This window comes from Aspergillus caelatus, assembly GCF_009193585.1.
Source record: "Aspergillus caelatus strain CBS 763.97 unplaced genomic scaffold BDV27scaffold_25, whole genome shotgun sequence".
NCBI classification, from domain to species: Eukaryota; Fungi; Ascomycota; class Eurotiomycetes; order Eurotiales; family Aspergillaceae; genus Aspergillus; species Aspergillus caelatus.
Genome location: NW_022475288.1, coordinates 1 through 223,354, shown reverse-complemented (window position 1 = coordinate 223,354; position 223,354 = coordinate 1). Strand labels below are relative to the sequence as shown.

At 48.5% G+C, this 223,354-nt stretch overlaps 84 protein-coding genes and 1 non-coding gene across 85 annotated transcripts; 45 read left to right on the top strand and 40 right to left on the bottom strand.

Annotated features, from left to right (window-relative positions):
- Window positions 1–172: 172 nt before the first annotated feature.
- On the bottom strand, window positions 173–2,548 carry BDV27DRAFT_154264 (Zn(II)2Cys6 transcription factor; the record flags this gene model as incomplete). The annotated part of the gene is made up of 4 exons (XM_032071929.1): window positions 173–1,462; window positions 1,515–1,605; window positions 1,651–2,021; window positions 2,099–2,548. 4 exons carry the CDS (start codon window positions 2,546–2,548, stop codon window positions 173–175), a joined length of 2,202 nt encoding a protein of 733 aa, XP_031931336.1.
- Window positions 2,549–2,615: 67 nt separating this feature from the next.
- BDV27DRAFT_168366 (aromatic alcohol reductase) lies at window positions 2,616–3,796 on the top strand (the record flags this gene model as incomplete). The annotated part of the gene is made up of 3 exons (XM_032074747.1): window positions 2,616–2,815; window positions 2,869–3,282; window positions 3,344–3,796. Exons 1-3 carry the CDS (start codon window positions 2,783–2,785, stop codon window positions 3,794–3,796), a joined length of 900 nt encoding a protein of 299 aa, XP_031931335.1. The 5' UTR covers window positions 2,616–2,782.
- Window positions 3,797–4,468: 672 nt separating this feature from the next.
- On the top strand, window positions 4,469–6,065 carry BDV27DRAFT_154262 (glycoside hydrolase superfamily; the record flags this gene model as incomplete). Its single annotated transcript, XM_032071928.1, has 2 exons — window positions 4,469–4,632; window positions 4,706–6,065. 2 exons carry the CDS (start codon window positions 4,469–4,471, stop codon window positions 6,063–6,065), a joined length of 1,524 nt encoding a protein of 507 aa, XP_031931334.1.
- Window positions 6,066–6,389: 324 nt separating this feature from the next.
- Window positions 6,390–8,883, bottom strand: BDV27DRAFT_122778 (putative respiratory complex assembly protein Rmp1). Its single transcript, XM_032065709.1, has one exon. The coding sequence runs from the start codon at window positions 8,849–8,851 to the stop codon at window positions 6,503–6,505; it is 2,349 nt and encodes a 782-aa protein (XP_031931333.1). The 5' UTR covers window positions 8,852–8,883; the 3' UTR covers window positions 6,390–6,502.
- A 185-nt stretch (window positions 8,884–9,068) lies between these two features.
- Window positions 9,069–10,546, bottom strand: BDV27DRAFT_122775 (N-terminal C2 domain-containing protein). Its single transcript, XM_032065708.1, has 5 exons — window positions 10,451–10,546; window positions 10,320–10,336; window positions 10,245–10,268; window positions 9,765–10,180; window positions 9,069–9,714 (listed from the first exon to the last, which is right to left on the bottom strand). The coding sequence occupies exons 1-5, from the start codon at window positions 10,461–10,463 to the stop codon at window positions 9,147–9,149; spliced, it is 1,038 nt and encodes a 345-aa protein (XP_031931332.1). The 5' UTR covers window positions 10,464–10,546; the 3' UTR covers window positions 9,069–9,146.
- Window positions 10,547–10,758: 212 nt separating this feature from the next.
- On the top strand, window positions 10,759–11,178 carry BDV27DRAFT_154259 (uncharacterized protein; the record flags this gene model as incomplete). The annotated part of the gene is made up of 1 exon (XM_032071927.1): window positions 10,759–11,178. The coding sequence occupies one exon, from the start codon at window positions 10,759–10,761 to the stop codon at window positions 11,176–11,178; it is 420 nt and encodes a 139-aa protein (XP_031931331.1).
- Window positions 10,994–11,879, top strand: BDV27DRAFT_51887 (uncharacterized protein). The gene has a single exon (XM_032076833.1). It carries the CDS (start codon window positions 11,225–11,227, stop codon window positions 11,738–11,740), a length of 516 nt encoding a protein of 171 aa, XP_031931330.1. The 5' UTR covers window positions 10,994–11,224; the 3' UTR covers window positions 11,741–11,879.
- BDV27DRAFT_51897 (uncharacterized protein) lies at window positions 11,790–14,227 on the bottom strand. Its single transcript, XM_032076834.1, has 2 exons — window positions 11,934–14,227; window positions 11,790–11,877 (listed from the first exon to the last, which is right to left on the bottom strand). The coding sequence occupies exons 1-2, from the start codon at window positions 14,079–14,081 to the stop codon at window positions 11,839–11,841; spliced, it is 2,187 nt and encodes a 728-aa protein (XP_031931329.1). The 5' UTR covers window positions 14,082–14,227; the 3' UTR covers window positions 11,790–11,838.
- A 3,509-nt stretch (window positions 14,228–17,736) lies between these two features.
- Window positions 17,737–18,432, bottom strand: BDV27DRAFT_51879 (uncharacterized protein). Its single transcript, XM_032076832.1, has 2 exons — window positions 18,247–18,432; window positions 17,737–18,195 (listed from the first exon to the last, which is right to left on the bottom strand). The coding sequence occupies exon 2, from the start codon at window positions 18,169–18,171 to the stop codon at window positions 17,809–17,811; it is 363 nt and encodes a 120-aa protein (XP_031931328.1). The 5' UTR covers window positions 18,172–18,195; window positions 18,247–18,432; the 3' UTR covers window positions 17,737–17,808.
- Window positions 18,433–20,703, bottom strand: BDV27DRAFT_51878 (Zn(II)2Cys6 transcription factor). The gene is made up of 3 exons (XM_032076831.1): window positions 20,510–20,703; window positions 20,347–20,456; window positions 18,433–20,293 (listed from the first exon to the last, which is right to left on the bottom strand). Exons 1-3 carry the CDS (start codon window positions 20,627–20,629, stop codon window positions 18,643–18,645), a joined length of 1,881 nt encoding a protein of 626 aa, XP_031931327.1. The 5' UTR covers window positions 20,630–20,703; the 3' UTR covers window positions 18,433–18,642.
- A 7,291-nt stretch (window positions 20,704–27,994) lies between these two features.
- Window positions 27,995–29,432, top strand: BDV27DRAFT_51804 (uncharacterized protein). Its single transcript, XM_032076830.1, has one exon. The coding sequence runs from the start codon at window positions 28,301–28,303 to the stop codon at window positions 29,342–29,344; it is 1,044 nt and encodes a 347-aa protein (XP_031931326.1). The 5' UTR covers window positions 27,995–28,300; the 3' UTR covers window positions 29,345–29,432.
- Window positions 29,433–30,724: 1,292 nt separating this feature from the next.
- BDV27DRAFT_122764 (uncharacterized protein) lies at window positions 30,725–33,070 on the top strand. The gene has a single exon (XM_032065707.1). The coding sequence runs from the start codon at window positions 30,932–30,934 to the stop codon at window positions 32,993–32,995; it is 2,064 nt and encodes a 687-aa protein (XP_031931325.1). The 5' UTR covers window positions 30,725–30,931; the 3' UTR covers window positions 32,996–33,070.
- On the bottom strand, window positions 33,058–33,963 carry BDV27DRAFT_122762 (splicing factor 3B subunit 5 family protein). Its single transcript, XM_032065706.1, has 2 exons — window positions 33,617–33,963; window positions 33,058–33,500 (listed from the first exon to the last, which is right to left on the bottom strand). The coding sequence occupies exons 1-2, from the start codon at window positions 33,857–33,859 to the stop codon at window positions 33,489–33,491; spliced, it is 255 nt and encodes an 84-aa protein (XP_031931324.1). The 5' UTR covers window positions 33,860–33,963; the 3' UTR covers window positions 33,058–33,488.
- Window positions 33,964–34,189: 226 nt separating this feature from the next.
- Window positions 34,190–36,147, top strand: BDV27DRAFT_168360 (tRNA-specific adenosine deaminase; the record flags this gene model as incomplete). The annotated part of the gene is made up of 3 exons (XM_032074746.1): window positions 34,190–34,343; window positions 34,462–34,504; window positions 34,584–36,147. The coding sequence occupies 3 exons, from the start codon at window positions 34,190–34,192 to the stop codon at window positions 36,049–36,051; spliced, it is 1,665 nt and encodes a 554-aa protein (XP_031931323.1). The 3' UTR covers window positions 36,052–36,147.
- Window positions 36,147–37,973, bottom strand: erg24B (c-14 sterol reductase). The gene is made up of 3 exons (XM_032076829.1): window positions 37,760–37,973; window positions 37,401–37,705; window positions 36,147–37,348 (listed from the first exon to the last, which is right to left on the bottom strand). Exons 1-3 carry the CDS (start codon window positions 37,837–37,839, stop codon window positions 36,243–36,245), a joined length of 1,491 nt encoding a protein of 496 aa, XP_031931322.1. The 5' UTR covers window positions 37,840–37,973; the 3' UTR covers window positions 36,147–36,242.
- A 154-nt stretch (window positions 37,974–38,127) lies between these two features.
- Window positions 38,128–40,269, top strand: BDV27DRAFT_122759 (putative vacuolar sorting receptor (Mrl1)). Its single transcript, XM_032065705.1, has 4 exons — window positions 38,128–38,738; window positions 38,799–39,083; window positions 39,150–39,276; window positions 39,702–40,269. The coding sequence occupies exons 1-4, from the start codon at window positions 38,365–38,367 to the stop codon at window positions 39,894–39,896; spliced, it is 981 nt and encodes a 326-aa protein (XP_031931321.1). The 5' UTR covers window positions 38,128–38,364; the 3' UTR covers window positions 39,897–40,269.
- Window positions 40,270–40,479: 210 nt separating this feature from the next.
- Window positions 40,480–40,550, top strand: BDV27DRAFT_t40. Its single transcript has one exon. It is a non-coding gene; the product is annotated as a tRNA-Gly (tRNA).
- A 143-nt stretch (window positions 40,551–40,693) lies between these two features.
- On the bottom strand, window positions 40,694–44,110 carry BDV27DRAFT_122758 (putative C6 transcription factor). The gene has a single exon (XM_032065704.1). It carries the CDS (start codon window positions 44,099–44,101, stop codon window positions 41,051–41,053), a length of 3,051 nt encoding a protein of 1,016 aa, XP_031931320.1. The 5' UTR covers window positions 44,102–44,110; the 3' UTR covers window positions 40,694–41,050.
- Window positions 44,111–44,680: 570 nt separating this feature from the next.
- Window positions 44,681–46,375, bottom strand: BDV27DRAFT_122757 (uncharacterized protein). The gene is made up of 4 exons (XM_032065703.1): window positions 45,352–46,375; window positions 45,207–45,288; window positions 44,917–45,156; window positions 44,681–44,864 (listed from the first exon to the last, which is right to left on the bottom strand). The coding sequence occupies exons 1-3, from the start codon at window positions 45,884–45,886 to the stop codon at window positions 45,045–45,047; spliced, it is 729 nt and encodes a 242-aa protein (XP_031931319.1). The 5' UTR covers window positions 45,887–46,375; the 3' UTR covers window positions 44,681–44,864; window positions 44,917–45,044.
- A 212-nt stretch (window positions 46,376–46,587) lies between these two features.
- On the top strand, window positions 46,588–47,406 carry BDV27DRAFT_154248 (bZIP transcription factor; the record flags this gene model as incomplete). The annotated part of the gene is made up of 2 exons (XM_032071926.1): window positions 46,588–46,608; window positions 46,678–47,406. 2 exons carry the CDS (start codon window positions 46,588–46,590, stop codon window positions 47,404–47,406), a joined length of 750 nt encoding a protein of 249 aa, XP_031931318.1.
- Window positions 47,407–48,497: 1,091 nt separating this feature from the next.
- BDV27DRAFT_122748 (SDR family oxidoreductase) lies at window positions 48,498–50,692 on the top strand. Its single transcript, XM_032065702.1, has 3 exons — window positions 48,498–49,245; window positions 49,311–49,912; window positions 50,017–50,692. The coding sequence occupies exons 1-3, from the start codon at window positions 49,201–49,203 to the stop codon at window positions 50,291–50,293; spliced, it is 924 nt and encodes a 307-aa protein (XP_031931317.1). The 5' UTR covers window positions 48,498–49,200; the 3' UTR covers window positions 50,294–50,692.
- A 3,602-nt stretch (window positions 50,693–54,294) lies between these two features.
- Window positions 54,295–58,034, top strand: BDV27DRAFT_122741 (beta-glucosidase). The gene is made up of 7 exons (XM_032065701.1): window positions 54,295–54,526; window positions 54,608–55,054; window positions 55,129–55,271; window positions 55,326–55,370; window positions 55,431–55,483; window positions 55,544–57,594; window positions 57,654–58,034. The coding sequence occupies exons 2-7, from the start codon at window positions 54,995–54,997 to the stop codon at window positions 57,885–57,887; spliced, it is 2,586 nt and encodes an 861-aa protein (XP_031931316.1). The 5' UTR covers window positions 54,295–54,526; window positions 54,608–54,994; the 3' UTR covers window positions 57,888–58,034.
- Window positions 58,035–58,282: 248 nt separating this feature from the next.
- Window positions 58,283–59,582, top strand: BDV27DRAFT_122732 (putative inositol phospholipid biosynthesis protein Scs3). Its single transcript, XM_032065700.1, has 2 exons — window positions 58,283–59,274; window positions 59,346–59,582. The coding sequence occupies exons 1-2, from the start codon at window positions 58,465–58,467 to the stop codon at window positions 59,445–59,447; spliced, it is 912 nt and encodes a 303-aa protein (XP_031931315.1). The 5' UTR covers window positions 58,283–58,464; the 3' UTR covers window positions 59,448–59,582.
- BDV27DRAFT_122727 (uncharacterized protein) lies at window positions 59,583–61,128 on the bottom strand. The gene is made up of 3 exons (XM_032065699.1): window positions 60,063–61,128; window positions 59,741–60,004; window positions 59,583–59,676 (listed from the first exon to the last, which is right to left on the bottom strand). Exons 1-3 carry the CDS (start codon window positions 61,003–61,005, stop codon window positions 59,624–59,626), a joined length of 1,260 nt encoding a protein of 419 aa, XP_031931314.1. The 5' UTR covers window positions 61,006–61,128; the 3' UTR covers window positions 59,583–59,623.
- A 70-nt stretch (window positions 61,129–61,198) lies between these two features.
- BDV27DRAFT_122726 (putative erythromycin esterase) lies at window positions 61,199–62,885 on the top strand. Its single transcript, XM_032065698.1, has one exon. It carries the CDS (start codon window positions 61,225–61,227, stop codon window positions 62,620–62,622), a length of 1,398 nt encoding a protein of 465 aa, XP_031931313.1. The 5' UTR covers window positions 61,199–61,224; the 3' UTR covers window positions 62,623–62,885.
- Window positions 62,886–62,989: 104 nt separating this feature from the next.
- BDV27DRAFT_168358 (zinc-binding alcohol dehydrogenase family protein) lies at window positions 62,990–64,472 on the top strand (the record flags this gene model as incomplete). The annotated part of the gene is made up of 5 exons (XM_032074745.1): window positions 62,990–63,317; window positions 63,382–63,440; window positions 63,494–63,576; window positions 63,637–64,205; window positions 64,270–64,472. The coding sequence occupies exons 1-5, from the start codon at window positions 63,188–63,190 to the stop codon at window positions 64,470–64,472; spliced, it is 1,044 nt and encodes a 347-aa protein (XP_031931312.1). The 5' UTR covers window positions 62,990–63,187.
- Window positions 64,473–65,251: 779 nt separating this feature from the next.
- Window positions 65,252–68,102, top strand: BDV27DRAFT_122723 (uncharacterized protein). The gene is made up of 2 exons (XM_032065697.1): window positions 65,252–65,556; window positions 65,691–68,102. Exons 1-2 carry the CDS (start codon window positions 65,509–65,511, stop codon window positions 67,617–67,619), a joined length of 1,977 nt encoding a protein of 658 aa, XP_031931311.1. The 5' UTR covers window positions 65,252–65,508; the 3' UTR covers window positions 67,620–68,102.
- Window positions 68,103–68,586: 484 nt separating this feature from the next.
- On the bottom strand, window positions 68,587–74,791 carry BDV27DRAFT_51668 (DNA-binding ATPase). Its single transcript, XM_032076828.1, has 4 exons — window positions 74,677–74,791; window positions 74,598–74,615; window positions 69,162–74,537; window positions 68,587–69,096 (listed from the first exon to the last, which is right to left on the bottom strand). The coding sequence occupies exons 1-4, from the start codon at window positions 74,685–74,687 to the stop codon at window positions 68,799–68,801; spliced, it is 5,703 nt and encodes a 1,900-aa protein (XP_031931310.1). The 5' UTR covers window positions 74,688–74,791; the 3' UTR covers window positions 68,587–68,798.
- Window positions 74,792–76,250: 1,459 nt separating this feature from the next.
- On the bottom strand, window positions 76,251–77,027 carry BDV27DRAFT_122720 (uncharacterized protein). The gene is made up of 3 exons (XM_032065696.1): window positions 76,902–77,027; window positions 76,638–76,774; window positions 76,251–76,525 (listed from the first exon to the last, which is right to left on the bottom strand). Exons 1-3 carry the CDS (start codon window positions 76,927–76,929, stop codon window positions 76,379–76,381), a joined length of 312 nt encoding a protein of 103 aa, XP_031931309.1. The 5' UTR covers window positions 76,930–77,027; the 3' UTR covers window positions 76,251–76,378.
- A 97-nt stretch (window positions 77,028–77,124) lies between these two features.
- Window positions 77,125–80,194, top strand: BDV27DRAFT_122719 (secretory pathway Sec39 family protein). Its single transcript, XM_032065695.1, has 3 exons — window positions 77,125–78,683; window positions 78,735–78,888; window positions 78,946–80,194. The coding sequence occupies exons 1-3, from the start codon at window positions 77,150–77,152 to the stop codon at window positions 80,030–80,032; spliced, it is 2,775 nt and encodes a 924-aa protein (XP_031931308.1). The 5' UTR covers window positions 77,125–77,149; the 3' UTR covers window positions 80,033–80,194.
- A 1,170-nt stretch (window positions 80,195–81,364) lies between these two features.
- Window positions 81,365–83,093, bottom strand: BDV27DRAFT_142180 (dual-specificity mitogen-activated protein kinase kinase; the record flags this gene model as incomplete). The annotated part of the gene is made up of 4 exons (XM_032069918.1): window positions 81,365–81,494; window positions 81,552–81,921; window positions 81,978–82,269; window positions 82,362–83,093. 4 exons carry the CDS (start codon window positions 83,091–83,093, stop codon window positions 81,365–81,367), a joined length of 1,524 nt encoding a protein of 507 aa, XP_031931307.1.
- Window positions 83,094–88,259: 5,166 nt separating this feature from the next.
- BDV27DRAFT_122713 (GPI anchored serine-rich protein) lies at window positions 88,260–89,409 on the top strand. Its single transcript, XM_032065694.1, has 2 exons — window positions 88,260–89,025; window positions 89,087–89,409. The coding sequence occupies exons 1-2, from the start codon at window positions 88,484–88,486 to the stop codon at window positions 89,193–89,195; spliced, it is 651 nt and encodes a 216-aa protein (XP_031931306.1). The 5' UTR covers window positions 88,260–88,483; the 3' UTR covers window positions 89,196–89,409.
- Window positions 89,410–91,040: 1,631 nt separating this feature from the next.
- On the top strand, window positions 91,041–91,571 carry BDV27DRAFT_51600 (uncharacterized protein). Its single transcript, XM_032076826.1, has one exon. The coding sequence runs from the start codon at window positions 91,092–91,094 to the stop codon at window positions 91,488–91,490; it is 399 nt and encodes a 132-aa protein (XP_031931305.1). The 5' UTR covers window positions 91,041–91,091; the 3' UTR covers window positions 91,491–91,571.
- Window positions 91,572–91,994: 423 nt separating this feature from the next.
- On the top strand, window positions 91,995–93,190 carry BDV27DRAFT_51602 (uncharacterized protein). Its single transcript, XM_032076827.1, has one exon. The coding sequence runs from the start codon at window positions 92,159–92,161 to the stop codon at window positions 92,894–92,896; it is 738 nt and encodes a 245-aa protein (XP_031931304.1). The 5' UTR covers window positions 91,995–92,158; the 3' UTR covers window positions 92,897–93,190.
- A 2,014-nt stretch (window positions 93,191–95,204) lies between these two features.
- On the top strand, window positions 95,205–96,990 carry BDV27DRAFT_142179 (DnaJ and TPR domain protein; the record flags this gene model as incomplete). The annotated part of the gene is made up of 3 exons (XM_032069917.1): window positions 95,205–95,427; window positions 95,481–96,642; window positions 96,702–96,990. 3 exons carry the CDS (start codon window positions 95,205–95,207, stop codon window positions 96,988–96,990), a joined length of 1,674 nt encoding a protein of 557 aa, XP_031931303.1.
- A 1,268-nt stretch (window positions 96,991–98,258) lies between these two features.
- Window positions 98,259–102,091, bottom strand: BDV27DRAFT_168356 (uncharacterized protein; the record flags this gene model as incomplete). The annotated part of the gene is made up of 8 exons (XM_032074744.1): window positions 98,259–98,725; window positions 98,851–99,185; window positions 99,242–99,392; window positions 99,446–99,497; window positions 99,569–100,242; window positions 100,297–101,598; window positions 101,734–101,940; window positions 102,001–102,091. 8 exons carry the CDS (start codon window positions 102,089–102,091, stop codon window positions 98,259–98,261), a joined length of 3,279 nt encoding a protein of 1,092 aa, XP_031931302.1.
- Window positions 102,092–102,735: 644 nt separating this feature from the next.
- BDV27DRAFT_154232 (putative L-serine dehydratase) lies at window positions 102,736–103,974 on the bottom strand (the record flags this gene model as incomplete). The annotated part of the gene is made up of 3 exons (XM_032071925.1): window positions 102,736–103,705; window positions 103,773–103,826; window positions 103,889–103,974. 3 exons carry the CDS (start codon window positions 103,972–103,974, stop codon window positions 102,736–102,738), a joined length of 1,110 nt encoding a protein of 369 aa, XP_031931301.1.
- Window positions 103,975–104,765: 791 nt separating this feature from the next.
- Window positions 104,766–106,504, bottom strand: BDV27DRAFT_142176 (major facilitator superfamily domain-containing protein; the record flags this gene model as incomplete). The annotated part of the gene is made up of 4 exons (XM_032069916.1): window positions 104,766–105,043; window positions 105,144–105,619; window positions 105,764–106,195; window positions 106,257–106,504. 4 exons carry the CDS (start codon window positions 106,502–106,504, stop codon window positions 104,766–104,768), a joined length of 1,434 nt encoding a protein of 477 aa, XP_031931300.1.
- Window positions 106,505–107,156: 652 nt separating this feature from the next.
- Window positions 107,157–108,915, top strand: BDV27DRAFT_154230 (TauD/TfdA dioxygenase family protein; the record flags this gene model as incomplete). Its single annotated transcript, XM_032071924.1, has 11 exons — window positions 107,157–107,517; window positions 107,582–107,610; window positions 107,670–107,678; window positions 107,733–107,792; window positions 107,855–107,897; window positions 107,956–108,017; window positions 108,077–108,167; window positions 108,246–108,404; window positions 108,485–108,584; window positions 108,691–108,770; window positions 108,839–108,915. 11 exons carry the CDS (start codon window positions 107,157–107,159, stop codon window positions 108,913–108,915), a joined length of 1,071 nt encoding a protein of 356 aa, XP_031931299.1.
- Window positions 108,916–109,600: 685 nt separating this feature from the next.
- On the bottom strand, window positions 109,601–111,549 carry BDV27DRAFT_122705 (uncharacterized protein). The gene is made up of 3 exons (XM_032065693.1): window positions 110,572–111,549; window positions 109,821–110,458; window positions 109,601–109,769 (listed from the first exon to the last, which is right to left on the bottom strand). Exons 1-3 carry the CDS (start codon window positions 111,221–111,223, stop codon window positions 109,686–109,688), a joined length of 1,374 nt encoding a protein of 457 aa, XP_031931298.1. The 5' UTR covers window positions 111,224–111,549; the 3' UTR covers window positions 109,601–109,685.
- A 301-nt stretch (window positions 111,550–111,850) lies between these two features.
- On the bottom strand, window positions 111,851–115,558 carry BDV27DRAFT_122704 (putative C6 transcription factor). The gene is made up of 4 exons (XM_032065692.1): window positions 114,922–115,558; window positions 114,355–114,853; window positions 113,504–114,266; window positions 111,851–113,451 (listed from the first exon to the last, which is right to left on the bottom strand). The coding sequence occupies exons 1-4, from the start codon at window positions 115,066–115,068 to the stop codon at window positions 112,386–112,388; spliced, it is 2,475 nt and encodes an 824-aa protein (XP_031931297.1). The 5' UTR covers window positions 115,069–115,558; the 3' UTR covers window positions 111,851–112,385.
- A 1,726-nt stretch (window positions 115,559–117,284) lies between these two features.
- Window positions 117,285–119,335, top strand: BDV27DRAFT_168350 (fungal specific transcription factor domain-containing protein; the record flags this gene model as incomplete). The annotated part of the gene is made up of 2 exons (XM_032074743.1): window positions 117,285–117,898; window positions 117,952–119,335. The coding sequence occupies 2 exons, from the start codon at window positions 117,285–117,287 to the stop codon at window positions 118,823–118,825; spliced, it is 1,488 nt and encodes a 495-aa protein (XP_031931296.1). The 3' UTR covers window positions 118,826–119,335.
- A 2,511-nt stretch (window positions 119,336–121,846) lies between these two features.
- On the top strand, window positions 121,847–125,724 carry BDV27DRAFT_122701 (uncharacterized protein). Its single transcript, XM_032065691.1, has 11 exons — window positions 121,847–122,225; window positions 122,292–122,331; window positions 122,399–122,424; window positions 122,500–122,830; window positions 122,881–123,074; window positions 123,123–123,411; window positions 123,484–123,623; window positions 123,678–123,808; window positions 123,859–124,213; window positions 124,267–124,423; window positions 124,478–125,724. Exons 1-11 carry the CDS (start codon window positions 122,175–122,177, stop codon window positions 125,461–125,463), a joined length of 2,700 nt encoding a protein of 899 aa, XP_031931295.1. The 5' UTR covers window positions 121,847–122,174; the 3' UTR covers window positions 125,464–125,724.
- A 61-nt stretch (window positions 125,725–125,785) lies between these two features.
- On the bottom strand, window positions 125,786–128,068 carry BDV27DRAFT_122700 (phosphoribosylaminoimidazole carboxylase ADE2). Its single transcript, XM_032065690.1, has 4 exons — window positions 127,456–128,068; window positions 127,293–127,390; window positions 126,281–127,238; window positions 125,786–126,177 (listed from the first exon to the last, which is right to left on the bottom strand). The coding sequence occupies exons 1-4, from the start codon at window positions 127,919–127,921 to the stop codon at window positions 125,981–125,983; spliced, it is 1,719 nt and encodes a 572-aa protein (XP_031931294.1). The 5' UTR covers window positions 127,922–128,068; the 3' UTR covers window positions 125,786–125,980.
- Window positions 128,069–128,186: 118 nt separating this feature from the next.
- On the top strand, window positions 128,187–129,988 carry BDV27DRAFT_51479 (uncharacterized protein). The gene is made up of 5 exons (XM_032076825.1): window positions 128,187–128,240; window positions 128,398–128,443; window positions 128,498–128,546; window positions 128,606–129,230; window positions 129,291–129,988. The coding sequence occupies exons 1-5, from the start codon at window positions 128,231–128,233 to the stop codon at window positions 129,710–129,712; spliced, it is 1,152 nt and encodes a 383-aa protein (XP_031931293.1). The 5' UTR covers window positions 128,187–128,230; the 3' UTR covers window positions 129,713–129,988.
- A 1-nt stretch (window position 129,989) lies between these two features.
- Window positions 129,990–133,932, bottom strand: ctpA (Cu(2+)-transporting P-type ATPase CCC2). Its single transcript, XM_032076824.1, has one exon. The coding sequence runs from the start codon at window positions 133,827–133,829 to the stop codon at window positions 130,287–130,289; it is 3,543 nt and encodes a 1,180-aa protein (XP_031931292.1). The 5' UTR covers window positions 133,830–133,932; the 3' UTR covers window positions 129,990–130,286.
- Window positions 133,933–135,593: 1,661 nt separating this feature from the next.
- BDV27DRAFT_168348 (uncharacterized protein) lies at window positions 135,594–137,012 on the top strand (the record flags this gene model as incomplete). The annotated part of the gene is made up of 2 exons (XM_032074742.1): window positions 135,594–135,852; window positions 135,938–137,012. The coding sequence occupies 2 exons, from the start codon at window positions 135,594–135,596 to the stop codon at window positions 136,645–136,647; spliced, it is 969 nt and encodes a 322-aa protein (XP_031931291.1). The 3' UTR covers window positions 136,648–137,012.
- A 223-nt stretch (window positions 137,013–137,235) lies between these two features.
- Window positions 137,236–139,051, bottom strand: rgsB (putative RGS domain protein (Rax1)). Its single transcript, XM_032076823.1, has 3 exons — window positions 138,468–139,051; window positions 137,670–138,396; window positions 137,236–137,614 (listed from the first exon to the last, which is right to left on the bottom strand). The coding sequence occupies exons 1-3, from the start codon at window positions 138,620–138,622 to the stop codon at window positions 137,378–137,380; spliced, it is 1,119 nt and encodes a 372-aa protein (XP_031931290.1). The 5' UTR covers window positions 138,623–139,051; the 3' UTR covers window positions 137,236–137,377.
- A 223-nt stretch (window positions 139,052–139,274) lies between these two features.
- gcnE (histone acetyltransferase GCN5) lies at window positions 139,275–141,182 on the bottom strand. Its single transcript, XM_032065689.1, has 7 exons — window positions 141,137–141,182; window positions 140,972–141,066; window positions 140,857–140,913; window positions 140,591–140,799; window positions 140,423–140,537; window positions 139,663–140,370; window positions 139,275–139,599 (listed from the first exon to the last, which is right to left on the bottom strand). The coding sequence occupies exons 1-7, from the start codon at window positions 141,147–141,149 to the stop codon at window positions 139,579–139,581; spliced, it is 1,218 nt and encodes a 405-aa protein (XP_031931289.1). The 5' UTR covers window positions 141,150–141,182; the 3' UTR covers window positions 139,275–139,578.
- Window positions 141,183–141,331: 149 nt separating this feature from the next.
- On the top strand, window positions 141,332–141,880 carry BDV27DRAFT_51418 (OST5 family protein). Its single transcript, XM_032076822.1, has 4 exons — window positions 141,332–141,509; window positions 141,566–141,595; window positions 141,646–141,700; window positions 141,752–141,880. The coding sequence occupies exons 1-4, from the start codon at window positions 141,407–141,409 to the stop codon at window positions 141,795–141,797; spliced, it is 234 nt and encodes a 77-aa protein (XP_031931288.1). The 5' UTR covers window positions 141,332–141,406; the 3' UTR covers window positions 141,798–141,880.
- On the top strand, window positions 141,332–143,229 carry BDV27DRAFT_122694 (Rad1/Rec1/Rad17 family repair protein). Its single transcript, XM_032065688.1, has 4 exons — window positions 141,332–141,509; window positions 141,566–141,595; window positions 141,646–141,700; window positions 141,752–143,229. Exon 4 carries the CDS (start codon window positions 141,964–141,966, stop codon window positions 143,128–143,130), a length of 1,167 nt encoding a protein of 388 aa, XP_031931287.1. The 5' UTR covers window positions 141,332–141,509; window positions 141,566–141,595; window positions 141,646–141,700; window positions 141,752–141,963; the 3' UTR covers window positions 143,131–143,229.
- Window positions 143,230–143,605: 376 nt separating this feature from the next.
- Window positions 143,606–144,830, bottom strand: BDV27DRAFT_51416 (class II fructose-bisphosphate aldolase). Its single transcript, XM_032076821.1, has 4 exons — window positions 144,551–144,830; window positions 144,118–144,497; window positions 143,939–144,062; window positions 143,606–143,882 (listed from the first exon to the last, which is right to left on the bottom strand). The coding sequence occupies exons 1-4, from the start codon at window positions 144,631–144,633 to the stop codon at window positions 143,615–143,617; spliced, it is 855 nt and encodes a 284-aa protein (XP_031931286.1). The 5' UTR covers window positions 144,634–144,830; the 3' UTR covers window positions 143,606–143,614.
- Window positions 144,831–144,948: 118 nt separating this feature from the next.
- Window positions 144,949–146,999, top strand: BDV27DRAFT_154216 (Zn(II)2Cys6 transcription factor; the record flags this gene model as incomplete). Its single annotated transcript, XM_032071923.1, has 3 exons — window positions 144,949–145,028; window positions 145,091–145,127; window positions 145,188–146,999. The coding sequence occupies 3 exons, from the start codon at window positions 144,949–144,951 to the stop codon at window positions 146,997–146,999; spliced, it is 1,929 nt and encodes a 642-aa protein (XP_031931285.1).
- A 219-nt stretch (window positions 147,000–147,218) lies between these two features.
- On the bottom strand, window positions 147,219–149,295 carry BDV27DRAFT_51395 (major facilitator superfamily domain-containing protein). The gene is made up of 6 exons (XM_032076819.1): window positions 148,959–149,295; window positions 148,771–148,887; window positions 148,584–148,711; window positions 148,094–148,524; window positions 147,631–148,041; window positions 147,219–147,578 (listed from the first exon to the last, which is right to left on the bottom strand). The coding sequence occupies exons 1-6, from the start codon at window positions 149,141–149,143 to the stop codon at window positions 147,438–147,440; spliced, it is 1,413 nt and encodes a 470-aa protein (XP_031931284.1). The 5' UTR covers window positions 149,144–149,295; the 3' UTR covers window positions 147,219–147,437.
- A 415-nt stretch (window positions 149,296–149,710) lies between these two features.
- On the top strand, window positions 149,711–151,273 carry BDV27DRAFT_51405 (uncharacterized protein). The gene is made up of 3 exons (XM_032076820.1): window positions 149,711–150,423; window positions 150,473–150,583; window positions 150,642–151,273. The coding sequence occupies exons 1-3, from the start codon at window positions 149,971–149,973 to the stop codon at window positions 150,948–150,950; spliced, it is 873 nt and encodes a 290-aa protein (XP_031931283.1). The 5' UTR covers window positions 149,711–149,970; the 3' UTR covers window positions 150,951–151,273.
- Window positions 151,274–154,529: 3,256 nt separating this feature from the next.
- creB (ubiquitin C-terminal hydrolase CreB) lies at window positions 154,530–157,668 on the top strand. Its single transcript, XM_032076818.1, has 4 exons — window positions 154,530–154,843; window positions 155,073–155,213; window positions 155,285–155,298; window positions 155,373–157,668. The coding sequence occupies exons 1-4, from the start codon at window positions 154,808–154,810 to the stop codon at window positions 157,459–157,461; spliced, it is 2,280 nt and encodes a 759-aa protein (XP_031931282.1). The 5' UTR covers window positions 154,530–154,807; the 3' UTR covers window positions 157,462–157,668.
- Window positions 157,669–158,552: 884 nt separating this feature from the next.
- Window positions 158,553–159,118, bottom strand: BDV27DRAFT_51359 (YOS1 family protein). Its single transcript, XM_032076817.1, has 3 exons — window positions 158,982–159,118; window positions 158,784–158,894; window positions 158,553–158,666 (listed from the first exon to the last, which is right to left on the bottom strand). Exons 1-3 carry the CDS (start codon window positions 159,073–159,075, stop codon window positions 158,611–158,613), a joined length of 261 nt encoding a protein of 86 aa, XP_031931281.1. The 5' UTR covers window positions 159,076–159,118; the 3' UTR covers window positions 158,553–158,610.
- A 207-nt stretch (window positions 159,119–159,325) lies between these two features.
- BDV27DRAFT_51357 (dolichyl-P-Man:Man(7)GlcNAc(2)-PP-dolichol alpha-1,6-mannosyltransferase) lies at window positions 159,326–161,322 on the top strand. Its single transcript, XM_032076816.1, has 3 exons — window positions 159,326–159,502; window positions 159,563–159,841; window positions 159,899–161,322. The coding sequence occupies exons 1-3, from the start codon at window positions 159,484–159,486 to the stop codon at window positions 161,284–161,286; spliced, it is 1,686 nt and encodes a 561-aa protein (XP_031931280.1). The 5' UTR covers window positions 159,326–159,483; the 3' UTR covers window positions 161,287–161,322.
- A 79-nt stretch (window positions 161,323–161,401) lies between these two features.
- Window positions 161,402–163,428, bottom strand: BDV27DRAFT_122680 (dynactin subunit 2). Its single transcript, XM_032065687.1, has 3 exons — window positions 163,164–163,428; window positions 163,024–163,083; window positions 161,402–162,948 (listed from the first exon to the last, which is right to left on the bottom strand). Exons 1-3 carry the CDS (start codon window positions 163,200–163,202, stop codon window positions 161,608–161,610), a joined length of 1,440 nt encoding a protein of 479 aa, XP_031931279.1. The 5' UTR covers window positions 163,203–163,428; the 3' UTR covers window positions 161,402–161,607.
- Window positions 163,429–163,873: 445 nt separating this feature from the next.
- On the top strand, window positions 163,874–165,102 carry BDV27DRAFT_51312 (uncharacterized protein). Its single transcript, XM_032076815.1, has 4 exons — window positions 163,874–164,030; window positions 164,122–164,163; window positions 164,233–164,688; window positions 164,761–165,102. Exons 1-4 carry the CDS (start codon window positions 163,977–163,979, stop codon window positions 164,878–164,880), a joined length of 672 nt encoding a protein of 223 aa, XP_031931278.1. The 5' UTR covers window positions 163,874–163,976; the 3' UTR covers window positions 164,881–165,102.
- Window positions 165,103–165,323: 221 nt separating this feature from the next.
- Window positions 165,324–167,251, bottom strand: BDV27DRAFT_142156 (CoA-acylating methylmalonate-semialdehyde dehydrogenase; the record flags this gene model as incomplete). Its single annotated transcript, XM_032069915.1, has 3 exons — window positions 165,324–165,740; window positions 165,806–166,443; window positions 166,510–167,251. The coding sequence occupies 3 exons, from the start codon at window positions 167,249–167,251 to the stop codon at window positions 165,324–165,326; spliced, it is 1,797 nt and encodes a 598-aa protein (XP_031931277.1).
- Window positions 167,252–168,801: 1,550 nt separating this feature from the next.
- Window positions 168,802–171,230, bottom strand: clxA (calnexin). The gene is made up of 6 exons (XM_032065685.1): window positions 171,164–171,230; window positions 170,896–171,069; window positions 170,553–170,835; window positions 170,364–170,494; window positions 169,647–170,300; window positions 168,802–169,594 (listed from the first exon to the last, which is right to left on the bottom strand). Exons 2-6 carry the CDS (start codon window positions 171,019–171,021, stop codon window positions 169,100–169,102), a joined length of 1,689 nt encoding a protein of 562 aa, XP_031931276.1. The 5' UTR covers window positions 171,022–171,069; window positions 171,164–171,230; the 3' UTR covers window positions 168,802–169,099.
- A 482-nt stretch (window positions 171,231–171,712) lies between these two features.
- On the top strand, window positions 171,713–172,957 carry mde1 (methylthioribulose 1-phosphate dehydratase MDE1). Its single transcript, XM_032065684.1, has 3 exons — window positions 171,713–172,056; window positions 172,116–172,591; window positions 172,648–172,957. Exons 1-3 carry the CDS (start codon window positions 171,922–171,924, stop codon window positions 172,760–172,762), a joined length of 726 nt encoding a protein of 241 aa, XP_031931275.1. The 5' UTR covers window positions 171,713–171,921; the 3' UTR covers window positions 172,763–172,957.
- Window positions 172,958–173,279: 322 nt separating this feature from the next.
- BDV27DRAFT_51282 (sorting nexin 1) lies at window positions 173,280–175,789 on the top strand. Its single transcript, XM_032076814.1, has 6 exons — window positions 173,280–173,554; window positions 173,618–173,677; window positions 173,741–174,228; window positions 174,286–174,666; window positions 174,721–175,323; window positions 175,384–175,789. Exons 1-6 carry the CDS (start codon window positions 173,521–173,523, stop codon window positions 175,540–175,542), a joined length of 1,725 nt encoding a protein of 574 aa, XP_031931274.1. The 5' UTR covers window positions 173,280–173,520; the 3' UTR covers window positions 175,543–175,789.
- Window positions 175,790–176,036: 247 nt separating this feature from the next.
- BDV27DRAFT_154204 (mitochondrial 54S ribosomal protein bL31m) lies at window positions 176,037–176,528 on the bottom strand (the record flags this gene model as incomplete). The annotated part of the gene is made up of 1 exon (XM_032071922.1): window positions 176,037–176,528. One exon carries the CDS (start codon window positions 176,526–176,528, stop codon window positions 176,037–176,039), a length of 492 nt encoding a protein of 163 aa, XP_031931273.1.
- Window positions 176,529–176,618: 90 nt separating this feature from the next.
- On the top strand, window positions 176,619–178,043 carry BDV27DRAFT_122668 (flavin reductase family protein). The gene is made up of 2 exons (XM_032065683.1): window positions 176,619–176,976; window positions 177,037–178,043. The coding sequence occupies exons 1-2, from the start codon at window positions 176,916–176,918 to the stop codon at window positions 177,813–177,815; spliced, it is 840 nt and encodes a 279-aa protein (XP_031931272.1). The 5' UTR covers window positions 176,619–176,915; the 3' UTR covers window positions 177,816–178,043.
- Window positions 178,044–178,495: 452 nt separating this feature from the next.
- BDV27DRAFT_122665 (uncharacterized protein) lies at window positions 178,496–179,139 on the top strand. The gene has a single exon (XM_032065682.1). The coding sequence runs from the start codon at window positions 178,803–178,805 to the stop codon at window positions 178,962–178,964; it is 162 nt and encodes a 53-aa protein (XP_031931271.1). The 5' UTR covers window positions 178,496–178,802; the 3' UTR covers window positions 178,965–179,139.
- BDV27DRAFT_142150 (Mur ligase) lies at window positions 178,975–180,597 on the top strand (the record flags this gene model as incomplete). The annotated part of the gene is made up of 4 exons (XM_032069914.1): window positions 178,975–179,100; window positions 179,156–180,051; window positions 180,107–180,267; window positions 180,332–180,597. The coding sequence occupies 4 exons, from the start codon at window positions 178,975–178,977 to the stop codon at window positions 180,595–180,597; spliced, it is 1,449 nt and encodes a 482-aa protein (XP_031931270.1).
- Window positions 180,598–181,016: 419 nt separating this feature from the next.
- On the bottom strand, window positions 181,017–184,693 carry BDV27DRAFT_122662 (putative ubiquitination network signaling protein). Its single transcript, XM_032065681.1, has 2 exons — window positions 182,596–184,693; window positions 181,017–182,541 (listed from the first exon to the last, which is right to left on the bottom strand). The coding sequence occupies exons 1-2, from the start codon at window positions 184,322–184,324 to the stop codon at window positions 181,223–181,225; spliced, it is 3,048 nt and encodes a 1,015-aa protein (XP_031931269.1). The 5' UTR covers window positions 184,325–184,693; the 3' UTR covers window positions 181,017–181,222.
- A 4,059-nt stretch (window positions 184,694–188,752) lies between these two features.
- Window positions 188,753–190,130, bottom strand: BDV27DRAFT_122661 (thioesterase family protein). Its single transcript, XM_032065680.1, has 4 exons — window positions 189,761–190,130; window positions 189,682–189,690; window positions 189,363–189,533; window positions 188,753–189,298 (listed from the first exon to the last, which is right to left on the bottom strand). Exons 1-4 carry the CDS (start codon window positions 190,112–190,114, stop codon window positions 188,942–188,944), a joined length of 891 nt encoding a protein of 296 aa, XP_031931268.1. The 5' UTR covers window positions 190,115–190,130; the 3' UTR covers window positions 188,753–188,941.
- Window positions 190,131–190,480: 350 nt separating this feature from the next.
- Window positions 190,481–192,312, bottom strand: BDV27DRAFT_51242 (DUF1996 domain-containing protein). The gene is made up of 2 exons (XM_032076813.1): window positions 191,417–192,312; window positions 190,481–191,364 (listed from the first exon to the last, which is right to left on the bottom strand). Exons 1-2 carry the CDS (start codon window positions 191,649–191,651, stop codon window positions 190,622–190,624), a joined length of 978 nt encoding a protein of 325 aa, XP_031931267.1. The 5' UTR covers window positions 191,652–192,312; the 3' UTR covers window positions 190,481–190,621.
- A 787-nt stretch (window positions 192,313–193,099) lies between these two features.
- Window positions 193,100–193,906, top strand: BDV27DRAFT_51215 (electron transfer flavoprotein regulatory factor 1). The gene is made up of 4 exons (XM_032076811.1): window positions 193,100–193,255; window positions 193,335–193,478; window positions 193,536–193,548; window positions 193,769–193,906. The coding sequence occupies exons 1-4, from the start codon at window positions 193,210–193,212 to the stop codon at window positions 193,818–193,820; spliced, it is 255 nt and encodes an 84-aa protein (XP_031931266.1). The 5' UTR covers window positions 193,100–193,209; the 3' UTR covers window positions 193,821–193,906.
- On the bottom strand, window positions 193,752–195,769 carry BDV27DRAFT_51221 (class I SAM-dependent methyltransferase). The gene has a single exon (XM_032076812.1). It carries the CDS (start codon window positions 195,187–195,189, stop codon window positions 193,993–193,995), a length of 1,197 nt encoding a protein of 398 aa, XP_031931265.1. The 5' UTR covers window positions 195,190–195,769; the 3' UTR covers window positions 193,752–193,992.
- Window positions 195,770–197,033: 1,264 nt separating this feature from the next.
- BDV27DRAFT_122649 (uncharacterized protein) lies at window positions 197,034–197,838 on the bottom strand (the record flags this gene model as incomplete). The annotated part of the gene is made up of 1 exon (XM_032065679.1): window positions 197,034–197,838. The coding sequence occupies exon 1, from the start codon at window positions 197,245–197,247 to the stop codon at window positions 197,035–197,037; it is 213 nt and encodes a 70-aa protein (XP_031931264.1). The 5' UTR covers window positions 197,248–197,838.
- A 168-nt stretch (window positions 197,839–198,006) lies between these two features.
- Window positions 198,007–201,437, top strand: BDV27DRAFT_122646 (CCR4-Not complex 3'-5'-exoribonuclease subunit Ccr4). Its single transcript, XM_032065678.1, has 3 exons — window positions 198,007–198,224; window positions 198,291–199,567; window positions 199,637–201,437. Exons 2-3 carry the CDS (start codon window positions 198,502–198,504, stop codon window positions 200,812–200,814), a joined length of 2,244 nt encoding a protein of 747 aa, XP_031931263.1. The 5' UTR covers window positions 198,007–198,224; window positions 198,291–198,501; the 3' UTR covers window positions 200,815–201,437.
- A 93-nt stretch (window positions 201,438–201,530) lies between these two features.
- Window positions 201,531–203,065, bottom strand: BDV27DRAFT_154197 (tRNA (adenine-N(1)-)-methyltransferase; the record flags this gene model as incomplete). The annotated part of the gene is made up of 4 exons (XM_032071921.1): window positions 201,531–202,526; window positions 202,595–202,665; window positions 202,744–202,890; window positions 202,960–203,065. 4 exons carry the CDS (start codon window positions 203,063–203,065, stop codon window positions 201,531–201,533), a joined length of 1,320 nt encoding a protein of 439 aa, XP_031931262.1.
- Window positions 203,066–203,326: 261 nt separating this feature from the next.
- On the top strand, window positions 203,327–204,733 carry BDV27DRAFT_122642 (putative Phosphoserine phosphatase). Its single transcript, XM_032065677.1, has 4 exons — window positions 203,327–203,756; window positions 203,813–203,889; window positions 203,951–204,402; window positions 204,469–204,733. The coding sequence occupies exons 1-4, from the start codon at window positions 203,655–203,657 to the stop codon at window positions 204,624–204,626; spliced, it is 789 nt and encodes a 262-aa protein (XP_031931261.1). The 5' UTR covers window positions 203,327–203,654; the 3' UTR covers window positions 204,627–204,733.
- A 184-nt stretch (window positions 204,734–204,917) lies between these two features.
- On the top strand, window positions 204,918–207,233 carry BDV27DRAFT_122639 (Metallo-dependent phosphatase-like protein). The gene is made up of 3 exons (XM_032065676.1): window positions 204,918–205,079; window positions 205,149–206,533; window positions 206,598–207,233. The coding sequence occupies exons 1-3, from the start codon at window positions 205,065–205,067 to the stop codon at window positions 206,851–206,853; spliced, it is 1,656 nt and encodes a 551-aa protein (XP_031931260.1). The 5' UTR covers window positions 204,918–205,064; the 3' UTR covers window positions 206,854–207,233.
- On the bottom strand, window positions 207,176–209,002 carry BDV27DRAFT_122637 (FAD-dependent oxidoreductase). Its single transcript, XM_032065675.1, has 4 exons — window positions 208,974–209,002; window positions 208,411–208,894; window positions 207,843–208,240; window positions 207,176–207,759 (listed from the first exon to the last, which is right to left on the bottom strand). The coding sequence occupies exons 2-4, from the start codon at window positions 208,699–208,701 to the stop codon at window positions 207,276–207,278; spliced, it is 1,173 nt and encodes a 390-aa protein (XP_031931259.1). The 5' UTR covers window positions 208,702–208,894; window positions 208,974–209,002; the 3' UTR covers window positions 207,176–207,275.
- A 1-nt stretch (window position 209,003) lies between these two features.
- Window positions 209,004–211,158, top strand: BDV27DRAFT_122636 (uncharacterized protein). Its single transcript, XM_032065674.1, has 3 exons — window positions 209,004–210,003; window positions 210,073–210,372; window positions 210,444–211,158. The coding sequence occupies exons 1-3, from the start codon at window positions 209,624–209,626 to the stop codon at window positions 210,826–210,828; spliced, it is 1,065 nt and encodes a 354-aa protein (XP_031931258.1). The 5' UTR covers window positions 209,004–209,623; the 3' UTR covers window positions 210,829–211,158.
- On the bottom strand, window positions 211,159–212,991 carry BDV27DRAFT_122634 (GATA transcription factor LreB). The gene is made up of 2 exons (XM_032065673.1): window positions 211,516–212,991; window positions 211,159–211,447 (listed from the first exon to the last, which is right to left on the bottom strand). Exons 1-2 carry the CDS (start codon window positions 212,651–212,653, stop codon window positions 211,404–211,406), a joined length of 1,182 nt encoding a protein of 393 aa, XP_031931257.1. The 5' UTR covers window positions 212,654–212,991; the 3' UTR covers window positions 211,159–211,403.
- Window positions 212,992–214,379: 1,388 nt separating this feature from the next.
- BDV27DRAFT_122632 (uncharacterized protein) lies at window positions 214,380–215,079 on the bottom strand. Its single transcript, XM_032065672.1, has one exon. The coding sequence runs from the start codon at window positions 214,975–214,977 to the stop codon at window positions 214,741–214,743; it is 237 nt and encodes a 78-aa protein (XP_031931256.1). The 5' UTR covers window positions 214,978–215,079; the 3' UTR covers window positions 214,380–214,740.
- A 2,521-nt stretch (window positions 215,080–217,600) lies between these two features.
- BDV27DRAFT_122630 (uncharacterized protein) lies at window positions 217,601–217,841 on the top strand. The gene has a single exon (XM_032065671.1). It carries the CDS (start codon window positions 217,609–217,611, stop codon window positions 217,810–217,812), a length of 204 nt encoding a protein of 67 aa, XP_031931255.1. The 5' UTR covers window positions 217,601–217,608; the 3' UTR covers window positions 217,813–217,841.
- A 253-nt stretch (window positions 217,842–218,094) lies between these two features.
- Window positions 218,095–219,787, top strand: BDV27DRAFT_142138 (histidine--tRNA ligase; the record flags this gene model as incomplete). The annotated part of the gene is made up of 3 exons (XM_032069913.1): window positions 218,095–218,952; window positions 219,008–219,430; window positions 219,500–219,787. The coding sequence occupies 3 exons, from the start codon at window positions 218,095–218,097 to the stop codon at window positions 219,785–219,787; spliced, it is 1,569 nt and encodes a 522-aa protein (XP_031931254.1).
- A 140-nt stretch (window positions 219,788–219,927) lies between these two features.
- Window positions 219,928–221,686, bottom strand: BDV27DRAFT_51117 (putative ubiquinone biosynthesis monooxgenase (Coq6)). Its single transcript, XM_032076810.1, has 2 exons — window positions 221,503–221,686; window positions 219,928–221,429 (listed from the first exon to the last, which is right to left on the bottom strand). Exons 1-2 carry the CDS (start codon window positions 221,672–221,674, stop codon window positions 220,069–220,071), a joined length of 1,533 nt encoding a protein of 510 aa, XP_031931253.1. The 5' UTR covers window positions 221,675–221,686; the 3' UTR covers window positions 219,928–220,068.
- Between the last annotated feature and the right edge of the window lie 1,668 nt (window positions 221,687–223,354).

Here is a 223,354-nt window from a genome sequence, read left to right as displayed (position 1 = left end):
TTCTGATATCGGGAAATTACCCAGATAATTTCATTTAATGTATTTGTTTGCGACGAATTTCCCCCTTTAGGCATCTCATAATTAGACATTGCCAAGGGATGGCATCAAAAAATGTCCATGCTTGGCATCACTTCAAAACATGTACACATGGTCAAGTACTAAAACAAAACAACTACAGCCATGATGCAGAGGCACCTTGTCCAGATCCGGTGAGATCCCAAAACGTTCCGAATAGGGCTGCACTCCACTCGCAGCTAGTGCCCCCACTCGGCAATTCAGCAGCACTCGAGATTGCCTCTTCCACGGGTTGAATTGTCGAGTTGACAAGCGTCCCCATAGGGAAGGGTTGCTCAGAGCTAGGATTGGACTCTGTTGTCCGAACCCCTGTCACGGGTGGTAGGTGTGCGTGAGCAGCAGCTTCCGCGTTAGATGGCTGGTTAACCCCGGTATTTGTTGTCCGCTGGGCTCTGGCGGACGAGCCTTTGTATAGCTCGATCGCAGGTCCAAGATCATATCGTACAGGTGCTGTGATATGATCCGGTTGCGTCGCCCGTGGCAATTGAGGGATTGTCTGCTTTCTACCTCGTGCGGCGAAAGCTTGGAATCGAAGTTTCTCAATAAGTCTCCAGCGGCGATCACGATAGATATCTGATGCACTTTTCCAGTGGCGGTAGATCTCGTCGACAGTTTTCCACACCGCATCAGACTGCTCCTCCGGAGGCGCAATACAGAGATGGAGCAGGAGATAAGCCAGTGAATCCCATTCGACATAGGTCTGAAAAAGCCAGAGCCATCTTTTGCCTTTCTCGTAATTTCGGAGCATTTGGGCGTGCTGTAGGACTTCCTCGCAAGTCCTCCAGTAATTTTTTTGCACAAGCATGCCCGGAGCCTGATCCCTCCGTAGCCTGCATACTGCCAATTTTAATTTTACCAAGATCAGACGAGTGGAGGCAGCGGTGATAAAGTCAAGTGGAACTTCTTTGTCGCAATACGACAAATATTGTTTCTCTATACGCTCCTTGAATTGCTCTATTGCCTCACACTTCTGCGCCTCGCTCAAGACTGGGTATGAGTTAATGCAACAGAATTTGTCTGAAAATGTCACTCTTCGCGCAAAATGGCTCCCTTCAAACCGGACCAGCGTAAAGGTCATCTCGGTTCTTCCAGATTGACCTTGAGGCAGTTCGCTCATGTTGGGTTCCAGGCTGGTGTCGTTGATATTCAACGGCAATTTGGTATTGAAGGCTGATTCGACGATCGTTGGTTCAGAGCCATGGTCCTCGGCCGTCCGGACATCCAAAGTGCAGATCTGCCACCAGAGCCGGCGACGCATTTCCACCTCGAAAGGAGATAGACCTAGACCAGCTCCGTCGTAATGGAGACCAATCTTCATGGCAGTTCCAATGGCAACGCCTATAAGCGTGCATACGTTGGGTCCATTCTCGTCCTTTCTGCCGCAGATCTAAATAAAATAATTAGGTTCAGTTTTGGTTTAAGCATGGGTGTATAACTACCAGATAGAGAGCAAATGCCTGCAGGACCGTCAAATCCAGAGACCCGAGGAAGTTCGCGCGCGAAAGGGCCTGCTCGACTCCCATTCGATACCTTACTCAATCAGCAAAGGCATCGTCCCATGAGAACCATACATACCGCTTCAGTAATACGGCTTTGTCCTCGTCAAGCTCCTCACGACACTCTGCCGCCGACATGGTCACTATGGTAGAGTAATAAATTGCAAAGATCAAGCATTCTGTGGGAGCATCGAGGTTAGATCGGCCTCGAATGACACTCATAACCTGCCGTTGCACGGTTGGGGCATGGAAAACTTTTAGCACGGGATCTACCACATCCAGGTAGGTCTGCCAGATGAATGCGATTACAGATGGAGAAGGATGAAGGGTTTCTAGCGTTGGTGAAGGGACCGGCCTTAGAGGAAAAGACTGCCAAAGTTGCCCATCGTTGGGTGAAGTAGGATGGGAAGCACCAGCCCAGCCGGAGCTACATCGATCTTGTTCGATTTCCTACTACTGTCTTAGTAACTAGCTTACTGGTCATGGACTTTCTACAGTTCACTTTTAACAACGAAAGACGAGCTTACAGGCCTCGAGGGATCATTTTCCTGACCGGACAATGAAGGATTCATATGCAGGAGTTGTTTGATCTGGGCGAGACTTTGTTCGAGGGACTGAAACTTGCTTTCAATGCTTTCCACCCGTGTCATAAGGTCACCGCCCACAGAATGATTCGCATTTCCACCATTTTTGGGCTGAGGGTATGTGCAGTGAACATGCGTCCGGACGCAGTATGCACAGGGCAAGGATCGGTCGCATTTGATCTTGCGCCGGCGGCACTCAAGACAGGACCGTCCTGACGCAATCACCCGGCGGGGCATGGGTTGCTGCTGTTGGTTGAAGCTGAGTGGGATGAGGAATGGAAGTACTCCTACTAGTAACGGAGCAAGAAATGGCACAGGCCCGGAGAGGAGCTGCTCTGATTGGCTACGGCGGAGGAACGGAGGACAAGTCCGCATGTAAGCATTCACATCCATTTGTCATCGCAAGAACTAGTAATATTGTTGCTGATTCTATACTGACCATGCTGTATAGAAAAAGAAATACCTCACTAGACTGTCCATCCTCGTACATATAAAGATGCTGTCCTTGTCACGTCGCCAGCTGTTCTCAATACACAAAACAGAGACATCGCCACAAACTGTCCGTGATACTATTCAATCTTCAATTGCTCGCTTGCTCTAAGCTCAATTCTTCCCTCATATCCTACAATGGCCGGATACAAGAACATCGTTCTCATTGGTGTATGTAGAATTTAATCTTCGCACTTCACCACCAAACTCACACCTCGAATTAGGCCAGCGGTGATATTGGCAAGATCATCCTTGATGGCCTTGTTGCATCTTTTAGCTTTAACATTACCATCTTGTCTCGCAAAGAGAGTAAGGCTAGCTTCCCTGCCGGTATCACTGTCCGCAAGAGCGATTTCTCAGATGCCGACCTTGAGGCTGCCTTCAATGGGCAAGACGCCATCATCTCGGCTGTCGGTGCCGCAGCATTTGGTGAGCAGAAGAAGATTGTCGATGCTGCAGTTCGGTCTGGTGTTCAACGATTCATTCCCTCGGAGTTTTCCTCCAACAGCCAGAACGAGGCTGTCCTGAAATTGGCTCCCTTCTTTGGCCAGAAGAAGGAGCTCATCGAGTACTTGAAGACTAAGCAATCCGATGGCCTATCGTGGACTGCCATCGCCACTTCAGGATTGCTCGATTGGGTAAGTGACTTCTTTACCCTACCTTTCCCTACCGAGAAATATGACTCATTCGGTTTACCAGAGCCTTGGAAATGGCTTCCTTGAATTTGACGTCGCAACGCGTACTGCAACCATCTGGGATGGCGGTAACCAGAGCTTCACCCTTACCAATGAGAAGCAGCTTGGCCAAGCAGTCGTTTCAGTGCTACAGCACCCCCAAGAGACCAGTAACAGGTACCTCTACATCGCGTCTGTTGAAACCACCCAGAACGAGATCCTGGCTGCATTGGAAGAAGCAACAGGGGCTCATTGGTCCGTGAAAGCAACCACCACCGAGGAGCAGGTAGGTAAAGGATTCATGAAACTCGGTGCTGGCGACTTCAGTGGTGCATTCCACCTGGTCCGCGCCACCTGTTATGGTAGTACCCCAGGCCTGCAGGCCAATTATGCCAAGGACCTGACCTTGGCCAACGATGTGCTGGGGTTGAAGTTGGAATCGGTTCGGGAAACTGTCCAGCGTATCGTTGCACGGTAATTTGGGGGCTCAATTGATTGGTTTCATTGTATGTCTGCAATATTTCAATGCTCAAGATCCTAAGACTTAAGCATTTGTCTGTCCATAAATCGAGTGTCATAAGGAATCTAGGATTGACCTGATATGTATATTTGGCGGTCTTCTCACCAAGTGTCGAAACGTCGGTGGTGTAATGTTTTCAGGGTTCTTAGCTATACATATTTCTAGTTAGGGACTAGAACATACAAAGTTTCTTCACACACACACACACACACACACACACACAGAGAGAGAGAGAGAGAGAGAGAGAGAAAATCCCTTAGTTACTATGTGCATTGTGTTGTTAGTAAGCTAAAACGTGCTCATAATTAAAAGATGACATCATTGATATATTTACCCTTCCACATATCCGTCTCATTCCTTGAAAATATACTCACAGCTTGGAACATCAACCAATCCTGCGATACAGAGTCCAGAAGCTATATGTTGCCTGTGATGGACTAGCTCTTCCAATAGATACTGCCAACTAGTTTCAAATGTTCCTTTGCGGCCATTGGTCACAAGTGTTGCTTCCCATGCATTTAGATTTAGTTACTATTTGGCTCTGCATCAACATTTTCAGATTCTCGAACCAGATATACCCAGAAACAGTTTTTCCAAGTAGCTAAGCATCTGTGAAGCCGCCATCTGACTATGAATGACTCAAACTACACACCACCAACTGCGGAGGACATATTTCGCTACCGGTATCAGCATGGAACCAACCTAGGCTCTATGTTCGTCCACGGACCCTGGTTAAGTGATGGCGCATCTAGTAGTGACTCCGGAGGCTCCAAGGAGCTCGAAGAGGTAAAAAGGTCAGTGCGCATAGGGAGATAAAAAGCTACTTTGCTGGCTTCGTTGCTAACCCAGTTTCACTCACGTACACAGATCGCTCAAGGCTTGCGGACTCGAGGAAACTCGCTCTAAATGGGAAGCACACTGGCGGACTGCTCTGACCGACTTTGATGTTATATGGCTCAAAGATGTGGCACGATGCAACTCAATCCGTATCCCGATAGGCTTTTTTACCCTTGGGCCAGTCTTCTGCACAGGTACGGATTTCGAAGGCGAGCTATCTGAGGTGTACGTCAATTGCTGGAATATCCTGAAACGTCTCATCGAGAAATGTTACCACCACGGTATCGGAGTTCTCCTTGACTTCCAGACCATTCCAGGTAGCATGGACCGGAACAGTCATAGTGAGATGGGAATTGCTGACTTTTGCGCGAGTGAGCGCAATTGGGCGATGGCTACGGACTGCGTCGCTTTTATCGTCCAGGAAGTTACGTATCATGCGATGTCTGGGGTGATCGGAGTTCAAATATCTAGCGAAACGGACTGGAAAACCTGTGATCTTCGGAAATGGTATGATGAGGTTCTCGAGATCACGAACTGTGTCAACCCACCCCTACCCATCTACATCAGCGATGGTAGGAATTTTGCCGAAGCGTTGGACTATGCTATGGTGAAAAACCGACTTCAGAACCCTGTGGCCAGGAGTCCGATTATCGTGGATACCCACAAGTATTACACGACAGGATCATATCAGCACATGGACCCCGTGGCTATCATCTCACGGCTTTGTAATGAGCTATCCGAACTTTCAACTCGTCAAGGCAAAGTGGGATCCCAGAGAACTGCGGTAGACGCCTATATTGGACAATACAGCTGCGCAATGAATGCACAAACCTGGGGCCGCGTGGAGGCGTCCGAGAGGCCGGCATTAACCAAGGCCTTCGGTCAAGAACAGAATAAACAGTGGGAGTCCAAGGCATGCGGCTCCGCTTTCGTGGGCTTCAAAATACACCGGATAACTGGTGATGAATGGGACTTTGAGCGGCAAGTCAGTACTGATGGTATACCGGCCCCTTCATGGCTCGCAATTCCCCGGGCACAAGTTATCAGTAGAATTACACAGGCCGAAGCCCAACGGTTGCAGTCTCGAGAGTCTGCTTTATCACAACACTCAGACCCATCAGATACTCGCAAGCACCAACAGTATGCCCTTGGTTGGGATTTTGGGTTCAATGATGCATTGAACTTCTTTGGTGCATTGTCACGAAACGTTATAACAGGTGGTTGGAACGGAGGGGAAAAGATCGGGGCGATGGAGCTATGGGTTCGAAAACGCTTTGCTGAGACCGGAAAGTTGAATGAGGCCTTTGCTGAGGCGTGGGAGAATGGCTTCAGGAAGGGCGTTAGCGACTTCTACGACTTGGTCGGTATCAACACTAGCAGTGTGCAATGAAATGCAGTAATATGATTTTATGGTGATGAATTATTCTATACCGTCACCAATGCCTCGATCAACAAACGTTGACCAACTAAAAACGTTTAATGTTTCTCAGGCGACCTTACCAGAAAACCAAATCAATCCTTGGGTAACAGCACTTTATACCCTGGTCCTCAGTACGTGGGCCATGCATTTATGGTATGTCCGATCAATACGAGCAGACTACGATTCGAGATTGAACAATCCCACTAGAATGTAGACAAATGCTTGCGAGACCACTGCAGTACCCAGACGCTACACTATGCTACATGACACCTAACTCAACACTTGGGGGAGAGGGTATAACCGTATTTACATTCTTCAAAGATTATTAAAACAAGAGCAACGATGGCTCACACGAAAAAGAAAATCTAAGTAATATACATATATATTTAGCGTTAACCGCATCCATCTCACATCATACGTCCAGATCTATCCAATTCAAACGCCAAAGAGCAAGCCGCCTTATAGAACGAACCAAACTCTCGTCGAACAGGCTCCTGAGAGTCACCATTCTCCGAAGGAGACTGTTCCGACGTACCAGCCACATCCATGTCCAAGAAAATATCCGTCGTACGATGAGGACTGAAAGGCCCACTCTCGTAGAAAGAGTAATTAAGTTGGTGACCCTCAAAGTCATACTGATGGAGACGGGTGCCCCGGAAATCGCTAACAGGCAGATACATGTACTCTGCCGTAGTGAAGCCATCGGGATCGCGTTCTTCGCCCGCCTCAACCAAGAGATGGTTGGGGATTGAGAGCTGAGAAAAGGCCGGAAGAGGAGTCTCGCCCTCGTAGATCACCGCTTTGGAGAAGAATTCCCGCAGAGAGACCTGGAGGGGTTGCAGGGGGCCGTCCTCGCCGAAGCTGTCCAGTACGTCGTGGGTTAATTTCCGGGTGAAGCGGAGATCGAGGCCGCATTCGGGGAGGAGGTAGTCGACACTGCTTTGGGATAGGATTGCTCTGGCGTTTTGCACATTGTATTCGGACTCGAAGCCTCCTGGGGCTATGGCAACTTCGAGTTCGAGTTGGGGGAAGATGTTTGCGTGGACTGCGGATGGGACGAGGCGAAGACGGTGCGGTTGGATTTCTTCCTCCGGATAGTCTGCGGCGAGCTGGTGCAGGAATGGGATTACTCGGGGGATATCGGTTGTAAAGGTTCGTGGAGGTGCCAGTTTGCCTAGTTGGGCGGCGGTGATGACTTTCCCTTCGAACGGCTTGTGCTGGAAGAGACAACGGCCGACTGCTGCTGTTATGCTCTCGTGGGCTTCGGCGTTGCCGAGATTGGTGCGTGATCTTGCTCGTAGAAGTTTAAGGAGTTCATCTGATAGGCGCGTTTCGTGTTTATTGAAGAATGGTGCGTCTGACATGCCTGATGCGGTTGTTTGTGCTGATGGTACGGCCCAGCGGAACCATGACTTCTGTCGATCAAACCATGATACATTGAGTTCCGGGTTGATGTCGTAGGTGTCGACGGGCTCTGAGGCTGCCATATAAGTGCCGAATGGTACCGGAGGCTGAATGGCATCGTGGATTGCCAGATTCAGTGTCCTTCGAGCACTATCTGCTTTCGGTTTGTTTTCGACAAGGTAGAACATCTTAGTTGGTGTAGTGGAGGTCAGGTCGAATGAGACGCCGTAAGTCTTGCTGACCCATGACAGGAAATCCGCAGTGAAAACACGGGTTTTGCCTTTTGGGGTAGCGCCAGGGGCGTACAGTTCAAGATCCTCCTCTCGTATCCTGGTCGTGGCATCGTATATGATGTCACGGATGAATTCGCAAGAATGCAGCTTTCCGGTGATACGAACAAGACCAAGCGAATGCGTGATATCGATCTTCGCATCGTGAAGACCAGCCAGCTCCTCGAAGGAAAAGTGCTCGGAGTGTAGAAATAACGATAGTGAATGGGCGGGAAGACGAATATCCAACTGGCCAACCTCGCCAATGAGCCCAAGGTGCCAGCAATCGCGAAGTATCCGCTCAGTGAGCAGATACTTGCCTCTCAGATCCAGGGATGTTGCAACTCGTTTAGCGGCTCCCACCTGGGGAGCCGATTCCGTTTCAAAGAACGCTGAAGTCCCCGGCCTCCATTGGGCGAGTTTTGCACCTCCATGAAGTATTAGCCCTTCCTCCGGCACTGTGTTTTCCGCCTTAAACTGCTCAATATAGTCCGACAGTTGCTGGATTGTAAATGATGTCTGGAAATCTGACCGAAGATTCTCCCAATCGGCGGGACTCAATTTATCTCCCGGGCGATAAGGTGCGCGAAAACTTTCGATTCGTTCCGTAATTAAATCGTCATCGAGTATGTCGTCGGCGTTCTCTATATCGTTCAGCATAAACGGCAGCGCATTTTTTGTGTTTTCGTCGGTGCGATATCTCGGATGTTTGAGGTAGGCAAAGCGGCGACGCTTTGGGTGCGGTACGACAACTACTTCACCAGGATTTCCCAAGGAAGATACATTGATCGGTACTTTGTCAAATTTCCCTCTCGTTGGTCCTGTCTGAGGTTTTACTCTGCGTCTGTATCGGGGTGGTCGGGATTCTAGGCTTTCTGTGTTTTCTGTGTTTTCTGTGTTTTCTACGCTTTCTGTGCTTTCTGTGCGTTCTTTGCTATCATTTTCTGGTTCGCCATCCGTATGCTGGGACCGGACAAAAACGTCGCGTAGTCGAAGGATCGATGGCAACGAACATTTTCTGGAGGAAGGGGGTATCGGGCAGCTCAGAAGCCCCGCGACACCTTTTGAAGATCGCGAAAGCATCTGGGACACAAAGAGAGAATGACACTTGCTAAGTCACGTTTCGCCGACGGAATGTTGAAGCTCAACTTTCAAGCTTGGGGAGAATTGATTCTAGAATGGCACTAGTCCCACAATGGAATAGTTGATGGATGGGGCATTTCCAAATCGGTGATAAGGCTTCCGATCTCAAATGTGCAACGATCCGATAGTGTACAAAGAATGAAATGGAATAGATTTAGAAAAGAAAAGGATAATATGGGTATTATTTATAAATACAGGATTAAACACAAGACTCGAGAAATATTTTCTTTCGCCGTCACTCTTTAACACCAATCTCCCAGCTCCTTAGGTCCTCCCGAACATCAAACTCCGAGAGTTCGTGGTCATTGCTGCGGTTCTTCCAAGCATTGCCCTTCGCAGTGCCATAAAGTTGATGTTCAATGCTACTTCTCTTCCTGCTGTGGCCAACTCTCGAACTAAATTCGGGCAATTTACCGTCATTGCGGAACTGGTTGCCTGAAGAGCTTTTTGGTCGTCTTTCAAAGCTGGGTGAGAGTCGATTCGCCGACGTACTTTTCGTAGCTGCACCGGTGGATGGAAAATGTTCACCTTCCTTGGCCCTGGTCGATTGAAGATCATGAACTTCGTTGCTCCAGCTAATGCTTCCTGAGAAAAGGTCCTCAACTAGCTTATCCGCAGGTACGTCGTCGGAGTGAGAGTTCCAAGAAGCAGCCAAGGTCCGGCGGTACATATCCTGCATGTCAGCAGCTTCCCTGTTTTGCATATTGATAGATGGCAGTGGACCCAGATCATCAGGGTCGGTCTGTTCTGAAGATATGACGCCTGTGATGCCACCGAAGGCCATGGCCGATCTCAAAGGGGGTCTACCGCACGTCAGCCACCAAGCCAGGATGTATGGCGGGTATTAACACACGTCGTAAAATTCCTATCGCCCTCCACTTGACGCATTGCTACCCCTATCTTAAGAGTGCTGTTGACTTTGCTGTCTTGCATCAAATATCTCCTCACGATACCCTCGTCATCATCGCTCTTGTCCACGTATTCAGCGAGGTTGAGTCTGATTCTTCCCAGGAAATTCTTGGTATCGCCGCCTCCCCCCGACTCAAATTCCTGTATAATTTCAAATTGTAGTTCGCATTCGTGCAAGCTCTGGTTCCGGTCGATAGTAAGTCGAACCTGCAAGGTCTTCTCGTAGTTCCAGTATGCTCGGTGATCAATGATGACCGCCTTATCCGTATGCCCATGGTTTTCGGCGCCGCTTGACGAAGGTAAGCGCCATTTGACAAACGCCGTGCCGTTCACGAGGGGAACATTGTTTAGATCGACTATCTTCAGCGGCCGTGGAATCAGTATCGGGATGGTTTATCAAGACCAGGGGACTCAGGTAGCTTACCCTTAAACCAAGCTCAAACCTGGGCTACGAGCACAGTCAATGAATTGAATAAACAGAGTATGTCGCTTGACTCACCCTCCGATTCTTTGGAACTAGAGAGATCCATACGTTAGCATAAGGGTCCTATGAGGTCATGATGCCCAGGCTGATAGGGGTACGGATAATGCTCCGCTGACAGGACAACACCACGTAGGGAATGGGCATACCAAAAGCCTGCATGGTTGGCAAGGCTCAGTCCAGCGAGCACTATATAAGCATCTGCTCCTCAATTATTTCACTATCGTATAAGCACCTCTCTGTCAGAGATGATAGTTCGATACTTCCAGTTTCCCCACACTCCGCGCCAAGGCGGGCGTTATTTGAGATACGTCCCGCAGAAACTGACCGCCTTGAGCGTTCCTCCCGGCGCTGCGGAGGTAAAATCCACTAACGAGCGCATCTTCGGTACTTCGGACAGTCTCAAACGAAAGTCAGGAGATATTACGCCCATCCTAAGTCCAATCGAAAGCGCAAAATGAATCAGGAACCTCTATCCCCGCCTTCAGAGCCCACACCTTCCCCCACAAACAACCTAATCCCATTAGGCTCGCCTCAGCGCACGACCCCAATACATCCTCTACTTCCCGAAGTCCGCGTCCCCGGGGAGCCCTTACCGCCGCACAGATATCACCCGGTCACTTGTACTCAGATCGATGCAGAAGCTGAGGACATCCGCGCCCAGCTTGAACAATTACGTCAAGAATACACATCGCCAGAAGCAGCTCTGAAAGCACAGGAACAGGCTGCAAGAGAAGTAAAACAGAAGATGGAGGACGCCGAGAGGAAGCGCGAAGATGTCCAGAAAGCGATGGACAAGAAAATCAAGGAAAGGAACACCGAGATGAAAGTTTTGTCAAAATACCAAGAAGTGAAAGTATCAGATATCCCAGCTTGAATAAGGAATCCAAGGGAGGTTGCTTTCAAGAAAACGTCAATAGAACATGCCCAACAACTTTGGGGGTTCTATTTCTCATATTGGGATGAGTCCGGCCGCCACGATGCTTGCTTCAAGCTCGGTTATGATCCACCGTTCATTGTTCGCTACTGGTCTATCGCGGGTTACGGTTTCCGACCACCTACGCCTATTTCCCACCGACCTTGCCTCTTCAACCCCTCTCGACTTTAACCACCTGATTCAAGAGCCCGGAAGAAAACTACCTAGCAATGGCATAAGGAACCACCTTCGGACTGAGTCAGAGATCTCTTCAGGGGAAGGGAAAGAAAGGAAGCCGTGGGGTTGTCTAGTGGGCTATGCCAGACATCGGTCTTATACACGAATTGCGTGTTTACTTCGGGACCATGTGTTTTGTTGTCGTCAAGGTACTTCTGCAAGCGAACTGAACCATCTCATGGACATGGATTCTAGTTTGGGCTATGGACGGATTCTTATTAAAACATCACACATCATTGTAATTGGGGCCGCTATATCTTGGCACCCAAAAGCATCTCAAACATGAATCTTATCGACATAAGAGCACGTGATAATATCCTCGCATTATTAAAAGTAAATTCGTTGTCCGTTAATCATAAGCCCTTGAACTGTGGCTCAGATCCTTCACAGCGTACCCAAGATCTTTACTACGACAGGGAGCAACTAGAAAGAATGAGTTAGTGAATAGTCACAAAGCCATAGCGTATGATTTAACTTACCTCTGAGGCGTCTTCGATCAAAATCTGTGTTTCGTTGACGAATTTCTTAGTCAACAAGTCGTTGGCGTTGCCGAGAAGGCCACCAACTTCGCCGAGTAGCTCTGGGGTAATAACAGGCGAGACACCATCAATGAGGTCTCTCGTCTCGTTGACGAACTTGGGTGTAAGCAGGTTCGTTCCGTTGCCGAGAAGGAAGCCGACATCCTCCAGCAGGTCGGGAGTAATGACAGGTGCCACATTGCCAATCAGGCTCTTTGTTTCATCAATAAACTCGCTCGTCAGGAGCTTGCCAGCGTTATTGAGGAGACTACCGACTTGCGTGAGCAATTCGGGTGTGAGGACGGGCGAGATGCCATCAATTAAGCCCTGAGTCTCATTGACAAACTTCGGTGTCAAGAGAGAGTTGGCATTTGCAAGGAGACCACCCACAAGTCCCAGAAGCTCAGGAGTGATAACCGGTGCAATGCCATCAATCAAACCGCTGGTCTCCTTGACAAACTTCTCTGTCAAGAGAGAGTTGGCGTTGCCAATCAAAGTGTTGGTTTTGTCGACAAATCCATCGGTCAGCAAGTTGCCGGCACTATTCAACAAGCTACCGACCTTCAAGAGCAGGTCAGGTGTCAATACAGGAGAGATAGTGTCAATCAAGCCTGTAGTCTCGTTGACAAACGATGGGGTCAACAGGCTATTGGCATTGTCTAGCAGCGAGCTAATCTGTTTGAACAATTCAGGCTTGAGTAGAGGACCGGCTTCCTTGAGCAGGTTATTAACCGTGTTGACGAAGTCTTTAGTCAGCAGGCTGTTAGCATTATCCAGTAGCGAGCTGATTTCTTTGAAGAGTTCAGGTGTGAGCAGAGGACCAAGCGAGTTGATCAAGCTCTTAATCTGCTTGACGAAGTCTGCAGTCAACAGATCGTTAGCATTGTTAAGAAGGCCGCTGATCTCCTTGAAGAGTTCAGGTGTAAGCAGAGGACCAAGCGAGTTGATCAAACTCTTGATCTCCTTGACGAAGTCCGCAGTCAACAGATCATTGGCATTGTTAAGGAGGCCACTGATCTCCTTGAAGAGTTCAGGAGTCAAGAGAGGACCAAGGGAATCGATAAGTTGCCGCAGCTCCTTAACAGTCTCAGCTGTCAGTAATTGGTTGGCGTTTCCAATCAGAGCATTGACCTCCTTGACAAAATCAGCGGTCAGAAGGTCGTTTCCATTGTTCAATAATGTGGAAATCTGCTTGAACAGGTCATCTGTCAGAAGAGGACCAAGTTGTTTGATCAGTTTCTGGATCTCATCAACAAAGTCAGATGTCAACAGCTTGCCGGCGTTGCTCAGCAGACTATTCAATTCCTTGATCAAGTCTTGAGTAAGGAGGCCAGATCCAATATTGATAAGAGACTTGGTCTGTTCCGTAGTCTTGTCGTCAAATAGGTAGGCAAAATGGTGGAAGAATGATTCAACATCCTTGAGGAAAGTTGGAGACAGGAGACCTAGGAGACCCTGGAGTCCATTGCCCAGGTCTGTGCCAGGGTTTCCAGTAACTCCATCAGGGATAAGGCTCTCCCACGGACTACCAGCTGACGACGTTGAGGAGGAAGCGGCAGTTTTGGTAGCGGATCCCTGAGTTTTGGACTGTTCGGTAGGCGAAGCACTACCCTCGGGCTCCGCTGGTGAGGCAGTCGGGGCAGGCGCACTAGATTCCTGTTGAGTAGAAGACTCCGCAGCGCCAGTGGGGATTAGATGTGACAGCAGACCACCATCCGTTTGTTGATTGGCATTGGGACTCGAAGACGGCTCTGGAGCTGCGTTCGATTGTGGAGCGACGTTGGCAGTCGGCTGCTGCTCATCGTTGGCACTTTGTTGCTGGCTGGGCTCGGCAGTTGGCTGCTGATTCACATTGACCGTGGGTTGCTGGCTAGGCTCAGCAGTTGGCTGCTGGTTGACATTGACATTGGGTTGTTGACTAGCATTATCGCTTGGTTGAGCAGCTGCAGCTGCAGCAGTCGCCTCTGCAGCAGCCGGTGTCTGAGCTATGGGATGTTCCTCAGGAGCCCCCTGTGATGAGGCACTACCCAGTGCTGAAGAGACTTGGGCCGGTGTTGCCAGCGAGGTGCTGGAAAGCAAAAGGGCGGAAACTACTGTTGAGAAACGCATGCTGGGTGTATACTCTCCACAGGGGATGGCCAGCAATTGACGACTGAAGGGCCCAATTCCAGAACCAAGGAGGCTGTATGACTCCTTTTATGTCTGCAGGTGTGCGGGAATCTACTCCATTCTGTCCATAAAGCTAATGGCGACTACTGGATTAGGCCGAGGGCTAGTCAATGATCCCCACATGTGAAGCAAAATGCGTTACATTGGTGGTTCTCCAGCACTGATGTCAGTGGCAGAAGGTTTTGGGCCTGATCTGCGGGGGAAATGCCCTTTTGGTATGGACTTGATACGACATGCTGATCGCTTGCTCCCCTGTCGACATAGCAGCACCGCTGCAGGGTCGTATAGTCGATGGCAAGCGGAGAAATTGGCGCGATCTGGAGCAAGCTATGCTTGTCGGAGTGAGCCGTGGAGCCCCGGGGTTGTGTGAGGGACAATCGGCCTTGCGGGGAGCGAATGAAAAGCACGATAAATTGCGAGTTTCCGTGAGAATCTCTCTTCATCCCCAGATATTGTCTCTCAATTTCGGTTCAGCCTCGGCGATCGACAAGGGAACTTGTTTTCTTGAACCAAGCGAGCATTTGACAATCGCCGAGATACTTTGCGGCTATGCCTATGGGGGTATACTCCAATTAAATTGTTGATCTATGAGGACAGTGGAGCTCCCTGATTGGGAGCATGAGAGCCGTAGTAACAGTTAGTCCCTGACTACGGAGTAGACTGCATGCCATTGAGGTACGGGCCCGGACAAACCCTACGACTCGAGTACTCCGAGCAGCGGTGAATTGTGGTTAACCCACACGGCCCGTGGTTATTACTATTACTTGAGTTAGCTCTATACGTATTTCTTTGGTTAGAGGTCACCTCAGCCGGGGGACTGTTTGCTATACTAACTACTTCGAAAGATGATTTTCGGGCGCTCTCCTTGCGGGGAACGGAGCATTGCCCCTGAGAGGAAAGTATCGGGGAAGATAACGACCCCCAATTGTGGGGTCCCTATTCACCCACAATTGTTCACTTGGCATGGGGAAGTTAGGTGCGGTATCTGAACTCAGCCGACTGCGGGAGGAGGCAAGACCTTAGAGCGAGAAAATATTGCACGGAAATGCGGCTTTCTTTGTTCGGAGATTGAGCTCGGTAGCATGTGAAGTTGGCTACCATCGTGAGTCAATAAGCGCACGAGCAGTTGGTAGAAAGTTGCGCCTCTGTGGGCTTCCCTGTCGGGTTCAATTTGTTTTAGCTTGGTGATCGACAGTGACCATTAAGCGGGGTTTGCCTGTTGGTTCCTTTTTTTTTCGTCCACCAAGAAAGTCTTGTTTTTTCTTGGGCAGGGGTCTTCAACATCGCATTGTCTAGTTAGGATCCTTTGCCCCATCCCTATATTGCTACTCCACAAATATACGCGGAGGGATCCAGTTGGTGATAATCCAGTGCTAGCCCACGGCTCAGATAATGAAAAGGGAGCATCGAAAAACTTTTTCTTCCCTCATTTCTTTTATTTTGGTTTTATTTTGCGCTGGCAAATCTCGCCTTTCAGAATCCCCGGAAATCGTATCCAGCAGTGTGATGGGTTGTTGTACATACATGCAGGTCGAGGTCGGCCTTGGCCTGCATACAGTAGTGCCCGTCAAGAAAGTTAGGACTTATCGCACTGCTTACCAAGTAGAGGAAAGTATCTCGTCCGAGCTTCACTTTGCCCAATACGAAGTACGATAAATTAATATAAACTGCTGGAGATCACGCGTACTCCAATGGATCTCTCCAAGAATGCGATCAAGGCGTTTCTTGGCTTCCCCAGTGGCACAGGTCACAACAACGCTCAACCGTCTTTTGGGCATCCAAAGATGGATTATGTCATTTTTTGACATTGGATAAATTGTGATCCGCACAGGTAACCAAAGTCGAAAGATAGATCTCCAAGACATTGAAGCGGGGAATGGGCGGGAACCTTCGGTAGTACCTGGGAAAGTGGAGGGGAAACAGAAAGGTTTCTTCCAACTTTCTGGTTCTCCGTTACTATTTTTTGCTCACTACCTAAGGCGACCAAGTCACTTGACAGGGGTGTGCAGCCTAAGGTTTCCTTCCGTGTTTACACTAACATCTTGAATTCATTATACTCTAGATATTACTTAGAGCATGGCCGTAATTGCTATCGGCAGGGTACAGCAACGCCATAGGAAAGCTTCGATTGCTACCAACTTCTGCCTCATGGAGTCCCCTTTGATGCCCGTTTCCTACGTTAAGGACTCAAATATCAGATCAAGCACAGCTTAAAGATAAGGCTGAAGCTCTATACCCCCAATTATCCACCATAGGCGAAACGGCGACCAACTAGTTAGTTCTTGATATTAGTAAGTTGCTTATCCTTTGGGAGAAAAGACAGAAAAAAAAAAATTTTTCCTTGCCCCTTATCCGAGAGAAGATCCTTTCCCAGATCGCGACACATGTACGTACGCTTTCTGCGAAGGATTAGGCCCTTCTATTATAACGGGGATTCTTGCACCTGCAAAAATCTCTGGTATACACTGATGATAAAAAGGTTACATTAGCACATACTCTGTCCTGGCAAAGACGGCCCATTTTGACTAGCGGACATTAGATGCATCATGCATCTTAAAAAGCCCGACCTGTATTCTCCCTACAACTATCTAATTTCCCATGAAAGATATCGTATGACATACCCTACCATGAATTAATTCTATTTAACACAAACCCAACCATATCCAGGAGTATAACCCGATGAAAGATGCGCGCGAGTGCCAAATTTTTGCGTCCGTTGCCATTAGCTTAAATTAAGATGGCAAAACAACGATGCCAACTAGTTTACCTACTCTAAATGTTAGGAATTTGCTAGCTAGCCCCACTGGTTGCTTCTCTCCTTTTCCTAGCGCTACTCTCATACCAACAAACATTGCTGTCGTCCGATTCCAATTTCCGCTCCCACTGTTGGAGCCATGCCAACCCCAAAAATTAGATGTTCTAGATCTTTGATAGACTACGGAGTATGTGCCTAGCGCAGAGTTTGGCTATCACTGAGACAATCAGCATCGATGTGCAGAAAATATTACAGAGAAAAACTTTTCACCACCCCGAAGTACAACCGACTTTGAGCCATGTGTACTACTAAATCTTTCTGATAGACTTGGTTCAAACAGGGCAATGGTATGCATTAAAGTCGAAAGATGTTTTTCGCAAAATTTTCTTGTTGTTGCCTTTTTCTTTTGGGCGTTGGGGAGCTGCGGTCTTTTTCTCTTCCTAGATTCATAGCATCCTTGTGGCTGGCTCCTATGCACGGAGTAAAGGCGTGACGCTATCTGTAAATACTTGACTATCACATCGTATAAACATTCTCCAATGTGACCCTCAACTAACAAAATCTATATAATGACAGAATCTAAATTATTGGCACGGGGTGACGAGACTCGTATGTGTGTATGCATTTTCAGGCACGTGATTCGTCTCAACCCTAAGACAAAGGGTCTTTACGACGGCCTTTGGCTCTTCTCATCCATCATCTCTTCAAATTTATTAGCTATTTATTTGACTATGTGACTGAATCCTAACTTCTTAAGGTGCCGTTTCGGGACGTGGTGTAGCCTCAAGGTCCTTTGACCTCTTCTGATACCGCCATCTTGGCCCGTATCCGAACACTAGAATTGCAAATTATATGCCAGCGATAGTCACAGCGAGCCATCGCACGCCGCTAGCATTATGCAGAGGTTCCGCATTACCAGATTCTATCCAACAACGTGCCATATTCATTGCTGCCGATGCCCCCTCTGGCTTGACCCGGTTTAGTACCCAGGATCAGATTGCTGAACCATGAGCACGCAATTGAGCTGCCGAATGATTGTAACACGAGGAATACCATTGATGCGGCTAAGGGTGTACAAGTTTCCATAATCCATTCATATGCTACCAGGTTGCCTCCAGAAATGAGGAGTAGAGGCTGGCTGACTGGCTGACTTGAAGACGAGCAAGTTGTCTGTGAGGTCTTGCATCTGTTCATGCATAGGCGCCATTGTCTAAGTGGGCTATTAAGTCGGTTGATGTGACCCGAAATCTTGTCTCCGAGGACCATAATGAACATAGCCGGTTGTTAACTTTAGTGACTCTAGTGTCTTATTAGCAATTATATCTCATAGAGGGTACAAGTGCGTTTTACCTATGATGTGACAGTGGCTGTTTATATGCTAAGTCTATGAGAAGAGATCTGCTGTTAGGGTTTTCGTTATCTTTCCTCAAAGATGTTTACAATCAATAGATAAGAGGAGAGAAGGAGTCCGAGCATTTGTCACTTTAAAAATGACACCGGTGAGTACCAGATACAAGTCCCGGCCATCCTACCGGTGGAGTGCTAGCATACCATGCATAGACCACAGATCGATTATCCACTCTATATTCGAAAGACTTCTCTCTCTCTCTTCCATTTCTATTCTCTCTTTCTCGACGCCCTGAACCCCAAGTATCCCCAGTCACTACTGGAACCAGACTTTCATCGCATCATTGCTGTCGACTCTCATAGTTGAAATAATAAAGTAGATCTTGTTTGCAAATTTGGTCATCTCGGAGACATTCGTATTAAAGACTCTGGGTCTTGTTCCGATAGAAAGTCGAACTCACTCATCAAGTACTGGTCAAACAGCCCATCGTTCTCAAGACCGAAGTCTACATGCGGCGTTTTGCGATCATATATAATTTGCTGTGGTTCCTGCTGCAGTAAATCCATGGGTACAGCTTGAGCTGCGCTAGGGGCCATCCTACTTCGTTGTAAGAGATCATCAATGCCCTTTGTTATACTGACAAGGAGGTGATGCGGATGCATGCTCGCTGTCACTCCCTTCAAAACTGTGACTAACGATAGCATTAAGCGTTGAGTTTCTTGATTATCAAGATGAACAGTGGCAGAGAATCGGGTAGATACTTTGAGCAGGAAGACTACTGCAAAAGCGATCATAATATCAAAATATGTCGGCAAGCCGTTGAGGTATGATTGAATCTCAGGATCTGATATCACCGCGCGAAGGATAGATACGGCGGAAAGCACCGCAGAGTTTGCTATTTCCTCGAACTCCAAAACCACATCAGGAGCTCGAGATTTAGCATGGCGTGATCCAGCACCACGCAGAGCATGCGAGCAGAGATAGAGCTTGGCAAAATGATATTGTATCCCAACACCTTTGCGCGGATAGTTCCCCACATGGGCGTTTTGTTTGAATTTGTCGCCCCATTCAGCACGAAGGCTATCCAAAGCGATGCTGAACCGTCGCACCTGGGAAATATCTGCATCTGAAAGAGGCCGATCGACGTCGGAACCGAAAGTGTCATACATATTGGTGCAGATACTCCAGCGTAGGACCTGGCTTACCAGTCGTGCATCGTCCTCAGTAACATAGGTACAGTCCAGGAACTTCCGCGCATCTCTCACAGCCTCGCATTCTCTAGTCATTGGTGGTCTGCCATATGGCACGGAAAAGTGATGGTCACAAGCATAGACCAGCAGGTATAACCGTGCGCGTGAGTAGTGGTTCCTGTCTCCCTGTAAAGCCTTCGAAAAACTCTTATGCAATTGCAATTCCGTGGTTATTCGCACAGTTAGACCGACTAGCGACCAGGAAAGGTCACTGAGCCAAAAGGCACCAATGCAGAGCGCCCGGACGTCATCGACGGTGTGCCTTCTTGAAAAGCTCAACGGCGCACTTAGGGCGACGAATTCTTTGTACAGCGCTTCAAAATCTGAAGACGATAGATGCAAGGCACCTACTGCGCAGATAGCGGTTGTTAGAAGCGGCGAAACTTCTCTAATGCGCCCCAATGTCGCCGTGCTATGATCTCCTAGGATCCGGTAAACGAAGTGATCCAGTCGGTTTTGATATTCATCAAAATATCGCAGTGCGTTCTCAGTGCTTATCACACCACGAGAGATCATGTCCGTGGGGGTGTTGGCTGGCACGGAATTGGCTCGTAGAAGATAGTGGCCTGGGAGCGCACCTGGATTTGATTCCAGATCTATGGTAATCTTCCATCGACCCGGGCGCTCACTTGTTGTATCTTGCTGATTCCCTTCCACCACTTCCTCGCCCACCGAGGATGGCTCATTCTCTAATCCTTGCTCATTCCGCTGAGGGAGGTCTAAGGGTATATTATTATTCACGTTCCTACTAACGGCCGCTTCTAGCGCTTGTATTTTCTGTTCTATGTTCTGCTTCCATCTGATAGGCACATTAAGTAAAGTAGGCATAGTCAAGGGTTCAATTCCACTTACACTGCGTCATTTTCCAGCAACATCTGCAGACTGCGATTTACTGTGCACGGCAGACCCTTCTTTCTGCATCGAGCACATGGTGGCTGGGACTCATTCATATGGCATTTTATCTGGATCAGTATTAGACCTGTAGCAAATAACATCATAGCCTGTCACTGGGTACCTTTTGCTTTCGACAGGCTACACAGGCAGTGATCTTGCGAGTTATGTCGGGCGGTTTAGGGTCCCCAAATGTGTCTCGAAGGCGTCGGACTGCTGAGCCCGGGGGTTCGTGATTCGTCATCTCGAGATCTGGATGCTGCTTGAAACAGACTGCAATGTCCCAAAGAGAGATTAGACCCTCTTAGTATATGTCCGTTGTTCTCATAGAAATAAGATGAATAGTTACTGGTGATAACGATGGTGAATGGTGGAAACGGAGGATGCCGGCGGTCCGCCGGTATGAATTCTCGGCGTTCGCACCGAGAAACTTATACCTCAGACGGCAGAAATATGTTCCCTTAATTATCACCTAATGAAAATAACCCTAAGGCATAGAAACTTCTAATCGAGTCATGTACCATTCACACTTCCTTTTTCTTATGCTCAGTACGTCCGTTATATCCAAATCATATCCATGTCGCGGTTTCGAGTAATGATTGAATGAATTGCGGCACCAACACTACTAGTTGTTAAACCATGTCTTGAGATACTACTAGGAGCCTGACATCGGTATGGACTTATTCCACTTAAAGGAGCCAGTGAAGTGGTGCATGGAGAATACAGTAGAATTCGCGCCCCAGAGGATTGGGTCACCCAGCTTCGGATCCTTTGCCTTATTTTCTGCGATTATTCCTTCGAATTCCATCGGTTTGCTACAGGTTAGTCAGGCTGAGGTCGACAATTTAGAATATGTATCCTACACGATGAGCAATGTTATACCCAAGTGTTCTGCATGTTTGTTTGTCCGTTCCCTTCTCCGCTTTGTAGCGTCGCAAGATGTCAACGACAACGGAACGGCTACTGTTTTTTTTTTTTTTTTTTTTTAAAAAAAAGCAGGAACGACATATTTTACTAAGCTCATTTGGCCCTATAACAGATGGGACAGTTGTTCGGGCAAAGCAAAATCGGAATGATCCTTTCATCGACAAATGGCGACTGTTGGCTATCTTTATCAGTTTCGCCGTGGTAGGTGCCAGTGATGGAGCCTATGGAGTAAGCCTTGCTGTTATAGATTGCTTATATAGAAAAGCTCACAATTTTGCAGGCATTAGTCCCACATGTATGCACTGAATTTATTCCTCCGGTATCAAGCATTGTGACATCCAATAGCTCTAAGAGAAATTCAGCCTATCAACTACGGTCATTTCTTGGGTTTTTGTGACAGCCTTTCTCGTATGGTTGCGACTATCCTTGTAAACACAGTCCATATGACCTTTGGACAGAGAGGCATTGCGATGATAGGTCTCCTCGGCCATATCATCCCATCCATTGTCATGGCAATTCACCCTCCGCACCCCATCATGCTGGCTATCTACGCTTACCCACATGAACGCTGAAGGTGAACCCCTCCCCCAAGATTTAACTCCGGTAATGTCTGACGAGCATTTTGGCAGTGTTTGTGGGTGGGTGGTTCGTGGAGCTTGAGGTTCAGGTTCGTTACGGAGGCCCGTTCGAGTCTGGCACGATTTCAACTGGCTTTTGGGATGGAGTCACGCTCGGAAAATTTATTCTTTGCTTTATAAATGAATTGTTAGGCATGATAAACCAGTCCATGTGAAAGTGGTGACTGTGACTTAAGGAGAACTATGATTACTGTATATCATATTGGAGAGCCTGGCGAAATGGGGGGCAGCAACATCTACCTTCCATATACGGTTAACTCATAGCTAAGTTGGTTCTATATCCAAGATATAAAATTTCAGCTTCGAAAGGATATGTGGCAAGCACCATTCAATTCAAGTAAGACTTCCATTAAGGCAATGCTCCATACGAGGAATTTATATTTAAGGTAAGCTAGATGAATGCGCAGAATTAGTATACTCCCGAAACGTTCCTATGGCTATAGAGACTGATATCACTGGCAATGTCAGTCAGCGACAACGTATCAGTAAGTTTTGACTTGAAACCATATATAATTAATATTATGAGCCGCTGCTTCTAGTACTCGAACCAATCCAGGCTTCATCTCGGAAAATCACGCCTCCAGGATGGCAAGAATCTTCTCTCCTAGAGATGATGGATGCTCTATGATTCTTGGCCAGACGACGAGGTCAGCCATCTTCTACAACTAGACGTTCGCCCTTGTCGATCTCAATCAAAACATGATGAATCCCCGCTACAATCCGACCGAAGGCGCCAAACTGGAGCAGACTCGTGTTATTATTCCACTGCAATGATTGTCGTCAACCGCGAAATGAACGCCATCATGGAGATTTCTCGGAAATAAGTACAATTGCCTGGTCATCGAGGCGCTGAACGAGTTCCCATGACCACAAACACAAGCTGACTATTGGACTCCTATGGCCGCGTCGACTGCATGTCATTCCATACCACTAGTAAACCTTCAGGGTGGCAGTCAGGGAAGTTCTGTCTCCGCCCATAAACCATCCCATCGTGAGCGCATGGCATTGGCCAGGACAACGACCCGAGCAGTAGGCTGCGTCTCACCAGTCTGGATACAATTTAATGGCAGCTGAGTCTGATGTAAAGTTCGCGCGTCATGACTCAATCGTCACTGTGGAAGAGAGGAGCTCAGCTTCATCGCGATGACACCATTATGCAGCGTAACGAGCTGCGTCGCCATACTGATACCACAGTCTTTTGAGCCCACCGAAAGCGTCACGTTGAAGTTTACCCGCCAGCTTAAAAGGAGAATCAAGGCTTTGTGAGGTCGACTGGAGGAAACCTTCATTGGCTCTCGGCAACTCACAGTGACATGTCAATCTGCGAGTGGTGATCTGCTCGGACTAGTCTAGCTAAGCCCAGAAATAGGTGGCGTATGCTCAAGTCTCGCAGTGAGTATAGGTTGAGATGGTGATGGTTCCAGAATCTTGTACATCTAATTGAATACATGAGATGAAGTACTTCCAAGCGATCCAGGGCCTGCATTAAATGCCACTATACAGTTAATGATTGGCGAGCATATAAAAATTTCAGGGGCGTTCTAGGCCTATCACGTGTGGGCTTTTGCTGTTTAGCATTCAATTACATGAAGTATCAGGGCTTTTGAGGTATGTTACCGTATGTACGGAGTAGTTCGTACATCTCGGTATATATTCTCATCTTTAGGGTTGGAGAAAAATAATCAATACACGACGGCGGGTGTGTTACTGTAATTGTTGTATGCCCTCTATTTTTTACCAAATGTTCTAGTGTCTTTCTCTGTAGTTTTCCCTTCTTCTTTCTTCCTTGCCTATGCTTAACAACTCTTATGTCATGGTTTGGTTGTACTGCAGAAACTCCGCCACAATAACGATTAAATGTGGCTGATGTGGCAACGTGACAGAGGCGCAGCGATCGGTCATCTCCGAAAAAGGGATATCTTTAGTCACTACCAGGTCATATGCGGTGCTCGTACGCTCTTACGGAGGTGACACCTTTTCCATTGGGGGTTAATTCTCCTGAATCATAGTCAACCAGCTTTATAGGCACTACGCCCTACTCTGCTATGGAGGGGCGACAAATAACGGTCAAATTTAGTTGCAGTGTGTCGCGAAACTGTGGCCCAAGCTGACGACGCTGGTTGCCTTGCTGCACAAGTGTTATTTACTTCCCTAGGCTGCTCCTGTTGGATGCCGATTCCAACCGATAATGCGAAACGTTCTGGCATCATCAAGCAACTTTTTGCCACAGCTTGTGAGTGCTCTGCGTGCATGGAACCCATTGCTGGGCGCGTGCTGATACCGTAGCAGTGTGTCATTATCTGATCTCAGACTATCTCCATTCAAGTGCAATGCTTCTGCCTATCCTGTTGAGTCGTCTGTGGGGTACTGTGCGACAAGTTGGTGGGTTGATTTGATGGCAGATATCAAAAATTTTCCCTATCCCGCCTAACCCGGTGTGGCCGGATCCCAACTACCCCCAGATGTTTCCGTGTCCGCGTGCAGCAGATCATGGGGTCTATTGACTGAAAGGTGCATTACCCGGCCTCCAGGAGACCTACATACCTACCAACCCGGGCCTTAGATCTCCGGTTACTGCAGGCGGACGAACTAAACGGGCGAGCCCTACTTAATAGGTATGTAGTGCAGTACAGACCCAGGGAAAAGGCGAGTAAAGCATGGATGCAGTTCGGAAAAAAAAGAGAACTGACGGAAGTGCAACCGGACAACCCCCCTTTTTCTCCTGTGCTTGTAACGGAATGGCATCTTACGAGTCCAGACGATAGTTCGAATGACTTCCACTTCTGGTAAAGTCTAGAGATGACCGTCAACGAAGCTCAGTCCAATGGTAGATCGTAACAGGGATCTCAGGTGCAGCGCAGTGAGCCGGGCTCTGTTGCCATCAGCGAATCTGAGGCCTGAACAGGCACCCTTCCAGCATCCCAAGATTTTTTAGGCCCTTTAGCTCGCCCCACGAGGACTCGACCCGCGATTCATCAGGTGAGATACTGGGAATTATTTTTTTTTTATTCTCACAGTCGATTAATTTTCCCTAATACACTTTTCACCCTTTCCTTTCCTCATCAAACGTCATATGTGGAACGAAACATGGCGGAAGGTGGGAAAATGGGAGGGACAAAGAAAGAGTGAAAAGGGTCAAAGGGCTGTTTTAAGCTACGAGATATGGCAGGGCTCATCCCGCTGTGTAGCACAGATGGAGAGGTCATTTCATTCATGATTGTTTGGGAATTAGGTTGAGGGGCATAGGTTTGGATTCGCCTAGAACCACGGTTGATACACGAGTCTCCCACGGTCGAGTTGCAGTAGGCAAAGTAGACTCTAGAGCGTCTAGGCTTACTGCAGTATTGTAGTCTGCAAGGTAAGATACTCTCTCTGTACAGTGTTCACGGAAGGGCAGGTGCATGTATGTACCATATGCGATTCTACACACATGTACTTTGTGTGTCCAGTAACGTGTTAGGCCTTTGGGCAATTGTTGTGCGTACTGGTCAAAGCTTTGTGGAGTCTTTCTTCGGGCCCTTTTCGTCCGGAGACGACGTCATTATATTTTCGTTGCAGCAGATTCAAGAAACCAGTTCTTTCTTTATTGTCTATGTTTTATTTTTTATTTTTTCTTGCTTTCTTGCTTTATTCCAAGCGAATTTTATATACCGTATGAAAGGATGGCTTTGAGTGAGGGTAAAGAAACAAACCCTAATGCATGGCTGTAACAAGTTGCAGATAGACTTTTCGGCGAATTTCTCCGCTTCCCTTTCCCTTCCTTTCAGTTCTCTTAACCCAGTATTGTGATGGTCATTGGTACTTGTTTTCTTTTTTTGTTCTTTCTTTCTATATTTTCACATATTTTAATTGTTAAGTTTACTACTTGTCCCTTTTAGTTTAGTTTGTTTATTCTATTCCATTTTATTTTTATTTCTATTTTTTCCCTCTTCTCTATCATCTGTTATGACTCCATTGGACTTTGCGTCATTCCCAACGCTTTCCTTCGGATGTACTATTAGGTTTAAATTTCAGCAGAAGGGCTATACTTGGAAATGCACATCCCAGCTGAACATAAGCGACTAAATTGTATCCACCAGTGGCGGAGACTGCTCACCCAAACGAGTATCGGATGATCTTCACACACCAAGGTGGAAGTGGGGTGGTCATCGGTGGGAAATGCCGAGTTTCTTTCAGTGGAATGTTCAAAGAGACAGCTGAAACGGGTAGAGTTCAGGATATGATTTGATGCGTTATTACTGTTGTTTGTGTTCGTCTCCTTTAGAGTCGCTTTAAGACGCTGGTGCTGGACGACAAGAATAATCCCCTTCTTCAAGTTGGAATATGATATCGTATGCCGGCGACCGTTACATAGTACTAGTACTAGTACTTAGTCAGATCTGAACAAAACATGCATTTCACCTAAAGAGTGGGTCTGCATTGGGGCTTAGCCAACCCTCTTGTTATTGGTATGTTTTCTTTACCACATTCAGGTTTCAGTTTCAATGTCCATACCTCGTATGTATTGTGTGTCTGTCTGTATGTACAGGATACCTACAGGATACATGAATTCATACATCGCACCATACCCTACTTCTGTACCCAAGCGACAATCTGCAACTTCTACCATGAGGGTGGTAACGCCAGCCCAGATCTGGATGGTTTATTTTGGGCCCAAAGGTTACAACATTATTCTCTACAATGTCTTTCATATTTCAATCCTAGAGCATGTCGGATGTCGTATCTGTGTGACATTTCCGGTGTTGGGGAGCAGGCCGCATCCGGACATACTTCCTCTCTTGATAGAATTCAAATCATACACACATACATAGAGTATTGTACAGTCACACACCTTTACACTTCTATTGGACCCATCCATTGATCTATGACACAATTTACAATGTATACTGGATACTGACCTGGTCAGTTTCTTATAACGTTCACGAGTTGTATAAGGGATTGGAAAAATATAAATATAAATAAAATAATAATAATAATAATAACAATAATAATGAAAAACAGACTTTTTAGCCAAGGCCTGGGTGGAAACTAGATGCGAGTTCCAATCGTCTGACAGACTTGAGAACCATTCGAAACTCCACCAAATCAGGTCGCAGTCACCTCAGCCACACTGTGTCTTTCGGCGCTTCGGATCAAGGCCCTGGAAAGGGTCTTCAGGCTGGATGTCGTTATGAGAGCCCATGAGTGCTGGGAGGTATCTTACTGATATATTACCTACGGTAAAATAACTTGAGACTGACATGTTTCTGGGTCAATCCATCCATCAACACTCAACTGCCAGGCTCCACTTTTTACGACGATTCTGGACACATGCATGCTGCTAACGCCCTAAACTCCAGCGAAGGAGGGTACCAGCTGAGATCGGACGGTGAATCCGGAGAGTGGCTAAATTTTGTGCTTCTGTGTGTACGTATGGACTCGTTCCATACGATCGGGATTTCATGTCTGCATGAGAAAAACTCGCCGGGCATCCATAGTATCTATGCGCCCAGAGCTGGTAAGCCGTTGTAGGGTAAATTGAAACGGAAGAAAAGGCTCCTTGTATTTCTGTAGGCAAAGTATATCAACGGAGTCGTAGTGATCCAATTTTTTTTTTTTTTTTAATGATAGAGCGTTACTTTATCTTTTTTTTATTCCATTTATTTTCTTACTTTTTTTCTTCTTTGCCTTTAGTGAGACCCTGTATAATAAGTTTGGAAAGCAACGCCATTAATACACCCTATAATTTTTTTTTCTGATCTCTTTTTGTGTTCAGAATCACCGACGGTCATCCTCTTCTCTTTCCCTTTCGGGTCAGCCCTCTCCCGCCCCTCCTCGACTCACTCTTCTCTCTTCGCGCCCTCTCTCTGTCCCTCTTCCTCTATCTCTTCTCTCGACCTCTGCGTCTCGCTTTTTCTTCCCCTCCATTCTCACTACCGCTTTAACAAAAAAAAAACTTTCTTTTATTTACATTCTTTACATCCGTCATTTTCTTTTCTCTTTTGCGCGTTCGCCTTCACAGTAATTTGGACCTCTCTACTTCCCATATCTTCTCAACCCACTCCACTGTGATCAGTACTGTGGGTTTCCTTACTATATATCATTACAGACGGTCTCCATCTACCCGGTCAGGCGCTAGTCCAATATTTTCGTTCGTCAAATACTACTAGAGCCCGCTCTCAACTAGTGATCCCATCTTACCGCTGGAACCATCTACTATATCGGAGAACCACTTACTGTGGGCGGATGTCGCCTTTATGAAAGTTGTGCCTTCTTTTTTTTATTTCGTTTTTATAGCTCTTCCTGTTTCCTCTTATTTCTTGTTTCTCGTTCCTTCTTTTTCAATATAGTATCATTATCGCAGAGTCGCAATGCCAACGGTCCTACTACCGTCGTCGGCCGCTGCCTTTGCGCCGCGGTCTTCACCGAATGTGGTGTTGAACACCAAAGTCGAACCATGGCTGACAGCGACATTGAAACGAGTCAGTCGAGTCAAGCGACCTTTAAACAATGTGACGCAACATACAAAGTGTCTGACGGAAACCTTGTCCTCACCAAACGCTATCTGGACCCTCTGCTCCATGATGTTCCCCAAGGCCCCCGAAGCAGAGCTCCGAAGGGACGAGAACCCCTGGGCGGAGGCATTCTTCAACTACCAGATGATCCATGTGGAGGCTTACGTAGTGCATGTTGACATGGTGTCTCGAAATGAGGTCGCATTCAAACTGACCCCGGAAACAATCGAAGCTTTGGTCGACTTCCACAAGGAAGTTTACTCCGTTGACACTGCCGCGAGTACCTGGGACTGGTCTGAGAAGGAGAGCCAGTTGAAGAAATTACAGGAGGAGTTTGTCCAGGCTGCCAACAAGTTCGTCTATCGCACCAGCGCGCAGGCCCTTGAAGGGCTAGAGGAGGACGGTGCAGGTGAGCTGCTGGGGGGCCGAAGTGAGGAAGCAAAGTCTGCGGTCACCAGCCTGTTCGTTCCGTTGCTTCCTCCGCCTCCACGTGTGGTCGACGTGCTTCGGTCGACACCTGTTCTACCCAGTTCCACTGGTCCGGAGACATGGTGGCACGACCCTATGCAGCAGCCTGTGTCGATGGACACGTGGAAAGTACTGCCATCCAGCCCAGCCACGGCCAGTACAGGCGATTCTAATCCGAATATATGGACCAGTCTGAACAACATGAATGAGTTCTCCTATGCTTCTCCGACACCGTCCTACAGCCAACCCTACACTACTTCGCCTTACAATGCGACGCAGTATTATAGCACCGCTGCCACGTCTGCCGCACTTGCCGCACTCCCATTGCCAAGCATGTTGGTACAGCCCTGCAGCACAGCGGCGAATATGATCGGATTTGGGTGGGGGGACCGATACCAAGACTTTGCGCTGCCGTACGGGACAACCATGTAATACGCCCATGGAACCAGACACTTGACGTTGATGGTCTCCCTGACTTCCCGTATTTTTGGTTTAGATCCCGGAGTCCCTGTCGACAAACCACATCTAGCTCGCTTGTACCCTTCGAGCCCGAGACGCACCCACAAGAACGACCGGGAGCAATATCCCCCGCTATACAGACAACAGACTAATTGGCATCAGTGACGGCGTTACCATTGACGATTCTGCGACCATGATACTCCACTTCGTTTGCATGACCATCAAAGAACATAATATCTTCTCTCTTTGCGATTGTGACTACTTTGTGTTTGTTTGTTTCTCTTTTCTTCGAGCCAGCGTTAGCGTTTCGTCTCTCCTTGATTCTTTCGGTTTTTGTTCTCTTGCATGAAGAAGCGGCGGGTCGGCTATCTGTTTTGTTTTGTTTCATGAGAATATCCCATTGTTCAGATCCCGTTTTATATGTCATGAAAGACCTGGTTAGCCTCGCGGCTTGGGATATGATTTGGATGAGAAACGCTCGTTTTTATTTTCTTTCGTCGCCGCGTCTGTCCAGGATAGCTTGATCGATGGTGCTATGGCGGGGCCTAGAGCCCTCCTTCTCTGTCCTGGACATCCTCTTTCTGGTACAGGCTACCGGACTGGTTATCTGCTAGGTCAGATTGAAGAGGCATTGATCGCGGCGCTGCGAAGTTACGTTATCTTTACGTTCGCAGGTTTTTCTGGCAACACAGACCACATCGGTGTCGACAGAACAGTGGAGGTTGGATTACTCGTTGGCCCGGGACGGCTGTCTGTGACAGGTGCCCGTTGTAGCTGAGGACCGTCGGGTCTGTGACCTGATGAGACTTAGTTCCCCGAGTGGACCAATTTCTCTTTGATTTGTTTTCGCCATGTGGACTGTGTTTGTCTATAGGGTCATCTCCTATCTTCCAGGCTGGGTTCTGAATACCTGGATAAGCTCGTTCCAACCCCTCTCATTGAGTGAGAGGTGAGGGACGAGAATCGGATGCTGGTACAGTCTTGCACATGCTGAGGCGGGTCCCTCGTTCTATTCTTTTGTCCTTGACTCTCGTTATTGTCGTATGCATTGACACTTGAGCATGATGTAACTAGTCTGGATAACATAATTTGAAAAATTGCAGGACTAGCACAAGTATCTTATCTCTTTTCTAGTAGTTATATTATTCTACGAATAAACTCATACTAGTATTAATAAGATGATCATAACAAGCAATCATAATAGTCATAATACTCATGATAATACTTATTCAGGGTCATGACTTTTTCTTGGCTCAAGTGCCGATAACCAATGACGTCAGTGTCTGGGGAACTTGAACTCCGGTCTTTCGCTGCCTGGCATGACGGAGAACTTCCTTGAACAGGCTTTGCATTGATCTATGTGTATATCGACCCGATTGAATTGCAATCTAATCTAATTAATTTAATTACTACTACTGTTGGTGACAATCATCAGTCTCACCACCGACATCAATCCTCGATAGACACCGACAGTACTGTACATAACATACATACATACATTCCCACGCCATCCAAACCTCCCCCAGACCTCCACTGGTGATCGACCCCTGAAAACATCAAATGGCCGCCCTCCAAGAAGCCCTCGAATGCCTTGCCCCAATAACCTGGGACGAAGTGCCCACTGACCCCTCCGCCCTCCGCACCTACATCAACGACCTCTCCACGAAAGCCCACCTCATCGTCAACTCCGTCCCAGAACCCCCTCCATCAACCACCGCCACTACCACCCACCACGTCAAACCCTCTCCCGCCAGACTCAACACCACAGACCCAACCCTCCAATCCCTCCAACAACAATGGAGCAAACCCATCAAGGTTTCCAGTACAAGAGACAACCCGCTCGACCTCCACATCCACAAACTTCCGGGCAGCGATGGCAAAGGCCACTGGTTCGGTCGTCGCAGCGTCCACGAGGGCCTCCCCTTCTCTACATGGCAGGCGAAGCTCTCGAGTGAGATGACCGAGACGCTGAAGGCGAACCGCGAGCGCATGAAGCAGGGCCAGACACCCGACCAGTCGGTCCGTGGCATCGGGGCCGAGAAGCAGGTCGAGACTATTGAGGTGAAGGATGAGAGTGGGGAGAAGGTGTTGGCGCATGTAACTGTTTTTCATGTTTCTGCGCAGTTTCCGAAGCCCACGACGCCGAGGGATTTTGTCACGCTGATTGTTAGTTGGGAGGTTGGGGTTGAGGAGGGGGGACGGTTTTGGATGATGGTTTCGAAGCCCGTTGAACATGCTGAGGCGCCGCCGTGTCAGGGGTATATTCGGGGGCAGTATGAGTCTGTGGAGTTTATTAGGGAGATCCCGGTTAAGAGGGGAAGTGATGGTGACGGTCAGGGTGTGGTTGAGGGGTCTAGGATTGGGGAAGTGGAGGCGGCTTCGAAAGAGAAGCAGGGAGGTAATGGTAAAGGGGAAGAGAGGGCTGAGGAGGCGAACCCTGTCGAGTGGATTATGGTGACGAGAAGTGACCCCGGGGGTAATATACCTCGGTGGATGGTAGAGAAGGGAACGCCTAAGAGTATCTGTTCGGATGCGGTCAAGTTTCTGGACTGGGCTTGTCGCGATCCCAATTCGCCTGCTGAGCCAGGTATGGACGATGGTCGCCAAAGGAGACGGAGAAACAGTCTGCATACGGCCGGCGTGCAAGAAACTGAAGATAGTGAGATCAGCGATTCTGAATTTTCGGATACCGAGGTGGAGCATCATGGTCTCATTGCCAGCTTTGCCTATTTACTCAACGCTGGGTTGGAGCGATACGCCCCCCAGGCTGTGCTGGACTATATACCAGGCCACTCACGCCATTCATCAGGAGATAGGTCTGATGTTTCTACAGAGGACGGAGAGAGAGCACCCAGGTCTAGTGGGGATCCCGTCCCGCGAAGTGATGCAACAGAAAAGGACAAGGATGATACAAGGTCTCAACTGTCGCAGGATAAAGCGTCCTCGATAAACTCCGGCCTCGCCACTCCCATCGAATCTGGACACCACAACATCCCGCCAGTGGACTTGATGAAGATAGAGAAGAAGGACGGCAAGCTAACCTCGCATGAGAAACAGCTTGCTAAACTAGCCCAGCGCAAGCGTGAAGTCGAGGCCCAGCTGGACCGAGTACGAGAAGACATCAGGTCCCTCCATCTACCGTCCCGTGAGGAAGGGTCCAAGAGAGACAAAGCATCTGCAGCTGCTTTGGCAACCGCCGACGCTAGCAGTGATCAAGTGAGCACCAGTGCGGGCAGCAGCAACCAGCGACAGACGCCGGAAAGTCGCTCGTCGAGCAGTAATAACCTGGCCCATCCTACAAGCAGCCGCGACACGGCGAAGATGCACAAGGTCGCTTCGGGCTTATTCAACGAGGAATCCAAGCTCCTCAAGCAGCTAGGGAAGATTGAGAAGCATCAGCTCAAGGAGGCGTCAAAGATCGAGTCTAAACAGCGGAAGCAAGCAGACCAGGAAGAAAAATCGAAGTCTCGAACAGAGATTGATATCTTGCGCCATGAGAATGAACATCTGAGGAAAGAGCTCGAGCGACTTAGGAACGAGCGACGACAATGGCTCGAGTTGATCGCGTCATTGCAAACCGAGAACACAAACTTGGCGGCGGCAGCTGGAAAGACGGAAAAGTGATGCTTGAAGCTTGACCTGTATATATAGTTTTCTGATATACTAAAAAATTTAGCATGGCTATGTTTTGCATATGTATAAGAGTCGTTTCATTCGGACACCATATGGATGCATACTCAGTCATTTCACTAAAACCATGCAACCGACGCCCTCGAATCATTACAGTACATGGTAATGAACCAAACAATAAGTCCAGCCTAGAGTGTACAGCTCATACATCCAATTAATCCCACCGAGCTGTCTAAAATACTCCATAACTCCCAAGCGATCAAGGGCAACTGTAAACGGACCGCATGTCAACCGGCATCAAGCAGTACCAACCACTCAATCCCAGCATCAGCGTTGATACCAAACTCAGCCCACAAGCCATCAAGCAGAGTTCTCGCCTCACCGAGGGCATTCATCATCCGTAAACCTCGATACCACAGCCGATAATCATAACAAGATCACAACAGACAATCATCCATGAAATTCAAACCCCCAAAGCGCAATCCATTCACTCCTGCGTCTAAAAGTCCCAACTATCAGCACACATACACCCACACATAAATATAAACATATCCCCCACCCCACCCCAATCCCCCAGAGAAAAACTAAAAAAATAAAAGGAAAGAGAAAACTCACCTCAGGCGGATTTCCAGCCCCCCTAACCATCTTCTCAATAAACATAGCCCGGACCTTCTCCTTCGGCTCCCCCATTCCAACAGCCATATATGACAACATCGGCGGATGTCCAATATACGAAGCGTAGCTGTCGCGGATGATGTTCGACGTCCATTCGTACTTGGTCGTGTCTGCGTGTCCCGTACCCACGTACCGAGCCTGCATGGCCTCGAGGTTCTGGAGCGTGCGAAGCTTATCGGCCATTTTGGTAGATTTTTATTCACTGTGGTTTTTTCTTTTTTTTTTTTTTCTTCTTGGAGTTGGAGATGTGTTGCTGTTCTGGTTTCTGGTTTCTCTGGGGGTTGGATTTGAGTTGGGGTTGGGTTATCGGCGATTTCTTTATCGGATGGTTTGTATATGATCACGTGATGAATATATATATATATATAAGAGATTTTGTGGGGTATTGTATGGGATTGTGTGGTGGTCTTGCAGCATCACAGAGTCTTTTCTCTTTTCTTTGGTCTTTTTTTTTTTTTTTTTTTTTTTGAGGTTTAGTTATAGAGTAAGGGGATCTGAATCTAGAAACTGGTGATGGAGGATTCAGAAACGAAAGTACCGTTAGCATGTCGAATTGCGAGTTTGGTGCATGCGCATTTTGATGGCTTGCCTGCTCGGAGTAAGCCTAATGTTCGGTCTGATGGGACGAGGGAATGGATTCCTATGTCGGGGATTGTGATTGTGAAGGGTATGTAGATTCTATTTTGATTTCTGTTTGAAATTATATCTCTTGGTTCTTTATTTTCTGTGCTTGCTTTTTGTGGTGTATAATGTGTAGACTCATCTAACGACACCGATTTTATTAGGGGAAGATACACCAGATGAAAAATTGACTTGTGTGGCTGTTACGTATGTTTCACTCATCTATTAAGTTTTCTACCGAGAGCGAAAGAAAAATTACAAGGCAAAAATAACTAACGATAGGCAGATCCGGCGCAAAATGTCTCTCAGCATCTCAAGTCCCCAAAAGCAAAGGATTAGTGCTCCATGACTGGCACGCTGAGATCCTCGCGCTTCGCGCATTCAATCACTGGCTGTTATCCGAGTGTCGGAGTTTTATTGCTCAGGAACGAAGCCAGAGGTCCTCATTTGAGAATGATACATCAAAGGAGAAGGAAGAGAAAGAGGAAGAGGAAGAGGAAGAAAAAGAGGAAGAGGAAGAGAAAGAGAAAGAGAAAGAGAAAGAGAAAGAGAAAGAGAAAGAGAAAGAGAAAGAGAAAGAGAAAGAGAAAGAGAAAGAGAAAGAGAAAGCGCCGTTTTCTCCATATATCCGACGAAGGCAAGGCCCCGAGGACTCAACGGCAACACTGCCGCCGTTTGAACTCGAACCGGACGTGAAAATCTACATGTACTGCACCTGTGCGCCCTGCGGAGACGCAAGCATGGAACTCTGCATGGCAGCCCAGGAAGATCCGACGCCGTGGGAAGTTCCCACGACGACACCAGATGGTGAGGATGGGGAGCTTCTAGACGGCCGGGCGCATTTCTCGCGACTGGGGATCGTGCGGCGGAAGCCGTCTCGCGCAGATGCCGAAGCTACGCGGAGTAAGTCGTGTTCGGATAAGTTGGCCCTGAGGCAGGTTTCGTCGCTGTTGTCGTTTGAGAGTAGTTTGCTTGTGGCCACTACGGGGAATGCCTATCTCGAGGGGGTTATTATGCCTGAGGGGGAGATTAGTCGGGTTGGATGTGAGAGGTGCTTTGGGGAGGATGGACGAATGAGTGAGCTCAAGGGGAAGGTTTGGACCCCCGCGGGTGAGAAGGCAGTCGAAGAGCGAGGATACGGATGGCGGTTTCGACCGTTTAGGATCCTGTCGGTGCCTACTGGGCTCGTTGAGGAGCTTTGGGCGTTTGGAAAGTCGGATCCGATGGGGGCATCTGCTTCGAGGAAAAGTAAACCTGCGGTTATTTCGGCTGTTTGGGCGGCGGCTTCGTCTGTGGCGGTTCCTAGTGTGGTGGATAATGGTGCTAAGTCGTTGCCTAAATTACGTGGTTCTCGGACGGGTTTGTATGAGACCATTATCAATGGAGTGAAACAGGGGAATCGGGCGTTGGAGCCTGTGGCACGGGGTGCTTCTGCGTTGTCAAGGGCGAGGCTATGGGGCCTATCTAAAGAGATTGTGCAATCTTGCGTGGATGATCATGACCAGGAATCTGGCGTCGAGATCGGTGTGGAAGAAGGGCAGTTGCCCCTGGGATTGGATGTGACGAAGCGGATTGCGGAGGCCCCGACATATCGGGAATTCAAGAAAGAGCCTACGGCTCTGACTGAGTCACTCGAAGCACGGAGAAGTGCGATACGAGAAGCCAGACGAGTGTTGAGTGGATGGGTCCCTAATCCAGGGGACGAGAATTGGGGGTTGGAGGTGCTGATTGATCCCAAGAAGCGGAAGCGTTGATCCAATGCATGGAATTTATAGCAATGAACATCATGACCATAGCTCTAGTTGATGTATATATTAAAAAAGTAATAATTATGAATACATAGAACGAAATGACTGGAATGGATCCAGAGTCTATCCCAAACATATCACGAACTTTTTTTTTCACTCCACGGAAACAGAAATCAACAATACACCGCGGGCGCTGCCTAGTAGATACCAGGGATGATGCGACTGCGGACAATAGACGTATAGCGATTCCAATCAGCACCGTACTTCCTCTTGCACTTTTCTTCATCGCGTCTCTCGCGATGAATTAAGAGGACGCCAAAATAGATCAAGAAGAAGTAGGTGTACACCATTCCCCAACCACGGACCTCAGGTGTCTGTACGACCTGTTTCTGCACGTCGCCGGTCTGGTTGATACTTTCAATAATAGTATAGCCGGCAAATCCAGTGGGCAGCGAATACGCCCACGACATCAGCCAGTCGCCCAAGTAATTGATATGACGCGCCATGCCCCACCATCCAGAAATCATCAGCTTGGATCCACTAGCTGTTTCAATGTATTTGATCTGCTTCACACGGGGGTCATTGGGGTCCGTACGGAATCGATTCTTCTGGTTGTTGGCGCCACGGAAAATCGAGTATCCCACGCCAGTTACGGCCAAGATAAGCAGGATACCCTTCAGACCCAACTCCAAGGGGTAAACCGCAAGGTACCTAGTTTGGAAATTGTAAACGAACGGGACCCAAACCATGTCACCGAAAGAGAGCATGAAACCCATTCCATCCATGATCACGTCCATCGTGGTTAGGACAGCTGGCTCCATATACAATCCATCCAGAACATAGAAGAGCTGGAATGCGGTGGAAAGAACGATCGAGTCCGTAAAATAGCCGTACGTTCTGTACTGACGGGCAATGTTGGACAAGTTCAGTATGTTCCACCCAAGCAAACCGGGCCGCATCTCACACCATACTTTGATGTCAATCGTCCGTGAAGCTTCGCTGACGAAAGGAATAGGCAGCTGCACCCGAGGATTGAGTTCCCGGCCAATGAAGAAATCATATAGAGCATTGCCAGTGTGGCCACCAGGTGCCAATTGTCTAAGTTCGGGGTTGAGTTGGCCAGGCGCAGGAACGGAGAAGCTCCTCACATAGACAAAGACCGCGATCGCTGTGCAAATTACCAGGTTTGCCGTAATGACCTGCACGTAATTATCCCAAAGAAATGTCCACACGGCGAAGTCCGCACCGTAGACGTAGGTGCCCAGAGCTAAACCGGAGAGGATCAACACGGCGGAGGGGAAGGCTGTAAATTGGGTCAGCCGATATCATTCAAGTATCCAACACCAGATCCATACCATTGAACTTGTATCGAAGCCTTCCTGTGCAGGCCAATTCTGTACCCTCAACCTCCTGACCAGGTAGGAACACATACAAGACCAGGCTGAGGAGGTAATAACTCAACACCCAGAGAGTTACGCGAGCGTCGAAGAACCCTTTAAGGTCATCTTGTGGCCAGCCAACCTCCACCTTTAATTGGTCCAGGGACAAAGTCGAAGGATTGAGCAGCGAGGGAGCAGGACAACCGGAAACATCGTTACATAAGAAGGTGAAAGCGTAGATGAGAGTCGGAAGGCAGATCACAAATGCAAACGCGCCGGGACTGTTGAAGGTCAATTCCTAGGTTCATGGCTGCGACACTCGTGAAACAACATACGGGCCACAAAATTCATAGCCCCGTTTCTCGGGAACGGGCTGTATCGGGACTTTGATCTTGGAATTCTTCTTCGGCGCCATGATGCGACTGAATTGGGGAGGGAGGAGTCCACAGAGGGTTTATGTCGCCGGTCGCGCGTATGCCAGAGAAACCCACCAACAATACTATAGAAGAGGTAGGAAGCTGTGGGGCTTCTTCAATGGCTAGGGAGGAGGTATTTATCTGTAGGTAGGGGAGTGTTTCTTGAAGAAAGAAGGTCGGTCATCTGAGCCGGATGATTGGTGGCCGACGGGGGCCGCGGACACTTTTTGCGTTTTGTTCCTTTTGTTCCTTTTGTTTTCTTAACTCCGCAATTCAAGTCTATTGTTGGAGAACGACCACAAGATTCAGGCATCTTACGTATCCTATCCTTCCTCGGTCCTTATCCTTCTCTTCCCTCCCCCATTACTCACTCTCGTTCGTAATTCCTTCTTTTCCCTTTTATCCACATTTCATTGGACTTTCTTTCCTTACTAAATTTGTCTTCGGCGATCTCGGTCCCTTTCCATTATATCATTGTTATCGCTAGTCATCCCGCTTTCTCTCTGCGGGATTTATCTCCCATCATGAAGTCGCTGGCTACGTCGTTGCTTGGATTCCTCCTCCTTCTCTCAGCACCCCATGCTTCCGTTTACGCTGCCTCAGATTCAACGGGCTCAAACGCCTTACCGCCCTGTGTAGCACGCTCTCCGACCTCCGGTCTCTACTACGATCTGAATTCAATCTCTCTATCCCCACCGAAGACGAAGGACGAAAAGCTTCGTGGAAACGTCCGCGATGAGAGCTGGCATGCCAAGGGTCATGACTACCATGCAAACTTCACGATAAACGTTTGCGCTCCGGTGGTGGAGGATGTCAAAGATGTGGTCGGGGTCGACCGCGCAAGATGGCAGAATGTCAGTGCATATTATGAGAAAGAGGGCAAGGTATATTCTATCGGGTACGTTGTATGCGAGTTATGGCCATGAATCAGACGGAACACAGGCTGACGTGTTCCTAGGCAACAAGCGTCTGAGCCATTTTTCCGGGGCCGCAAGTTGGTTCTGAACTACACTGATGGCTCACCGTGTGCTGGGGAACTCATTGGAAATGCTTCGCGCACCAAATCGACAATTATGTCGTTCCTTTGCGATCGCGATGCTCCAGCACATCAGGCGACCGCGTCCTTTGTTGGTACTATGGACCAGTGCACATACTTCTTTGAAGTCCGAAGCTCTGCCGCCTGTGGTGGTGTCGCCCCGGCCGACGGCCAAGGCCTTGGCCCAGCCGGTGTTTTCGGTGTAATGTGAGTATTACCTATCCCATGGGCCATTAATGAAGGAAATAAGAAAGGGTTAACACTGTCCTGTAGTGCATTGATCGCCGTCGTCGCGTACCTTGTTGGTGGCTGCGCTTATCAGCGGACAGTCATGCACCAACGCGGTTGGAGACAGTGCCCGAACTACAGCCTCTGGGCGGGCATGTTCGACTTTGTAAAAGTAAGTATACTAGCATTGATACCGTTTCGGCGGGCTCATTCCAGAGCGCGCCGCCATGATCGAGGTTCCTACAAGGAGTTCAACTATGCGAAGCTACCAATTTCGAGGATGGATTGAACGCCGCTTTGGCTGGTCTAGAGCTCAATTACATCGAGGGAGTCGGTACTTTCAGCATCTGGTCTATGTTCTTCCTATCTCTTGTTTACTATATAATCATATAGACCTATGTTGAACATGGGTAAACTGTTGTTTTCTGTGTACAGCAGCAGGATCTGCTCTTGTGATTAGCCCTGGAATGTTGGACATCAACGATTTCGTTAAATAGTTCTATTGTTTAGCAGGGTTCCTTCCTCTTGTGTCTTTCCCATATGCCTAAGCTATGACACGACCATTGGGGACCATCACTAACCAGCAAGCGTAACTAGGACATGTTCACTATTCTCGGCTCCTCCTTAGGCCGCGTGTTCCGTTTCAAACGATCGCCGGCTCTCGGCCACACCCGCAGCGGCAGCCAGCGCGGCGGGTTCATCAGTGCGATCGGCGGGCGGAGAAATTCCGGAAGAGATGTCGATGCCGAAAATCGACTGATAGATCAACTGGACGAAGAATGGGAGGACTGATATTTTATGATCTTCCCAATCTCCCTTGCTTTTGCTTTCCACTGTGTCGGTTCTGTTACATGATTGTCATGTCTGATTTCGCTGTATTGCATGTTGGATGTAAGATTTTCCTGGACTGTTACGAATAAGGGTCATTGGCGCTATGGATTCCTTCGCTTCCAAACAAGGATATGATATTCGCTTTAGCATTCCGTCTGTCGACAAGGCCTCACATTGATTTATGGAGTCGATTCTGGTGTGTGGAGCCACCTGTACTAAGTTAAGATACAACGTAAGATGCTGCGCATTGTATGCTGGGAAGACCATACATGCCACCGAATTGATGAGCGCCCAAAACTACGTAGCTGTAAAATATGCACAGCTATTAATGAACCTGGCAACTTCTATGTACAGCAGACACTCATAAGCACCAATACCATTTTGGTTCCCTAAACTAGCAGTCCAGACATAGAATGAGTTATTTAAGATATTCCAGGCTTGGTCTTTCAGTGCAGTAGTCGGCTATAGTTCTTGATTATAGTCAAGGCTCCAGAAGTGGTTTTTAGGATATTATGCAAATAAAATGAGAAAAAGACACCAACTAGCATCATTGGTCTAGTGGTAGAATTCATCGTTGCCATCGATGAGGCCCGTGTTCGATTCACGGATGATGCACTTTTCCTTTTGTATTTGTTTTTGCTTCCGCCCTTCTGGAACCCAGTAGTCCAACTTGTATTATATGAGTTTCGGTTTCTACAGATGGTGGAAAGTCTATTTCTTTGTATTTCCCGTACTGGATGTTGAATGTACATACTCCTAGATAGATGATGTTCTTAACTACTCCGTAGTTGACACAGGATAATAACTTACCCACAAACTGGACACCTCACATCTGAGCCACATGGCATGATCCCATCCAAGATATAAGAATAATACAAAGACACCCACCCCATCAGAAGAGATTAGTATTCCCTAAACCCCAGGAAAATATACACATAAAACCACCGTACAGATATCAAGAGATCATAATAAAACTCCAACCATCTCTTTTGCCAAACCATCCCATACAAGCCGAACAAAAACTCGCCAAGAGGATCCCGAAAGAAAACCAAAAAAAAAACAAAGCAAAATGCCGCCGTTAAAATTTGACATCGAGCGCCGTCGGTGCCCTCCCGCTACTCGTTCATGTGAGGTCCTCGATTCACACTCGCTATTCCCATGTCAAACGTGCCCATGGGCATGTTCCCCGCGTTGAAGGTCGACATGTCCGGGGTTCCGCTGCCGGGGACTTGTGCGGGGCTTGGGTCGAGGTTGACGCCTGCACTGACGGGGTCTAGGTTGAAGGGGAGGAACCAGGCGCTTGGTTGGTAATACTCGCCTACTCCGGCGGGGGCGTTGGGGTCTAGTTGGCCCGGGAAGATGGCGGTGTTGTCTGGGGCTGCTGCCGGGGACGGCTCTGCGCCGTTCACGGTAGAGATGGGCGGATTGTCTGGCGGCATGAAGCTGTTGGAGGGATCGAGGCCACCAAAGGAGCCGTAGACGAACTGTCGGTCTAGTTGGGGTAGTTGGTCGGCTGGGACGGGAAAGTCGAATGGATACTGGCCGTAAAGTTGTCCACGGCCCTGGTTGAACAGTGTGGGCTGTGGGAACCCGCCTCCAGGCGTGCCCATCATCCCTGGAGTGTTTATATCAACCATCGGTTGAGAGGTTGGCTGACCCATATCAGACAGACTTTCGCCTCTGCTGTCCTTCCTGGAATGCTGACGGCCTGACACGCTGGGCTGTGATGTAGGGGAGAGACTGGCAAAGAAGTCCTCAACGCTTTGAAGGTCGGCCTTCTGGCTCATCACGGCTTCATCACTCTTCTTTGTCTTTTGGGCGCTGGGGTCTTCCCAATGCATCCTCGACACGCCGTGAGGATACTTGTCGAACCAGTCACCATACTGAAACATGGCGGTGATCTGGCTGCCGTTCTGGGTGACAACCGACCCCTTAATGGCAGCATCTGCAAACTGCCGATATCGATCCTTAGCGCTTTCCACCATGTAGTGGAACATACCCCAATACTTCTTCATTTTGTTTAAATATCTATAAGTATGCCGTAGGTTCTCCTTCGAACGAGCCTCGAGCTGGGAGTTCTTGGAGAAGATACCCCAGATATGTACTGTGCTGGCTGAATATGCACAATACCCAGCAAATGGAACGGTAAGAGGGTATGCTGAAGCGCGATCGATCAGCACAGAGATATGGTGGGCCGCCTCCACCGCGGCCCGTCCAGCGTTGCTCAAGAAAGCCTTGGGCATATCCCTCGGGGGTCGCCCTCCCGGCGATAGAGGAATGGCAAACTGGTTTAAGAATAGCATGTTCTGGTGAATGATTATATGCAGAAAGAGAAACTGGTTGGCGATCCTGTCAGCCGCATGAATCTGGAGATTCTCATAAGTGAATGCTAAATGGCTTGGAAGAGATGCAGAAAACTCCTCAATTTGTCGTTTGAGGCGCGTATACCCTGACTCGGGTGACCACAGTGGATGAACATCCTTTTTCTTTCCTCCTAAATTTAGATAGTCCACGATACGCCCCCATAATACTATGGCGCGAATAATATAGGCAGAAACTCCCATGTTGTCCTTAGCGTTAGACAATTGGCCAACGTCATCCGGAACCGGATTAGGAACATTTCCATCCAGATCCTCCGTTGGTCCCGGGATTTCCATCTGAAAATGTGACTCTTTGATCGGCAGCTGTATCTGTATAAATTTTTCGTTTCCAATAGGGGGACGTTGACTTCCAGACGAGTTATAACGGTCCATCATGAAGCAAGCCCACATAGTACGTCTTCTAATTTCTCGATCTGTGAAGCTGAGCTGGGACCCGCCACCATTGGGCTGGTTCAATAGCGGATCCTCATCGAGTTCATTATGCAGTTGCAGAGCATAAGCCATCCGCAACGCCTGACCCCCAAAAGACCAACTTCGACCACCATGACAAGTTCCGAACTCATGAAGACCCAGCAGCAGGAAGACGGTCAAAATAGTAATGTTGGGTGCGTCGTGGCGGCTTAAAGCTATTGCAGCAGCAGGGTTGGCCCAATTCTCTCCGCGCAGAAAAGGCGGTTCGGAGTTGAGCTGTGGATGAGTTGAGAATCGAGCCGATACAGCGCAAACAGCCAGGATCAAAGCTGGCGGAACAGTCCTGGCCTTCAATCGGCGCATGAAGCTAGGTTTGTGGAGCAGGAGATAAGACTGCCCATAGACACAATCGAAGAAAACTTCCGCCAGATGTTCTTGAATCTCTAACGAGGGTAAAAATTCTGCTCCCTCAGTCATCAAACCGGTTGTATCGTTGATCTTACTTTCCCGGCGCATTGGGAAGATATCCAGCGAAGCTTTGCGTTCTCCACGAGCCCACTCGTCCATCTCATTCGCAAAAGCTTCGTCGGCCGTCCGCTTCTTCTGGCTCTTCGAGGCCTGCCCGGGCTGGGGAGGCCGGACCACTGATCGTCCGATGGCTGCCATATCCCTTGTCTCTTCCTTGGGGATAGTCTTAATAACGCGATCTTCCATTCTCTTTAACCGCTTATCTAGCATGGCCATATAATCTGTCCGGGGCGCTGCCTTCCGGGTGGTGACTTTATATACGCAGGGAATCCGAGAGCGCGAGCAGTGTTTGCACGCGGGCTTCTCGCCCGAACATCGAATCTTTTTCCTCCTACATGCGATACACGCCAAAGGTAGGCGCTTTCGCTCCTTCCCAGCCTTTGTCTTCATTTCGCTCCACGCCGGTTTTTCGTTCTTTTGCTCACCATTCAACACGAAATCTCCCTTCCCGTCCTCGGGGTGATGGTCGTATCCGCCCTCCAGAATATTACCGATATCGCCCCCGGTTTGGACGCTCCCGGGGTCGCGCGAGCTGGCCCGGCTCTGCGTGTCGATATCGTCGGGGAGGGCGATATCGTCGTGCCCCAAGGTGAGGCCTGCGGAGGAGGCCAAGGGGGATTCGTCGGACTCGGGCGGGATCATGACGGGTGCAGGTACCCCAAGAGCCAGGCGCGGGTCATCGTTCGGTAAGCCGGAGATAGTCGATTGGGGAGAGGTCCAAGAGATCTCGTCCTGCTCTCGGGAGAATGACGGGACGAAATTGCGGGATGAGGCGGTCGCTTCTGGTGGGTATGGGGAAGATTGAGGGTCGGTCGGTGGCGGCTTGGCATTGCTAGCCGTCGTCATGCTGGGGAGGATTATTAATGGTTTTTTTGTGTTGGCGACGGCCCCGAGTTTCTGAACTGGCACTGACTCGGGTTCACTACGGGCGTCGCCGGAGGGGAAGAGTTGAGGGATTATTCTTCTGTAGAAATTAGAAGGAAAACGAAAAAGCGGAGGAGAAGGAATTGGAGACTAAACTCCTCTTGGTACCGATTTAATGCAACTAAAAAAGTCGCGAGTAATCATCGAGTCTGGATTTAATGGTCGTCCTTAACCCCGTCTTCTGGGTGTCATTTTCACTTCTATACGGAGACGATCATTGGGTGAACCAAACATTCTTGAGCTTGGGTCCCAGGAGAATGGATCCTCTGTATCATATTGGTTGGTGAGTTATTTTCCTTTAACTTCAAATAGTCCCAGGTATGAAAACGGATTCGTTGGTTGTGGATCCTTCTCACCTTATACTACTACCGCTACTATTTGAATCTATCATCGACTAGTATCTAACGATGAATTGGCCGCCTGACAATTCAGGCGGTGACATGTAGGAACTCGACTCTTTCAATGGTCCGGGGCAATTCCCATCCCCTTCGACAATGGTTTAAAAAACCCTTGCGGTGACATTACGGTCTATTATCTACTGTACTAGGTGGATACCCTCCATTATACTTCGTCCTTCGAACATGTTCGGTAAGATAGTCAGTCCACTCTTGAGGATATACCTCTATGCCTAAGGGTGCAGCGCTTCACATTAGTGCGGTCGTCGCCCGGACCCCGATGCGTAATCCTTTCTATTACATTAGCAATCCAACTAATACATATCTAACATTGAACGTTACCTCCAGACTAGGTCACTCGTCGAATAATTACATCCAAAGATGCTTAGGTCGGCTGCGGTTCATGTTCCACGCGTGGCATGCCATGTAACAGTCCCCTGCATAAATACCGTTCCCGCTACAGATCCCGACTACGACCTGGGTCGTCCAACGCGCTGGCGTGGCCCGGCGCTTTCAAGGGAAGCCACAATCTCTGCGCCCAAGACATAACTGTTGTACCCTGGGAAAACAATCCAAAGACCACTGGCCCACCGGTAAGCGAACGAAGTGAGATTATAACACAGGAAGCTTACTTTGGTATAATCCACAGGAAGATCAGAGTTATAGCATCATTATGTCCAATGTTATCAAAGCCGGAGAAAACCTCGTTCAGGCCTGGGATCCTTGTAAGCAAGGCACAACCATCCGATATAGGGAACTCTTCTTTTCACAACTCACAGTAGAGGACAGTCTTGCTGAGAGTCGCAAGAGATGCGCTGTACGCGACTAGAAGTGCAGTGGCTCCAGTTCGTCCAGAGACTACCTTTTCGGTCCTCAACATCCACATAAGCCCCTTTTTGGCTTTGCGCTGCCCGCGACCGCCCGACGCTGAGACTCCGTGGCTATACACAATCCAGAGGTAATAGATGTATCCGGCACATTCCACAAGGTTCAATACAGTCAGTGCTGCTGGGAAACCGTTTCGAGCATTGAATGCTGGCCATCCATAGATATAGTCAATTGTTCCATACAGCGCATAAGGTATCCAAATAGGGGAATGCAATTTGTTGCCTGGCATGGTATGCGGACGGAGCAACACATAGCCTGCACCCCAGATAACTAGCGGAACTGACACGACGAGCCAAACGATGATCGCAGTCGATGGGGCGTGGACCCATCTATTCGTGGCGCCATCGCTGTTGTTAGACGGCGAGGAAGCCTTTCCCGTTGATGGAGGCGGAAAGTCGCGGGGATGGTGTCGCGTAGAAACCATAGCTGAAAGATAATCGCGGTGTATAAGTACACTGGAGAGTGACACCCGCCCGAACAGTGAGTTTGCGATCAATACAAGCCTAGAAAGCGTGAGACAGAAGCCGTCCTAGGAATCGGTGAGAAAGGGGAGGGAAGGAGCAGTGCGACCATTGTTGGTCTTGAATGAATAAGCAGCGACTGACGGCTAATGACGTTGTGCAGAAGGCGCCTCTCCTTCCGATTCGATCCCCATTTAAGAGGTATGGTTAACTCGAGTGACTTATGGATTTATTACGCATTCGACGGAGGGAACTGTGGTTCAAACCAGCCATGACCTGTCCCGATCTAGACATCTTCATCTCCACTTGATTGGGGCCGTCCGCCGCAAGCTGCAGCAAAATACCACTATTATGATGTGCTGCTCCACTGGACCCAGTGATAGCTCATTATTTTATCGCTTTAACCAAGCCGATGTGTCTTCCCTTGATCTGGTCAAAGGTATGATGTGCCGAGGGAGATCTTATTTTAACTACCGTTCCGGTCGGGTGGACCTGAAGCTAATTTGCGACTCAGCCCGTCCGCTGGTCACGTGTGGGTATGGGCTTTTTGCCGTAAAAATCTCCTGGACTTGTCTGTCTGTTAAACCATTCAGCAATGTAATATCCGTTCCTCAAAAGTATGATATCTAGTCCAACATTACAGTTTAGCTGCATCAACTAAGTAATGGATAATGCCAATCAAAAGGTTGAAGCCCCAGAGATCTAGTGCCACCCAGTCAGTAACTGAGTTGTTGTTGTCTGACCCCTTTGCTAGAAACTTGATCAACTTGCTCGAGTTCGAGAAAACCAACGCAAGAGCCGTGCTAGGAAACAGGAGCATACCCGCGGCTTGGAACAAAAGCTGGTGGCTCTCCAAGAACAAGCCCATCAAAAAGATGTTGAACATAGATTGGCTATTCAGAAGCTGGAAGCTGAAAACAGGGGCTTGAGACTCCTTTTGTCTCGCTTGGGGCTACCTGCTGAAACCATTGCAGAATATGTCCAGGCAGTTGAGGACCCAAACATGGCTCAGAAGGTTGCCATTCCAGCCCTAAGACAGTCACTGGCCATGCATAATCAACAGAAGAATTGTCGGAATCCGCCTTCATTACCTAGGTGCCAGACGGATTCCGAAGTACCCCACACAGAGGATTTAGGAGACCTATCAAAGACAGACGTTTCCCAGAACGCTACAAAGCTCGCTCAAAAAACTGAGCCTCAGGGGACTTTGGATCAACAAATATCCAATCAACGTCAGTCTATATGTGGTTGTCTTCCTGATACAGCAGCGGGATCAAGCCCCACTAGTTATGATGTTCTCAATACGACCCTCTGCGCGATTGCGGAAGAGCTGATCAAGCAACATAACAGACGCGGCTTGGATATGGCAGAGATTCAGAAAAAGCTCTGGGCAGGTTTCTGTAATGGCCTTACAACTGACGAAGGATGCAGAGTACAAAACCAAATTTTATTCCAGGTCCTAGACGAGATTAGCGGTGACTAGTTTCTATCTCTTGGATATCATCGTCTCCATATCATAAGCGCTTGCTTTCATTGAACGCCACTGCCAAGACCCCAAGATTTCCAAGCCCCTCTTCGTCTTTTGGCAAGCTGTTTGGCAAAATGCATCACCTTCAAGGGGCCGGGATTTCGATCAGAGGGCTAACTGTCACAATTGGAACTCGGCCACTGTCGACACACCAAGAGCAGAGCTACTGGTTAAATCACTGGACTTGCGACGGGTGCAATGATGGCCGCCTGCAAGATTGAGTCTATGACAACTAGGACTCCACAGCACTCCGTAATTTCTTCCAGCGTGTTCTTACCAGGCCAGGGCCTAAGACATGTTAGTTTGCCATTGTGAAAGGAACCAACATTGCAGTATATCATATCATACTAACCTGAGATTACTGCCATCAGAGACCCGTTTCGGACCAACAATTTCTATGTTAATTTACGTTATTATATGTAAATGGCGATAACCTGGCTCGGAATGGAACCCCGCTATTGAACCACTGATATCAATGTTAAAGTCAAGTTTCCTGCGCGAAATATCGGTGTAAGCTTCATACTTCTGTTTGTATGTGATTGGATACATCATAACAAACAAGCCAGTAGCCTATGACTCTAGCAAATATGAGAGCCAACGATGATATATTTATACATTTATGGAAGGAGACTTTACTGGTGTGTGGGGACACCGATGTCCACCGTTCCTTTGTGATATGTATGTGCTTCAATGGCGAGGGTGTTGCGTTCAATCATCTAGTTTGCTTTATTAGTTCGATGTAAGGATAATACTGGGGGCCCATAATAAGGTCGAACTAGAAATCAACACAAAGAACAAAAGATGAGTTGAATATGCATACGGAGTACCCAGCGATTCCATCGCCGCCATACCGACTCTGTCCTGCGCTGGATGGATGTCACGTTACCCATCCTTGTTTAGTACTAGTCCATAAATCTATGGATCCCGACTCGAGGGACTTCCCGCCGAGCACCATCCTTTCGAACCAAACTAAGCATGCATGGACAAACTGTGAGATGCATGTCGTGAGCGAATTGCATTGAGTCCCCCAATGAATATACTTTTGGCTTGACTCATGGTGGATGGTTAAGGCACCGCAAGGTCCGCACCCGGCTCACCACCGTTGAAAGTGGCTTGGTATTTTAGCGCGGTGGCCTGACCTGTACTCACCAATGGACTTGATAATACTCTCAAGAACAAATGATGCCGTCTCTGAACCTGAATACACCATTTCAACTACTGATCAAACATGCTGGGACATGTGGCAAAGGACCCGCCAACCAGCCGACAATCTTCTTGTACATTCCAGGAAGCAAGAGTGTTCATGGTGTGCTACTTTGGTTCATCCGTCGTTAGCGGTTTATAGTGCTAGACAGACGACGGTTGACAAGACCCCCATTATAACAGTAGGGAAGAACTTTGACCCACAAGCCACTTCATTGCTAAGAGGGTGACATTTACCGTCCCGAATAGCGGCTATAGCAGCGTTTCTTATATAATTTCTTGTACTTTGTCTGAGCTTTCCCCCCTCCTATGTTTCATCGCCCCCCTAATTACCCGCTATGGAAAGAGACTAAATCACATCGCGTAGGGCTCTTTCTCCACTGCGGGTAATAGGCATGGGCTAGCCAGCAATCAATTAATATCTCCGAAGCTACTTGTGTGCGCTTACAGTCTAAACTAAAAGTAGTGGTTCTTAGCATGTGGCACAATGTCTGAACGCTGGTTCTCCCAATTCTTGTTCGCTCACACGTATATCCTACGAAGAAAATGAGTGAAGAGAATAATCGAGTTGCCATTGTTACAGGCGCGACTGTAAGTACTTCATTTAGTCAATAAAGGATGACAGACACACTCACTCCACATCTGTCTTCTGCCAGTCTGGTATTGGAGCCGATATTGCCAGGGACCTGCATTCCCGTGGATGGAAAGTCGCCTGTGTTGGCCGACGAACCCAGGCCGGAAACGATCTTGTGGAGGGCCTGGGCGAGAACGCACGTTTTTTCCAAGCAGATGTCAGCGACTATCAGAGCCAGGCTGCTGTCTTCAAAAAGGTCTTCCAGTTATGGGGGAGAATTGATGCACTGTGCGCGAACGCTGGTGTGGGTGATCAGTCTTCGCTTTATCTCCTTAACCGGCGCGATAAAGGCGTCGAGGACGTCCCTCCAGAGCCAGACCTCTCCTGCACTGATATAAATTTCAAAGGTGTCGTCTATGGCACTGTATTAGCAACGCACTTTATGCGACACAACAGGCCCGAGGCGGGCGGAAGGATTGTGGTGACCGGCAGTATCGGGGGTATTTTTCCTCATAGGACGTATCCCGAATACAGTGGAACCAAAGCAGCAGTCAATCAGTTTGTTCGTGGCGTTGCGCCAATGTTGAAGGCCAAGGATAACATCCATATTAACTGTGTCTTGCCGGGTATTGTTGCCACACCCATCGTCCCCCCTGAGATGATTGAGGCCGTGGCTCCGGAGTGGTAGGTTTTGCCAATTCAAAACGTCGTTTCATCGCTTTATATCTCTCCCTCACACGCTGCACAATAGTTCATATTCGAGCGGTTGCTAACCTAAAAACCTTTAGCCGGACTCCGATGAAGACGGTCCTCAATGCAGTTCAAATCTTCTTAGAAGATAAAACGGGCATAGCTGGTGAACTTCTGGAATGCTCTGCAGATAAACTGATATATTATCATCTTCCAGAGATGGGTAATGGACATATCACCAAGCGTGCTGTGACCGTCTGGGAACCATTGTTCAGACTGGCGCATGGCGAGAACTCTGATCTTCCGGATGCAATTCCAGACATCAGCCCATTTAATGGCACTTCTTTGGGTGCACCACGAGATGCAAAGCTCTGACAAGTTGCCTGAGGAGCGACAAGCCTTGCCATCTCTGACGAGTATGGCAGACGTATATATTGTGAACAGATTGTGACGACTATCATGGGAGGGATTCCTGCAATTTGTACTTAGCTTTTATGGGTTCTCACCAGTATATGCCTTCGAGAACCAAACTTAATTCAACAGTGTGATCAATTGAACCAAACAAGGGCCTGCCCTGTAACTCAACTCAAAAACATGGTTCCATAGAAACCATAAAAACTGACACGCAAGCACTCACAGTACAAGCACCAAGAAAGGAAAGGAGCCTCAAAGAGCCCTTACGTTAAGACTCATGGCAAAACCTAGCCCCTTACCTTTCGCAAGAACCCGGGATTATATTCCACCATGCTATAACCATGACATGTCCATTACCCGACAACTCACCGCAGTTCCACCGACCGACCCAGGCGGTCATCTTGATGTTTTTTCGGGAAATCCCATGGAACTCTCGTTACCTTACCCGGTATTTAGCATGAATAGGTAGCCACTTAGGCTATTTTGCCGTTACCGGGTCTAATGTTGTTGATCATGCTACGGTCCGACATTAGCAAAGAAGAATCGGGATCGGAACTGGAACTAGGAACTCAACACTATATCAGCTATCGGTATTGGCCTCAAGCCGAGAAGACCCTGAGAAGGTGTGTTTGGAGAGAAAGGGACGCCGAAACCGGAGAGCGACTGTGTGGGTTGTTTACCGGGTCATGGGTTCCTGAGTTCCTGTGTGAAATAGCTTTGGAATTTACATTACGCGATAGGTTATTGAACTGGGAGTTGCTTTTCTGGGTCGTTCGGGTGGTTTACGTAGTCCATGTTGCTATCATGCAATTGTGCTTTGTGTTGCGTTTATATCTTTATTGCTTGGATAAACAGCTATTATCCTCTCTTTTCATGGTCTTCTTGAGGGTGAAATAGTAGAAGGCTGCGAGTTAGTTTGGCTAACTGCTATTTCGGAGTTGCGTCAGGTTCGCATTTGCCATGTTAGGCTTTTAAGAAGACTATGTAGTAGGAGTTTGTTGACCAGGCAGTCCATGCAGTTCCTGATTGAAATGGCAATTTAGAGTGAATACTTGTAGTGGCAACGCCGAATCGCTCTAAACTGTCAGGTTTTCAGCACGTTATGCATACTGATCGTGTGATATTTCCAGAATGGGACCATCTCACTGCGCGCAGTTTTACATTTGTTGTTCACAGACCACGCTTAGGAAAAAGGATATGTCAAGCTGGATGAAAACAGCACACTTTGAAGCATCAGAGGAAAGATGTCACATGAAACCGACCGCTTGCCAATCTGTTAGCCGGCTTGGATCCGATACAGTGCCGTATTGAGCATCATAGGGCGGGTTTAAGCCCAAGCGGTAAACCCAGGTTTCCTCCAGAAAGACAGCAGATGCATGAGCCCGGCGACACCGAGTATACTACTCCGGTTAGAGTGAGAGGATGCAACCAATACCGAAGCACCGCGTAGCGTATCGTTCCCCAGAGCCGAAGTGCCCGTAGCTCACCTGCATAGGCAGCAGTGAAGGCAGAATGCAACATAGGAGCAGCCCAACACCCTATGTGGTCCATATTCATACTCAAAACTCTATATCTGAACTCTCAACTGCAAAAGGCACCAAAAAACAAAAATCACTCAAAAGTCAAATTAGGACACAATGGGTTACCATGTATAGAAGAGAAAGGCAGAGTTTCCTTCTTTATGGCTAAACATCGGCAGAAGACACGGGAATCCGAGCGCCATCGGATTGCTAACGTGCAAAGTTGCGGTAGCTTCGGGAGTTGCGGCCAGTTGAAGGTACTCCAGACTCCGTTTACCCCACGGTCTTCGTGACGTGTGGGGAATATCTCTTATTAAATTTTAAATAGCGGTTCAGGATTTGCTTGCTGGTTGCCAAGATCTAGCCAGTGGCTGGCCCATTTGTCTAAGGAACAAAGGACATGCTTGTATTGTTTGTTCAGGCAGTGGAGTGGTGAGAATGACGTCAAGTTGTTATTTGTTCCTTGGCTTCTGAAGCCGTACGCTGTGTAGATGGCCAAAGTGAGAAGATTTATTAAATACTACTCCGTACTGAGTGGGGTTATTTGCATGTACAGTGTACACTATGCACTCCGCAGTGCATTAAATGAATTGTAAACAGGCTAAATAGCACATCCCGGTTAATGCTGTGTAATGTAATTGAGTATTGCTGCTATGTGCGGAGTGGCCTCAGACCGAGATTCTTGCTAGTACGCTCACTTTGCGCGGTAATAGTATATGGTATTGGTACTTTGATATGAGAATACTAAGAAGGTTTGTTAAACAATTTGTGGTGCAGTGAGGAACTCTTTGCTGGGGAAGAAAAGCAATACGTGCCTTCTGGCCATGTTGCCCCACACTCAAGACCCTCATTAGTACCGGTGGTAATTTTGATGCCAGCAAAGAATGAGATTGTCGGAATGAGCGTGAGGAATCCCGAGAGTCCTTTGAGTCTTTTGAGTCTTTTCACCTCAAACGCCCCACGGAGTAATTGTGGATTCCGTACAACCCCGAATCTTCGCATTTCGGACCATTTCCGGGAACATACTTTTTACTACACAGTACACACCGACGGAGAAGTGAGGCCGTCCGTGCCCCGGTACCGATCCTCGATTGTTCTACGAGCTTTTACTCCGTACCTCAGAGTTGGGATTAAGGTGAAACTGACAGCCATGTGGCAAGCGATCTCTACTGTAGACGGAAACAGAGTTCATCATTGGTATGAAGATCGCAAAGACTCTGCAAGATCTTCCGGGGATGTCGTAGGGACCACATTGCAACCGCATAGAAGGCACACCCATGCTAGCTCTGTCTGGAGCATGAACGACACGAGCCATGCCGATGGATAGTATGATCCGTGGAAAGGGTTTGAGCCCATCGGCTGCTAAAATGGATAAAATGATGTCGGTGTCTGTGCCGACGACAACCTGAATCAGGAAATAATGGAGAGCGATCAACGATGAAAGTAACTACTAGACTCCACTCCGAGTGCATGGTCACAATCGATCGATGCCGTCTTTTCGCTTTTTTTTTTTTTTTTTTTTTTAATTTCTTTCTTTGCGACCAATCGTTCCAGCCACGGAATGATTTATAATGTATAGAAATAGGGTAGATCTAGAATCACTTTACAGAGCACGTGCCTGTTACATCCCTTGCTCCCTGCCAAAGGGAATCTGCGACATAGGAGACAGAAGGCAGGAAGGATAGAGACCAAGATCCCTGGGACCCAGAATTATTCAAGAAGGGTGAGCCCATCATTCCCAGCAAGCCCCTCTAAAGATTGGAAGATGCGGGGGAGGCTGGTCTCGCAGTGATACGGTAACATCACCCATGCATTTGTGTGGACAAATGCGGCACTTGTGATGTTAGTCTCGTCATCAAGATCACGGCATGGTGGAACCAACGAGATTTTTCAACTTTCTTTTTTCTTTATTTCTCTACCTCATTCACCTTTGCCATGAGAATACTAACTAGTAGTGGTGTAATGTCCATTGGTACTTTCCTGAATCCTGACTAGTTTCATGGCCGCCTAAGGCCTATTTCTTTCCCGGAATGGATATTGCGTACGGAAGGGCTACGGGTAATATGTATGGATCAGCTCGCCAGGTACTGTCGGTATGGTACAGAGGTACTGTATCTATCCAGTTCGTGTCCCACAGGAGCATACCTTGTTGTGTCTCAGCTCCCTGGGAATGAATTGCTTGAATACTGAAGAAGTAGGAATATGCACAATCTTTATAAGGAGCTGGAAGATAAGATACGAAATATACTGTAAAGAATTCATGTCTTAAACTTTACTTTCCCGAAGAATGTAGTAAACTCAACAGGGCCTACTGTATGTACTGTACTGAGAAGGCATGATAGGACATCGGTTTTGTAATCCGATTACCAAGGAACTACCCCTGAAGGGCACTAGTGTCCCCAGTTTTCCCCCCGTAGTACCTGATGGTCCCTTTGTTGTTCTAAAGGTTCCCCCAGTTTTCTTTTTCTTTTCCGGTACCGAAAGGCAACAAATCAACGCGCGCCAGGGTTGTTGTTGTTGCGGGGAAAATTCCTTTCCAACCTGCTCACCAGGCCACCTGATGGACCTTTCTCAAGCCATGGCTCAGCATGCCGAGCAACAATGTGCACTGACTGACAACACAGTACCCTAACAAAGAGAAGGTTGCTGGACCGAGTTCGCCGTTAGTCTACAGGTAACGAATCGGATCGTCATTGCTTTTTACTCCGTGTAATGTTTATTGGTTCTCTGTCTAATTTTCCCTTTTTGCCTTTAGAAAGGATCCATTATAGCTCCTCCCGCATCTCGCATTTATTGATGGAATTTGTTCCACTCGCGTCGCTCCATCTGGTACACCCACGCCGATCACCGAGCAAACAGCGGGTCTCCCTTTTCCCCCTCTGCATGCGTGACAGCTTGGGCTGGTACAGCCAGTGGGTACCGATGCCGAGACAGCAAGCAAGGAATACATCATGCGCTGTACTTAAGTTACCCATCGTTGGTGGCGTCGGTTGATCCCTCGTTTCCATGTCGGTTGTTATTTATATCACCTTTCTCCCCTCCATTGTTGGCAGTTTTCCCTCATTCAACAATCACTCTTGGTGAGCACTGTGTGGTGACCAGGTGTTCATTTCCTGCTCTGCTGGTTACCTCCCACGTTATCATGAAGCTTGGTTGGTTCGAGGTGGCCGCATTGGCGGCTGCCTCAGTAGTCAGTGCCCAGGTATGCTTCACTATTCTATACGGTGCTATCCGATTCAATTGAATCAGCTTTCTAACAGTTTTCACCCTGAATAGGATGATCTCGCGTACTCCCCTCCTTTCTACCCTTCCCCATGGGCAGACGGCCAGGGTGAATGGGCGGAAGTATACAAACGCGCTGTGGAAATAGTTTCCCAGATGACGTTGACAGAGAAAGTCAACTTAACGACTGGAACGGGGTAAGCTTGTGATACTGTAGCATGTCCGGAACTCCATTAGCTAACGTACTTCAGATGGCAGCTAGAGAGATGTGTTGGACAAACTGGTAGTGTTCCCAGGTAAGTAGATTTTCAACGTGACGTTATACTTTTATGGAAGGCTGATTGTCGTGAATATAGACTCAACATCCCCAGCCTGTGCTTGCAGGATAGCCCTCTTGGTATTCGTTTCTGTACGCGTGGCTCTTGATTCCCCCTTCCTTCCTAACATGTTGCTGACAGTAAACGCGCAGCGGACTACAATTCAGCTTTCCCTGCCGGAGTTAATGTCGCTGCCACTTGGGACAAGACGCTCGCTTACCTCCGCGGTCAGGCAATGGGTGAAGAGTTCAGTGACAAGGGCATTGACGTTCAGCTGGGTCCTGCTGCTGGCCCTCTCGGTGCTCACCCGGACGGCGGTAGAAATTGGGAAGGTTTCTCACCAGATCCCGCCCTCACCGGTGTACTGTTTGCAGAGACGATTAAGGGCATTCAAGATGCTGGTGTCATTGCGACAGCTAAGCATTATATCCTGAACGAACAAGAGCATTTCCGCCAACAACCCGAGGCTGCAGGTTACGGGTTCAACGTCAGCGACAGTCTGAGCTCCAACGTTGATGACAAAACTATTCATGAATTGTACCTCTGGCCCTTCGCGGATGCAGTACGCGCTGGAGTCGGTGCTGTCATGTGCTCTTACAACCAAATCAACAACAGCTACGGTTGCGAGAATAGCGAAACTTTGAACAAGCTTTTGAAGGCGGAACTTGGTTTCCAAGGCTTTGTCATGAGTGATTGGACCGCTCATCACAGCGGTGTAGGCGCCGCTTTGGCAGGTATGGATATGTCGATGCCCGGTGATGTTACCTTCGATAGTGGCACGTCTTTCTGGGGTGCAAACTTGACGATCGGTGTCCTTAACGGTACAATCCCCCAATGGCGCGTTGATGACATGGCCGTCCGTATCATGGCCGCTTATTACAAGGTTGGCCGCGACACCAAGTATACTCCTCCCAACTTCAGCTCGTGGACCAGAGACGAATATGGTTTCGCGCACAACCATGTTTCGGAAGGTGCTTACGAGAGGGTCAACGAATTTGTGGACGTGCAACGCGATCATGCTGACCTGATCCGTCGCATCGGCGCGGAGAGCACTGTTCTGCTGAAGAACAAGGGTGCCTTGCCTTTGAGCCGCAAGGAAAAGCTGGTCGCCCTTCTGGGGGAGGATGCGGGTTCCAACCCGTGGGGCGCTAACGGCTGTGATGACCGTGGATGCGATAACGGTACCCTTGCCATGGCTTGGGGTAGCGGTACTGCGAATTTCCCATACCTCGTGACACCGGAGCAGGCGATTCAGAACGAAGTTCTTCAGGGCCGTGGTAATGTCTTCGCCGTGACCGACAGCTGGGCGCTCGACAAGATCGCTGCAGCTGCCCGCCAGGCCAGTGTGTCTCTCGTGTTCGTCAATTCCGACTCAGGAGAAGGCTTCCTTAGCGTGGATGGAAATGAGGGCGATCGCAACAACATCACTTTGTGGAAGAACGGTGACAATGTGGTCAAGACCGCGGCGAATAACTGCAACAATACTGTTGTCATCATCCACTCTGTCGGACCAGTCTTGATCAATGAATGGTATGATCACCCCAATGTCACCGGTATTCTCTGGGCTGGTTTGCCAGGCCAGGAGTCTGGTAACTCCATTGCCGATGTCTTGTACGGTCGTGTCAACCCTGGCGCCAAGTCTCCTTTCACTTGGGGCAAGACCCGGGAATCGTATGGTTCTCCCTTGGTCAATGAGGCCAACAATGGTAACGGGGCGCCCCAGTCTGATTTCACCCAGGGTGTTTTCATCGATTACCGCCATTTCGATAAGTTCAATGAGACCCCTATCTATGAGTTTGGCTACGGCTTGAGCTACACCACCTTCGAACTCTCTGACCTCCATGTTCAACCCCTGAACGCGTCTCAATACACTCCCACCAGTGGCATGACTGAAGCTGCAAAGAACTTTGGTGAAACTGGCGATGCGTCGGAGTACGTGTATCCGGAGGGGCTGGAGAGGATCCATGAGTTTATCTATCCCTGGATTAACTCTACCGACCTGAAGGCATCGTCTGACGATTCTAACTACGGCTGGGAAGATTCCAAATATATTCCGGAAGGCGCCACGGATGGGTCTGCTCAGCCCCGTTTGCCCGCTAGCGGTGGTGCCGGAGGAAATCCTGGTCTGTACGAGGATCTTTTCCGCGTCTCTGTGAAGGTTAAGAACACAGGCAAAGTCGCCGGTGATGAAGTTCCTCAGCTGGTAAGTTGACCTGATTGGATGAGGTGTGATGATTATCAATGCTGACTTCTTCCGTACAGTACGTTTCCCTAGGTGGCCCGAATGAGCCTAAGGTGGTGCTGCGCAAGTTTGAGCGTATTCACTTGGCTCCCTCGCAGGAGGTCGTGTGGACAACCACCCTTACCCGTCGTGACCTTGCCAACTGGGACGTTTCGGCGCAGGACTGGACCGTCACTCCTTACCCCAAGACGATCTACGTTGGAAACTCCTCACGGAAACTGCCGCTTCAGGCCTCGCTGCCTAAGGCTCGGTAAGGGGCAATCTCGGATTGTACAGAGAATTTCCAGAGTTATGATGTACATGTTTATGAATGACCTAGGGTAGGATAATACTTCGTAGGGTTAATTCTATTTGTTGGAGTCAAGTGTTGGGCTAGTGTTGACTCACTGAGTCGATCAAGAAATCCAAGTTAAAAATCGTTCTCACTTTATTTACCACCAGGATTGCTAGGAGTAATTAAATACGTTCTTCAACTACGGAGTAATGATGGTGGCGAATGTGGTGAAGCTACTGAGTACATAATCAAATTAGACTGGCGATGGGCACATGCGTTTCATCGACGTCATCCCTCCGTCTCCGAGGCTAAATAAACCATTTAATCTTTACTACGTATTGCCGCGTTTCCTCCGTTTCCGCCGAGTCACCACGTCGGCTTCCCGACTCTTCACCTACACGACTTCTCACTCAATTGCGTGAATCCTGAATTTCATTTGACTTTATCACATAAGCCGTCTTATCTACCATTGTCAGGTAACTTGACGGAGGCAACGTGGAAGGCTGAGAAAGGAGATCGAAAACTGAAGAAAATACGCAGGTGGAAAAAAAAAAAACATGGCGTCACCAGACAAATCCCCTTCCACGACAATACCGCGGCTATACCAACCACCTACGGCAGCCCTGCTTGTCTATCCTATTACTCTAATTATAGGATCACTATTTTCCGTTCTCTCCCCGACAGCACAGGGCACTCGAGATCCTCCCTCCAACCATCCAACTCCTCTAGCCCCTTCAATCGCCGCCGATGTGAACCTCCCCCAACACCCCGTCAATTACTTCGCCCGCAAGGACAATGTCTTTAATGTATATTTTGTGAAGGTTGGCTGGCTTTGGGTTACTGCGGCTTTCGCTTCCCTTCTATTTTCTCAACTCCCATACACGACCTCTTCTAGTCAACAACCGCGGCGGATCGGTCAAGCGCTCGCTCGTTATTCTCTGGCTACCCTAGCTTGGTACCTGACTACACAATGGTTTTTTGGTCCGGCAATAATCGATCGCAGTTTTGTGATTTCGGGTGGGAAGTGTGAGCAGGTCATCCCGCAGGCTGAAGAGGGTTCTGCCTCACTCCACACACTGTTGACGGCTACAGCGTGCAAGTCCGCCGGTGGAGCATGGAGAGGCGGCCATGATGTAAGTGGCCATGTGTTCATGCTAGTCCTTGCGACTGCGATGCTTGCATTTGAGACAATTGGAGCATGGAGGGGCGCTTCGGATATCGACCAGGGAAGCAAAAAGTCGGAGGACGCCGACCGCGAATTGAGTGGGCCGAGGAAGTGGTCTGTATGGTTTGTGGGCGCAGTTACGGGCCTGAGTTGGTGGATGTTGTTGATGACTGCTATCTGGTTCCATACGTGGTTTGAGAAGGTATTTCGCCCCTTTGACATCTATATTTGGCCGAAACACCTTTTCCTCGAGGGTTGACTAATACATGACAGTTGACCGGCTTACTGATCGCCCTAAGCACCGTTTATGCCATCTACATTCTGCCTCGGCGGGTCATCCCCTGGAGGGATGTTGTGGGCATTCCAGGCGTATAGAGTGTTCATTGTTTTCTTGACTTGACGTTGATACGATTTGCCACCGGGGACATATATTGTCGAGTATACACGGTATCTGGCGCAATGATGCATATTGTAGAGTACTACACGCAGAATATACACATGAATATTTTTGTTTTCCAAGTACATTTTGGGTGCTCAGGATCTTTGTTTGGTTATCTCTCTGGGCTGGGCATGGGCTCTGGTCCTAAGTACCCGCGAGCAAAAGCTGCAGATTATGGTCAGTCCCGATCCTATTTAGGTGCCGCAGCATCGGGGTTTGATATACTAACCCCCTGGTATCACTGCCGATGCGTACATCACCCGCGTGATTGGGCGAAGATCATCCGGCGTCACTTTTGTTGCGAGTGATTTCTGCATGTATATATTCCATGAGTCCAGGATCTTGTCGGCATACACCTTGAGATCGACGGCGCTTTCTTTCTCGGACGACTGCTCTGACATGCATTTGATGCCCATACAAGTCCCGAATTCCCGAAAAGCCAGGCGATATTTATGGCTGCGGTCGAGGTACCGGTCAATCTCAAAAAGCTCATCTGTCTGATGTTATTCCCAAGCATGACGAAAGGAACAACACGGGAATAGAAGACATACAAATTTGTTCAAAGCATTGACCGGACAATTGTGTTGCCCAATCCTCCTTCTCTGCGAACCAATGTGCTGTCCACAGACTCATCCCCAGATCCAACGGATCACTGGTCACAAAATGCTTTCCTTTTCTCTCCATCACCTTCTTGTAATCCGCGATCTCGTTAGCCAGCACCTCACCCTCTCCCATCTGCATTGCTGCCGCCTGCAGCAGCCGGAATGTTACAAAGCCATCGACCGGGTCCAGGTTACCCTCCGAGGCCACCAGTGCTGTGGACAGATCCATCGACATCTTCCATATCATCCGCGGCCGTGGCAAATTGCGCCCGATGAAGAACCGAGGGTGAATTGCTCTGGCCAAAGCTATCGCCTGCCGATTGTACGTTGGGTCGCCTGTTGCCAGCGATAACCGGTTGAGGGCGAACATCCATATGGTTAAATAGTGATGGTATTGGCCATCACCGTCTGAGCCATGCTCTTCTAACTTACCAATACGCAGTCCACCGCCCATCGGATTGTCGTCTGTTGCGCCGGGGAGGCGACTTTGACCATCCCGCGTGCGCCCCAGCACATCATGTACTGTCTGGACTAGTCGACGTGCCAGCGTCAAATATCGGTCATCAGGCGCAGAGGCAGATGATGCCAACGCTTTCTCATACTCATGGTGTAGGGTGATGAAGTTGATCACACCGAAAGCATCTGTCCAGAGGTATCGACCGCGATGGCCTCCAGACTGCTGGGGTGGAGTCCAATCTTGGGGGTTGGTAATAGAGCGGAGGTCGCCATACAATGACTCCTGGGCTTCCTGGAAACGCTCTAGGCGAGAAACGACGTCAGGGAATGCATCTGACATGATCCTACGAACGCGGGAATATAGTGGACTATTGTAGGTTCTGGTTAAAATTCCTGGGTAATTGGGTCTCCTGAACATGCAGTGGGGAAATTTCATGACCTACATTAACCTGGAAAGATTTGAAGCTCATTCTGTTTGGCTTGACAGCTGCGAAGGCGCATATGGAGAGGGTGTGAAGTCATGATGACTGCTATTGACGGACATGTGATTTCATTTGCCGCTCGCCCCAACAATAGAATTTAATGAACTCTATATCAAATTCGCATCGCTATAGTTTTCGATAACCTTGAGCCATAATGTATTCAACATTGATACATGAATCGCAAATTGTGGAATTTTATGCGACTGTTTAAGCAGGTTCATACTATGTCACAACTCCAGGAACTATTCACAGCGGCAGCCCGACCCTTGCCAGACATTAAAGATCCCGGCTTCAGCTCGAACTTCGACAGTTTCGCGGATTATCGCCTTGTCCTTCTGGGCGATGGCAGCCATGGCACCTCGGAATTCTACACCGCGCGGGCAGAGATCACCAAGCGTTTAATCGAGCACCATGGCTTCACCATGGTAGCCGTAGAGGCCGATTGGCCCGACGCTGAAGTAATCGACCGTTACGTGCGTCAGCGTCCAGGCCCCAAGACAAAGATCGGGGGTCACTCAAAACCAATTGATCCCTTTACTCGGTTCCCCACGTGGATGTGGCGCAACCGTGAGATGCAGGAGCTGGTCGAATGGATGCGCGATTACAATGTGCAAGTGCCAGACAGCAAGAAAGCCGGGTTCTACGGTCTCGATATATACAGTCTGGGGGCCTCGATCCGGGCAGTGATTGACTACCTCGACCGTGTTGACCCAGCTGCCGGTAAAGTTGCCCGTCAGCGATACGGCTGTTTGCAGCCATGGGTAGATGATCCCGCAATGTACGGGCTCGCTTCCGTGCGCGGAATGGAGAATTGTGAGAAGGGGGTGCTAGACACGCTCCGCGACTTGCTACAACGGCGACTAGAGTATTCCGAAGACCGCCATGATGGCGAGGAGTACCATAGCAGTGAGCAAAATGCGTATCTGGTGCGCGACGCGGAGCGCTACTATAAGGCTATGTATTACAGCTCGGCGTCGTCGTGGACACTGCGCGATACACACATGGTGGATACTCTCCGTAGAACACTGCGTCATAAGCCCGAAGGAACGAAAGCCGTGGTGTGGGCGCACAATTCTCACTGCGGAGACGCACGATACACTAGTATGGGGACCCGGCGCAAAGAAGTGAATATCGGCCAGCTATGCCGTGAGCAGTTCGGCCGTGAGAATGTAGCCTTGATTGGCTGTGGCACGCACACCGGCACGGTGGCAGCAGCACACGAATGGGATGAAGACATGGAGGTCATGGATGTCCGGCCCTCGCGGAAGGATAGCTGGGAACGTGTCGCCCACAACACAGGAATCCCAAGTTTCTTAATCGATCTGCGGCGGGACCGCATCGATCCCAACCTGGCAGCTGCGTTCGAAGCCGAGCCTCTCCGGCTTGAGCGATTTATTGGTGTGATTTACCGGCCAGATACAGAGAAGATATCCCACTATTCGGCGGCAGACCTGCTCAATCAGTTTGACGGGTATGTCTGGTTCGATGAAACACAGGCTGTGAAGCCACTGGAAAAGCATGAGCCGGTGACGCCACGAGGAAAGGAGGAGACTTATCCATTTGGATTATAATGAGAGTCAAGTAGAGCTAGTATAATCGATCGATCATCTGTGCACAAAAGTCAAGAATATACGAACGGAGCAATAATATCGTGATACCAGGACCATATCATAGCCATGTAATTTTATGCAAAATAACGGCTTTTCCGAGTTCCGTGGAGAAGGCAATAGAAACAAGCAGTTTCTCGATTTCTAATAGATACTTTTGAGTCTTTGACGCTGCTCGATGTTTGTCCCTTCGGAGATTGGAGTTAAGACGGAAACCGCAGTTAAACGACAGTTTCTAACAGTCTAACCCTGGCTCGTATTTTCCTATGGCCCCCACATGTCCATCATACTCCATTTTCTATCACTCTCCAGTATCTTTGATGGGAGTTCGGCCTCGAGATCGCTGGGACTGTTCCGTTAACACCGACAGGATGGTGGGACTTCTAATGATTGGAAAAGATGGGTATAAATTAGAGACCAGCCTCAGCAAGAAAATAGCCTCTTTTAACACAACACAATCACAATCAACACGATCTACTCAAGCTTATATTCGCTCAAAGTTCTCCCAGTATACATCCTTCTTACAGCCATGTCGGCCTCCAACTCTGCGGTCTGGCTTTTGGAAGCGGGCGGACAGTTCGTGGTCAAAGAAGCTCCATTGCCTACCCCCGGCCCTGATGAAGTTCTAATCAAGAACAAAGCTGTCGCGGTCAATCCCAGTGAGTTCACACATGCTGCCTCTCTTCATGCTTTCATGGGAGGTTGTTAACCGAATACTCTCAGTGGACTGGAAGATCCAAGTCTATGGACCGCACTTACCTTTTCCCAAAAAGTATCCCTTTGTAAGCATATCCCTTCTCCCTCGAGAATAGTAGCTAACAGCATGCCCAAACAGATCCTCGGTGCCGACATCGCTGGAGAAATCTACGAAGTGGGCCAAGATGTAACCACCTTCAAAAAGGGAGACCGAGTAATGGGGTAGGAACACACCCACCTCACTTCACAAACCACCGAAGGGCTAAACTAAACTCCTCATAGGGGAGCCAACTGGTTCCTTACCAACGAAATCAGAGACTCCGGGTTTCAAAACTACACGATCTGTAAAGCTACCCTCGCCGCCCCCCTTCCGGACACCATGTCCTTCGAAAGCGGGTGTGTCCTCCCCCTAGCCCTATCAACGGCGGCAATGGGCCTCTATCCAGCTGGCCGGCTTGAGCTCCCCTTACCCCAAATCCCCACACTAAAACCCATCAACAAAATTATCCTCGTTTGGGGCGGCTCATCGAGCACCGGCAGCGCAACGATTCAGCTGGCAGTAGCATCGGGGGCAACTGTTATCGCCACCGCGTCTGCAAAGAACCATTCTTTCGTGCAGAGTCTCGGTGTCGCCAAGGTGCTGGATTACCACGAGGATAGTATCATCCAGGACCTGGTTAGGGCTATCCGGGATACCCCCGGGGAATTCGTGGGTGCCCTGGATGCGATTGGCGAGGAGGAGACGATAAGGAGATGTGCGGACGTGGTCAAGGGACTTGGTGGTGGACGTGTGGTTACGAACTTGCCTATGCCGATTAAGGATATTCCTGATGAAGTGGAGCTTGTTGGTGGTGAGTTTCATCTATGTCCGATATCATGATGCTGGGAGTCAGGTGTACTGATATGTGTGAACAGTCGTTGATGTTGCGAATATCTCTGATAATAAGGAGATCTCAGAGGGTATTTGGGGCAAGTTTATCCCTGAGGCGTTGAAGGATGGGACGTTGAAGCCAGTCCCTGAGCCCTTGGTGGTTGGGGAGGGCTTGGAGAAGATCCCTGAGGGTGTTTCTTTGTCTCAGCAGGGCATCTCGGCAAGGAAGGTCGTTGTGATCTTGTAATTGAGGTAGATAGTTGCCTAGGGGAAAAGTAGGATGTAGGGATGTCATACGTGCATGGTGGTTGATATTATTGTTGTTTTGTTGTTTCGGGTTTGAATCATGCGTACGCTCATGAATAGCTAGCCAATTAATGAAAACTTTGGACTGAACAATGCCCGAGTATTCAATAATGATGTGCGCATGTAGAAATCAGCCTACTACTATTATGATTAGCCTTGCGCGGGGTTCTAGAAAGATATGTGAATTGGTCCTCAAAAGCGTATTGGTCTTCTCTTTGCTCCATGACCAGATGAGAAGCTCTCGCTAGGTCTCTTCAGAGGCTCATCCAAGCTATCTTACGTACTAAGCCCCATGTTACCGGAGTAACATGTATCTACTCTAGTATACGAGGATCAACGATGACTTGGGAATGCAGAGCTACAGAGTGGGGGCGTAAGGAACGCAATTTGGGGGCCGGGGAAAGAAGGAAATGATTGATCGTCCTGCTTAACCAGGAATGTCTAACTTGGCCCCCTGCAGCTCTGAGGACATCTTTTACCTACTTTATCTGCAAGTAATATGCTCTGCGGACCCCTTGGAACCTGTCATACATGTTGGTATGTTGGAGATACTATGTTCCCTAGTTCGAGGCTAGTGTGGGTATTTGGGTCCAATCGTCAGGCATGCTGACGGTACAGGATAAATATAGGGTGCTGACTCGGCAGTCATAAGGGCATGTCTTCTTAACGCAGGTATGAAACTAACAATTTTTTGAGCCAGATCCGTACGTACTCTAGAGGTTTCAGAGGATTCGGTGGAAAAAGTCCAAGCTACACGAGGGTCAGATCAGGGCATCTGACATCAGATGCTCTCTCCACTGACGTCAGCTCACCGCCCGGCAATATTTGTTTACATTCTCGCCTAATCGGGCGACGCTCGCCCTTCGTTCCCTTTCTTTTTCATCCCTTCGTCACCCTTGCCACTAATTCCATCATTCCACTGCGAGCTTCTTCCATCATTTCGTGAATTCAATTTCCACCGCTCACGTCCCATCATCATGGCGGTTCGTCGGTCCGCCCGCCTGCGTAATCGCCAGGCTTCGAATGTAAGTCGCCCACAAACCCCATCGACTGTTGATTCCAATTCATTCATTCATTCATTCATTCACTTGCCCATGTTGTTGCCCTTGTATCTGCTCTCGTAAAGTACCAGACAGCTGACTTTGGTTCCTGACTGAAGGAACCACAGCCGCCCGAGTCACCTGCCACCGTCAACAACAACAATAACAACAAACTCCCCTCCGTCATGGAACGCGACGAAACTCCCGTCGACGTTCCCTCCAACCACACCACCACTACCACCCCGAAGTCCACAACCAATGTTCTCACCCCACACAAAGCTACTCCTGCTCCCAAGCAAACCCCGTCGAAAACACCCACCAGTGCAGTCACTCGTCCATCCCACCAAGAGATGCATCCCAGCAAGGTCCACCAAAGCACCACCAAGCAGGCGGACTCGGGCCTGATCCTGGGTTTCAACCCGATTAAGAAAGATGCCGAAGGGAACGTGATGAAAGATTCTTTGGTCGAAACTACCCCAAGCAAGACAAAGGCGTCGCCCGCTTCGACATACTACGGCACGCCCGCCTTCGAGTTCAAGTTTTCTTCCGCCGACTCTCAGCTAAGCGATGAAGCCAAGAAGCTCATGGAGAGCGTGCGCGAGGACGTTGCTAGAATCAAAGCTCAGATGGTCCAGGAGAAGGAGAGTCAACCCGCCCAGGATAGCAACGACCAGGCAGAAAGTCGCAGGATCGCCGAACCAAAGGGCCAGGCTAGCCGATTCAGCGCTGCTCATATGGCTGAATTCAAGAAGATGGATTCAATTGCTGGGCACGCGTCTGCCTTCCGTGCCACTCCCGGTCGCTTCCAGCCTGTCCAAAAGACCCTCAAGCGGACCAACTCCAAGGCACGGCTGGATGAGTCCAACCAGAATTCGCCCACCAAATCGACGACTCAATCGCCTGTCCCTACTACAGTTGGTGCCAAGCGCGTCAAACATAATAAGGGTGATGACACCTCCACTCGCTCCATTCGCCGTCAGACTGTTGGTGAGAAGAGCGCTTCAAAGCCAGCCGTGACTCGCACGAGGCCCGCCGCTATCCGCAGTTCTTTGATGACTCCCACTCGAGCCTCCATGGCGCGCACTTCGTCCACCAGTCTCAAACCCCCTCGGACAAGCATGCTCCCTCGACCATCTCTTGCACATTCCCCTACCACGAGGCAGTCGACTACCCCGCGCACGCCCCGCACGGACTTCAACCCTCGATTCAAGAGTGGCTTGCCCCAATTGAACTTGAAGTCGATCCTTCGTCCCCATCAACCTATGTTTTCGAAAGATCCTGCGAAGATCGCAGCAGGAACACATGTGGCAGCCCCCGAATTCAGTTCCAAATTCCTGTTGGGCGCAACCCGCGATGCTTCGGAGGAGCCTGCACTGACCCCATCACCTAAGAAGCGCGTTGGGTTCTCCTCCAGTACTAGATTGCAGGATGATGAAGCTCTGCCATCTCCTTCTCCCTCCAAATTCACCGCTGGCTCTCCGTCCCGGATTGTATCTGATGTTGTTTATCCCACTTTGCCAGCTTTGACACCGGAACATGGTGCAAAGAAGTCCGATAGCGAGACTAAGTCGCCCACCATCCGCCATGTCCGTCAATCAGACGCCCCTACCAATCTGTCCCTACCGGATATCCCCGGCGTTCCACATGGAATCGGCAGCAAGAAGCGACACCGCGAAACCGAGGCCGCTCACGACCCTTCTCTTCCCGATGTTCCAGGCGTGCCTCATGGCATCGGCAACAAGAAAAGACACCGAGATGCAGCTGGCAGAGATGCTGACACCGAGAATGTGCCGCCAGCCGATACCGCCGCAGAAAACCGCAGTGCAAAGAGAGTCAAGCTGAGCTCCCCATCGAAGCTCTCCCCATTCAAGTTCTCCCCATCGAAGATGCCAACATCTAGCCCCACCAAGGCGCGTTCACACACTCCTCTCCGGTCGACCACAAGTGCTAGTCGAACGGGAACCCCGGCCAGCTCACGACAGAAGAGCCGTAATGCGCTGACCATGAGCCGGCTGAACGCGCTTGCCCAGCCAAAGAACCGCTCTTAATCGTTCCTTGTCCACCATGACGAACCATTTGGAACTGCCACGACCAGTTATTGCATTTTACGAGAGTTTGGGTCGCACATAGATGCCATTTCGACGTCGAGAACTTTCTTTCAAATTCCCCAGATGAATATCCTCTGTTCCTTTTTTACGTAGATTATACCAAATCACCGATCAGTCATTGTATTTACTTGTTTCATCGGATCTGATATTTCTCTCCTTTTGGGTCTGGTCTCTTTTTCACCCATCTACCTATCAGTGGGTCTTTGATTCTTGTCACATGCAGGCGTTCGGAGGCATCCGGTATGCAGGTTCTGGACGGCGTTTTGTGATCTTCTTTTTGTTTTGCCTAGGTCTTCATACCTTACGGCGATTGTTGGTTGATCGGTTGATACTTTGTTGAAATAATGAACGTACCTACAAATGGTTTCAATGATTTTGTTTCCTATCTTGTTTCACTCTACATTGTCAGTGTATATGATCATTCCAATGAATCAATTACACCATATAATAAACCGACATCTCCTTAGCCATTACAATAGATAAATACCCTACGATACCGTTCAAGTAGACTAATAGATCTGTCCTCAACGGACCAAATAATGCATCAAAGTAATAGGATCGAATGATATGAACAACCGCTTGTCAATATGTACACAAGTGCAGTAGTAAAAGTACAGCAGGAAAAGAAAAGAAAAGGATAATAAAAAAAAACACCACGGAAGGGAATAAAACAAGAAAGATAAATTCCCCTCCATGTCTATCCTTGATTTCGTCTTCGTAAGCACCGAGTCATTCGTTCAATCAATGATTCAATGAATCATTAAGATAAAAGTAAGAAATTCGAAAACAAACAGATCGCCGCCCAACTCCTGGGATACAGTTCGTATGAAAACAAGGGGGGAAAGAGGAGAGAATCTGAGTGATGGATGTACAACATTAATTAACGCCCAGCCGGGTTCAATCAGTCGTCTAGTAATAAGATAGGATCAGAAGGTGAAAAGAAGAGGGGTGGAAACGGGGATAAGGCAGGAAATAATAAGAGCATGACTGGCGGATGCTCTTTTGCAGCTGAGGTATCTTATCTGCGAAGTTCGATAAGAACGAGCCTGAGAACTCCAGTCCACCAGTGGCACAACAAGTTTTGTTTAGGGAAACTGATGTTTGGGAATGATTCATCTATCATCCTTTCATCGTCTGCAGGAATGAGTCCAGGTTGTATTCTTCTTGGTATTGACGGTCATCCCAGAGCTCGCCGAGGTCGTCGAGCCAGCCCTTCTTGCCCTTTTCTTTGACTTCGCCGTCGATGTCAACCATGTCAACTTCGTTGCCCGCAGCATTGTCGCTGGGCTTCTCGGCATTCTCGGCTGTTTCTCCGAGGTTGAATAGGTCCAGGAGCTGGTCTGTGTCCATTGTGTTTAGGCCTGCGTTTTGTTGGTTGACCACCGTCGATGCCACGTCGATCTTGAAGCGTTGGAGGCTGGGGTAGACAAGTTAGTATGTGTCGTGGTTTCATGAAAACTTTAAAAACGGAAGAGAACTTACTTCAGAATCTTTTCCTCCAAAGTACCCCTGGTGATCAATCGGTAGACATTAACGACCTTCTTCTGGCCGATACGATGCGCACGGTCCATGGCCTGGATATCCTTCTGCGGGTTCCAGTCATGCTCGACGAAAATGACTGTGTCGGCACCTGTCAGGTTCAGACCAAGTCCACCAACGCTAGTCGTCAGAAGCAAGGCATCGTAACTGGGATCTGTATTGAATCGGTTGACAATGTCCTGGCGCTTGGTGGCTTCTACACTGCCGTCTAAACGGAGATACTGAACCGAGGGTAGAAGCTTCTTAAGGACTTCACTTTGCACGATGTCGAGCATTTCCTTCATCTGGCAGAAGATCAGGGCCCGGTGGGGACTCACGTAGCTTGCACCAGTACCCAGGTCCCCTTCGCTTGGCGGTTCAACACCGATGCCACAGTCGAGGAGGAGATCACGCAGAGCGCTAAGCTTAGGGGCATGTGCAACATCGCGGATGTAAGAATTCTTCGCATGAAGGTATTGCTGGACTTCGTCGTACTGCTTGTGCCCGTCTTTAACGACAAGCGCGGGAGAGTTGCAGAGGCGCCGCATGTACTGCAATGCTTGGAAGATATGCTCTTTGTCGGACTTTTCTGAACTGCCCATCTTGTTCGCCAGCTGCTTCTGCTCCTTCTTCGTGAAATCCTCAAAGAGTTTCTTTTGAAGTTCACTAGGATCACAATAGTAGTTCTGAATAATCTTTGGCGGTAGATCGTTAAGAACTTCCTCCTTTAGACGACGAAGCAAGAAGGGGAGCACCTGTTTGTGCAAGGCCTCAATTGCCAACGCGCCGGCTTCTTGTTCCTTGGAGGACGATTTGCTGAAACGACTCGCAGCAATCGGCTTCGCGAAACGATCCAGAAATACCTTTTCAGTGCCAAGGAAACCAGGCATCAGGAAGTCAAAGAGGGACCACAGCTCCAACACATTGTTTTGGATGGGGGTACCGGAAAGAATCAAGCGGTGATTGCTTGCGACACGCTTAACAGCCAGGGTGACCTTGGCCTTTGGGTTCTTAATAAGATGTCCCTCGTCCAAGACGCAGTAGTTCCAGTTCAGCGGGGTAATAACATCGCTGTCATTTCGGCAAATGTCGTAGGAGGTAATGACAATGTCAGCATCACCGAGGGAACCTTTCAGCCGAGCACGCTCTACCGGAGGTCCAACGTACGCAACACACTTAAGGAACGGGGCGTATTGCTTGATTTCTTGTTGCCAGTGTCCAGAAAGCGACGGGGGGCAGACAATTAAGGACGGAAGCTTTCTGACCTCGGGCGCTTGTGTCCGTGCAAACTCTTCGGCTCGTAAATGATGATCACTGGCGACGATGCAAATTGTTTGAAGAGTCTTACCGAGACCCATATCGTCACAAAGAATGCCATGCAAGTTATAGCGGTTGAGGAAAGCAAGCCAGTTGACACCCTCTTGCTGATAAGGTCTAAGCTCCGCCTTAATCGCCACAGGCAAGGTGAACTCCTCCACCTTCCGCACATCCAACATTTGAGACATGAACTTCCTTTCCCTCTCTCGTCCCTTGAGCAATTCCTCGGAGAGGCCAGGAGGATCTGGGATACCAGCTTCTAGGGGAACAAGCTTAACTAGAGTTGCAAATGACGTTGTGGCTAGCAACCTGACATCGTTATCAGAATCGCTCATGCGACCCAAGACGGGGACGACAAGGAAGATGACATAGGGTAGAATTCCATCTTCCATCACATGGATAAGGTGGTAAATGCATTCTACGGCTCCCTGGCGGTGGTGCACATCCAGACCATTGTTAATAGTAGGCAGTACTTTCTCGACTAGCATGGTCATGCCTTCCACCGTAATGACACTGCAGACAGTTGCGAAGCACTTGGCAGCTGCATACCGGATCACAGACAGTCGACATTGCAGTGCTTTGGCAATCAGGGGCATTAGACTGACAACCCAAGGATGAAGACCAGGATCGAACTTGGGTAATAAGGCACGCAGAGTGGACAAACCATCCACGACTTCTTGGCCAAGCTCATTGTCAGGGTCGTGAATGTCTGCTGGGAGCTCATTGGTGAGGGCATCTCTAAGCGGCCGTTCAACCAGAGATGCAAGGTTGGGAACTTTCTGCAAAAGCGCCGCGCCGAACTTCACAGCCAGTTGCTCCAAGGCTTCTTTAGCGCCGCGACGCATAATTCTTGCTTCCTTTGCTTCCCTTTCAAACTTCGCTGCATCCGGATGGTCACGGCGATCTTCTTCTTTGCGGAGGGATAGAATCGATTTCTCCAGACCTGCATTGTGGTGGAATTCGGGAGTCTCGGACGTATCGACACAGCAGTATTTCACCAGGTTACCAATTACCTTGTCGACAGGGCCCCGCTTGGTAGCGGTGGTATAGTACTCCACCAGAGTAGCAACTGCAGTAGCAGATCGTTGTTGGAGTTCTGCATTCTCTTCCTTCTTGATACTGTCCATCATTCCCTTAATGATGTGACTTGGTTTCTTGGGGATATCATGCATGGCAACTAGAGCACCCGCTGCGGCAGCGAGGATACGCAGGTCCCTTGCTTCACGGACGCTTCTAGCTTCGTTAATTGCACTCTCTGCAGTTGCCCTTGTGTCGTTCAGAACCTGAAGAGCTGTGATACGCTGAGCTGGTGCCAGGCCCTTCTTCAGGCGCTCGAAATCGGGTCCAACGACCTTTTCAGCGTCCGCCAGCGAGAAGGCGCTCGGGCCAGCCTCAGCATCACCTTGGACAATGACAGCCAGAACGGGCAATCTCGAACCAGGAACATGAGCGTGGTCCCGGAAGGCATTCAGCAATGAGTGACATTGTGCACGTGCAACATGAAGGTAACATGCTATGTCGCCGTACCATGATGGACGGTCCCCTTCAATAATTGGGCGCAATTGTTCACACAGTACAGAAGTATACGGGCTGTCCGATCCTGCAATTCTGGCATATTCCTCTATAATCATAGCAGTTGCAAGCTGGGAAGTGGATGCCGAGTGCTTGAGACCGTGCAGAATAGGCTGCCAGAGGCTTGGGAGTCCGTTTTTATCCCAAAGAGAGAGCAAATGACCAAGAGCCTTTGCAGCATGGATCTTAGACCGCAGCATGGTGTCCACACCTACCAGGTCAATATCACCTTGCAGCATATGGCCATCGACATTGTGAGCTGAAGGTGGGGGCACCTCTTTCTTCTCTGCCTTGCGACCCTTCTTCTTGACCGCATCAGAGGTATTGTTAAAGGCACTTGGCGAGGACTTTGCTGGTGCAGCTGCGCTCATTGGGAACGGTACACCAGACGGCTTGATGAAGAGGGAGGCATTCATTGGGATGGGATAGCGAGGAACGCCGAAAGGAGCCACACTTAGGGTAATAAGAGGTTGGATGTGAGACAACAGTTCACCTTCTGATTTGAAGGCCCCGTGCTTGTCGAGAGCTTTGAGTAGTTCTGACCAAACTTGAAGAGACAATTTCAGAACAGTCTCATTCCGCTCAACCAGTAAATTCTGGAAAATCAGACGGAGCGCCTTGCCATTGACCCATTCATTAGTGCCATCTCCTTCTAGCTGCAAGAATGTCATGAGAGCCCGAAGAACGGCCGAGCGCACGCTCGTGATTGTATGTCGCAGGAAAGGATAGAGGCGAGGAACAAGGTTGCCAAACGACGACTCGGGGTCTACAGCTGCATTCGCTTTCATAGCATCGAGAACTTCACGGAACGTGCAGAGCTTCGCGAGAAGGTCCATCACTGATCCAGTGCTGGCACTGAGATCATCTTGCAGATTGGAAAGGCATTCCCAAACGATGTTCATCAAAGTGCCGAGCGTGTTCTGCCGAGAGGTCACGAATTCCTCTGCGATAGGAACAAGAGTTGCCGCACTCACTGCACGCACATCGTCGTCGTAATCACCCAGGCCCTTCATGACTGCCTCCAGGACACCGTCCATGAGCTTTGCATCCTTGACGAGCAAATCTTTCCGGACTGCCACCAAATACCGGAGACCGATCATACCGCCATGGCAAACTTCCCAAATGGGGCGTTCTAGTCCTAGGTCATTTTGCATGATGATCCGGTATAGGCATCTATAGACGGCGATGACGGAACGGGATGGGAGTTGAGACAAGAGAGCACCTAGTGTTTGACCTACAGTCTCTCGGATGGGAGCGACAACGTTGTCAGAGATATAGTCGCCGAAACGGTCAAGCATGAGAACGCAAAGAAGGCGACAAGCAAGATCATCCAACCATTTGCGATTCAACGTGTCATTTTCAGATCTGCTCTTCCCTCGCAAGCGCCCGGCACCAGCACCTTGAACGCGGATGACCTCTCGGAGGGCCATCGCTGCCCCATGTCGAACTTCCCAATTTGGATCAAACAGATCGACCATGAGAAAATCACACATTGGTTCATAGGGCCATGCGATGCTGGGGCCTTCGTCGGATATCTCAGGCTGAATTAGAGGCTTTTCTGGAGCGGCCTCTCCTTTGAATTCAGAGACGATCTTCGAGTCGTCATCACCAGACGGTCGTTCAAGAGAGAAGTAGTCTGGTTTCGAATCGCCGTTCCGCTCTTCTCCATTCTCTGCTTTAATAGGGTGCGGAGTCGTCACTGACGGTGTCGTAACGTCGGACGTCTTCCGCGCAGAGAGATCGACGACGCGCACTTTATTCGCACCCATCTTCGCACTCTGTTTATTTTTTCGTTTCAGTTGATTCAGTTGCCGCTTGCTCAGTCCAGACTCCTCTCCGTTAGCAGGCTCACTTGGTGTTGACACAGGAGCTGAGAGTTGATGATTGTTCTCTCGGGAAGCAGGCGTGTGAGATGGATCCTCCTTGATAGCCGGGGTCTTCAAAACTAAATCAGTGTCATCGATCAAGTCATCCTCGATATACTCCCCTGCAAGGCCCAATCGGGAGTTCAATGTCTTCTTCTGATGCTGCAACCGAGATATTGGATCCATGGCGGCCAGCGAGTATTCATATTCCTTGCCAGCACTACCTAGTAGCCTTTTTCCGTACTTCAAGATCGAGGTTAGATCCAGACGTTCTAGCTGAAGAAGTTCATCCGAGGGAGATAGTTGCGCCTCTTCAGTTTTAATCTCCACTGCGAGATCGTTATCATCGTCCGCCTTTTTGATCTCTAGGCCATCCTCTTCATTGGGGTCAAAGAGGTCGGCATTTGTGACAATGAGCCCGATCGCCTTGGCGGAAGCTGTTCTGGTATCCCATGATTTCGACTTGAGATACGGCAGGATACGCCCCAGTAAGTTGAACAGCTCATCTGGATGTTGCTTTTGAACATCTGCCAGCTGTTGGGCGGCAGTGTTCCGGATGAGAGGCGTGCTGCCCGTCTCAAGCAAGCTGTGAGATTGGTTAGCATCGACCTTCTCAGCACAAGAATAGTCAAGTATAGTGACTCACGTGACCAGACGATCCAACCTGTCCCGAGATGGTTAGCGTGGGATACTAAATATGACAGGGCTGGGCGGTTAAAATTTACCTGGAGGTCATGGCGGGCAATCACCTCTTCACAGAGAGGGTAGAGGTGTGGGGGAAAAGAAAAGATGATTGAGGTTGTATTAAATACACGATCAATCGTGAGTGAATAAAAAAAAAAAAAGGTGAAAAAATAAAAACAATAAAAAAGAAAAGAAAGTTGCCAAGCCCAAAGAGTTCCGATGACGCCTCAGATATTATAATGGGGGATCCTTCCAACTTAGTTAGTACACGGAAGGTCTTAGTCAGGAAGGTAAGGAATGTAAAGTATACCGAACCGTTACACCCACGTCACAGCCATTTGACGGATGGAACTAAAAGGGAAGACAGAGACGGGGGGGAGAAAAATAAGTAAATGTAGGACGATCGATCCGACAGAGTGGAGAATTAAAGTAAACCTGAAGAAAAACAAAAATAACAGAAACTAGATGAAGCGAGTTTCACACTATTAAGTCGATCATCTGTGAGGCCCAAAGGTATTAAGAAAATAAAGACCATAAAGAAACTTTTGAGCATAAAGACAGAAGTAGACAAAAATGATAATAATAATAATAAAAATAATAAGAATAAATATTAATCCCAAAAGTGGAGAGGGAAAGGGAGGTTGTCGGTGGTGGTAGTAAAAGAGCCGATATTAAAGTATGGGCCGTCAAGCTCCCAGGAGGTATCAACAAGTCGTTCCCGTCGTGCTTTCGTTTTCCCCCTCGAGGTCACGCAGCCTGTTTATATCATTGGGGGCATCTTTGGCTGGGCGCGCCTACCCATGCTTGGGCCCTGTACTAACCCCGAACCGGCTTAGATGCCCCACTCCCGTAAAGGTTTTCTTATAGTCACGTGATCCTCCCTGCGCCAACCTCACGATCGACGGCCGCGAAATTGCTGCCAATGTCCATCATCATGATGAGACTCGCGGCCGAAGTGATCCGTGGGTTTTTAGCTGCAGGTACCACTATATCCTTATTCCTACGACCGGAAGGTCTCGAGTTGATCGCAGATATCCAAAGATCACAAGAAGTAGAGTGTCCACCGGGTCTTTTCTCGTTCCCTACCCGTATGAGTTCTCCGTAAGCTTGTGTCGATTTCCCCCAAACATGCCAAGGAATGCCAGATGGTCTCATCGTGAAGGAAGGGGATTCTTTTGTCCACTCACACGTCGACCGAGAGACGGCCCAAATACAATTCCTTGTCCCATGCGAAAGCCTCCCACGCGGTGGTGACCCTCCAAGGTCTGCCTCAGGCGATGACTAGTACACGTTGCTTGATTCTCCAATCAAACGGCACCTAATTTAGTTTATATATATAATCTGCGGAGTACTTGGCTCTTTGCCCTTAACATATTTAAAGTACAACCCTCACCGTCCTAATGCTTCACTGCCACCTACAATACTCTATACTGGCATACTAGGTCTTTCTTGCTATTCTCATATGGGGAAATCGAGTCTACTACCTCGTACATATCTAAACCTAAAAAAACAGTAGCAGCGGAAGCGATCATCGTGTCGTCCCGGAACACCGGGTTGCGGTGATTCACAGCATTTACCAGCAGGCATCACACTCTGCAATCCTCGTCGAAAACAGCGCGCATAATAGACTTGTCCATTTCTATACACTGAGGGACTCCAAGTAGGAAAATAACAACACGACATTGGTGGTGGTAGTAAAAACAACAAAAACAGAACCGCACCCCTAGTGTGCTCAAAATCCCCTTAAGCCTTCGTCAGTAAAGCAGACGCCTCTTCCTCCTTCCCTAGCAGCCCCAAACTGCGAATCTGCTCTGCCTTGGGCGCGTTCTCCCGGGGGTGCGCCGCTTCGGCCTTCCGGTAGGCGGCCTGCATCTTCATCGTTCGCAAAGCCTGGAGGTCCATGATGTCAGAATATACCAGAACCACATATAAAATCACCAGGACATTCGACTGCATCGTGAATTGACGAGCAAAGTGCCATTGTGCAAGGGCGAAACCCTACCTCTTTTCTGTGGTGCAGGCACTCGTAGTAATCCTCCAAAGCGGGCATACACTTCTTCTTGCCGGTTTCACCATCGCCGGCATTGACGACGTAGCAGCCGAGGACTTCCTGCCAGAAGTTGTAGCAGCGGGAAGGACCTGTGGGAGAACGCAAGTATTAGCCGGGGAGGGCTATCGAAAGAAAGGTATCGCGACCGAGCACCACGAAACCATAGCCAATTGTGACCGCAATTGCCGCATCAATTATTATAAAAAGAACACATACCGCCATTGAGACCGAAACCCGAAGCCATTGTGTGTTTGGTGGTAGATGAGAGGAGGGGAAAGCGAGCGGGCACAGCGTGTAGGAGCGGAGGTCAGGATGCGATGAGGTTCTTCCGGTCGATTCGCCGCTTTCCGCCCAAGTTGGTCCGAGCGTCAGCGTTTGACGTCTTTACTAAGTATTGCTCCCGACCACATCACCCTCTTTATTTTCCCTCATTTCCCCCGGCGAATGAGCCGCTGTTGAACGCCATGGCGATTTCTGGTCGACTATCCGGTGCCCATGCGATTCTTCTAGCTACCCATCTTTGTGTTACTGGGAATGTCTCCCGCTTACCACAGGTCCAAGCCCAATTTCCAGGCTATCTTCCTCTTGAACGAGTCCTTCGCATCATCTTGACCTTTCTACCGGAAAGCACAGCGCCCCAGTCTTACACGCCGGTACTCCAGGAGCTTTTAGATGGTCATCGGTCGCAAACGGACGGCGACGATATCGATGTTTCTCCTGTCGACAGTTTCTCTGAGGCTGCAGCCAAGAAACGTGTACGGACGCTTCGTTTACTACCACTCAAGTACCACGACGACGAAGACAGTCAAGACCCTGCTGACCTTTTAACTCAATTCCTCATACATCGGGCGTATCGGATAGATCTGGAAACCGCCCTCCAACCTCTTATCCTTGAGCTTCTCTTACCTTTCTACCAGCGCTTACCGACTGTGCGGACATGGTTCATCTCTAGCTTACTACCGGTACTCCGACTCAACTACGAATATTATCCCAGTCAGGATGAGACATTCTCTCTGGACCTTCTAGAGTCGATGGACAGCCACACCGCGATCAATGTACTTCTTTCGATGACGGGTGCTCAGAAGAACAGCATGGATTTAGTGAACAACTTACGCGGACTACTTGGCCCGTGGATGTACGGGAGCAACCGGTCGAAAAGGCGTAGACTTAATCAGGCTGCGGAGGCCAACTCCATCTCCCTTCCTCAAGTTAACACCCAACAGCAGAGTAGTAACATCTCTGGATGGCAATATGTGAACGAGTGGCTGCTGGCGCGAAGCCTAGTGGATTATGAGAGCACTGTGAATGCCTTCCTTAATTGGGATGGTCCAGAGGATACGGACCTTGGAGGCTTTGAGGAAGAAAATGAAAAATATAATCACGATGTGTCGAAGGATCTGAATATTCGATACGGCCAATCGGGACTTGCTGTTATCTATACGGCTTCCGATACAGGCAAGTCTTGTCTAGAAGGTTCAATCAAGGTCCTTTCGCGAGTTGCCAAGTTGTTGAGTCTTGAGGATCAATTGTTCACCTCGCCAAACAACTCAGCACTTCCTTCGGTGACGTTTGATGCATCTCAGATCTCTTCGTCATCGAGGGTGTCCCTTTTGCAGAACGCTTTGTTGGTGGCATCGAACCCACTAACATCCCCATCTGCTTCCTCTATATCGTTCCTCAGCGCCATCCTCCTCTCCATCAAGACATTAGCCGAACTCGGACATTCTGTTACTTGCCGAACAGCTGCCAACATTTGCCTTCATAGTAGCCAGGATACGCAACTACATGAATTGCGAAACGTTGTGTCTTCTATTGCACGACAAACAAAATTTAGCCATGACTGGCGGGACGTTCGCCAGCAGATTCTCTGGCTGCAGCATTGGGGCTCGGACAAAATGGAAGGGAATGAAAGTAATTCACCCTGTCATGGCCTTTTTTGGAGGGTCTCAAGAGATGTGGTGGAGGCAGAGATCTTGAAGGCATTGCTAGAGATCAAGGGTGAGCAAAAATCTATCCCAGCTTTTATATTGTGGAGACTAATCAGTATAGAATTCAACTTGGCCGTTGATATCTATATAAATTCCCAAACTGCCCTTAGCTCAGCCCAAGTTGAAGAAGCCGTCAAAGAGGCCATCTTCACAACTTATGACAACGCTAGCAATGGAAACAGAACTAGGGGAGGCATGAAGCGAGCGTACGATATGTAAGTCGTGGTACAAATAAACACCAGGTCGACCCAGGAGCTAACTATTATCCGCAGCTTGCAAGCCTTCCAACCACACTTCCCGGAATCTGTCTCCTTCAAGGAGATTCGTGCCCTCATATCAGCAACTCATGCTCTATCCTTCTACTCCCTCACTTTGCAACATGGTGTTCCTTTTCAACCCGTCAGTATCCGTGTGCACCCCGACCCCCTTTCCTTGATCGAGAAGGTGCTTGATCAAAACTCAAAAGCCTACACGAAGGTGGACGATCTTCTCGCAATCGGAAGAAATCTGGTTGCGGCTGGTTTTTCGTCTCGCCTTTCCGATAGCGACGACGTAGACCTTCCGCCTACTTCTGAGGAGGATGCTGTTGTCACAGCCGAGCGACGTATTATGTCGCTCGCAATTTCGTCAGCTCTCTCGTCCAATGATTTCGGCACCGCATATTCTTACATCCTCACGCGTCTCACTCCTCCATCTCTCTTATCCACATCCTCACCCCTTACAAATCCGGCCGTAAGGGATGACATCTCCTGGCGTGCTGTCTACAATGCTGGCCGGTACCGTGACCCTGCGCTGTCCTCCTCTTCCAACCTCCAGGCCCAAATAACCCAACTCTCCCAACGAATGGAACTTCTTTCTCTTGCCCTGATCCTCGTCCCTTCTCCCGACCCACTCCCTGAGATCCTTGGCGCCTGGCGACGGTGCGACGAAGAGATGAACGGCCTTCGCGCACGCGAAGCCGAAGAGGAAGAACTATGGGACACCAAGGGAGACAACCTCTCATCTGTCCCTGGCGGCTTCGGACCAACTGACAGCGAACAAGACGCATATGAAACAAAGAAACAACATGCCAGACGTGCTCGAGCCCATAACGACCGCCTCAACGCTGAAGAAGCCCCCATGGGCCTCTTCGAAGTTGCCCGGGGCGCCGCGTTAGCCCTCCACAAGAACGCGTTCCCGCTCAACGGCGCTACCACGACTGCCGACCAACAGCCGACGTCATCATCTCACGCTCGTGGACTCAGCGAGGACTCCACAGAGGAGAGAGTGCGTAAGCGAGATGTGGTCAGTAACATGGTAACAGGCGGATTAGTCAGCGGTATCGGATGGGTCTTAGGTGCTCAACCAGTGAACCGCTAAGACCATACCCCCCGATTTTCATAATGAGTACGACGATGGTTTTTGTTTCCTCTGGCGGGTCTTTCAATAATGCTTCCATTATGTGATATCCTGTACAAGCGGCTTTGCGCGGTGTTTCTAGCAATTTATTCTAATCATCAAAATACATATTCTCAACTATAATATTGACATAAATCTATTGAGAATTGGCGCCTGAATATCAAACCGATTTGCATGGGGTTTGGAACGATGTATTTTATATATTGGGACTTGGTACATTATTGTGCAGCAGGGCGAAGGTAGCAAGCATTATATATATTCCGCTAGAGTGACTTGAATCAAAAGACGTGCCAGAATAACCAAGAGCAGAACCTACGTCAGACTTGGTCTTGGAAATGCTTGTCAGGGCCTTTCTTCTTATTTGGTTATTGTATCCTTCGTAATATGAGAGTTGGACCAGGGATATGAATTGAACTCAATTTCTGACTAGTTTGTTAAGTACTACAAAATATTTGATTTTGATTGATTTTTTAGATAGAATGCCCGAGGTAAAGCAACTTCCAGTACAACTTTTTATCATATATATATATATATATATATATATCTCTCTCTCTCGTTAGTCGTCCGATAACTTTCGGTTATATAGAATGTTTGATATGGTGTGTGAAAGCCATTTACTGAGACATGGCTCCTGAAGACGCGAAGAAAGTTATAAGAGAAAATGCTGATGATATTCTGCGCTACTTCCTGTATGCAGTATAATCTGCCGATATACAGAGGATCTTTTCCATCTCACAGTTGCTATGCTCTTGGATAACAGAATCAAAACAAACCAATGACAAGCTTATACAATATGTATGTGCCGAAGAAGAGATGAGGCTCAGAGAAAATACGAGATGGTATGAAAATAAAGACAAAAACACCTGAATAGCAACTTCTCCCACTCGTGTCCTAAGGGAAGCAGCAATAAAACAAGGGACGAAACCGAGAAGCGTCAGCACCGCTGGCCGCTGGCAGTTTTTGTGCAAAGAAGACTCGGCTGGCGACAAAGCCGAGGCTGAGAGGGCGGATACAACTGCCCGTGATGGATCAGCAAAAATAAAGGAAAGGCATGCATGATCAGGTAAAAATCAATCCCAACTCCATGAGTCCAGTAACGATAGACGTTGCAATGCGGCAAATGAGCGTCGTCATAATCACAAATCGTATGCTTTTGACAACCTGGTCAACCAACGGCCAGCCACTGGTAAGCGTAAGAAGGGACCGTAAAGATGCGATATATTATGATGAAGAGTAGCAATTAGAGGCATGGAGGGAGGTTGCAAAGGAATGAGTGGTGCTGCGGAGAAAGTTCTAGTTGTCCCAACCCCACACCTGTCGCACGAAGTTCGCCATGTTGACTTTTTTGTTTTTCATGTCCAGCATCCAAGGATGATCCAGCATCCGCCATGGAGTAGCTCTTCGTGGAGGCTCTTTCTCGAGACTAGCAAAAAGTTAAGTCCTCCGCATGGTCAATGCTAATACAAATGGGGTCACATACCAGCATTCTATAAAGTACTTGAAGCTATCAGACCAGCGAATACCGTTATCCGGCTCATCTTTCAATTTAGGAATCGGTTGACGGACAATGTATGTAAGGAGGTCGATTAACCCAGCGCGAGGCTGCATTTCAGTCCCATCGGCTGGGAAGGGGAAGCGATGCTGGGCGACTTCAAGGAGCGTTACGCCTAGAGACCAGACGTCCGATGTAATCGTATAAGATTGACCAGTGATCCGTTCGGGGGCCATGTAGTAGGAAGTGCCAATGAATGTATTGGCATCGCCCTTGGTGCCGAACTCTCCACTAACGCCAAAATCGCATAGCTTGACCTGTCCGTTGCGGCACAAAAGAATATTCGACGGTTTGATATCTGCATTCTGGTTAGTGCGTGAGTTGAATTGATCATTGTGAGCAAAATGAACACACCTCGATGAATAATCTTTCTGCTATGCAGATATGTTAAACCGTTCAATACCCCTTCTGCGACCTTACCCAGCACTTTCTCTCCTGTTCGACCTCCTAGCTTCTTCACTTCTTTGTAGATACTGTCTAGACTGCCACCCTCGCAGAACTCCATCGCGATCGAAATTGTGCCGGTAGACTTGTCCATGAATGCACCGTAATACCGACAGATATGTTCTGAGGCACAGTCCTTGTTGAAGTTGAGCTCCCGAACAATTTGCTTCTTCACATCTGGGTTGGGGTCGGTTGTGATAATCTACAACAGCCGCATGATTAGTAACGAGGAGAGATAAAATATGAAGATTGGAACCCCTTCCGAAAGAGCAAAAGAAAGTGAAATAAACCCACCTTCAACGCGAAGACGGTCTTTCCCTCCTTGAGCTTGCAACGAGTGACCGCACCTCCCGCTCCCTCACCCAGACTGCCCAACTCCACGATCTTCTTCTGTTCACTGGCCGCGAGCCAGCCTTCATCATCCAAATCGTCAACTTCCAGTGGCCTGCCCTTTTCTAAACTCAACTTGTCGAGATCTGGAATCAATCCGTTTACGCTGTTGTCTCGCTCCATCTGCACACCTCCTTCCCGATCGGAGTAAACTGAACTAATAGCAGAAGACGGATCCGGAGTGCTACCCTGTGGTTGACGAAGACCCATGGCGAATGATAACGCTGAGTAGTTTGACGATGAAGCAGATGCCGGGCCACTAGCCTTTCCATCCAAATAGTTGAAGCTACCTGACCGCGAGTGTCCGTTCGGTTCGTTCAATCCACTGGTGGCTAGAGGCGGGGGAGCTGGGCGACCATTGACTTGTTGGATATTCTTACTGCTACCCATCGGGGTCGCAAGTCGCAGTTGCGGGGGCGCCGGGCGGGTGGACGGGCGCTGGAGTTGTGGCACTTCGGGGGCTAAAGCGGGTGGGTGGACGGGCGCTGGAGCAGGTATCCCGTTACCGGTGACGGGACGAGCGTTGGGTGATGGGGGAATCCCCAAGGTGAGCTTTGGAGGTCGGGGGCCATTGCTGTTGTTGCGATTACCCGGCACGGGCGGTTTGAGGAGGGGAACCGCGGGTGTTGTTGACATGGCGAGATTGTCTTGCCTCTCCCCAGGCAAGAACAACTCGTTGGGGTCAGCCAAGGTAGCCAGATCGGCGGTATTTGATTTAGACACCTTGAAAAAAGAATGAAGGGTTCAAGAGAGAAGAAGAGAGAAAGTAACAGGAAGATTGGTAGAATGAGAAGTGGACGTTCGGAAGAACGACGATGGCCGTGGGGCTGAACACGCGGCAAAGGCGACTGAGATAAGAGGGGTTGGTTTCTTTGATCGAGCGACAGAAGAGCGCGCGCGCGAGAAAGCGGAGGGGGAAATGTAAGCTTAAGTTCTTAAGTTCTTAAGTATTGAGAATTGAAAAGAGGAAAATAAAGCAAACAAGCGAATGTTTGATAAGAGGCGAGACAATAAAGGTCTCGAATTCAAGACGAAGAGAAGGTCGTTATGTAAGAAATGTTGTAGTAGTAGTAGTAGTTAGTTAGTGGGAGTACCGAAGTAGGAGGACAGGGAGGAAAAAAGGGAAGAAAGGAAGAATAGAAAAAAGAAAAGACGAAGGGATGGAGGATTGATCAAAGATGATGACGGTCGGAAAGAGTTTCAATTAATATGATTATGAGGAGAAGAGCGAGTGTGAGAGAGAAAAAAGCCGGATTGGATTGGATTCAAATGGGGCCCGTTTTTGTCAAGTTGTCAGTCCGTCAGTCAATCACAAAGTGGCTAAAAAAGGCACGCCGGCGGTTGGACTCAAAGATTGTAACTCTTGACCTTTTGGACCTTCATTCAGCTAATAATATTCCACTGTTCATCCCTCTCTGGGATTAGTGCCAATCATAAGGCTCCGCCAGTGGACACTCGGACAGATGATGTTGACTTGACTCGGTGGAACCAGTCGGTTTCAAAAGGCGCCTAAAGACCGTTCTTTATTTGATACTTGGGTCTTGGTGCTTGTTCTGCGGCCTTGCGTTCCCTCAGATGCTATTATTATATGCTATCAACCTCGTTAGTTCAGGGACCGACTCCATTTTGAGCACAGAGGAAATTCTTAGGTCCCAGAGTTCTGTCAGTAGGTTTGTTGTATCTGAGATCCGTCTGTCGGTTCCCCTTCGTAGCGTGATCCGGTTCCTGACCCCTCAGGCATTTCTAGGCATCCATCAAATTGGCCACCCCCCAAAAAAAAAAAAAAAAAAAAGAGGGAGAGAAACACAGATTTTTTTTTTCTACATACCACGGAACCACGTTGAATATCTGATCCGAATTATTCAAAAAAAGAAATTCAATAAATTTAAAAAGAAATCAATTAAAACTCCTACGATCATAAATATCCTAAATTAACCACCAAAATAGATACTATTCTTAATATCCCTACTCAGTTAGTTTGCAGGAAGGAACCTGTAGGTTTCTATTTCCGGTCGGTAACTAACTAAATTAAGACCGATCCAGTGTCTTTTTTGGTTATTTTAGTTTCACTTTCAAACAACTGCGATGGTCAATGTTTTACATCACACCCCACTTTTCTGATGAAATGCTTGTTAACTTGAAATCGTAACCGAGCTTGACTAGCAATTATCATCATTATTATTAGCTCTCGGAACAAGAGACACATTATCCGGTCTACAGGAACCATCCATCATAGCTTCTCTCATGTATATGGTACTAATAGTAGTATACAAGACAAATAAGCATGACTAACGACAGTCTTACTACTCCGGAGTATGACCAGTACTTTTGAATCAAAGACACCTTACAGGAGAAATTGAACGCGTCAGCCCAACATAGACGCATAGGCCTCTGTGAGTCCGAGTCTGTGAGCCAAGAGCACGTGCTTCATGTCGGCAGATGATCGATTTAATGCATACTACTGCACATATATCATCGATATCAAAGCTTCAGCCCTGTGACGGCGAGCCTGTTCAAGACCAGCTCAACTCCAAACTATCCACTCAAACTGACATCATATACATAGTAGCTACTATTAGCTCATGCCCGAGCTCCCGTACGCCACAATGATCGAGAGAGACGGGAAAAGCACGGGAGCACTGGACAACATGGCAATGGGATTGATTCGTCGTGCATCTCGAGTCCGGCCCACCACTATGCTTAAAATAGCCCTTCCCCATAAGTGCACCGCCATACACGATGGAGAAGCGTCTTAATAATAGTAGAAGTGACGTTGAATTGGAAATACTCCGTAGTTCGTAGTATCCGTGCAGGCTCCGTGGAAAAAAAAAAAAAAAAAAAACCATGGCTTGGTGACGATTTAGAGGAACTTATCGTAATCGTATTCTGGCCATGATATCGGTCATAGCACCACCATTATCGTGGCATCTAATATGCTGCATCGTTCAGACGATTCACAGACCAACTAGATGATTTTGCGTGGAATTTGCTGCAGTTATCGTCGCTTATCTACTGTTATATTCTTTTTACTTATCGTCAATTATCGTCATATATACGGAGTACATAGTTAGATAGAAGACATCATAATTACAACAGGCACACATAAGAAATGTGTAGAAAGAGGGAAAAAAAACCCTCTTGGTAGACGCGCGGCGATGGACGATCCCTCAGTAAAAAAACCCCACTGGATCTATCGGTTTCCTGCGATGATGGGAAACAATGAGCGGGAAACGGCGACTCGGGCACCGACATAGCACCGTTGTCTGTTCGTGCGTTTCTCTGTGCGCATCGTCTCAAGCATTAGATATGGAATTTTCACCTTATATAGCACATAGCATTCATTTAGATCTGCTCGTCATGCTCCACGAATCTTTCGGTTTAAAGGACGAGACTATTGTGTATTGTAGTATGCGTGAAGACCCTCAATTCGAAACCTGGGGTAACGCCTTGGGAAGTCATGGTTGTTCGAACTGTCTATGCCAGTCCACCGGGGTAAACTGCGCACCTCGAGAGTGCGGACTGCCGTGAATCATTGGGCTTTTCCCCTGTTGATCGGTGGAGCCCTGAACCCAGTTAACCGCCTTATGTTGTGCGAACGGCTGAGAGCACCAATATGTTTTCTCCAAACGCATCCATAGAATCTAATGCTGCATAGTCTTTGAGGACTGGGCTCGACTTGGTCTAAGGTCGCAACGGGATCATGCCAGATAATATCCAGATCCCGTTGAGAGATTAACAATCAGTCAATTACCTAGTCCTACCTATCCCCGATTCTAATTTCGAGCAGGCCCCCCTGAAGTGTGGACACTCTCTGCGGAAAGATGAGCACCCCTTTCTTTATCAATTATCCGGTAGACAACAGTCCTAAAAAAAGAAGCCCACGAACACTCTGGGTGATTTGTCCCCACAGAATATTCCGGAGAAGGTTCAGGGAGCGATAGGTTCTTCAATAGTTTGATAACTCTACCAGACTCTATTCCTCATCGACAATCATGTCTCAGCGTCTTCGGGCCTGGGAGACGTTACATAGGTCATGTCTAGGTTTTGATGGCGCAATCACCCCGATTCCATGTACCGAGGGCAAGCCGAATGGTTTCTCGCGCGAGCAGAGGGGATCCTGTCTAACCACGACTAATCGATTCGGCATTTTACCAGAAAGTTTCTATTACTAGTACTATTGCTATGACTGACACTACAACGCGAATATCGACTAGTCAGGCCAGACCCGACCAGGGTGTAAACGAATGCTAGTAACTGTACAGAGTACTTCGTACAACGCTATCCTTACCCTCCTTGGCAGTCTTAGCGTTAATAAGCAATTAATGACACCGACCAGGGTCTAGTCGAGCCCTAGTCTTGTCGAGTCAAGCACAATCAGCCAAGCTTCCTTCATGTAATTAACAGGGCTGATTAGATACATCGGCTGCGTTTCTAGACCGCCGACAGAGACAGGGATTAGATGAAGAGCTTTTACTCGGAGAAACACGATTGTGTGGCGAGAACAATAAATGGATGTCTGAACCCTATTCGGGGATTTTACAATTGCGTTATTCATGAGATTGACGATTACCAACGGAACCGGCCGTCAGCACTTTGTAGGCGCAGTCACACGTCCTACTATCATGTCGGACGCGAGGAAGGAAACCGTGATGCAGAGCACCATTGGGTCGAAGGATACTAAAAAATTGATTTAAACCCCATTTCCGAGTCTTGTGACTTTTATGAAAAATCGATACAAGATCCCTCCGTACTCTATGGTTACAGAAGGAAGAGAAAATTCTGTTCTACTCAAAAATTGATCATTTCTGTAGCAACTTGCCTCGCATTGAGAAAAATAATCGAGATAAAAATGGTAGCAGAGAGACAGGGGTTGGTGGGGCTGAAAACCCACTGGGGACTTAGGTATTCAAGTCATTGGCCCATGGGTGGAGCCCAAGAGCCACAGCGGGCTGTTGGCGACTTGAATAAGTGGAGTATGGCGTCAGGAACGGAAGTATCTCCAGGACCCTGATTGGCTTGACCCAGAAACTTGAAACATCTATCGGGAGTTGTTCAACGTCCTTGTGGCTTGGCCGATGAAAATACTTTCCCCTGAAATTGCCCCAGGATACATGGATGTATCACTCAATGATTGTTTTGGGCGCAGAGCTAATTTCCGGACGGGGAATTTTTTTGTTTCATACTACTAGTAGTGGATGTTACAATGACAATTGTGTAATGGCAACAAGATTTACTACTACCACTAGTAGTATTTCCATGCTTCTACTACTAGTAGGGGTGTTAGTACTACGACAATATTGTCTGGGATAAAAATACTCGGGTCTTACTGTACAGTCAAGAAAATAGTTTATGATGATCTTTTGCCATTCGTGATTATAACTGAATCAAGAAAGTGACCGACAGATCATCAGCGCGCTCAACTTCCTGAACTGAACCCAAGCAGCGCAAGCATTGACTGGAACCAGCTGTGGCAGCGAAGCTAATCACGAAACTAGTAAATTAGTTCACTAGTAGTCGTTCTTCTCGACGGCCACATCCGCCAACCATGATGCTTCAAACCGCCATCCCACGAGCCCCATGAGAATGGCGGCCCCATCCAGATGATGAAGCGCCCGCCTATTGGATTTAGTCGAGGTTGTTTTGTTTCTCCTGGAGAAACACACCGCATTACAGTTCACCAATTGATAGATTCAGAGTCTAGCAAAGCCAGTATCTGCAGCCCTCTCCACTCGCCTGCAGTCCCCTCTCCCCTTTTCGTCCCTGGGACGATCTCCAGGTTAATCTCCCGGTTCATACAAAGCCTCCAGGTTCCCCCGTCGTTTCTCTCGTTTGTTTCAATCCGTTCCTTCTCTCAAGTCCAAACTTCCTGCTTGAAGCATATCAACTTTTTTTGACTTCGGTCAGCCATTCTTTTACCAACCAAACCAACTACCCACACTCTCTTTTTTAGCCTACCGCTAAATAAAACACCAATAAATCAACCTTGACGGTTATATTATCTCGTGTTTAGAAAACCTACAGTCAAAATGCGTTTCTCTGCCACCACCATTGCTCTCTTCGCCGGCCTTGCTGCCGCCCTCCCCAACGGTGAGGTCCACACCGTCTACCAGACCGAGGATGTGACCATCACCTCTTGCGCTCCCACCGTCACCGACTGCCCCGGCCGTCAGACCTCCACCCCTGAGGGTGTTGAGCCAGTCACCACCCCTGCTGCTGTCACCACTGAGACTCCCGTTGCTCAGACCTCCTCTGCTGAGGTTCCTCCCGTTGCCGAATCTTCCTCTGAGGTTCCTCCCGCTGAGACCCCTGCTGTCCCTACCAGCAGCTCTCCTGTTATCCCCCCTCAGGTTCCCAGCGGCAGCGTCCCCCCTGCTCCCTCCAGCAGCAGCCCCGTCATCCCTCAGCCTCCTCAGCAGTCTAGCCAGGGCAGCACCACCGTCATCGCTGTGACCACCTGCATCCCCACCGTCACCTACTCTACCATTGTTGGCACCCCCACCGGTGTCTCCCCTGGCAAGAGCTCTTCCGTCCCTGTTGTCGGTACCCCTGCCCCCAGCGGCGGTGCTACGTAAGTTTCTCCCCAACCTCCAAACATGAGGAAAGACCAAAAACACTAACAACAATCCCAGCCCCTCTTCCTCCGGCCCCGGCTCTCTCTTCACCGGTGCCGCCAACACCGTCGGCCAGTCCTTCGGCCTTGCCGGTGCTGCCGCCGCCGCCGCTTTCTTCCTGGCTTAAATTCCCTTCTTGTCAATAGTGTAGCCCCGATTCACTCGTGAGTCCGGCTCCGCTTGCAGGGCGGGGGGAAATCTAGTAATGGACGTGCTGTGTGGATGATACCAGAGTTGGACGGGGTTTGTCTTTAGTTTGTGTGTGGTTCTTGGGGAGAGTTAATACCATTTGACTTCTTATGCTTCATATTTTACACATACTCTTTATACCTCTTTTTTTTCTTTGTTACTCTTCTTGGTTTGGCTTCTGGATCGCTTCGAAGATGTGAAGCGATTCGGTCGCTGTTTACGATTTAATGTAAGCCATGACGCTTTCACAACCTTTTCATCACTCCAAGTTCAATACCCTCTCCCCCACTGACCTAGTAGACAAATCTAGTAATTCCCAACTGCAACCACTACAGTATACAATACATATAACATACCCAATTTACAAAATACTACTCAATCCCCTCCATACTACACATCATAACTAACCTCTTATCCCACACCTCAAAACGAAAATGATTCATACCCCCCCCAATCCTGACCCATAATAAAACAAAAAAGACCAACACTTCCCCAGATTCAGCCCCCCAATCAGCCTCTCCCACCCGCCACGTCTGATTGGCAGTGATTGCACATGAAAAGGGACCCGCTCGTGTCGCAGATCGGAATCTACCAGGAATGCGGGAGATAGCGATTTCAGATCCGGATCCCGGGGGCTGACGGGTTTCGGATTGATTATTATAGTAACTGGATTGGGATATCATAGATTATGGTTTTGGGGTTTGGAATTGGTAAGGTGTTTGGGGATGGTGATGGAGGGGATGTTGGAAATTGGGTGCGGTGTGATGGTCGGTGGTAGGGTTCAACACGGGATGGAATTAATTAGTATTACCCATTTAGGGAATTGTATTTGGGGAGCCTAGAAGTGCCATGGGATGGGAGGCGTATGTATCTATTGTGGGAGAGGTACTTGGGTTTGGTATTTTGGAATAAGTGTACTTTGATGAATCACGATATATCAATTTTAATATCATAATGGAACAATGAGAGTTTAGAAGGGAAAAAAAAAAAAAAAAAAAGGAAAGAAAGAAAGAAAGAAAGTAAAGAAAATGTATAATTAGACATCATTGTCGCATCCCCATGTCCATACATATATGCATGGAGCAATGGGCAATATCCATCAAACGCTCCAATGCAAGATCAGTGCGCGATGGAAGGGCCAAGTGAGGAAGTAGAATCGACGCGTACTCCGGTTCCCACTTGAAGGTCACTAGTGACAATACCGGACTAGGATTAATGATCTATACATAATATACCTACAGAGTACTAGTTCTTAGTAGTTAGTACTACTACTTATTGTACAGAACTTATGCCGTGTAACCACCAGCCTTATGGGCCAAGGTGGGCGAAAAAAAGAACCAAAAAAAAAAAAAAAAAAAAAAAACGGAAAATACGGGCCGGTCGGATAAAGAAATTGAGCCTGGTTGGATATACTTATAACGGAGTTCTTCAATACATTATATACTGCCAGCAAAATGCTTTCTAGAAGGTAAAGGAAGGAGGAGATCAAGAATGATCTTCGTGGTCTCGCTAAGGGTTTCCTGTTACAAGTACATACTCCGTACACTGCCCGATTTAGAGAATTTTAGTGCCCCGATTAGTAGTGGATGATATGGGGAATTGCGCCATCTTGTCGGTACGTATAAAAGTGCAGATGTGCAGACCGGATAATAATACTCATTATCATCATCATAATCATAGTACTCCATAGACACGAAGTAAATTAATAAAGAGGGGATGGGAGAGGGACAGAAGAACTAGTAGAATTATTTTTAAAATCTGCGGTAATCCATTAGCGAACCATGGATGATGAGGCATAGCGCGGCGATGACAAAGAGCGGCCGTGGCAGTGTTGATGTTTTGTCGTTTTCCCCAAGGCTTTGCTCTTCCCTCTCCTGCTGACCGACTCAAAGAAGCTAATTTCCACCCAATCTTCTCCAGCTTATGGGATGTTCCCACTTGGAGGCGGTTTTCTTTGCTCGGCACGGCGAAAAGGGACGTGGTGGCGATAATTGAACCCTACCAGATCCAATTCCCCCGATTTTCCAGGGACTGGCTTCGATCCATTTATTATTTTTTTTTCTTTCTTTCTTTCTTTCTTTTTGAATCATTCTTACTGGCCAGTGCCTTTTTGTTTACTTACTGGAGTAGTATACCGAATTATCGCCTGCGCTTGCGTCGACCGCTCCAACAGTTCATGAAACTCGACCCCAAATCCCTATCCGTCGTACTAATCAGATTGGGTATTTTGTAGAATCCTGCAGGGCATAATCAAAGTGCATGGGACGCCTTCTGCGGTGTCAACTTCACTTTTCCCACTCTGACATGTTTGATCGACTTACTGGAATAGAAGCTCCGAGATGGACAGTCGGCATCTACCTTCTAAGTAGGGTCCCTTAGTCTTAGGGGCCGCCCATCACCGGATCCCGAGGAGAGGGCTGAATCCACTTATGGATCCTTGATGCATGGGGCGGCGCAGAAATGTTGGTTTTGTTGTGCTGTTCTCTCTGTTGGACGAAGCACGCAAAGGACTCGAAGCTGCATCGAGCACCGCCTCAACGCATTGTCCGACGTTTCGACCATGTGTGATCATATAAGTTGAATAGGGAAACCTATCTCGCAGGGGTTTGCTTGATTGAACTTAAATGCTTTCTAGACATCTTCTGTTACCAAAGACGCATTTTGTGTGGCGATCCACTTGGCCCTTCCGTTAATCATCGTATTCATCACTTTTTTTGGAATCTTGCCTCCACGACTTCGTACTCGGCCGTGCCACTTATCCTAGGCAGGGGCTTTGGAATGATCTAGTATAATAATATAGTTACGAAAGCGGCCGGCCCTTTACTCCTCAATCATTTCGCTTCTTTCGCCTGTTACCGTTCCCCAGATCGACATTGGCTTGTATTCACCGTCGCCGTCCAGATGAACCCAATAGACCTGTCGTCCTTGGAAGGCCCGCCTATCATTCATCGGCCCCATTCCACAAATCCTTACTCGGGTGTCCCCAGTATACAGTTAGATTATTCAGCGTTACCACTGGAAGCATTCGATGGCTTGCCAAGCCATCCTCCACGGCCAGCATCCGCTGACCCGGTGCCGTCGTCCCGACAGAAGTCGCCTAGTATAGCATCTGGCGTGAACTGGCATCGTCGTGAACGAAGCAACATGCAGCACCCAGCAAACTTAACCCCCGGGAATGACATTCGCCATGGTGCCTCTGAACGAAGAGTCGATTACTCCGCTGCGCGCCGCCCTATCTCTCATCCGGGGCACTCCTCTCCTCTGGGCTTATTCAACCCGCATCCTAGAGTAGAAAGGCCTTTTCGCACGCAAAGCGCCTCGCCATCCCACCAACTTATCTGGCTCGATGAACAAAATATCTGGGTGCGAGCAGATATCACTGTCTCAACGAATTTCTCCGGCCAAGTGCCAACACTGACTCACTCTCGCTCGATGGACACATACCTTACGAATAATGGCGGGCGGGACGCAGACATCCCCGCCTCTCCTCCACCCCCATATGAACAGCATGTATTCGATCAGCCGATAACGTCGCCGCGGGTGATTCGGGAGGAGCCTTCGTCACGAATGACCGCGCATGATTCAATGTGGACGGCCGTTGCGGGGCGGAGGGCACATCGGACCCCTTTTGGCAATTGAGAAGCATTGCATACACTCCAACAAGTGTTTTATAACTCTAAGCCACCGGTGTCGGCTCACCGCATTGCGGCCTATATCAATAAGCGTCAGTCAGTTGCAATTCCCTGACCCTGCAAACAAATATCTGGCAGCCGGGAAGACAGGTTTTGCGTCTGTATCAGGGATATTGATCACGCATTCCCGCTTGTCAGTGTTTCCACCTGGCTTGACTCAAAAAGGAGCCTTGCTAGCGACAAATGTTTTCGTCACTACCTCTCTCAACAACGTGAAGACAGCTCATGCCATACTCAAGAGGTAGAGTGAGTCTTCTCTGCAAACGGCGACCGCCCGCCCTCGAAATGTGACGGAGATGGTCTGCCAAGAGAAAGTTTACGGAACATTGTATATACGATACATGGACTATAATCGACCGCACTTCCCCATCCATTCTTGTTCGGGGGTTTCACTTTATTCACTGACCTGACGAACAAGTGAGTCGATGGTGGACTAGATGGCACGCGACTACCACGTGGCGATCATGACGTTCTGGCCCGCCAGTTCTCTGTCCAACAGGTAGAAGCTTGGGAACCGAAGAGGCGGATCTGCACCATGACCAACGGACGAGACAAGGAAAAAGGCGGCGAGTCGCCTAGAAAATTGCCTGCAACGTCAGAAGGCGCCAGAGAAGTGGAACCTCATGTTAAAGCGAGACGAGTAACAGTAGAGGCAACACCGGAAAACCGAGGGAGTGGGCCGCATTGGCTGGCACGGCTGATCGGGGAAGAAGGCGGCGGTACTTTGTGTTAAAAAAAAAAAAAAAAAATCCCGTACTGAGTACGGAGTATAGGGAAGATAGTTTGCTATGGAAACAATAAAGCGTCATGCATAAGATTTGGTGTTATAATTGGTTTTCTGGCGTACGGATTGGCGGAGTGGATCTGATCCTAGTTGTCGGCGGCTCGGGGGGAAATACTAGTAGTCATTCTTCCCTCTCTGGTTTATTTTTGTTGGATCAGGTAGCCACGGGGATGGTCATTTTTCATTTTTTAGTGCCTGCCAGATAGAAGATCGTACAGAATTGACTGGACTGAACTGAAGAGGAGGACCGTTACTGGCGATGCAGTAGTGAGACGTTTCTTTTCGACAGGCGAAAGATCGATGGGATTCGACGACAAGCTGCACGCTAGGCGGAGTTCGTCACCTTCAATCACCAGCCTCCATGATTTTTTTTCCCAAGTGGAGGAGGGAAGAGAAATCCCCAAATAAATAAGTCTACACTAAGGAAAAAGATAATATTACCTATATAGTTTGAATTGATCACTCAAGCGATCGCCAGCCTCGCTTTTCGCACCTTTTCCTTCTTCTTCTTCTCTTCAACTTCTCGACTATTGTCAAGGTGAACCCACGATCTTCCTCTCCCACGCTGACTATCCGACGAGAGCAACAACAACAACTACTACTACTACTACTACTACAACTACAACTATATTATTATGACTGCGCCATTGTCATCATGACCGAACTCTTTGTCTAGACTTGGATTGATTTCTTTGTATAAAAAAAAAAAAACATCTGTTTGTGATCCAGCGAGTATTGATTTTTCTCTTTTGAATCTTTTTTGCGACCGAAATCGATTTATTTGATCGTTGTCGTTTGATATACTTTTTCTTGATTTTTTTTATTTTTATTTTTATTTTCTCTTTTCTGTTTCTTCCCGCTCCGGAAGTAAGGAAAAAAGAGAGAATTGATATCAAACTCTGAACTTCCACCGCCTTCGTTGCAATTCGATCCGCGACGACCAATCAGAACGATGGTTCTTCCGCAACTTTTCTCTCGTCACAAATCCAAGAGATCCAAATCCAAGCAAATTCAGCATCCGGATCTCTCAACTTTGACTCCAAATCCGACGCCGGTCCCTTCTTCTTCCTCTTCTTCTTCTCCTCCTCCTCCGCCACCTCCTAGATTTCCTCCGTCGTCGCCTTCAACCTCTTCTTCTCCCCGTCACTCGTATAGTACCCGGAAAAATCCTCCACCCCCTCCACCTCCACCGTACGAACCCACTGCTGCGGCGACTGCTCCTCCTCATCAGCCGAATCTTCCACGCAAATCCTCGACTCGTCCGGCCCACAGTCGGTCGTCGTCCATTCCTTCTCACTCCAAATCCTGTCATCGTCCGACACATTCCTCTGCTACCTCTAAGGGCAGTTTCTCTCCTTCCGCTTCTCGTCCTACTTTCTCCCGTGCTTCGACCGTTCATCGGTTCAAGAAGCCCGACCCCGATCTTCATCCGTTAAATCTTCCTCCCGACGAGCTACGTCGTCTATCAGCCATGGCTGCTGCTGCTGACCGGAGCTCGATGGACGTTGACAGCAACGATCCTCGCCTGTCGTCGTCCGCTAATGGTGTGAATGGAACGCATGCCGAAAAGAGCCCTACCCCTCCTCCTCATAGATCAAATGGAACGACCGCTGAGGCGGATTCTTTCAAGTTGGCGGGAAATAAATTCTTCAAGGATCGCAATTATGCTCGGGCTATTGAAGAGTTCAGCAAAGGTGGGTGCTCTGCTGCGACAGACTCATAATTACTTCTGCTGACAAACTTTTAGCCGTTGAGATTAACCCTAATTCTTCCGTGTACCTGTCCAACCGGGCGGCGGCGCACATGGCCGCCCATCAGTATATTAATGCTCTCGAGGACTGTGAGCGAGCTCTCGAGCTTGATCCGTCCAACGCTAAGATTCAGTACCGCTTGGCCCGTATCCTCACTAGTCTGGGCCGCCCGTCAGAGGCCCTTAATGTCCTCTCTCGCACGGATCCTCCCGCCTCGGCGACCGACCGTGCACCCGCTGAGAAGATGATTCGTTTCGTGACCCAAGCGGAAGAGACCCTGGCTCAGGAACGGGGAGTGTCGATGGCTCTGTTCTGCCTGGACCAGGCGAGAGCGCTTCTGGGCAATGGCGTTAAGGAGCCCCGCAAGTGGACCCTGATGACCGCGGAAGCACAGCTGAAGATGGCAAACGAGAATTCGTTTGCAAAGGCACAGGATATTGCGATGAACATGCTTCGACAGAACAACCAAGATCCTGACGCTCTTATGATCCGTGCCCGTGCATTCTACGGCCTGGGGGAGACGGAACAGGCGCTGAAGACCCTTAAAATCTGTATCAGCTTGGATCCTGATATGAAGTCGGCTATCAAACTACTTCGTACCGTTCAGAAGTTGATGCGCACGAAGGAAGAGGGCAACAATGCCTTCAAGGCCAAGGATTACCGCAAGGCTATCGACCTCTGGTCGCAGGCTTTGGAGGTAGACCCGACGAACAAGGACATGAACGCGAAGATCTTACAGAATCGTGCTCAGGCACACATCAACCTGAAGGAATACGATAACGCAGTCAACGACTGCTCTGAGGCCCTGCGCTTGGATCCGTCGTATGTCAAGGCACAGAAGATACGTGCCAAGGCCCACGGCGGTGCTGGCAACTGGGAAGAAGCAGTGCGCGATTACAAGGCCGTGGCAGAGTCCAACCCCACCGAGAAGGGTATTCAGGAAGAGATCCGCAAGGCTGAATTTGAGCTCAAGAAGGCCCAGCGGAAGGACTACTACAAGATCTTGGGTGTGTCTAAGGATGCTTCCGAGCATGAGATCAAGAAGGCCTACCGCAAGCTGGCCATCCAGTACCACCCGGACAAGAACCGTGATGATCCCCAAGGTGATGAGAAGTTCAAGGAGATCGGAGAGGCTTATGAGACCCTGATCGATTCTCAGTATGTGCCCCTCTTGTCTTTGGTCATTTCCAATACAGGCTATCTAACAAAGGTTTTAGGAAACGTGCGTCTTATGATAACGGTGATGACCTGATTGACCCATCCGACATGTTCGGTGGCCATGGTGGCTTCGGCGGCTTCGGCGGCATGGGAGGCATGGGTGGTATGGGTGGAATGGGCGGCATGGGCGGTATGGGTGGCATGGGCGGCACCCATATCAACATCGACCCCAACATCCTCTTTAACATGATGAACGGCGGCGGTGGCGGTGGATTCGCCCAAGCCGGCGGAAACCCCTTCGGCGGCGGCCAATCTCGCGGCGGATTCCCTGGTGGATTCCCCTTCTAATCCACGACAGCCCCACAGGACTGCACATGTCCAACATGACAGGGATAACAGAACATATAAATTTTGAAAAGGAAAACAGAAGGACAAACCCGAAAAAGGAATCTTTAATGAATGACTGACAAGTCTTGTCTGTGGTTGCATTTATCAGGGGAAAGACATCGTTCTCCCGCCTTTTCTCTTACCTTGCGTCGCTCAACCCATCTTACGCCGTTTCATCTATACGCGGTCTTCGATATCCCCCTCGGTGCATTGCATGATTTCAGACTGTTAAGCACGATGCGATAGACTTGATTCTTTGCCTTGCTTGTTTATTTACCATTTATCTTCTTTTTCAGTTTTACACCATTTTTTTTTATTCATTCCCAACCTAGCATAGATGGGACGCTTGTTTTATTTGTGACTTTTCTCTTCCTCCATTTCCCCCTATATTTTCGTTTCTCCTTCTGCTTTTCCAAAGATCACCCCCTGCTCTCCGTAAGCAGGGATGTGTTGAATATGGATGAAGACGAACAGTGAACATCTTAGTGGCTACATTCTGGCGTTATATACTCTTGGGTCTTATGCTTGCTACCTATTGATACTATTTACTCATTTGCGTGTGCTCTGCGATGCTGCTATGTTTATGTTGGGATTTATTTGCGAAATACCAGTGGCTTGGCCATTATCGGGTAGCTGATGAGATCAATGGATATGTTGATGATTTATTATATATGGTTCGCTTCGTAGGATTTGTATCTTTCTTGATAACTATGGGTATGATTGGATGCTTATGGTCTTACTGTTCCAGGGACAGAGCCGGTGATTACATTCAGAAGACTGATGCAAGAGAAGATTCAATGAAAGGTTTATTTCCAGAATAACCCTATTCATATCAGAGAAGATGAACTCCAAAAGCTGCTAACAACAACCAAGTGTCCTCCACGAACCCGAGATATCAAATCATCCAAGTTCTGCACTGAAAGATTCAAGAAACAACAGCACCGTCAATCCAATTGCGCACCTCATTTCGTGTCTCCCAGAGACATCGGATTAAGTTTCAACCATCCACCTTTGAAGTTCGAAAAATCCCAGAAACATCTGGAATACCAGATCATCCCAAGTTCGCATCGAAAGGGCTTGAAATAAAAGTGTCGTTCTCCTGACTGCTTGCACCATCTCCCACCCAAGAAAACATCAGGTTGAATGCTCACTGTACCAGATAAATATTGTAGCTCGTGTCGCATAGATGTCAGCCCATTTGATTTTGACTCGCGCTCTGCCTCCGGCATTCATACGTCGGTTTGCAGAAGATCAAGTCCAGGGTGCAGACCACATACGTCTTCTACCTTAATGGGCATCTCCTCCTTGTACATCAATCCTGGCTCCTCTTCGCTCTTCAAGACCTCAGGTGCAACAGATAATTCTTCCTGGCCATTCGATTCCTTGTTAAGCCCCAGGAGTTGATCTAGATGTATCCTTGCCTCTGTGCTCTGTATGATCTCGGTTACCTCAGTCTTGAGCTTTATCTGGTCATCAGAGAACTTGCGGATTTGAGGTTCGACGATAGCCGTGCGGTAGTCGCGCGACACATGGTTCACGGTCGATTCTACCACCTGCCCTAGTTTTTCGCGTGTCATGTTCAGCAGGTCATTTATCTTCTGTACTGCTCGCTCGACACTGTGTCCAAGCACATAGGAACAATTGTCTGCCGCCTGGCGAGTCATTATGGTTTTCATGCGGACCAGGCAATACTGGCCTATTTGAGATGTGTTAGAGAATTAGATGAAATGTATCGCCTGCTTGGAGAGGGTACGAATCCAAGGCGCCTGGTTCTCCTTCCTCTTTTACTCCCCGCATAAAGAATAAAAATTGAGAACTTACCAGATTGTTCCGCACACTCTTCATACGCCTGGTGTAGCTCTGTTTCAATCGTCTTGGCAAATATTCTGTTCAATTCTTTTTGCTCGGACTTTATTGATGCTTCCACCCGCTTGAGCTCATGCCCTAGGGTTTTACAATAGGTACTTAGCATCACTTCCGGCATCCCAGTATTCTTGTCGGAGGGAGCGCTTCTATCCGCGAGGGCAATTGCTCTGGTGTGAAACTCCTGCAGGCTGCCTTCCAAGCTGACAGCAAACTCATTGAGCTGTAGAGGGACTTTCACACAAAATGTTCTTGTCCAACCGCCGACGATCTTGTCTAACAAAGGATTGGCTCTGCTGTAATGTGAGTATGGTCTAGAATTACAAAGACACGGTGTCGCTTTGCATACAGTTCTTGGTTCCAGTCTCGCTCCTTGAATACTCCTCGACGACGACAAATGGCTCGGTACGTATTGAACGCAAGACCTCCTTCGGCCCAGGGTGCATTCCATTGAGATATTATGCGAGGAAATTCCACACAGCCATGTTTTATTGCTCGGTCTACGTTATTCGCATCTGTCAGACGGGAGCAAAGTGCTGATGGGGCAACATACCAAGTCGATTGACGATGTTCACGTCAAATGTTTCGACAAGTGCATCAGAGCGCTCGCGAACATGTTTTCCATAGCCTAATGGACTAAGTAAAAATTTCCAGGATGTCTGAATAAGAAGCATACCTTTCTTAAGTTATCCACGGCTAAGTTGAATCCTGTTTCCAATTCTCGTATTTTCTCATCTGACATGATATGTGCCGGACTAGTCGCTAGCGACCATAGTGATATCGACTGGAACAGCCTCTTCAGTTGGGCTAAAAATCGTAGTGCCGATACTTCCCTTGCCTTTTCGGTCAAACTTATGCAATGGCGCTGTAACTGGGGTATTTCAGTATCCTCCAGCTTTGTATACCCAGTCACATGGACCTCCTTCCGAAGTCTACCGCAAAGCTTTTGGTATGCCTTTGTGGACACGCAGAACACAGGAAGTTCGTTCGCCAGGTTTTCATAGTCTCTAACTGGCAAAGTTGTGCCAGAAACTGCTGTCTCATCTTCATCCTCTCGAAACTCTTGATCTAGCTCGCGGATGCCGCATGCAAAGTCCTTTTTGATCTCATCCTTGGAATAGATATTCCTGGCATTGATGCACTCTCGGATAATTTCTGTTTTCATGTTTTCAGATTCTTGTTCAAGTCGCTTGGCTTTTGCTTTTTTGCTTTTGATATATTGGTTGAGTTGACGTCTCTGATGCTCAAGTTGTTTCCTCTCGGCTTTAAGAGCCTGAAGTTGCCTCGTCCGGTCTTCAGTTTCAGAGCAACTCGACTTTTGCACTTCAGAGGTGGAGTTATCAACAGGAGCTGTTGCCATATTATTCTCGATAGAGCCGGTCGTCTCGCTCACTTCAACCTCACTGGAAATCTTTTCTTTGTTGGGTTTATTATCAGACTGGCTCAAATGGGACTCTTCAGTGGACAGACTAGCCTCGAGCTCCTCGATCTCGTCGGCAATAGAGCCAATATCGTCCATAATACGGTCTTTGCTCTTGTCAAGCTCATTCACCTCAATTCGTAACTGAGCACATAGTTTATCTTGATGTTCACGCTTCTGCACTGACGGCAGCGCCAGTCTTAGAGAGTCCTGTACTTCACTTACAGAGATATCATCTGTCTTGGTGCATACAAAGGTGATGTTATTGAAAGCACAGTCCATATGCATCTGCATCTTGAAGTTCTGTCCTAGAAGGTCGTGAGCGACTTTATCATCCACGGCTCGATTAATAGGCGAGACAACCCAATGAGCTGAGCAACGTTTCATATAGTCTTCTGCGACGGCCACACGCGCAGCATTAGAGTCAAAGATACCGGGCAAGTCGACAAGGACAGCGCCGGTAGACAGTGCCTTTGCTTTGACATAAATTCGAACCACACGAATAAGCGGCCAAAGTCCTATATCGCTGCCCCTCTGTGAAGCATTCTTCGAGCCGCGCCTTTTGCCTTTACTATCGATGTAAGACTTTAGTCTCCGAGAGAAGACTCGGGGTTTGTTCTCTTCAAATATCAAGGTACTCCCAAGCAGATTTAAAACGTTGGGATCCTCCAAGAGCTTTTCAACCGATGTGTTCGTGATGTCTTCCACTTCCAGTGAAGGGTACACAGCTTTAATCTTGTCAAGTGCAACCCCAGCATTAGAATCCTTTGAAACGTTCTCTCTTTTGACATCCACCAAGCTGTCACAGAGCTCTTTGAAGAGTATGCGTAGTTCGTGTTCCCACTCGCTGCGTTGGATGAATTCAATGCGTGCTTTGTACCCGAACTCTCCATCGTTGTATGACAGCTCTGTTGCCACTGCAGTGGAGGCACGCATGCAGTTTGTTGCGAGTATATTTTCTTCATCAGCGATGGCATTGATGAGAGATGACTTGCCGACACCAGTGCTGCCAACAACCCCGATAATCACTTTTTCCGTCTGCGAAAACGAAAGTGCCAATTCAATGTCGTTTTTCCAGTTAGTGTCGCCCAACAAGATATCAGATTTACCGAAGACGTGCTGTAGATTTTCTAACGCCAGCACTCCTGCGTCGACAGAAGATTCCAGGACAGGTATCATGGGGTCTTCATTTTCTCTTGGGTCATGGCTCGGAAAAATACTTCTTTCGGCCGTTTCATCATCCTCATCCTGAGAGCATGCGGCACCATCATCATCATCATCGCCGTCTTTACTACCTCTAACGTCAGTGGCCTGGCACGATTCGGCTAAGACCTGTATACCGAGGTGACCGGCTTGGGCTCTGAACATGGATACTTGCAACTATTAGCGCTGAAGATTTGCCAAGCACATGTGGTACTCACTGGGTACGGACGAAGCTTTCTCAGCCTCAAGTTTGGTCATGCTTGCAAAACATTTTTCATAGAGAATTTTTAAATTGCCTTCATAGTCGGCCTCCGCTTCGGCCGTCGTAGATGATGAGGCAAGCAGCTCAACTCGCTCGATGTACTCTTGGCGAAGTCTCGGTGTTACAAACGCCCATAACTCCTTGAAGTTAGGGTATTGGTGTGCTAGCACAGATAGTGTTAGAATATCTCCCTAGCTATAACAAACTATGACAGAAGACTTACAATGTTCATGGCCCTCCCATATACATGAGTGCCGAGTCTGCTGCTCAGCTATGTAATGAAGCTGGGCTAGGTTGATGGTTTGATCGTCCATGTTTCAACTTAAGGTGGCGTAAAGGCACTAGAAGAAGGGAAATGAGAGAGAGAAGTGACAAAGAAGATATAGTAGATGGTGTCAAAAGTGAGTGATGAGAGACAGTATAGACGGTAGGAGACTGAAAATGGCAAGCGCAGAAATGAGTCTTAAGCAACAATATACCGCCAAGGAGGAGTGTTATGAGGAAACACTGTCGCTATATCTGTTACCAACACTAGCTTGTGTTTTCGGGAACACAACAAGCTTGACCTTGGTTTCATCGCGAGTGAATCTCTGCATGAAACTAGAGAGATGAAGAAGTGTCTCAGGTCTCGCACCGAGGACATGGGACAAGGCCAGTGGTAGCTTGTTGAAGGCAAGTGCATTGCAGAACAAACGAGTCTATAATCCTTGAGAAGCCTTGATCTTGGGCCTAGTTGTAAATTCCTGCATGTAAATAGCATCGGTGTTAGTTGTAGCAAAAGAAAGGAAGGACAAGTCACGCGATAGCAGTAGTACTAAGTGTGGCACATGCAAGCCCAATGCCGGAGACAATGTTAAGCACACCTGAAAATTTCACCTTGCTACACACATAGTTTGAAAACAATAGATACTGCAATTTTGTATTACGCAATATACCGAGTAAGAAGATCCGATAATGTCTACTCCCATCCATTCTGCAATCTCTGCCGATACTCAGCAATCATCTCCGCGGTGATATTGCTTCCTCCACAAACAACCACAACCACCCGACTGTCCGGAGTAAGATCTGGAACAGCTTCCCTCAACCTCGACCCTTCCGCTATCTCAACACTGATCCCGCATGCCAGCTCTACCTGCAACCGAAGCTCATCAGCCACGTGAATGATTCCCTTCGCAGCCTCAGCGTCGGACCCAACAACACTGACAACGTCAACACCGGCCGGTGGTGACTGAGCATTCTTCAAAGTCTGAGGAGCCACACAAAGCGCACCCAAAGAAGTCGCCAGGGACGTGATCGCCGGAAGAGATTGCAGACTTCCACTCCGCAGCGAGAGCGCGAGAGAATCCGCTCCATTCGTCTCAGCAGCCAACACACGGACATTCTTCAATGTTGTACCAGTTACCAAGTCTGGCGTCGGATGAGATCGTATGTAATCACCGAGTCCTTCCACAATCCCGTTAAGGAGGCCCCCGCCACCAACGCTACATACAATCGCATCAGCCGGGAAAGCGTAGCCCGCAGGAATGTCTCTGGGCGGTAATTGAGTAGCAAGTTCCGAAACCATTGTCCCCACCCCTTTCCAGATATCTGGATGATCGAATGGGGGCAGGTAGATGTTCCGTTTCTTGGCCGCATCAGCGTCCTTCTCGTCTCTGTTCTTTTCGATGAAGTTTTGCCGTAGATAAGTGTCGGCTTCAAACCAGCTGGATCCCTGTTGGATCACATCTGTAGCTCCGGCAGCGCGTAGCTTGCTAATCATGAGAGGCTTGGTGCTATGTGGTACGACGACTGTACAAGGGCAGCCCAAGTCTCGGGCTGCGATGACGGCGGCTAGCCCTGCATTTCCTCCGGAAGAACTGTAGAAATGAAGCTCCTTGTTTTTATTTGCAGGATCTAAAAGAGCCCTGCGAATCAGATTTCCGATACCTCTGCAATGGATATTTTAGTTACGTTCGTGCTTCTTGATAGTTCTTGTGTAGGTTTTGACAGATCTACCTCGACTTGAAGGACCCTGAGGGTTGGAGCAGTTCCAGCTTCAGGAAAACCCGGCTACATAGAATTTAGCAATAGTATATGGAACGGTACTAGACAAAGAAAGTAAATATACTTACCATCCTGCTGCCTTTGAAAGTGTCGCAGACTCTATCAACGGAGTCTCGATCCATGGCTTCCGCTGCGTGGGGTGACTATTGGCCATGGTCTTTTTCTATTGGAAATGACAAGGACAGACGTGAGGAATAAATTATAGACAAAGGAAATATATATATAAAGAGAAGGGGCAATTGTCGACAGGAACTGAGGAGATGTTATAGTAGACAACCTTGTCCTGTTGAAAAGGTTACTGTGGGTACTAATTCCACGCCCTTTCAATGGCATTGAATTAAACTTAAAAGACAATTGGTCGAAGAATGATCGCCCTTCTCCACTATTTATTTATCCATGAGCCGATAAGAGATAACTCATATAACGCTTACTTTTGCATACCGTCTAGATCGGGGTGTACGATTCTTAACGTTTGATGAACACGCCAGCGATCGAGCGTGGGTCGTTTCTAAAGAAAAAAAAAAAAAAAAAAAAGTACAATGCTCGAACACGCACGAAATTATTGAAGTATACGGAATTTGTTTTCAATCGACTGATAGGTTACGTATTCTACGTATCTGTGATGTCTTGAAGCTCTTAGCGACATATATATATAAATGCTGTAGCTGAATGTTAGTGCTCGATCACTTAAGATAACATAACCACTATGTAAGAGGTATGCCGTATAGTTATTTATCTATAGTATACTGTCAGATTCAAAGCACAGAGCCGGAAATGTGGCGATTTTCCACGATAATCCAAGATAGGAACTATACAATACCATTCTACCTTATGGCAAGTTTACTAACCAACACGAGTGGCTCTGAAATAAATAGGCTTTTACAGAAAAAACCAAAAACTTCGTAGTAGTCCCAGCATTGTACACGACGCCCGCCATCTTCATGACTATATTGCCGATAAATTTGACCCTCTCGTCCTTCGAGCATCTCGACGAGTGAGCAAAAGCATAACGGCAACCACCGCCAACTGCGCCACGGTTGTTGCCAGATTCGAGATAAAACCTCTCCTGAAGTTCGGGGCTTCCACTGCTGGGTACTGCAGTAGTTGCGTCCAAGCGGACATAGCTTGACCGATAGCGTTCATGCTGGCTGTCACGATTGCACGCTCTTCGGCATCATTGGCCATCGTTATGGTTGCCCAGCTCATTGTGAGAGGGCTCATTGCTAGATATTCGGTTCGGTTTCATTAGAGCAATCTCACAGTGATGGTGGGACGAAAATATAAGGATGAATATGTTTATGCAAGGGAGATCTTGTTACTTACCACCCTCAGCGCCGGTAAGAATAAAGCCCGCTAGTCGTCCAGCCTCCCCTACATTCCAAATTACAAGCAAAACAAGGCCCAACAGAACTGGAATCGTAGTGATAATAGAAGGAAGCCAGAAATTCCTCTTCTTGTCGGCCACAGTCCCTGCGATCAAGGCTGCTACAATAGAAACAGCCGTTGCAATTGTCGGGAGTGTATTGATTCTCGTGACAGAATAGATGTCCGGCTTTGCTTTGAGGTACAAACTGAACGGCGTGGACGAAGCCAGAAAGTTCTGGTCAACGAGGATCCACTGCGCAACGAAGACGTACCAATGCCAGCGGCCAAGAACGCGCCTAAATATGTCGCGGGAGACTTTAAGTTGGCTGGGAGTTGTGAGGCCTACGAGGCGGGAATTGGCAAGTTCGTGCTCTTTATGTGTTAGAAACCGGGGTTTTGGACGGTGCGGGACATCTAGGAATGCTAGATATCCCCTGCGTCCAGTTAGTATTGTCCCTGTATCGGAGATTGTGAGTCCGGACGTACAGGATACATATGGGTATTGTGATTATGGTGCAGACGATGAAAAGCCACCTGTATGTAGACTTGCTTATCAGTCTTGAAAGTTATGCTCGTACAGGAAGCTGATAGATGAATACCTCCACCGGGCTAATCCATGTGTATTATTCAGATTTGTATACGCCGCGGCCTGAAGATATCCAGCGAACATGGTTCCCAAAGGCGATGCGATGAAGAACAGAGACACCCGACGACCGATTTCTTCGGGCTTATACCACGACCCAATGACATAGATCACGCCGGTAAAGGAGCATGATTCGCAGATGCCGATGAGAACCCGCATCGCGTAGATAGTGCCCGGATTTTGCGCCCAGGCACATCCAAACGTGAATAGACCCCAACCGGCTTCCAACGTAGGCAAAATGATATTGATTCGGCTTCGGGTCAGATAGTAGCATGCAGGGATCATGGATGTACAATATGCTGCCCAGAATGCGGCTGTGATGTAATTTAGCTCGTTACCAACGAGTCCAATGTCTTCTTTCATTCCCCTGCGGATGGCTGTTAGTCTCTGTCAAATTGTTTGAGGACCATGCACTGATATCAACCTACGACACGTAAGCATTTGTAATGGCCTGCTGGTCCAGGTATTTCGTGAAGAAAGAAAGGCACCCGAACGTCAGGATCAGGACATCCAGTTTCAGGACCAGTCGCTTTTCTAAATGATTCATCTCTTTTGGATACCACCGTGCCCATGTCAGAAATTGAATCCATAGTCCGTCATGACCTCTGGGACTAGTATCTTCATCCTCGGACAACTCTCGTGTTGAATCATGGGCGAGCGCCTTTGATTCGCCCATCTTGTGATACTTTCTTAGAGGTACTCTCCAGGTATAACCAAGTCAGGTAAGTTAGGGCTTCGCATAAGAAAAGCCGAATGCCAGGATGTATTTAGCAGCTATATAATAATAAAAATGAGAGCCCAGACTCGACATAAGTAGCATCGACCCCTCCCTAATTGCGGGGGTTGAATGGGGGGATGATAGAGCGATCCCAAGGCCTTATGGTATCATTGCGATCGATCCTGAGATATTCAGGTTTATCTGAAAGGTTTTCCGATTTAGGAAATAAATGTCGGATTGAACTAACCTTTTGGATCTCAACATTCGGTTCATAGCGCGTCTCTGTTCCGAGAAGCTACATCTACCAACCAATGGTTGTTAGGGCTCATGTCATGGTTGGCAGCATTGACGCCATCCAGGCCATGCAACTAGTGGCATCTGTCAATTGTGTCATTGCATGTTGATATTACTACTGTATTCGAATGATAACAAAACGAATGGAAGATATAAAGCGATTGGCTGTTGAGAGCACGCTTAGTGAATCTGTCTGACATTCAGCCGTCTTTGCCGTACAGAAGAAGTAAACCCATTCTAATAAGACATATAAATCTCCCTTTCGTGCTCCATACTCGAAACTGGCACTGCAGGTACATCAACTTCATATCTAAGCATGGCCCACCTAGAAGCGCGCAAGCACATATCTCCCGACTCAGGATTCCCAATCACCCTTCACCCCAACTTCAACCCCAAAATCAAACACCATGTCCCTCCAGATTCCATCCGTGAACCCTTCAGTCCACCAAAAGACCGAGCACTCTTTGCCGACCCTAACAAGAAATCTCTATTTTCTGTAGCCAAGCCAGTGGACTTGACTGAGTCAATCGGCACCCTTCTCGAAAATGTGCAACTGTCTCAGCTGAACGAGCAGCAACTCGATGAGTTGGCTCTTTTGGTGACCGAGAGGGGTGTGGTGTTTTTTAGGGACCAGGACTTGACGACGGAAAAGCAAGTTGATTTATTTCAGCATTATGGTGAGTAGCGTAGGGCAAATATTTCAACAGGGAAGGTCTCCATGCTGATTTGTGGTTCGTATAGGAATTCTCGATAAGCATCCTGCCCAGAAGGTGAGTGCGAAGATAGTATCTGGATTGCGGCGCTCCAGCTAGGGCTAACGACTACACAGGATCAGAAAGTCGGATAGCCCTCGATACCTGGATGCTCTTTCTCTACTGACGATATCAAATAGTTCGTGAATATTCACGGTAGCCGTGAGGATCATCGCGAGATTGCCAACTACACCCCATGGGTAAGACCACCGTTCCATATGTCTGCACCAGTTGTTCACAATGTAACTGTAACTTCTCAAAGCCGAGTGGTGAATTCCACGCAGATACTTCGTTTGAGATTAACCGTATGTCTTGCACACTGAATAAGTATAACATTGGATATTTACTTACCTCGTCAACTAGCGCCATCATATTCCCTCTTGAGAATGGAAGAGCATCCAGACGTCGGAGGCGATACAGCCTGGGTATACCACACTCCTTCAATCTAAGCCAAGTAACCCCATCTAACTCAGGAAACCAACAGGTCTCCCAATACGGCCTATACGACGCCCTCAGCGACGCATACAAGAAATTCCTCGATGGCCTCCACGCAGTACACACCTCCAGACTCCAGTGTCTGTGCTCGTGCCCCCCCCCTCCTCCATTACCCTTATCCAAAAAGCAAAACCCAACCTAACACAAAAGACAAACAGATGACACAATCCTAGATCTCTGGGGCGTCGGACCAAACAGACCACCCATCGACACCCACCATCCCGCCGTCCGAACACACCCAGTCACCGGACTGAAAGCCCTGAACGTGAACAACGGGTTCGTAACCGGATTTGCCGAACTCAAGAAGCTCGAGTCAGGTTAGTATTCCTGTTCTTGCCTAGGAACAGTGACGGTTGCTTCTATGGTTATTCAATATTGATATGATTTACTGTTTTAGACAAGCTTCTGGATTTCCTATCACATCATACCCATGCCGCTGATGATCATTACGTGCGCTGGAAGTGGGCCGTGGGTAGTGTTGCAATGTGGGATAATCGGTAAGCATGCTTATGTTGTTTATTTTTCCTCTTGATCTTCTGTTTTCAAGACAGTTTTTGAGTGTACTATTCAGTTTTTGATTGATGCTTATGTTACTGGTCATAGGTGTACCCTTCACCGAGTGATCCCCGGAAGTTATAAAGGGAACAGACGAGGAATTCGAACAACCGTCTTCGGTGAGAAGCGTGAGTGCCCGAATGAGACATCAATGATTACAGATATATAGATGAACTGACAGCTCCGGGCCTGTCAGCTTACTTTGATCCGGCCAGTGAGAGTCGAGATGAGCGCAAGTTGCGCGAAGAGCAGAATGCCAATGGGGACGCTTGACGGCAATGCAACGGACGAATCTTTTAGGAGTTTAACATTATTAAATAGAATGTCTGATACAACCAAATCTATTCAGTGCGACTGGAGGGCGTCAGTTGTAAGCTACATCTTTTATTTTGTATCATAGGTATCATTCCTACCCATCTAGTAGTATATCACGGGCATCCTTGATGCCTGCTGCCTGTACTGCTAATAAACATTCACTGTCCGAAGTAAACAGACGAAAGAAATACAGTCGGACACCCTGTCACCCACGAAGTGAATATCGAATCATGCCATCTTCAATGTGATTGATGGACATCATCGGAAAAAGAAAATCCAATCCATCGCAAAAGGACGAGAATAAAACAAGGCGAAATCCAACGGGATCAGATCAAATAGTGAACAAGCAAACGCATTTAAACATGAACATTAAGCTGTGAATCTTTTGCCTTCCAAGGGATACGAAAGACAAACCTGTTCCGAACGATTATTGCTCCCCTAAACGCCGCCCAATTGATAAAGCCGGGTATATCCAGCACCATGATGCAAAAATGTACGGAGAATGATAGATCGGTGAGGATGCTGCGGTGACTGGATCTACCAAAGCATACCAGAAGATCCAAAGCCTAGTCCTCATTTTTGAGCCTGAAACCTATGCACGTAGAGATGTGGAATGAGTGGGAAAGGGAAGGCATGGAGACTGAAAAAAAAAAAAAAAAGAAAAAAGAAAAAGGGAAGAAAAATAGGGCAAAGCGCAACTTGCTTTTGGTCTACCAAATTTTCATCGGTTACCTGGCCCCAATGCCGTACATACCGACCCCGTAACTTCCACCTCTTTCGGGCAGAGGAGTTGATATCTTCGACACATGATCCTTCGATTCAACGTTAGTCAAGGCAAATTATTCTAGGATGAAACGCTATACCTTCTTCCGTTTCTTCTTGCTAATCCCTTCGCTATTGGAATAAAATGCGCCATCATCATCGTCGTCTACGTAGCCTTCGCCGTAGCCAACAAAGCTATTATCATCGTAATGTCTCTTGCGTCCCCGACTGGGCCGAGACCGCTCTGGCTCAGCTGCAGTGGGTGTCCCATTCGCTTGACTGGGCACTCGTGCGCCATTGGAAGGTGTCGCAGCCTTTTTGCTACCATCCCCACTTCCGGCATGTTTCGACTGTTTTTCGTGACCAAGGATATCTTCCCAATAATCGTTGTTCGTGACTGTGCCCGGCTCCATTTTCATGGCTCTCATCTGAAGGTTATGCAACGCTGAATCCATATCAGCAACCTTGATCTCTTTTCCGAACACCTTCTGATTTTGCCACTCTTCTTCCGGCCACATCGTCATTTGCCTCAGCCCACCGGCCATACCGGGTTCATGTTTCACAGGTTTGTTTCTCCCAGCTAAGCCTAGGCCTTTCAGTTTGCCTTCGTACGACTTTCGTAGTCTGTTGATCTTCTCCCCAGTTACTGGATCCATCCTTGCAACCGATTTCGCAACCGGACCAAGCCCGTACAAGGAAACAAGATCATACGACGGGTCCGGACCAGTCGCAATATGGGCTGTATATTTCATAGCACAGTGTTAACATATCTCAATCCAAGAAATGATGGACCAGAGTGCATTATGAAAACGGCAACAGCCGCACCAAGGATTGGTATTGGGGAGCTCTTACAGCTTTTGCAAAGATGGAAGGCCGACGTAAACTCTTTTTGCAGAGATTCTAGACTTGATTCATAATTAGATAGATCCGCCGTTCCCTTGTCGATATCCATGGCATCGCCATGGTTCAACATATTCTGATCGCCCGTGACCCCAAAATCGCGGACTCCGCTTTGCGCACTTGGACCTTCCGACTGCCGATCATGGTCTGTCCGTCTGTGTTCTGTCTGTTGAATGGGCGCATTCATATCTGCTGTGGAAGTCGCCCCCATTTCCGGCCCGAATGATTTCTCTGTCTGTTCGCTATCATCAACGGGCGTTGCCCCGGTGAAGTGACCGTTCACACTGCTAGCCGGTGTCGGAAACGAATTTGTTGTACCTACTGTTGGTTGCTGTGAGACTTGAGTAGACATCGGCACGGAAGAAGGTGGCGAGGAGAGGTTTGCAGGTTGTGACGTTGCCTGGCCAGGTGATGTTTGCGAGGATGCGAAATTGGAGGCATAGTTCTGAGCGCTTACCGACATCAACGGAGGAGATGTCGGGGTTTGTGGAGTGTGTTCGGTTGAGGTATAGGAAGGGTGGTTTGCTTTTAGAGACCCAGCGGCGGGAGACGATGGCGAAGGAGGCCCTAACCGGAATGACGCCGAGGAGGCGCGATCGGACATGGGGTCTCGGGTGAAGGTTCGGAGAAAGGAGATTGATCAGAGCCGGAGCAGCCCTGAGTCCTGCGGCCTCAAGAGGAGGTCTATATCACAGACTCTCAACTCAAGGGCAGACCAAAGCAGATCTAGGCTATGAGGGGGGGGGCTGAAATCACGCCGGTCGAGGTTCGCTCAAGCGGGCGAGCAGGACGTTCAACAGCCGTCTAATATGCACACATTCCAATGATCCGATTCTGAGCGCTACCAGAATGTTGTCGAGCAAGCGTTTCGATGAGCAATATAAAAGAGTGGAAGGCGAAACTCGGCGATGGTGGAGTGAGCGATGGCCCTTTGGTCCGCACTGGAAGAGAAACGGATGGCTTTGAGATGTTGGATGACGGCAAGAGACCGGAAGTGCACGTGACCGAGCCCTTTTTCAAGGCTTGTAACTTACAATACCCGTCAATACGATTTCGACCTTTCAATATTTTCTGGATTCAATTGGATTTTACAATTAACCGCCAAGGAAGTTAGCGGCGAATTGGATCCAATGAGCATTTTTCTTGTCAGTACTCCGTACAATGCCCCAGGATTACTACTTCAATGGCACTGTTGATGCCATTCACCTTCTCAACTTTTGCTTTTAATTTCATTAACACCTGATATCTGCTGATGAAGGACAAGAAAAGAAAAGAAACATAAAATGAAGAATGCGGGTATTTCCGGTTTTATAGAACGAACACCGTTACAGCCTCTTGAAACCCCAGCCACTTTAGTACCGCAGGTGATCCACCTTTTACCAATTCGCCTCCTCTATTCGTACAGAGTACCCCATATTGCTACTACAATGAATTATTCCGGCCTGAGCATACCATGATAGATTCATCCCATGCTGAGGAAGTACAAAACAGACTCGAGGCCTAGGAAGCAACATCGGAAAGTAGTTCTGTAGACCTTGGTTCCTTCCTATCCTAACAGTTTATCACCCGTGAAACTAAATCAAAGCCAAAACTAGCACCAAACACCAAGCAACCATATCTCCTAAGCCCTTTTTTGAATAATCGCCCATGGGTATATTTAGATTCATGTATCAAAACAAAGGTCGCTCGCTGCACGGGAAGAACCACGACGACTCTCGTAATAGTAAACATATTGTAACTCGGTTGCCAATGTTTCCCCAAACCTGTTAGGACTGGTAAAACGTTGCAGACTCCCGCACAAGTTGGGCTGAGACATCAGGAATGTTCTCTTCCAGCGTCGTCATCAGCTCCATCTGATCTTGTTGGCTGAGTGTCCGCTCGCGCCACGATGGAATAGGGTATGCCTCATTAAAATATTGCGAGTATTGATTGCCAATAGAGTCCATCCAGTTCATAGGGTCAACAGTCGCTTCAACATACGCAAGGTGGCTTGCTGTCGTAGAGGCAAGGGTAAAATCAGGATCCCATCCTTGCAAACCAGGAACAATGGAGGGAAACTCATTGTAAGGCGTATTTGGGTCGAACCGTCCATCAGAGCAAGCGACATTCGTTGGGTTGAACGATGAGGCGGTATATGGCGTCGGCGTTACGCTTGAGGAAGTAAGCTGTTGCGACTGCAGTTGAGGGTTCCACAGCGGATACGGAGCCACTTTTATCGGTTCCGAAGGAGGCGACGTGGTTGAGAATGGGAACGTCGGATCTGCAGAATGTCCTCTTGACAGCGTGCCCGAGGACAAACTGTCAGGGACTGAGGCATTCATACCCCGAAGATTCTGGGTTGGGAATGACATTGTGGTGCTTGCGGGGCTTGACATGGATGGTGGTGTTGCAACTTCCTGCGATGATGCTGGTGTTGTATGATTGGACGGAGATTGAACGACAAACGATTCATCGGTGTTGTATGCTTTGAGACATGCCGCGACTAGGCTCTTATATAGGAGTAATGCAGATGCAACGCCGGGCCATCGCTCTGCAGCAAGCACGATGGCCTCTAACGCTACGTCAAGGTGGCGCTTAACTTCATCTTCGGGGTGCTCTCTTCGAATCTCAGGATATGACAGAGACCAAAGGATAGTGTTCAGCGCCATAAAAAGGGATTGAGTGAAGATCCAGGTCAAATCGACCGATTTAGTCGCAATTTGCTCTCGTTGCATTGCCACATTGAAGACGGATGCCTCGTAGCATTTCTGCGCAGCGCTGACAGAAGGCTCAGGTACCTGAGGGGAAGGGCGAAACATGAAAACAATCATGGTATTCCGCCTGCCATGAAACCTGTAATATGGTAAACAGACTATCAAGCAATCACTCAGGCCGGTATCCTTACCACTTCTCACTCAAGCCACTTCCTCCGTCGTTTTTCGGACAAGAGGCTACCCAATAATCAAGTTTATTGAGCATTTGCTGGAACCATGGATCTTGATCGTCAACAGGAGTATCGCGCTTATTGAGATAGAGAGTTCGTCGTATCTCCAGCTGTAGTAATCGCATCTTGAAAAAATGTATCGCGATACACTTAGGTAGTATCGGTTTCCCTCCCGGAAGGATCCCCTCTGGTGTAATGAATTTGTCATCTATCAATTCGAAGAACTTAACACGAATATGATCGTGGCTGACAGAATAGCAACTGGGCCGTCCAAGACTATGAGATAGTCCAAATTCCATGGAGGTGACGATCCAAAAAAGTCTCCTCCGCATGTCTATTTCCAAGGGATTCAATAGTTCTCCACTGGGCGACTTGGTGATTGTGGCTTCGTCAGTGAGTCCCAGATCTTGACATAATTTGACAGCGATTCCAACGACCCAGTACGCGGCGGTTCTTGTCGGGGTTAACAAAGAATATTGGCCAATCAAAACTAGACACTGCAAAGCTCTCAGGTCCATCCGCCTCAGAGAGGCTTCTAGAAAGGGTAACGCAGCAAGGTAATAGCTGTCGGCTAATCCTGCATAAGCAGTACTCATCTTTTGCATACTGATAGCAATCACCATTCGTAGTTGGAAATTCTTGCACGGATCTTTAGAGCCGCTGAAAACATCTTCGACCTCCTGGCGGAATGTAGGCTCGTGCAATGTTGGGAGCATGGCTTGCGCTAGCGAGATGTTAGCGCGCAAGCAAGCAATTTGGACAGGGAAATAAGTAGGATAGGGCAACAGTAAGCTTGACGGGCGATGAGATACCTTTGACCACAAACACATCAACAAGTCTGTAAGTGACATGCTTCGCTGGGAGGCTCGGCTGCGGGTTTGAGCTAATGATGGGGTAAACTTTTGATGTTGGCTTAGAGCTTTCCTCCTCGAACGCTTGCTTTATTTCGTGTGCCGTCAACTCGGGTACAACGTCCTTGATGCTCTTTGAGTCTGTATTCTGTTTGGCCATCTCCATAACTAAGCGAGTAATCGCAATGCCACTCGACGGACCTAAAAATCTTGAGTCGTCATTTTCCTTGAACCGAATGCGACCAGCCCCGCGAACCATTAATTCTGCATCGGCTGCATGCTGGAATTCCTTCTCGGCCTCTTCCAGCTCCCTTTCCAACATACGGGCTTTCTCACGTAGCGAAACGATGTACGTCCTTGGTATGGTACACTTTCGGGCGGAATCGAAGTACACGCATTTTGCATTACTGCGTTCGCAGGGGGAGCATCTCGGTATCCCGGGATCACACCTAGATTTGCGCTGCGCTGGTCTCAGCCTGACTGTGCCTACCTTAGATATAATAAGGAAAGAACCCGATTAAAACATACTTGTCTGCATCTAGTACAGGCAGTCAATGTGTGTGCAATGCGACCATCAGGTATTTCGTCTGATTGACTAGACGTCTTCGATGAGGGGCTCCTCCAGGGGTTTGTGAACTGTGGCTTCGTATAGGATGGGTTTAGCTGTGTCGCCATGGTTGGTAACGGGCCGAACAGTCCCCAATTCGGCTGACCAGAAGTTGCTTGCTATTGAGTAGTGACGATCGAAGCCAACATTCCATGCGATCACATGAGACTGAGTCTGTGCACGCAACAAGGCAATTCAGACCAATCCCGAAGTGTAAAGGTTTGTGAAACAATAGCAAAGGGTCGGGGATAACAAGGCTTTCGACATATTCAGGATCCGTTCCAACGTGGCCTAGCTGCGAGGGGGCATCCGCGACAGTATCATTAGAAAAGCATGGGAGATTCGGAAGGACCGAAGGTTCAGAAGTCGTTCCTATGGCTAGCTCTCGTTCCGATCTGTCGAGTCCATTCAGTTGGAAATCCAAAAATGCCCCATGCAGTTAATAGGAGGCTAGGAGGTAGTGGACTGAGAGGGCGAAACCTCGGTCCAGTCCCGCTCGGATCGACAAACGCGCTAAATGAATGAATGACGGACTACGGAACGCGAGAATGACCAGTAAAAAAAAAAAAGAAAAAAGAAAGAAGAAGAAGAAGAAGAAGAAGAAGAAGAAGAAAAAGAAAAACAAAAGAAAAGAAAAGGAGGAGGAGAGAGGGTCACTAGTCACGAGGAATGCTTACTCCATACAGTATCATCTTCGTCTTGTTTAGGAGCGAACACATTCAGCCAAATCAATCAAACACCTTCAAGCTGGTAGACTGATTCTTGTTGGTGGTGTCTTTCCAATTCATCTTCTATGTGCCTTGGGATGGCAAGCTCGGTATCCGTTACGATCTCATAATTGCCGGTAATGGTTACACATTTTGATTATTAGTTATATCATTATTACAACGGCTATAGATTTACGATTTTAACAAATACTAGACTTGATGATATGTAAGAAAACCAACGGGGGAGGGGGGAAATGTTTTGCGTGATTTTAAATGAACAGAGTGTGCAAAAGACGTTGAGTCTAAAGTCTTGTAGAGTGTAGTACCTGCATAGTTTTCCCTTGAAATTTGGTATGCTTGGTAGGGGGAGGCATGTTGAATGAAGCTGAGAAGTGGATGCTTGGTCCCGGTGGGGGGTACACGAGAGTAAAGGTGGGGTGAAAATTGGAGGGGGGGAGGATCTGAGAACTTCCTGCCAATGATAGATGTAATCGCCTGCTTCCATGACTGTGCCCTCTTACTGTTATCTTACCATCGAAGGTCCAAGTGCCCTCCAGAAGTCCATACAGTACTTGCTTTACTGTATTAGGACTTGCTATCAGTTACGTGACTGCTCCTTACGTTACTTTCAGTTAGCCACAAAATACCCGCCTTACTGATGCGCCTGAGGCTCCCCTCCAATTGATCCTCTGCCCCTTCTCTCTCAGCATGCACCATTAACCTTAAGAAGCATTTGACTTGACAATCTAAAACTTAGAGCTAACCCGACTTGCTAGTTTCATTGATCTTGTCAGTGGCTCCCCTCCCCATCAGATAGGCTGTGTCTAGCCTACATTCTCTATATCCCCTTGTTTTGGATGGCTTGACTGATGTCTTTTTTCATATGGCAGATACGGTTATGCTTATCTATTTATGAAAGATAACTTTATATACTCTCCCCGTATATGGCTCTTTTTTTTTCTCTCTCTCTATCTCTGTTTGCCACGTCCTTAGCTTTTGATTTATGTAGGTAAAACTATCTCCCACCCGTACGTTGTAATCGCCCCACGCCATGTCCAAGGCGCGCACATTAATGAGATCAACTTGCTCGTGTGTTAAATATGACTAACTGACGTATAGATAATATGTACCAATATGACGTCTAGTGCTTCTTTTCTGGATAAGCCACTGCTCAAAGTCAGCCGGCCAGTGGCCGCATGTTCAAGATGTCGGACAGCCAAAGTTAAATGTGATGGGAAGCTGCCTGCTTGCTCCGCATGTGAGCGTGTAGGGAAGGCGAGTACTTGTTCAGGCGCGAGTGATGAATTCGCTAGAGGGAAAGAGAGAAGTTATGTTGCTTCTTTGGAAGGTTACTGCGAAAGACTCGAAAGGCAAATCGCAGACCTCCGCCGCCATAAAGAGTCATTATCAGTTGATGGAACCGGCTTCGTCCGGGAGAGCTCAATAACATCGATGTCGTCTGCAGGCACCGTTGGGCAGGCTCACCGAAAAGAGATATCTGATATCGACGACCTAGTTGGAGACTTTGGCTTTCTGTCTGTGGCTCGTAGCCCCCGGTAAATATATTCGCTGACAGCATGACTAGATCTGTGAACGCTACCTCCAGAGACTTCCATGGAATTCAGTCCGATACTTCATTTGCAAACTTACTCCTATCACTTTCTGTCGTCGAGCCTATCCCGAAATTGTCTTCACAGTCATTGCCGGCACGCCATGAGATTACACCGCTTCTGCAACATTACTTTGACAATTTGTTCACCCAAATGCCTTTCTTCAGCGAGACAAATTTCTGGACCTCCGTGGATACTGTTTATCAGGCTGGTGGTCGCTTTGCCAAGCCTAGTGACCATTGGTTTCTTCGTTTGGTACTAGCAATAGCTTCTGCATCTATATCTCATGAGAGCGGGGATAGGAGCCATCAGAGAGCTTTATCTTTAATTTCGGGAGCTTTGCCGTTCGCCGAGGATGTTCTCCGCCCTGGATCTGTTGTGGGCATTCAGGCCATACTACTGCTTGCCCAGTATTCCCTCCTTGACCCTAAACATTTTCGTGCGTGGTACCTCGTAGGAATGGCCGCCAGGGCCTTGGTGGACTTAGGCTTACACCAGGACCCCCCTTCGGAGGTTCTGCCGGCCGATGAACAGTTGGATATGCGCCGGCGTGTGTTCCACTGTGTTTACTGCATGGACAGGTTTGTTCTTCGCTGCCCTCTAAGATCTTCAGTTCGTTAACTCTTAGGTGGAGGAGTGTGAGCACTGCTTTAGAGAGAACTTTTTCATTATCGGATGACTCTATAAATGTTGCCCTGCCATCCACATCTGGGTCTGCGATGACAGGGAACAGTCATATCTTCTTACACAGTTCGAAGCCTGCGTGGGAGATAGTCGAAATCAGGGAGATCCTATCCTCGGCTTATCAGACAAAGTATTTTGATGCCGATGGCTTGTCTTTGGAGTCGGCGTGGCAACTGTGCTCAAGAGCTCGGGAATGGTTCGATAATACACCTAAGAATGTACCGAACTATTTTCCAGTACTCTACAGATCAGAGCTACTGTATACCACGATTATGATTCTTTCACCCTCACAGGATTACTCCAAACTATGTGATTATGGGAAGGTTCTACTCTTCGATCGCTGCATACAATACGCCGCTGAACTTCATCACATCATGGGAACACGAAACTGGTTACCTTTAATGACTTCTCTCGATATTCGACGAATTTATCAGGTTAGCCGGCGACTTGTAGATATCCTACAGCAAAACTGCGAACTTGTCCTCAGCCCGTCCGTGCCCGTGCTTCCCTCTCTATTCCATGACATTCCAAAACCGCCTATGTTGGAGGTCTGTAACACTGTCAACTGCCATGGCCGTGCTATTGAGTGCCTAGATCACATCCAGAAGCTGCTACAATTCGGTGCGATAAAATGGGAACTCAACGACCTTCTCGACGGTTTTCAACAGGACTCAGCATCCGTCTGGAAACAACTGATGGATACTCCCGTTTCTTATCTCCCGGGACCTGGTGCCTACATGGCTGGCCCACGTACGATTGTACCTGGCGCGGGGACTGTGTATTCTGACCTTACTCTAGGGCATTATAATCCTAATGCCCGGTGAAGGGCCAACCAATGTTTTTCTTTCTTCTATTCTTGCTCTTTGCTGGTTATCCAATGTTGCTCCCCTAGTTTTGGTGGCAAGGTCTCGATGTCATGATTTCCTATCTTCGAGTTATCGTGTTGAGCTTTTTGCCTATCCTGAAAGCTCTAGGTCCCTGACAATCTGGCTTGCTGAGCTCCATTTTCAAACACTGATTGACCTGTTGATCCTTATCCTCTTCTTTCATCCTTGTTCATTTTTCCAAGAAACTCAGTCGCTGTGTGGTGCGGAACGAGCGCGATGTAGCAGGTGAAACTCAGCATATCCTCGTGAGTGGACTTTGGCATGCGTTTCAGGTGCTCCTGTGGGGGGTTAAAGAATCAGGGGGTCTACTGTTGCGGTATGTGGCAACATCAAGGCTCTGCGAAGCGTATGGTCTTCTCCTATCAGTGCCTCATTTCCTGCGCCCCACTCCCCCCTAGTTCTTTTTGCTTTATCTATACGTCTTTCATGTGTATGGGTGTACGTGCTCTCATACTTCCAGTCAATCCACCCGGTACCTGCTCTTCTTTACAGGGCTCAGGTGCACGGTTTTAAATAACCCCACCACAAAGCCAAACCAATGTACTAGTAAAGGTTTGACATATTATCGCTTTGGCTCATTGCGTAAATTCTTGATACTCGCCTTACTATTTTGGATTGTTTCCTTTGCAGGGGGAGTTGCTATGGGGAAAGGAAGAGCTCAACTGCTAAAGAACCGAGGTACATGGTTTAGTACGACATGCGTTTGGTGACTTAAGACCTAGAGTTTCCCTGTGTTCATTGCTATATACCTTTCTCCTGTACTATACTTCAGTCGCGATAATAACCCATACCCGAGAGATCACGCTGGACCTTACGATATGTTGTCTTTCTAGAATACCAACACACCTCGGCGTTCCCTGAGCCCCTTTATTGAATGTTGAATGATGATGCCTTCAATCGTTTCAGACCACGCCATGGCGAGTTGATTGTATTATTACCAAGGGCTTGCTTACTAGTATATACTACATATATATGATAGACTCAAGGGTAAATTTAACCCCTTATTTGGGAAATGAATAAGGGTCCTACCTACAGAGTATGGTTCGGGAACTTAAATATGTACAGGGCTGAAGGCTTAAATGAGCATCATTTCCCCCACGATTGTCAAAGTACAAGTCCAACTATTTCTTCCCCCCGAACCCTCCTTTTTTTCTTTCTTCATCTCGTTCCCTTTCTTAGCTAACTAGATCTAGCAAGAGGCTCATTACATACCATATCACTGCATCTGTTAATGACAGCAATCTCTGTGCTATTATATTAGGTCGTCTTCAAAAAAAAAAAAAAAAAAAGTATGCAACTGCTGTGCGGCTCTTCTTTAACTAGCATATCTATGATAGATGCGCTATTAACCGAAATGTTGAGCAATGTAGTAGCAGTAGTGCATAGGTGCATCTGTTACGCTGTAGTATGCCTGACGTATCTTCTTATGTCCGGGAAGCAGTGGTTATTGTTGAAGCCAATGGACCTTGAAATGCATGCTGCAATACAAGGAATAAGCTTGAGGTTGACCGATCTACTCCTTCGAACAAAAAAGGGTAGATCAAGAAGGAATGATTTAACATGGGGTCACTTGGTCTGTTACTCACGTTTGTCTTTTATGTTAACCTCATCGTGTCTTTCCCCATGTCTAAGAGTCTACCCCGGCACACCTAAAGCCAACCTAATAACATATTCTACTCGACATGGCCCGTCACAGTAAGGTGATGGAAGACCGGTATAGATGATAAGTGCAGGTGACAGGGTTCTCTTCTCTTGGGGTTGGGGGGAATTTACCAGAAAGACTACTTGGGCGAAAATATGAACATGGTAGATCTCAACAGCTTCAATCTCTACCTGGTATTTGATACACATTTCTTGTACCCCCACAATTGAGGCTTAATGCTGAACGGACGGGGCGCTAAGCCTGGGGGACAGAAAGGGCAAGGCCTACCTAAGGGGTCCACATCGGAACCCATAAGCTCTACAGCAACTCTAGGTAGGTATACAGAATACGTATTTGTGTACATGACGATTTGGGTCTACGTATAAAAAAAAGAAAAGAAAAAAAAAAAAAAAAAGAAGGGATATCAGGCAACCTCCCATAGGCAATTCGTGTTGAAGCATGGATTTGAATCGAGCTCTAGGTGGTGACGTCATTGTGATGCGTTGCCGCGGTATCAAGTGGAGAGAGTGTAAGGGACAACCAACGAGATAACGACGACGACTAAGTATATACTATGTACTTACTTCCTTAGTACCAACGAGTATTTACTCGATACTTCTTCCAGGTTACCTACCCTCTTGGGATATCCGGGGCGTGTGGAAATACAATCAAGAGCATAATTACGAGTCAAGATCCCGCTCGAGGTCGGAGAATCGACGCGCAGCACGGAAAACAGGATATGATCCTTTATAGATCTTCGGGCCAGGCTCCCTGTCCAGGTCCAGCCCTGCGACCACCAATTCTTGGCACCCACGAGGATGGTTAAGGGTTGGAAGTCGAGGATTTTTTTTTTAGCTCGAGACCCAACGTTCGATGATAGGGCTCCGGTTGACTCCATCGTTACCGCATCGTACATACTACGAACCCCCCATGGCGCTGATCACTACTCGACAGGTGGTGTTAAGGTTTGATGATGTTCTCCGTTCGTTTCTTGATATTGCAAGGGGGGAAATTTAGACCATTGCAGTTCTTCGTCATCACTGGATGACCTCATCCGTCGGGGTTCTTTACATACATAGTAACTAGCATGGGGAAAGCCAGAGATGGCCTCAGGGACCAGGCATTGAAAGCTTGCTTTTTTATTAAGGTAGCAAATCCGTACCTATAAAGTCGATCAAAATCAAATAAAATTCGATACGTCCAGAAGCCACGACACCGTGACGTCAAGTGTTACAATTCCGCCTGAAACGTCTTCTTCTTGCTTGCTTGCTTGTGAAATTTCCCCATGATTGATATTTAATCCATTACCACCCCCTCTTGTGTCCAATTTTCTCGTAATCCACTTCTTCTTGTAACGTTTCTATTTTTTCCCCCCCACAATTGCGTTGCATTCCAGTCAAAACACAATTAATTCAACCCTAACCTAAATCCGTTTGCGTCCTTCATTCCAGTGATACCCAGAGAACGCGATCCTCCCTTGTAATCTATCTTGCTCGACTTCACCCCTTTTGCTTGACCGTTTCGTTTTCTGTGACACGTTTCAGACCTCCTGGCAGTCCCTTCCAAGTGAAATCATTAGGGTGTCTTACGTTTTTAATACGCCTCTCCACCTTGTGAACACCGGGAGACAAGAAAACCGACATCATGTCTTCCCGGCTGGTCAATCGCCCTCTCGATACGAAGCAGAGGGACAAGGTGGGTTGATGGCGCATCCTATCCGGGGCAGGAAGTTCCATACTAACCTAAATTACTCATCTACAGGATATCAACCAGAAGCTGCAGCTCTATGGAATATACCAAGGTAAAGCGCCTCACATATCCGGTAGAGGTAGTCATATTCTGGCCAAGTCACTGACACTGTCTCACAGCGTTCAAAAATGGCAAGCTTCCATCAGTGAGTCTTACACATCACGACATAGCACAATCCCATCGACATCGCCCCGACGACTAACGAATGACCGTGCTGCAGAACAAGCAATGCGACGTTGCTCTAAACAGCGCGCTCAAGTCTAAAGCTCTCTCGACACCATCGAAAGAATTGTCTGAAGAAGGACAAGCCCTTATCGAAGACGTTCGCGACGTCATTGAGCAGGCGAAGCGTCTCATCCTTAGCAAGAATGACGGCCAATTGATTCAAGAGTTCATCTGGGAGGCCCAGAGCATCACTGGTGAACATGTCGGTGAGAAGCCAGATGTCCCGTTGAGTAGGGAATCCGCCCAGCAGGATGGTAGGGAGGCTCTAGAGGGCTTGAAGACCCTTGGAAACCTCCTGATTACCAATGGAGAGTTTAGAAAGCTCTGTATGTATTCTCTGGACCTGTTAGACTGCTGTGGTATTAACAAGTTGAAGTGAACGATGCCTGGATCCTTGTCCGCGATATTGCTGGCGATGCTTCCCAGAAGGCCGCCAATCAGGTCCGGCCGTCCAAGGAACAACTGGCACAGGTTGACGAGCCTGCCGAGGATAACACCTGGCATGAGAAGCCTGACTATGCAAAGCATAAAGAGCAGTTTACTTCTCGTTTCAGGAGGAACAAGGCCACTGTAAGTTTTGGTCTTTAGATTGATGCGAGCCGTTTTGACAATTGAAAGGCCGAGCAGCAAGCGAACGAAGTCGCCGACACCGCAGCTCAGGCCGCCACTGGTGACCAGCGACAGGATTCTGCTGTGGAAGTTGATGGCCGTACTGGTGCCGCCGTAGGTGCTGAGAAGACTAAGGAAAAGCTTTCCGAGAACATCCCTGAGGAGCAGAAGTCCCGTGCTCGTGATCTCGCCGGTAAGACAAAGGGCTACCTGTCGAAGAAGATGCCCAAGGAACGCCGCGAACAAGCTATTTGGCGCATGAAGAAGATGATCATTGAGATCCAGGGTCGTGCCGACTGTGAGTTGCCCAGACTGAATGAACGAGCATCAATCTCGGTGACAAAATGACACGCTAATGAGTCTCATTTAGATCAACGGGCTATCGAGACCTTGCTGTCTCTCGCAGAGAAGTATGGCAGTACTACTAGAGATGTAACCCAACAGGGTGCTGGAACTGTTAAGGGTACTCGTGGCACTGATAAGATCAGCAAAATGGAGAAGAACCTACGGGTATGTTCCTTTTGAAGCGCAAGCACTCCGTCAGTTACTGATTTTCTATCACAGGTTTTGATCGAGCGATTCGCCAACAGCACGTCTTTGGACGACCTTTTTGACTCACTAGAGAATATCTATCGGGATGCAGACAGAGATCCTGAGCTCAAGGGATGGTTCAAGAACATGGACACATTCATCCGGTATGTCTTTGCACGAAGATTATTTGATAAAGCTTCGCTAAAAGAAACAGGAAATCTCTCCAGGAACAAGGCTACGTTATGCAGGAAGACTGGGACCGCCATTATGATCAGCTGTCCGACCATGGCCGATACTTGTTGCGCGAACGCTACAGGGACCATACAGACCGCATTCTTGACGAAGTCAAGTTTATTGGTGATCAGTTCGCCCAGGATCCCCAAAACAAATCATTCGGCGAAGCGGTTGAGAGGCTGTTCACTGATCTCGGCCGGGACTCTAGCGGTAACGTCTCTTTCAAACCACATCTCCTTACGGACCTTCGGGATGTCATTTTGCCTGGCATCTTTGAGAATGTCCGCTACGTCCCTATCCCTCGTATTGAGGTGTCAGACCCTATGGCTGATGTGGTAAGTTTACCCTCGTTGAAGGGAGCCCTGGTTCGGCTTATAACCTCCTTTAGGTCGTGGAGAACCTTGTCGTCGAGAGTGATAACTTGATGCCGAATGTTGTCGAGTTTGGCAGTGACAACTACCTCCGTTGGGGACGCAAGAAGATCAGCAGCAAGAGAGACAATAAGATCATGGTTTCTGTTTCTGGAATCCAGGCTGACTTGCGAGGTAAGTCTGACTCGACTCGTACAACTTCAGCCCTGTGCTAACTCTACTTTTCAGATGTCAGTTACTACATCAACAAGAAACAGGGATTCCCCGCCATCACGGATCAAGGAGTTATGGATATCTTCTTAGGCGGCGATGGCTTCGGCTTCAAAATCGCAGCTTCCAATGCCCAAAAGGAAGACCGTCAAAACTTCGTCAAATTGGACAAAGTGTCCGTGAAGATCGACTCCTTCAACATCAAATTGAAGAAGTCCAAGCACAAGGCTTTGTTCACGATCTTCAAGCCATTGCTTTTCCGCACTGTCCGCCCCGTCCTGCAGAAGGTCCTCGAGCAGCAGATTCGCGATGCGTTCTCTAGGGGCGATGCGTTTGCCTATGAGATCCACAGCGAGGTCAAGCGCGCAAAGGAAGCCGCCATCGAGGATCCCGCAAACGCGCCCAACATCTACTCCCGCTATCTAGATGCCACGCGCGCCAAGATGGAAGAGAACAAGCAGAAGGCCCAGGCTGTCGCCCAACGCGCATCTAACACCAAGGTCCAGACAGCAACGACACTTCATGATTCTCTCTTCCCGGAGATCAAGCTTCCTGGTGGCATCTCCAGCAAGGCCACTGAGTATAAGGAGATCGCGGAGAGGGGAGAACGCTGGGAATCGCCCATCTTCACTATCGGCGATGCGGCTGAGTCCCAAAACATCCCAACCCCTGCTAATATCACCCGCAAGCCACACACCACCGCCCAAGGCCGTATAGCTCATGACAACGTGACCAACGGCAGCGCAGCAGCTACCGGTGCACACACTTCCAATGGTTCCACCACTGTCGGGGCAACGAATGGTTCCGCTACCGTTAAAGGAACAAATGGAGTTACCAATGGTGCCACGAACGGCGTCCACAAGGCAAACGGTTACGGTGCTCACGGCTTCTCCGACCAGGTTGACAAAGCCTTCACTTCAAATGGTGGCTACAAAACCACCCAGGATGGTGTCACCGCTACCATCCCGGGAGCTGAACATGCTTTCAACCCCCAGACCGCTTAAGTGGCCAGGCCTCGCACACGATTGATCAATGACTCCCCAAAGATGTATCCTATTGCTGTTTATATGTTTTTGATATCCCAATTTCAGTTTGTATTTGTGATATTGGTTCTGTTACCCCCTTGTGTTGAATTATGAATTATGGGTTTGGTGCCAGGAACTTCTAATCATGATCATGCACCTTCTCTTATGTGTTAATGTTCTATAGTTGGGACTTGTCGGAACGTACTTAGTTAATCGAATGTCTAATCCGCTCTTACTGTATCTTATGCTACATAATCTCTGTACATGCGTAGTACTACCAAATACTAGCATATATCAATACATTGGATACCTTTAGTATACCGTAATAATAATGACCCTTGAGCAGCACTCAACAGATAAGAAAGGATACAATAAACTGGGCATATAATAAAATGAAAACTACAAATCTCCAAAAAAAACATAACTACTTTAACTTCATGAGTACATCGCACGTCTATTTTAAACCTCTATTAAACCAACTTTTCGCAGTCCCTTTTCACATTTGCTCAAAGTACTTTTCCCAACCGAGCTCGCGCATCTTAGTACCCTTGAAGTCGAGGTTCTCGGTCTTGGCCTGCGCAGCATATGCATCCACCTTGCGCTGGATGGCTGGGTCAAAGGAGCCCAGGATTCTGGCGGCCAGGAGAGCGGCATTGATACTGTTGTTGATTCCGACAGTAGCGACGGGGACACCTATAATTACACGTTAGTGTGGATTTTTCTTTTATTTTTTATTTTTTATTTTTATTTTTTTGGTAAGGAATTATATGTTGGATATGATCATGGTTGGACATACCTCTGGGCATCTGCACGATGCTGTACAGACTGTCTACACCATCCAAGGAACTGCCCTTGACCGGAACGCCGATCACGGGAAGAGCGGTGTGAGCAGCGGCCATACCAGGGAGATGGGCGGCGCCGCCAGCAGCGGCGATGATAACCTTGATACCGCGGGCAGCCGCACTGGCGGAGTACTCAGCCATGTACTCCGGGGTGCGGTGAGCAGAGGTGATGTCGACTGCGGGCTCGATGCCGAAGTATTCTTTAAGGAGCTTGAGTCCTGGGACGAGGGTCTTGAGGTCGCTGTCCGAGCCCATAATGACAGCCACGGAGGGTGCGGGCTTCGAGGGGCCAGACTTCTGGGGCTTGGTCTTGATATCACTGCGCTGGGCACGGATCTCGTCGACAACGTCGATTAGGGGCTGGATGTGAGTCTCGGCTTCGTGCATGGTAGGCGCGGTGACGGTGATGTGGCCCATCTTGCGGCCTGGTTTAGCGGCGCCCTTGCTGTAGAGGTGGATGCTGGCGTTGGGGATGGAGAGAGCGTGCTCTGCGGCCTTGAGGTGTGTGTCAGGGGCAGCACCGCCGATGATGTTAAGCATGATGGAGGGTTGGCGGAGCTCGAGGCTCTTGGGAGGGATGGGGAGATCGAGGATAGCGCGGATATGGGTATCGAATTGAGACAGGGGGCAGCCTTCAATGGTGTAGTGGCCGGAGTTGTGGATACGGCTAGCGATTTCGCACAGGATCAAACTGTCGTCTTCGAGGAGGAACATTTCGACACCGAAGACACCCTTTCCGTCGAAAGCTGCGACGGCCTTACGGGCTAACTCCTGGGCTTTCTGGTTGATGGCGTCGGATACGTTGCGCGCGGGGGCGTAGACGAGCTTGCATATCGAGTCTTCTTGGACGGTCTCGACGGTAGGGTATGACAGGACATCATCTTTAGTCTTCACGACCATGACGGCCAATTCCTATTGTATACTTAGCAACTCCCTCCTCTTAGGCAGTATAGGTTGAGCACTAACCATCTTGAAGTAAGCCCACTTCTCCGCATACAATGGGCGGTCCTTAAGCGCTTCAAGTGCCTCGGGAATATCCTCCTTGGAGTTAACACGATAGTTTCCTAAGCACAACCGTACATATTAGTCCTTGAAACAATATATAGGCCATTGCCAATGAATGACTCACCACGTCCGTCGTACGCCATAGTCTTCGACTTCAACATCATAGGATATCCAAGCTGCTCGCCAACCTTGGCCAATTCTTCGGGAGTACTCTCGACCAGCTCGCGGTGCTCCGCCATGGGAATACCATATTTCCGCAGGTGCTCCTTCTGGTTGAACTTGTTCTGAATCGTCCGAATCGCTTGCCAGCTGGGTTCAATCTTGACCTGGGAGGCGATTTCCTCGAGGGCATAGGTATCGACATGCTCAATCTCCGCCGTCACAACGTCGCAGGTCTTGGCCAGTTCTCGAACGGCCTCTCGTTCCTTGAAAGAACCGGTAACGTGGCCATCGTGGCTGCTGATCTGCTTGGCCGGGGAGTTCTCCGCATCGAGCACGTTGCATTGAATGTTCAGTCGGTTGGCGGACTCTACCAGCATGCGGCCCAATTGGCCTCCGCCGAGGATTCCCACCTTAGGAGAGTTCCACATTCTTGGTTCTGATATAGGGGAAAAAAAAAAGATTCGGGGTGCAGAATGCAAGAGTGAGCCGCGGAGAGACGCAAATCCACACGATCTGGAGAAAGTGAATCAGGAGCCCCTCTTCTCCGCCTCTAAAAAATTGGCCCGATAACCATCACGTGAGGCAATTGATAAGCGTCTGCACGGGCCAATAAGGCACGGTTGCTACCCGCCTCCCCGCCCGCGCGCCTAAGAAAGCTTCGGCGTTATCGTTTCGCATCGTATCGCGTCCGATATCAACTTCACCCTTTTTAACCCTGGGTTTTCGCATTTGAGAGGATGTCTCTAGGTATGTCGTACCTGCGTAGCTGCAATTTAGCTCCCTGAACACTGGGATCTGAGTGCGGTGCCCATATCTTCATCCCATCCCACCTCGTTCACCGCCACGTCTTCCAGATACATCTGTTGGAGCTATGTAAATGAGCTAACTGATATTGTCCTGATAGACGAAGAAACACTGGAGACGGTCGCCAATGGCGGCTCGATGGACTTGTATGCTAGACATCGCCATCTCACCCTTGACTAAGCACTGACGTCCTATTCCAGTGAGAAATGGCCTAGCATGGTGGAACCGTTGATCGAACGATTGGAATACGTGCGCGCCTACCTTCACATTGTTCTCAACCTCTTCTTTCTAACTGGAACACCGGATAGATCGTTTACAATGTCTTCTCCATGCCCCAAGTGCCTCCTGAATCTACCGCACCTATCTCACAACCACAGCCACCCTCCAGCCTCTCCGCCTCCTTCCTGCAAGAGCCCAATTCAATACCCACAAGCAGCAACAAAGAGAATGTCACCCCAGCAGAGTCCCAGGCATCCGCACAGCCCACAGAGCCCTCGGGCGAGCGCAATCCCGACTCCCAGCCTCAGTCATCCGCCGATCCAAAACTGCCCACTCCCCTCCAGTTACTGCTAGACTCCGCCAAATCAACATTGAGGTCACTATTCAGCACTAAGCCACCACATACGATTCAAAGGCTCGCAGAGCTTATTGTTCGTCCTAACAAGCACTACAAGACCCTTCCAGCTTACTTGCGAGCGGTCGACCGCGTCGTGTCGGTCACTAGCAGCGCGGATATCTTTCCGCTTAAGATGCACGCAAGCGGGGATCAGTCGAATGGTATTCTGAATGGCGCGGAGAGTGGACCAATGTTTTCGGAGCATGCTCTTGGCAGCGACGAGTCCTTGGGCGGTGCTCTTCTCACCCCCATTCCTTGGCTGAGTAATGTTGCTTCTCCGGATGCTGAGGGTGAAGGTGGAGCTTCTCTTTCCGAAGGTACCTTCTCCCATACGGGTTCTCAACCTATAGACTGAATACTAATTGGCATATCAATAGAACACGACGCTATGTCTGAAGCAGCTCCACAACAGCATTCCCTCCAGCAAGAAACAGACGGCGCCGCAGAGCCCGTCCTTACCCATTCGACAACGTCAGTCATAGAAAACGAGGCGATGGAAGACACTGGACCCCAACAGACAGACCCTTCAGAGGATATTCCCCATGCTCGGGGTCCCCGGGTACTAGGAGTAGAGGATATGGGCTTGCAAGACGGCAAGGGGGTCGAGATGACGCTCGAGAATGAAGAAGGAGCCAACAACAACTCCGCTGAGCAAAACGGCCAGCAGGGCAATGGTGCTAACCAGACTTCGACCAAAGAAAATGCAGACGGGGACGGAGACATCACACTAGACGACGCCAAAAGCGCAAATGAAGAGGCCGGTGCCTCGGCGAAGGGGGATGAGCAACCTAAACCCTAGTTTTGGAAATGGAATTGGTATGAACTAGTCGAACAGTTTCTGCACATAAGCAAGCTATCCATTCTCTGTTCTTTGACTTAGCTTGCGTTGTTTCATGATTGACGATCTGAAATATGATTCGAGCGTGATGCAGGTCTTTTGTCTCCTTTTCAGCCTTGTTAATGATGTGATGTGCGCCATGTACGCTGGTATATTAAGATTGATGATATTCTGTAGTGGTAGATAGAAATTTCGAGAAATACCTGAAGACAAGATCTGGCGTCGTTGCTATATTACCAGTATAAGCTCTCTACATAATATCGATGCACCAGAAGATACCTCTTGCTACGAAAATCGATCAGAGCAACCTGATATGAGTAAGTATCATTGTACCGAGACGCTATAAACATAACCAAGAGGTATCGTATCAATCCAAACAACGAACATGCAATATAATCAACAAACCGAAACAAATCAGACAATTCCCAGACGGGTCATTATATAGCACTAAAGAAAAGGCATGCTTCTAATCATGCTGCATGTAGTGTATAAACTCCGTAATCAAAAGTGCAACAAACCACAAATGTAATTATGCTTAAACAGCAGGTTCAACGGTCTGCAGCGGGACGTAGCCTTCGTCTGAGTCCAAACGACCCGATGGTTTACCAGTAACAAAGGACCAAAATTTTGTGCCTTGGATCCATCGTAACGGTCCACCATGACCACTGGATCCACTGACGGAGAGGGCTGCTTCCCACCAGCTCTTGCGAGAGCCGCGGAAGCTGAGATTGCCCATTTCCACTTGCTTCTCGAGCTTCTCGGCATCCATCCAACGTGGTCGGCGCCAGAATTTGAGGAGGAGGCTGCTTACGACGACTGAGATGCTTGATGCTGCCATTGCTGCGCCGGCTGCCATGGGGGGTAGCGTGTATCCGCCGAAGGGGAGAAATAGGCCCATGGCGAAAGGCAGACCAATGACGTTGTACATGCAGGCCCATACAAGGTTTAATCGGATGCGGTTGAAGACTGCTCGAGAAAGTGACAGACTTGCCGGTACCGACAGCAGATCGTCGGGTCGCATCAGGACAATGTCGGCTGCCTCCATGGCGACGTCCGTACCAGAGGCAAGCGCGATACCGATGGATGCGGTGGCCAAGGCTGGAGAATCGTTGATTCCATCTCCGACCATGGCAACTCGTTCGCCTGATGCTTCCAGTGATGATATTATAGATTGCTTGTCGGAGGGAGAGACAGAGGCGTGGACAGATTCGGGCGAGATGCCAACAGCGTTCGCGATAGATATAGCGGTGGCGTGCGTATCACCTGTGATGAGCGACGTGGAGATACCCATACGGTGCAAAGCTGCTACTGCTGCTACTGCGGTTACCTTGACAGTGTCCCGGAGCAAGAGCGTTCCCGTGTACTGGTTATCGATCGCCACATGGATTCGCGTAATACCAGCAGGAACCTTTGACGTTGCCGTATCAGAATCCGTGGCCTCGGCGGATTCGGGCACTGAGATGTCTCTGGACCTCAAGAACGTGGCATTTCCAATTAGGACGCGGTACCGGACGCGCTCGGCACTGGATGCAGGCTCGACCAAAGCAGATATACCTTTTCCAACACAAGCGTCAAAATCGCCCAAGCTACCCGGCAGCCCACCTTCGTCAGAATGACCGGACTCGGTCTTAGCTGCGGAGAAGATTGCCCTGCCAATGGGATGTTCGCTGTTCATCTCTGCAAGGCCGACGACCAGCCACCAGAGTTTGCGGCGCCATTCATTCGAAGTCCAGTTACGCTCAATCTTGGCCTCAGCCACACTCATTTTCCCAGTAGTCAAAGTTCCAGTCTTGTCGAAAACCACATGAGTAAGCTTTGTGGCGGCTTCAAGAATAGCGCCACCTTTGACGAGAATTCCTTGCTGGGCACCAACTCCGGTTCCAACCATAACTGCCGTCGGGGTGCTCAGACCCAAAGCGCAGGGACAGGCAAAGACAATGACCGATATGCACAGCTTCAGACAGACCATGAGCTTACCACCATTATCATCCGCTAAGAAAATCTTAGGCGGGTGCGGTAACAAGTGGCTCATTACCATCCAACCAAAAAAGGTGATCAAACCAAGGCTAATGATCGCTGGGACGAAGTATCCTGCCACGATATCAGCCATGCGTTGAATAGGTGCCCGGCTTGTTTGCGCGTCCTGGACAAGCTTGACGATTTGACTCAATTGCGTATCTTTGCCCGCTCGTGTGACCTTGAAGTCAATAGAACTCGTGCCGTTTACTGTCCCAGCGATCACAGCGCTACCCTTGGCCTTGTGGATTGGCAGAGCTTCCCCAGTAATCATACTTTCATCCACATAGCTTTCACCTCGAATGACGATGCCGTCTGCAGAAACTTTATCTCCAGGGCGAAGAACGACAACGTCACCGACCTCAATCAGTTCAGTTGGGATAACTTGGTGCCCTGGTCCAGGCCTTTCATTATCAGATGTTGACTTCTGCTCGCCGTTATCTGTTTTAGAGGCTTCCCATTCTTCTGCCATCTTCTCCGCCGCAATTGGGTCATCGTAGATGGTCGTCATCGACGGGGCCAGCGACATAAGCCGAGAGAGCGCGGCAGATGTTTGTCCTTTAGCTCTGTTCTCCAACCAGCGACCAAGGGTTATGAACGTTATAAGCATCGTGCTCGTATCAAATACTGTGCTGGGCCGCTTATGAGGCGCGATAAGCAAGGCCATCACCATTGTAAACACGCTGTAGAAAAATGCGGCGGATGTACCCATCACGACGAGCACATCCATAGTCGGCGAGCGATGTTTTAGAGACTTATAGCTGGAGATATAGAATCGTTTCCCGACACCAAACTGCACCGGGATAGTGAGGAGAAGGCAAGCAACATCTCCAAGGTAGAGGCCAGGAATTAATTGTACTTTGCCGAAGTCGAGAGAGCGAAGGTACATAGGCAGTAACATATTAATCACAAACACAGGGACGGCAAATGAGACAGAAATCAAAAAGGAGCGCTTCCACTCCTGGACCTCCTTTGTCTTGGACAGGGATTCCAGTTGCGCATTGGTGTCATCCGTATCCGCGAGCAGGGCGTTGTATCCGGCAGCTTCAATCGCCACCACAATCGAGCGAACTCCGATTACCGAGCTGTCATAGGATACCGTTATCCGTGAGGTAGCGATGTCCACCGATGCTGAGGATATACCTGGCTTCTGAAAAAGAGATTCCTCTAAAGCACTCGCCGAGGGTGCGTCTCGCAAGCCATGAAGGTTCAGCATGACTCGGCCTACGGCATTCGAGACAGGAGCTTGCGGTTCAGAAGACAGAACGGTCGCTTCAAAGCCAGCATCATCAATCATATTTACGATGCTCGTAGACGGTAAAGCCATGGGATCATGAGTGATGATGGCGCGCTCAGCGAGCAAGCTTATATTGAATTGGACTAACCCATCCACGCCATTGAAAACGTTTTCTATACTTGACGTGCATGCGCCGCAGGTCATGCCGTCTATAGAAACAGTAGTGACCATCAGTCGCGACGTAGTTTCAGTGGTCCCCTGTGAAGCTCCGCTCTGAGGCGTAGTGGTATCCAGCACCCTAGCGCCAAAGCCACGGTCTTCAATGATTTCTGCAAGTTGATCGGGCGTCACGGTAGATGCGTCGTGTTCTACAACGGCTCGCTCCGAGAGCAATGAAACATTGACCGATTTCACGCCAGCTACCTCCTTCAAACCCCCTTCGACCGCCGACGTGCAGGCACCACATGTCATCCCTTCAATCGCCAGCGTGGTGGTTGAGACCATCGGCCCCTTCTCTTTGACCGTAGTTGTAACGCCCAGTTCGCCCGCTGGGCTATCTGTAGAGATAACCGTCGCATCAAAGCCGCTATCCTCAATTATTTCGGCGACTTTGTCCGGCGATAGTGCGTCTGGATCATGATGTACCACAGCCCTGCCCATCATCAAGCTCACCGACACTTCACCAACACCATCCACACCTTTGAAAGCGCCCTCTACGGCGGACGTACATGCGCCGCACGTCATTCCCTCCACGTTCACTGTGGTGGTTGCCATGTGCGCTGGCAACCGGGCGGCGGAAGAGCCATCAACCTGGGCGCCTAACATCGTGCCTTGTCGGGGATGAGAAACCAGGCAAAGGAAGCCAGGTTTAGGCGTGTCAGTACATAGGAGCAGCTATCCAGCCCTTTCAGTTGGATATAAGAACAAAGCGATGTTAGCGCCAAAGAACAACAGACGTCAACTAGTGGGTTCGGATTGCAGGAAAATCGAAGCGGATGTGGTCGGAAGTACGAGCGGATCAATCATTCAATTTAATTTAATCCTCGCCGAGCTGGATTTAATCTTCGCCGAACTCCAATGGGGACGAAGTTCGTGTGCTGAGGGGTTTCCGCCTGGTTTTCAATGGTTTGCATATGCACGCAAAAGAAACAGGAAATTGCTCGAGTATTATAAATCGATGCCAAGTAATAGTTGCACTGTAAGGAATGGGGTGGGGGGGAGAAAGGAAAATGCCAAAGTATATCGCAAGCTGAGGTCAAATGTAGCCACCGGTACACGTATTTTACCAACAGTAGATTAGATCGGGATCCCAGATAGATTGCCTTTCAGGTCCCCCCTTTCCATTAAAAGTCTCTGTGTGTTTTTCCCAAAGGGCTTTTTTTTTTTTTTTTTTTTCCCCTTGGAAACGATGGACAAGGACTACAAAGCTCATTATTTTCACGTTTGCAGTGAACGAAATCTACTTCCCTACATTCCAGCTTGTGAGGGAGGGGGTTGGGATTAAGTAAAAAATTGATGTGCATTCCGCAACATTTTCCATAGTTGACCTGTCCAGCAGATCATGGAAATCGAGCTGAACTAGTAGCCTTACCGTACCATACGGGCAGAAAAGCACGGATGTTGTAAGTGGTAAGAGACCACGTACTTTTTCCTCGTCAGCAGCTTTCCATAGATTCGGTTCCGGAAATAGACCACAATAGGTAACCCAGAAATGAGTCCATCAAGTTCCAACAAAAAAGGATCAGTTGGTACATAAACGAAAGAAATAAGAAAAGAAAGAAGGAAAGAAAACTTCAATAGAATGTCACAATAATCAACGTTATAAGTTGAAACAGAAAATCTGCATGTCAAAGGAAAAGGGTCATTACCATGAAACAGTCAAGAGCCTCTAATGTTTCATTTTAAGCGTTATTACCTGATATCCTCCATGCTGTTCCTTTTGCTAAGTATATTAAGGGTGACAATTGCTCCTGATATCCTGGCAAAGAATGTTCTCAAAGATTTTGAGGAATTCATCGTTTCAACCTTTTATGTGATGCGGGCTCCTTGCATCCATTTGTATGTAGGACTATGCGCTCTTCCTGGCATATTGAGCACCATTAGGTTTCCAAGGACGGAGTAACTGCTCATAATCGGACAAAACGTTCTTCACGGGTGGAAAACTACTCTAATCAATCAATCTAACTGTTCAGACAGTTATATTAGCATCCAAAAAGATGGCTGAGAGAAAAATAATAAATAAATAAATAAAAAGAAGAAAAAAAAAAAACCACAGCACTAGACATGCCAGCCTGGAGATAAGAGTAAATTTCCCGATATAGCCTAGTTTATCATATCTGGTGGGGATGAATGTCATGGTTTGCATCCCAAACAAACACCCCATTCGGGACATCACTTGGATAGTATCATCACCATTGCTTTCAGCAACATCTCCCCATTCACACCGACGGACTGTATAATTTCTAACGGTAATAAAAGTGATTTGCATAGATTAGCGAAGACTCTCTGATAAGGAACAACGTCAGACAATACCGAGATCTAACATATACCTTATTATCGACGCTCGCCAAACAACCACTTCAAGTCCCAATGGATCAGACACACTCCCGGGCCATGGAGGCCCTCCAACCCTTCGTCCACCTGGCCAACTCGAATAGCGCTACATCACCAAAATTTGTCGCAAATCTGATCACAAATGCCACCTCGAGTCCGAACACTTATGTATTTGCAGAGCTGCTAGAGACACCCACAGTCCAAGCCCTCCGGTCCAAGGACACCCCCGCGGAATATCAAGGATACCTTACACTACTGGAGATCTTTGCCTGGGGTACATGGCAGGATTATCAAAGTATGTCCGACCGAAAACTATCCTGATCTCTTGAAGTTCAGGATTCCTGAGCATGAATGATTTGATTAACGCATCTCGAAAACAGCAACGCCGAATCTCCCTTCCCTTAACAATGAACAAACCCTAAAGCTCCGCCTTCTATCTCTTCTCAGCCTATCTGCAACCATCAAGCCGCTCACATATCAGATCCTCATGGATGCACTCTCAATCGCAGCTCCCTCTGAACTCGAATCTTTAGTCACAACCGCCATCTACTCCTCTCTTATCACCGCTCGTCTCTCCCCGGCGACGAACCCCCCAACCATCAATGTGACCTCTGTCGCACCCTTACGGGACGTGAAGCCTCAATCACTGAAAACGATGATCTCAATCCTCACCCAGTGGGAGACCCGCTGCGGCGACGTCATCAGCGACATCGAGGCCGAGATCGCCAAGATCAAGACTGACTCGGCGAAACGGCGCGCGAAGGAACAGGCTCGGTCAGTGTTAATCGAGAAGACGTTGTCAAACTGGGGCTCAGATGGGGGTGAGTCAAACCCCCGGTTTCCAGGATCCAAAAAGCAAGGCTGGCACGGAGGTGTAAAGGGTGGTTCCTCAGGGTTCGTCGGCAATAAGCGCGAGTTCAGCGGGGATGACTTTGATGATGGATACTGGGACAACGGTGCTGATGAAGCCTATGACTCACAATTTTCTGCCTCGAAGATGGATATTGACCAGGGCGCAGGATCGTCCGTTACGGGATCAGCAGGTGCTGGAGCTAGACATGCGAAACGTGTTTTGGGGAGGAAATCCTAATGTGATGTGATGAACTCAAGGGATTACCATATCTCTTTCACAGATTACGAAAAATCCCTAGATCTTTTTGACTACTAGGTGTCGAAGCAAGCCCTACATACGAACCAGATGTCAACGGCCTTTTTTTATCCTCAACTTTTCCTCTCCCGTCCAGCTTGTATGAGGTCGCGCGTTAGAATGTATTACTCCCATTATTTATGTCACATTGTAAAGCCTAACTCCCATGCACTTAACACTAAACCAAAAGGCTCGCTGACGGTCGTTTAACGGACAATTTTAGCAAAAAGGGGTATTCTCAGAATGTAAATGGACAAAGAAAAAAAAAATTAAAAATGGAAAATGGTCGGGGAAAAAGGGATGCTCATATTGACAAAGGTAGACGGACCACTGACCCGAGATTGAGCCCATTGGAATCCGTGAAACTAGGATACCCTGTCCGCTGGTCATATGGGTTCGGGATCATGAGTCCGTTGCTGTGATGGGGAATAATATATGCATTTCTTTCGCGTGTTTAACCACTCTTTTCATTGCAATACGTCGCAGTTGCCAGGAGAGCTGGGTGGTCGGGACCAAGGCGACATCCGATCTTGTATACGAGGCCTCGTAGCCATATGATAAGCGCTGTCGGTTGTGGGTAGCCGGATTAAACGCCCGCATTAACCTTCCGAAAGAGGCACCAGAGCGAAACCTGAAGACTTGGCCCAGAATTTGGCATGTGACGGCAATGAGCTCAGAGCATAGTACCAGGAACAAAGATGAACAGGACACTGAGCGCGGTGGCGACGAATGCAGCGATTAAAATAGTTGCCGTGGCGCGTTTGTTCAACAGCTTTCGCACGTATGGTTCGCGGATCGGCGACCAGTTCATAAAGGTATATTCACTGTATCCGAGAAATGCCATAACAGGGTCGATCTTGTACTGATATGAGACAATAAAATAGGATGCGACGATAAAAGGTAGTATCAACTGCATAGTTGTTAGCGTTGGAGCGCAGCAAAACCGGGCAAACCACTCAACATACCCAACAACGAATGTGCCTTGGCTTGTCGCGGAGTACAACGTAGAAGGCCCCCCAAAACCCGCCACCAAAGCTTATCAGCGCAAAGGCGAGACGGGCAATTGTACTCAGCGGGACAAGGTTACCCAGGGCCTTCGCCTGCAAAAACCCTGGGAATGCATCGCGCTCCATAGCCTGAAAAACATAGTCTTTAGCGGGATCAAAGACTTCTGGGTCATCTCGGCCGTCATCTTCAACCAAATTGATGATTGTAGACACCATCTCCTCTGGAAGTACAATTTCTCTTTCTGCGCCGGGAAGCAGATATGTATATAGAATCTTCTCTGCACTTGCACGAATGTCGGCCCGTGCCACAGTATGGCCAGGCGAAATAGAATCGTTTCGCGTTCCAGAGCTTGGGCGAGGTAGTTGTTCATTAGACGGTGTGCGGGAGGCATTCTGCGAGCCCAGGCTGTCTTGGGGCGAGTGCCCTGGGTTATGACCATCAGAGCGCAAGAATGCGGACAATCTTTGATCGGCGTCCTGATCATCCAACTCATGGTTGCCGTGGCGCAACCCAGAGGGTCCGGCTTCCACCAGCGGTATATCGCCGAAAGTCTCAAGGTTCCCTAAGGCATCGGAGGAGCCTTTGCTATCCGCTTTCTCCAAGTCGGGTGTCGCTACTAAAACGGATCGACGTAACTCCCGAACATAATGACGGCACAAAGACATATGTTGCGAAACATCGAGCCTAAAATCGATATGGTTAGAAAGATTCCCGAGCGACGCAATGATGCGTCAAGGTGCGCGCATGTATCGTACCAGAAGTCCAAATAGTCGACCGAGCGCTGCTGGTCCCGCATGTAAATGTAAAACGAAAAAAGATCGACAGGAGCTAATGTACGACGGCTAAGGACTTCAAAGAGAGTCGGGAGCCGATTCCGCTGCTCCAAGTCCGTAAGCGAAGGCGACGCCATCTTTGTGGAATGCTAGTTATATCGAATAGTGGAGATCGGTCTAGGAAAAGGGGAAAGAACGTCGAGATCGGGTTGCGTGAGGGATTAGCCGTAAATAAACAGGAGCGGTTCAACTATGATTTCAATGACAGAAGTAGAGAAACTGGAGAGCGAGCAAAGTAACGAATGACGAGGAAAATGACTTGAGTGTGAAATTTGGGTGAAATTTGTCGTGAATAATCTAGAATTTTGAAGCCTGTCCGCCACAGAACCCCTGGAGAGGGGAGTTAGATGAAGGTAAACAAACAGCCACCGGATCGCAGCTGAGAACCAATAATCAGGCACAATCCATTCAGAATCCCAGCAAGGAATGCAAGCTGCAGAATCCCAGTGAAGAAATAGAAATAGAAACAGAAACACACCAGCCTTCAAGTAAAGCCTCCAAGAGACTTAAGATGGTTGGTTTCTTTCTGCACGGCTGGCAGCCCGCTAAGCCCAACTAACGGCCCGCCTTAACGTTGATCCGAAATTAAATTGGCTTGGACCCACGGGCCGATGATCAGCTCCACGTTCTCGACAGCTTTCGGCAAGGAATGCCATCATCCATGGATTCTTGTCAACCCAGGCAGTCACATTTTCTCTGCCGAAGAAATAAGCATTTGAAAGGATCGGCAATAGAAATGTGACTATATCGAATGTCGCCTAGGCTGTTCAAGAGAGGAGAAGGGAGGAAATTTTATATATATAAAAAGAAAAAGAAAAAAAGAAAGAAGGATGAGGAACTATACAATGCCAAGGTATAGGACTAATGCACGGATCCCCTCGAATTTATCACCCTAAAAATACATATTAAAAAGAAAAGAAACCGAAATGCTCCATGCATCAATTGGGTATTTGCTCATGACACCGTCTTCAAAAATTCAAACGCCAGCAGCCAAAACTCCTACCTCTCCAAGCTCATGCAATCATTCAATCGATTAGTGGCCATCCGCCAAGTGCTATAAGATAACGATTAGCAAAGCAGGGCATTTACCAAGCCAGGGCTGCACTGATATACTTACCGACCACTCGGGAATGTTTCGAATCTGCTGCCACATAAACTTCTCCAGTTTATTCGCACTTTTTGCATAAGGCGTATTCTCGTTGTTGTATCTTCGACAATTGTCAAAGATTAACATAGCATCTTTAATGAAATCTTGTGGTGTCGGATACATGTCCTTCTCATGTTTTTCTTCCATGGTCGACAGATCCATTGGCTCCTTAATGACTTCGTAGTAATCGGGAACCTCGTCACGATTGACCGGCTGCGTAAATGGCCAGGCTGCACTATGATTTTGCATATCGTTCAGCAGATGTAGTAGCTGGTTGTAATTCGGTCCATGGCGTGGTTGACGCGCTAACTCATCCATGTCGGGTGACCATCCAGATTGCTTGATTGCCGGGATACTTAACGGATCGATTTTACACGCTCCATTTTTCCATTCTTTTGGTGGGGCGTGTATGATATGTGATCGGCTGAAAGCACGGATCTTGGCGTGTACTGCTTCTTTCTGCTTTAAAAGCATACGACCAATCTCAAGATACCGTATCTTTGGAAGCATTGTACATTGCATAATGGTGCCTCCTTCATAATCCTTGATATAACCCATCCAGATAGACTTATCCAGTGTGATTTCCTTTGTGAACCCTTGCTTTTTGAAATACCCAATAGCGTAGTTATCCGCATATGTCAGGAAATGCATGATAGGCGACGTTGCCTTCACATAATCCTGTATAGCACTTAGCATTCCCTGTGCACCGCAACGTGTCGAAGCCAGTTACCTTCAAGTGAGACATTAGATGCGCACCGTAACCCTTGACCTGTTGATCAGAAGATATGGCACAAAAAACAATCTCCGCAAATCTGCGACTATTGAAAGGCCTATATGTGATTCCTCTGCGCATCATTAGCAAGAGAGTGTGCCAGGCCTCCGAACCATGCGCACATACCCTACTACTTCCAACGGATGTTTGACAATAGCGATAGACAAATGCGATCTATCGTAGACCAGTCGAGCAATGTAGTCTTTGGGCATCTTCGGGAGCTGCTTCTGAAAGATGCACTTCAGTCCAGTGAGGACAACAAAGCTGTCGCGCGAACCATCATTATTAACAACCCGGAATTCGATCTCCCCTCGACGTTCTTCTAGTACGGCTGGCTATCAAAGGTCCATGATAAGCATTGTTCACATAAGTGAATAAACAAGGCGGCTTACCTTCTCCGGGAAAGGAACGATCCTCAATGGTGGCTTTCCCAGTGGTCCGCCTTCAGACTTTTGAATCACCGTCAGCATACTCCACGGATAGTATTCCTGTACCGAAGAAACAGACCTTTGGTTCCCTCTCCGGGGAATCTGTGCGCGCTTTCTTGCTCTGTTGCTGTGAATCTGGGGAAAGGGCTTCCTCCGAAGCTTTCCGTTTGTTGTCTGGACCATCGGTCAGTAAATAAACATATCAAGAATCTCGAGAAATCGCATTTCAGTATTGTCCACTCACTGTCCGATGCCATTCTTGTCAGGTGTACAAGTAATGAGGTTATAACGCTTGCTTGTCAGCTCCTCAGTCCCAAGCGGCGCGATCTCCACGTTTGGCCGATATGGGGGGGGTCGGTATCGGGAATATAATAATCCGGCACAATTATGCCAGATAACTATCTACTTGTTCTAGGGAGCTTCAGGAAGCTTCAGTAGTCTCCAATTCAATCGTTTCATGCTATATTTGCTCTAGTCACTAGCTGCTGGGCTTCATTTGAATCAATCTATCCCCATGTCGTTGAACGAAGTTTGGGAGGCAGCCTCCGCGAGCCCTTACACTCCACTGATTTCCAAAGACAGCCAGTTCTCCGTCGGCTTCACCCTCTTGCTTTCTGGTAAGACAGGTTTGCGCTACATGGCCATGAACCGATCGCACTAACGATTATTTCAGCACTCATATTGACTGGTCTTTTCGGACTGAGTTTGTGTCCCTTCCAATATACCTTGATACATTTTCTAACGTTTAACCAGACCGCTCTTTCTTGAGCATCGCTTCATTTGGCGTCCCGGCGTCATTGGCATTCGGGTAAGAGCACCTTGCGCGAAGGGACCGACAATGGCTAATACCACCATCCAGCTTCGGGGCCGTATACATGATCTGCGCTGTTGGGGTCTACGTTTAGGAAGACGTCCAGATCTTTTCAATGTACCATATACCCAGTTGAGAGAGAAGCAGAAGGATTATACCATTAGAAACGTCGAAGCTCTTCCTCCCTGCAGACTCTCTATTAATCTAATTTGTCCGAGTTCTTTGTTTCCGATCCTTTCCGCCATCTCGTACATCCAGCCATGGCCGACGTGGAACCCATCTTTTCTGCTGTTTCCAGCAATGCTCACCATCTCTACACTCTACTACAGTGCATTGGCTTTGTACCAAAAGCTACCGTGCTTATTACCCCAGATGGGATTCGCTTTTCTGTGGAGGAAGGCCGAGTAATACAGGGACTCGCGTTCCTTGACAAAGCTCTTTTTACCACCTACACCTTCAACCCACCAGCCGCGCCGAACAACACTTCTGGGGATTCGGGGGACGGTGATGATTCTTCAGATGCTACTTCCAATCCATGCTTCGTTGTGTCGCTTTCTTCCCTCCTTGAGACGCTCAAAATTTTTGGTGTAAATGATCCATCCGCCACCGGGGCCAACAAGGCAGTTAGTGTCCAACCGTCGAACCCCTCGTCATCGAACGCCTTCACCACGCCTGCATTGCTTTTTGATCGTTCATGTACCTTGCAATATTTCCAGGACGGCTCCCCTCTAAGCATCACTTTATCAGAGACTGGGATCAAGACCACTTGTGAACTAACAACCTACGAACCCGATGGTGGTGAAGTCGATATCCCTCTTCAACGTGACGCCATCATAATGAAGGTCATCATGCGTTCCGCCTGGCTACATAATGCCATTGTGGAGCTGGGTGCCACTAACCCAAATATGTTAAAGATATCCGCCTCGGCAGATCGGGAACCTTTCTTCGCCTTGTCCGGTTCTGGTGGTCCGTTCAGCGAGTCCTCTGTAGAATTCTCAATAGAGGAACAAGGCCCGGACAACGGGGCATCGTCCCAGTCTCGCAAGGTGTTGACCGACGATGGCACATCCAGGTCTCGGGCTAAGAGGACCAAGCTTGCGCCTACTGTCACTGAGACCTTCCTTGTTAGCCCACCGTCTTCAATGGGCTCTCGCATCAAGCAGAATTACCGATTTTCTCTTATCCAGAAGGCTTCTCGTGCTATGGCTGTGGCTAACAAAGTAAGCATTCGGGGCGACCGGCAAGGAGTTTTGAGTCTTCAGTTTATGGTTGAATTCGACGCACACGGCTCCAGCGGCGCGAGCAATAGCACAAGATCCTCTAGGGGAGCGCTAGGGCCCACAGTAACCTTTGTAGATTTCCGTTTTGTGCCGTTACTGGATGATGAGGAGGCAGCTGATGAGAACAGCATGGATGATTACGAATAACGTCTTTCGGTGGAGCAACAGCTGTAAATAAAAGTACAAGTTAGCAATGAAATAACTTGGATTCAGTCAATACAAGTTATTCACTCGCAGCAATTGCACTACACAATGGAAGTCTCATACTATATTCCCAGCAGGCTACCACGGGGCATCCGGGATCGTGTTGGGTTTAATAACATTATATAGAACAAACGCCCAATTATCCCACTTACTCTTATAGGCTCAGTATTCTGCTGTCACGGCATAATTTTTTGCTATCGTAAGAGTCTTAGCAATCATCGTTGCCTATGATTTGATTACGCCTTTTGAGAAAAGCTCATTACTGCTTCTTCGAAGCATTCTTGAACGTAGTTTTCTATCATCTATGGTAAGAAGTACAGCCGTTAATGTGTCTAACGCTCGCGCTATGTTTGCCTTTGGATTGCTTAAGATATATCGTTAACATTTAAAAAAAAAAAAAAAAAAAAAACCTGCAATTCTATTTTCTCTATGCCTTTCCACTGCTGCCCATTATGTCCATCCACCGCTCCATCGACTCTATAAGAACCTCAATTCCCTCATCAATCACCTGTGTTATAGGCTTGTTGATATTAGCCCTAATATAATCATACCACGGGTCCAAAACGAGTTTGTTGACGTTGAACTTGGAGACACCTGCTTGGATACAGGCTTTCGACAGCTCCGGGGAAAAGTCGTTCGTTCCATGTAACACTAATCGGGCGCGCCCATTAAGTGCTTTGAAAATTCCGTGCAGCCTAACACATTCATGGCATTTAGCGACGTTCAGTGTACGGTTCATTGCGATTCTTACCGGTCCATATCTGGTTGCGGTCCTTTAGGGCCATAGTCACCGTGGAGGTTGCCGACGCTCGGAGCCAGATAGTCAACCCCCGCACGTATGAAGTCTTCAACATCATCAGGACTAGTTAGGATGCCTATACAGAGCAACATTAGATTAGAAACCCTGGGTTCTGCATTTGAATTTCATACCTTCCAGATCACCTGTGTCCATAATCCCATCTTCACCACCTTCGATTCGCCCCGTCTCAGCCTCTGTCGATATCCCCCTAGCATGGCAATATTCACGCAAAGCTGCGGTTCTTTCCAAGTTTTCCTCCTTCTCATAATGACTCATATCTACCATTATCGAGTCAAAGGGTAGTGTATCAGCGATCTCCTTAATTTGATCATAATCCTGGGCGTGGTCGAGATGAAGTGAGATAGGAACGGAGGCTGCTCTTGCTGCGGCTGCAGCTGCATAGACAAGCGATGGTGTTTGGGTCAGCGCCGAAGGGAATAATTGGATGATTAACGGCGACTTGCGGTTTTCAGCTGCTCGGACGAACGCAGTGATATGTTCGACATTATAGCTATGGACTTCGTTAATTTGTATACTTTAGAAATAGCAATCACTATAACTTACGCAATTGCTGCAAGAACGCCATATCGACCTTTTTCCGCTGCGTCCAGGATTTGCAGGGTCTTGTTTGTTGCACGTCGAGTCATTGTAAAGCGGGGTTAGAGACAATCACTGAGTTGCTTTGGTGTCAAAGTAACATCGTCATCATAGGAGTTCCTCATGTTTTTTAACTGAAGCTTGAGCTCAGGATGAAATCCTCGTCTCGAGGCAGGTCGTACTTATGACTAATGTGGTATCTCCAAGCGCCGGACAAAGAGAACAAACCCATCCACGTGGTTCGGGCAGCCTCGGCACGTGCTCCAACCTCGACGCGACTTTCCAGCAATGCAAAGTCGAACACCCTTGCTTGCATTAGTTGATATCGGCTGTCACATAAATTTTATTTTTAACCTTTCTCCACCATGCCAAACAATGGCCCGCAGAGTGGCATTCGGAAACAACGCAAATCTCGCGGTCGGGGCCTACGGACTAACGCGGGCTGGTCAGTATCACGGAGCTTTTTTTGGCGTCTCTCGTTTTGCGAATAGTGCTGATCGTCCTTAGCTTAATTTGCAAGCGTCGCCACGTCAAATGTGATGAGGTAAGTTGATCAGTCCAAGTAGAAACCTTGCGTAGTGAAAAATATCGCTCATCGTCAAAGATCCGCCCACAATGTGGACCATGCGGAAAGGGTCAACGGCCCTGCGTCTATGGGGATGACAATAATACCACATCTCACGCGACGTCTATAAGCACAACTCCGAGTCAAGATGTCCCCACGGTGATAAGTCCCCAGGCACAAATCCACGAACCCCTGCAAGTACTTGTGGATGCATGTCACCAAGAACACCCAATACAACCAAGCAATTTTAATCAAACGTTAGCCCCCAATCGATCCAATCACCGTCAGATTTCGAGCAGGTCAGTGTCGTCTCCGCTTCATGAATATGTCCCTTCACCTGGTACGGAGTCATCAGCGACCTCATCGAGGGTGGCGCCCCTGAGCTGGTTTGAGCTTCTGGCTCAGGATGCTGCAAATGCAGACAGAGAGTTTTTGCTATCCCCTCAGCAAAGATTCCCATTGCCGACGGCAGAAGAAGCTTCAATAAGCTCAGCGCAAAGTCCGGCCTTTGAGCCACGAAATCTGAGAGAACGGGAAAGCTTTCAGGCAGCATCATTTCACCATGACCCTGAAATGGGAAAGAAAGTTCCGTTGGCAGCTGTTGATGAGCAGTCACAAGCTCTTCCGGACGTGCCATCTTCGTGGAGCACATCGGCTCCCATTCATCTATCAGAACAGGAGTTCCCGTTATTTACTCATTTTGTACAAACGTTCAGCGGCTGGTTGGACTTTTTCGATTCATCTCAGCAGTTCTGTTCTGTCGTTCCTCATCTGGCTCTGAGAAACACCGGTCTGATGAAGGCGTTATTGGCGTTATCGGCGAGACATCTGACGCTTCTCAGGGAAACCCCTGGGGATCATCACCATTCTGAGTCATCATATTCAGTTGATCGGAACGTCGCCGTTCGCTATTACTATGAAACACTGCATTACCTGAACAAGGCTATGCGCTATCAATCATATGCTGGAAGCCAAGAGCTAATTTCGACAGCCCTCTTGATTAGTACCTATGAGATGATTGATGGCTCCAACCGAGACTGGGAGCGGCACCTCAAAGGGGTATTCTGGATACAACGATATCAAAACAACGATGGTGAATGCGGAGGCCTCCGTCAAGCCGTATGGTGGGCCTGGCTTAGGCAGGATGTATGGGTAGCTATGCGCGAGCGGCGCCGAGTCTTCAGTTTCTGGAGGCCAAAAAAGCATGTTTCAGTCCTCACGATACCCGAACTAACGACCCGTGCGATCTACCTGCTCGCACAGTGCGTCAACTACTCTTCACGGGAAGAGTCGGAATCGACTGACCTGGAGCAACGCTTGCAACGGGGGAACGAGTTACTCTATATGTTACAAGAATGGCAAGACTGCCTTCCACGGGAATTCACCCCACTCCCAGTTCCTTCAAGCTCCGATGTCTTCCCCCCAATCTGGGTCAATCCCCCGCCTTGTGCGGCTGCTTTGCAGATTCATAGCCTGGCCAGGATCATGGTCATACTACACCGTCCTTCCATTGGCGGACTTCAAGACTATCGAGCTGCGCAGAAACTTCTTACATCCTCTCTTTGCACTATTTGTGGAATTGCTCGCATGAACGATGAAAATGATGACATGGCTTTTAGTATCTCACTTCAGTGTTTATATGGAGGTAACTTCCCCCGCCAAGTGTTTTGCTATTTGTGTATCTCTAATCTCGGTTCAGCGGGACTCGGTGTTCATACTCCTCATGAACGTGCTGCATTACTTGGTCTCCTAGACAAGTGTCAACGACGAATACGCTGGCCTGCAGACTCCTTAACGAAAGAACTTGAGGCTGAGTATCAGAAAGACGAACTCTCTGCGTTTGCTAGATGAGTTTGTTTTTGACGTACATATTTTTGTTCCAACTTCCGAATAGGGTTGCCAGATATCGACCGTTAGTATCAGCGAAGAGCAAGGGAATTCTGCAACGGTCACCAGAACCACCAAAGAATCTCTCAATTTGCGTCATTCATGATCTCCAGTTGCGGCCATGAAGCGCCACCCTCTTTTGTGCCTTCAGGCACATTCCCTTCCAGCTAGTACAAGAAGTCCGCGGCGCAGTACATTTCTGGATCACATGTGGTGTATTACCTCCTATTACGGTGTGCATTCGTCAGGGACTCATCATATATATACATTTGTTCGTTATTCGTAACAAGGGTACACTGCCATTGTCGCCGGTAGTGATTAGTACGCGCCAGTTGTTCAACCATGTGGTCGTATCTTGAGATACAATCATGCGCAAAATTCTGCAATCAAAAGTCCAAGCTCCTACTGCCTCGCATCTGATTTGGCTTTGCGACGAATCCAAACGTGCAGAATCAGGAAGACAATCACACCAACTGCCAACATGGCCGAGATCACAGCGAAACCCATAATATATTTCGGGCTATCCGAGTCCGGAAACAGGTACTAGTATAGCGTTAGCATAGCTTAGCCTATGGGTTAGTAGGCAAATACATACGGAACCATAGATCTGGGCTAGGTTCCCTAGCGCGTTCACCAGCGCTAGGCTGACACCTCTAACCTGCGGCTGCATGTCCGCGAAGGCCGAGGAGGCATAGGCAAGTGTACCTCCATTGGTTGCCCACAGACCGGCTGCCATGAGGACAAGAAGAGCATATCGAGCAGTATAGTCGTATACCGCACAAACAGCAATCGAGCATGCAAGGGAGAACGCCAGCCAGGCAGCAATGACAACACCACGCCACAAAGGAATCTTATCACTGAAATATGCTGTGATGCCGGTACAGACAAATGCCACTGCATAGATGGGGATTGTAAGGAAGTTGATTCTCATGGTGGAGGCGTCGCCGAAAAGACCTTTGACCAGAGTCGGGTAGAAGTAAGAAAGCGTGCTGGCACCAACAATAACCTGAAGATCTGTCAGTATTGTGCAGAATAGGCTACAGGGTAAATCCAATTACCATGTATCCAATAACAAACATCCATGTCCGCCAGTCCTTAACTGATCCCAGAACAGCCTGCCATGGACTCAGTCGTTCGCCATCCTCCGTCATAGCTGTGACATTGTCTGATTCCAATCTTGCAATGGCGATTTGTCGCTCTCTTGCTGATAGACGCTTGGTTGTGGCGGGGAAATCAGGAAGTATAAAAAAACTTATTAATGCGAACCCTACAGTAGCAGCTCCCTCAACAATAAACAGCCATCGCCACCCTCTGATACCGTGTGCGCCTTCGAGGCCACCGACAATACCGGCAGCTATTAATCCACCAAACGCACCGGACAATACGGCGGCAGAGATATAGACACCAAATCGCTTCGATTGTTCACTTTTCTTGTACCAGGAAGAGATAACAAGAAGTACGCCTGGTGCAAACCCAGACTCAACGCAACCTGTTGCGGTGAGTATATGGTCTTTTTTATCGAAGCGCTCCATTAAAAAGTCTTCGTACCTATCAATGCCCGTAATACAACGAGGTGTTTAAAGTCTTTCACGACACCCATGACACATGTCAGCGTTCCCCAAATCACCATAATTCCGGGAAGGAACAAAGAGGGCCGTGTTCGACTGAGTATGAGACTACAGAGATGATAGTAGGTTAGCATAAAGGTTATCTGAGACAATGGATGGCTGCTTACTTGCTAGGAACCTCGAGGACAACGTATCCGATGAAAAAGACGACCAGACAAATCGAATACTGGTCTGATGTTAGGTTAAGGTCTTCCTGCATCCCTGAGATCTTTGCATTTCCGATGCTATGTGCAAATGGGTATTAGTACAAGATCTTTTACTCCCGAAGTCTAAAAAGGGTACAGCGCCGACATACTTTGTTCGATCCATGTACGATAGGAGGTACATGATCCACATTGTAGGCAGGAGCATCAGGTCAACCTTTCGCACAAGGGCAGCCTCTTCCTCGGGTGAGCATGGTGGCACAGTCTCCTCGCCAATATTCTCGATTTCCTTGGAGGCAAGGTCTTCCTTACCCTCCACGTCGATATGGCCTGCCATTGAGAAGGTGTACCGCGCGGACTACCCTGAGAGTGGAGAAATCAGAGAAATGATGAACAGAAGGTGACACAACCAGTGAACTGTTCTAGCTTTCTATGCCCCTGAACCTGGACTAGACAGTCATCGAAACCCTTCAACGGGATATTTATACTTCCCTCAAGTGTTAGACGTCGCATAACCAGGCCAAACCAGCTGTAGCAAAGTGCCGCAGTCAGGCCATCGACGAGCCCATGGGAACGCGACATCTTCTCCACGATAGTCTGTGCCCTCGGGAACAATCTAACCGTGATACCTTTTAGAGTCTAATGCGAGACCTGAATCCACCTCCGCAAAACGGATACGGCTTCCCCGCAAACTTTGATCATGATTCAAACCTGAAAAGGGTTTGGTGGTTCTATCCCGATGTGGTTTGCCTCGCGACGAGGCAGATGGGACCCACCTCGGAAATGCCCCAGCATATGCTCATCTCCGCCCGTTTTGTTAGACTGGAGTCGGCAAAAGCTCTTGCATCCAACGGCCATTATGTCCTGTGACGTCAAAGAAGTAGCCTTAATCAATTAAATGCTATTATTTGATGCTCCACGATCCGAGATGCCTCGACTCGAAGTCAAGAGCTATGGTGCAGTTTTCCATCCCACCCTCATGGCCGATAGAAATGACGCCGCTAAGAATAATCGGCAGTTAACATCCCCTCCACTTCTCGATTTAAATATTGAAGGACTTGGACATTTCTTTCTGTCCCCTCATCTACAGATTTATCTTACCTAGAGCCGATCTTCCCTCGTTTTCATCTCCTCCAGATCCTCATTACCATTACCATTACCATCATGCCCCCCGCCGCGACCGAGAATGTTCCAGCTCCGGCTGCAGCTGCAGCTGCAGCTTCTAAGCCTGAAGCACAGCCATATCTCAGCACAATGCCTTCTTCAGACTTCAGCTGGCAGATTACCCTCGCGAACAAAGTAGTCGCAATTACCGGCGCCAACCGCGGAATCGGGTTGGGGATTGCGGAGGTCTGTCTCGCGAACTCAGCCGAGCTCGTATACTCCCTCGACCTGATGGAGCCTGGAGAGGACTTTTCGGAACTCCAAAAGAGATACAGCAATATTCGCTATATTCAAACCGATGTAACGAGCGAAGAAAGTATCGAGAATGCTATCAACAAAGTGGTTGAGGAAACGGGTCGGATCGATGGCTTGGTGGCCAACGCTGGAATGACCAAGCATCAGCCTGCACTCAAATTTGACCGTGAACAATTGGATAAACTGTTCAACCTCAATGTGAGTGTTCCCCCACGACTAGTTTACGAGGGCGGGCTAACGGTTCCAGGTCTTTGGTGCATACTTCTGTGCTCAAATCGTCGCACGCAAATTCATCGAACTTGGCATCAAGGGGTCTATCGTGATGACTTCCAGTATGACTTCTTATCGACCAAATAGGGTGCGTTCAGCTCGGCCCAGCCGCTTCAACGAAGGGCATCGCTAACCATTGCTTTCAGGCTGCTCCTTCTGCTCCTTACGGTGCGACCAAGGCTGCAGTTCGGAATATGTGTCACACTCTGGCCATGGAATGGAGCCAACATGGCATCCGCGTCAACAGCATTTCTCCCGGGTTCGTTCGAACCGCAATGACATACTATGTTGAGAAGTCTCCGGACTGGGATCTCAAGATGCAATACTACGGTGGTATGCCTCGTCTAGCCGACCCACGGGAGCTTGGTGGAGCGTATGTGTACCTCCTCAGCGACTCGAGCTCCTACACAACTGGTATTGATATTCCGATCGCTGGTATTGTGGGTGCGTGGTAATGGGGCTATGGATGATCTTCAAGACGTGGACTATGCATTTTATATATCCGGTGAACCATTGTGGTCGGCGTTGATTTTGCTTTATAGATTGTTCGATTTTCCAAGGAAGACCGTTTGAGGCTTTTCATATGCTTCCCATGTTGTAGACAGTACCACTGAATCTTCATGACCTTCCTTTAATTGTCAGCGTTCAAACACACTAGCAAGCTGCCATTTCTTTATCTCTTAGATCCTTTATTTCTTGAAGCCCTTTATATGAGTTTCTTTTATAAAACGGCCTCATTTTCCCTACCAGTCGTTTCTACCTAGATACTCGAATCAGAAGAAATCAAATACTTGTACTTCTCGTTTGTTCAGATTATTTACTTTGACTTTTGAAGAGGTTGTAGCGGGTCTCGGCCAAGGTCAACGTGTTTTTATTCGACAAACTATTTTTCCTAGGTTTATCCGTGGTTACATACAGAACTGGGGAAACGCAATTGAGGCGGTATGTGGCCTATAAAAAAAGGCTGGATTATAATGCTGACGACAAACGTCAGACACAAAAGCGAACAAAAAGCGGCGTATCGTCGAGCCAAAAACGGACAGGAGAGTATCCAGATGGTGGGTGAGCATTACGTGGAAATACTACGTAAGATAATCACCCCGTAGAATAATAAGCTTTACCATCGCAATATCGCGGAGAACGTCAATGTGCCGCAATCGATCATTTTGTCGACCCTGTCGTCTGCCACCAGCAGGTTGTCTACGCAGGAGGCTCTGACAGATATATATAGTAGTAGAAGTAGTAGTAGTCGGAAAACGGGGCTTACCCGGGTGCATTGCACTAGTGCATGAGAACAGTGGTAAAACGTTCGGATATCTTTACTCCATCGACATGGCTAAGCAAAAATATCGACAACGCTTCTCACAAGTTAAGCTCTCATTGCAGATATAGATGGTTGTTGGAATTAAGATCAAGCTGTTCATTACAAGGTGGCTGTTCTGTCCACTGTCCGCCACACCCCACGGCAGGGATTCCGTCCATAGGTGCAGCGGTCAGCCCACATAGTCTATGTCTCGTGAGGGGGTGAGAGCAACTGTTTACGGAGTAGGTAAACGCCCACGGTTGTTTAGTCGAGAGCTCAGGGGTGGGGTTATCCAATGAACTTTGTGCTGAGTCTCCGTGGATCACACTACCAGTAAATCTAATTTGTTGGTGTCACATATTGGTCAGTGCTAGTATTCTTTCGGTACGATGCTGCCTGGGCTTGGATGAGCCACACGAATTTCCTGGGAGATTAGCACTACTCGAAACTGGACTGGGTGTGTGGCGTCTTACTTCTACCACTGTAACATAGGATGAGGTATGATGTCGTCCGTTGTGTGGTATTGTTCGTCTATCTCCCAATCTTACTCTCCAGCATCATCCATGTCATTTGATAGAGCATCAAAACGATAATCCAACGGTTAACCAGAATAGGGCATTGTCTTGACCGTAACCGGAAATGCGACGGAAAGTCTGGAAACAATTACAACCGGAATCCTCCTCGGTATGACGCTAGTATCTCCAATGTTGGGGTGAGGAGAAAGGTGGGGCTCGACAAATTATGCGATTGGACAGAAGTAAATATTCTTATCATGGCCGCTGCTTCCACGTGGTTCTGCGGTAGCGTGATTCCATACTAATACATACCACATGTTACCGATGTATCGCGTGGATGTGTTAAACCCGTTCTGTAATGTATAAAAGAGACAGTAACCAGATTACAACCAGATTCTGGTTCTCTGCGATGGGGCGGTCAACCAGGCTGGCTAGGATTGCAATTCCATCGCAGTTCTACTACTACTACTACTACTACTACTACTACTACTACTAAGTCTAGCCAAATTGGAAATACACATAGTCTACGTTCTGGGATCTTATTTCCATTCCTAGGTTTTAGTTGAGGTGCCCAGGAACAAAGCGCTTCCATCACTGGCCCGCCCCCACTGCGGTGAGGTAGCTTAATATCATACAATTATCCCCCGTTTGCTCACTATGGACCAAACCGTGCCTTCGCCATGAAGCCGTTGGGGTCTTCAGTCACACCACGAAAGATCATCCATGGTGGCTGACAGAGCATGACATTATGACCCTTCGGATGATTCGGTCCCTCAGGTTCCCCAGTTGTACAAGGCAGAGAGAGAACCGCAAAAGTCTTTTAAGGAAGAGAGCCAAGCCATCGCCAAAGGGCTGGTGACGAATAAAATTCCTGGTAATCAACGCTCCGATTCATGTCGATGCAACCCTGGCGACGGTAATAATGCGAGTCATTATTATTAGTAGCACAGTACTTGCTTGCTCTAAGCGGAGGTTTGCGTTCCAAGGGGTGGCCAGCTGTTCTCTCCACACAGTTTCTCGTTCATTGAGTTTGGGTTTTTGCGTTTGAAAATGCCGCATGGCATCCATACATGACATGGGCTTCAATGACGGTGAACTTAACTTTCTCAACCAAAAATTAAAAAAAGGCGGATTCTGCCCGATCATAGTTCCTATTTCGAAAGGAAACACTTGACCCATGATTGTGTCAAGGTCCCTGTGGTTCTAGAAAACTCTCTTGCTGATGGGTTGTGGAGGAGGGTCGGGATTGTAGACCATCCTACATACATTTAGTTACGGGGCCATAGCAACCAAGGAAGTTGTTCCTTCATTTTGTAGACTGTGTCAAGAGCAAACTAAGATGTTCTAACCGGTGTTTCCTTGTTCCTTTGCAGTGAAAATTTTCTTTGTATGGTTCTAGAGGAATCGATAGCCGTGAATCCATACATAGATGACTGGTTCCTCCCGCCAGATATATGGTACATCCATACATCCATACATCCATACATACAATGGATACACACAGCCCGACCGGTACGGACAAAGCCCCATACAACCAGTAATACCGACTCCGATACATACAAGCCTCCTCCAGAACAGGAACTTTCAGGTACCGAACCCAATATGAAAGCAGATTCAAACTCCCTGCCTTAATGATAATGGATGGGGAAGAGGTGCAGTTACGATGGATAATGGCTGTGCATTCTGGTCAGAAATAATAACAACAACTCTTTACTTTACTAAGAAGAATCCAGACAGATTGAGTTTTATTTTATCCCTCAAGATCCCCCCTCATTTTTCCCCAACCGCCAATCCACACGTCCGCCCGTCGAAGTCGCCCCAAATGGCTTGGGGCCCGCGCACCATCCGTCATAAAGCTGAACAGTAATCAATCGTTCGTTCTTTAACTCCGTCACTACCTTACCGATCTGAGTTACCATTTTCAATATCCGACCCATTCATTCTCTCTCCTCTTTCCACAACACCCCCCTTCGTGTCTCTCTCCCTCCCTCTCTCTCTCTTTCTCTTTCGCCTCCCCTTTACATGGTCTTTTGGTTCTTTACTTTCTAGATTTCTAGAACCTAGATTCGTTGATCGATCTCTTTGTTTGCTCGCTTGTTAAGGTTCCAGCTTAGCCTGGATTTCCCCTGCGTGCTTTACGGGGTGCCCCCACAGCTCTCGATTCCGCCGCCCGTTCACATTCCGCCCCATTCCTTGTTCACACTCTCCAGCGCTTCTTTCACTTCCATCGGCTCTGCGGACCTTGAAAACCTTATGCCTCACACCGTTCCTTGTCACCTTACGTAGTGGTTACCATCAGATCTACCAAATTCAATCCAATTGTCCCTTTCTTCTCCTGGCCGCTTACCTGTCCGCCTGTCGCATCGTCCGTTCATTCATTTGCGCGTTGTCTGACCAACGCCTGTTCGGCCCCTCCAGCGGCCCTGCTGTCGGCTTCTCTTTAAAACCGTCAGATGAAGCTTGAAATTGCGAGTCAAGATCTTCTGTGGCAATTATGGGGTCGTTTCTAAGGAGTCTACGCAGAGATGTGGTGAGTGGTTCTATCCTCGTTTGCCTCCCGGCCTTTGTCTCGTTTCGCCATCGTGCTATGGTCTCTTCTTGATGGTATGTTGAAGGACATACCAAGAGAAGCAAGAAAGGAAAGAGAGAAGGGAAAAAAAGGAAAAAGGAAAAAAGACAAGAGACGAGAAGAAAAGCCCTGCCAGACCATGTTCCTATCTGCCCTACGACAACTGAATGCTAATCCTCGATTTGTCCAGGGACCTCCCACACCCTCGGTTGGGGCGCTTCCCGCGAAGAAAGAACCACCAGTGCCCCCGGTGACCCCTTTAGAGAAGATGCTCCAGGATATGGGTGCGATCCGCGAGGATGGTAGTGACAAGTTTTTTGGGATGGAAAATGTGAGTCTTGGCTGTGTCGCGGTACTTGGAATGCTATGTATAATGGTGCTAATGTTGTCTGCTATCTTTAGTACGGTAACACCTGGTAGGTCGATGTGTACCTGACCTCGGGCAGCTTGCAGTTTCAGAAGTGCACATTACTGACACTTATCTCGCCAGTTATTGTAATTCGATCTTACAGTGTCTATATTATTCCGTTCCTTTTCGGGAGGCTGTCGTTAATTACCCGACCCGAACACCTATAGAGAGTCTAGAAGCGGCGCTGGCAAAGACTCTTCGCTATCAAAACTTCGCCGCTAACTTGGAAGCCGAGGCGCTGGCCGAGAAACAGAAAGCTGCCAATGCCCAGCGCCCTGGAGCGCCTCCGAATCAGCCGCAAAAACCAGAGGACAAAGACTCACCCGAATACAAGAAGAAAATGGCATTACAAACGCTACCACTCTTGGAGACTAAGAACAACGCGACCAGCTATGGAATGTCAGAGTCCCTCTTTACGTCATTGAAAGACCTTTTCGAGTCTGTTGTTGCAAGCCAGTCGCGGATAGGTATAATCCGACCACAGCACTTCTTGGATGTTCTCCGACGTGAACACGAAATGTTTCGGACTGCTATGCACCAAGACGCCCATGAATTCCTAAACCTACTTCTCAATGAAGTTGTTGCGAACGTGGAGGCAGAGGCATCTAAACAACCTGAATTAGAGAAGAGTCTCCCCCCAGCTGAAGGCACGGACTCGACTGAGCTATCGGGAAGCTCCGGCTCTAAAACACCCAACACTACTCGCTGGGTGCATGAATTATTTGAAGGGACTCTGACATCGGAAACACAGTGTTTAACTTGTGAGAAGGTTTCGCAACGTGACGAAGTTTTCTTGGATCTGTCGGTAGATCTTGAACAGCACTCGTCGGTTACGTCGTGTTTGAGAAAGTTCTCAGCAGAGGAGATGCTTTGCGAAAGAAACAAGTTCCACTGCGACAACTGCGGTGGTCTTCAAGAGGCTGAAAAGAGGATGAAAATCAAGCGCCTGCCTCGGATTCTGGCTCTGCACCTCAAACGGTTCAAATATACCGAAGACCTGCAACGACTTCAGAAGCTATTCCATAGAGTTGTCTATCCCTATCATCTTCGCCTTTTCAATACGACAGATGATGCGGAGGACCCAGATCGTTTGTACGAGCTATATGCAGTGGTGGTACATATTGGTGGCGGGCCATATCATGGACACTATGTCGCCATTATTAAAACACAGGATCGCGGATGGTTGCTGTTTGACGATGAGATGGTAGAGCCTGTGGACAAGAACTATGTCCGTAATTTCTTTGGCGACAGGCCAGGTCTGGCCTGCGCCTACGTCCTATTTTATCAGGAGACCACGCTCGAGGCTGTTATGAAAGAACAAGAGCAGGAAAACCTGGACTTAAACACGGGCGTCGCTGATTTAAACGACTCAATCTTAAAACAGAATGGCCATCCCCTATCTCCAGGGTTGGCCCATGTTCACAGCGCATCTCAGATACCTTCGACCAATGAACCCGCCCGATTCAGCAATCTCCAACGGGCCCCTACTGCACCTCCTTTGTTCCCTCACCCGGAACATGCAGACTCTGAAAGCGCATCCGCAGATCCTTCGACTACTGCATCTAGCATCCCGCCTGTTCCCCCCATACCGGACACGCATTCTCTTCCTCTCAGCCCGAAGAAGAGCGATTCTCATTTCAAAAAGGAACGCGCCAAAGAGGAAAAGGAGCGAAAAGCAAGCGAGAAAGAAAAAGAGAAACAACGCCGGAAGGAACAGGAAGCGAGAATCAGGGAACAGCGACGAGAGGATGCCGAAATCAGAGCTGCGCTCGAGGCGAGCAAGGCGTCGAAGGCCGAGGAAGATCGTCGGCATTCTCCCGATGACACCAAGAAGCCAAGTCATGGCTTGAGCCGTCTGAAGCGCGGTAGCAAGAGCTTCAGCCATCGGCTTGGCAAAGATAAAGAGAATCGAGTTCCATCCTCAGGTCTTCCGGCAACACCTATTGCGGAACACCCACCATCAAGAAACGGGGCCTCCGAATCACAGCAACAACTACCCAACGGTCAATCTCCGGGGTTTCATGGCTTACATACTAGGCATACAGGACTAGGCGAAGAGCGCGATACACTCAAAGATCCTAAACACGACCCTAAACACGACAGAAGCGGGCACCATGGAAAATGGAGGAGTTTCAGTCTCAAGAAGAAGTCATTTAGCATTCTTTCATGAGCCTTTCTTCTCGTCCCGGTATTTCGGCGACAAGTATCGGCGATATCTTTCTGCACATAGAATGCGCGTTTTCCGTACATATTTCGATGTATCATCACCTTTATCTTCATACCGGTTGTATGGATCTTCCGGCGGCATATTTCACAGTCCCGCGCGTCCTATGGCAAGGATACCATAGGAACCGGTTATGTTTTACTCCTTCGTGCGCTTTTTTGCTTCTTATCGCATACGATGCATTCTATCTATTAGCTTGTTGTTTTAGCCACCACTCTATATTTTCGATTCATCAACTTTGTGATACCCGTGCCTGGGTCACATAGCTGGGCAAACGAGGCGTTTGGCGCGTTCATTCTGTTTGACATTGCTTTTCAAATGAGCTGGCAATTTATGGCAAGGGGTTCAGGTCTGTTCAGGTTATGGGAACGGTGTGCAAATTCTGAAAAGAAAAGAACAGCAGAGCATTTTACTGTACTGTAGGTAGGATGGGCCACACACATCCATCCTTTCGCCATGTATATCGTGTTCTATTACTCCAGGGGATGTCCACACAAATAGACAGCGTTGTATGAAACCAGCACGGTGCATGAATCTCGGTGCAAACTAGATGTGGAATATTCATTGCCCTTCAAAGAGCCGAGCGAAACCATCTAACCACTTGGATTCAGGTATACATATGTAGTGTATCATTTGAAGCTTTTCCAGGACATCCATATTTTCACGCTAAACCCCAGTAAAAGAAGAAAAGAAATATTCTATAGAAACAACCATTTACTCATATAGTCAGTCACATTGCAATGCGAGAACACCACTTCCAGGCCACAAACGTCCCATCCCAGCCAACCAGGAGCAGAAACCGCCCCATTCTCGAGTGCAGTTCGCCGCAATCTCCTCCATTGCCCAGCTACCAAAAATCCATATATGCTTCATTGCATGCGACTCGTGCGCTCGTGCATCGTTTCTCTCCGCAGCAGGCAGTGAAGGCAAACGCTGCACTTGATATTCAGAGAAGTTCGAGATATGGGGTGTTTCGGTAAGTACTGCATTCCCTCTAGCTAGCTCGCAGGGTGTGCGGTCGATCGCTCGGCAATAGAATCAATCAAGAAAAAAAAAAAATACTCCGCAGGAAATCAAAACAAAGGCACCAGTCGCTCAACCGAGGATAATCGAATATACAATAATTATAGTGTTTATGACGATAAGGGGTACTAGCGCGCAGATAAACCATTAACACTCGATCCAAATCATGTATATAGATGATCCCAGACAAAGACCACCTAGCCAGGCAGCCAGGTAGATAGATAGGTAGGACATCGACAACATACTTCGCATAACAGTCCGCACACTGGCGATCAGATCTACCGTTTTAGCCTTGACACTGGTACTGTCGTATGATGTGCCGAAGGCAGGGTCAGCTTGACTGCGACCCCATCCGACTGTATAGAGGTTACTTGATTAGCTGGGAGGTCGCTTTTGCTTGTGAGGAGGGAGGGGGGGAAAGAGAGGTAATCGGCTCGACGTACTTCTGGCGAGGAAGCGGTCTTCGCTTAGGATTGCGATTGCATTTGTTATTAGGACGGCGACGTAGACGAGGCGCCCGAGGCCGAAGAGGAACATTTTGGAGTGTGGTGTTGGTGTGTTGGTTGCGGAGTGGGTTTGGAGAAAGGGTGAGAGGTGTCTTTGGTCCGTCGATAACGATAAATGGCTTGTTCCGCGGACACGGAACGTGGAGCCAAGACTGGATTTATTGATATGATATAGTACTTTAGTTAGCAGTAACGCGACTAAAGAGGGTCCTTTGATCTCTTAGAAAGCACTGAATTATGTTTACTAACTAACTAACTAACTACCTTCTCGCTATAACTTTTGTATCCGCCTTTGTGATTAACCTGCTATCAGATAGGACGTTAATAAACAGCCTGTGATTTAAATGCTCCCGGAAAGTGTCCCCGGTTTTCTGCCTGATTAAGTTGGTCTACGTATGCTTCTATTCTAACCAACAACTCCAATTCCAATTGCGGCACAATGGGGAAAGCTGATGCTGGTAGGATTTGTTTTAACACCCATCGATATAATTATTACTAATCTCTACTGTTCCCATCAGCTTTCATACTCCTTCTTGGCGCCATCCCAGCCCTCATACTCCTCCACCTTTACCTGGCTCCCTACACCAAGGTAGAGGAGTCTTTCCATGTTCAAGCCATTCATGATATTCTCACATATGGCATCCCTACTCAACATGTTGCTGAGGCTCTACGCGCCAATTATGATCATTTCACCTTCCCCGGTGCTGTGCCCCGGACATTTGTCGGAGCTGCCGTTTTGTCTGCATTCTCGCAGCCATTCATCTGGTTGAATGACACGATTGATAGGCAACTGCTCGGTATTAAAGCCTTCGTATAGCTGCTTTGTAACGCTTGGACTAACGGGGTAACCTCAGCACGAGCCATTCTGGGCCTGTTCAATGCTCTGTCTTTGCTCTCCTTCGCATCCGGATTGCGACGAGCTTTCGGAAAGACTACCGCGATCTGGTACTTGCTTTACCAGGCAAGCCAATTCCATGTCCTCTACTATGCATCGCGGGCACTGTCCAACATGTTTGCTTTCGGGTTATCTACGCTAGCGCTGCGATACCTCCTCCAGGATCATTCCCAATCAGCAACCTCCAAGACGTATAGAAACCGGTGTCGGTTATCTCTGTGCCTGTTGACCATGGCTGGTATTATCTTCCGCTCGGAACTGGCCCTCTTCCTTGCCACCAACACCATCTTTCTTTTCCTTACAGGACGCATTGGCATCCAGCGTGAGATAATCCCAGCCGGGCTACTCGGCCTGCTCCTTGGCTTAGGATCTACCGTACTTGTGGATTCATTCTTCTGGCAAAAGTATCCCCTATGGCCAGAGCTAGAAGCCTTCATATTCAATGTCATCCACGGTCAATCATCTGCCTGGGGCACGCATCCATGGCACTTCTACTTCACCAACGCCATCCCTCGCCTCCTACTAAACCCCTTAGTCTATCTGGTCGGGCTTCCAGTCGCCCTATTCCAGCCATCAACCCGATCCGCAGCAGCATACCTGCTTATCCCATCACTTACCTTCATAGCAATCTACAGCATCCAACCTCACAAAGAATGGCGTTTCATCGTTTACACTATCCCCTCACTAACCACCGCCTCCGCCCTGGGAGCATCCTACATCTGGACACACCGGACCAAATCCCTCCTCTACCGTCTTCTCTCTTTGGCCATGATCCTATCAACCCTCGCCTCATTCCTCTGCTCAACTTTCATCCTCCTCCCCGCCTCCTCCGCAAACTACCCAGGTGCACACGCCCTCCAATCCCTCCACAGCCACGCCCACAGCACCAAACCCATCATCTCCGTCCACCTAGGCAACCTCGCCTGCCAAACAGGCGTCACGCGGTTCCTCGAAATGCCTAATCAACCAGACAATGCAACCCCGACCTGGACATACGACAAAACCGAAAACGAAACCCTCAAAGCCACATCTTCCTTCTGGACTCAGTTCGACTACATCCTCATCGAACCCGGAGAAGAAGAAGCGAAGGTCCGATCTCTCTCTGGACCAGATTATTGGGAAGTTGTGGATGTTATTGACGGGTTCGCGGGGCTGAGGATCGTTCGGCCTGGTGAAGAGGCCATGGGTGTAGTTGAGGAGCGGGTTCTGACGAAGTTTGTCGGTGAAGATGGGGCTCGGGTTTGGAGAGCTGGCCGGGAGTTTGCTCGTCGGGCTGTTACTCGGGGTTGGTGGGTTGAGCTGAGGATGAATCCGAAGATTAAGATTCTGGGGCGGGTTCCTGTTTAGGGTGTTTTTTTTTTGGGGGGGTTTATTGTACTGTACTTATTTTGATTAGTGTGAAATTATTAGAGTATATGTGTTCTATTTCGCATCTTATTGCTTAGAAATGTAGCAGTTAGCGCGGGTATTTGCGCTAAAAGCGTATATGTCAAAGCGATGTGTGGACCGAATTCTCTAAATACCATTCGACCAACAATGCAATACATCTAGAGCGAGACAAGGGTGTACAGCAAGCATACCGCCAGCTTTATATGCAAATATGAACATTAGAAAAATCCTAAAGCAAAACTTGGGTATTTCCATCATTCCAAACAAAGCCCCAACCAATCATGCCTCCTTACTTTCCAACCGATCCAATCTACCCTCCAGATCACGCACCCAGGGCTCAACAAGCGCGATATTGCTCTTCAGAGCCGCCTCTCCCTGGTTCATCCTTTCTTCGACAACATGCAGCCCCTCGCGCCATTGGTCGATCTCCCGCGCCATATCTGCTTGGCGTCGTTCCAGCTCATCAAGGGATTCGGAGGCTTGAGCGGCGCCTGCGTGGATGGCGCGGAGGGAGCGAAGTCGTTCCAGGACGCTTGGAAGAATAGGGTGGAGGGATTGGATGGTTGGGAGTGTGGCGTAGAGAGCTTGGATCTTCGTGGCTTGCTCATCACGTTGGGTCGCTGCGGGGTCGACCTCTGTGGCGGATGAGGAGGACACGGACATGTCGGAGGGTTCGAGAGCTGCGGAGGCGATGCGGGCATTTTGCGCGGCCTTGGCGGCTTCGACAGCGCGCTTGCGTGCGGATGCGAGGGCTTCGGTGTCGGCGGTTAGCTTTCTCACACGGGTCGACAGATTTTCGAGATGAGGTGTCGACACTGTCGTCGAAGGTGGAGCGGAACCTATTGTTGGGACCGCCGAGACAGGAGCCGGACCGACGAGGATGTTCATTAGAGTGGTCAGACGGGATGTAAGGTGGTCTAGAGCCGGTAAGACGGGCTGGAGTGGTACATCCGAGCTCCCATCAGCGATGAAGGGGTTCGAGGAGCTGGAGATGCCCATCGCAGCCTCGACAAGCGCCAGCCGGCCGTCAAAGGCCGCAGCGTGCGCCAGAACACCGGAAGATGGAGCATTAGGGGGAGTTGTCTTTTTCTCCGCCTTCTCACTTGGTCCATCGGGCTTGTCCGGGTCATCGGGGGCTGTTTCAGAGATCTTCTTGGATAGTATCGCGGCTGCCGAGTGCGGTCCGGATGTGCTTCGGGAGGAGGCATAGAGATTATCCAACGCCCGACTCAACTCTAGCACTCCGTCGTCCAGTCCTTCCTTGTACTCTGCCTGGGTTTCATTGGACCCTGATCCAGTTTGGCGGGAAGCCATTTCATCCTTCAATTCCTCCACTTCTCTGCGAAGGCGAGCAAGTCTTCTGTCCAAACCTTCATCTTCGCTATCGCTGAGGTCCCCTACTTCTTCCAAACCATTCTCGTCTCTCTGGCGTCGGCGACTCTTGCTCCGATACGCTTTCCGTTTCGTAGCGATACTGTCGGAGAAATTGACTTCGCGCGCATCAACGGTAGCACCGAGGAAGTGAGCGCGCGCCTCGTCCGCATTGATGCCTTGGCGGTCAATATCGGGGTTGGAGCCAGCATCATCATCTGAATTGGAATTGGTCCGGATTGTTGCAGTCTGAATATGATAGTTATATAGTTACATGGTCAGAGGACAACTCCATATGTTAGTAGTTCAGATGTGGTGGCTAACCGGTACAGTGGACGCTTCATCGGTCAAATCGGGGGTCTCGTAGATATCGGGCGCGAGGTCCTATGTCCAAAGCCATTGTGGTTAGAAACACGGTAAACATGCAAGCATGGCGATACTCGCGTGAGGAAGAATTAATTTACCAGATCCGGAAGCCCCGCATATTTCTTATTGAAAGCCATGATCTGGGTGCAGAGTGTTTGGTTGGAGCATCTCGGAAGGACTCCTTGTAAACTAAGTGTAAACTATGGGAACGACGACGAATTGCGGTGGGTCTCCGCGTTGGCACGTGAAAGGGGCAATTGCCCTTTTGGGCCTGAGGCATTGAACCATTCGATTAACAAATGAGGCCCATTCATTAATTTGTCTTCAATATAGGGAGTGCATGCGCAAATACGTAATGACTATGGTGACATTCCAACTTCACATGATTTGATGATTGTGTCATATCTCCATTAAAAATGCAGATAGTCGAAGACACCACCCTATGGGACGTTCCGTGCTGAAACAGGCATTTGTGTTTCAACGTTGGTTTGGCATTTGGCGCCAAGCAGGTTCCTTGACCATCATAGGACAACCAGTAGGGGGTTAACAGCCATGGCGTCGAGATGTTATATTAACGTACTAGTAGTAGTAGAAGGGGAACACATGCACGTGGTTACAGCCTCGGAGGTTGACAATCTGGGCAGGTCATGCCTAATCCGGTATTTTGTGGAGGACGTGACTGGAACTGCCCGGAAAGGCACATGAATGTGACTTGACTTGCTCTTTCCCTGACTTCAATCTATTTAAACACCCTCTCCTTATATCCTCTCACTACCCCAGTAGTTCCCTCTCATCCTTATTATCTGCATCCTCCTCCTTTGCACTAACTGCTGCTAACCTCCATCTTTTCTTTTTTTTAAAATCGATTTGTATACTCCTCCTATCTCTTATCTAACCTACCCCGCATCACCATGGCTGCCCCCGCAGACATCACTATCAAGGACCTCAGTGGAGAGTGGACGATGGTATGTAGAAACCCTTCTAATCTAATTCTTGGACACTCAGAGTTCAAGGAGACTTTCGCCGTGATAGGCCTCAACTCTTATACGTTCTTAGGACAAAACCCTCTCCAACCCCACTGAGCCCATTCTGGCCCTGGTAAGTTACCCACAAGCAAAGACAAAACTAGCCTTGACTAAAGCAAACTGCTGACGTTGTCGTGAATAGCAAGGAATGGGCTGGATGAAGCGTAAGGCTCTGAACATCGCAACCGTCACCCTCACGGTCCACCAATACGCCGACGAGAAGGACCCCAAGGTCCTGCACGTCAACATCGACCAAACGGTCACCGGAGGTATCCCCGGCACAACCGAACACCGTATCACCGATTGGGAAGGACGGGAGCATGATGACCACGTCTTTGGCAAAGTCAGAGGCCAATCCCGCTTGATTCGGGGCTCGAAGGGCGACGATGGAAAGTTCCGCCCTAACGTGGAAATTGCTACCAAGACCGATGACGAGAAAGTGAAGAAGTTTTTGAAGGGCGAGGTTCTGGCTGATGGAACGGATACTGAGGGCTTCGTTGCCGACAACGTTGGTGAAGAATATGGTGAGGGCGAGAGTCTTTTCCTCCAGAGCTTTGTGCAGAACCTGGACAGCAACGGTGGCTGGACTGCTGAGCAAGTGCGTACTCCCTGCTCCGTATACCTTCGCATTGGTGCGAGATCATTGCAGATACTAACCTGGACTCCTTAGATCTGGGGCTTCGAAGTGATCGATGGAAAGCGCTACTACACTCGCCGTGTTGTCGTTGCCAAGGACGGCAAATATGAAATGGCCCGCTTTGTGTACACCTTCATCAAGCGCAGGGAATAGTAGATATCATTTGCATTAGCGTTGAATAAATTTCCTTATTATTAGCCTTCAATTGTCCAGACTAAATCGGACTTGGCTCCGAGACGTGGGTTTAATCCCCTTCCACATGAACATCAGCCACAGCTGTACCTGCCAAAAGGAATAGACAGTCACATACATCCTTAACTGGTTCACTACTGTAGTGTACAAAAGTCTCAGTGGTACAAAGTAATGGCATTGATATCATTCTGCCCAGTATCCCGCAAGGCAGGCACTGATTGGAGTACTACTGGCCTGTAATTGCAGACCAAGTACCCGCATTCCTTAGGGTATATTTATAGTATCTTCATCGCCGAAATGTGAATAGAAGGACAGTGACAATTTTCCTTCAAAAGAGAACAAGTATCATCAAAAGAACCCCTGAAACTCAATAGACTTCATTATTTTGGTACTTCACGGTCAATTTAGTGGTGAGTGGGCATCACAACATGCGCCTTGGTGCTGACGGCATCCTCACTCCGCCACAAGCTCGTCACAGTCTTCTGCTGAGTGTAGAACTGCAAGCCAGGCTTGCCGTAGAATGTATTAGCTCCACCGCCGGCAATACTCTTCTTGTTTCCAGTGAAGGAGAACATGGGGAGAGGGACCGGGATGGGGACATTGATGCCAACTTGTCCGGCCTCAATGTCCTTCTGGAAACGTGACGCAGTAGAACCGGAGCAAGTGAAGATGGCAGCTCCGTTGCCGTATTCATTCTTGTTGATGAGGTCGATGGCATCCTCAAGAGTAGGGACGCTAAGACAGACCAGAACAGGACCGAAGATTTCTTCCTTGTAGCAGGTCATCTCAGGGGTGACACCGGTGATGATAGTAGGACCGACCTTGAAAAGCACGGTATGTCAGCAATGGCGTCATCATCCGTGAAGTGGAGAAATGGTTCACTTACAAAGTTGCCGTTGGGGTACTTCTCAGGCTTGTAGCCCCTTCCGTCCAGAAGGATCTTTGCGCCCTCTTTCTCTGCACTGGCAATCAAATCTTCGATGCGCTTCTTGCTCTCAGGGCTAATAACAGGGCCGAGATCGGCTCCCTCTTCAAATCCGCCGTTGACATTCAATGCCTTGGCACGCTCGGCGATTTCAGGAAGCCATTCCTCGGTCTCGCCAACCATGACCACAGTGCTCAAAGCCATGCAGCGCTGGCCAGCAGCACCAAAAGCTGCTCCCACGATAGCATTCAAGGTGTGGTTCTTGTTGCAGTCGGGAAGGACAGCGGCATGGTTCTTGGCTCCCAGATTGGCCTGGACACGCTTGCCATTGGCAGAACCCCGAGTGTAGATGTACTCGCCAGCACGGTTGCTACCGACAAAGCTGATCGCCTTGATGGCAGGCTCATCGATGATGAAGTCAACAGTCCTCGCGGAACCATGGACGATGTTGACGACACCGGCGGGGAAGCCAGCCTCCTTAGCCAGCTCCGCCAAGATCATGGCAGCGCCAGGGTCCCGCTCCGACGGCTTAAGGATCAGACAATTACCGGTGATGGTAGCAATGGGGATGCACCAAAGAGGAATCATTGCGGGGAAGTCTGCGGGGAGCGGTTAGCCTCGGAGAGAAGAGCGGTGGATCCTCCATGATGCAAGGGGGCGCTTACTGAAGGGGCAAATAGCTGCGACAACACCCAGGGGCTCCCTGTAGCTCCTGGTCTCCATATCTTTAGCAACTTCCAGCACTTCTCCTGTAAGCTGCGTAGTGATGCCACAGGCGGTCTCAGCAACCTGTAAGCCACGGAGAACATCACCTTTGGCATCGGCAAAAGTCTTGCCCTGTTCGAGAGTGATAGACGCAGCGAGACGGTCCCAGTTGGCACGAATCAGACTGACGAACTTGAACATGATCTGCTGCCTGGCAATCACGCTCATTGCCCGCCATGCTGGGAATGCCTTCTCGGCGGACTCAACTGCCGCCCGCAATTCCTCATCTGTACTTTGGGGGACTCTAGTGACGAGGTTGTTGGTTGCGGGGTCATGGAGGTCAATCCAAGTCGTAGCCTTAGAGGCAACAAATTCGTTGTCCAGAAAGTTGGCCGTATCAATTGGGTTCGCAATCTGCTTGTGGTCCGTCGGGTACTCGGTAGCGGTAGTAGCCGCGGAAGTAGTTGCGGGGGTCATTTGGCGGGCGGTGGCGTGCAGTCTGCGCGCAGCAACGTTGGAAGCGGGAGAGGAAGAAGTTACAGAAGAAGCTCGACGAGCAAGAGCTGAAGAAGAAGACATCGAGGCAGTCATTAGAGAACGTGATGTTGCTGACCTGGCAGACGATGCGTTGGCAAGACTCGTGCGGGGAGACGCAGCACGGAGTGTGGGGAGAGAACGGGCAATAGACCGGCGGGCGGCCATAGTGACAGAGAGATCAAAAGAGGATATACAGGTAGAGAAGAAAGAAAATGAGGAGCAATTAATGGGCAAGATGATGCATGAAAGTATAGACTACTGAGGGGGGGGAAGAGGTGATAAATAGTAATCAGTTAGCAAGGAGGAGAGGAATGATACTAGTATACCCCGACTGTCCGATACGGGTGCCGCTTTTGTAGGAGCTGCACGTGAGAGCTCCCGAGCACTTCGGGTCACGCACCGAGCACGCACCAACCCCCCACCCGGATTACTCGCCGAGCACCTTTTGCAGCTCAGCTTCCTGCAATATGACAGTCCATGTGACAGTTGTTTGGTCTCTAAACGGCATACATGCTAAAAGCTCTCGAACTCTATCAGAACGCCATCATAATTTCTAGGAGGGTATTGAGATGAAGATGGAGTATTTCAGCAATCTTCCTATCCTAAGTCCAACTGAGCTTCGTGTTGAGAATTGTTTTGGAGGGAGGATATATGCATACTGAACAGTTTAGTACTATATATTCCCCTGTTCAAATGACTTTCATTTGGCTATCGCAATGGTGAATAAGCTTAGTTGTTCTGGGGATGATCAGGGTACGCACTTTCTTACTCCGACCACGGCTCAACCTGCTCAAAAAGCACAAAGCGGCGGTATTTTCGACCGAATCTAGAATCCGAAAGTCATGAAGTTTCCACAGAAATGCTGTTCGGTACTAAGTTCTCCGTATTGGAGAATCGATCCCAGATGATTTCCCGATACGATCGCCGAGGGCAACCGATAACGCTGCTCGGCGCTGCGGGCCAATCATTACCTCCAATCAGGAGCTACTTGCCGAATTCAATGCAACCAGACAAAAGAAGTTTAATCGTACTAGTATGGATTTCCCCGCGGAGTATGATTCTATAGTGTTTGGTTGCCGGAGACCATTCGACACTGTCTGCTGGTTTCCAGATTCAGAATTAAACGTCTCAGTCTATCATTTCAATTCTGGAAATCGCCACAAGACGAAGAGAAGAAGAAGTGGATGGAGAGAATAAAACGTAGATTGATCTTATAACCCGTATGAATGTTCAGTAGTACTCATTCTTCAACGTATGCAGATACCTTGCGGAAAACGTCTATTGACCCATCAGCATCGCTATATGTATTATCAATCAAGTATCTCTTTGCCTAGCTCACAAGCCCAATTGTTAGCCAAGTTTTTCAAGTTGTCTGGTGATGAAGAAGTTAATCTCATCAGGCCTAACATCATGGAGCCATTATTATATTTTTTTTTTCTCTTCGTTTATAATTCGGACTATCTTCTTCTTTCCAATGGCCAGTGATGTGCATACTGTTCCAAGTATACTTATTTTAGCATAGAGCAGCTAGGGACGTTGTTGGACACAGGATCTCTTTGTAACATAGGCAGGGTAGAAGGCCGGTTGCTATCTTGAGAATAAAAAATCAAGGATTGACCCTCAGCTTCAAATTGTTATACTGCTACAAAGGAAACCGTGCTAAGTCTTAGCTTGATTGTTCATAGGCACTTGTATACGATGAGGCGAAAAGGCCTATGAATTCCTAATTCGAAAGACAAGAAAATTCGGCGAATATTTTGGGGATAGCCGTAACGATTTTCAAGCTAAAGAACAAGGCTACTTTACAAGCTCCAGCAGAAACAGTTCCCCATCTGTATGCTCTCATATCTCATCAAAAGTGGTATGATTCCCTCAACGTTTACCACAGGAGACCGCTGGTTGAACGTGCAATACACGTCGGGTATGATATCAAAATTGAAAATTTCTGGGTTTAACTTTATTTGCTTCTTCCTACGCTCGTCCTCACACTCTCTCGGGTATCATAGCACAATTTTACTGAGCAGAAGAACGGGTGGTACGCTTGCTAGCGCCGCCCTTGCCTGTGTCCGCAGAGCTGCTGACAGCCTCGCTGGCCTTCTCCTTGGCAGCGCCTGCAGCCTCCTTGCCCTTCTTAACAGGGGCAGGGGCGGGGGTGCTGGCCTTGATGGCGCCCACGATGATGAGGACCATCGAGAGAACCAGGGCTCCCAAAGTACCGGCGACCTCAGGAGCTTGCTTAACGGCATTCACAGGGTCCTGCTTGGCAAGTCCAACAAAGTGGTCGACCTTCTCACGGACGAAAGTGACGGGGTCTTCCTTGAAGCTAACACTGGTGGCAGGAGCAGTCTCCTCCTTCTTGGGCTTGGAGGCCTCCTCCTCGGCAACTTCGACGGGGTGCTTGACATCGAAGGTCTCCTTGCGGAGCTGCTCAGCATCCTCGGCGGAGTGGCCAATGTAGATGTTGTCGAACAGGATGTCGTTCTGCATAGTCCAGATTTCAAAGCCAATCTAGGGAATATTAGCTATACGAGACACAAAGAACCATAGGAGAGATACTCACAGCGCCCATAGGCTCGAAGTTGGAGGGGGTCTTATCTTCGAAGTAAGCCGGGTTGGCGATCTTGCGGGGAGCCCAGGGGCCCTTGTAGGCGGGGTTGTCGATCATAGGAGCAGTCCACTTGCCCTTGTAGGCAGGGTTCTTCTTCATCGGAGGGCTCCAGGGGCCACATCCAGAGACGTCATTGCACTTAGGGTTGGGAACAGTGGGGGGAATCCAATCACCATCCTCCTCATCATCCCAGTCCTCAGGCTTCTCGGCCTCGGGGTCGGGGATGCTGGTGGGCTCCTCCTCAAGCCAGTCCTCGGGCTTGGTGGCTTCCTCGTCAACAATCTCGTAGGGAGCTTCCTCATCCCAGTCCTCAGGCTTGGTGGCCTCAGGGTCAGGAATCTTCACATCGTCAACCCAGTCGGCGGGCTTCTTATCCTTGGGGTCATCGATCTCCTTCTCGGGGTTGACAGGAGGGTTGAAGTCCTCAAGCAAGGTGCCGTTCTTGACGGCCTCACCATCAATGAGGATCTGAAAAGACTGGTCGGGACGGACAATCAAGGTGTACAAGGAAGTGACCTTGTTGGTGCGAGCAGCAGGAGGAGCCTTGAGGTGCTTCTCCTCGTACTCGCCAGTCTTGGGGTTCTTGTGGCGGAAGATGAAATGGACCTGATGATATATATGAGTCGCAACTCAGAGAGAGGTGGCGTAGAAGTATTTCCTAGAACGTACCTTGTTGGTAGCACCGCACTTGTCGGGACCGAACATGATCACATAGGGGGTGGCGTTAGAGAACTCCTCGGCGTGGAGCTTCTTGTTCTCCTGAAGGAGCTTGAGGTAGGCACCACCGCAAACGAGGGAGTCTGCCACGATGTAGATTAGACACTGAAGGCTTAAAAGCTGTGTGGAGACAAAGCTTACTCTGCGGCTTGACCTCATATTGAACAACCAAGGTCTTGCCCTTGTTATCAATCTTCTTGGGGAATTTCGCCGAGATAGCGTGGTGGGCAGCAGGGTTCTTCACGACGAGACCCTTGTCTCCGTCGATGCCCTTAAAGACCGTGGGTTCCTCAACGGACCATTCACCGACATAGGCCCAGTCCTCTTCCGTTTGGGAGTCATCCTTCTTCGCATGGGATGGTGTCCACCGAGATTCCCAGTCATCGGTGAATTGCTCGAGGAAGGGAGCTTTGAGGGTGGTAGGCTAGGCGCTGTCAGCAAGCCGCGCAGGGACGGGGCGCACAAACACCGGGGGATAACTTACGGTGAAAGTCGGCTTCTCTACAACAGAGGCAGCTTCGGGGTTCTTCTCAGCCTCCTCAGCATGAGCATAGCCCATGAGAGTGGCCGAAGAAACCAAAGCGGAGGCAACAGCTGCGTTGAAACGCATGATGAATTATAGCGGGCGCTCAAACTAAGAATCCCGACTCGGTAGTAGCTTTAGGAAAGAAAGAAACAAATAAGTAAACGTTCAAGCAATTGATCCTCCGTAGAGGTTGGAGGGGGTAAAGAGTGTCAAGATGAGAGCGTACCACAAACTAACCGCACGACGGAAGGAAGAAGAGAGAGAAGAGGAGAAAGAGAAGACCAGTGTCGGGGAGGTTGATTATATGAAGCTGGGAAGGTAGCTTAAGTTCAATCTGGCCTCTTCCGCTGCCGCTTGCCCCTTGGGGTAAAGTTCCACCAGCCCAAACAGGGTTAGTGACAGATTCTCCAATGTTCTGTCCAGTGTCCACTGATTCTAAGAACCGTTTCATTGCTTTTTTTCTCTCTCGTCATTCTTTTCCTGGTAGTCACGGTCTTAGCGTCACTGTATATCATTGGTAGTACATCATAACCATTTATTCCATCCTTTCATATTGGTCACCATCTCAAATGAGAGAAATCAATCCACTCAATTAAAAAATAAAATTAACATAAATATATTCTTTCTTTCTTGTTTTTGTTTTTGTTTTCTTTTCTTAATTTTTGGAATAACCAAACATCACGTCTACTATCCTTGTAAATGCCGATTGCGCGATCTCCTTCCCGCTACTAGTTCATTTATCCATATCCAGAAAAAAAAAAATGGAGTTCTTCAAGCTGCCCCTCTCCCCGCCGACATTCTTTTCCCCTTCTCACTTGTTTTGCAAAACTTCAGACCACATTGTTCTGAGTGTCAACTCCAATTCTCTTACCTCTTCAATCTGAGTCAAGGGCCCTTTGTTCATTTCTCCTTCTTTGTCTATCTCTGACATCTCCAATCTATCCATCCCGTCCTTTGAAACCCCACTTGACCAGTCAGCACGTCATGGCCCAACAGGTCGAGAGCAATAACAATGACCATTTGGTCCAATCTACCGACCCCGAGCACCCCTCCAACTTGATCCCTGAACTTTGTCGCAAATTCTATAACTGGGGATGGGTCACTGGCACTGGTGGTGGCGTAAGCGATCGATTTCGTATCGGTTGTTGAAATAGTCAATGTAAACTGACCCAGTGTAGACTTCCATTCGACGCGATGACCACATCTTTATTGCGCCGTCCGGTGTGCAGAAGGAATTAATGAAGCCAGAGAACATCTTCGTTCTCCAATTCCCCACTCCCAAATATCCCCCCTCCGAGCGCAAATATATCCGCAAGCCACTCGACCTGAAGCCATCGGCCTGCACTCCTCTGTTCCTGGCGGCCTTTGAGCGTGGTGCTGGCTGCTGCATCCACACTCACTCTCAATGGGCCGTCTTGGTGACGCTTCTAGTGGAGCGTGAGAAGGGCCCCGGAGGCTACTTCGAAATCAGTAACATTGAACAGATCAAGGGTATTCCTCGCGGCAAGGGCAAGGGCATGTTGGGTTTCTTTGATACCCTGAGAATACCGATTATTGAGAACACCGCCTTCGAGGAGGATCTCACCGGAAGCTTGGAGAAGGCCATGGAGGAGAACCCCGACACCTGCGCTGTTCTTGTGAGAAGACACGGAATGTAAGTGATGATCAATCCCTCTTTTGGCGGTTGTGCGAATCTAACATGTAGTGTAGTTACGTCTGGGGAGATAATGTTGCCAAAGCCAAGACCCAGTGTGAAAGTTTGGATTATCTGTTCCAGCTTGCTGTGGAGATGCACAAACTTGGTATTCCATGGGTTAAGGAATAGATGAGTTCTTAATGCAAAGGGCTTGATTTCCGTCATTGAGGACCCTGGGGAAGTCGTGTCCGAGTCGACTAAGTTGAGACGCTATATTTTGAAGATACCACCATTATGATGATGATTTGATAAGTTGGGTAAAGAAACTATATGTAGTGAAAGAGCGTTATAGGATTTATAAGCCCATACTGGAATATACATTGGAGCTCGGTTTTTGCTGCATCTTATCCCTGTCGAGGGAGTAGTAGTCTTTCTGTCGACGAGAATGCATAGAGGGGGATGCATGCATAGTATGTGCATATGGAAAACCATGCTTAAATATATCCCAACCACCTGGCAGTAGCTCCCGTTACATACTACATACTAGTTACTAGTAGTTAGTAACTAGGCTAACATAGCTGATTACCTAACACAATTGCATCCCCTTTCGAGACATTGAATCGTACATCCATACCAACTATGAAATCTAAATTGACATGTACGGAGCTAAAAAGGTGGATTCAGGCATTGACAGAGCGGGGGAGAAGGCAGCCCTAATCCGGCGGGTGACGAAGTTGGCCTTTTCCCAGTGACGGCGCGGATCATCTGTCCAACTTAAACTTACTAGTCGCTTCTCCGACTCCAGCAACATCAACTGCCTTCCTCTCAGGACATCACCTCGATTTCCCTCATTCCCCCCCCACCGACGATTTCTTGTCGATTTTCAATTAATATTCACGCCCTTTAATCTTCCACCACCAATTGCAATCCCACCCAATCATTCCCTCATGGATCTGGACGCAGGTGACTCCCCGTGGGGCGGTAAGCAGGCAATCACGAACAATACAAGCGCATCATATTCGACATATCTAACCCGAAGTATAGACGTTCCTTCGCAGTCCGCCGGCAACCACGGTACGTCAAGACCAGAAAACGAAGATGCCAGTGCGTTCCTTCCAGAATCTAGATCCCTATAACAGCCCACCTCCTAACCGCATCATCCCGCAGCCCGGGAACAATCGTCACAACAAACCACTTCGACCAGTCCTCGTTCTCCCGTACGGCGCGGCCCGCGAGGTGTCCGCAAGATAAGCGCACATGCGACAAAATTGGAAGCAGTTGACGATACCCTGGATCCGCTAGGCCCGCTCGGGGACAAAGCCGACGAAACTAGTCCTGCAGCGGTCGAGCAAGCACCTGTACCGCCTCAGAAGGAAGCATTTGCTGGGCGCAATGTTCGGCCCACATCTTCTGCGTCTCAGACGTCTAGTGGTGCTGGTATGGTCGATTCTGTGAACCTTGAAGAAGACGGGGCGGGTTTTAGGAACCCTCCCCCTGTACAACCACCAAGCGACGCGGACAGCTCAAAGAGGCAATCGGAGCCTAGTATCAGTATCGAGAAGGCAGCGAAACCGAATTTTGAGATTACTGTCGGTGACCCGCACAAAGTGGGAGATCTAACGAGTAGTCATATTGTTTATCAAGTCCGAACTAAGGTAGACCGTCTGTGCTTACGAGTTTGAGCTGCTTTGATATGCTGAAACTGGATCCAGACAACTTCTAAGGCCTATCGCCAGCCCGAGTTTGCCGTCAGTCGCCGATACCGTGACTTTCTTTGGCTTTACAATTCAATGCATAACAACAACCCTGGGGTTGTTGTCCCTCCTCCTCCGGAGAAGCAGGCAGTTGGCCGTTTCGATACTAATTTCGTTGAATCCAGAAGGGCCGCACTGGAGCGCATGCTTAACAAAATTGCCGCGCATCCTATCCTTCAACATGACGGAGACCTGAAAATTTTCCTCGAGAGCGAAACTTTTAATTTAGATATCAAGAACAAGGAGAATAGGGAGCCGGATCTGGGCCAGAGCAAGGGTATGTTTAGCTCCTTCGGTATCAATGTGGGTGGAGGGTCCAAGTTTGTTGAGCATGATGATGTAAGTCCGCCTTCATTAGGTCTTGTGGAGTCGGCAGGTTAACCATCACCTTAGTGGTTCCACGATCGAAAGATTTACTTGGACGCCTTAGAGAATCAGCTGAAAGCTCTGATGAAATCCATTGACACTGTAGTTGCACAACGGAAGGGGCTAGCAGAAGCTGCCGGGGACTTTTCGGCATCCCTCCATGCGCTGGCTGCTGTTGAACTATCTCCCGCCCTCTCATCCCCTCTTGACGGACTTTCAGACCTACAGTTGCGCATAAAGGAACTGTATGAGCGCCAGGCCCAGCAGGATGTCCTCACGCTCGGAATCACCATCGACGAATATCTCCGTCTGATTGGAAGTGTTAAGACAGCCTTCTCTCAGCGGCAGAAAGCGTTCCACAGCTGGCATGCAGCCGAGTCGGAAATGCAAAAACGCAAGCATACGCAAGAGAAGCTTCTCCGGCAAGGAAAGACACAGCAGGACCGCCTAAATCAGGTCAATGCCGATGTGGCCGATGCGGAACGCAAGGTCCATCAGGCGAGGCTGTTGTTTGAGGATATGGGAAGGCTGATGCGGAATGAGCTGCAGCGATTTGAAAAGGAAAAGGTGGAGGATTTCAAGTCCGGTGTGGAAACCTTCTTAGAAAGCGCTGTCGAGGCCCAGAAGGAGGTATGTAAACGTAGTCCTAATAAAGAGGCTTCTTTGGTTACTGATACTTCTGTTTTACAGCTCATCGAGCTCTGGGAAACCTTCCTCTTGCAACTGGACGCGGGCGAAGAAGGTAACCCCTTCTATGCTCCTCCGGCTGCAGTGGATGCTCCCGCAGAGTCGGCGCCAGAGGGAATTACTGAAGCTGCCTCAAGCGCGGCGACCGAGGAAGAAGCATAAGTGCTCGCATGTTACCCCTACGACCTTTTATTGCCCTGTAACAAAAGGAAGGCCGCCGTCTCCTTTCTTCCTCATTTATCATGTTCATCAGTCAACCGACTGATGTCAGTCCTTCTTACAATGTGGTGTGGTGCACGACTTTTTCCCTGAATTTATGGCAGTCTCCTTCAATTTTGCAGTCAAAATTACTGCGTTTACAATGTATCGATACCAGTAACTCGGAATTAATTCGAAATGACTTCTCCCCCTTGATGACCTCGCCTCGCTTCTCCAATAATCCCTGGGCGATCAATAAACGGTGATCCACACACATACAAACTTCACAAGTTACTAAAACTATCGAGAGAAGGTAGAAGAGGCAGCCTGGAGGCACGAACTCTCAATGCTGGAATCCCAACCAAATGGTATGATGTACTGTACATGAAAGCTTCAAAAGATGTAGACCATAAACGATGAGTAAATTATACAGAAACACCCCATAGTCCCGACGTAACTCAGTTCTTCTTCTTCCCTGATGGCTGCTCTTCCTCCTGACCAAACGAACTGATCAAGTCCAGCAGGTTGTCGTCTTCTTCCTCTTCAGCAGCGGCTCTTGCCGCAGCCTCAGCCTCTTTATCCGTCTGCTCAGCCGTCTTGTTTGTTTCAGCCTCCGTAGGGGTATTCGCATCCCAGCTCCGTCCAAATTTGGCTCTGAATGCTGCTAGTCGACCGGCCTCGTCTTCCTCGACATTCATCAACTTGCTTGATGACGGGTTCCACAGGAGGGAATTGCGCGTGTCACGGGTAGAGCGGTAGACGGGGGCGGGAGACGTCGTACGGTGAGTGAAGGTGCTGCCATCCGACAGGGTGATGAGCTGAGTGAAGGTGTAGGGACGCTTAGGGCGTCGAAGGAGAGTCGCATGGCGGCATTGCGAACAGATGAAAGTGGTGGTCTGAACTCGGGCAGCGGTGACCGCGCTGCGGCGGAGCGGGATGCTGAGTGTCATTGCCAGGTGGAAGAAACAGATGAATTGAATCGAAACGGACCGGGAGGATAGGAAATCAGGTCGAGCTCGAATCAATCTGGAATGGCTGTTCGGCGGGATCAGTTTATCGGAGGTTCTCAAGAAATTTGGCGGATTGGATGTCGTTACGTAAGCATCGACGGGATGCCTTTTTCTTTTTCGGGGAAATCCTGAGCATTTGTCTCTCTCCAGTTGTCTCGTCGCGCATTTCGCAAGAATGCTCGTCAATTGAAACGTTTTTGGAGCAATATTCTCTGGAGGTTCATGATGACTCTAGAGGAATTTCATGGTTTTGTCGCCGGTTTATCTCCTGTTTTGTTACCTGTTGTGCCTTGAGCCCTTGAGCTTATCCGCTCTTCACCCGGCGGAATGAAGCTTCCATACTCACGGCCTGCGGTTTCTGTCAACCGGATTGTGGGCCGGTTTAAAGGTTGGGCTTGAGTGTCCTCGTCATTCGATGACTGCTTGCTAATTGTTCTTTACGGCCCAGGATTCCAATGTGGCTCTACTACTTATCTGCCTCTCCGAACACAACAATGGCACTCTGGCAGAACAATCAGCAGCGCTGAAGCGACGTCGCCAAGTCCACGGCCTCAACCCAGCAGAGAAAATGACATCCCTGATACCGGGAATCCCACACTTTCCCTATCAGACCAAGTCCGCCTGCTCATGAGACGAGTGCCCTACCCCGTTGCCATCATCACAGCCACAGACCCCCATGAACCTCTCGACAAAGCCTTCCGCGGAATGACCGTCTCATCATTCAATACCGTGACACTAAACCCGGAGCCGGCTATCTCTTTTAACGTGCGACGACCATCCGAGACACTAAGCGCGCTTCAGTCGTCCAAACGATTCCTTGTTCATCTATTAGCCCCCGGTCAAACGACAGCGATCCTTGCTCGGGATTTCTCCAAAGGCAACCATAACCTGTCTATCGCAAGTGGAAAAGGCGAGTTCGAATTCGTACCGCATACCTCTACGTCCGGTGGGGAAGCTCCCACCAGACCACTCCCCCTGCTCCGGAGAAAGAAGGCCGCGGATGCACCGGAGGGGGATTCCCTCTCAGATATTCCTTTTGTGTTTGAATGCCAACTTCATCCGAAGGCGATTGAAGTTAATGACCACACTATTGTGGTTGGGACCGTTGTAAAAGTTGTTTCGGAGCATTTGACGAGTCCAGAGGCGATTGCTAACGCGCACTCCGTCACCGATCTATGTCTAACGTATGCCAATACCCGGTTTTGGGAAATGGGTCACGAGATTTAGACTTGCACTCGGGATTAGCTATGTCTGAGTCTTAGAGCGATACGCTTTCTGCCTGAACGAGACCAAACATATACATATATATTTGATTTCAAGATGGACTCAGATTCCATGCTCCGAACGTTTGGGGGTTTATATGCTATGACCTGAGAGAATGATGTTTGTTTGACTAACTGTATATATATATATATATATTATTTTCCTTCTATATCAATCCTGTATATTATTCTGATACAACTGAGACCATCACCAATCTCCTTGGGTTTAATGTACCTAAAAGCTAAGGTCATTGGCACATTAAAGTGATATTCTATACACACCCATCAGAAGAAGGTCAGCATAATCCATGGGGTTGACGTCATATCCATAATAGCTCAAATATACTCCATACTCCAAATACAATATAGCAAACCCTACTCCAAAGTATACTTTGGAACCATTCCGACGCGTGCCTCCTCCCCCCTATTTTATTCGATCGATACCGCCATTTCGGTAGCTGAACTAGCCTTGGGCCCTTCCGATATATTCGACAAATCAACCGAGTCCACGGGCACCCACCAGGGACGATCTGCGTCTAGCATTCCCACTAATCGGTAGCGAACCATACTGATGGGGCTCATGGAGCACACCCATCTAGGAAGAGCTGGTACGAAAAAGATAGTGTTGCGGATGACGACGCCTTTGCCCATGACTGCTGGATGTTAACAGTGACATAAATATATAATATATGGCAAAATGGATCGCATAAAGAAAGGAAGTTGTGGTGAGGGTACGCGAAAGAATGGGCGGTCGGTCTATGGAGACTTCGTTTCAGCTGGAGATGTAGATCTGATCGCTTGGGCAGATTAGCTGGTGGCTGCAGCTGAAAAGGCCCGGGGCTGAAGTTACAAGCGCTGAGCTATGTGAGTGATATATCTACTATACCTGTATTAGCTTCCTACTCCTTTTGTTTCTTCTTTCTTTCTTTCCCTCTTTTTTTTTCTCTCTTCTATGAGACAGACAATCGCCTTTCTTGTGCCTTTGCGGTGGCAGACATATTCAGACAGTATACGTGCAATTCCAGTTTACGCAATGACAGTAGCAAATGAAAAGCCGAGCTATCATGTGCGCTTTCTTTTTTCCCACGGAGTTATAGCGTTTTGCTCACTGTAGATAGGATGCGATGGAGAAGCTGAATTCCACACAGTCGGGCTATAAAGCCTTGCAGGAACGGAAAGGAATGAGACGGATGACAGGTGCCTCACCTTTAGAGCAGATGCGGCAGTGGGTAAGGCGCGTGGGATACGATGTAAGTACCTCAACTGGTTCCTGTTAGCAAAAGACTTATTCCACTGCCGCACCAGACCAGTGATTTCGACCGCTTGAACATAGTTCATGTCGCCGGCACCAAAGGCAAAGGTAGCACATGTGCCTTTGTAAATTCCATCCTCCAGTCTTACAATAGATCGATCGGGGTACCACGTAAAGTTGGGCTTTATACCTCGCCTCATCTTGTAACGGTTCGTGAGCGTATCCAAATCAACTCGGAGCCAATCTCAGAGGAGAAGTTCACGAAGTATTTCTTCGAGGTTTGGGATGCTTTAGAATCCTCGGCCCTCCGAGAGGGCCTTGATCCTGCGCTCAAACCAAGGTATTTCCGGTTTCTGACCCTAATGTCATTTCATGTCTTCATGAGGGAAGGAGTCGATGTTGCGATTTATGAGGTTGGTGTTGGAGGTGAAGATGATTCAACGAATGTCATCGTGCAGCCCGCTGTTACTGGAATCACTACTCTCGGAATAGACCATGTGAATAGTCTCGGCAATACCATTGACAAGATAGCGTGGCATAAAGCTGGGATATTCAAGAATAAGTGTCCTGCTTTCACGGTTGAGCAGGTCCCCGACGCCATGGAAGTTCTCAAAGAAAGAGCGGGCGAGAAAGGAGCTCGGCTTGCCACAGTTACGATTGCTCCAGCGCTTCGAGATGTGGACATCAAACCAGCTGAAGATTTCCAGAGAAAGAACGCTTCTTTGGCCATCGCGCTCGCTTACACTGCCCTAGAAAAGCTTGGAGTCTCCTTCAATAAGGAACAGGGAAGTATCCCTAAGCCATTCGTTGAAGGCCTCGAAACAGTTACATGGAGAGGAAGATGCGAAACAATCACAAGTGGCCAACTGTATTGGCATCTCGATGGAGCCCACACAGAAGACAGTCTGAAAGTAGCCTGTTCCTGGTTTGGGCGTGTTTCGAAAGAGAAGTCAGCCGTCTCTGTCTCACTTGGAGAGTATATTCTAATCGTGCTTATCTTCCAGGAACTTGCCTCGCGTGCTCATTTTCAACCAACAGTCAGCAAGGGATGCTATTTCGCTTCTCAAATGCGTTCATCGTACTGTATATGATGACTTCAGGACAGATTTCCAATACGCCTTGTTCTGCACAAATATCACTCACAAAGGCCACTCATATAAAGTTGGTTAGTAGCTAATGATTCGCCATATGATGTGTAGCTCAAGACTGACAAAGGATTCCATTGAAAGATCTCGATGACAGGAACACTGATCCAGAGGTACTTCGAAACCTCACATTACAAAAAGAACTGGCAGATACCTGGCATAGCTTGGACCCAAGTACAAAAGTAGTAGCACTTTATTCAATTGAAGAGGCCGTTGAATATGTGAGGAACATTAGCGGTCACATTGGTGAGACGCGGGCTCTGGTCACTGGAAGCTTCCGTCTCGTTGGCGGCGCTCTGTCGATTCTGGAGGAAGAGGATATTGCGCATGGAAAAGCCACAGCTAATTAGCAAGATGGTGAGCTGAACTGTATATATAGAGGTTTGAAGCAGGAAAAGGTCGCACTAGAAGGGAGTCACGTCATCTAAAGTGTTGGCCCGCTGATCAAAACCTTGCGGGTGGTGCCGAACGGCAGTTTATTATAGAGGCGACTAGACGTCTGATCTTTCGCGGGTTTGCACACAATAATTGCGTGTAGAATCCGGCTTGCGATAGCTTAGCGGCATCAGTGATTGTTGTATACCGCAGAAGGGCATGTAGAGCCTTTCCTTCCATAGAATAATAGAACAGTCTCTGAACCTGATGCAAAGCCGCTGTAACAAGCAATCATGATTACATACTGCCTGCTTAGGGCAGAAAGTTCGGTCACAATTGCGCCGAACTACTGTAATGACCTACGCAACACAACATACGCACGTAATATAGGAGCAGAAGGCTACACTGGATACACGATTTTATTGATCACAGGCGAAGTAAAACCAGGATGAAGCCACAGGGCTAGATACATATAGTATGGCCTGGGAAAACCAAGACGACTTCAGCGCCATGTCGGACGATCAACACAAGCAGAAAGGGGACCACAAGGAACTTGGCGTAACGAGCAGCATATCGACTACACTGGGGATGCTTAACAGCCTAATTGCCTTTTCCAGTTGCAGAGCTGGGACTACCACTGCCGCTACCACTTCCACCACTTCCGCTTCCACTTGCACGGCTACCTGCCCTCGGGAATGGACTAGAGATCGGTCTCAAACCCAAGTTGGGAGCATTGCTTTCGGAACCGGAACTCCTTCTCTTATCGATAACTTTCTCAGACAGATCAAACTGGAAGGGAGGGCGACGGCTCGAATCAAAGAAATCAGAACCATATAGACTGCTGTGGCCCGATCGGTTGGAGAAAGACCTGTCACGGTGAATAAAGTCCGATTCGAAGGGGGAAGCGGTGTTGATGAGAGGCGAGGCCGGGAAGTGCTGCAAGTACGACGGCGCCTGCGTTGGACTAGTCGGGTGGGATGACGTGGGACCAATGGGGGACGAAGCATGCTGCAGAGGGCTGGACTTCAAAGGCGGGAAGCTAAGCCCAAGCAATGATCGGTTGCTGGACGCACTCGTCGTCAAAGCGCCTAGGGACAGGGTGGGAGCCTCGCTGAGGGGGTTGGTACCAGGTAAATTGCCTTCGGGAGTGAGCGGGGCCGAGTCCAAGAGGATCTGTTGTTGTTGTTGCTGCTGCTGCTGGAGAGCTTGCTCGATAGCCACACACTGTTGCCAAAGTTGGTTGGTGCGCAGCTGATACTCCTGCACCGACTGGCTAATGCTCGCAAACTGTTCATTGAAATTCGCTTCGAGTTTGGCCTGGTCTTGCTCTCTAGCAAACTGTTCCGCAGCGCGACGCTCTCTCTCGTTGAGTCCCTGTGCGTTAGCAGAGACGATACGCTCATACTGCTCATTGACCCTAGTACGGCGACCCTGAAGACGTTCCCGTCTCTGAACAGTAGAGGTCAAATCAGACTCCAGCTGTGACACTTCACGAGCAGCAGCCGATCGAGCAGTAGCCACATCTTCCTTGGCTGAATTAAAGAGCTCAAGTTCATGTTCGTATTTTGCTTTTTCTGCCGACCATTCTTCAAGTTCCTCCTCTGGGATGTTCTCCAAATTATCCAACTGAACCTCCAAAACAGCGGTAGCTTCTTCCGTTTGCTTGATGTTCCGTTCCAATTGCAAAGAGCGCTGCTTCTGCCGATTTTCATCCGTGCCACTATGGAGACGATGGTTATAATTGTCCAACTCTTTCCTGATCTTCGAAACGACAAGTTTATGGTCGTTCTTGGCCTTTCTCAACCGTGTGCGCTTCTCATTGAGTTTCAGTTCAGCGTTGACGATGGAATTTTTCAGTGTGGTCGTTGGGGACGATGGTCGATAGGATGGCTGCGGCGGAGTAGAGACCGAGGAAACTACTGAGACAAGTGTTAGACTACTGATGTTTCCCCGGCTGACGGAGGCTGTCTCACCTTGTTCTGCGTCATTTGCGATCGGTGTCTTCACACTCATGACGCAGATCTCTTCCTCCGTGTCACTTCGCAGAAAAGAGCAAGTGTAGGCACAATTGGGTGCGAGGCCAGATATCTCACCACGCCAATGTACTACACTTGAACCTTTGGCTGCATCCTGAACTTTGCAAATCGTGACTGTCGCCCAAAGTGCGCCGTTGACGCAAACATAGAAAGGTTCCGTGTCTTCGCCCAACCGTCCAGATTCGCAAGAACCGGAAACCCCAGCATCATCTGAGACGAGATCGCCCGCCGCAAACTTTATAGAGGAGCTATCAACATCGGTAATCCAAACAAGGCCATCATCCAAAGAAACACCCTGAAGATCCTCCTCGGTCATAGTGAGGCCCCGCGCAGTTTTCGATAAGGCCCTAGAATGTTCGTATTCCCGCATAACCGTCACTTTCGTGCTTGCAAGCGCAGCCCAAAACGGTTGGCGATTTCGAACCTGGTTTGCCTGTCTCCTGCGTTTCTTCGCCGAAATCAATCGATCCCTACCATCCTTGTGCGTTGCTGGCGTAATAAGCTGTCCGTCGGCACCGATATAAGAAGATACACTGGTCCCAGACTCGAACGCAGAATCGATTTGGGTCTGCGAGCCAGCAGACGCCTCGGTATCAACACGTTTTCCAGTTCGAGGAGGAGCCGGTGCCCTATTTTTAGCCATCGAACGCCTAGCCATTGCGGTTCCTGCTTGCGCTAGGATGTGAACCGCAAGTAAACTCCGGATCCAGCTCGGAGAAGATTGCGGTTCAGCGCGCCGGAACTCGGAAGGCATAAGATGAGAGTATTGCGACAGCAAATCGGGACTGATAACTTTCGCGGAGAGAAGATGACCTATAACAAAATCCTGTATACCTTTACTTCGAATAAGATGCAAAACAAGCACAATACCAACACAGAGGGTATTTACCCCCCCATTTTTCCCCGACCCTCCTCCGCCTAGGGTTATGGCGACCTGAACATGGGCTAAGTCGAGGGCGAAATTTTGCGCCCACGTCCACATGAAAAGACCCCAGAAGAGTAGGAAGAATCCATCCATTGCAATCATCGTACCGAGAGATGGTGTTCCGGCCGGACCTTGAAAAATATCGAAATTGGAAGTCAAAGAGCCGGCAGACGCACCGCCCGGAGGCATGAAGGTCAGGGAAGCGAACAAGAACTGCACCAGCGTAAGGACCATTGGTGGCAACTGAAGGAGGAAAATCAGAATGGCGATAGTGTCGTACATCGGACAGGATTTGAGGATAGTCGATGCCAGTTGGAGGGGGTTAATCGAGGTGTTCGAGCCTGACCTCTTGGAACTCTCCGTACGACGCGACGCCTGGCCGGTAAGGCCACCATTCTGCGGAACCGCCCCATTCGCCTGTCCGTAAGACATGTCCGGGTTGCCCTTGGCGTATCCATTCAGATAACCACGTCCGTTGCCATCCGCCTTCGAGCACTCCGTCGTACCGTTGGCCTTTGTTGCCGTCGCTACCGTGGAAGTAATTGCCGTATCGCTATTGGAGCGAGACGAGGGCCAGTCGACTTGAGAGGAGGGTCCCGAACTTGGTGCGGAGCTACCGTTGGCATTCCCATTCAGTTGTCCATTCGATTTTTGCTTGTTCACTTTCTTGCCGGAGCCGGCGGCGCCATTCTCATGCCGATTGCTATGACTCTTCCTAGCCGTAGCCGATGAACGTGGCATGGAAAAGGGAGCCTAACACCCAGGTCCGAGTCAGCTTGGCAGATGGTAGCCAAGGACTTGGACCAGGCGGGGAGTAAAGACGAGACAGTATCAGATACACGGGTAAAGAAAGGGAGGAAGAGAGAGAGGGGAGGCGACGCAGTAAGTGTGCAGGGAAAGGAATGACGGGAGGGGTCTAAAAGCGGTAGGAGAGGAATGGTTGCGGTAAGAAAGGAAAGGAGAGGGAAAGAAAAAAGAGGAGTTGGGATTGAATATGGAGAAGAGAGGGTAAGAAGGCGTGGCGGGGGGAGTAAAAAGAGAAGGAAAAATGAATGAGGTTTGGTAGACTTTTGGGTCTGGATAGACGAGGCGGGAAAAAGGCGAAACGAAAGGTTGGAACTGATCGTCAGGAAAGAGAATAAGGCAGTAAGGCGACCATAACACCTATCGATGCCTCAGGAATCTTCCTTTCCGTCTTCAAAACACAACCTAATGGCCCCAGTATGTAAGGTATGTATCCACTGCTTGTATGTATCGAAATCAGAGAGGGTCTTACCATACATTACAGTGCCAGCTATCGAATCTGGTTGGTCGCTGTGGTTTATTTTTGGTCTACCCTATATTTCAGTTGTTTATGGAACCTCTCAATCAACCATGGAAATCAAACAGCCACGCGGATATCTTCTATCTAATTGCTCTTACTGTACCTATCTATATACGAAGCAAAAGTCCGCGAGGAACGTGGTATCGTCGTCTACCACACTGTAAACCCCGGTGGACAACTGTACTTTTACTTCAATCACAAGTACTAACCCCATCATCGGTCTCTAGAGATCCTAGTGATAATACCCATGTGGGCTCTTTCATATCAGCGAACGCTCACTTCATATCCAGTACATTGATGTAACTAAAAGTCATACCCGGGACAGAATATTGCCAATGTCAGCGGCCCTGTAGATCAACCCCGGTCTGCTGCATCAGCTTATGCTGATTCATGGCAACAAAGCTCGGTCCGTGAGTTAAATCAAAGCCGTGGATGACAATTTTGAAAATCACCGCATTGATTTCAAGCACCGAACCGCATCCGAGGTTCTCACGCACCGATAACACGACGCTTTGTTGTTAACAAGCGACTATTCTTCAATATCAATGGAGAAGATCCGAGGGACGTTCTGATCTCAAAACTCATTTTAAACTGTAATTGTGGGTGGCCTCGTAAGCCTGATGCTACGTGTACAGGCTACGGCCATATTGACGCCAATGATATAGGTCGAAAGTGCACCTTGATCTTCCGATTGCTTTGTTTAACCCCTCACCTCTCGTACATATCCATTATCCATCACATATTTTATCCACCCGGGTTAGGGTTGTAGCATAATTAGCTAGGATGATCTGACGATCTCCTTTATGTGTGGCCTCCTGCGGGGTTGAATCACCGTATAATCTGTTGATGACGGTGGACAGCCTAAAGCTAGATAATAAGAGCCTACTCCATACAACGGCGTAAGGAAATCATGCGTGCGGCTTTGCCGATCAACCAGCCGTCAAGATCTTTTCCTCCTAACAGCTGTCCTTTTTTCTTTTCTTTTCTTTTCTTTTCTTTTCTTTTCTTTTTTTTTTTTCCGGCGCTGTACAGTAGTGATTTTGTTTCGTGGGTAGCAATTGTACTGTGCTTCACATGCGGAATGCTCGGCTAACTTACGGTCTCGGCAGGCAAGACGGATGGATCACTCTTGGCCGGTGGTATGTTGTGCAAGGACCGAATCCTAGGGTATAAAGATATACAGTATGAAGAAGAGATATAAAAGAACTCTTGGGTATCTTTCGTCCTACCCAAATATGTCCAAAAATATGCTGTTTTGCGGATATGCATTAATCTGTACAAAGACGACAATCCGACATCTGTTATCCTGTATCACAAGGTTTTTAACATAGTTCCCCAGGTCTAATACAGAATAAACTTTATTGAATGGCTAGTGTATTGCAGGCGATCATTCCCGATATCTCCATTGGTATTTAACGGCTCTCTCTATCTCTTTCAGTACCACCATATCATCGGGCCAAGAGAGCCTCCCGTCAGAGGAGTGAACACAGCGGGGATGGCTGTTGAGATCGTCATCTAGTATACTTAAATCTCTCGACCAATATTTAACTTTGAACGCCAATCAATCTCGTTTTGTGCTGCAGACTACTTTACGCCCTAATTCAATACCTATTGCTTTTACCTCTAGCCCAAAATGTGAAGTAGCATCCTTCGGTAACATCATACACCCACCATACAATCGATACCATCGGCAGTCCGTTCGGATTTGGCAAAGCTCCACCATCTATAGTGTCATAGCTCTTGGTGTCCTCTGTAAGGGTGAACGAGATATGATAACGCTCTGTTCATGTTTTCGCAAATTTTTTCCCCCGAGTCGTGTGTGGCCTTGCCCCAATCTTCTTCTTTGCTTCATAGGGAGAGTCATGCATGCAGTATGTCAGGTGAAGCATCTTAGGGCAGTCTTGGTATCTTTATTATTCGTTGGATTAGGGTGGAATTTTGAGGATGATCGACGTTCTATACCCGGAAGGGGATGCTCGTTCTCGTTTCCACCAATAGTTGGCGCGATGGGGGGCCATTACGCCCCGCAAAGACTACGACCGTCAGATGATACTTACTGATACCGCTCTGATTTGTACATACAGTCCGTACTTACTCATTGTCATTGGCCCGCCTTTGGTGGCTTTATTGCTGTGTTGGATATCTGAGAATGAAGAGATATCCTATCTACGAGAATATCTTTTTTCAAGGAGACATCCGGCTGAGTTCTTCATGATAGGTAAATCTACTTATCGGCCCAAGGTTAAGTATTTAAACTTGCCGTTTGGAAAGGCATGCTCGGCAAAGACAAGCTGCATACCAGGGCTACGTAGGTTCAGCGACGATTTCTGCAACCTCAGGAATACACTCTAGCCCCAGCATTCTTCCCCTATGTTCTTTATCAGTTAATTTCATCTCTCCATGATTCACTATTGTATATATTGTATACAATTCTGCAGTCATCCCCCAATTCGGGACACGAACCATAGTATCATCTCGACAACCACTAGTATCTGACGGCCTGTAAAGGGCGCTAGTCTCTCGAGTACAAAAGAAGCAAGTCAGCTACTATCTGTTTGATATCATATCCATTGTTAGGCTTATAGGGGCCAATTTTCCATTTCTGGCCCCAAGACGGACATTGGTATTGGTCGGAACGGTATGTATTATGGTCTGCAAATAGATCGATTTGTAGGGGCCATACTAAGTGTCGAGGTTTTTAGTGGTTTACTAGCCCTGTACTCAAGGAGGAACCTGGGTAGTAGAAATATGACGTGAGAAAAAATGACCCGCAAGACGAGGAATATGCTGAATATCAACAATCGTGGGGTTGTAAGAAACCGATATCATGGTATCCTTACTGGAGGGAGGTATATGCATCCTAAATAGTCAATATTACTATAGTTGTGGAATTTATGTATCAAGTAATATACTAAGCGTTCAATATAGAAGCAATTTAGTTATGTAGCAATGGGGGCTATTGTAGCCACAGGTATATTTATACCATGGTAGGCTGACCCCGATCTAGTTTCTGACAGCATAACTAGCAAGATAGTTACACACGTAATACAATAAAAAAAAGACAAGCATCGAATTCATAACTCTAAGAACATGTTAAAAATAAAATTGCCACAAGCCATCCAGCCACATCAATACAATAATCAAGAGCACAGAAAACACTACCGCATTCCATACCTGTTTAAATAAACGCCAAGAGCCGTACATTTGTTTTGACCGGTGGCAGACTTATTGTTTTGACTTTTCATCTAGCGACTAGCTTTAGGCTGTCGATCATTTCATAATTTGAGGACCAGGAAACCCTGGCTCAGAATCACGTTTCCAGCATGCACCCCCTCTCAAGATGCTCCAACGCATCCACTGCGAAAGTTTGACCCATTGTTCCCAATCGAGTACCACTATCATACGATGCAAAAATTCTGCTTTCAGGCATCACAGCCGGCCATTGGCACATGTGTTTCTATATGCTAATAGATAAAATTCCTCCCAATGTGACCAATCAATGGGCGTCCCTGAGAGGAAATGGGACTTTATTCGGCTTGAGCCCGAGCCAAGGGCCGGGGCTGGGCCGAACGCTAGTATTATAGTGTTTTTGATGTTAGAGGCGAGAGTACGTAAAGGGGACTAGTAAGTGAATGGTCGATGGTTTTGGGGGAGCTTTTTGTACAGAGATTTTTCTCCCTTCTCACTTGCACGAGATTGGTCATATAAGGGAGGCCACAGGGGCCTTAGTAGAATACCGAGGCCTTAGTACTGACTGGGCCACTTGGTGAGCAAGCTTTTTCTTGGCTCGGAAAGAACACCGCCACCTGAAGAAGATAGATTACGGATCTTGTATCGTGGTAATCGTTTCCGATGCATACCTGTGGTTCCCCTGTACGTACGATACGATACAAAGTGACAATACCTAATATATACGCAGGGTCCATGTGGACGGCGGTTGCGTACATATATCTGCTGAAGTATAAGCAAGGTACTGTATGGGCGGTCAATTTAAACATGTGTCCTCTCCACTCCACATCAAGTCAGGGGAAGATCTATTTCTTTGCGGACCCTGTATCTTCGACGGCGTCCTCGCGATCCCAACTCTCCATTTCCAAAGTTCGCACCCTTGCTTCGATATCGAGGATCTGCTGCTGCCAGAATTTCTTTGCCTTCTCTTGAAGCTCCCAGGTGGATCTGAATTGCTCCAGCATGAATGGTGGCATCTCGGCCTTCTTTCCCCGCTTATAATCGTATATTACCAGGTCTTCATGGACACGGGCAGCTGGTCGTTGCTTCGCTTCTGATATGATTACGGCCTGCAGTTGAAATGCGTCTTTGTGCGAATGAGGAGAAGATGGGTCATGTGCGACTTTATGGTAGACAGTGACCTCGTCGGGGTATTTCATGGGCTACAGGGGAGACCCTATCTATTAGCAAACATGATGTCGTACTTGGGGTTGAGGAGGGTCGCACGAATTTGTAATCGATCTTGATGCTCCTCAGAATGATCCCAATCCCGGTATTTCCGACAATATTCATCCACTCTTTCTTATGAGCAGGATCTATATGTGTGGCAAAGTTGCGAGTCATGTATACCCGTCCAGTTTCGGCGTATCGGACGTAGGTGACATTATTAACATGGCCTGAGTAGAATGATTAGGAGCTGGGAATTGCGATGAAGAGGACACTATTGAGGCTCCGAGAGTAGAATGCTTATACATACCCTTGATAAGCAGTCAGCTAAATGTGCCGAATAGTCGCCTAGTTTCAGATATGGACGCTATCAACTTACCATGGTATCCTGTGATCCACACAAAAGTTCTGCATTAGCACCGCTACATTATGCCAGGTAGAAGATAAATTTGCCCTACCATCTCTCCCCAAGCAACGCTCTGCCGGAACAGGCCCCTTCTTGTCGCATCTGTTAAGTAACCTTCGCTTCCAGCGATCAATTCACGCCAATCTCTCGCAATTTGTTGCAGTATCTCTCCGGCTTCTTGGACGTGTATCGGCTTTAGACCAAACATCATGCATCTGCCCAATCTCCTCTTCGTCATGGTAAGCCATCGGGGATCGATCCTGTGGGGTTGGGGGGTGGCAGTTTTGGATGATTCGGCATTTCGTGCTGCGGGGGCTGATGTTGATAAGGCACGAGTGCAGAGGCGCGAGTATTCTGAAGTAAGTACAGTAAAGCCCTGCCTCCTGAATGCACGAATTGGGGTCATTGTTGAGCAATTGAGCGTCGATATGTAGTGGTTGGAGATGTTTCGAGATGCTCCGGCTGCAACTCCGGCTATAGGAGGAGTGGAGTAAGGCTAGGTTGGGTGGGTCCTCAACCCCAATATACACAGTAATGCAGTTCGGAAGGTATTCCTTGGTTCACGTTTCCGTTCCCTGAACTGATTCTACATCATAGAACCACGACACTCTGGAGCTTTCTTTTTGACACAACTCAATTGGGTGAGAAACATATGCTAACTTACTCAGATGCGGCAGTGGCCAGACTCTCAATGTCCCCAAAAAGTTAAATAGTGTAAATATTCCTGGATTTACTATTGTTACTCAAACCACGAAGCATTTTCTTGATAATTTATTCACCAAAGCGAGCGACAATAGTTGGAGGTATTTACAAAACAGGAAAGCAGGATGTCGGCCAGCAATATCCATTCGAAGATGTGATAGGCAGCTGCTCTGGTTTGAATGTGGGCGAACCTCTCAGGCTTAGACCTGGCTTAAGATTGACGACGAGCCAAACCCCACCTCACTAAGGTCGAGTTCTTGCTCATACCCATCATCTTCACACTTTCCCAATAGTCGCTGGTACCATGGGTAGGATCACTATCCTGGGCATCTTCCGCATCGCACAAGGAACCCTCATCACCCGCTCCATTGGGACCAGAGACTTGGAAATACTCGCGGTCATTGGAGGAAGCGTCCTTCACCATGTTCTCCGCGGCCTCTGGAAGCCATCCGTTGATAAAATCTCCATGACTGCAGTATGAGGAGCCACAGGCGAGTTCCAATGGAGGGGTACCGGACCAGCCGTCTGGAAGGATCTTCCGCAAGTCGTAGCGAATGGAGAACCGGAGACGAGGGATACGCTTCATGCCAATTGGGCATCGATTCTCGCCGTAGCCATCCACCCAATCGGGGTTGGCCGAGTAGGCATACTCCAGGGTGTCTGGGTTGGCACAGTCGGGAAAGAGGAGAAGAGTCTGCAGATGGTACTTGCACGTCTCGGTCGGGAAGGCTGCGTCGTCCTTCTCCTCTCCTGCCTGGCTATCACAGAACCATTGAATACCAGCGTTGCCATCCACGCCGTCCAGGTACGTAGCAGTGGCATTGCCTGCCAGAAGTTTCATGTTCTGGGGGATGGCAATCTCGGCACTGTTGACGTCGACATAGTAGGCGCTGAATCGGAAGATAGGGATTGCGGTATAATTTGAACCATCGACATGGTAGAGGGTTGGAACCCCTAATTGCATTCATAAGCACCGGCATTCACATGCGATACCGAATATACTTACAGTAAGTCGAATAATCGTTGGGGTTCTTAGCTGTGGAGCAGCCCTTTTGCAGCTCTTCAGATGTTTTAGTGCTGGCAGTAATAGCATCGGAGCCAAAGAAACTATGCATATGGCTGGTGTATTTGCCAGGGACCACCAGAGGATCGATGTTTTTGAACATGAACAACCCAACATTTGTCACCGTGTAAGCTTGTGCAAGGCCTGCCGCCAGGGCAGACAGAACGATAGAGCGCATATTGAAAGAGCGACAAGGTAAAAGGAAAGACTAGATGTTAAAGAAAGAAAGAAAGAATGAATGAATGCAAAAATGAATAATGGCGGTTGCACATTATTTCACAGTGGTAGACTTCGGGGTTTTCTAGCTTTTATAGTATACATCCTCTTGGTATCCATTCATATTACATCCTTCTTGGAGCTGTTGGGGGGTCATCATGGCCTGATTGATGGCTAACGCTTAGGTTGGCGCTGCAATTGTCTCCAGTGATAGTCAGGATCCAGCGATGCCATGAGGGACAACGGTCAGGGTTTTTCAACCATATCCGGCAATGATCACCTCATCGTCGTGACGCGTTCTCGGTAGTCGTCGTGATAGCTGTTGAGATGGATCTAAGCGAGAGAAGTCAGTGTTTCACATTTGCCGCCGAACGACTGGGTCTGGTTTAAGGTTCCTCAGCTCTAGGGGCAACTGACTCGGTCGAGATTAATAGCCAAGGAGCTGGTCCTGTAGGATATATTAATTTATCCACCCATACGTCAAATATCGGCGGCAAAGACCTCATTGAGACATTGCTCCATTCTCTCGTAAATCCCGGTCGCGTGCACCCCTTCCCCTTCCCTTTCTTTATTCCATAATACTCATTCTGAACTGTAAACAGTATTTTTCCTTTTGCTTCTAGAATCCTGTTCTTCAAAGATAGAGCGGACTTCGCCAACAGCTGCGTGGAGACCCGTAACCAATCTAGTCTACTTCAGTAAATACTCCCCGGGCACGAAGTTTTTGAATCTTCCAATTCACTAGGAAGTGTTGGCTTGCAGTATATGCGAATCGCAAATTGAAATATTTAGGTGTCAATGAGAGAGAGCTTTATGTAGGCGGGATTCACGTTATCGCACAAAAGATATAGAAATAATTACCAGTAAGTGCCTCGTAAGGTTTTGCAAATGCAAAGCGAATTTTTGAATTTTGAGAGCAAGCAGTCCCTGGTCGTGGTGGGCTTTTATGCTTATATTTAACTATAGTATTGCCGCTGTAAGACGTAACGGAAAAGATGGAAAAAAGAATGTTCGGTAGTGGAAGTGGATATTTCTATCCCCTGTGGGAACCAAGACTCATATGATATTGTAATCACTATGTTTTTCTGATATCCGATATTCTACCATATGCCACTCAAGGACCCAAACGTGGTGGCCCCGTGAGCTTGACTGGTCCATGCGACGGAAAATAAATTCAGGGACTGCGGCTCAGGAACTCGCCCCCCACACTGCTCTAGCATGTTTCAAGCTTTCATTGAGCAAAAGTTAGGGTTATGTCGAGCTGGTAGGTAAACTTTCGCCAGTGGTATGACCAAGAAAGTAAAGATGTACTGGATCCAGAGCCTGCAATGAATATGTTTGCTGCTTTTGTTATCCGTGCTACGACGTCACCGGGTAGTCTCGGCCAAAGCAAAGTAAAGCAAACATAAAGTCCGGCCCATTTATCCCGCATCCTCAACACATCTTCACACCTTCCTCCTTCACAGCCCCCCTTCCTTCCATCTTAATTTTCAATCTCTTCGGGCTCAAGTGGGTGAACAATGACGAATCCTGAACTTCGTCGGCAAGTAATCAATATCTATAAAGGTTTGTAGAGTTGCTTCACTTGAGCCTCCCGATTCAATCTACTATGCATGCTGAATTGCGCTGATCTTGTGAACGACAGAGTTACTCTTTCTCGGGCGGAACTATCCACTGGGTTATGAATACTTCAGGAATAGACTGCATAAGGCGTTTGCCAGCCAGGCACATTTGAGGGATGATGAGCAGATACGGAAGGGTATAGCACGGGCGGATTTCGTGAAGAAAGGTATGACTATCCAAAAGAGAGTGATAACTTGAGTGTGGCTTACCTGCGGGGCTATAGAGATTGAAGCACTGTGAGTTTCCCGCATACCCTATGCTTCCTGACGTCAGCCCCTTCAACAACTTTCGATCACCATACGTCTACGATTCAAGCGATCCTACCAAGTCTACGGCAACAGACTAGCTTGCTTAAGACTCAGGTTTCAGCCCTTTTCCAGTCAATTATCATTATTCATCTATCATGCAATTGTCAAGAGAAACAATGACCGTCTATACTAACGAAACAACGACCAGGTACTACTTGAAGCGATATCGCACGTTGAAACAGCGCTATGAAAGCAATTAGGGCCAGTAAGGCAATTGGACATCACACCTTGACTGGAACGAAGTATACACATGGAAAATCAACATAAATGGGGTATCACCAATAGGAAGTGAGCAACGGGCTGCTCTGCTTTTTCTGCTTTTTCTTTGCTCGTCCACCCAAAAAAACCAGACGATTCCATGAGTTCTTTGTGCTAGGCCTTCTTTTGACCCCACCAAGCACTCACTTCCAAACATTCGCCATTTGCAAGGCCCCCTTTCTGGAACACATCGGCCATCATGGCTGTCCACCACCTATCCCATTCATCTCTACTCTTCCCGCTGGCCTCCATGAGGATAGGCTCCATGCCCTCGATCATCTGGATCACGGTCAAAAGAGCTGTGCGCCGGATGGACATTTGATCTGCCGTTAATTGCTTGCGCGCGCCGCCGTTAGAGTCCTTGCTTTCTCGTTCCCACCGTAAGTCGCCTAGTGGTATAGCAATCCGGCGGCTATCCACTTTCTCTAAGACGTCCACCTCGGAGTTGAAGGAAAGTCCAATCGTGGAACAAGGTAGTGCAGTGAGTTTGCGATGGTCGAATGCTTTCTCAGCCCAAGAGTTGTAGTCTTGAAGGAACTTGTTCTGGACTCGTGTGAATGGTGTGGCAGGCGAAAATGTGTAGGTTGCGGTCGCATCCGCAATTTCTTGTTCCCTCGATGCTAATTTACGAGCGGGCGCAGGATTAGGGAGCAATGATCGGAACACTGAATCGGAATCCCATACTTCCAGGACGCCGCCCGGTTTGAGAACTCGCAGCGGCTCGCTCAAGCCGGACGCCTGCTGCGCTGGACTGGAGGGGCACATGGACGCATCCTTAATGAAGACAAAATCGAAATAATCGTCTGGGAAAGGCAAACGAGGCTTCCGTAGATCATGGCGCTTGAATTGCCAGTTGACACCCTTTTTGCGCAAGTCAGGCGCTAAGGAAACGAGGTCAATACCGTGGAAAGCAACATTGCGAGCGCCGCGACGGGCGAAATAGTCATGAGACAAGCTTGACCAGAGACCCGAACCGCATGCGATCTCAAGGACACGTTGGGGAGGGCGATCGGCAAAGTATGGGTTGCAGAAGGGGCCTCCGAAAACGCGCAGCAGCATGAGAGAGCGCAGAGTTTGGCGATGAATTTCCGGGAGATCGCATGGTAAAGGGTACAGACTTTCGGGGTCGCGCAAGTACGTGCGATCGCCCTGACGGATCAGAGGATAGTTCGTGTAGTCATTCAGGGAATTGAGCGAGGAAGTGGACGTCGCTGCTCTGGTAGGACCGGTTGAGCCTAGGATCGAATGCAGGTCGGAGCCAGAAGCTGCAGCGGGGGCGAACGCCGCCGTGCTGACTGACATCATATCCATTTCTGAAACAAAATCCCCGTTCTCATCGGTCGAGCGTTAAGGTGGATCTGCCAGGGGTGGTTTGCATTCTCGTGCACAGCAGGAGTCAGTAGTTCAAAGCATTGTACAATTATTGTTGGAACCGAATACAAGGGCACTTAGAAATGGGAAAGAGAAAGTGCAAAGAGGGAAAGAAAGGAAAGAACTATGTCAGGACGCAGTCCGACGCAGAGAATGGTCCATGGAAGAGAGAGAAAGAGAGATCGAAAAGAGAGCGAGGGGGGCAAGAAAAAAAGAGCATCGTGACAGGAAAACCACGGCAAAGTCCCGTCCCACGACCCCTAAAAGCGGCCTGTCCACTCCACAACGACCGGAGCCTACTTAATACTACTCTATATTGGGTTACGGAAGGTCTCGGTCTCGCATTCTTCTGCCTTAATGATTTCTTCCGAGGCGGTCAACCGATGCAAGCATTGGTGGTGGTTCTTGACTGACTGGTCGTCTTTTTTTTTTATTATTTTTTTTTTTTTGCCTCACACCACGGATACAACTGTTACAAACGGAGAAGCGCGATACTCCGTCCACTAGTGGCGGAAATCCTGCATAATGCCTTCCTGCAAAGCCGGGCACCCACCCCGCCACCGCCGCCGTACGGATGGATCACCGGGTGTCTTGTTGTTTACAACTAGTAGTTCATCTTTCGTTTCAGCTCCCAAGCCCCCCTTTGGGTCTGTGATCAGTTTTTAAAGTTCACGGAGTATATCTGTCAGGTCATGCGTGTGATAGTTCAAGAATTGACGATCAGAGAATAGGTTTGAAAATCGGTCGCAGTGGAACCATCACACCAAACCGAAATTTTTGAATCGAACACCCAACCACCGTTGAGGTCTGGAAGCTAACGTAGGTACAGACTTTGATAGTGGCCCCTAACTAATTACAGCTACTTTGATTAGCTGTGGAGAATTCGGTAGAATAAGAGAGGGGAAAGAGAATAAATCAAAAATACAAGAAGGAAGCATAGGCGAACGGTTTCTTCTTTCTTTTTCTTGGAAGGTGGAAACGATTCGTTTATTGCTCTCCGATGTTGATGCAAAGTGGTTCTAGAATATCGAGAGCCATGAAATTCAAAATTTTGCTTAGTGTTAGTACGCTCGAGAACGGCTAAAGTGACACGGAGGAGCAATCGATGACAACATTCCCCATACGCCGAGTGCTCCTCATTGGACTTCCACCGTATGGGGAATCTCGGGTGGCGGTCCGGTCTGGGAACAATTGCGATGCACGTGCTGGCACGGGTCACTGGGTGGCCTGAGGCCCTAGGTACTTTGGCAATGGGGGCATCGAGGCAGGCTAAATCACGTTGTTGTTTCAGGCAGAGAAGTACGGAGTCCTAGGAATTGAGGGGCTCGTTCGGACCTCAACACGGTCTTGTCCCCCAATTGACTTTGAGAAGCTGCCAAAGGAAAAATAAGAGTCCGCTCTATACCGGTTATGCAATACTTGCAATCCTCTGCCGTTTCTTGGCATCAAGCTATCGCTCTTAACTCAGCACTAAGCTCTCTTGAGTGCGGCAGAACAAGGGTAGTGAGATGGATATAGTTTATATCTACTGAAATTATTTTCATTTGACATCCGAGAGGGTTTTATGTGTGACCAAGAAGCTCCAGCGTAAGTAAATTACGGACATTGCTGGCCACAGAAGAGATGAACATGGCTTGGTTTAGGCAGGAATTAGTGTGGTTGTTATGTTGCAATATGAAGCACGTTGGAATGAACGTCGACAAGTCTTGTGTACCCTTTTAACCAGAATATATATATATATATACTTTTTGATAGAAAGAGATATTTCAAAGTAGAACTCAATTGCTAACCCCCGAGTGTACAATCTTCCATACCGTTATTTTGGAATACCTTCAGTGCTAGAATACCTATATAGGTCATAAGGTGATTGTGGAACCATTTCGGACTCAACCGCATTTGGAGGCTGACTCTTGGCCCAGCATCAACTGTCTGCTTGTGACATGAACGCAGGAACATGAGGCACGCTAAATATAGAATGAAATGTGGTATATCTGTCATTCAAGAAATAAAGGACAACCCAATTTCAAAGGCAACCACCACGACCAACAAAGGGTGGCCCTTTTCATTGGGTATTGGTACCAAGCCAGCGTTTGAGTCTTGCTGATTTAGCTGCATATTTTGAAAGGAAAGGTCACACAATATGGTTGCAGTTGACTCCATCCTTTGTTTGGAGACGGAGATCAAAAACACCATGCTTCATTATAGCCCCGACTAGTAGGCATTATTTGGTAAAACCATATCTGTTTTTTTTTGTTTTTAAATCATGCGTGACTGAAAATACCTTGTAGTATCAGCTTGAAAGGTAGAGCTGGTTGGGTAGAAAGGATACATTGGGGGCAACGCAGCTATCAAGCCCGTTCCACCCTACTACTGTGTATCAGGGTGGAAGTGGATAATCGAGGTAAACACTCCCATATTTCATAGTAGGGTCCATGGAAGCGGGAACAACAAAGGTCATTGTTCGATGATGTATCCTGTCAATGATTCAGAAAACAAATTTCGTTAACAACTATGGATTCTTATACAAGAGGAAGTAGTCGAAGGAAGTCTTCTGGACGATACAGTACGTGCTATATAGGTTAGTGCCAGTGGACCTTTTTTCAGATCCCCGGGAGGGTGGATTTGGCTGAAAGCGACACTTTTGAGAAGAAACAAAATCCGGGCGTCTTGAAAGCGGTCTTGGCTGATCGGCGGCGGCGAATCACGCCCTCGGATGCTGGGCCACGTGATCTCAGCGACTCCCGCCTTGGATGCAAAGCACTTTGCAGCGTCAAAGCGATGAGGAACTCATCTCCACAAGCCTTTGGCGCCTCAGTTACATCTGTTCACCGATTTATACGTGCCGTTCGTCAAATCTATTCAACCTCATTGTCCTTGGGGCCGCTGTTTAACTCCGCTCCAGGCTTCTCGCTAGACCGCCTCCCCCACTTGTTACTGTGACTCGCTCGTCCGACGCCGGCCCCTATCATTCGACCGTACGTCACCTGTTAGGCTTCAAGATCTTCGGTTGCGACTGAAATTGACAACAGACAATTTTATAGTGGAATTGCTGCGGTTGTGATTTCCAGAGAGACACCTTAATTCGGGGCGGTTCCGCTTCAGGACCCCATGTTGAAGAGAAGGAGAGAACGAACCCGGTCCCCGACTCCTCTCTCTCCTGCCACTGCTCTGCTGTCTCCAGCGTCGCTGACCCTCACTTTCTCCGAAACTCCCCCTCAAGCAAATAATTCACGGTCTCATCTGCCACGGTAAATGGCAGATGGTACCTACAGGTTCCAGCAGCCTGGGGCCGGGCAGTTCTTCTTTCAAACGCAACAACAACAACAACCTTCTCATCAACGACACCTTGTCCGGAACGGGACGAATTCTCCGACAGGAAGACTGAAATTTAGCCACGACACACCATCGCCTTCACGATCCCCTCCTCTTGGCCAGGCAGCTGCGCTCAATCCATTCACCATGTACAGTCAGACGCACCAAGGGCAGCATGTTCTGATGAATGGCGGCCAGGCTCACCAACGCTTCGGCATGCAGATGCCGAAGTTTCAATCCCAGAGTCATCATCCTCACCCTGCACAGCAAGCTCATCATCACACACACCACAATCAAGCCTCCCACAATATCAACCACCAGCACAACTTCTCCAGCGGGGCGTTGGCTGCCGCTACTCCTCATTTCACCCCGAGCCACATGCAGAACGGGGCTCATGCTAACGTTGACGAAGATATCGATGAATCCATGAATGAACATTGGCAACAACAGCTTCAGCTGGCCGCTGAATCGCGGCAGGCGAGTTCCCCGCATTACTATGCCCGGGCCGTCGCTCAACAGACCAAGGGCATCCAGATCGCTCCCAGTCAGCCTGAACCCCAGGAGAATGGAGGTGATGTGAAGAATGGGCTGACGAAAGTAAAAGCATCCCCACGCCAGGGCTGGTATGCCCTCGATTTCGGAGGACAAGGACTCCGTGCACTCGCCACGTCTTTGTTCAGTTACGATTTCCTGAAGGAGCTGTACCTAAACCACAACAAACTCAAGGCGCTACCCCAGACAATTGGCCAGCTTCGGAAACTGGAACACCTGGATCTCTCGGGCAATGACCTCACCGAACTTCCCGAGGAGATCGGCATGCTTACGAGCCTGAAGAAGCTTTACCTGTTCGATAACAATATTCGCACGCTCCCTTACGAAATGGGATACCTCTACCGGCTGGACACTTTAGGAATTGAGGGCAACCCATTGAACGATATTCTGAAGTCTCAGATTATGAAGGAGGGTACCAGAGCCCTGATCAAGTATCTGAGGGAAGAAATGCCAGGTTTGTGAAACCATCCAGTCATGTTGATGAAGATTCTTGTTTTCATCCATGCTAACGATTGTACCTTAGAAAACCCCCCACCTCCGGACAGAGATTGGGTTATTCTTGACGAGACTGCGGGCACCTCCACTGAGAAGATCACCGTCCTTTCCCACAACGCACTGTGCGATTCATCTGCGACACAGTCCCACTTCGGATATACTCCTTCTCGTGCTCTGTCATGGGAGTTTAGAAGGGATCTCATCCTTAGCGAGCTAAGGTCGCATGACTCGGATATTGTTTGTCTGCAAGAAGTAGATCAAGGCAGCTACAACGGTTATTTCAGAGAACAATTGGCTTACAATGGTTACAAGGGTGTATATTGGCCACGAGGAAGAGCCATGGGTATGCAGGAGGAAGAAGCCAAGTCTGTCGATGGCTGTGCCACCTTCTTCAAGGGGACCAAGTTTATTCTTCTTGACAAGCAGATGATCAACTTTGGCCAGACGGCAGTACGGAGACCTGATGCGAAGGGCCAGGATGACATATACAACAGATTATGGCAGAAGGATCACATTGCAGTTGTTGTATTCCTTGAAAACAGGCTAACAGGCTCGCGATTCATCGTCGTGAATGCTCATCTCTATTGGGACCCAGCTTTCAAGGATGTCAAGTTGATCCAGACAGCTATTCTCATGGAAGAGATCACGAAGCTCTCCGAGACCTACGCAAAATGGCCTGCGTGCATGGACAAGGCGGCGTTCCGCTTTTCAGAAGCGGAAGGTGGTGAAGCGCAAACTCCACCGGAACCCGCTCCATCCATGGAGTATAGCAGCGGCGATCAAATCCCTCTTTTCATGTGCGGAGATTTCAACTCATCGCCTGGGTCAGCGGCGTACAACCTGATTGCTAATGGACGGCTATCGGAAGAGCATCCGGATCTCGAGAAGCGACTTTATGGAAACTTGAGTCGGGTTGGTATGACCCATCCGTTCAAGTTGAAATCCGCATACAACTCGATCGGCGAGTTGAGTTTCACGAATTATACACCTGATTTTAAGGATATTCTGGATTATATCTGGTTTACATCGAATACGCTTCATGTTTCGGCGTTACTCGGCGAGGTGGACAAGGACTATCTACAGAAGGTTCCCGGGTTCCCTAACTTTCATTTTCCTAGTGATCATATCGCATTGTTTGCGGAGTTTGTTGTTAAAGGGAAAAAGGGGAAGGTTGTGGAGGCGGATTTTGGACCGCAACGGAATTGAGGGATGGTGCATGCTGAATCTTACGAGACTGGTGTTTGCGTAGCCGGTTTATCTTGTTATCTCGGAATCTTTGGGGGCTTTTCGCGTGTCTGTGGTGTTCGTCTACTGCTTTTGCTTTTCTCATTTCCTTTTTTTAAACATTCTTGTGAGTCTTATCTGTTGTCATTGCTGTCGCCAGAGGGCGTTCGTGCAATCGAACCTGCGTATCATTTTCTTGGAAAGTAGCTTTCAACGGCGCGGCAGTTTCATATCTTTCTCATTACATGTGCTAGGATCTTACTCTTTCCCTCATGTCGAATTTCTACTCACATCTGTGGCTTTTTCTTCCATACTTGGTGTTGAGGGGGCTGAAGGTCACCTGGCTTGGAGTAGTTGGGTCATGAAGATGTTTCTCTGCTTTGCTATGATTTCTTCTTAGGCGAATGGTGGATTTATCTTTGGTCGCTTGTTTTCATATAGCCCTGAGGTCTTGCACAGCGTCTCCAGGTGAGCAGAGGACTGACTATAAGTGTACTGTGGATGCTCGATGGCGAGGTAAATTTATCTTGATATATTAAACCGTGGTTCGATTTATACTCGAGATATTGCTAGCAGTCAAGCATAGAGGAAATAATCTTGTTGAAGGAAGTAGATGCGTCTATCTATACATGACTCTTGGATATAATACAGTAGTGGTTGATGTTACAAATAATGGGGGTATCCAAACTAAAAGCGATTCACTGTTTCTGGGAATCCTCTATCCGTCTCCAGATCCCAACAAACCCTCCGCCCACTATACGGGAACCGACCTTCGGCCGACAAACAAGCACACTATCTTCTTCCTTGGGCGCTTCCCCAGGGGTAGAGATGCTCTCCACGGAACCGTCGTCAAGAGCCTCCCGATCTTGCTGGACAGCCCCTTCGCTCGTTTCAGAGTACTCATTCCACGACGAGGGATCCGCGCGAGACTTTTTCACCGCAAAGCGGACGTCCCATTGACGTCCGCTACTGATGCCGGCACCGAGCTCAACGACCTTCTCTAGGATGAATGGCAACTGCTGCCGACGGATCAGATCTACACAATCCCCGATCTGTGTGATGCTGGGCATGAAGACAGCGAGCACGCCGTTTTCTTTCAGGATCGGGGCCACGTGGGTGATGCGCTGGTGCGCGGCTGGCATATCCAGGATCGCATACGAGAGGAATGGGTCGGCCGTTTTCTGCGTTAGGGGTAGAAGACTAGTAGGGGTGCGGCGTCGTTTCTGCTCTGTTATCCAGTTCTCGACGTGGCCTACGTAGAAATCGACGTTTCCTGCGTAGAGACCACGTCGGAAGCCACGGACGATTTTCTCAGCGTGGGCGGAGAATTTGGGAGATACGTCCACGGTGTGGATTATGGCTCTGCGTTGAGTGCGCCATGCATCCCATTGTTGTTGGGTTGGGTCGATGGCTGTTTCGTTATTGGGTGCACTTTCTTTTTTCTTTTCTTCTGGTTTCTCGTCCGGTCGTACGGGCCGGCCTTGTAGGTATTGGATTTGGGATTGAGCTGGTAGCGGCGGGGGTGTTGGGTTTGCAGCTTGGATTGCGCGTGCCAGGTGCAGTGTTAGGGAACCATGGCCGGTTCCGGATTCGAGGATTTCGAGAGGCTGTTGAGTGTGTTCTTCTCCTTCTGCTGGAGGTGCTACGTGGATATCGAGTAAGGAGACAATGAGATTGGCGTCCGCGGCGTAGATCTATCGGCACAGTATTAACCATCTAGGCACGCAGCGGGGCTATCAATGGTGAAGAATCGCATCCATACCGGTGTTACCAAGCGAGGCGTCAGGACGACATATTCGTCCAGCGTAGGGAGAGTGAGTCGATATTCGGGGCCTGTGCTCGGGTGGGGAAATGATGTTAGACTTCGATTTTTCCTTTCATGTCCCTTCGACCAATTGATATTATGCTGACCTTTCTGGGCCTGAATTCGCTCGCGGACTCGCCGGCCGATGATGTTGCTGTGCTCCAGGTACCCACGCCGGAGGTCTGTTTTCTGACCCGGTTGCAGGGGTTTCGTTAACGATGGGGTTTTGCCATGGATAATTGCTCGGTCTCCCTCTAATCGTTCAAGTTTGGTTATTAATGATAAGCGCAACAATGCGACGGAACCGTGGAGAAGAAGCATACCTCGAAAGACGGAGAAGTCCGTATCGATAGACCTACGGAACGTAGGGACTGGCTTGGGAGAAGTCAGTCCCAAGGCTCGCCGCAGCGATTGAAGCATACGAGCCATTCAATTGAGATTGAATTAAATGGCCGTATGACGTGGGAAGATCTTATACTTCCGTAAACTGGATCTGATGTTCTTTCTTGGATTTAGTTCTTCGGTTCGGCTAAAAGTGAAGGGACAAAAACCAAAAAAAAAAAAAAAAAAAAAGAAAAAAAAAAGGAAGAAGCCAGGCCCCATAATTGAGATAGCGTGATATCAGATATTACATCAACGGGTAAATTTCTCTCATTTTTACTCCGCATAATTCCCAGAAACTGGTTTAGTGCGGTTTACTCCGAACTTAATAATAGTGAACCGCCGCTCAGGCACCACATTTGTTCAATCAGGCAATTTTAAACACTGTTTGAATGAAGGATGGCTGAACTACTAAACAGATCGAGTATAGCCACATCGCGGGGTTTGTCTCCTGGCTTCTCTTCCTTTTCCTCTTCACCGGTGGGATGTCAAATGAATGCCGCATCCTTTTAGCTTTCACTACTATTTCAGACTCTTCTTCTTTTTATTTTTATTTTTTAATAATCCACCTACTCATTTGTTCTTTGTTTTCACTGTGATTACACGTAGCAAGTAATCACTCCCATACACCGTCACCATGAGCGCTTCAAATCTTCCTTATATGAAGACTAACCCCAAGATCATCTTCTTCACGGACTTTGACGGGACCATTACACTCCAGGACAGCAATGACTTCTTGGTACTTGTCTTCCCAGAACCTGTTACAGGACTCCTCGCTAATTGACCTTGGCCTAGACTGACAACCTCGGTTATGGACAAGAGAAGCGTCGTCAAGGGAACCTTGACGTCTTGGAGAACAAAGTTAGCTTTCGGTATGTATCACGGTGTAGGTAATCCCCTCGAGGCACAGTCTGTTAACCCATCTGCTGTTAGTGATGCCTTCCGTGATATGCTAGACAGCGTCAAGGTTCCCTTCAATGAATGCATCGAGCAACTGAAAAAGAACATGCAGCTTGATCCATATTTTATCGAATTCTACCACTGGTCCAAGGAAAACAATGTGCCCATTGTAGTATTGTCATCCGGCATGACCCCGGTCATTAGCGCCCTGTTCGAAACTCTGCTAGGACATAAACCCGATGACCACCTCGTTATTGTCGCCAACGATGTGGAAAGCCGTGATGGCAAGGATATCAATACTGAGGGCGGCTGGCAGATTAAGTATCACGATGATAGCCATTTTGGCCACGACAAATCCCTGGAGATTAAGCCCTATGCCGCTCTGCCGGACAACGTACGTCCGACCTTGTTGTACGCGGGGGATGGCGTCTCGGACTTGTCGGCTGCTTCCGAGACCGATCTTTTGTTTGCTAAGAAAGGAAGGGGTGCGTGTTTTCCCCTGGATTTTTTTTAGATTCTTCCATCCTCTCCAGTGAGCTGATTATTCCTAGATCTGGTGACCTACTGCGAGCGTCAAGGAACACCCTTCACCGTCTTCGAGAGCTGGTCCTCAATCCTGGCCACAACGAAAGACATCCTGAGCGGCAAGGTCACGATCAAGAAGGTGGCCCAGGAAGGACTCGAAACTGTCCACAAAGAGAAAAACTAAGGTAAGACATCTGAAATTATTAACGGCGAAGCCGTTGGATTTATAAATATAGAGAGAGAGAGAGAGAGAGTCCCATAGATACTGAATATACATCGTAAAGACAGTGAGCACCCTGATTCATAGTAATTTGTGGCAATAGACTTTCTGGCCACTGATGACAGGCCCATGGACCCACAGGGCTCGATCGGCCCAGTTAGGGTGGGCGTGACCGCCTTCTAGACTTGGCGGGATTTGCGGCGACCTTCAAAATACGGGGGAATTTCGGGTCCAGCTGAGTTGCTTTATCCTCCATTTCACGGCCCCTTGAGATGACCTAGTGTTGGGTCTTCTCTGTGGCGAGCCCCAACTTTTCTCTTGCAGCTTGCTATACTTCATCATGCTTCAGCGCTCGGCAGTTTTTTATCGATTTAGAACTTGCCAGGGGTTTTCACTACCAACATGACACGCCGATTTGTATGGCCCCTCGCATCAATTCTTATAGCTTGTGTGTGGTGCTTAGGCGTCTAATATGTCTTCTCATAGGTTCGCGCGGGTGTACAACTCGCAGTATTTGCTGTTTGTATACTGCTTTTCGTCGTAACTCTAGATAACCGGTTTCGCGTCCTACCTGCCGCTATTCATGGCCACCTTCCTTCGCACTATTCAGGACTCGTTGTTACGGATGTCACCATCAAATCGTGCTCGCATATCAATCCTTTCTCCAAATGCAAACCTATTTCGCAATCATGGACACAGGTCGACAAGGATCTTTATTTGCGCACTGGTTGGACGTCCACCGCCTTTGTCCAATTTGAGCGGAAAAAGGAGGAGGACCTACTTCCTACGGACAAAGTTGTGATTGATTTGAAGATTAGTCGGCTTGTTCCGGAGACCACTGACGATAATAAAGATGGGGAGAAAGACGAAGCTACGTGGGAGCCGAGACCAGGTGGCATTTGGCTGAGACGGACAGCCAAGCGCCACGCGAGTGACTCACAGACTGCGATCACCTTGGTCGATGTTCTTTTCGGCGCCGATGCGGTGGATCCACGGATTGGCTGGGAGGTCAGAGATACACCGCTGCTGCTGGATAGTCGAACGGAAGAATTAGAAGCCCGTATCAGTATTCAGAGGGGAGATCCTCAGAAGCAGAAAAGACCAATTCCCAGGATCAATGAACATGGTCGCTTTAAAATTATGCAGCTGGCGGACTTGCATTTGAGTACCGGTCTTGGACTGTGCCGTGACCCTATCCCAGCGGAACCTGTTCCTGGCCAGAAGTGTGAGGCTGACCCGCGGACACTTGAGTTTGTGGAGAGGCTCCTGGATGAAGAGAAGCCCGATATGGTGGTCCTTACTGGTGATCAGGTGAACGGTGAAACCTCTAAGGATGCACAAAGCTCGCTTTTTAAGTCTGTCAAGCTGCTTGTGGATCGCAAGATTCCCTACGCAGCTATTTTTGGCAATCATGACGACGAGGGCAATCTCAACCGGTCGGAACTTATGGCCATGTTAGAGCAACTGCCGTATTCAATGTCGTCGGCTGGCCCTGAGGACATAGACGGTGTTGGTAACTACATCGTCGAGGTTCTCGGCCGTGGTAATAGCGCACACTCAGCTTTGACTCTTTATCTTCTTGACTCGCATTCGTATTCGCCGGATGAACGGCAATTCCGAGGTTATGACTGGATCAAGCCCAGCCAGATCCGTTGGTTCAAGAACACTGCCCAAGGCCTTAAGAGGAAGCACCATGAATATGCGTACATGCACATGAACATGGCATTCATTCATATCCCGCTGCCTGAATACCGTGACCCAAATAACCTGTACATTGGCAATTGGGACGAACCCCCAACCGCTCCAGGATTCAATTCAGGCTTCAAGGATGCACTCGAAGAGGAGGGTATCCTATTCGTTAGCTGTGGACAGTAAGTTCAACCCTGTTTTTGCCCAATTAATTTGTGACGTCTTGTGTTACTAATGGAATTTTAGTGACCACGTCAATGACTACTGCATGCTTAACAACAATAAAGACGAGAAGCCATCGCTCTGGATGTGTTATGGAGGAGGTGTTGGATTCGGAGGCTATGGAGGCTATAAAGATTATGTCCGGCGTGTGAGGTTCTTTGACTTCGACATGAATGCCGGGCGGGTTATGACATATAAGCGGCTTGAGTATGGCGAAACGGAGGCCAAGATCGATGAACAGATGATAGTTGACGGTGGTGCTGTGAGAGGAATGTCGTGAAAAGATGAACATTCACAGGGCATTTCATATTCTGGGTTTGAGAGAAAAAAAGAACCATTGTCCCTCAGCTTCTTTGACAGAGTGATTTACCCTTCTTTACAAAATATTGTTATCAATGCCGGCGCGCCCTCTGTTTATTTCGGTCCCCCCACTCTTTTACATTCTACTCTTGTGTTTATATTATCTTTGTATAGTGCGAGGACGTCAACATACGCTGGCTCTAAAGGGCGTCGGCTGGGGAGTTTGGATTCGTGGGAAAGGGGATCGAAGGTATCATGAAAAGAATGCTATTTTCTGTTTGCTACTTCCTTGTTCATACATATCCGCACGAATATTCATGGTATTAGGAATACTATGTAGGTTTCTCAGGGTTAATGAACCTATTCAATATTTTATAGTGGCATTTACTCTTGGTAAACACTCTACCACCATTTTTCGAAAAAAACGCGATCACTCCCATCACGCATGAGACCTCGAAGGGTAGCGACAAACTCATCAGTCATGGCAGGCGGTCCGCATATGTAACAAACGGTCTCCTCAGCCTGGATATCGCGATTCGGGCCGGTAAGCGCCGTACGCAGATCATCCTGACTTATTCTCCGTGGGTGAATACTCAAATCATTCGGCTGTTCTAGTAGAAGTGGAGACGATGCATCTCGTAAGCTAGTAACAAACAGATCGAGGGTTATGCGTAACCGATGAGACTGAGACTGGGAATGAATGATCTGACGGAGGCGAGAGAGAAAAAGGATTTGATCCAAGACGGGTTCAGGAGATGTAGCAGCCTCCTGAGATGCTGCTGCTGGGAGTTTAGTAGAATAGAGAAAGTGGATATTGAAAGGGTGGTGTGAAGCTGGGGTTTCGTCGGCATTGTTATTTAAATGTGAGAGGATAGAAATTAATGGACTTTTGTTTTGGTTAGCACGTTGATGTTGGAGTAGATTGATATAAAAAGCCCATGTTGTAGTGAGTAGCACTGGGGAACTTACTTGATGCCCACTCCCCCAGCAATGAGAACTACGTTTTTAACCTTTTCGAGATCTATCCCGGACGGAGGAGGCCAGACGAAGCTGCCGCCGACTCGGATGCATAACTCCTTTCCTAGAATTTCATCCTTGGGTTTCCAGAGCCAGGCGCTGGCGGGATTGGAGAGTGCCTTTTGAACGGCTAATTCCACGTACGGGTCTCTGCCTCTTGGGTCTACAGGAGGGAGACCTGTTTCCTCGTCTTCCACGGCAAGTGACTCTGCCGTGGGCTGGAGAGAGGGGAGGGCTTCAGCATCTGCTGGTGTTGAGGTAATACTGAAACCCCCGGCGTCGGATATCGACGGGATATGCACATCTAGCCATTGACCAGGAGCGAAAGTGAATGGCTGAGGTTGGTCAGACTGTTCTGGTGTTAGTGTATGCTCCAATAGCATTTGGTATGTATAGTAACTGTGGCTCTTGAGAGCATGCGCAATTTGGTATGAACCAAATATCAGTACCGGAGAACCGTTGGTAAATCCATAACAGAACTTATAGTGTGGAAATAAATGACTAATTGAAGATACTATACCTCTTCTTCACCCTGGTTTGACTCCTCTAGAGCTTGCACCCGCGGAGGGATGGCCAAGTGCAGCAGCCGTACGGTAGGATTGACCTCTTCGATATGTGATAGCCGCACATTGTACAGAATATTTTGCCGGGGTTCTGCTGCGGTGCGCAGCTTATGAGGCACCGACGTCTTTTTACTGGCCAGAGAGCTCATTTCGTGCCGAATCACCGAGGGACGGCGCTTATGCGGCAGGTTGAGGTTAGGTGGTGGCTTATGGAATTGGCGGCAACGCAAGATTTGGAGGGGTCGCATGTGGTATGTATGTACAGTACCCAGTAGAGTGATCTATCCACTTATGAGCGCATTTGGTTTGATTGGTACTATAGCATTTAAGCTCCTCTTCTTTTAATCCCTGTAGAAATGTGTGATAGAAAATGATGTGGGTTGATGTCGACTTGGGTAGTAGTAGTCAAGTGACATGATGTACATCCAATGACGTTTGTTACTAATACAATACAAACACTTTTTAGTTAACGAGTTGGTCTTATAGATTCCGTCCACACCTCTTTATCTTTTTCACTTACTTCTTAACGTAACAGAAAATGCCGTTAAAACAAAAACATTTTCAAATGAGGCAAGAATTGAGCACGCTTATGGACACAAGTTTCTTCCCTCACGCCTGATTTTATCATGCAAGTGGAATCACAGAAGCACACTGCTAATGTTTAGATTCCCCACCCCAGCGCTTTGCTCTCTAACAGGACAGTCTAGGGAAACTATGAATTCCTGCGGCACCACGGACAAATTCACAAACTAACCAGTGGTGCCAGTCTGTTGCTCAACCATGCAGATCAATTTCTCCATCACACGGCCTAGCGTGTGACGGCCGGCAGCCAATCTTCCACTTTCGCCATCTTATTGGTGATGAGCACCCGAGCCCCGGCTGGTGTTGGCGCTTCCCTGGCGGCAAGCATTGGCCAGATGCATCTCTGAGAAACAGTTAACTTGCGTTGCTCTAGAGTTTCTTTGCAGTTTTGTCGCCGACTCGAGGTGCTAGTGCCCCTCTTCTGACCTTCGCCATGGGCTAGAGAGGTTGGCCCTGGCGACCTGGGATCGCTCTGCTCCATATTAACGGCTTCGTCCCGGCTGATCCTCCAAGCCTTTCTCTGATAGCTGTCTTTCTCCCTGTCTCTTTGTGCTCTATGTGACTGGCCGTCCGATGCGACTGAGTTGAATGCCCAGCCAGCCGGTCTGGCCACAGCGTAACTGTTCAAGGACACAATCTCACCGTGCAAATTATATACCTAACGTTGTATACCCTCCTGATCTGCCAACTACGGAATTCGTGTCTTCGCGGAATAAATATACAATCGCCATCATGGTTTCCTTACCACGAAAATGGCGCAAACACAATCTCTTTTATATTTTGATGGCCCTTGAGCTTCCCATTACTATTGTCATCCTTACATTTACTGGGATTGCTTCTCACGATCTATACCGGACCAAATTATGGCAAGATGGAGCAGATAATGGCTTCAACAGTTCTCCCGATGAGATTCTCTATGCTGCCGCGAACCATAGGCCCTATAAAGTTCCTATGGTCTGGGGCTCTTTGTATGTATTCATCTCTTGCCTTACAATGGTTAGGTTTCAATCATGCGACAGTAACTAACGGCATTGTAGCATAACAAATTACAATCTAGTCATTGGTGTTTTGAGCACCTTCATCTTAATAACCAAACTCCCAGTCCATATCCTGCGGATTTTCTACCCGCCTGTGTCAGTGTTCGTCCACGTGGGACTGTTCATATTATATATCGTGTCGGCCAGTTATCAAGCTGGTTCCGACAAGTCGGATCCTAAGCACCTGCAATCAGGCCCGCCGTGGTATCTTACGAAGTCATGCAGTGTTGCTTCGAATAAAGATAACATCGGATATTGCCAACAAGCCAAGGCGCTCTTTGGTTTTACTATCATTATCATGTGGGTTGGCACCTAATATTATAATGATTCTTTTGTCCCTTGACCCCTGGTAACTGACATCATATTCATAGTGTTCTTTATTTTGTCGAAATTATCGTGAGCGTGCACTCCTGCTTCTTGACCAAGGAGGAGAAGGCAGAGCGTGACGAACGCCGCGAAGAAAAGAGAACCATGAAGGAGTACGAAGATATGGTTCTCAGGACCCCCAGAACGTTCCCCATGATGAGTCCCGCGCTGCCTTCAGGGGGTGCTACGCAGATGATGCCTACCATGTCGTCACGAAGCCCTGAATTTAGTACATTTGGGACTGGATCGTCAGATCTTCCACTCCGGGACCATTTCAGCACACCAAACCCTCGCCCGCCAACACAGCAAGAGTCATCGGAAACCTTGGCGCCGGGGAACCAACCTCAAATGTACTTTCCGCCACCTCCTAAGAAGGCGGCCAAGGCGTGAGTATTTTCAGAAGTTTGTAAAAATGCCCTTGAAAATTTAATACCCACACGGTCATATGAGAACCACTTATGTTTCTATTTCACTTCCCGCTTAGCGATCGATTTGCATGAATCGGGTGTTTTTTCTAAAGCCCTACTTGGGGCACTTGCAAGAGGAATTCATGAACAATCACGTATTATGTTTGGGCCTTTTCTTTTCATTTCGCTTTTCCAGCTGTCATTTGTTCATTATACCATTATCGCCACTAGAGCAACCGAGCCGCCGCGACTGGCTGACTATTCGTGCTTAGCCCCAATCTAATTGAATACAAGAAAAGATAGCAAACCGGAAGAGAGCCTTAGTTATCCATAAATATCTTAAGTTCCAAACTGGGACCATACATAATTCTCGCACAACACAACTGCTGGAAAGAATTTGCTGTCACCACCAGACAATGCCAAAATAAAAATTGCCCTCGAAAAAGAAATAGCAGGACGGAGCAAAATGCAGGGGTATCGCCGCAGGAACATGTTTCGCAATGCAGGAACGAGGGGTACAATGTTACAAGTGTTGCTGATTCCACGTAGTGGTAGTGGTTAGATTTGATCTTGCCGTTTCTTTTCCTTCTTGGCCCAGCGTACTGGATATGCTATTAGTCTGGACACTTGCGATAAAGAGAAGGAGAGGGTGTATGGACTGGTGACTTACATCCGCATGCATTACACAGAGTCTTGGGTCCCTCAGGCCCCTTTCTCCACTCGGGAGAGTCTGAGGTTCCGCAATCGGTACACATATATTCACCCTTCTGTCGTTTCTTTCGATCGCTGTCCTGGATGACGCGGGCCTGCTGATCTAGCATGGCAGATTCCATATCATAATGGATGAGGCGACCCTGGCGGACGCCAGTACTGAGACCCTGGGAACGTTCACCATCACCGTAGTGTAGACCGGTCAGCATCTCGATTCCCTCAATATGAGACATGTCCTCCGTCTGGCCCAATCTATCCGCGGCATTATCCAGGTACGACCGGGAGTCGGGATCATCGTTTGTGAGGGTGTCGGATGACTCGTTCTCCTCACCAGACCCAGTGTTATCGCGGAACGATGATTGATTGGAATTGGATCGACCTGAATGAGAATTGTGGCGGGAGGTAGAATCTCCCGTGGAGTCGCCGGCATATAACTGTTGACCTGATGCCAAATCCTCCTCTTCTTCCTGCCTTAGCTGTGCTATTCGCTGGTTGAGTCGCACGTTCTCGATTTTATGCTCCAGAAATGAGTCGATCAGTTGAGAGCCCCTCGTGGGATAAGGTCGGCACAGAAGAAAAACGCCAATACAATCTTGATTATGATTTCCAGGACTGTTGTTCGGTTCAGACGTTTTCATATGTGGGTGTCCATGTGCCTCCAACAGGCAAGATGTATTGCTATTGTTGTCTTTCTTGCGAAACCGGAAATGGCAATGCACTGGACGAGACGTCGTGATACACTCATTCATCTCCTCGGTAAACATGGTCTTATCATCATTGTGTATAAAGCGCTCCAAGGCTTTCTGCTGTAGTTGGTTTGCGTCGTAGCCGGTGATGGATTTGCACGATGGCGATGCATACAAGATCTTGCCGTCGGAGCTGAGAAGTAGTAGCATATCTTTCATCGCGTTTAACACACGCTGCGGCCAACCCTGTTCATCCGCCGGGTCGGATGAGTTCTGCGCACCCGCATTGCCGGCCGGCGGTGGTGGAAGTTTCTGAATCTCTCCTGTAAAAGAACCTTGATCTTCGGCCTGCATTCTGTGCTGATGATTCTGCGTTACCCCACTCTCGTGTTTGGCAGCGGCCCAATCCATCGTTGGCACCAGGGAAACCAACGATGTTTTTGCAGGGAGGAAATATTCTCTCGGACATGAGGAATGGCCACCGTGGGATTGCAAGATACACGAGCCACTAAGGCTGCGATAGAGCTGTCAATTCCGGTGCTGTATAACAACGCCGGAGGGCCCACTCGCCGCGCCAATGAGATATTGTCCACCGTTAACAGGACCGGAACTTCTCGTCCAATGCTGGCACTCAGGGGGTCCCAGGCACTGAGAAGGATTCAATTGGTACCAACCAACTTAAGTCCTTTGGCCATATGTGTGAGAGCCATCATTTCCTATCCTTGGGGAGAGGGTACAGTACCTGAGCACATGACGGGGCGGCTATCATCTGTCAAAAGTACGTCCTAAATTCAATTTAATCCCCGACTTTAGTCGGCCATCGCCGCCACGTGATCTCGCGCCGCTTCCCCGCGTCGGTTTCTTAGGGTCCGTGACGCGCAGCACCAAGTGCCGAACGCCAAAAGTGACCTGATTGTCCGAGGACGCTGGTCGTGCAATATCACCAAGGGCACTTTAGGAAGGACGAGGTCATTTTGAAGGTTAAAGGGGGGACCTCATACATCTAGCCCAACGTCTGTTTATCCACGTACGGTTGCGCGACACTCTCAAGATGTGAGTCGGGTGTTGTGGTCCTGTCTCCCGTCTGGCACTGACAAACTAGCAGGTGTAAGTGGTGCGGAGATCGACTGCGGGGCGATGAATCTAATATACTGACCCATACCAGCGAAGATAGATAAGCTTTCAATTCTAGGGTAAGTGTATTTCCCGAAGGATTCCCGTCACCGATTGCTGATTCATTGTTTGCGTTGCTTTAGGGTTCGCTCCTTCGACAACACCCGCAGTGAGACCATCCAATTCCACACCCCTCTTACGTTAATCGTCGGTTACAATGGATCAGGAAAGACAGTACGGAATATCCAAATCAACTGAAAGCAGCAACACTTCCACTAATCGGGCCTTAGACGATCATTGAATGTCTCAAATACGCCACCACCGGTGACCTCCCGCCAAACAGCAAGGGCGGCGCCTTCATCCATGACCCGAAACTATGTGGAGAGAAAGAAGTCTTGGCTCAAGTGAAGCTGTCCTTCAAGGGCACGTCGGGTGCTAAGATGGTATCTACGCGGAGTCTACAACTCACCGTGAAGAAAACCACCCGGCAGCAGAAGACACTAGAAGGCCAACTGCTGATGATCAAAGATGGTGAAAGGACGGCTATCTCTTCGAGAGTTGCGGAGCTAGATCAGATCATGCCCCAGTATCTTGGGGTCTCCAAAGCTATCTTAGATTCTGTAATCTTCTGCCACCAAGACGAGAGCTTATGGCCTATGAGTGAACCTTCGGTCCTGAAGAAGAAGTTCGACGAGATCTTTGAAGCCATGAAGTACACAAAGGCTATTGACAATATCAAAGCTCTGAGGAAGAAGCAGAACGAGGAACTTGCCAAGTACAAGATCATGGAACAACACGCTAAGGAGGACAAGGAAAAAGCAGACCGAGCAGAAAAGCGATCAATTAAGCTACAAGAAGAGATCGAAGCCTTACGTCTAGAGACAAGTCAGCTTTCTCAGGAGATGCGACGTGTCGCTGAGCTAGCCGATAAAGCCTGGCGAGAGTCAGAAAGTTACGCCCAAGTCCTTGGTACTCTAGAAGGAAAGCGTATTGAGGCCAAAAGTATTCAATCAACGATTGACAATTTGAAAAGACACCTCGTCGAGCTTGATGATTCGGACGAATGGTTGCAGTTAAATTTGGAACAGTTCGAGTCCAAGCAGCTTCAGTATGGACAGCAAGAAGAGGCTCAAAAGGAGAACTACATGGAGATCAAAGAGCAAATCGAGCGAACGCGGCAAAAGCTAGGTATCAAGCAGGCAGAATACGGCAAGTTTGAGAATGACAAGGCCAATTTTGAGCGGCAAGTTGAACGGAGACAAAGGATGACCAAAGACATCGCGCGTACCAACAATATTCGGGGGTTTGACAACATTCAGGACCAAGGTGATGTTGATGAATTCATGAGAAAGGTCAGAAAGTTATTGAAAGACCAGAATCAGACCCTAGACCGGGTCAAGCGGGAAGCACAAGGTGAGCTGCGCGAAGTGCAAGCGGCTCTGAACAATATTGCACAGCAGAAGTCGGCCTTGCAGGAAACCAAGAACGCTGCTAGGCGACAGATAGCTACAAATGACAAAGAATCGACCACCTATCAAGGAAAGCTTGATGAAATAAACGTGGATGAAGGTATCCAAGCGGCGCTTGAGGCCAACATCGAAGACATTCAGTCGCACCTGCATCAAGCTAAGGAGCGAGCAAAATCTGCTTCGTGGGACAAAGAGATCCACGACATCAATTCCGAGATTCGAGGTCTTGAAGATGAGAGTTCGCGCTTGAACTCGGAACTCATCGATGCGACTAAACGGGCCGGTGACTTGGCACGATTAGATCATTTAAAAAAGGAATTGAAGGAGCGGGAGCGCAGCCTGGAAACCATGAAGGGCGCGCACGGCGAACGTCTATCGAAATTCGTCAGCCAAGACTGGAAACCTGATACCCTGGAGCAGGAATTCCAGCATGTGCTGGAAGAAGAATCCAAGCAGGTGTCCCGCGCTGAAAATGAACGAGATGGCGTCAGCAGGGAACTAGAGCAAGTGGAATTCAGACTCAAGAATACCAAGAAGGCTTTAGGGCAACGACAGAAGGCTCTAAAAGAATGCATCGAGGAGATTCGTGAAGCTATCAATGATGAACCCGAAGAATTTCCCGAAGTACTCAAGCAACGACAAGCACAGCTTGATATTGCAAGAAAAGATGCTGAGCAGTATGCTGGGATCGGCGAGTATATGGCAACTTGTCTAGAAACTGTAAAACAGTCGAAGGTGTGTAGGCTGTGCCATCGGGGTTTCAAGAGTGACGCCGAGCTGCAGACCTTTAGAAACAAATTGGAAAATTTGGTTAAGAAGGCTAAAAGAGATGCCGACGACGAGGATGTGAAGAACCTAGAAGAGGACCTTGAGGCTGCACGGGCAGCCAGCACTTCTTATGATACTTGGTCTCGTCTTCAGCATACGGAAATCCCGGAGTTGGAAAAGGAAGAAGAACAATACGTATTGCAGCGTGATGAGCTCCTCAATCAGTTGGAGGACCGCGACAAGATTGTCAGAGAAAAAATTGAAAAGAAAAGAGATGTCGAAGCTCTCTCCAAAACGGTCAACACGATCATCCGATATGGTGCGGAAATTAAATCTATTATTTCCCAGATACAAGATCTTTCCTCTAAACAACAGGATACTACCTCTGCACGCACGCTCGAGGATATTCAAGATGAGATAGCAACAATTGGTGAAAAGTCAAGGGCTTTGAAAAAGAATTTGTCGAAAATCACACATGATAAAGAGCAAACACAGTCAGAGATCAACAATCTGGAACTGCAATTAAGAGACGTGAAGAGCAATCTCGACAACGCGAAGTTCCAATTAGAAAAAAAGTCCGACCTCCTCGCTCGTATTGAAGAGTACAAAAATCTCAACAGTCAGCAACGAGAAGCAATCGCAAAAGCCGATAGGGACATTGAGGATTTGACTCCTGAGCTTCTCAAGGTCCAGGCTACGTACGATGATATTAGCCAGCGGTCCGAGGCACGCGAAAGAGAAATGCAACAAACAATCTCTCAGATGTCGGAGAGTGTACATCAGCTGGAGCTGGCAAACGAAGAGATTGATGCATATAAGGAACGGGGAGGTCCGACTCAACTGGAACGCAGTAAACGCGAACTCGAGAATGTCGAAAAGCAGATTGGCCAGCTCGAAGCCGAACAGGCGGATATCACGAAAGAGATCAACAAAATATCTTCCCAGCTGAAGGATAGCGAGAATACCAAGCGTCAATATGCGGATAATCTCACATATCGTCAAGCAACTAGGGCGCTTGACGAGGTCACACAAGAGATCGAACAGTTAGCAGCCCAGAACGCAGAGGTTGATCGGAGTCGGTTCAAGGACGAGTCAGAACGTCGAACCCGCGAACATAACGCACTGGCTGCAAAGCAAGCCAGCAGGATGGGTGAGATGAAATCTAAAGACGATCAACTGATGCAGCTTCTAGCAGACTGGAACACGGACTATAAAGATGCAGCGCCCAAATACAAGGAAGCACACATCAAGGTGGAAACCACTAAAGCTGCGGTGGATGACCTGGCTCGCTACGGAGGAGCCTTGGATAAAGCCATTATGAAATACCATGGCTTAAAGATGGAGGAGATCAATGCCATTATCGGAGAACTATGGCAGAAGACTTACCGAGGCACCGACGTTGATACTATCCTTATCCGCTCCGATAATGAAAATGCCAAGGGTAACCGGTCATATAACTACCGAGTGTGTATGGTCAAGCAGGGTGCAGAAATGGATATGCGTGGACGCTGCAGTGCAGGACAAAAGGTACTCGCAAGTATCATCATCCGCTTGGCTCTCGCAGAGTGCTTTGGTGTCAACTGCGGTCTGATCGCGCTTGACGAGCCGACGACAAATCTTGATCGGGATAATATCCGGTCCTTGGCTGAGTCGCTACATGATATCATTCGCACTCGTCAGGCGCAGAGTAATTTCCAGCTTATTGTTATCACTCACGATGAGGAGTTCCTGCGCTACATGCAGTGCGGAGACTTTAGCGATTACTACTATCGGGTGTCGCGGAATGAGAAGCAGAAGTCGATCATCGAGAGACAGTCAATCGCAGAGGTAAGGCAGAGTTCCCAGTCGCTTTCTACTAGACTCTCATGCTAATGGATTGCAGGTGATGTGACAAGATCTTCGTTGGCAGAGTCATGATGAGTGGGAAACGTGGGAAACTAAGGCGTATAGTGAACGTTGCTGTGACTACTAATCTTTCTATGTATATTATTCTGGGTATGGACCATGTATTCACCAATGAATCAAGAGAGAAAGAGAGAGAGAGAAAGAGGAGATACCTTAATGCGCCATGTGACTTTTGCCCTGAATCTGAGCCCTAACTTCCCAATGGAGGTCGGGGTCGGAGACGGTGAAACATACCCGATTCAGCCGAATATCAAAGAAAAACAGAAACGGCAAGAAAGGGTCCAATCACAGGCTCGGACCAGAAAATCGACTTGACTCATGCTTTAGGAATTATTCCAGGTATTTCATTCCAAACTGTCTTGGATGAAGTCCACTCTCTCATCCGGCCTTCTGCGCTCAGCACGACGAGCAATTGCCGACCCGGTAGTTGTCACCCTCCGTCGTCGGGCCCTGACAGCGACAGCGGCCATCCGCCCAACAGCCCTCAAGAATATTATTAGTACTAGTAGTATTCACGACCCCACCATCCCCCACTACCGCCACTCTTCTTCGTCTTCCTCCTCCTCAAACCTCAGTTCGTCGCGCCCGGTAGACACGATGGGTAAGGAAAAGAACAACTTCAACCTCAAGACCCCTAAGGGTACCAAGGACTGGTCTGGGTCCGATGCCCTCCTCCGCGATCGCATCTTCACCACCATTGCCGATGTCTTCAAGCGTCACGGCGGTACCGCGTTGGACACCCCCGTCTTCGAGCTGCGCGAGATTCTCGCCGGAAAATATGGCGAGGACTCTAAGCTCATCTACGACCTGCAGGACCAGGGTGGTGAGATCTGCTCCCTCCGCTACGATTTGACCGTTCCCTTTGCCCGTTGGCTCGCCATGAACCCCGACGTGCGCAGCATGAAGCGCTATCATATTGCCAAGGTGTATCGACGGGATCAGCCCGCCGTCAGCAAGGGTCGCATGAGGGAATTTTATCAGTGTGACTTCGATGTTGCTGGTACCTTTGACCCTATGGTTCCCGATGCCGAGGTTCTGAAGATCGTCACCGAAGTGTTCGAGGGGCTTGGATGGCAGGGTCGTTATAGCATCAAGATCAACCACCGGAAGATCTTGGACGGTGTCTTCGAGGTGTGTGGTGTGCCGGCAGAGAAGATCCGCCCGATTTCTAGCGCAGTGGACAAGCTGGATAAGATGCCTTGGGCCGATGTCCGGAAGGAGATGGTTGAAGAGAAGGGCCTTGATGGCGCCGTTGCGGACAAGATTGAAACATATGTTGTCAAGAAGGGTACGCGGGACCTTCTCGAGACTCTGTTGAAGGATGAGTCTCTTCTGGCGAATGCCTCCGCTAAGGCTGGTCTGGAGGATATGGGTCTCCTTATGGACTACTTGGAGGCTTTCGGAGTCCTTGACCGTATCTCTTTCGATATGAGTCTTGCTCGTGGATTAGATTATGTTAGTTTCGCACCTATATCTATCTTGGGTCGCATGTTTACTAATTGGTCAACAGTACACCGGTGTCATCTACGAAGTTGTCACCGAAGGCTCCGCACCAGCCGTTTCATCCTCTGCCCCCGAAGCGGAGAAACTGCAGAAATCAGCCAAGAAGAGCAAGTCTAAGGGTGGCAACGCCGACGACGACAGATCAGACGACCCTACTCTGGGAGTGGGAAGTGTTGCCGCTGGTGGCCGCTACGACAACTTGGTGGGCATGTTCTTGCCCAAGGCTCAGATCCCCTGTGTTGGTGTCTCATTCGGTGTCGACCGTATCTTCTCCATCACCAAGGCCCGCCTTGAGCGTGAAAATAGCGCCGAGGCTCTGCGCAGCAGCGAAGTCGACGCTTTCGTCATGGCTTTCGGCGGCAAGGGCTTCAACGGCATGCTGACGGAGCGCATGAGCGTCTGCCAGGCTTTGTGGAACGCCGGTGTCAAGGTAAGCCTGGCTTTCGATTGCGCTTGTGGAATTTTACAAAAATAGAATGTCGACTAACCCTTGAGACAGGCCGAGTTCTCCTACAAGGTTAAGCCCAAGCTCCCACAACAGTTCAAGGCCGCCGAACAAGGTGGTGTCCCCTTCGCCGTCATTCTGGGTGAGGACGAACTCGCCAACGGCAAAGTCCGCATCAAGGAGATGGGTCTCGAAGAAGGCCACCCCGAGAAGGAAGGTGTGCTGGTGGATCTCGCTAATCTCCCCGCTGAGATAAAAACCCGTGTGGCTAGGAAGCAGGATCAGGCGTCCGCTGTAACACAACAGCTCGAGGGCCTCAACGTCAATGCCCCGACAAACTAGATTTACCAAACAGGATGAAAAGGAAATTTCAATACCCGATTTAGATTTCACGTTTACTCCTTGTTTGGAACACGTAATATGCAAAGTAAATTGCCTTGAGAAGTCTTTGAGTGTTTTTAATTCATAATAATGTACATATTGCAGATTTGACCTTTGTATTATGGATCTAATACAAGGTCTCATTTGATATATAGGTAATACACGGGGGAAGGAGAGGAAGAACTTTGAAGGGAGTAGTAAAAATGCAGTGAGGAGGGCCAATTATGGCCTCAACCACTCAATCAACCCTCAGCATTCTTCATCAAGAATCCCTTAACAAAAGGTAACCGATCAATGATCTCCAAACCTAGACTGCGACCCCATGCAACCGGCCCCTGGCCCGGAACATTGTAAAGCTTATGCACCATATCACAGACACCTCCGATCTTAGCGTTGACAGCCCACCGCTCGGCAGTGTATCTCTCCAGAGAAAGAATATCACCGATATCCATTCCGTGGTCGACTGCGTATTCGATCGTCTTGGAGAGGGACGCCACATCGCCCATTCCAAGGTTGAGGCCTTGTCCAGCAAGCGGATGGATCACATGGGCGGCATCGCCGACCAGCGCCACGCGTGGTGAGATGTAGGTTGATGCATGTCGGAAGCGCAGAGGGAAAGAGGCCACACTGCCCTCCTGTACGCCATTTACCATGGGCGGGACGTGGGAGGCTTGCGGGGTATGTTGCAGACGCCAAGTCAGTTCGCTCTCGTGTGAATCCTCATAGTCCGATGCAGAGGTCGTTGGGCGCTCCATGCGCATCATGTACTTAAGGTCGGTCATGGGGAGGCGGAATGCGGCGTTGACCATGGCGATGAACGCTTTCGGGGAAAGAGACTTGAGATAGGCGGCGTTTTCTACCGTGGTGGACCACACTAGTGTTGCGTGGTTGTTGGGGAGTGGTAGCAAAGCAACTGGGCCTCCGAGGGAAGGCAAGAAGCGCTGGTAGGCGGTTCTTGTGCCGATAGGGAATGAGACCTGATCCGGGTCGGCGAGGGAAAGAGTCGCGACGACGCCGTGACGATTGTAGTCCCAGCCCTCGGTTGCAATGTCGGCAAACCGGCGGACAGGGCTGTTGATACCGTCCGCACCGACTAGTAGTCTTGCGGCGATCCGAGTTGGGGGTTGTGACTGTGCTGCGCCGGTTGGAGCGAGGGAAAGAACTGGCCAGGCTGATAGGTCCGGGCCGTCCGGCTGGTCCGTACCGTTTTCGATAGATGAGACGGTTGTGTTCGAGAAGATTGAGATATTCTCGTCTCCAGATGCCGCGATGCGCGACAGAAGTCCACGGACAAGATTGGCGTTTTCCGTCATTGTCGCGACTGTGGGGAGGTTTTCGAACGGGGAAGTATCCGCGGACCAGTCGAAAGTTATGCGCGAATCTGTTTCACCGTCCCATACTTGCATCTCCTGGTATTCTTGAGCTCGGTCTACGTCAAGATGTTCCCAGGCCCCGATTTTCTGCAGGAACGACACGGACGAGGGTGTTAGGCTGCTGACTCTGTTTGAGAATTGCTGTGAATCGAGGTTCCAGGCGCGAGCTTTTTGTAGGTCCTGGGTCTCGACGAGGGCTACCCTGAGCTTTGATGTTAAGGGAGAAGCACCTATAGAAAGGCATTAGTCTTGCGCACATGGAATTGAGTGAGTTGAAAAGATTTCCGGTAGAAAATGCCTTACGCAAAGCTGCTAGTAACCCTAGACCTGCTGGACCACCTCCGACACACACCACATCGTAGACATCGGGGGATTGATCGGGCTTGGACCCAAATCTTCTACGGCCCTCAAAGCGGCCAGACCGGCAGGAAGGGCAAACATAAGGTCGGAGTGCCGACCGAGTAATTGGCCGCATTATGGGCTTGCGTCTGGATTCAGGGAACAATGAAGTTGGATCTTCGGAGAATGGCAGTCGGCGATATGGGGTGATGATGTGCAAACAACGCAAACAGAAATCTTTCTACTGATGGTGATGGCACATCTCTAATGAGCAGGGATAACCCCCAACTGTGTGAGAGGTTATTATCTAATGTCTGATTAGTGTGTACAGTGTACTAATACCCTACAAGGCATAAATCTACAGCTAATGGCACATACGAGTTCATCTGTGGGTGGGCTCCTGATATAGTGGGATGCAACGAACATATCTAGGGTTCAGCGGCTTCTGGCGTACCGCCTGCCTGAAATAGATATTCTGCCTACCCTGGCTAGGCGGTAGATTCACGAATCTTAATGGCATACCAATTCAGTTGTCGTATCTAAATCCTATGAAGAGAGTATATGGAGACATGAATCATCACTAGTGACTTGATAGCCAGTATAATGAGACACGATGCCAGATATTTCTATATCTGGATAATTCATCTGACGCCTCATCTCCCAAAACGACATATATGGAACCGATAGATGATGATGCGCCTGCCAAGTCAAGACAATGCACTAGTATTACTTGCAATTTCTGACAGAATGCAAATGCATAGGCTTTTAGCGTCGCTTTATAGATCCATTCGTATCAAGGCTGAGAATATATTTCCTATGGCGCCGAAAATGTCGGCCACATCATACTAAACCGGCCCTATTCAATCTTATCCTTGTCAATTTAGTGTTATTGGCTATGTTACAGATGTAGCTGTCATCAGAACTGGACCATGCCATTAATGTGGATAGCCCTGTATACTACACAGAGTATCTAGAGCGTGGTTGAAGGTCCTTTATTGCTCAAACCCGAACGACTAACGTCCGCTAAAGGTTTCATCTGCGACATTGAATATCATGAAAATTCATCATTCCATGGTATGTAGTAAAAGACAGAGTTGGCATGATTGATCCTCAAGAGTATCATATCTACACCCTATATCTTCTTATTTCCAGCCCAATCGCCATTGTCGATCATACCCCTCAATGGCACTCAAGAGAGATCAGCTTCCCTCCCTGAAGATAGAATTTCCCCCTCATCGACGAGGCGCAATATACATTGACAGACAACGGCAACACTGGACGATCGTAACCGTCAGCAACCTGGATCTCTTTCCCGGAGCGACTCCGTGTTTCCCACTCCATGAGACCATTGCCGAGAGATGCTTCGGAGAATAAGCCCCGGCCAAAGGTGAATACGTATATTAAAATGAGCTATAAAGGAACGCTGCATGCCGCCAGGGTCTGGCCGATGTATCAAAATGGAGTATGTTACATCTATACTTCTTGGCAAATTCCCAATCAAACACGTCCGTCCGGAAGCATGGCCGACCTTTTCCGATATGTTGGGGCTATTATATACATGTACAGTACCTTTCTAGACCGAGTTTCTCAAAGATGCACCACTACTGCACATCACAATTGTCGAAGCGAGCTTACGTTGGATAGCTACCACGGATATCAATTGGGTTGGGCTGACTGCATATCGCCCGAAGCCTCGAGGATATTGAGGTAAAAAGTGGCCCGAGACTGGGTGGAGTTCATGATAGTAGCTGCCATTCAGTGAATAAGGACATTGTGCGTCTTTCTGACGTTTGAATCCTGTTCACCTGCACTGACA

Bases quoted from the DNA above. Each gene is read 5' to 3' on its own strand.
- BDV27DRAFT_122778 (XM_032065709.1), bottom strand. From the start codon at position 8,851: ATGCTTTCGCGATCTTCAAAAGGTGTCGCGGGGCTTCTGAGCTGCCCG.
- BDV27DRAFT_122775 (XM_032065708.1), bottom strand. The intron at 10,181-10,244 runs GTAAGCTACCTG...CGGCCGCTGAAG, and splicing joins GGTTTGAGCTTGGTTTAAGG to ATAGTCGATCTAAACAATGT. The intron at 9,715-9,764 runs GTGTGTTAATAC...GACGTGCGGTAG, and splicing joins GGCGATAGGAATTTTACGAC to ACCCCCTTTGAGATCGGCCA.
- BDV27DRAFT_51887 (XM_032076833.1), top strand. From the start codon at position 11,225: ATGCCCAACAACTTTGGGGGTTCTATTTCTCATATTGGGATGAGTCCG.
- BDV27DRAFT_51897 (XM_032076834.1), bottom strand. From the start codon at position 14,081: ATGCGTTTCTCAACAGTAGTTTCCGCCCTTTTGCTTTCCAGCACCTCG. The intron at 11,878-11,933 runs GTAAGTTAAATC...CATTCTTTCTAG, and splicing joins TGATCGAAGACGCCTCAGAG to TTGCTCCCTGTCGTAGTAAA.
- BDV27DRAFT_51879 (XM_032076832.1), bottom strand. From the start codon at position 18,171: ATGTTCATTATGGTCCTCGGAGACAAGATTTCGGGTCACATCAACCGA.
- BDV27DRAFT_51878 (XM_032076831.1), bottom strand. From the start codon at position 20,629: ATGACGAATCACGAACCCCCGGGCTCAGCAGTCCGACGCCTTCGAGAC. The intron at 20,457-20,509 runs GTACCCAGTGAC...ATACTGATCCAG, and splicing joins TAGCCTGTCGAAAGCAAAAG to ATAAAATGCCATATGAATGA. The intron at 20,294-20,346 runs GTAAGTGGAATT...TGTGCCTATCAG, and splicing joins TTGCTGGAAAATGACGCAGT to ATGGAAGCAGAACATAGAAC.
- BDV27DRAFT_51804 (XM_032076830.1), top strand. From the start codon at position 28,301: ATGCCAACGGTCCTACTACCGTCGTCGGCCGCTGCCTTTGCGCCGCGG.
- BDV27DRAFT_122764 (XM_032065707.1), top strand. From the start codon at position 30,932: ATGGCCGCCCTCCAAGAAGCCCTCGAATGCCTTGCCCCAATAACCTGG.
- BDV27DRAFT_122762 (XM_032065706.1), bottom strand. From the start codon at position 33,859: ATGGCCGATAAGCTTCGCACGCTCCAGAACCTCGAGGCCATGCAGGCT.
- erg24B (XM_032076829.1), bottom strand. From the start codon at position 37,839: ATGGCGCCGAAGAAGAATTCCAAGATCAAAGTCCCGATACAGCCCGTT. The intron at 37,706-37,759 runs GTATGTTGTTTC...GACCTTCAACAG, and splicing joins GGCTATGAATTTTGTGGCCC to TCCCGGCGCGTTTGCATTTG. The intron at 37,349-37,400 runs GTATGGATCTGG...CCCAATTTACAG, and splicing joins GCTTCGATACAAGTTCAATG to CCTTCCCCTCCGCCGTGTTG.
- BDV27DRAFT_122759 (XM_032065705.1), top strand. From the start codon at position 38,365: ATGAAGTCGCTGGCTACGTCGTTGCTTGGATTCCTCCTCCTTCTCTCA. The intron at 38,739-38,798 runs GTACGTTGTATG...ACGTGTTCCTAG, and splicing joins GGCAAGGTATATTCTATCGG to GCAACAAGCGTCTGAGCCAT. The intron at 39,084-39,149 runs GTGAGTATTACC...ACTGTCCTGTAG, and splicing joins GCCGGTGTTTTCGGTGTAAT to TGCATTGATCGCCGTCGTCG.
- BDV27DRAFT_122758 (XM_032065704.1), bottom strand. From the start codon at position 44,101: ATGACGACGGCTAGCAATGCCAAGCCGCCACCGACCGACCCTCAATCT.
- BDV27DRAFT_122757 (XM_032065703.1), bottom strand. From the start codon at position 45,886: ATGGTTTCTACGCGACACCATCCCCGCGACTTTCCGCCTCCATCAACG. The intron at 45,289-45,351 runs GTGAGTTGTGAA...CAAGGATCCCAG, and splicing joins CAGCAAGACTGTCCTCTACT to GCCTGAACGAGGTTTTCTCC. The intron at 45,157-45,206 runs GTAAGCTTCCTG...CCGGTGGGCCAG, and splicing joins TTCCTGTGGATTATACCAAA to TGGTCTTTGGATTGTTTTCC.
- BDV27DRAFT_122748 (XM_032065702.1), top strand. From the start codon at position 49,201: ATGAGTGAAGAGAATAATCGAGTTGCCATTGTTACAGGCGCGACT. The intron at 49,246-49,310 runs GTAAGTACTTCA...GTCTTCTGCCAG, and splicing joins CCATTGTTACAGGCGCGACT to TCTGGTATTGGAGCCGATAT. The intron at 49,913-50,016 runs GTAGGTTTTGCC...AAAAACCTTTAG, and splicing joins GAGGCCGTGGCTCCGGAGTG to CCGGACTCCGATGAAGACGG.
- BDV27DRAFT_122741 (XM_032065701.1), top strand. From the start codon at position 54,995: ATGAAGCTTGGTTGGTTCGAGGTGGCCGCATTGGCGGCTGCCTCAGTA. The intron at 55,371-55,430 runs GTAAGTAGATTT...TCGTGAATATAG, and splicing joins CAAACTGGTAGTGTTCCCAG to ACTCAACATCCCCAGCCTGT. The intron at 55,484-55,543 runs GTACGCGTGGCT...GTAAACGCGCAG, and splicing joins CCCTCTTGGTATTCGTTTCT to CGGACTACAATTCAGCTTTC.
- BDV27DRAFT_122732 (XM_032065700.1), top strand. From the start codon at position 58,465: ATGGCGTCACCAGACAAATCCCCTTCCACGACAATACCGCGGCTATAC. The intron at 59,275-59,345 runs GTATTTCGCCCC...AATACATGACAG, and splicing joins TCCATACGTGGTTTGAGAAG to TTGACCGGCTTACTGATCGC.
- BDV27DRAFT_122727 (XM_032065699.1), bottom strand. From the start codon at position 61,005: ATGAAATTTCCCCACTGCATGTTCAGGAGACCCAATTACCCAGGAATT. The intron at 60,005-60,062 runs GTATGTCTTCTA...AACATCAGACAG, and splicing joins TCAATGCTTTGAACAAATTT to ATGAGCTTTTTGAGATTGAC. The intron at 59,677-59,740 runs GTTAGTATATCA...CATAATCTGCAG, and splicing joins ATCGGCAGTGATACCAGGGG to CTTTTGCTCGCGGGTACTTA.
- BDV27DRAFT_122726 (XM_032065698.1), top strand. From the start codon at position 61,225: ATGAATCGCAAATTGTGGAATTTTATGCGACTGTTTAAGCAGGTTCAT.
- BDV27DRAFT_122723 (XM_032065697.1), top strand. From the start codon at position 65,509: ATGGCGGTTCGTCGGTCCGCCCGCCTGCGTAATCGCCAGGCTTCGAAT. The intron at 65,557-65,690 runs GTAAGTCGCCCA...TCCTGACTGAAG, and splicing joins GTAATCGCCAGGCTTCGAAT to GAACCACAGCCGCCCGAGTC.
- BDV27DRAFT_51668 (XM_032076828.1), bottom strand. The intron at 69,097-69,161 runs GTAAGTTCTCTT...TGTCTACCCCAG, and splicing joins TTGGAGGAAAAGATTCTGAA to CCTCCAACGCTTCAAGATCG.
- BDV27DRAFT_122720 (XM_032065696.1), bottom strand. From the start codon at position 76,929: ATGGCTTCGGGTTTCGGTCTCAATGGCG. The intron at 76,775-76,901 runs GTATGTGTTCTT...GTTCTCCCACAG, and splicing joins GGGTTTCGGTCTCAATGGCG to GTCCTTCCCGCTGCTACAAC. The intron at 76,526-76,637 runs GTAGGGTTTCGC...ATGGACCTCCAG, and splicing joins GCCTGCACCACAGAAAAGAG to GCTTTGCGAACGATGAAGAT.
- BDV27DRAFT_122719 (XM_032065695.1), top strand. From the start codon at position 77,150: ATGGCGATTTCTGGTCGACTATCCGGTGCCCATGCGATTCTTCTAGCT. The intron at 78,684-78,734 runs GTGAGCAAAAAT...TAATCAGTATAG, and splicing joins GGCATTGCTAGAGATCAAGG to AATTCAACTTGGCCGTTGAT. The intron at 78,889-78,945 runs GTAAGTCGTGGT...TATTATCCGCAG, and splicing joins ATGAAGCGAGCGTACGATAT to CTTGCAAGCCTTCCAACCAC.
- BDV27DRAFT_122713 (XM_032065694.1), top strand. From the start codon at position 88,484: ATGCGTTTCTCTGCCACCACCATTGCTCTCTTCGCCGGCCTTGCTGCC. The intron at 89,026-89,086 runs GTAAGTTTCTCC...CAACAATCCCAG, and splicing joins GCCCCCAGCGGCGGTGCTAC to CCCCTCTTCCTCCGGCCCCG.
- BDV27DRAFT_51600 (XM_032076826.1), top strand. From the start codon at position 91,092: ATGTTTTGTCGTTTTCCCCAAGGCTTTGCTCTTCCCTCTCCTGCTGAC.
- BDV27DRAFT_51602 (XM_032076827.1), top strand. From the start codon at position 92,159: ATGAACCCAATAGACCTGTCGTCCTTGGAAGGCCCGCCTATCATTCAT.
- BDV27DRAFT_122705 (XM_032065693.1), bottom strand. From the start codon at position 111,223: ATGTCCGATCGCGCCTCCTCGGCGTCATTCCGGTTAGGGCCTCCTTCG. The intron at 110,459-110,571 runs GTAAGAGCTCCC...TGAAATATACAG, and splicing joins CTTCCATCTTTGCAAAAGCT to CCCATATTGCGACTGGTCCG. The intron at 109,770-109,820 runs GTATAGCGTTTC...GTTGAATCGAAG, and splicing joins GCAAGAAGAAACGGAAGAAG to GATCATGTGTCGAAGATATC.
- BDV27DRAFT_122704 (XM_032065692.1), bottom strand. From the start codon at position 115,068: ATGGCGACACAGCTAAACCCATCCTATACGAAGCCACAGTTCACAAAC. The intron at 114,267-114,354 runs GTATCTCATCGC...ACATCTCGCTAG, and splicing joins TGATGTGTTTGTGGTCAAAG to CGCAAGCCATGCTCCCAACA. The intron at 113,452-113,503 runs GTAAGGATACCG...ACCATATTACAG, and splicing joins AGTGGCTTGAGTGAGAAGTG to GTTTCATGGCAGGCGGAATA.
- BDV27DRAFT_122701 (XM_032065691.1), top strand. From the start codon at position 122,175: ATGTCTTCCCGGCTGGTCAATCGCCCTCTCGATACGAAGCAGAGGGAC. The intron at 123,075-123,122 runs GTAAGTTTTGGT...GACAATTGAAAG, and splicing joins TCAGGAGGAACAAGGCCACT to GCCGAGCAGCAAGCGAACGA. The intron at 124,214-124,266 runs GTAAGTTTACCC...AACCTCCTTTAG, and splicing joins CAGACCCTATGGCTGATGTG to GTCGTGGAGAACCTTGTCGT.
- BDV27DRAFT_122700 (XM_032065690.1), bottom strand. From the start codon at position 127,921: ATGTGGAACTCTCCTAAGGTGGGAATCCTCGGCGGAGGCCAATTGGGC. The intron at 127,239-127,292 runs GTTAGTGCTCAA...AGTATACAATAG, and splicing joins AGTGGGCTTACTTCAAGATG to GAATTGGCCGTCATGGTCGT. The intron at 126,178-126,280 runs GTATGTCCAACC...GTGTAATTATAG, and splicing joins CATCGTGCAGATGCCCAGAG to GTGTCCCCGTCGCTACTGTC.
- BDV27DRAFT_51479 (XM_032076825.1), top strand. The intron at 128,444-128,497 runs GTATGCTAGACA...GTCCTATTCCAG, and splicing joins AATGGCGGCTCGATGGACTT to TGAGAAATGGCCTAGCATGG. The intron at 129,231-129,290 runs GTACCTTCTCCC...GCATATCAATAG, and splicing joins TGGAGCTTCTCTTTCCGAAG to AACACGACGCTATGTCTGAA.
- ctpA (XM_032076824.1), bottom strand. From the start codon at position 133,829: ATGTTAGGCGCCCAGGTTGATGGCTCTTCCGCCGCCCGGTTGCCAGCG.
- rgsB (XM_032076823.1), bottom strand. From the start codon at position 138,622: ATGGCGTCGCCTTCGCTTACGGACTTGGAGCAGCGGAATCGGCTCCCG. The intron at 138,397-138,467 runs GTACGATACATG...TATCGATTTTAG, and splicing joins GTCGACTATTTGGACTTCTG to GCTCGATGTTTCGCAACATA. The intron at 137,615-137,669 runs GTATGTTGAGTG...ACAACTATGCAG, and splicing joins CAAGGCACATTCGTTGTTGG to TTGATACTACCTTTTATCGT.
- gcnE (XM_032065689.1), bottom strand. The intron at 140,800-140,856 runs GTAAGCCGCCTT...GACCTTTGATAG, and splicing joins TCGTTCCTTTCCCGGAGAAG to CCAGCCGTACTAGAAGAACG. The intron at 140,371-140,422 runs GTAACTGGCTTC...AGTGCTATACAG, and splicing joins ATCTAATGTCTCACTTGAAG to GATTATGTGAAGGCAACGTC.
- BDV27DRAFT_51418 (XM_032076822.1), top strand. From the start codon at position 141,407: ATGTCGTTGAACGAAGTTTGGGAGGCAGCCTCCGCGAGCCCTTACACT. The intron at 141,510-141,565 runs GTAAGACAGGTT...CGATTATTTCAG, and splicing joins CTTCACCCTCTTGCTTTCTG to CACTCATATTGACTGGTCTT. The intron at 141,596-141,645 runs GTTTGTGTCCCT...ACGTTTAACCAG, and splicing joins GACTGGTCTTTTCGGACTGA to ACCGCTCTTTCTTGAGCATC.
- BDV27DRAFT_122694 (XM_032065688.1), top strand. From the start codon at position 141,964: ATGGCCGACGTGGAACCCATCTTTTCTGCTGTTTCCAGCAATGCTCAC.
- BDV27DRAFT_51416 (XM_032076821.1), bottom strand. From the start codon at position 144,633: ATGACTCGACGTGCAACAAACAAGACCCTGCAAATCCTGGACGCAGCG. The intron at 144,063-144,117 runs GTATGAAATTCA...TGCTCTGTATAG, and splicing joins GGACACAGGTGATCTGGAAG to GCATCCTAACTAGTCCTGAT. The intron at 143,883-143,938 runs GTAAGAATCGCA...TGAATGTGTTAG, and splicing joins CCGCAACCAGATATGGACCG to GCTGCACGGAATTTTCAAAG.
- BDV27DRAFT_51395 (XM_032076819.1), bottom strand. From the start codon at position 149,143: ATGGCAGGCCATATCGACGTGGAGGGTAAGGAAGACCTTGCCTCCAAG. The intron at 148,888-148,958 runs GTATGTCGGCGC...ATTTGCACATAG, and splicing joins TCGTACATGGATCGAACAAA to CATCGGAAATGCAAAGATCT. The intron at 147,579-147,630 runs GTATGTATTTGC...ACGCTATACTAG, and splicing joins TAGCCCAGATCTATGGTTCC to TACCTGTTTCCGGACTCGGA.
- BDV27DRAFT_51405 (XM_032076820.1), top strand. From the start codon at position 149,971: ATGCCCCCCGCCGCGACCGAGAATGTTCCAGCTCCGGCTGCAGCTGCA. The intron at 150,424-150,472 runs GTGAGTGTTCCC...TAACGGTTCCAG, and splicing joins ATAAACTGTTCAACCTCAAT to GTCTTTGGTGCATACTTCTG. The intron at 150,584-150,641 runs GTGCGTTCAGCT...CATTGCTTTCAG, and splicing joins CTTCTTATCGACCAAATAGG to GCTGCTCCTTCTGCTCCTTA.
- creB (XM_032076818.1), top strand. From the start codon at position 154,808: ATGGGGTCGTTTCTAAGGAGTCTACGCAGAGATGTG. The intron at 154,844-155,072 runs GTGAGTGGTTCT...CGATTTGTCCAG, and splicing joins GGAGTCTACGCAGAGATGTG to GGACCTCCCACACCCTCGGT.
- BDV27DRAFT_51359 (XM_032076817.1), bottom strand. From the start codon at position 159,075: ATGTTCCTCTTCGGCCTCGGGCGCCTCGTCTACGTCGCCGTCCTAATA. The intron at 158,895-158,981 runs GTACGTCGAGCC...ACCTCTATACAG, and splicing joins AGACCGCTTCCTCGCCAGAA to TCGGATGGGGTCGCAGTCAA. The intron at 158,667-158,783 runs GTATGTTGTCGA...TCTGCGCGCTAG, and splicing joins TGTGCGGACTGTTATGCGAA to TACCCCTTATCGTCATAAAC.
- BDV27DRAFT_51357 (XM_032076816.1), top strand. The intron at 159,842-159,898 runs GTATTAAAGCCT...GGGTAACCTCAG, and splicing joins GATTGATAGGCAACTGCTCG to CACGAGCCATTCTGGGCCTG.
- BDV27DRAFT_122680 (XM_032065687.1), bottom strand. From the start codon at position 163,202: ATGGCTTTCAATAAGAAATATGCGGGGCTTCCGGATCTG. The intron at 163,084-163,163 runs GTAAATTAATTC...CTTTGGACATAG, and splicing joins ATGCGGGGCTTCCGGATCTG to GACCTCGCGCCCGATATCTA. The intron at 162,949-163,023 runs GTTAGCCACCAC...TATCATATTCAG, and splicing joins ATGAAGCGTCCACTGTACCG to ACTGCAACAATCCGGACCAA.
- BDV27DRAFT_51312 (XM_032076815.1), top strand. From the start codon at position 163,977: ATGGCTGCCCCCGCAGACATCACTATCAAGGACCTCAGTGGAGAGTGG. The intron at 164,031-164,121 runs GTATGTAGAAAC...ATACGTTCTTAG, and splicing joins TCAGTGGAGAGTGGACGATG to GACAAAACCCTCTCCAACCC. The intron at 164,689-164,760 runs GTGCGTACTCCC...TGGACTCCTTAG, and splicing joins GTGGCTGGACTGCTGAGCAA to ATCTGGGGCTTCGAAGTGAT.
- clxA (XM_032065685.1), bottom strand. From the start codon at position 171,021: ATGCGTTTCAACGCAGCTGTTGCCTCCGCTTTGGTTTCTTCGGCCACT. The intron at 170,836-170,895 runs GTAAGTTATCCC...GACAGCGCCTAG, and splicing joins TAGAGAAGCCGACTTTCACC to CCTACCACCCTCAAAGCTCC. The intron at 170,495-170,552 runs GTAAGCTTTGTC...ACATCGTGGCAG, and splicing joins ATATGAGGTCAAGCCGCAGA to ACTCCCTCGTTTGCGGTGGT.
- mde1 (XM_032065684.1), top strand. From the start codon at position 171,922: ATGGCCCAACAGGTCGAGAGCAATAACAATGACCATTTGGTCCAATCT. The intron at 172,057-172,115 runs GTAAGCGATCGA...GACCCAGTGTAG, and splicing joins TCACTGGCACTGGTGGTGGC to ACTTCCATTCGACGCGATGA. The intron at 172,592-172,647 runs GTAAGTGATGAT...CATGTAGTGTAG, and splicing joins CTTGTGAGAAGACACGGAAT to TTACGTCTGGGGAGATAATG.
- BDV27DRAFT_51282 (XM_032076814.1), top strand. From the start codon at position 173,521: ATGGATCTGGACGCAGGTGACTCCCCGTGGGGCG. The intron at 174,229-174,285 runs GTAGACCGTCTG...AACTGGATCCAG, and splicing joins TTTATCAAGTCCGAACTAAG to ACAACTTCTAAGGCCTATCG. The intron at 174,667-174,720 runs GTAAGTCCGCCT...CCATCACCTTAG, and splicing joins AGTTTGTTGAGCATGATGAT to TGGTTCCACGATCGAAAGAT.
- BDV27DRAFT_122668 (XM_032065683.1), top strand. From the start codon at position 176,916: ATGAAGCTTCCATACTCACGGCCTGCGGTTTCTGTCAACCGGATTGTG. The intron at 176,977-177,036 runs GTTGGGCTTGAG...TTTACGGCCCAG, and splicing joins GATTGTGGGCCGGTTTAAAG to GATTCCAATGTGGCTCTACT.
- BDV27DRAFT_122665 (XM_032065682.1), top strand. From the start codon at position 178,803: ATGAGACAGACAATCGCCTTTCTTGTGCCTTTGCGGTGGCAGACATAT.
- BDV27DRAFT_122662 (XM_032065681.1), bottom strand. From the start codon at position 184,324: ATGCCACGTTCATCGGCTACGGCTAGGAAGAGTCATAGCAATCGGCAT. The intron at 182,542-182,595 runs GTGAGACAGCCT...CACTTGTCTCAG, and splicing joins CGCAAATGACGCAGAACAAG to TAGTTTCCTCGGTCTCTACT.
- BDV27DRAFT_122661 (XM_032065680.1), bottom strand. From the start codon at position 190,114: ATGACCCCAATTCGTGCATTCAGGAGGCAGGGCTTTACTGTACTTACT. The intron at 189,299-189,362 runs GTGCGACCCTCC...TCTCCCCTGTAG, and splicing joins TCAAGATCGATTACAAATTC to CCCATGAAATACCCCGACGA.
- BDV27DRAFT_51242 (XM_032076813.1), bottom strand. From the start codon at position 191,651: ATGCGCTCTATCGTTCTGTCTGCCCTGGCGGCAGGCCTTGCACAAGCT. The intron at 191,365-191,416 runs GTAAGTATATTC...GAATGCAATTAG, and splicing joins CAACGATTATTCGACTTACT to GGGTTCCAACCCTCTACCAT.
- BDV27DRAFT_51215 (XM_032076811.1), top strand. From the start codon at position 193,210: ATGACGAATCCTGAACTTCGTCGGCAAGTAATCAATATCTATAAAG. The intron at 193,256-193,334 runs GTTTGTAGAGTT...TGTGAACGACAG, and splicing joins AGTAATCAATATCTATAAAG to AGTTACTCTTTCTCGGGCGG.
- BDV27DRAFT_51221 (XM_032076812.1), bottom strand. From the start codon at position 195,189: ATGGATATGATGTCAGTCAGCACGGCGGCGTTCGCCCCCGCTGCAGCT.
- BDV27DRAFT_122646 (XM_032065678.1), top strand. From the start codon at position 198,502: ATGGCAGATGGTACCTACAGGTTCCAGCAGCCTGGGGCCGGGCAGTTC. The intron at 199,568-199,636 runs GTTTGTGAAACC...ATTGTACCTTAG, and splicing joins TCTGAGGGAAGAAATGCCAG to AAAACCCCCCACCTCCGGAC.
- BDV27DRAFT_122642 (XM_032065677.1), top strand. From the start codon at position 203,655: ATGAGCGCTTCAAATCTTCCTTATATGAAGACTAACCCCAAGATCATC. The intron at 203,757-203,812 runs GTACTTGTCTTC...ACCTTGGCCTAG, and splicing joins AGGACAGCAATGACTTCTTG to ACTGACAACCTCGGTTATGG. The intron at 204,403-204,468 runs GTGCGTGTTTTC...GATTATTCCTAG, and splicing joins GTTTGCTAAGAAAGGAAGGG to ATCTGGTGACCTACTGCGAG.
- BDV27DRAFT_122639 (XM_032065676.1), top strand. The intron at 206,534-206,597 runs GTAAGTTCAACC...ATGGAATTTTAG, and splicing joins CTATTCGTTAGCTGTGGACA to TGACCACGTCAATGACTACT.
- BDV27DRAFT_122637 (XM_032065675.1), bottom strand. From the start codon at position 208,701: ATGCGACCCCTCCAAATCTTGCGTTGCCGCCAATTCCATAAGCCACCA. The intron at 208,241-208,410 runs GTATAGTATCTT...ACACCAGAACAG, and splicing joins CAAACCAGGGTGAAGAAGAG to TCTGACCAACCTCAGCCATT. The intron at 207,760-207,842 runs GTAAGTTCCCCA...CCAAAACAAAAG, and splicing joins GCTGGGGGAGTGGGCATCAA to TCCATTAATTTCTATCCTCT.
- BDV27DRAFT_122636 (XM_032065674.1), top strand. From the start codon at position 209,624: ATGCCCAGCCAGCCGGTCTGGCCACAGCGTAACTGTTCAAGGACACAA. The intron at 210,004-210,072 runs GTATGTATTCAT...ACGGCATTGTAG, and splicing joins CCTATGGTCTGGGGCTCTTT to CATAACAAATTACAATCTAG. The intron at 210,373-210,443 runs GTGGGTTGGCAC...TCATATTCATAG, and splicing joins GGTTTTACTATCATTATCAT to TGTTCTTTATTTTGTCGAAA.
- BDV27DRAFT_122634 (XM_032065673.1), bottom strand. From the start codon at position 212,653: ATGGATTGGGCCGCTGCCAAACACGAGAGTGGGGTAACGCAGAATCAT. The intron at 211,448-211,515 runs GTAAGTCACCAG...TAGCATATCCAG, and splicing joins TCTGTGTAATGCATGCGGAT to TACGCTGGGCCAAGAAGGAA.
- BDV27DRAFT_122632 (XM_032065672.1), bottom strand. From the start codon at position 214,977: ATGCAGGTGCGACTGAATGTCTTCGATGTTGGCCTCAAGCGCCGCTTG.
- BDV27DRAFT_122630 (XM_032065671.1), top strand. From the start codon at position 217,609: ATGAATCAAGAGAGAAAGAGAGAGAGAGAAAGAGGAGATACCTTAATG.
- BDV27DRAFT_51117 (XM_032076810.1), bottom strand. From the start codon at position 221,674: ATGCGGCCAATTACTCGGTCGGCACTCCGACCTTATGTTTGCCCTTCC. The intron at 221,430-221,502 runs GTAAGGCATTTT...GCCTTTCTATAG, and splicing joins AGGGTTACTAGCAGCTTTGC to GTGCTTCTCCCTTAACATCA.